Source organism: Helicoverpa zea, chromosome 1 (genome assembly GCF_022581195.2).
Source record: "Helicoverpa zea isolate HzStark_Cry1AcR chromosome 1, ilHelZeax1.1, whole genome shotgun sequence".
NCBI lineage: Eukaryota > Metazoa > Arthropoda > Insecta > Lepidoptera > Noctuidae > Helicoverpa > Helicoverpa zea.
This window is the reverse complement of record NC_061452.1, coordinates 5,067,557-5,355,914: the sequence shown is the minus strand read 5'-3', so window position 1 is coordinate 5,355,914 and position 288,358 is coordinate 5,067,557. Positions and strand designations below refer to the sequence as shown.

The 288,358-nt window shown below is 36.6% G+C and overlaps 20 protein-coding genes, 1 non-coding gene and 1 pseudogene across 32 annotated transcripts; 13 read left to right on the top strand and 9 right to left on the bottom strand.

Moving 5' to 3' along the window:
* Positions 1 to 68,557: 68,557 nt before the first annotated feature.
* LOC124631019 lies at positions 68,558 to 70,042 on the top strand. Its single transcript, XM_047165120.1, has 2 exons — positions 68,558 to 69,454; positions 69,540 to 70,042. The coding sequence occupies exons 1-2, from the start codon at positions 69,043 to 69,045 to the stop codon at positions 69,866 to 69,868; spliced, it is 741 nt and encodes a 246-aa protein (XP_047021076.1). The 5' UTR covers positions 68,558 to 69,042; the 3' UTR covers positions 69,869 to 70,042.
* A 38,235-nt stretch (positions 70,043 to 108,277) lies between these two features.
* On the bottom strand, positions 108,278 to 175,015 carry LOC124632464 (leucine-rich repeat-containing G-protein coupled receptor 4-like). Its single transcript, XM_047167317.1, has 3 exons — positions 174,751 to 175,015; positions 131,021 to 131,098; positions 108,278 to 111,383 (listed from the first exon to the last, which is right to left on the bottom strand). Exon 3 carries the CDS (start codon positions 111,353 to 111,355, stop codon positions 109,628 to 109,630), a length of 1,728 nt encoding a protein of 575 aa, XP_047023273.1. The 5' UTR covers positions 111,356 to 111,383; positions 131,021 to 131,098; positions 174,751 to 175,015; the 3' UTR covers positions 108,278 to 109,627.
* A 6,239-nt stretch (positions 175,016 to 181,254) lies between these two features.
* On the top strand, positions 181,255 to 187,575 carry LOC124645810. 3 transcript variants are annotated; one of them, XM_047185737.1, is made up of 2 exons: positions 181,255 to 183,610; positions 187,025 to 187,575. In XM_047185737.1, exons 1-2 carry the CDS (start codon positions 182,102 to 182,104, stop codon positions 187,349 to 187,351), a joined length of 1,836 nt encoding a protein of 611 aa, XP_047041693.1. In that variant the 5' UTR covers positions 181,255 to 182,101; the 3' UTR covers positions 187,352 to 187,575. The 3 variants fall into 3 exon arrangements, with proteins under 3 accessions (XP_047041693.1, XP_047041677.1, XP_047041684.1); XM_047185721.1 differs by having other exon boundaries at positions 181,255 to 185,188; XM_047185728.1 differs by having other exon boundaries at positions 181,256 to 185,188; positions 187,130 to 187,575.
* Positions 187,576 to 187,912: 337 nt separating this feature from the next.
* LOC124645791 (adenylyl cyclase X E-like) lies at positions 187,913 to 200,105 on the top strand. 3 transcript variants are annotated; one of them, XM_047185691.1, is made up of 20 exons: positions 187,913 to 188,063; positions 190,587 to 190,772; positions 191,032 to 191,178; positions 191,416 to 191,635; positions 191,999 to 192,201; positions 192,725 to 192,874; positions 194,175 to 194,293; positions 194,726 to 194,870; positions 195,157 to 195,293; positions 195,702 to 195,851; positions 196,133 to 196,277; positions 196,355 to 196,432; positions 196,518 to 196,654; positions 196,908 to 197,078; positions 197,483 to 197,795; positions 197,870 to 198,233; positions 198,319 to 198,497; positions 198,578 to 198,836; positions 199,060 to 199,184; positions 199,268 to 200,105. In XM_047185691.1, the coding sequence occupies exons 1-20, from the start codon at positions 188,061 to 188,063 to the stop codon at positions 199,667 to 199,669; spliced, it is 3,633 nt and encodes a 1,210-aa protein (XP_047041647.1). In that variant the 5' UTR covers positions 187,913 to 188,060; the 3' UTR covers positions 199,670 to 200,105. The 3 variants fall into 3 exon arrangements, with proteins under 3 accessions (XP_047041647.1, XP_047041664.1, XP_047041655.1); XM_047185708.1 differs by having other exon boundaries at positions 187,915 to 188,063; positions 191,470 to 191,635; XM_047185699.1 differs by having other exon boundaries at positions 187,992 to 188,063; positions 190,590 to 190,772.
* On the top strand, positions 197,116 to 197,277 carry LOC124635583. The gene has a single exon (XR_006985031.1). It is a non-coding gene; the product is annotated as a U1 spliceosomal RNA (small nuclear RNA).
* A 951-nt stretch (positions 200,106 to 201,056) lies between the features above and the next one.
* Positions 201,057 to 204,344, top strand: LOC124630781. Of its 2 annotated transcripts, XM_047164793.1 has the most exons (4): positions 201,057 to 201,596; positions 202,010 to 202,237; positions 202,963 to 203,098; positions 203,971 to 204,344. In XM_047164793.1, the coding sequence occupies exons 2-4, from the start codon at positions 202,019 to 202,021 to the stop codon at positions 204,063 to 204,065; spliced, it is 450 nt and encodes a 149-aa protein (XP_047020749.1). In that variant the 5' UTR covers positions 201,057 to 201,596; positions 202,010 to 202,018; the 3' UTR covers positions 204,066 to 204,344. The 2 variants fall into 2 exon arrangements, with proteins under 2 accessions (XP_047020749.1, XP_047020740.1); XM_047164784.1 differs by lacking the exons at positions 201,057 to 201,596; positions 202,010 to 202,237 and having other exon boundaries at positions 202,261 to 203,098.
* LOC124630752 (N-alpha-acetyltransferase 35, NatC auxiliary subunit) lies at positions 204,342 to 214,031 on the bottom strand. 5 transcript variants are annotated; one of them, XR_006984446.1, is made up of 15 exons: positions 213,817 to 214,005; positions 212,749 to 212,831; positions 212,498 to 212,649; positions 212,058 to 212,281; positions 211,639 to 211,819; positions 211,048 to 211,234; positions 210,370 to 210,551; positions 209,727 to 209,966; positions 209,257 to 209,397; positions 208,597 to 208,760; positions 206,442 to 206,634; positions 205,840 to 205,997; positions 205,383 to 205,476; positions 204,786 to 205,006; positions 204,342 to 204,663 (listed from the first exon to the last, which is right to left on the bottom strand). XR_006984446.1 is itself a non-coding variant. In XM_047164747.1 (14 exons), the coding sequence occupies exons 2-14, from the start codon at positions 212,825 to 212,827 to the stop codon at positions 204,866 to 204,868; spliced, it is 2,136 nt and encodes a 711-aa protein (XP_047020703.1). In that variant the 5' UTR covers positions 212,828 to 212,831; positions 213,895 to 214,031; the 3' UTR covers positions 204,342 to 204,865. The 5 variants fall into 5 exon arrangements, 4 of the variants coding, with proteins under 4 accessions (XP_047020703.1, XP_047020712.1, XP_047020694.1 ...); XM_047164747.1 differs by having other exon boundaries at positions 204,342 to 205,006; positions 213,895 to 214,031; XM_047164756.1 differs by having other exon boundaries at positions 204,342 to 205,006; positions 213,960 to 214,024.
* A 1,355-nt stretch (positions 214,032 to 215,386) lies between these two features.
* Positions 215,387 to 217,901, bottom strand: LOC124630775. The gene is made up of 6 exons (XM_047164776.1): positions 217,611 to 217,901; positions 217,297 to 217,394; positions 216,924 to 217,071; positions 216,484 to 216,576; positions 216,066 to 216,223; positions 215,387 to 215,591 (listed from the first exon to the last, which is right to left on the bottom strand). Exons 1-6 carry the CDS (start codon positions 217,663 to 217,665, stop codon positions 215,400 to 215,402), a joined length of 744 nt encoding a protein of 247 aa, XP_047020732.1. The 5' UTR covers positions 217,666 to 217,901; the 3' UTR covers positions 215,387 to 215,399.
* A 2,133-nt stretch (positions 217,902 to 220,034) lies between these two features.
* On the bottom strand, positions 220,035 to 221,534 carry LOC124633010. Its single transcript, XM_047168091.1, has 3 exons — positions 221,230 to 221,534; positions 220,809 to 220,977; positions 220,035 to 220,272 (listed from the first exon to the last, which is right to left on the bottom strand). The coding sequence occupies exons 1-3, from the start codon at positions 221,507 to 221,509 to the stop codon at positions 220,107 to 220,109; spliced, it is 615 nt and encodes a 204-aa protein (XP_047024047.1). The 5' UTR covers positions 221,510 to 221,534; the 3' UTR covers positions 220,035 to 220,106.
* A 425-nt stretch (positions 221,535 to 221,959) lies between these two features.
* Positions 221,960 to 223,309, bottom strand: LOC124646089. Its single transcript, XM_047186135.1, has 4 exons — positions 223,249 to 223,309; positions 222,660 to 223,172; positions 222,351 to 222,519; positions 221,960 to 222,232 (listed from the first exon to the last, which is right to left on the bottom strand). Exons 1-4 carry the CDS (start codon positions 223,307 to 223,309, stop codon positions 221,992 to 221,994), a joined length of 984 nt encoding a protein of 327 aa, XP_047042091.1. The 3' UTR covers positions 221,960 to 221,991.
* Positions 223,310 to 224,357: 1,048 nt separating this feature from the next.
* Positions 224,358 to 228,151, bottom strand: LOC124631446. Its single transcript, XM_047165848.1, has 5 exons — positions 228,066 to 228,151; positions 227,098 to 227,253; positions 226,177 to 226,266; positions 225,703 to 226,041; positions 224,358 to 225,613 (listed from the first exon to the last, which is right to left on the bottom strand). Exons 1-5 carry the CDS (start codon positions 228,136 to 228,138, stop codon positions 224,439 to 224,441), a joined length of 1,833 nt encoding a protein of 610 aa, XP_047021804.1. The 5' UTR covers positions 228,139 to 228,151; the 3' UTR covers positions 224,358 to 224,438.
* Positions 228,152 to 232,474: 4,323 nt separating this feature from the next.
* LOC124646081 lies at positions 232,475 to 237,015 on the top strand. The gene is made up of 5 exons (XM_047186123.1): positions 232,475 to 232,692; positions 234,886 to 235,032; positions 235,360 to 235,449; positions 236,065 to 236,272; positions 236,748 to 237,015. Exons 1-5 carry the CDS (start codon positions 232,623 to 232,625, stop codon positions 237,013 to 237,015), a joined length of 783 nt encoding a protein of 260 aa, XP_047042079.1. The 5' UTR covers positions 232,475 to 232,622.
* Positions 236,721 to 239,461, bottom strand: LOC124631973 (pancreatic triacylglycerol lipase-like). The gene is made up of 6 exons (XM_047166630.1): positions 239,302 to 239,461; positions 238,916 to 239,066; positions 238,540 to 238,688; positions 238,009 to 238,257; positions 237,450 to 237,783; positions 236,721 to 237,243 (listed from the first exon to the last, which is right to left on the bottom strand). Exons 1-6 carry the CDS (start codon positions 239,351 to 239,353, stop codon positions 237,186 to 237,188), a joined length of 993 nt encoding a protein of 330 aa, XP_047022586.1. The 5' UTR covers positions 239,354 to 239,461; the 3' UTR covers positions 236,721 to 237,185.
* Positions 239,462 to 241,103: 1,642 nt separating this feature from the next.
* On the top strand, positions 241,104 to 244,250 carry LOC124631995 (pancreatic triacylglycerol lipase-like). The gene is made up of 6 exons (XM_047166651.1): positions 241,104 to 241,211; positions 242,847 to 242,898; positions 243,074 to 243,219; positions 243,330 to 243,572; positions 243,681 to 244,023; positions 244,140 to 244,250. Exons 1-6 carry the CDS (start codon positions 241,163 to 241,165, stop codon positions 244,195 to 244,197), a joined length of 891 nt encoding a protein of 296 aa, XP_047022607.1. The 5' UTR covers positions 241,104 to 241,162; the 3' UTR covers positions 244,198 to 244,250.
* A 1,207-nt stretch (positions 244,251 to 245,457) lies between these two features.
* On the top strand, positions 245,458 to 248,009 carry LOC124632014 (lipoprotein lipase-like). Its single transcript, XM_047166669.1, has 4 exons — positions 245,458 to 245,582; positions 246,928 to 247,322; positions 247,402 to 247,734; positions 247,893 to 248,009. The coding sequence occupies exons 1-4, from the start codon at positions 245,473 to 245,475 to the stop codon at positions 247,937 to 247,939; spliced, it is 885 nt and encodes a 294-aa protein (XP_047022625.1). The 5' UTR covers positions 245,458 to 245,472; the 3' UTR covers positions 247,940 to 248,009.
* Positions 248,010 to 249,303: 1,294 nt separating this feature from the next.
* LOC124631965 (pancreatic triacylglycerol lipase-like) lies at positions 249,304 to 251,450 on the top strand. The gene is made up of 5 exons (XM_047166618.1): positions 249,304 to 249,367; positions 249,705 to 249,891; positions 250,245 to 250,639; positions 250,722 to 251,055; positions 251,315 to 251,450. Exons 1-5 carry the CDS (start codon positions 249,331 to 249,333, stop codon positions 251,358 to 251,360), a joined length of 999 nt encoding a protein of 332 aa, XP_047022574.1. The 5' UTR covers positions 249,304 to 249,330; the 3' UTR covers positions 251,361 to 251,450.
* Positions 251,451 to 252,316: 866 nt separating this feature from the next.
* LOC124632005 (pancreatic triacylglycerol lipase-like) lies at positions 252,317 to 254,057 on the top strand. The gene is made up of 4 exons (XM_047166662.1): positions 252,317 to 252,498; positions 252,852 to 253,246; positions 253,329 to 253,662; positions 253,922 to 254,057. Exons 1-4 carry the CDS (start codon positions 252,389 to 252,391, stop codon positions 253,965 to 253,967), a joined length of 885 nt encoding a protein of 294 aa, XP_047022618.1. The 5' UTR covers positions 252,317 to 252,388; the 3' UTR covers positions 253,968 to 254,057.
* A 2,165-nt stretch (positions 254,058 to 256,222) lies between these two features.
* Positions 256,223 to 257,919, top strand: LOC124646074 (annotated as a pseudogene).
* Positions 257,920 to 258,630: 711 nt separating this feature from the next.
* LOC124631984 (pancreatic lipase-related protein 2-like) lies at positions 258,631 to 260,580 on the top strand. Its single transcript, XM_047166641.1, has 5 exons — positions 258,631 to 258,772; positions 259,071 to 259,242; positions 259,520 to 259,914; positions 259,994 to 260,333; positions 260,469 to 260,580. The coding sequence occupies exons 1-5, from the start codon at positions 258,736 to 258,738 to the stop codon at positions 260,512 to 260,514; spliced, it is 990 nt and encodes a 329-aa protein (XP_047022597.1). The 5' UTR covers positions 258,631 to 258,735; the 3' UTR covers positions 260,515 to 260,580.
* A 2,771-nt stretch (positions 260,581 to 263,351) lies between these two features.
* LOC124631945 (pancreatic triacylglycerol lipase-like) lies at positions 263,352 to 271,890 on the top strand. Of its 3 annotated transcripts, none has more exons than XM_047166592.1 (5): positions 263,352 to 263,511; positions 263,816 to 264,002; positions 264,766 to 265,160; positions 265,297 to 265,630; positions 267,132 to 267,237. In XM_047166592.1, the coding sequence occupies exons 1-5, from the start codon at positions 263,475 to 263,477 to the stop codon at positions 267,175 to 267,177; spliced, it is 999 nt and encodes a 332-aa protein (XP_047022548.1). In that variant the 5' UTR covers positions 263,352 to 263,474; the 3' UTR covers positions 267,178 to 267,237. The 3 variants fall into 3 exon arrangements, with proteins under 3 accessions (XP_047022548.1, XP_047022562.1, XP_047022554.1); XM_047166606.1 differs by lacking the exons at positions 263,816 to 264,002; positions 264,766 to 265,160; positions 265,297 to 265,630; positions 267,132 to 267,237 and adding exons at positions 270,288 to 270,474; positions 270,753 to 271,147; positions 271,275 to 271,608; positions 271,799 to 271,890 and having other exon boundaries at positions 263,460 to 263,511; XM_047166598.1 differs by lacking the exons at positions 263,352 to 263,511; positions 263,816 to 264,002; positions 264,766 to 265,160; positions 265,297 to 265,630; positions 267,132 to 267,237 and adding exons at positions 269,919 to 270,054; positions 270,288 to 270,474; positions 270,753 to 271,147; positions 271,275 to 271,608; positions 271,799 to 271,890.
* A 7,822-nt stretch (positions 271,891 to 279,712) lies between these two features.
* Positions 279,713 to 281,840, bottom strand: LOC124631936 (pancreatic lipase-related protein 2-like). The gene is made up of 5 exons (XM_047166583.1): positions 281,775 to 281,840; positions 281,142 to 281,328; positions 280,622 to 281,019; positions 280,177 to 280,513; positions 279,713 to 279,832 (listed from the first exon to the last, which is right to left on the bottom strand). The coding sequence occupies exons 1-5, from the start codon at positions 281,809 to 281,811 to the stop codon at positions 279,781 to 279,783; spliced, it is 1,011 nt and encodes a 336-aa protein (XP_047022539.1). The 5' UTR covers positions 281,812 to 281,840; the 3' UTR covers positions 279,713 to 279,780.
* Positions 281,841 to 283,130: 1,290 nt separating this feature from the next.
* LOC124631929 (pancreatic triacylglycerol lipase-like) lies at positions 283,131 to 285,272 on the bottom strand. Its single transcript, XM_047166569.1, has 5 exons — positions 285,195 to 285,272; positions 284,521 to 284,707; positions 283,985 to 284,382; positions 283,460 to 283,799; positions 283,131 to 283,281 (listed from the first exon to the last, which is right to left on the bottom strand). The coding sequence occupies exons 1-5, from the start codon at positions 285,229 to 285,231 to the stop codon at positions 283,230 to 283,232; spliced, it is 1,014 nt and encodes a 337-aa protein (XP_047022525.1). The 5' UTR covers positions 285,232 to 285,272; the 3' UTR covers positions 283,131 to 283,229.
* Between the last annotated feature and the right edge of the window lie 3,086 nt (positions 285,273 to 288,358).

Below are 288,358 nucleotides of genomic sequence, written 5' to 3'. Positions count from 1 at the left end.
TAGACATTGGCGCTAGGGAGAATGGAATCGAGTTTGCGGGATGTCGCTAAAATAGTTTTTTTTTTTTTATTAAAGGGCTGTTGTACACGGAGACATTTTGTAGCATGTAGTAACGGTTTTATGTAGATAGGCATGTTACTGTAATTTAACTGTGGTAAGAGTAGGTTACACGTGATAGAAGCTGTAATGCGTTATGCAAGGAAGTGAATCTTTTTAAGCACACCAATCGCATAGCCTGATGATGTTATTATTATTTTATTACCCACAATATAACTTTTTGTTTCAAATTTTGTTGTAAAACTTATTATCAATTTTCATTTACATTTTCATACATATAAGCTCAAACTGAATAGCACAATTTCACGAAAGTAACTTTCCTGTAACCGCAATATAAACTTACTACATCAGATCACCCTGTACACATGTACAGACCATGTACAGAGTTACATGTACCAGGGTTCAAGTTTAAAGGTGCGTCTTGTTCATAACGCGACCGTCCCTCAGGAAATAAGAGACACTGCTATAGGTCGGGGTTAGGACCCGCCAGGCATTACACTACTCGTGTTATTATTTTCAGACATAAAAGCGCAGACCATATAGCACACAATTCATCTAATTTCACAAAAGTAAATCTCCTGTAACCATCCGTAATCATCGTATATAAACTTACCACAACAGAACACCTTGTACACATGTACCAGGGTTCAGGTTTAAAGGTGCGTCTAGTTCATAACGCGGCCGTCCCTCAGGAAATAAAGAGACACTACTACAGGTCGGGGTTAGGTCCCGCCTGGGGTAACCGGGGTTACAATACTCGTTTTATTATTTTCCTATTATTTTCTATATTGTTTGGATGATTTGATTTTCCGTTCCGTTGTGGTTTTATGTGTGAAGGTTCGTTTTTTGAAGAGATTTGAAACTCGTAAAATTGGAGATGAGTTTTTGAGATGTGTGTTTCAATTTGGTTTTTTGTTGAGTTTTATTTACATAGATAGTTTTTATCATGTACACATTGAATGTGCGTTTGAAGATTTCAATTTACTTTGTAAATAGGATTTGTTTTGAGTGAAATAATGGGTTGCGATGCTATTTTATAGTTCTATTGACACAAGCTATTAAATAAATATAATGACGAAATTGGAATTCTGCAGTTTATATGTGTAGCATTTACATTTATATAAATATGATGTTACTATGGTTCCTATAAATTCGCCGTTTAACCAAAAACTGTTAAAATACTGACCACTAGATAATAAGATTTTCCTAATTCTATATCCAGCTGTAACTACTAATCTGTACCAGGAAAGTTTTATTTGTTTCTATCACCAAAACTGCTAAACCAAGTGACATGATTTACTTAGTAAGGATTAGTGTAGTGCTGTCCTGATTGACGAGGGATATAGAACAAGTTGTTGTGTAATCCTTTTATTAAGCGAAAGTGTTGGGTCAAGCAACTTGGTTGGGATACGAAATCGTTTTGTACTTTTGTGTTTGATTTTCATGTCTTAACAGTGGGTAATTTCACTCCAGAGATGTGCATTCTGTGTAAAAATTAATAATAGTTTAAATGCACTATGGTAACAACAAACTAATCATGTTAAAATTGTCCTATCGAAACTGTATCATTATGAAATACTTTTTGTAAAACTGTAGGTACTCAATCTAATTAAAACATATAGGCTACTATGTCAGTCTCTTTCTAAAAATCTGAAAACAGCACAACGTAATTACATTCACAAAAAGCCAGTTTTATAATTTTAAAATTAGAACACCCTTTTGAAATTATTAAAAATATTCCCCGCATACAACTCATTCATACCGCGAAAGCCGCAACTCACAAAGAATTTGAGGTTATTTTTCTCATTTCAAATTCTACGTACGACGAGTGGAATCGTAAAAAGCGGATTATAGTCGGTGTGCTGGCGTGGCGGATAGAATTCGTGAGAATAAGCCGAGTCGGCAATATGGGATGCTTTATTTACCCGCAGCTACTAAGCTGCATATAATGAAAACGCACTGTCGCGGGGCGTCAAACGACGACGAACAACTAAAAATGTCTAGTCATAGCTGTGTGAACCATCTTGATACTTTAGGTACTTTTTTTTTTCATTATATTTTAGAGTAATGCAATCAAATCCAATTTTCTTGCTCAACTTTTTCTAACATATCAAATCAATTGTTGTACAATGTTAACAAGCTATTTTCTATCATTACTAAACAAATGTTCGCCCTAATTCAATGTTCAAACAATTATCTACATTACAACAATGCGTGCATGTGAAAGTTAATTTTAACCGCATATAATGTAATATAATGTAAACAGTACACAACATTAAACGGAAAAGCTTGTAACAGAAGTGGGACATTAATGTTATATACAGATTACAAACGCATAAACATAATCAAATTTATTTTATGAAGCCTCATTAATGGGTTTGTAACACGTATTACTGTTTTACGTAATGCATAATTCCCCATAGACATGCAATTGCAAGGGCTCCGACTATTTAAATTCATGATTTGTAATTTCATGATTCCCTCGAATATGGAGTAACAAGTTATGTTTATTGTTTGCGATAGTGAAAGCTGCAATTAGCATTCTAAGTCTACTAATTAGTTTCTTGTTTTGAGTGTTTCGTTGCTTGTTTGTTTTGCTGTTTTATATGTAGACTGATAAGATATCTCTTGTGTTATTAAAGTGCGGTCTACAAATCGATAATCTACCTACCTACACCTATTACTTACTAAATACTTTATGATTTATTTCCGTATAAAAAGAAAGATATACATTGAAAGTCTTAATTGAGAAAAATGCTTTGATTATCAAAAAAAAAAAACAAGGAAAGTAACACCCAGCTTCTTATAACAGATAGGTTCCTAGCCATGAAATCTCGAATCAATATCCCCACTTCTCAGTATGACCAAGTATCAAAACCGCAAGGGCGCAGTAAGTTCATCCTCGCGGTTGCTTATCCATGCACGTCGAGACTTGTCACTTGTCGCACGCCATGCCTCCCCACTACCACGATACTGAAACCCTATAGGGGTTTTCCTGTCCTCTATTCAAAATGTCTCTATGTCTAATTGGGAGAAATTGTCGCACTGACGTTTGTGTTAGGGAGATTGTTATTAGGTACTTTTTTTTCTTGTTATTGTTGTGGTTGTTTCATATTAGTTGTTGGAATATTTTCCTTATTTGGTTTTGATTTGTTATTTGTATGTACTAAAATAAGATATGAATAAATATAAAACATAGAATGATACAATATAAGGTCTTATTGTACCCATTCTTTCTACATCAGTCAAACAAAATTATTTATCCTTCATCACAATTCATCAAGCAACATTTTCCCAGAACTATTTACTGAACAATAAATCTTGTGATATATATCACAAATAAGCAAAAACACGAAGCCTTGTGAAGCAATACAATTTTATATTCGTCTATAAATCGTTTGTTCTTATTCCGACAAAGAGCTTCCAACTATTGTGAGACTCATATCACTTCCCATAAAAATGTTTTATGTTAGTGGCTAATAAATGACGTCGGCAAATTCAGTAAGACAATATGAGGAGGCTTGCATCCGTTTCTTTTATTCCCTCCCCTAGTAATCATTGTTTCGGCTGAGGGGCGCCAACCCGACAGACGGCTTCAGCTAATATTCCCCTTGTTTTCTCTTTGGCAAACAGAACACCATGTATGTATGTATAATTGGAATCGCTTGTAGCAGAATGGGTGATAAAATTTTACGAACTCGCGTAAAATTAAAACATACTGTATCGGTTACGCACACACGCACGATGGCGTGGAAGAATTTTCTAGTTGTGGTTTACCTATCATTAGGCACGGCAGTTGGGATTGTTGAATTTATGTACATTTGCCAAGTGTATACCAGTATTACCTAAACAATAAATATCTCAGTCCCTACATAGTGTTAACATTAGCTACAGGATTTGGACATACCTAGCCAGACTTTACCTCTGCTGGGAAAATAGTAGTGAAGTTTCCGAAATATTTGCATTCATTATCACATTAAACCCATAGTTCACAAAATATTGTAACCATTGCAACTTCGGCTGGCATAATATTTGCAGGGGAAGTTTGTTGTGTTCAAATGCAAGTATACGCATAACTAATAATGGGGAACCTTCAATTGTAAAAAGTTCAACAAAGGTTAGAGCAAGCGGGGCCCAGCAGGGCCAAGGCCTGCCGGGGCTGCGGGTTGTTCGAAAGAGATACCGCGGCCCTGGTACATAAAAGGTCTATGACGGAACACGACGATTTTAGTCAGTAAGAGTCTGACACTCCCTCACCGCTGCTAACCCACAGCGGGAGGGGTCATTTGATGATTTTACGTCGCTAAAAAAAAAAAAGGTTAGAGCAAACGTGCTTTCACTTCACACATGGATCAATTCACCTGGGTTTTCGTATTAAAGCAAATTAACTGTCTGAACTGAAACCTGAACATCAAATAGACTATACCTGATTACCTTCAAGTATGCTGAAATAAATTTAAAGACAAAAGAAAGCCTAACGTATTCAACATTAACATAATGGTTCAATACGATAAGTGAATTCACTTGATTGCTGTGCAGGATCAAATAAGTACCTTCTATTTATAACTTGGAATAAAACTTTTATATTTTCTTCAAGTGAATTGTGACTGTAATGAATTGTTTGCAAGAATACATGTTAGTTTTCAAATAGACATATATACCACCTGCCCTTAATTAAACCCTATTATTAGTTACCTTTCGGTTCATGCTTTTATTTTTGTTCTTACAGTAATTTTTTTCTGGACTCTCTAAAGTAACGAGCATTACATAAATCACTGATCTATAACCTCAATAATCTTAGATTCATCATTACCTAACAAGATTTTCTTCACCCATAAAATTCCCCAGAACCCACAAAAGATAATAGAATAGCTTCTTCCGAGACCAGCCAACGAATTCAAAAATTATTACACTATTAAACTTTTATTTTCCGAAGAAACTTATCCGCTAACTCCGTCCCTTTAGAATCTGACGCGTGGAACAAAGTTGCGTTCGCATGATTCAGGCACTTTGTCACTCCCTACTCCATTGTTAGACCCCCTCTAGCTTTAGTGAGATTGGTTTTACTCTTTTGCACCTAAAGTTATTGTTCTACGGCCACACGTCATTATTCAACGTCATATATCTCAAATGCTAGCACTTCGAGGGGACCGAAGTGTTTTCCATTCAACATCGATCCTTGTTTGTAATGTTTAAGAGATTGCTACACAAAGAGTTAACAGTTTGCACTGTTTGTGCTGTCACGCAATATTCAATTTATGAAGATGATTCAAACTTTCACAAAGAAATATAATATTCACTGCACTAGAGCTAATATTACATCTTTTCATAAAGATTTAATATAAATCTATGTTACCTAAAACGTCATTTGGGTTTTATTAAACTTGATGGTATTAGAAAAGTTGGCCGCTTATTATGTATATCCAGCATCAAAATCTAAAATGATAGCCAAAAACCCACGCAACTATTCATGAATAAAAAGCTGCTATGTGTGCATAATAACATCGTATATGAAACTTAATATCGTTCTCTACATAGCTATACAGGTGCTATATACAAGGTATGTGATAAAAATTCAGTGCACATCGCGAAAAAATCTCTGAGTGAGAAAATATCCAAGATTCCATCCCCAATGTTTGCTGTTGGTGGTTAAGCTGCATCTAATGAAATCCCCTGTCAAGATATCCTTGCACCATATCTTCATTCGATCGTGTAGTCTTGATACTTCTTTAAGATATGTTTATTTTGGCATGTTTGACATTTATGTTAGGCAATGGTGATATTTTATGTATTGATATCAAGTAGAACATCATGAAAATAAAAAAAAAAAAACATAATGTGCTACAATAATATGTTTTATTATCACTACGTCATTAAAAATATTAAAAAACGCGGATAGTAAAAGTATTATTTGTAAATGTTGAGAAGATTCACCGTTTTATTTAGGACTGTAGCAGAGTTTAGAAAAAATAATAGAATTAATAAATAAATATTACAACATTTAAAGTATCAAAACCGATCGGTCTCTCCCTCAACATAGCCACGTGGACACTAAGCATTTTCAGTGCTGTTACGTTCGGCGTCTATTTTTGGGGTGCTATTCCGGACACGGAGACACTAATCTTCCTTATTTCATAAATATCCATTAACAATATCATTTGTTAAGGGAATATTAGGGGTATGCTGATTAAAGGATCAAGGAAAAATATTATGATACCTAATCAACGCTTTAATACTACGTGTAGTCGTATCTTGTACACAGAGATGTGAACAAAAACAACAGCAGAAATACGGTTTGTGTTGTTTTTTCTACAGAATCGATAAATTAAGATAGGGCAATATAAACCAAACAAAAGATAAGGGGCTAATTCAATCAGGGCGGGTAATTCAAACTTTTGTGCGGCTAAGGGTGCTTCCTAAGAAATCTTCGGGCGTAGCCGACTGTACATATCTTTGAATAAAACCCCCTCTTCAATTGAACAATGGGACGTTTCAGCCTAGTGGACATATAACGCTTGACCAATTTTCTTTTGTGCGAATGCCTACGATTGGAGAATATCAAACGGGGTGCCCAGACAGTGTGCTGATTGAGCCTTTTTTTTTTGAAAAACCATTGATTTTGACAAATTCACTGAACATTACAGGGTTAAAGCTACTTTGTAAGTCAGAATGTGTGATACATGTGTGACTTTTGAATTTTACGTCGGGATGCCCTTTATATAGGCGCTTTGGGATATTTTAGTTCCACTTAGCTCTGATATTTGAGTGAAATGAGGAGTTAAATCTTTTTTATTTCGCTAGACTTCAAATGGAATTATTACTTTTATGCTAATTAAATTATTTTACTGTAGTCTAGTGTTGCTAATACCAAGTGAAACTTAAAAAATTCAATCTGCGATTATAATTTAAAAATAATTTAGTGTCCTGACAAAAAAAAAATAATTTAAGAAATGTCCAATTATCTCAAGATAATTACAATATGGACATCGATCAAATCTTTCAAAAGCAGTCTTGTATTAAATGAGGCTCTAAGATCCAAATTAAAAGCACCACCAAACTATATCAAGCTATATGGACAAAAATAATCAAACAAAAACTAATCAACAACAGAAAAATGTTTTTTGATCCCTTAATAATAAAGGGTGTTTACACATGACATGTTCAATGTTTATTCCCTCTATCTTGAGAGCAAGTTAAGCCTTGTCTTGGCAGATATCAGCAAGCGTCTTAATTGGCTTTTATGGTGTACTGAACACCTTAACACAATGGCGAGGGAATGAGAAATTAAGTCCAGTAATTATGGCCGCGTCGTCTGTGGCTAAAGTTTTGTATTTTGTATGAGTATTATTGAATCTGTTTTCGATTAATGTTTGTGAGAAATGAGTTTTGGGGGAAAGTATGAAATGAATTGATAGGTACGTGAGCTATGTGTGTAAAATTTTTCAGTAAGGCGGTCGAGACCCAGATTCTCTGACAAAACCATGTTAAAAACGTTCAATAGACAAATAGCCTTCGGAAACTACAATCAATTTTCAAAGGAAACAATCTTTCGCCAACAAAATAGACTTGTCAACCTACTTTCCAAGAATTCGATAATTTATAGCCACAAATAGAAAATAACTGTTTCGGCGGTGAACCGTCTAATTTCCAACATTGTAGCTCCGTGTATTTATTTCCGTGGGCTTTGTTCTTCTATCCGCGAATTAAGCTGGATCCGCGAGTCGCCGAATGATTTATACAAGCCACGCTCATCCCGCTTTATTTACGACTACCGTTCTACAGAATAATTACAGGGCGGTATAAACGTTTGCAGATGTAAAAAGGGATTACCCTTTAATGATTACGGCGTAATTGCGCAAAGAAAGTTGAGAGAAAAAAGGTTTTATTCACCTCCTGACGCGACTTAAATGTTGAAGCACCGCTAACTTAGAACGAATAAAACTTCGTTATTTCAAGCGAGGTATTTAAATAGAATATTTTTTCCTCATATAGACATTATGTAAAAAGAATAAACCAATTTAATATTTCCGCACCAAAGCTCGCAACGCCGAAAAACGTAAACATTTTCTACATGCGTTAACAAAAACAATGGAAGAGCGATATCCAAACATTTCTGTTTATGTTTCCCACAAAAAGATAAAAAAAACTTTAGGTACCCGGTTGGCCGCATTCAGCCGGGTTACCGGGTAGCCGGGCATTGTTAGCGCGATCAGAGTCTATTCATGCCTCTCCGGGTAAACGGAAAGCTTGAAAACATTCAAATTAGTCTATTGTGATTTATTTTTCTTGCCATCACCGAATAATACGGCTGAAGTTGATAAAGGTCAATGTCATGAATTAGGTTTCAGGTCGGCCATTATTTTTGTACGATATCTGGGTCTGCGTTCTGTTTATTTGATATATCGTGCCTAACTATGATAAATGGTGTCGACCTAAACCTATTTCCATTTTTTAACGTCGTTCTTTTTGCATAATAAATGTGCGATTTTGTTTCTACGCAATATGTAGTAAAGTAACTTTAGTGCTCTACCAGACTTTTTGCCAAAATTGTAATGCAATACAGCTCTTAAGATATTAGAACCTCACATTTTTGGTATTTTTGAGTCGAAAACAGAGATAATCAAAGACACCAGTTAACACCAGATTACGGAATGGTTAAAGTAGGAGCAGATATTTTCGGAAAAAATCCCAAAGCCTCAAAGAAAAATATCCACAAATCCGCCAACAGAGCTGCAACATTGAAAAAATAAAACAAACCGGTTTCCCAGCGATTTCACTTCCAAATCCCGGCAGAGTCCTACGAAATAAACCAAACATTTAGGCAAGCAAAATTCATTGCATATTTCTATCTATTGAAAGAAATTCCATCGGAGTTTGCAATTCATAGCGAGCGCGTCGAGTGCATTAGCTGCCGCAACCCGACGCGGGCATGTAATCGTATTTGCATTATAAATTTGTTCGTACACCTAATGGCCTCCTGCAACTGAGAGTAAACAAGCCGCGAGGAATGGAAACACTTGCGGTATTGGCACTGATAGAACTTTACCGTAGCGACAGCCGCTGTGTCGTTTGACTAGCACCTGAAACGACATTCGGACTGTTCTCCATTCAAGTTTGAATATGACTGGTAGAGTAATTATGGAACGTATTTTTGGGTAATTAGTATAATAAACAAAATAAAAATTTCTAGTTTTTTAATGTTACTTTGAAAATTGATTTGGTTAGATATGTAGATGTGTGTATGATTAATGCCACTTTGATTGACATTATAAGTGATTTCAGAGCAATTTATCTTCAGAAAGAGGGGAAGATTTTCGTAATTTTAGTTTGAAAAAAAATACTTCTATCATCTTCAATAGAGCGTTAAGAATACTATTTTCTATTAAGAACATTTTAGCGTTTCAAGAACCTTGCCAGTCAACGTCAGTATTAATTTTTTTTTAAGTACTAAAGGAACTGAAAATAGTATTCCTGAAGTGTTCTTTGTACAAGCAACGTAGATTGATGACAGTAATGACTAGCAACTATCTGAATAGATGTAGCTAGCTCATAAATCATTGAAGCCATCTTGACTACTTAACATTCAATTAAATATTTGCTGGATAGCAGTAAAAAAGATTTGCTTGTTGATTTATAACTTTTAATTTTTTTGCAAATATCAGCTCTTTATTTTTGGTTCCCAAACAATAAGACCACAAATGAAAAATGAAATGATTTATTTCGAAACTTGTGAGTGAGAGGAAGACCAAGGAAACGCAGGGACTTGGACAGGTTCCAAGAAGACTGACCACAAACAGTGACCGATAGAGAAAGATAGAGGAGGCCTTTGCCCAGCTGTGGGACAGCATAGGCTTAATATGAAAAAAAAGTAAAAAATAAAATAATTCGGAACTTAAATTCACCCAAACCAGCCAGAGACATAGTATAGGTACGTACGTTCTGGTAGATACATATACATACATATGTCTATGTATATTAATTTGGAAGTACATACATATAGGTCCTGCCTATAGGTATCTCAATCTGATATCAAGATGTTCAATCCTAATTCAATTTAATAATGAGGAACACACAAACATTAGTTTACTTATTCATTACACAATTAATGTGGCCCGTGAGTAATGGACCATTATCTGGCCTATGACAACAATAATACAGGATTATGGATGTAATCCGCACATAAAGTGTGATTGAACGATGTGATTAGGATTTTAATTATATTTTTTATGTAATTATAAAAAAAAATATAGCTCACTTTGTCTGGATAACCAAGTACCGTAATTTTTTGTTCATTTTGCACAGTGGTTGTTTTGCGCAGCGCATTATTTTCGTGAAGCTAAACTATACGTATAAGTTAATTACTTTAATTGTCAATTCGACCTGGAATATAAAGAAAATAAAAAGCTTTTTATTTCTTAATTTCCAAATTAAAAATTCAATAATAATTAAATAAATTAAAAAGAGATTTAAAATTAATGTGATATGATTAGGTAATTAATGCGATGTGATACGATTAGATTTTGTAGTAGTAGTATATTGACATACCTTACATTTTTTAAATTTAATTTTAAAATAAAATGTAAATAAGAATAATCGACCTAGAATATAACAATATATTATAAAACTTACTTAGACTTAAAAATATTTTTTAATCGTTAAAGAAATCTGTATTCGATTTTTTGCTTATTTCTTAGCTGTTAGCAAAAAAACACAAGAATAGAGCAACAATAGTACCATCTTTAAAGCTGAACTTAAACTGAAGTACACAAGAAATCAATACGATCATAAAAGGAGCATTAGATTCCTCACGAATATAATATCGAGCTATTTATGTGTCGGCAGTTAAGCCATGCCATTCGCATCGTCCGGATTGTTGGCACAGGGCGGGTTGCGGTCAGCCCCAAGCCCGCAGCCATTTTACAAGTGGCTGTTACGGTGTTATCCTCAGAATGCTGGATTGTAGACATCCTATAATTAATCATACTTGAGATACGCGTTATTATAGACTACAGACGTGCAGTGTACACGAGAGAAATTCAACTGTGCATGATTAATTCATCTTTTTGCTAATGAGAGTATCTTCAACAAAAAATAACTATTAAGGTTGCGTGCAACAAAAGAATAAATACTTCAAGAAAAACTATTATGAGATTCTCCAACTAGAATAAGAAGCTTAGCTATTTATTTTCGAAAAAGTTTCTTGCACCTAGACAACATTACTGAAATCCATACATTACACGCGAAATATATCATTTGTGAAGAAAATATCTTTCATAGCAAACAAACACATTAGGTGCAAACCTTGTTACGGTTAGAAAAAGGTCAAGAGTAAATTGAATTTACTTAAAGGGTTCCAGAGATTTAGGGTTCCAAATCGTACTAAATAACTCACTATGCATAGTGATGTACCTACATTATGTTGTCAATTAAAATGAATGTGTCTAGAGTAATTTAAATAAACTACTTTAAAAACACTGCTACAAAATAAAATCTTTTCAAATTTAAACCACCTTTCACATCCACTTTTGTTGACAAAAAGAAAAAAGCTAAACTAACCAAAAGATGAACTGGCATAACGATACCCGAGGGTTTCAGGTTTATTATTGTACAACCCTAAAAATACCGTCTAAGTACGTCGAAGTGTTTTCAGCGGGTGAAAGAAGCAAGGTCATTAATGCACCCTCCGAGGTACCCTCACATTCAGATAAGTTAGTAAAACAACTTTATTTGATGTTCGCGTCAGTGGACGACATCGTGACACTAGGGGAAGACTAGACGTGATAAACATTGGGTACTTGCTACTAAATTATGCTACCTCACATTTGCGTGTCACAAGGAATTTGGAATCATATGCTTTTTCTTAGGGGGTGCTTTATGCATTTTGACTTCTATTGCTTATTGTGAATGAGATCAAAATGTTGCAGGTTTGTTATTCCTGACTGTTAACATTGTCTATTTTGCAATGTAACATGGGACAGTTCGTAATATTTCGGGCGAGAAGTGTACATTCAATAGTGATGTACGACTAGTGTTACAGGAAATCCCAGTTTTCCCGGAATATCTTTATTGTACCAACTGAAAACGTACGTAACTGGTATTTCGAAAAAGTTTCTCGAAAATTCGAATCAGGCTGAAAGCGGTAGTTTGCAACATTTGAAAACGTGCACGTTGAAAAAAAAAAACAAAGTGCAATCGACAACTTTGTTTTGAAACGTGCAGTGATATTTTGCATACATAACTGTTTTGTACCAAGAAGTACTAGCACTGGGGTATAATTTTCAAACCTTCACGACTTCCTCGCATGAACGAAAGTACTGACATATAACGACCTCGTGCTCCTGGTAAATGGATCGCTCGCTCGATAGCCTATTGCCATCCAAACTGAACCGGCTCTGCATAGAGACAATAGTTCTTAAAGCGGCACTCACTTAAAACGTCCCATTTAGCCCCACAAAGGAACTTTTACGATTGCACTTTCTACAATATGAGTTTGTGAGTTGTCATTAAGTAAATTCTTTGTTGGATATTCTCATGAAAAAGGAATGAATAGAATTTCTTGCTAAGTAGAACTTAAATGAGTGGTTTTTAAAGTAAGGTTTTAGTGCTTTACCTACCACAATGATATGCTGAGAAATTGCCATTCATAATTTCAGTACAGAATTTTGCTAGCACTTTGTTGAAACTTTACAAAACAACAAATTCAACTAACAATTTAGCTTGAATGTTTCTATCTTGTAAATTTATTCGATCTATTAATGAATTTATTCAAATATCGGCATCCATTTTGCCGTACAAAAACGCGGATACAGCCAACTGGGCTAAAACAATCTACACTGATACAGAACGCTTCACCCAATTTAAAAATTGTATCAACACCACTGGGGATATACTCGTAAATGGAAGGCCTGCCCAATCCAAAGCTCATCCCAAAAATGTCAAAATAAAAAAGAAAACGTTTTGAATACACAATTGGTATAGGCACATGAATTACATAATTTACACTGGGGATGTCAGTGTTGCGTCCCAATCACTTTTCAACGGGGGCTATGGCTGCGGCCGCCAGATGGCGTCCCGAAATCCGCGGTAATCCCGAATTTATTATCTGTTTGCAACCATTTGCCGTTGCGATGCAATCCGACGAATGCGACGAACGAAATGAATGTGAGCGAATTCGCACCGATACCGTATTGAAAAGCGGTTAAAATCTGCCCATAGAATGTAGTGCAAGTTTCGAAAATATTTGGAATAGCACTAAATTGCGACCCATTCGTAAATACGTGGAAAATAGACCATGAGTGTAGCGGAAAATTTCAATGACACAGTTTTTGTCGTCTAAATCGCCAATATCAATTTTGAAAAAAAAAAGCTCTGTATCTCTCTCCTCTACGTAGTGAAAATAAATATTGTACCAACTGTTTTTTTTTAATAATGTAGGATTCTATTTTGATGTTAGTCGGTATAGAAAAATCTGGATCACGCTAAAAAAAGCTTTTGATACATTTATGGTTATACAAACTTTTTTGCTATGTTAACTTGGAAAAAGTTTTCAATATCCATTTTTCGACGTGTTTATTGGATTCTATGACTTTACTACTGCACAGTAAACAATAAAAAAATAGCAAAAGAAATGCAAAAGCCATTAACCATCCATTTTAAATTATACCTACTAATACCCGGTTCCTAACAGAAACGATTCCTCATGCTTGCGGATGGTAACTCTTGACGTTAATTCTATGACGCTTATGTCAGAAACCAACCATTGTTTTCTTACAGGAACTTGTCATAAGCAACAATAAACTGCAAAACAAGCCCACAACATCATACAACCGGTTCCACAATAAGTGTGGCAAGTGGGATTTTAATCACCTGCATTGGGCTTGACACAGATGTGCCTGCAAATCCGCGGTAAGCTGGGACTTAGTTCACGCTGTTCATGTAATCACGCCCGTTGAATTATCGTCCGTTTTAAATACAATTGTTTTGTGTTGTGATTCTGGGTCTTAATTGCGATACAATGCCGAGTCGATATGGTGCATTTTTATAGCAGAATAAACAGTTTTGATCTACCTATTATGGCTTGGCAATTAATGGTTTACGTTTACACATAAACAGCAATTCCTACTGCTGTAAAATTTGTGTTCTTTTTGAAAATAATAAAGATTTATTTATTTTATTATTACACGTATAATAACTCTTAACTTTCAGAAATTATTTTGTGAAACATTATTTTTTTCAACGATTTGTGAGTAACAGGAAAAAGAGCAGCTTTCAACTCCACATGTTTCGCCTTATCAGGCGTATAACTTCATTCAAACCATAACCAAAGAAGGCACACACCACAAAGGTATTTCATAAACAAAGCATTAATTTCAGCCGACTACAAAGCTATAACTTTCAAGTTCAAAGTTCCACTTGTCCCACAATATTATGTAACGATGTATTCTCGGATCTATGCGGTTATAATGACGTCAATATCGAAGCAGGTTCTCGAATATTCCGACATAAATCACGACCCACACTAAAGCAAGCATGATTTATACACTTACTTTTGAAATGTCCTGTAACGAGAAAGCCAAGTCTAGAAGATAGATGCCGTGCTCCTAAAATTTGAATCCGAAATTGGTATTTTGCTGGTAGGAAATTATTGCTAGAGATATAGTAGAAACCATGTAAAAATAGTGCATTATCTACGCGACTGTGCAAATGTTATTTTAGTATTCAGATGCAAAAGAAGCTAAAAGTTGAAGATAAAATAGTAAACAAGAATCTTATAGAGTCAAAGTACTCGTACCTTTTTACTTTTATTTGCTCCTCGCAAATAAGTACTACTAATGAAAAAAATATTAAAATTCATAAAAGTAGAGACATGCAAAATGAGAAAATAAAAAGTAAAATGTGAACGACAAATATAATAAAGCTGTATGAACTACAAGTCATTTCAATTTTAATCTACCAATATTTATGTGTTGCAGTGTTTACGTTTATTAAAAAGCTAGCTTGGTGTATGTACAGTAAATAGTGCATTTACCATGGAGTCCCTTATTCTCAATATTGGCTGGAGATGCGGTAATCTAACACCTGAGACTGTTCTGGGATTAAAACGAAGCAGCATGGCGGCGGCGTGAACCTGCCACAAATATCTGGCTATAAGACGACGATAGCATACTAAATTCTGTGGTGGATTATTCCTTGCTCCATAGTATGCTGACTTAGGACGTCTACCTATACTTTTATTAGCAATGTCCTTGTAGTGTATGCAGGTACATGTGCATCATTGTATAGGTTATGTCATTATTATGACGCCTCGTGCGCATACGTCACTCGGTTATAAATACCGGATCGAGCGGTGGGGAGTCAGTCGTTGTCAGACTGTCGACCTGTGTGGTGGTGCGTTGGCGAGTCGATTAACATAATAAAATGAGCGTACAATACATTGGCGACGAGGATAAAACCGTGAGTGTTTGGACCAACAGTTACCTATTATCTAATTTTTATAATTTTGAACTACCTATTAGTTCTGTGATCCAGAAAAATATTTGATATACAAGGTTATACTAAATAATTTGTCCTATTCATGCCTATACCAAATTAATGTATGCTAAATAAGCTTTGATAACAAGTAACCTCTGACCGATGTTAATATTCAATCATATTAAAAAGTGCAAAAGGAAAGAAGGAAGGGAAGAGAGTAGAATGACAAAGTATACATAACTTTTATGTTCATGTATGTATCATCCGAATTGCAAACAAATTTTAACCTTTTTACGTAATTCTTTGTTTAAGTTTACCTTGCTACAATTCTAATGGAAGTAGCAATATTTATTGCAGGTGTTAATATTTATCAAATGAGTAATTTATAATACAAAATCATTACTTGGTGATCAGTTTACTCATTCTTAAACCTGCATCAAAGTTTATTCAATAATAGGCATTTATTGGAAGCAATATAAAGTTGCTGGTTGTTGAATTGTCGTCAAGACGATTTTAGCAGTGGTGGGATTTCCTAGAGGATATAATACAATAACCTATTTGCCTTATAATCAATTGTGTTTAATAATTGTTGTGCTTGCATGCCAACAAGGCGGAATGTACACGGATCTTATTATGTTGTTTACAATCCTATTTTGTAAGTGCCTGCATTCTAAGCAAATAAAGACCTATTCTATTCCAAAAATCTGCTGGTCATTAAATTGACAGCTTGACGGTTACAGCGTGACAGTAGTGTGTATCTACTGGTCATTAAATTGACAGCCTGATTGTTGGCAGTAGTCTATATCTACTGGTCATTGAATTAACAGCTTGATGGTTGGCAGTAGTGTGTATCTACTGGTCATTAAATTGACAGCCTGATTGTTGGCAGTAGTCTATATCTACTGGTCATTGAATTGACAGCTTGATGGTTGGCAGTAGTGTATATCTACTGGTCATTAAATTGACAGCTTGGCAGTTGGCAGTAGTCTATATCTACTGGTCATTAGATTGACAGATTGACAGTTGGCAGTAGTGTGTATCTACTGGTCATTAAATTGGCAGCCTGATTGTTGGCAGTAGTCTATATCTACTGGTCATTGAATTGACAGCTTGATGGTTGGCAGTAGTGTGTATCTACTGGTCATTAAATTGACAGCCTGATTGTTGGCAGTAGTCTATATCTACTGGTCATTGAATTGACAGCTTGATGGTTGGCAGTAGTGTATATCTACTGGTCATTAAATTGACAGCTTGGCAGTTGGCAGTAGTCTATATCTACTGGTCATTAAATTGACAGCTTGACAGTTGGCAGTAGTCTATATCTACTGGTCATTAAATTGACAGCTTGACAGTTAACGGTAGTGAACGTCTACTGGTCATTCAATTGACTGTACACGCATAAATTATCTGGCGATAGTTGTCAACTACTGCAACAACTAAATAGTAAATCTTGATAATTTTTATATTTTCTGTGCCCGGTGATTTGGATCATAAAAAGCTTCCAAACTTAACTTCTCAGAGTCTAGTCAACAACTTATACCTGCTATATTGTTCTGGTACTTAACTAACTTAATTCAAGTGCTTGCAATATAGAGGATATTACAAGAACAAACTGGTGGGTTATATACTCAACGGTTCTACAAATGACAAACATGTGCTAGGTATCTAGTTTAACAAACAGCACATTGAGGGACCGTAGTAGGTTGGCCATGTATGTTGAAGAACTCGCCCAGCTATACTGGTATGTATTCACCTATGCACAACATCCAAGTCCACCAACACCTCTAGTGGGTTGCCTACCCATAATAGTGTTAATTATAACAGTTGCTCAGTCACCCTAGGTATAATTTCAATACTTTTACTTTATTTTGCTGTATTAAAGAGGTTGTTATACAACAGAGATATTCCAGAAGATACAGAACAGTAGAACAGCATACAAGCAGCAATACTAGCTGGAAAATGTGGATCAAAATTTTGGTATCCAATAGATAGAATCTTTGGTAAACATGCTAGCTCACAATTGTAATTTCAGTACTTTAGGTTGATATAAAACTCTTAGATCAAAAGAATATGGAACTAAGCATTGGAGCAATCTGTGATTTATTTGACAATGCTACTTTATCTACCCAACTGCCTCGTTGGTCTAGCTGTCGCAAGCGCGGCTGCTGAGCACGAGGTCTCGGGTTCGATTCCCGGGTCGGGCCTGGAAGTTGGTGATTGATACACCCGTGCATCGGAAAGCACGTAAATGTCGGTCCTGCGCCTGATCTCTTTCCGGTCGTGTCGGATTGCCGTCCCATCGGGTTATGAGAGTGAAGGAACAGTGAGTGCACTTGTGTCTGCGCAAATGCTTGTGCACTATAATATGTCCTGCGCAGTTGGCTAATCCCCTTACGTGAGTACAGCCGCCGTAGCCGATAATCGGCTAGGAGGACATCATCATCATTTACCCAACTGGGCCTTCTCATCTGTGACAAAAAATCTTTTAAGGATGATACCTGGAAGGAGTTCCAATGTAGATATTTACTCTGGGAACTGTCTAATGATGATTAGCTCATGGATGATTGTTGCAATCAAGTTCTCAAAAGTTGATGATTGCGTGTGCTTTTAAAACCTTCAAGATTCAGGCTTGAATGAATTTTAATTGGTATCTTAGCCTCTTTTTTATTGATTTACATTGGTGTTTACAAATAGTTTAACAAAGTGGCCCTCATTATAATATTGTTATTTGCAAATTATGTTTTACAGTATTGCAGTACCAATAAGCAGTATAAGTACATTGAGAGTTGTGGAAGAATATGCTTCCATAGGGGCGAATAACATAACCATATATGAACATATATGAAATAGAATCCATTTATTGATCTCAAGTTAATAAATCATCACATTAATATATTCTTGAAGTGCACACCTACTTGTAATATAAAGTTGTGTAATTTCCTCAACCCATCCCATAAGATAAGATCCATATGGGTGGTGGGATGGATATCTATTAACAAAATAATGTCTTGTGTCCATAGCGTTAGGGTTAATAATAATTGATCTTAGAACACCAATCTTAGGTTACCGTAAGACAATTGGACTCGCACGAGAGGTAAAGAACTTTATCACTATTTACATTTATCGACATTTATTACTCTTTTGTGCTAATTAAACTACACAGTTGCGTCGACATTTGGTTAATAATAACTAAAATATTAGAAGGCAGTACTCCTTGATACGGCACGTATTGTGAGGAGGTTTCTGTCTCTGGGACCCTAACCACCGGTACCTTGGACCCTGTGCCCGATATCGGTGGTAACCTATTTTTTTATATTTTTAAATGTTTTTATTTTTATATTTAATATTTAAAAATGTAAATTATATGTTCTAAATAAATAAATGACCACTAAAATATTATTAAGTTCCTAAGTCCTACTGCAAAATATAATCTGAGTAAGTGTTCCTTAAAGTATAGGAAGTAAAATTGCCCTTAGTCACCAAATCGTTTAAAAATTTACTGGGGTGCTGTCCCTATAAAAGATAATAATATTTTTATATTCTGGTTGTCTAACTGAAACAACGTAGATAAAGTCAGCTGCAATAAAGGGTAAGCGCTTTTGAACGAAACTATAAACATACTTATGCAGCCAACTATACTTACATAAAAAAAAAAAAAAATATTACGTTACCTATACGCGGTCATGAAATTGGAAAAGCGTAAAATATTAAAAATGGAAGCAGCACAAAGCTGATCATCAAATTGATGAGGTCAAGTATGACATGAGAGCAGCATAGCTGCTCATGAAATTGAGATATAGAATTAGAATCCCACATTTATCTATGTGTAGACAGATGTTTTAGAAAGGTTAGCGGTTGTTTTGCAAAAGGAAAATTGCATCGACTAGAAAACTGTTTGTGAGCTGCTGTCACCTTGTTGAAAGGAAGAAGAGCATGAGTTGAGTGTCAGGGACTCTTCTATTTTATGGTGATGCAGAATGTCACAGCTTCAAAATATATAGTGCAAAGTTAGTGACACCTGTTAAAGTGCGTTCGTTGCATAATATGGTTCTAATTAGTTAAAATCTGATTCGTAATGTTACTTTACACCTTCGTTATAATCAATATGTAACCATGATACTAAAAAGCTTACCATCAAAGCATAATAATTCTTTGACTACTTAAATTTTTGAAAACCACATTAGGAAAAGCAAACAAACATTACAGAACGCAATGTCCGGTGATAATAGTGTTCTTGGATGCCTAACCGAAATATAAGTATTCCTATCGCACTATTATATGCAGTAAGGTATTCATATGTTGGGTGTTGAATGCTAAGAAGCTTACAGTTTCTTGACTAGATATTGGACATACATTGATGTAGGGTATTTAAAGCCTATATCAGAATTTCAGCGAGTGTACTAGCAGAAACGTGCAAAGTACCAGCGCTGATCAATAGGGTTGAAGACCAGATTGTTTGTTACATTGCTGAGATAATGATAGGCTTTGATATTCCACTCTCAAATTAAAAACTACATATTACCAAAATTAGTTGAGTTAGCATTCTCTTGCTTACAAGGCACACAAAGTACTTAACTCGTACATAGAACTACAATTTAAACCATTAAATTGGTGACAAAATATGTGATCGCCATTAAATTGGAGACAAAGTATGTGGTCACCATTAAATGGGTGACAAAGTATGGAGTCACCATTAAATTGGAGACAAAGTATGTGGTCACCATTAAATGGGTGACAAAGTATGGAGTCACCATTAAATTGGAGACAAAGTATGTGGTCACCATTAAATGGGTGACAAAGTATATGGTCATCATCAAATAGGAAACAGTCCATCTAGGTCACCATTCAATTGGGACGATCTTATGTGATTACTTTCCTCGTACGGCTCGTACGGTTTTGAATGAGTGAAAAGCATTGATGAGGTACCCTAATGCCGATCTTTTACCTTGGAACAATGCATTCTGTATCAGTTTTAAGTGAAGTCGAACCAAGCAAGATGAGTGCTCATTATCTGAAGGTACAGCAATATTTGAGACTTGCTTGATTTCACATGGACTGATTGGCGGGATGTCTGCCAAATGGACGGATCATCTCTAGTGTAGATATAATACAGGGCCGGAACAGCGGCTACAAAACCTGAAGTTAAACTTGCCGGCCTGATATCACTGCTACGAATTTGTCTTGTTGAGCCTGAAGCAGATGCTGGTATGTTACCGTCTGCAAAGGGACGGATTTTTATTTTTGTTTATTTCACAAGGGAAGGGATGTAGTGTCCTGCAGTATCACCGATATCTGTCGTCTCCTTAAATGGAAAGGGAAATGAAATGGAAACGGAACAAAGTAAATCAGTTTGATGGCAGTGTGATCGGGATCTGATAGCGTGGTTTTGTTGTGCTGCAGGTGTTTGATAGATCTTTAAGAAATTACCAAAATATTTATGAGTTTGATTGTTGGACTTTTTGAAACAAGGTTAAAATCAAAACAACAAGGGAGAGATGTAGTGTATGCAGGTACATGTGCATCATTGTATAGGTTATGTCATTATTATGACGCCTCGTGCGCATACGTCACTCGGTTATAAATACCGGATCGAGCGGTGGGGAGTCAGTCGTTGTCAGACTGTCGACCTGTGTGGTGGTGCGTTGGCGAGTCGATTAACATAATAAAATGAGCGTACAATACAGTCCTCTTAGTGCGAAAATTGCAGTGGTTTTTATAAAGACTTGAACGAATGCCGGCCGTTGGTAGTGAGAAGTCTGAAAGTCTGAAACAATCCTAAACATTTGAGACTTTAAATATTCTAAGTTTTCCTCTTTGTAAACTCATGGAAAAATTATTTCAAGGCTATATGTTTGATAAGAAAAGACCCAGATGTTAATTCCCCAGCCTCTGTCATTATAAGAAAATCAATGTTACAAAGATAATAACAATAGGCATTCAATCCTGAATCTTTTCATTCGGCGGCCATATTTCTGAAGTATCTTTTATTCTCGTAATATTTTCTTAAAAAATATTCGCTTGACTTGAATAGTTTGAACGAAAAAAGATGTTTAAAGAATCCCCCCTAAAAAAACATGGAATTTCTTTGACCTGCCCAAAAATTCCAAATTCTCTCAAAAAAAAAAGAAAGATGAAAAGAGAAAAATTAAATTACTATACGAATTTGAAATCTCTGTGATGTTTGTTTGTGGCAATGGAAAAAAGTGAATGCATTAGATGTCCCTCCCTAAAAAGGTGTCTCACACACAAAGGTGAAATTCCTGGACCCTCGCTTGCACTACTCATGAATATTTTAGTGACGTTCTTACGATACGTAAAGTGGTGAATATGCTCACAGATAATATCGCCGAGTTTTTCCAAATAACGAAATGTACATTTCCCTGTATGAGGACACGGCACAGTTATAGAATGAAATCAAATAAAACTCTTTGAGTCCGAAAGGAAAACTGAGAATAATTTAAAGGAAATATTGTGAACTGCCATTCTTTCTATCGCAGATTGCAGTATCTGTTCGACCGATATCGAGTCTTATTTTTATTCGCTTTGGATGGGACTGGATATGTAATTGTTCTATACGAGAGGAAATCTTGATACGGAGACATATCTGCATAAACACGTCTTTGTTTCACAAGGTTTCTTGAGCATGTACCTAATAAGTGGGTTAACTATATTGGATTTTCATTCGCATGCAAATACTGTTAGCAGTACGAGTATATATACATGTACAGCAGATTTGTACAAGGAAACTGTTCAAATATAGATAGGTCAGATCGTATATACTTGTCTGAACAGACAAACATATTGGAGTTGCCTGGGGTATTGCCGAAATTCTATTTTCTGTTATTCTTGGTGGGAATAACGGAGAATTTGATATCTGAATATAAAATAGGTGGTTTAAAGGAAACGGACTTCAGGGAATTTAGAATAAGACTATTGGATTTCAAAATCAATTTGAAAAATTGTGTACGGTAAATATTGTGAACCAATTGTAACCCATTGGAATGTATTTATAGAAATCAATTTATTTTAGAAGTCTCGATTCAATAAAAATAAAAGGTAACAGAGTTCTATTTACTTTGCGAAGTAAAAAAAAAAACTTTCCATTATTATTTTGTTTTGATATATTTCTACGATGGAAATTTTTATGAAGCATCCTATAAATTATGTAATACAAAAAATATGCACCTATATTTAAATAAATTCAGAAAACCGCATCAATTGAAGAAACCTTTTTTGAGACTGCTTAAAAACACAACCTCAGAACAATTCAAACATTTTACAAACAAATGAGTAAAAACGGGTATTACATGCGTCTGTGGCAATAACCACCTTGGTAATTAACCACTGAAGCTACGGAAAATGGCTGGTTAACATTTTATGTTCCAAACTCCTGTGATTTTTCTTCCTAAGCCCTCGTTATGCTGACCGCAGTTGTGTTTGAATTTCATTGAATTATATTTTTATTAGGGCTGTTGGGAGCTAACATCGGAATATTTGGTTAATTACTCACGTGGTTTAAAAATCTTATACTGAGTTGCACTATTAAACTTTAACCGAACCATTGTCAGTTGTCAAATCACCGCTTTGACCAATAGGAGGCAAGTATATGGCTGGTTATGATTTATTGAAATACTAATCCCACCAAAAACATTAAATGTAAAAAAAAGCCAATCCTCTACGCAATTCCTCCACCGTAAAAAGTTTTGAGATCGCATAGAAGCCAAGTCCTGTTCTACTTTATTTGTAATAATAAATCAATATTTTGTGACTATATCAATAGTTTCGTTCACTTTACAATAATATTGACTTGGCCATGAGCACAATAAACTGCAAATATACAGCATATCTTGGAGAGGTGAAAGTCAAACATGAAGTTTAATATCACAGAATTAAATACTTTTAGTTTATTCAATTGTTACTAAATGACCGACAGTCAGTTTCATCCAACATCAATGAACTGCACATGTACTATGGCGCATGTTTAGTCCATGGTGATCTCAAATTCCAATCAGTCCATAATCAGTCCAATCGTAAAATCATGTCCATATAGAATTTATCAACGCACATTATTTCAAGGAGCGACTTTTAACTTGTGCTCATGGCCAAGACAGTATTATTGTAATGTGAACAAAACTATTGATATAGTCACAAAATATTGATTTATTATTACAAATAAAGTAGAACAGGACTTGGCTTCTATGCGATCTCAAAACTTTTTACGGTGGAGGAATTGCGTAGAGGATTGGCTTTTTTTTACATTTAATGTTTTTGGTGGGATCTAATTTATTTTTTGTAGGTCTCTTTCTTCTCTAAGTATATAACAAATTAAATTAACTTACATGCAACTAACTATATATAACAAACTAAATATGTACACCTAAAGTAGCACGTAAACAATATTTTTTTTAACCTAAAAAAATTCGAAATTGTCGAATTTTTTAATCGAATAGCTTTTAGAATAAAAGAGATTTATTTCAGAGGTAGATGACGCTAACACATGTAATTATTTTTTTTTTTTTTTTTTAAGTACTACTTATACTAAGCTATGTAACGAAACCATAGCGCGATTTAGACCAGGACAACGCCATCTATCGAGCGAGCATGCAGTGTTTATCGCACTGCATTAATATGAAAGATTTTATCATTATTCATTTCATTTAAACCTAGCTTTTTTATTAATATGTTGTATATTTAATACATAATAACAATATACCACTACGTAACAATAAAACAAATAGTAACATTTTGTACATAAATAAATAACAAAGTTATCAATGCAGTCAAAATTCATACACAATGTTCTTGAAAAACCGCAAATATAAATTTGTTTCCTATTTTTTTATTAAGTTTTAAGGTTTTTATAATTTTCCCTTTATATGTAGCTAATAACCTACCTTGGTGCCAAATTTGAAGGTTCTAAGTTTGCTAGAAGTACCTTAGACTTTTGATGATCGGTCAGTGAGTCAGTGACAAAATGGTATAACTTTGATCGCTCATAACTGGTAAACTATTTATTCAAATGTCTTGTAATTTTGAGACTGAGCTTGTTCTAATACTTACTCTTGGTCATCGAAAACCTAAACTCCTAGCTTTGTTCACATGGAAGATACAGGGGACTGAAATAGCCGCGAAACGCTTCGAGAAAAGATGGTACGGCCGTGCCCGCTTTGCTCGAGTCTTGGCTGGGGCACTGCCGTGCCCTCAGAAATATTCTGCTTAAATTCATAAGATAAGGTGCATTTAAGCAAGTGAACCTCAAGGAAGACATACCTATAGATATCTTTCTCTAAACCTTACGGAAGCTCAACTTGCATACATATACAAATCTATATTGTTGCTACGGGTAACTATTCGGTAGGGGGAAGTAAGTAATCCATCACGCCATCCTCGTGCGATTTTGGAGTCTGTTCTTACAAGTCATAGATTTTGTTGTTCCAAGAAAAGCTAGTATCTGAGATATTTTCCTTCACCTATTGTTTCCAGCTATATTACGTACTAGCTTCCGCCAGCGGCTTCGCCCGCGTGGTGTGTTGATAAAAAGTAGCCTATGTGTTAATCCAGGGTATCACCTATCTACATACCAAATTTAAATCAAATCGGTCCAGCCGTTTTTGCGTGATTGAATAACAAACATACATCCATACATTCTCACAAACTTTCACATTTATAATATACTAGCTTCCGCCAGCGGCTTCGCCCGCTTGGTGTGTTGATAAAAAGTAGCCTATGTGTTAATCCAGGGATACCCTGGATTAACACATAGGCTACTTTTTACATACCAAAGGACAATGGGCACTTTGTATGGGATTTGGTACCCGCTCCAACAGTAACGTATGATATATCATTAGAAAGGTATTTACGTGAACAATAATAAAAACTATGGGGCTTGCCTCAATTAGCTGTCCGATCCGAGTAACGATAAAAATTAAATCGACATAGAAACAAGTATGTCATCCATATATGCAAATTCATTAAGAGGCATATGTCGTCAGTATAATAATTTTAAACTCAGTTAATAGACATCTTAAATTGTTTGAGATACACTCACACTACACTATTATAATCTAAAGGTTGTAATAGTCTATGGAGTCATACTACGGAAACACAATCGTCATCTGATTTGACAAAAGTTCAAAACATTTCTGAAAACACAACTAATCATTTTAGTTACATACTATCTTTAAACATACTGGCTTCCATGTACCTACACATTATATGAAATAAAAAAAAACCTGTTATTAAAACACGATAATCAAACACGATAATCATTAAACATTAATTGATTGTAAATACTGAAAGACTTTCATCAAATACATAAGCTATATTCTGCGTGAACAGCAAAGGTTTGCACACAGACTTTTTTTAAAGCAGTGGGCAGGCAAACATTCTAAGAAGGCCAAATTCTTGTTTTTTTTGTTACTTTACCAGTTTTTATTCAATACAGTTGGATTTAAGAACTACATCTACGTTGATGATTTATGAACATTATACATTCTATTAGTCGATGTCACGCGAAATGGACAAGGAATCGGGACTAGTCGTCATAGTAAACATTTTTTGGCTTGCCAAGACCTACGCAATGGTACTAGAATCAACACTGTTGGACAGGGTACCAAAACGCCCATCGTCCTTTCATACCAAATTTCAATTAAATCGGTCCAGCCGTTTTTGCGTGATTGAATAACAAACATACATCCATACATTCTCACAAACTTTCACATTTATAATATAAGTAGGAAGTAGGATTATGTATTGGTTTAAAAAAAAAATTTGAAACTACATACAACTTTTACATTAACAAGAGTTTTCTTTGCTATACATGCACCATGTGGCCTTTATCAAACTGGTCATATACATAGCTGAGAAAGAAACCTAATCCACACTTGTTAATTAATACTCTATATTTCTTTAATCAATTCGATCCAAAGGCTAGAACAAAGAGAATGTCCCAGTAAAAGAATATAACATTGATCACATACGTTAATTTAGCTCCTATACTGGCCTGTTTAATTATTCATCTCATTAGAGAAGTTCTAGGCGTTCCTTTGTAGATAGTTGGATCGGGTGCACTGCCGATAGCCTAGTTCCCGACAAACTTGCGAGGTAAAGTTGTGAGAATATGTGTCGTACCAAACTTAATGTCTTCCAATTGAGAGTCAAAGATAATATATTCCGAGTATTGGAACTGCCAAGCGCATTGTTCGCTTGCTTATTGTTTTGAATGCGCTTTGCGAAAATTAATCATAATTTTGGATCGGTGTCATTGAAATTCTAAAGCTGTATATTCTGTTCAAAGCAATTTTGGGAATGTAGAATAAAGCGTACATACTAAAAGCGAAGGCAATAATTTACTTGCAAGTCTTTGAATATAAAACTAATGCCATTTTTGATCCCATTGACCCTTAAACCCATTTTCGTTAACATGACTTTATATTTACTTTCAATATATGAAATATTGAAAAATCAATCCAATTTATTGGGGTTCTGATAGCATAACAGAATTTCGTCCAGACGTCAATATCAAAAACAAAACACGTGACCGTTCTATGCAACCTTCAATCAATTTAAGCGGAGAGCACTGTCAGAGTTCAGGCGGGCATAACATATCGTCCGTCGGGGACAGACAGACGGACGGCGGATAGTGGCGTGACGAGGGGTACGTCACTAGCATTCCAGTCAATTCTGTTTATAGCAATTCATTTGTTATATCGCTACAATCACAATGACTTGGTAACGTGATCGCGTCGACTTGTTTTTGTTCGGAATTATTATGTTCGAAAATCAAACCTGTCACGTTTGATAGATTTCATTTGAGTTTTTCGCTCACGTTTCGTTTTTCGTTTTGAAGATTTTGGACAGTGTAGCTTTTTTGAATTACAAAGTTTTATTGTGGAGTACGTTAATTAGCAGCTTTAAAAACTGAGAAGATTTTAATAACCGCATATTATTTTAGAACAATTTTAAAAATATTTCTCAAATTAGAAGAGTTTTTGATATAATTTCTTATTTTAGTCAAATTAGGTATATGTATAGACTCAACATGAAGATATACTTACTAATATCTTGTGAAATTAAATATCAAAATAAAATATCATTAAGTAACATTACTATTGAATGGGCATAAAAGAAATAAATCCCTAGACGATCCGCGAAGAAGCTATTAACCCCTTCAACAATCTCTCTTTTGTTACACTGAATTGGAATCATCGGCTGTACTATAATTACAGTCGAAGCAGCTTTCAACGTCACACAATAGATTACTCAGAACATTAATCTTGAAGCATTGAAAAGTGCACCGTTCGAGCCCTTTGCATACCCCCTTCACGAAATCGCAAACCAATTTAGCGTGAAACAGCGAAGGAGTCGACAGGTTAGACGGGACAAAAGCAAACAAGTTCAATATCGTAGTGAAAGAACAATAGGGAGTGTGACGTGACAAATGACGTGCAGGTGTCACGGCCGTGTTATCGGCACGCCGCAGCCGCGAGACGCCGTGATTGTGAATACACTATGATTAAACACCGTAGACTAGAATACTCCTAAATCTGCGGGGAAAAGAGAGAGTTAAATTGGATAACTTTGGTTTTTGTGATCAATTAGGAGAGAAGGAATAACAAGGAGTGTGACGTGACAAATGATGGCAGGTGACACGCGCGTATTATCTGTGCGTCGCAGCTGCGGCAGGCTGCGGAGCGAGCGTTAGTGAATGTGCTATGATTAAAGAAAAATTGCCGTAAAATTTTTACCTACCATTAGTTCTCAATTTTTGTGAACGTTTCCTTATAAAAAAATTACGTATAACGAGTCAAACGGTTAGTATTAAATATCCATCCAATTTTAGGTGAAAACTTACGATCGATTTATTTAACTTACAGCTTATACATCACTTACGAAACTTACAATTAGATAAACCACCGAAATTCAAACGAAGCCCATAAATCATTAATATATCAGATTCCCAATTCTTAGCTACTCCGCGAGTAAATCAGATACGTCAATCCTAAGATAGCGTAGTTTCAAACGCCGCGAGGGAGCGTGACAAATGTCATGCGGTCTTTACAAAACGTCAAGTACGTTATCAGTGCGCTGAAATAAAGCAGTAAGTATGGCTTTAAGCCTCCTTGTTTGCAAACCTGACTGAATGAGAATTAACATTGTGTAAATGCGATTTGCCGTGACAGTGTGACGTGACAGAACCGGTTTAGATAAGTTGCTGGTAATGTTGTTATTATGTGGCTTATCCGCTGTGGATGGAATTATGTTGGAATTAGGATTCCGTCACAGAGTCAGCTAAAATTATATTCACTTTATTATAGTAATCTGCCACCATAACTCACAAATAACTCACAAATATACATATATTTCATTAATAATTGAAACCTATAAGTCGTTTTCTTTTTACAAAACATTGCGTAATTATTAATAACTAGCTTCTGCCAGCGACTTCGTCCGCGTTAGAGTCGGACTTCGTGCAAAGAGAGAAAGAAATAATAAACACCAGCCCCTCCAATTATCTAAATCTATGCGTACCTACTACTACTTTAAGAAATAAAATGTAAACTATTAATAATTTGTAATTTGAACGAATATTTAAACACTACCAAAATAACTAATAGGTACCAACCTATTTTATAAAATAACAACAAAAGAAAGTTAAAAATAAATTATTTAAAACCTAAAAGTCGCGCAATAAGGTTGAACACTCTGAACGCCTATTCGCATCAATCGCACCAAGAGCCAAATATTGTATGAAACTCGCGCAACCACCGCGCCGCGAGCCGCGTCGAGCGCGGCGACAGATGCCCAAAAATGATCCTTATAGCGTGATTCAGTATTCACGCGCGATGGCTTATCCGTTTTTCGTGTATAACTTTGGTGTTTCTTCACCGATTTATATGAATCTTTTTTTAATGAATAGGTAATACTATTAACTATTTTTAATTCGTGTGAGTGAGAGTGTTATAAACGTAATAGTAGACAAATATAATCAGAAAACTCCGAACTGCTAAGCTACCGAGAGAGTTTTACGTGTTATTGTGAGTCAACCATAAAAGATAGATATATACTGTCATGGGATATTTTTTACATAATTTTATGAAGAACATTTCCGTCATACATGGTTTCTGTGTAGCTGTAACCATAAGGGTTGCACACGCGACGGAATCTTAAAAAATGGAGTAACTTCTCCCGTTTTCCCAACATTTACCTTCACTGCTCTGCTCCTATTGATCGTAGCGTGATGCAAAGTATCCTATAACCTGCCCAGGAGTATGAAGAATCATTGTACCAAGTTTCATTGAAATCCGTCAAGTAGTTTTTGTTTCCATAACGAATATACAGACTGACAGACAGACAGACAGACAGACAGACAGACAGACAGACAAAAATTTTTCTGATTGCATTTTTGGCATCAGTATCGATCACTAATCACCCCCTAATAGTTATTTTGGAAATATATTCAATGTACAGAATTGACCTCTCTACAGATTTATTATAAGTATAGATTCGCAATTAAAAAAAATGACAATTAAATTGAGATGCCTTTAGCGACTTACGAAAAAAGATGTACCATGACACTCTTTGATTGTCTGACCAAGGTAGCAAAGCAGACAAGACCCAACTTCATAAATAAACATCGAAACCTATCAGTAATTATGTCCAACATAATGAGTTCTCAACACTTCAAATGCACAAGTACAGTGAAAACGCACTGCACAAAAGCTCACTTGTTTGCAAACTTGTTTGTTGAAACCTCACAACGTGTAAGCGTGATTTGTTGCGACACTGATGGTGTTATGTAATTGTTATTGCGACAGTTATCTGAGCATAATTCAGGTTGGGGTTACACTTATTTCTGGAGCTTGTTTCTATTGAAATTAGACTGGAATTTACCGTTAGTTCTGTGATGTGCTTGAAGTGTTTGGGTGTGTTTGTAAGTTGGTGTTTTATTACCAGTGTTTGCATCTTCTTTGTATTTATGAAGCCTTGAATTTTTGTCATATTGTTAGAATTACAGACTGGAAATTATCAGGAGTATTTCTATACCTTCATAAATGCTTGTGAACAACAATAAGTTCTGTTTAATCTCCATCTAAACCTAGATGTCATTAGCTGTAGTCAAATGCTTATAAACTAATGAGAGAATAACCAAAGAAAAATCCCGAAATGAGAACGTCCTCCTTTTACGGAAGTTACAAACAAAATCACCTTCTCTTCTGACTGATAAAGCCAAATCCGAAATAATTCAATAAGCTTACATGTTGGCTGTCTGTGAAAATGAAAACATGCTTTGCTCAGTGTCGGATCTGTCGTGATGATGCCACAATTACCATCAGCGAGCGAACCACGTTATTTGGTGTTCAACATGTCCATATTTAATGTCATATTTCATTCAGTTGGCAGGGTCCACCACTATGATAGTATTCACACATAGTAGATACATGGTATTGGCATCCGGGTTTTTAGAACAAAATTTAGCACACCTTATGATTTTGATCTTGTATTAAAGCTCATTTTAATAAAATACTCGTAATATTTTAGAAATTTTTAAATTTTTATTATTAAAGATACATTGCAGTAAGTATATGGTTGCGAAATACTACGTTAAAGCCGACTTTTACAGCGATATATGTATGTACATCCAAGTAAGTATTTAAGTTGTAGGACTAAAACGGTAAGATTGAGATAAACGCCCAGGATTCAGATAAGTAAAACTAAAAACCTAAAATTCCGAAACTTTAGACTTTCAAAAAGAACATTCTGAAACTGAAACAGTACAGCCATTTTTAACACACATAAATTTTGTTCTAGAACGAATCACATTGCCTCTGTTATCAGTTTGTCGTGTCGTTGTGTGAGATAAAACTTTACAGACGTTTTCACGGAACGTTTCGGATAAATTAAATTCCTTCACGTTGAAGGAATAGTCAAATCGACGGTGCACCGCAAGAAGCTTCGGCGAATTTCGGAATTTTCTGAAAGTATTTCCTATAACATATCTTTATATCTACGTATGTAGGGGTTAGGTATTTTCTAGAGCGTATGGATGACGTGGTCACTAAGGAATTTGTATAGTGAGAGCTCCGACATGGATCAAATTTATAAAAATTCTAAGAGCTTTTTCAAATCGAGTGATAATTACTACGCGTAGAAAAAAATATAGATGTGCTGTTTTAATGATGTTTTAAAATTTTAACTTGTCCTATTTATTAGTGATGAGGGCCACAAAAAATGATAGGAAATACATAAAAACTTAACTTCACCGTCGATTATAAAGTATCAAGCCCATAAAAAAACATTATTTAACAATTATTTTCCACATGCAAATTATCTGCTATCCACAATAAAACCTTCATTAAATCACGATATTTAACAGCAACCTGAAATAATATCAGTTTATAATAAATTTCATCATCCACAACAAGTCTATAAATTAATACCGAATGATCCCTTAACAGCCGTAAAGTTCGCGGCGGAACGAAAACACGGCTCGTGTGTCATTGCGGTATAATGCATATTATTTCAAGAGGTACCTGAAACAACAGTTTAGCGGTATCTAGCGGTACCACGCGTTTTGTTACCTTTGTCCTGTTACACGAGTGGGAAATGCTGAATGTGTAGTACCGTGCAGGTGCAAGATAATGTGGGTTTTAGTGCAATTATGTTCGGCTATGTTTTATGGTCAGACGTCTGAAATTGTCGAGTGGGTCGTTTCAATTTTTATTTTTTGTGTGAAGTGTGGCTTGTTTTGTAGTGTTATTATCAGTTTTGTCGAAACACAAAGACTCGTAAAAACAACTTGTATGTAAAATGGTTAAATAGCTCTAACTTGAGCTAAGAATACCTAGGTACCCAACAAGCAATAATCCCAAATAAGTAGGTTTTACGAATACACAAATGTTAAGCCACAAAAAGTTTCACGCTCACTTTAATTTCGAAGTAAATACAATTTGTAACTTCGATAAACCTCAAAGTGTTTGCCTTACATTTCACCAAAACCCCAACAGGTTGACAAATGGTGCCAGCTCCGCACGCTTAACCCATTTACACCTGTACCGAATCGCGCGTTGATTCGATATAGTGCTAATGTAATGAAAGTGCAAACAACAGCCCACTAAAAGAATACACGCCGGGTTAATACAGGCGCACGTGTTGTATTCCTCTCACGTAGTACGTAAGTAACGGCGTCTTCGCACCGAGCATGTGACACCTAGCGTTAGGTGCCGTGAAAAATGGTCCATTTCCCGACGCGAGGATAAATTTATCTTCCCGTAGACTATTGCGATGCGCCGCGTTATTCCTCTGTTAATATTCATTGTGGAACAACAACGTGACTTTTTCAGCCACAACCTCCTCGACTCACTGCTTCAAACAAACACGTCACTTCATTCTTCTCGTTTGCAATTCATATTTGCCGAGCACCCCTGTTAACTCGTTACCAATTTTATTTATTCGTTATTTAATTCGCAAAAATGGTCCCACTGAAATTTTAAACCGATGACAAAGGCAATGCACCGAAAATGTCACGCGACCGCAACGCCAAACCAATTAAGCGTATATCTGGCTATAATTCGTCTCCACAATGGGGCGGGTGAAACGGAATGAGGCGAAAATATGACAAAAATCGCGTTGAGACCAGACGACATTAATTCAATTGTCGCCGGTCAGAGCGGATCAGCGTTAGACAGATCAACGTGAAATCTGATATTTGGCGGGGACGGACAATTTCCTTACGCGGCTAATGGATTGTGAGGGGCCGGCTTACGCGATTATTCATATTATTGCCATGTGTCCCCACATCCACTGTTTATAGCTCCATATATTTTGTCCACGTTCTGCTTATTGTCAGGTCTGTGGCACCCAGTGTATATCAATAAAGATCTAGACACACGGCAGTGTGTCCGCCAAGTTCGAGCAAAAAAAAGCGACACACCGGTCGTGGGTTATATTACACGAACCATTTCTGGCCAAATTCTACCCCCCTATAACTCAAAATCTATTTTATTTACGCATATCAAATTTCTAGTATCTGTTGAGACCCCCTCACTTATCTAAAAAACAAAATTTCATTAATATATCTTTTGTAGGTCTTGAGATATTGACGTCAGAAAATCGCTATTTTTACTATACACTCACTGACTGACTGACTGACTCACTCATCAAAAACCTAGACCACTTCCAATGGTCGTATTGACTTGAAATTTGGCATGGAGGTAGGTCTTTATGTCAAGGTAAAGGGAAAAATCTGAAAATGGCCAAGTGTGAGTCAGTTTCAAAATAATGAAGGTGTTTTATACCCGGTGTAAATTTATACCCCTAAGGAACTAAAACGAACTAAATTTATCTATATTTATATAATATATCTTCGAATGGTCGTACCGATCTGAAATTCGTTACAAAGGTTTGTATTTAGTCAAAGTAAAGTAAAAATCTGAAAACGGCCAAGTGTGAGTCGCTTTCGAAAATAACGAATGTGTAACTTTGATCCACGAACATAATATAGGATAACATGTCATGTCAGTTAGTTGGTAAATCTAGTCCATTTAGTTAATCTAGTTCATTTCTTTGTAAGAAGCATAGTGCATATTCAAAAATCTGAAAGATAGTATAAATGAGACATTTCCTTAACTAACTTAATCATAAGAAAAAAATAAAATAAACAACCTTACAAAAATAAATGAAATCCCACCCAAAACAAAAATGTGAAAGGTTGCCAAGTTCGATAATATGGGAATGCTTCGCCTATAAAAGAAGTGAGATCTGAATAAGTACCAAGTTCCATACAAATACCTCAGTTAAAAATAGTTACTTTTTAATGATGTTACTTGGCAAGTTTTAATAGAAAATTGTATACTTGATTCATTCCGTTTAGTAGGTTTATAACAAGGTGTGTGAAAACTTGCCAAGAACCATCATCAAAAAGTAACTATTTTTAACTGAGGTATTTGTATGGAACTTGGTACTTATTCAGATCTCACTTCTTTTATAGGCGAAGCATTCCCATATTATCGAACTTGGCAACCTTTCACATTTTTGTTTTGGGTGGGTTGTTATTACTGATTGTACTGATATCCCTGTATAAAATACGCAAACTAGACCAGACAGACTGCGGTCAAAGTGTTCCCATAATTACAATTCGATCGTTTCTCGATTGCATTCTCATTAACGCAAAATTTTGTTGTGGGTTTTAATTTAACTTATCAACAACCATTTTTAATTGAAGTTTAATAATTTGTATAGTTATTCTCGGTGAATTATTTTAAGCTAAGTAGTATAAGTATAAAACGGATTAAATATTTTTAGAAGTTAAGTAGGCGTAGGTTGGACACAACATGAAAACTAACTTAAGTTGAACCCAATAAATAGCAAGCGAGCCTAAATCAGAAATAACATTCAAAACAACGGAGATTTTGTAGGTTTAAACATTGTCCACAATAATAATATTATTGTTCTCGTTACATTTTAGCTTTGCATACTTGTAGTCTGTTATCTAAACAGGATATTACTAATACAGCTTGATGGACAACAATGTTTGAAACTGACCTAAAATATGAAATGAATAAGGCCTTATCTACACTATATCGAGGCAATATCTTGGTGTCAACTGTCAAAAGATCATAACTGCTTCGATGCGTGCGGTACGAGTCGTGTTTGTGACATTTAGCGATACAGTGCCGAGGTTCCCGACGCGTGCAAATTGAGTTTTCTGCTTCCCAGCTTCGCACTGATGACGATTGACAAGTGAACAAGCCCCTTTATTAATTAATGTGGGTGTTCCGAACGTGTTTTATCTGTCGAAGGATTTTTTTGGGCTTTTAGTTGTGTAGGTAGTTGTGGATGTACGGTGAGTGTTTAAAATATTTTAGGTCCATATTATTTTTTGGATCGCTAAAAAGTCGTGGTGGCCTAGTGGGTAAAGGACCAATCTCTCAAGTATGTGGGCGCGGGTTCGATCCCAGGTCAGGCAAGTACCAATGCAACTTTTCTAAGTCTGTATGTACTTTCTAAGTATATCTTAGACACCATTGGCTGTGTTTCGGATGGCATGTTAAACTGTAGGTCCCGGCTGTCATTGAACATCCTTTACAGTCGTTACGGGTAGTCAGAAGCCAGTAAGTCTGACACCAGTCTAACCAAGGGGTATCGGGTTGCCCGGGTAACTGGGTTGAGGAGGTCAGATAGGCAGTCGCTTCTTGTAAAGCACTGGTACTCAGCTGAATCCGGTTAGACTGGAAGCCGACCCCAACATGATTGGGAAAAAGGCTCGGAGGATGATGATTATTTTTTGGACTTACATTAGCAGGATATTATTATAGCTTGAAAAGTGTATTGTACATAGTTTTTACTCAAATGTATGTTGTTTTTGTACAAATGAGTCAATTAATTTTTCACAACAACACGCAGATCAGAAAGTCTTTAAATTAAGTATCAACACAATAAAATAAGGACTAAGTATAAGATCACAACTTTTACGGGTGCTTTGAATTTTCCATAGTTAACAACTTTGACCAAAAAATCTCTTAATTAGTAAGCACTGATTCTTCTAGTCCGACCGACACAGACTAGAAAAGAAACATTTGTTCCGATCGGCAATCTAAGACGACTCAGCTTCTACTCCAACTGTGTCAAATTAGATCGTCGGTCACGCTGAGTCACAATGTTTTAACAAACTAATATGTATTACTCTGCCTAAGTTTGTTGATTTCCTTATCTTAACAACGTGGTGGTTTGCTGAAGCTGGCTTTTCAAACACTATTACCAATGCTGGTAACAAATGTGCCAAAACCACGCTCCCATAACGATGAGAGTAGCTCATGATATTTTTGGTTGTTACTCGCAAATATTAAATTGGAAATTAAGTAAGTATATACTTAGGTAAGTGCTGTTCTATACTCCTGCGCTAAGTTATAAGAAAAAACACGCATGTCTAGACTTTGTAAGCCTTTATATAGGCTGAGGTTTTGTTATACCCACAAGATATTTACCAACGATTCAACCTCATCGATCTACTTACTCCCACAACTTTACATCGACACTTAAACTGTTTGCCTCATTAAACGCTAAACCCTGATGAAGTGTAGCAACTTATGACCTAAACGTTGATAGTATAATATAATATAAACCTAATACTTAACACAACACATGCCGTAAATCCTAGAACAACAAAATAAGGCAGATATGAAATTTACTTAGGCTTTGTTTGTGTAGGCTCGACTTTAAGCGCCTATTATTAAAGCAAGAAGGTTTGGCGCCTTAAAGCTGCACGCAAACACTTTATTTTTGGAAACATGATTGAGTATATCATCCCTATTTACATTAGTTGTAAGATGTTGCTGAGTAAACCTTGAAAATTTTATCTAGGAAAATTGAATGTGGTGCGATTATGCATGCACCAATTGACGGACAAAAGGCTTGAATTTCACTTAAGAAATTTACTGATTCTTTGCAATAAGATGCTAAATAATTGATTTTGTAATAATTAATAATTGTAATTTTATTACTATGAAATTTTCTCTCTTTAGCAGGAAGCCTGAAGCAAATATGGTTTTCCAAGAAAATAACGATTTTCTTTGAAGATACATTTTAAGAGAAAACGTAATTGTTTTAATTTAAATGTTACATGTGCTGTACAAAGTTCAGTGAACCAACAAATAGAATTCTGTGCTTCATCCTTCATCATATAATTAGGTTCTCATTGTGTTCCCATTTTAGAATCTCTACAAAATTACTCTAGAACAGACAAACTTGGTAACATAATGTCTACCTATATTTTAAGCAGCGTGCTTAGTAATAGTTACATCTAGTCATTCAAATTCTTCACTATCAACACTCTTTTGTTTTAAAAGTCATAATCCTGAAACCGTCATTTGTTTTTTTTTCGCCAACGTCACTCAACTTGGGACCACACAAATGAACATTTTATAAACGTAAACTGAGAATATTGTCCCCTTTGTTTTATCGAAATCAAAGCTTGAGTTCCATTAAAATGTTTTTAGTTATCGAACTTAACAGCAGCTTGTTAGCGCGAATGTTTGACAGCATCACTTCTTGATAACTCGGCCGTATCGGCTGGGTACGGCGGTGCGTTGTACAGGGAGGAAACAGCAGTCTCAGTTTATTAAAATTAATGAATTTCTCTTCCTGATATTTTCTCAAGAAAATATAATATAAAAAATGTGAGTCATAAGTCTGGTAATTCTAATTTGATTTACCTCCCCACTCAGAGACATTTAATGATTACTTAAGTCAGTCCTTAGTGACGCAATTTCATACAAATCCTTCACTAAGGAATGGCTTAAGTAACCATTAAATGTCTCGGAGTGGGGACGTTAGACTGGAACTGGCATGATGACGAGCAATTATGTACCTTTATGTTAGCTGGATATATGTATTTGTATATTCCTTTACGTTTTGACACCATGACTGATGTAATCTATATATAAAAAAATGTATTGCTGTTCGTTAGTCTCGCTAAAACTCGAGAACGGCTGGGCCGATTGAGCTGATTTTAGTTTTAAAATGTTTGTCGTAGTCCAGGGTAGGTCTAAATGGTGAGCAAATAAGGAAAAAAAATTGCGAGTAAGATTCCCGGGACGGGAGTGATTAGACAAAAACCAACTTACGGAATGCCGCAGAACCACAAAAGTAAAGTACTAGGACAGCATAATTCACCTTAGTAAAGTATACCAATAACGAAATTTCGATGCAACTGCTCACCATGTACCAGGGTAGCATAACTTATATGAGTATACCAATACCAAGTGTAGGTAGACGCTACTGCTCACCATGTACCAGAGCGGCAAAAAATACACCGGGCGCGGGTAATACCGCGGGGAACGGCTAGTATAATATAAACAAGGCAGAGTTGTTTCTAGAACGTAACATAAGCCTTAGTCTAAAATAGTACTTAAGTATAAAATGTAGACATCAGCAGCTAAAATTTTAGAGCCCCACAAAAACCCAGATGCAACAATACAAATAAAAGTCATGAATCAAACCAAAACACAGATCTATATCATAGGATAGTCAAACACAATGTACTCATATTGCAGGTACTAAATAACGGGTTTCCATATCTATCAATAAATCTAACTGGGGCCGCCGAATATTCCATTTTCCAAATATATCACAGCCAAATTGAGTCAATGTCGTCCATGTTAGCTATTTTTGTGATTTTGATATTTTTCGGGGTTTGGGTAGTTTTTCGGCTGACGTGTAGGAGTAGTGTGGACTTTGTGTGTTCATGCTGAAGTTTTAGCTCACGATGATCATTATCTGTACCCATTATTTAGATATGTTGATTGTAATCAGCTAATTGTTGTACCTAAGTTTCGTCCTTTCAATTGTTACAACCGTGCCTGTGTTGCAGTGTATACGGTCAAAATTGTAAGAAGTTATATCTCGCAAAAGGTGATGAATGTGTAATGAGACAAGTCAACTGCGGGTGAACTTTTGTTGTTGTTGATATTCATTTTGGTGACTGATATTCATTTGTTTTGTATTCTTTCTACTTTCATAATAAATCCTCGGACTAGTTAATTTTCTGCCTATAATTTTGTATCGCGATCCATTTCTATTCAGTGCGAAGTTTGATGGCATTGCTCTGATCAAATTAATACTGTGTATACAGATGTTTCGCTTACTTCATCAGAATTTTGATCATTAGTACGCAGTTCCTTGTTTACAGTTATAGTCTTGTTTGATGTTACGATATCGGCGGAGTTAGAATTAACTCTTCGTTAGAGGAAGATTAGATGACGTTATAACCGCCAACACTAACTAAAAACATAGCACCTCTCTTAGCTAAAATAAGACTTGTGATATTCTAAATCATTTTTAACATTTAGGTAACATTTAAGCAGCTATTTACTTTTTGAAAATGGAATTCTATAAAAGATCAAATAAATTTTCCTCCTTTTATTTATTATAGTTTTGGGAGTTAAATATGTAATGATAATTAGTGTCGGGTTTTCTTAGAAACAATTTATTCCCGATTAAGCTATTTTGCCATACTTAATGAAGTGAATGTTGAATTAGTTTAAAGGGTTCATGAGATAGTAAGGGAAGTAAATAGTAAATATTTGCCAGCGGAATATTAATACACAGTTTGTTCAACAAGTTGTAATGCTATGCAAACGTATAAAGCTCTTTAACTTTAGTTTAAGCAGGTTAAGGAACGCGAAAGTGCTTTATACGTACAAAATTTTCATTAGAATCGAGTTGCATTAAGTATTTTATTTGTTGCAGTAACACTTGCAGGACTTGGCGCCTTTTATAAGCCTGGGAGTCCAATGATTAAATCGTTATTTCATCTGGTGGTTCTATTATACAAAAAAAAAAACCAGCAGTACCTATTCGTGTTATATTATCAATATTTTTCTTAAAATTTATTGGAGTTTTTCAGAGAGCATTTCTACTTCTACCACGATTCTTTTGGAAACTTTTTAAGCAATACAATAATTTCCAAAACAAATGACAGCCCACAGTCAGACCAAAAACAGCCGTACCAAAAATAGGAAACATCTGAACATTGAACGAAAACCTTTTTAAATGGGTCAAGACGACAATAGAGTGGCAAGCCGCGTTCCTATACCTACCAGTTAATAGTTTAAACAAGACTAGCAGAGATGTAATCTAGTTAGCTAACAACGTGCTCGGTAAGGGCTCTCGTGGCGAAGTTAAGGCAATCCCCTTTACTTACAAAGCAAGTTTCTACGTCAAATGTGTACCTGGATCTCGGCAATGTGAATCAAAGATTTGTTACTGAGTTGTGGGTTACAATAGCTGTGTTATTTGATAAAGTTACGGAGATGTATTAGGCATTTGTAGATCAGTACCTAAGTACATAAGTATATGGTGTACCAACTCTATTCGTGGTAGGTTTTTTTTAATTATATCAGAATGATCACCAATTTTTTTCTGGCTTTCTTAATGTCTATTTCTGAATAGCAATCCGAAAGGAAACACGTCGTACTTTAGTGACAATGTGATCTTAGATATGATCATGATGAGATACAGTCATAATACAGCGTGTCTCTCTAAGAAAATTAGGCGTAAATAAACGAGTTCATTACACTATATTTCAGTCTTTACTTTAATACTTTAATGGATTGCTAATGCATGCAATTTAAAATAAATACACTCGTATAACAGAAATATACGCTTGCACGGAACACGGCTAAGATCGGAGATAACTCGGTTGGCTCTCAATGTGCAGGTGTCAAAAGAAAACTGGCATAAACCCAAAAGTTCAAACTAGGAGATCGAGTTTTTATACATTAGGCGTGTAGTAAATGCATACGGAATTTTAAGCTGTTTTATACATCTAAAATGTTTTCAAATACCAATTTTGAAATGTTAAATTGTGTGTATTTTTTTGGTTTTATTTAACGCAGGTAATATGTCAGAAAGTCTAGGTAGTTTATGGTATTGTTATCATTATAAGCTATTTTTTTAAACAGATCTTTTACGATGAAATAAACTTTTCCAGAACAACTCTTCCAATTAAAAGGTTGTAAAAATAAATACGCCACAAAAATTAAAACTTGCTTTAAAAATAAAAATGACATCAATATAATAATAACATTTCTGGCAGACAAGAAAGTTGTTTTAAGAATAAAATTGTAGTTGTCATCGAAACATTTTGAATATGGAACAGGCAGCACACTTTTAAATACTGGAGCAAATATTGTTGCATTGCATAACACAATGTTCTAAATTCAAAAATAATGTGCCAAAACCGTTGTACTAAAAAGCCGTACCCGTACAATGGTACTTTTGTTATAATGTAGGCAGACGAAACGCCTGCGGGGCGACAACGAGACGGTACTCCTCATTCAGCCGGGGGCAGTCTACTACCCACTTCATTTGAATACAACGAATGTTTTCATATAGTCACGGTAAGTAGCTACAGTACGAGAACTTTATTAAAACCTTTTTATGACGCACGAAGTAAAATATCGTCAGTGCTTGGAACAATGTGGGACTAAGCGTACCTGCTTGGTGGAACTGTTTATATTGTAGCGAAATAAACATGGAGGACATTATTTAGCATGTTTAATAAAAGAATAGAACAAAATATGAAGTAATTTTTCATACCGTACGTGGGAAGATTTTATTTTGGAAGCGTTTTATTTTGCACTTACCAGCTCTATTTTTATAATACGTTAAGTTAATAGGAGCGCTTTTGCTAGATGTCAAGTTACTACTTTTAATTTAACAAGTCTATTGAGCAGCTACAAAAAATAGAAATGTAAACGATTACACTTCTATGAACTGCTATTCTACACTGTTTTTAAAACAGCGAGAAACAAATGAAAAAGCAAATGGCGTCTGTTTTTCTTCGAAGTTCGAGCTCACTATCCCGTAGCTATACAATTTAGAATATTATTGTAACAAAGTATCAAACATCTGGACTTCCGCTAACCTAGCCAGCTTTAAAGTAATAGTTTAGTTAAAAATTCAGCTCACAGTTTATAGACCTGAGATCGTTGCCAACTGCTGGCCTTTGAACTGGCCAGGCTGTTGGCATTTGACATACTTATTATTGTGTTTTATTTAAGTAAAAAAAGTTAGGAGTAGAATTTTTATTTAGTTGGATTATAGTCTAGTAAATATAGAAGCTCATTTTCTGGTGAGGCAATAATTAACCCGTTTAGGCATTTAACCATACCTACTAAATAAAACGGTTCAATAATCATATCTTAAGGCTATCAGGTTACACCAAATTCAACCAATACTGAAATTCAAAAGCACGTATTGTGACTTATGTCAATCAAATAATATGCAGTTAGAGGTTTCTCAATTTTGTGTGATTACCTCATATCGCACTGAAAGAGGCACAAACTAATTCGTAGAATTGCCAACCTCCGATGAAAGGCTTCTAGGAATCTCACCTGAATCATTTTGCCTTTTTGCGATATTCAGTTTGCACAAAAAGCAATTTTCCCGATTACCTATTTAATTTACCGAGAATTTAAATAAAATTGGATCATATGCTGTTTGCAAAATACGTGAACTAAGCGAACACCAAAACAAATTTAATCAACTAATGCACAAAACTTATTTGCAAAAAGCATTTACAAAAGTAAACATCAATTAAAACGCTTCTGAAAAGTACAGCGAGCATGTCACTCAACCCGTTGAAGCAACATATTTCAGTGCAGCGAAACTTTTCAATTGGCATAAAGTTGCGCATGCCCGGCCTGATCAAATTATTACCATGTTGTGGCGCTGCGTCAGACTCCCACATCACTACCAAAAACTCCTATAGATACCCAAATAACTAGACGCAACCTTCCCGCTACACCTCCGAACAAGAACGTGACTACAAACTAGGTTCACTCAAAGTCGTCCTTTTGAGTTGCTATAATACAACCCCGTCTTCGCTTAGTTGACAGGAATGATTACAGACTGTGTGTGGCAAATTTTTAATAAGTCCTCACAACATTTGCATCGGCAACTGTGGCTCCCACCACTGAAATGTACACCAACTTTATTCTTGAATCTTCAAGTTTGTGTCGCGAACCAAACTTTTACCGAGTAAGTGTCGAAGCGATAAAGAATGTAGGTAAGTACTGGCTTTTATTGTTGTTTACTTTATTTACGCATTTTTGGCATGAATGAAGTCCCGAACAAGTAATAAAAACGTGTTTTTCTATTGTGTTGTTATGGAAGTTTTCAACTGAAAAAGGGACAGTTTGGGAGTTCAATGTACGCCTTCGACTGTATGAAGAGTAAATAAAATTGTACTTTTGATTTATTGTTTCAATGTTGTTTTGTTTATTATGTTATTCTGTTAGAGTAAATAATATATTCGTGGTGAATAAACATGCATTGTACGAGTGACGAGCGACGCACGGCTTGTAGGTGTTACTGTGTAGGCGCCAGATGATTGAATGTCTGTTTTGTTTTTGAACATAAAATACAAAAACAAATGCCACTATGTACTTATTGTGAAATTCCTTCACTCTCTGGAGAAGTGTAAAAGTCCTAAAATGTATTAGCGTAGTATTTATATATTTTGCAAGTTTTGTCTTGAATTAAGTAGATAAAATAAATCCCAAAATAAATATGTAACTACATAATAGTTATGCTGCAAGCACCATTTTTAATCATCATCTGCCTAGCCTCTTCCCTACTATGTTAAGGATGGTTTCTGATCTGAACGGATGCAGCCGACTACCAGTATTTTGCATGTAGCGAATGTTCTGCCTATGTAACCTCCTCAACCTAGTTACCTGGGTAACAAGATACCTCTTGGAAAGGCTGGCTGTCGGACTTTCTGGCTTCTGATTACCCGTAACTACTGACAAAGATGTTCAAATGACCCTTTTTAGCATATAAAATTCATATTTTTAGTATTAAAATGTGAGCAGGTACTTATAGAATATTCTATTTTCCTAAGACTTAACTTTTAATAATGCTGGCGCCCTTTTCATAAGTTCTAGTAATAATAATAATTATTAGGTACAACATTACTTTTAATGTCCAGGGAATATCCAACAGTAATATTGTCGCGTAGTCATTGAATTTTATGAATACTATTGCTTTCCATTGCTGTATTTTATTGTATTTGTTTGTTTAACTATTGTATTACGAAATATTTCCTGTTTTAAATATTTACATTATTGTTGTGTATTATTTTATTTTGTATGAAAAGCTATTCACAAGGAAATTAGGAGAACCCCACGATTTGTTACAAAAAAATCGGTACCTCATATGAAATTATGAGAATGAGTCATTTGAAATTCATAACTGAATTTCGTAACAATATTTTTTCTAATGACGTATTTTACTCAAAAAAGCATATGTGAGGAATAACTCATTATGAAGAAAAAATCAAGATGTAAACATTTCCATTTCCGCGTTTTTCCCCTCACTCATTTAAAGAACAAGTTAATTTCCCAGATTTCCCCAGATACGCGTTAAACGAAGCTCTTATTCTAGTCCACAATTCCTTAGACTCAACTTCAAATTGCAATCAACGAAAACTAATCTCAACGTAACACTTTTATTGTCCAATGAAAATGAAACATTCCAAATTCAAACAGAACCATCTCGTTTTAAAAATCTTGTAAAAAGTTCCGACTCCCTCGAATAGCGACGTTAGTGAACTTTTTATTTTGTCGCGCGAGAACAATCGCGTTCCTCGGCGTTCCACCGGTCATCAGTCACACGAAGTGGCCACTAGACTGCACAGACAAGAGGATTGTGGTTCTCTATGCACTTTTACTTTATGAATTTATAGTCCGACACTATTCGCTAACACCGTCGTTTGTCATACTGTGATGGCAAAACGAATTTGGAATAACATATCCCACCAAAAACATTAAATGTAAAAAAAAGCCAATCCTCTACGCAATTCCTCCACCATAAAAAGTTTTGAGATCGCATAGAAGCCAAGTCCTGTTCAACTTTATTTGTAATAATAAATCAATATTTTGTCACTATATCAATAGTTTCGTTCACTTTACAATAATATTGACTTGGCCATGAGCACAATAAACTACAAATATAATACAGCATATCTTGGAGAGGTGAAAGTCAAACATGAAGTTTAATATCACAGAATTAAATACTTTTAGTTTATTCAATTGTTACTCAATGACCGACAGTCAGTATCATCCAACATCAATGAACTGCACATGTACTATGGCGCATGTTTAGTCCATGGTGATCTCAAATTCCAATCAGTGCATAATCAGTCCAATCGTAAAATCATGTCCATATAGAATTTATCAATTCAATGGTATTTACACATTATTTCAAGGAGCGACTTTTAACTTGTGCTCATGGCCAAGACAATATTATTGTAATGTGAACAAAACTATTGATATAGTCACAAAATATTGATTTATTATTATAAATAATGTTGAACAGGACTTGGCTTCTATGCGATCTCAAAACTTTTTATGGTGGAGGAATTGCGTAGAGGATTGGCTTTTTTTACATTTAATGTTTTTGGTGGGATCTGATTTATTTTTTGTAGGTTTCTTTCTTCTCTAAGTATACAGGGTGTGTCGTTCACAATCACATTAAATCCTATCGCATATACTTTATGGTATTCTATGGCGAATTGTAAAAAAAATAGCCCAATCCATTCAGTGGTTTAGCCACAGGAGTCATTTTTCGTTTTTATAATTTACAACATCATGTGTAAAGCAGAGATAAAGTTATAAACGAGTATCGAATGTTTTGAGCTGTCAGTTTTCAAGGGAGAATGTCAGTTGTTTGTAATGACTGACTTTTATATGGTGTTCTAATTTTTGCACATTTTTATTCTATTTGCGTATTTTTATTTTTTCTTTGTTTTAATCGACATATATTAACCAGTACATTAAGGCATTTCATTTAATGTGATTGTGAACGACACACCCGATAAAACAAATTAAATTAACTTACATGCAACTAACTAAATATATGTTTAACAAACTAAATACGTACACCTAAAGTAGCATGTAAACAACATTTTTTAAAAATAAACTATAAAATTTCGAAATCGTTGAATTTTTGAATCGATTTATTTCAGAGGTAGATGGCGCTATCACATGAAATTATTTGATTTTTTTTTAAAGTACTACTTATACTAAGCTATGTAACGAAACCATAGCGCGATTTAGACCACCACAACGCCATCTATCGAGCGAGCATGCAGTATTTATCGCACTGCATTAATATGAAATAATTTATCATTATTCATTTCATTTTAACCTAGCTTTTTTATTCATATGTATGTATATTTAATACATGATAACAATATACCACACTACGTAACAATAAAACAAATACATTTTTTACATAAATAAATAACAAAGTTATCAATGCAGTCAAAATTCAGACACAATGTGCTTGAAAAACCGCAAATATAAATTTGTTTCCTATTTTTTATTAAGTTTTAAGGTTTTTATAATTTTCCCTTTATATGTAGCTAATAACCTATCTTGGTGCCAAATTTGAAGGTTCTAAGTTTGCTAGAAGTACCTTAGACTTTTGATGATCGGTCAGTGAGTCAGTGACAAAATGGTGTAACTTTGATCGCTCATAACTCGTAAACTATTTATTCAAATGTCTTGTAATTTTGAGACTGAGCTTGTTCTAATACTTTCTCTTGGTCATCGAAAACCTAAACTTCTAGCTTTGTTCACATGGAAGATACAGGGGGCTGAAATAGCCGCGAAACGCTTCGAGAAAAGATGGTACGGCCGTGCCCGCTTTGCTCGAGTCTTGGCTGGGGCACTGCCGTGCCCTCAGATTCTACCAACTTAATGTAGGATTGTAATTTATGGCAAATAAAGGATGCAATGAATATTTTTTACAGTTTTATCATCATTAATGACTGTACTCTTTATAGCGAATGATTTGGCTACAGATCGATATGTATTTATTCTACCTTTAAAGCACTTCGTTCAAAAACCCTTTCAGAGAACCACGTAAAGCAGACATCGAGTTTATTTTCAGATTTAAAGCTGACACTGTTTCTATAATATTAATTCGACAGCTGAAAGGATTACTTTTAAGCCAATATAGCCGCTGTATTTATTTCTATAGAGTATTGTGTCTACCAGGTTTTATTACTTTTACGAAGCTTTAGTAAGGTCAGGTTCTTCAAGGTTCATCAATGGGCTTAAAGGCTTATTCGCTAAGTCCATTGATGAGCCGTCAATACGAGTGACCTTTAATTTGATGGATCTTAGTTGGCGTTTTATGAAGCCTAAAGCTGGCCAATTTTTATCCAATATTCCAGAGAAATTATGACAAAGACTTTTTTTATTAAAATTCCTTGAATGCATTGTAATTTTATGAACGAACTTCATTGACAAAAATAACCGTTCTATATGCTAACAATAGCCAAAATTGATTTGAAAACGAACTTACTACAACACCATTTAAATACAACAAACTCATGAACACCTCGAAAAGCTTCACCCATCCAACCATTTCTAAATCAAATAAACAACGTACCCTAAGACAGTAGAATCCTGACCGCGTCTCTCGCAGTGCAAAGAAGCAATGGTCATCAGTCACCGCGAGTGGCCACGCTCCATCGCGTTGACAAAGAGATGGTGAAATTCATTTCAGTGCAGTCCCACGAGTTCTTGTGAGATATGATTTTCTTTATTGCACTACACTGTTTCATTTGAAGTTGTTCTACAGTTTATTATGGTTTAATAGCGCGGAATGATACTTTAAGACTGGGGTAAAACGTTTTGTTGGAATAAAATAAAATGGTTAAAGTTGGTCCTTTATTTTTGATGGTAAAAATATTTTCGGAATATTTTTGTGTGTATTTAATTCAAAATATAAAGGAGATTGGATACTTAAAATTGTGTCAATTGTAATAATTAGGTTTATAATTAATGACCAAAAAATGCAGTAAGTATTCTTGTAATTAATTTTGAGTTCGTTTAACAGATTTCCATACACAGTAACCAACTCATCTTAATCCACAAATTAATCCACCAAGAAAATTAAACAAAACAAAGCAGAAAATCACACATCCTTCGCGTAAAATACATTCAGAACCACGTACTGGCGTAAACCGCTCTGTATTCGCATTATTACTGTGTCCTGACGTCATTCTATTCGCAAACCAAATGTTCCAATTATCATAGCTAATGTGCCGAAGAGAGGCGCACGGTCCGTAAGGAAACAGCCCGTCTTTAACATATTACTGGCAGTTTTTGTTGATACGTTCTCTTGTGTTTTGTGACGAAATTACGCATGGAATGAGGTTAGAATGGTATCAATTAGAGAATTCAAATTTAAATATGGAACTTTGGAATGGGAGTTGGGATTTATTGTATAATCATGACAATGCATTAGACTGAGATGTATTGATGGAGTGGAATGCTCATAAATTGCAGTGTTTTATTAGTTCCAATACAAAGGATAACTTTGAAGGTACCTAACCTTATTTGCTGCATGACACATTTCAATTCAGACCAGATTCAAATAAGAATCTAAATGAGATACAATGACAATGTAAGCTCATTACTTCTAATAAATTAAAAATATACTTTTTTATTTTATTTATATACAGTTTTGTCTTGAACCACCACCTTTTCACCACAGCCAATAAATATCCTTAATGTTGTTAAACAAATATAGGTGGCACTTTCTCTCCGGTTGCATGAAGTAAGTAGGTATTTCTCCGGAGAAATGTGTGAAATATTGGGAACAGCAAGTGCTTAAATAAAGGCCTAAAGTGCTTATTCATAGATAACTACATACCTACATAGTTCCAAGCGTGAAGATCCAATCTCGTAAAACCTCGAATTTTTAGCTATCCTCGAGGCCTGAGCCTAGGCAAAACGTTTATCCCTCCACCAAGACGTTGAATTAAGTTTAACTGCTTGCGAATAAAGATGTCCTTCTTAGATAAAAATATCCGATGGGGGAAAGAATTTTCTAGCTTTCTTCGAAACGTTCTCAGTGGCAGAGGGTTCGACGGTCGTCGACGAGTGACAATAAAATTAGATAAGTACAGGATAGCCCCGATCCCGTCCGGTCCGTCTTGCGGACGGAATCAATCGCAGTAAAACATGGTATAGAGGAACCAATTACGTTACAGTTTAAACAAGAACAACGCATTGCATTCTCAACCTTAACACGTCACAATAAGAAATAGTCTCTCAAAATTCGGCAGCAAAAAGCAGTTTGCCGATGTGTATATCAGTCCGCTTTTCTGTAATGACACGAAACGAGTGGACTTTGAACGAAACGGGGATATCAGAATGGATTACAGAAATCTCCCTGTGAATCGTGGAGACGAAAAATGCACTAGACGCTTGAAAGTGCTGCGTTTTCGTTGGAATTTTAAACGATGCTTTTTCGGGCAAACGATACAATTTTCCAGGAGACTGTTTTTAGTTCTACGAAGTACTTTTTCATTTCGTACATTTTGAGAATTATAGGATAATTTATATTACTAAACATGAAAGATTATAATCACTAATTGCTATTAACGTAATGCGAAACAATTTACCCGATTAAACAGTGTGATTGCAATACGGGGAATGCGGTTTGAGATTTACATCTTTGGTTGTAAATTACTGCCTTGTTAGAAATTACATGCGATTGCATCAAATATTTGAGTTTCTCAGTACCTCGAATTAATTGCGAAACATAAACGTAGAGTCCGTTGCAAGCAAAATTACTTTCCGAAAAGTAAATAGTAACGCGTAGTATTTCTAGACCGATGTATTGATGTTACTTATCAGAAATTACCTTGCTTATCGATGCAGACTGCATATATGAAAGTGAAAGAAATAAAATGCGCTATATGGAAACCAAGGTCTTACCAAATACCAAATACACATGTGAATCAATCTTTGGCGACACGATTAGAAACGCATATTTTTTAAATAGGTACGGGAATTCCCGCGATCGTGTTTTATTTTGTATAAAAATAAAATTTTAATACACATTCGAGCAACAATAAAAGCCACCCCACTAACTAACAGCTCACCAAAAAATCATTATCAAAACATTATCACACCTATACACATAAACAAACACCATTAAATAGGTACTATCCCGAAGAAAGTGCGGTTTCAATCGCCATAAACGTAATGCTTGTGTCGAAAAATGAAATTGATTTTCCTTGGGCTTCCGTCTTCGTGCCGTATCACCACGGCTCGAGTGGCTGGGGTGTGCTAATAACTAGGAACGAAGGAACGAACCTGCCAGAGATGTTTATTTAATGGCGTGCCCATAGATGGCTCTAATGGGGATCCACGGCTGCGCGTATCTGAAGCCGCAGCGGTACGAAAATTATTTTTCAATGTCTTGTGATTCTTGTGTGCAACAAAAATGAGATAAGGGGAGAACAATTTGCTTGTTTGTTTGCTTTGAAAATATGGTGGGAATATGTATGCTGTGGATTTGGAAGTGTTTGAGTTTTAGATAGCTATGTTTGTTAACGATAAATCGAGCGCTCTTCTTGACTCCTGACTGAATTTTGCAGAAGTTATCGTTTTCTAAAGAATTACCTAATAATAGCAATGTTACCTTTAATAGGTATACTTATTCTAAAATAACATTTGAACTGAAAATAGTGTTTTATGTATTTTAAATGAATGATTAGGTATACTAACATACAAATAAAATTATTACTTAATAGGAATGTTTTTTTGTGTCATTTTTTGTTTATTTACACCTGCAACAATGGAATATCGCTATTGTCAGAAACGAATTCGAAAAAGTTCTACGAAATACTTTATGAAAACTGTCGATAGCACCAATTAATTCCAGGTAAATACGTAATTTTTCAGAATTGTTAAAAGGTACCTATATGTAAAGAGTACAATACACGTGCTGAAAGATTACTACTATTGTAAAATTTCTAACAAAAGGTGTCCGGAATCAGCGAACATCATATTAAAAAAATATAAAAATTCGTCATTAAATTGAAGTCAAGCCTAAACACGAAATTCAGTTAACCCGTCACTTTAATACCGTTGATGCGAGAATAAGGAAGTGTTCAGACAGAGCGATTAAATGTGCACATATCCTATAAACGCGACGGCAGGTAACACGTGTAAATCAGCCTAATGTGACATTTCTGGCATCGGCCGTGCCCGCCACGTATAACGAATGAAACTGGTAACATACTTGTGTTACGTTATATGACGTTTTGATACTTCATTTGGGAATAATATAGATTTTATTATATTTTCATCGTTTGTGTAACTTTACCACTCTCTTTGACATTTTAACAAATAAAATAAGTATGTGTGTCTAGTCTCTTACGGAAAAAAAAACTTTTCAACCGAAAAATATCCCATACTGGCTTTTTTAGATCAAGCGAAAACTTTATAAGCCCTTTAAACGACGAGGATACATTAACCATTCCAAAACAATGCAACAAAACCACATGAGTGAGCATGCTATAACAAAATAAAAATATTGAACATATGACCGTGTAATGACAGACTTTGTCAGAGAGTGTTCTTGAAATAATTAAACGCTTTAATTATGATAGTCACATTACCACTATATAGCTTCGTAATAAATAAAAAGACATGAATGTAATCCCAGAAAGGCGTATTAAGTTGCAGTACTAAATGTGTGCCACACATTCTGAGTCTTAAGCGTAACAGTATCATAAAAGTTTTCCAACATCTGTTAAACACATACCAACTGCATTAAACTGAACTTACATCACGTTTATCTTAGACTACATCTCAGCGCTGTCATATAAATGCATTAAAACTAAAGCAACTGACATCAGTGACGTCATTACTTACGTAGCGTACACTAAATGTGTTTGCAGCTTAATTCGCAAAGCGTATGGCGAGATTATCATTTGAATGTGCCCTCAGACGATTGTCGGATTTCGTGACACTTGCACAATGGGGAGGCTTGCCCGAAGCAAAATATTTTTACCGAATAAAACCGGTCCTTTCTGTACCTATACGAGGAAATTACATTTTTATCACGAGTCACATTTTACATTTTCCTGTTATCTCACACTTCGTTTGTATCAAGCGATTTTTTTTTTTGTGTTTTGTTTTCGTATCAATGTGTTCTTTGAAAGGGTGTGCTGATTGCTTATTTGTTGCGCTACAGTGTTTTGATTTCTGACCTTTTGTTTATTTTCAATTTCTTTTAGGTCAATCTCTTTTATTTCGAGCATTGCATTGTTACTAACGAAATCAACAACCAATCAGCTAATGCATTCCTTAATTAGACTTTCACGGTCAATTTTATTTACCCGCACTACCGTATTGCGTTCCTGTCTCCCTAGAGCTTAAGGGCCCTATTGTGCAAGTTCAGGAACGATAGTTGGTGACTTAGAGCCCATTCTCACGCGATTCACCTATGCATTGGAGCATAATGAGCTGTTAAATCGACTGTACCGCCTATCGTAACATCTTTGTTCATTTCCGTGACAATGAGTGTAAATAACATGTTGGTTACGTACCTATGTGTCTTGCAACGTTAATGCTTTATTTATAGGAACATTACTTCTGTTCAGGATATGCGTGCGGTTATAATGTATTCCATGAAAGGGTGAACTGTATTATGAAAATGCTTTCGAGTCTGTAAAATATTTGCAATGTTTCTATTTTGTTTAGTAATAAGTTAGCGGCTCCTACACGCCTTAGTATAATAAGTACCTATCTATTTTATTTTCTTTAACAAAAATAAAAGTAACTAAAACTTATTTACTCTGTCAGATAATACTAAAGTTCTCTCGACCTTAAATGAGATTACCTACATATTTTCCCAGATTATGCCATTAATAACATAAAATATTTATTAGGCTAAATCTCGGTATAATATGTACAAGTCACCTACAATCTTCGTAATGGCTGAAGTGCCGCCATTTTGTTCGTCGAAAAACAAATTGTGGAGTGATAAAGCACGAAATATGGAAGCAGAAAATTAGATTTAAAAGCAATTAAGTGACGGTGTACTTTTAAAAATGAAAATATCGCTCGGGTCAGTTGGTCTGGGAGAGAGGAATGAATACTTAGACGCTAAATGAGGGTACAGGGTTCTGCGGAAATAATTGATGATTGTTTATAAAAATTAGGCTGAGCCTAAGTTCTAATATATTTAACATAGTCAGGTTTATGTTAATGATGATTAAAAATATGTGATTTTTACTTGCAAAACAGCTTCTAAAAATCAATTCCATTATACGATCGCTTTTTATGTAAAGATTAATCATAAGGTAGAGGATAATGTAATTATGTCTGTCTCAAAAAATACTTAAGTACCTCAAAATATATTCGTAGTGATTATCTAACTTAGGCACTTTAATTACAGAGGTAATGTAAATAATTATTCCTAGAAGTCAGTAGAATACAAACTGTCTAGGCTTTCTTGAACAAACTAGACATTTCAGACCGAGACATGATTTATTCAAGGTACCCTTAGACGTAATTCAGATAATTATTTAGGCTGAAGTATTCATACATAAATATATCTTATTAATTGTAGTAGAATATATTACATTTGAAACACTAATGTGATTACAAGACAAACCTTAGTACTACAATAATAGTGAATAGTTATAGTAATTGAAATGAGAAAACGTGTTTGTTTGATAAGCTTTCAGGCTTAAAGTGCTGGCTAATTGCAAGAAAATATTTGAATTTAGAAATGTTTTCAGAAATTACTAACATTGAAGTAAATTTTGCGGAGTATGATGTTTATAAAAAAAATACTACATAGTAGCAGATTCTACTTGAAGACACAAAAAAGACTAAAATCTACCGAAACTTGACCACCACTGAAAACAAAAGAACATCAACAAATTCAATTTGGAAATATTCCTCAAATATTCGTCACATTTCCACTGGCAACGTAATAAAATTTCCCCGAAATGTTATATTAGGAGTAGTTGACACTATCAGATTCTTCGACATCCATCCGAATCTCACGTGTCATGCAAACGAAGTTATGGTAAACAGGCCCCTATCGATGGAATAAGTAAACTAAAGTGCTAGCAAAACCGTTGTGTTGTCTAAACGTTACCTTTTTACTGTATGCGGAACGCGTACTAACTAGGTTTTGTCTGCTAGCTTGACAACAAATTATGCTAAACGATTTTGAACTCTAACTCGTCGGAATAGTGACGTGATTAGTATTGGGAAATCAGGCCCGTCCCTTGCCTGTCACATTGGTTCGCATTCAGATTCGCAATTCGAAATTACCGGCGAAGTTTTCGTTTGTAATCAGTTAAGCTGCGGTTTGAACTAGGCTTTATTGTTCTGCATGTTTGGTTACAGATATGTATAACTGACATAGGGACATACATACTTTTAAATTCATACTTATTATGATCAACTCTACATTTTTTTCATAATATTATTCATGTTCTATTGACCTACTTAGAAACAAATAACCAAAATGTCTATGTATACGTAAGTGTCAATAAAATACATTTAATAAAATCTTAAGAGTCTAAAAATAGAATTTTATTTTTGTTCAAGTTTATTTTTACTTATTGGATTTTCCCATTTTAATTCGATTACGTAACAGTTCACTTGTCAAAGGTTTTATGAAATAAATAATACTGTTGAAATCTAAAAGTGTTTCAAGATTTTCCAAAAAGTAGGTCACGTCTGATTTATTTATAAGTATTTATAATTAAAAATAGAATTTGAAATTTGTAACGATTTTAGTACAAACTTATTATAAAGTTCTTATACTAAATTAAGGCGATTATCACACTGCCCCGCATGATGCAGCGTAGTGCGTGGATGCGTTTTTTTCCGTTGTATGGAAATATCTCCGTTTGTATGGAAAACACGCATAGTCCAACACACTGAAAATGCATCCACGCGCGTTCATGCGGATCACGCACATACATGCGGAGAAACACGCACCCCCGCGCGTAGGTGCGGGGCGAGACGCAAGGTATGGCACACTGAATCCCGCAATGCCGCGCGTGATTTTGAATGGGCGTGACGTGTATATTTGAAAATGGAACTCGCTGTACGTGAATTTACAAAACGCACCTACGCGCGTGAGTGCGTGAAAAACCCGCACGATGATGCAGATCTGCACTCCCGCAGGAACGCGCGTAGGTGCGTCGACACGCAAGATGCAGCGTGATGCGGGGCAGTGTGAAGATCACCTAAAGCGTCATCATGAGATCAATGGTAATTCCACAGCAACCAAATCACAATGGACGAATAATCCTCAGTCATCATTCAGCCCAGCATAAAGTCCTCAAACGCAAATACCTACCAGTAACAACAAAAAAAAAAAAAAATAAAGTACCGGGAACACCATACAAAATCCTATAAAACTGTACACGAAACCAAATGAAAAACAACCATCCCGCCGCACCAGTCTGTGGTCAACGAATTCATTTTGCAAAATTTATTACATTTCGATAATCTGTTATTTTCAACCGGCGAACTGAATTTCAATGACGGCTATTGGCTAGAAGGTACGTAGTTATTCATAGCTAAAAACCAATCATTTTTATTGTTGATCGTCGGAAGCTGTAAATTCTGGGCCTTTTGTATAGGTTTTTCAGTTCGGACGATGTGAAATTGGACTTCCAAACGATACATTATGCTTTAAACGAATGTTAATGATGTGTGAGTAATCGTTATGGGCAGTTATAACAACTGACGTGAAATAAAATAAACGTTTTACTGTCATTAATTTTGAAGTTCGTTTATTAATTCCTGTTTTCTTTAGTTTTGTTGTTATATCATTAATTAAGAGTAAGTACAGTATTATTTAAATCAAATTAATTATGTCAAAATACTTTATGCGATTATTTATGAAAAACTTGATAGTTACAATTTTCAGAATATTTTTCAGCCTTGCTGAAATTTATTTCAAAAACTGTTATTCACGATTGAACGCTTGGCTTTATATTCATGATAATAACGGGGTATTGTCAAGGATTTCATTCAAAATTCTGGAGCACAATGTGTACTTCAAATAGTTGGCACTATGAATTTACATTGTAATCAACATGTCAAAGGAACTGGCTGGGACGAGAAACAAATGAGCTAAATGCAAATGCCATTGTCAAGTATCTATCCAAGTGTTTAAGTGGGCTTAAACCAACAATCGTTCGGGATCTAAGCCGGTGACCGACATTCAAATGTTTTCCTATGCTAATCCTTGACAAAATAATGGAGGGACAGGAAAAAGGGTCATTTTACGTTTTATTGATGAGCTGGGGGAAAGAAAGACATTTATGTGCCACAGATACTTTTCACAGAATATAAAATAAGAAACGTGATACGTGACGTGATATAAGAGCGAGTAATCAATGAAACTTGGATTAAAGGGACAATTAATTTAAAAAAATCTTGTTACGACACATGCTGATCAAAATCGTCAGTAAATTTTTCATTTGATCTTCCAAACTGTTTCCGTAGGAAATTGAATACTAGTATTGTTTATTCTTAACACAAGCTAAAGCCCTTAGAATAAGCAAGCCAGTTTACAAAGCGTTTAAACTCAGAATACCCTATTCCCTTGAGCGAGACAATACATCAAATAGGCGACAATTCCAACCTGAAATAACTATTGGACTTGCAAATAAAGCTACAAAACTCAACACGAGGAGCCGAGACAACGTTCCAGTTTACTGAGCGAGTAACTTTACATAGAATCAGCGAAATACATCGAACGTCGTCCACCGAGTCTGCATGTAAACAATTTCTCATGCCGATAAGATAATATTGTTCGCAGAAAATCATGAATTATTCCGTTGAAGTGTAGAAATATTTTCTACGTTCTTAATCTATGGTGGTAAGCGGATCACGTCGGCTTATTTGTGTTTGTTATGAGATCAGTGCCCCTGGGCGCCTTCTGCAGTCTTGTCTTGCACCCGCCCTTTCTATTGTGCAAATTGAACTAGTTTGTTAGGGTGAATGCTCATTGATTGTGATGCAAGACAACTGACTGGCGATTAAATGTCCCCGACCAGTCTGAATTGGTTAATCGCTTATACATGTATTCTAAACAGAGCTTTTGAATTGCTAAAGAGAGTTGCTTAGAAAACATGCAGCCGTACATAGATTATCTCGACATTCTTGATTAGATGCATATTTAAGATAGGTTTCGACTAATAATTTCGTTTGAATAGCAAAAGTTTTAGTAAATATAGTTTATTTTCGTAACTCACGGACTGTGGTATAATTTTAACCGGTCACGTTTAGTTACGTCCAATAGTATCATTTATGAAGACCTACTTAATATCTCGTTATCTTAAGACCCAGCTTATTTTTATTAGCAAAGCTACTTTTGATATTATTTTGAACACAAATTTTCCTTTTTCAATTAAATAAATACAAATAAAAAAAATTAAAGCGATTGGGTTTATTATTTTTCAACATCTTTCGAAAGATGTTTATACCAGCATTGTACAGTTTCGTAATACTCTTAGCCGTCTATGTAGCACCAGCCTTATATCTACCTGATATCTGGTTCGCGGAACAATACAGTAATTTATGTTGCAGTCCCTAGAGTAATGATAAAGCTAACAAGCCGTTGAATAGTAATGCACAGAACGTCAAGCAGAAAGTGGGTAAGCGATGGTTCTGTATCACAAAGTAGAGTTTACAATAAGTGAAAAAAAAAAATTGTTTATTGTCATATGAAAAACTTGTTAACATCGAGTAATAGTTTGAAGCAGTAACGTGACCATGTCGCTAACAGTTTTGTATAAATAAATAAATAATGTCGGGACACCTTTTCACACACGGTCAGTTAGCCCCATGGTAAGTTATTAATTAACTTGTGTTATGGGTGCTTACACAACTGATAAACTACACATAGCTACATATATACATATTTATAAATACATATCATAACACCCAGACCACGGCCAACAAGCATGCTCATCACACAAATGTTGACCGAACCGAGAATCGAACCCGGGACCTCAGGTTCGGCAGTCCGGCATGGTGACCATTGCGCCATCGAGGTCGTCAACTACATAAACTATTTGATAATTCATTTATTCAGTGTGCATTCAATATTCGTAAAGTCCTTACTAATATTATAAATGGGAAGGTGACTCGTTTTGACTGTTGGGCTTCATGTCAAAAATAAAACGATGTTTTGGTAAATAGATAGTCAAGAGCCTGAGAAGGAACATTGGATAAGTTTTATCCTGTTGCGAGAAGCAGTTTTCTTGCGACCCAGGTGGAATCACGCAGAACAACGTGTTTTCTTTGCAGACGATTCTTTTAATATCATAGTGATTATTGCACAATATTTTAAATTGACAAACATTATGATAATATTGAATTTTCAATAATTAACTTGTAATACTTTAATGAACCGTATGTTACACGATTAGTTATTATTTCAGCTTTTGTACATAAATGTCATCGTTTAACGCGAAATTGTTTTATATGTGAACATTTTGTACAATTTCTGTGTTTATTTAAAAGCGGTTGATTACAGAGAATTTCACAGAAAAGGCCCGATTGTTTAAAGCTAATAAACGCATATATTTACATAGGTCTAAATAATATGCGGTAAACAAAGCATTGTGTTATAATTACCAGTAGGTATACTAAGCGAATAGAAAATAATTGGCTAGATAATTTAGAAAAAAAATATTTAGTTCAATTTCTCTCTTCAAAATATTTTCACACACTAAGCTAAGGCTTAATTACCTTGTGTTTACATCGTCCATATATTCTTTCAATCTACCATCACTTCGTCTGAAAGTCAGGAACAAAATGAACTTGCAATAACTTTGCGATTTGCGATGCTAACCAAAACAGTGCAGTGCAACAAAATAGGCTTCCAGACTATGACAACTGTGCAGTTTATAGCGAAACCTCAAAGCTATAAACAAGAAAACTGTTGGCGAACAATAAGTTCAGTATCAGTATCATGTGGGCAGTATAAAGCAGTTGCTGTGATCACGGATCAGGTAGTGGATGGAATACTCATGATACAACGAGGATGATAAGTGACGACTCCCGGTTTTTGTCATAAAGGATCTTAAGAAGGAGTTCATTACAGATTTACTCTCTGTCTCCCATTTTTTCAATTAATAGCAATAGTTGTCATTATCACCAATAGTATCCCCATTATAGTTGGGATACATACCAGGAAAGAGAGAGTTGCCACTATCACACTGGTCTAAACAAAGTGTATAGATAGTATAATAAACTATTTATAATTAATATAATTTAATGTATAATTGTAGCTTTGTTCGTGAAATTGATAATTATCTCGCGCCTGATGGTTTACGTATTAATTGCTGAGAGTTACACAGGGTAACGGTCAAGGATATCTCTCCATTAATTAACTACTCCATGTCTCGGCCACTACAAAACAGTCCGTATAAACGCATTCGAGTCACACATGCTGTGTTAAATTTATTCAACGTAAGTGTAGACCGTTCGCTTTGTGTCAAAGTTAGTCCGCAGCCTAACTTAGTACCAACTACTACAGATACAACTGACTGGCATTTTCAACTGCTTGGATCAATGGACACGGTTCGTGTATTTACAAGTTCCTTCATTTAGTTAGGTGCGTATATTACAAGGATGCCGCATTTACTTATTTGTTTGATAGTTTTACCTGTGGTTTTACTAAGGGTTTTATTTAACTATAACAATGACAATTTGATAACTAAAAAAGGTTCGGTTATCGTTATAGTTAAATACTGCAACTTACCGTAAGTATCAATTAAACTAGTAATAAAACTTCAGATCTTGGTTTCCTAGTCTGGGATTCAGCCACAGTACAATTTGACATTTGGTAGACAGCCTCCATCACAATAGACTACAAAAGATACCTGACGAAATGAAGGCGTGCTTTAAGTATAAAGTAAACCAACCTTCAGAGAAAATAGACTTAACCATAATTCATACAACAATAATAGAAATTCAACCTAAAATATTTCTACTGTCTTAAGACCCATGACTTAGAGAGCACTCTAAAACTTTTAGTCGGACGATAGTCTGTTTGGGTTCATAAATCAGCATGAAGATGAAAGGTACTACGCACGTTACAAAGATCAGGTATTTAGACAGTATCAGACCGACTGGAAACTTTGATCGACATCAAGATTTCTTTACAAAAAATAAAAAATCTCAACTGTCGGTCGATAGTTTAGTTCGTGCAGTGGGCAGCTACTCTAAACGTAGTTCACATACATTCAACCTAAAATGTTACTGTCTTAAGTCCCCTAACTTACGCCTTCAAATGCGATGGCGAGGGATTATTATTATTATAAGGAAAGCGAGTCTAAATTCAGAATCCTGTTCTATATTTTCAAATTGATGCCGCTGTCCATTCACCTGACATAATCCTTTTATCTCCGGTTACGACATTCTAGTAATGATATAGAGACGGCTATTCTTAGCTGTTACATTGGAAACGTCATAAAATTACAAAGTCTGCATAGGATTAGAAATAAATCGTAGCATTTGACATAATAATTTTATGAGAAAATGATGAAAATACATTTGTAGTTACTCGTAGGTACTTATGTATTAAAATAATATCATGCCAAGTTTGATACAATATAGCTCGAACTTTTAACCACTGTAAAAACTGGTACATCTAATGTTTTTTTTCTCTCTCTTTCTCATAGCTTAGTAACAGCTGCTTGATAAGGTTAAGAAAAGGCTATAGCCTTTATTTACCCTTATCATGATCATCAGCCCACCTCCTCCGCTTATGTGACCTTTAACAGCACGATCTATTAAAACTTAAGATGAGTCAAATTTAACTAATTACACGGGTGCTGCCGACATCTACTGTAATAACGCTGATTATACGCTAATAGAGAATTAATTACAATGGCAAGTGATTGCTAGACACTGCCAATTAACACAGAGCTTAATTTGATTGCCAATGCCGCTTCGATATTCTTTCATTTAGGGGACAAATAAACGCCTAATATAATTTTAAATAGACAAGATATTGCATAACTAGATTCCGCCCGCGACTTCGCTCGCGTAGACTTCGGTAATATCGCGTTTCCAAGAGGATTCTTCAAAAGTCCGGGATAAAAACTATCCTTTCTCAAGGTCAAATCTATCTCTGTATAAAAATTTATCAAAGTCAGTTCAGTGGTTTGGACGTGAAAGCGTAACAGACAGACAGAGTTACTTTCGCATTTATAATATTAGTAGGGATTTAAACAGTAAAAGTATGAATTTATTCACGGTACAATATGCTGGTATAATCCTGCAGTAATTAGGCTTAACTAATTAGTTCATATATTATTAAAACTGCTTTAAATGCATACAATGTTAATTAAAGTAATTACTTACTAAATAAGAGTAGGTGCTTTTTAAAACCTTAAATAGAATGCCTTAGAGTATTTTGAAGTTTTACTGAGAGCAAAAAAATATTTTACATTAAAATGTACCTATACTTTTTGTGAAGATAGACATTCAGTCATTTGTTCATTTCTTTTTATACCAATCCAATCTATCTATATCTTTCTTTTCATTTTGCAAATGTTACTTCAATTTGAAAAAAATATGAGTATAAAAATATTCGAAAGCTGCATAATATTATGAGCTTGAAGAACAAGCAAGGTTTAATAAGGTATTTGCAATATTTGGAGCATGCAACTGACATTTTTCTAGATTGAAAATCTTTTAGTTTTCGTAACCTAGACTTCATTATAACTGGCCACCATCTTTGCGACCCGATTTAAATTGAGCGAAAAAAAGGGTTCAACATAAGAAAAAGAAATCGCCTATAAGAAAAAGAAATGGAAATTAATTTAGAACGGTACTTTACGGTTTTAAGAATTCAACAATTTGAATTCAATTTTTTTATTTTTTCTTCATCTCTTCATAGTGACCTGTATGTAATACCCAATAGGTATAATCATCATCTGCCTAGTCTTTTCCTAACTAACAACTGTTGGGGTCGGCTTCCGGCTTCTAACCTGATGCGGCTGACTACCAGTGCTTTACAAGGAGCGCCTTGTCAGACTTGCTGGCTTCTGGTTACCCGTGACGAGTGCCAAAGATGTTCAAGGACAGACGGGACCTACAGTTACCCAATAATTATACTAGGTACATATTTTGTTTTTCTTACAGTTAATATTTTTTGCTGCAGAAGTTTTTATGTACGATTAGAAATAAATAAAGTGTACCTAACATTTCATATTTTCTGGTTTAACTCACAAATCGTGACTGTTTTCTAAATAAATTACATTGTATTGTGTTCTTTATTTCCTTCGCTTTGCCAGAATACAACAATTGAGTATGTTCAGCGTTGCCAACTACATGCTGAGTCCGAGAACATTTTGTACGTACCTTTATTTATTTGTTTGACTGCAAAAATAATATTTATACGTACCTATACGGTTTGTAGGAAATAATAAATATAAAATAATTAGTTTATACATGACCAGCAGTTCTCCCGCGGTTTCACTCGCATCCCGTGAAAACTATTGTCCGTACCGGGATGAAATATAGCGTACGTTACTCGGGAAGAGTGTAGCTTTCTAACAGTAAAAATATTGTCAAATCAATTCAGTTGTTTCGAAGCCTGTAGGGTACAAACCAACAAACAATTTTTTTCTCATTATTATAATTATTGATATAGAGGACATCGTAAAGTTAAGTTTTTATGCAAATTAGCAATCGTCGCGTATAAAGTACGGACAACAAAACCGTCGGGCATACGAACCACAAATGGGCAATCGTGGGGCATACGGCACAGGTAATGGATTGGTCCACAAATATGCAAATTGTACAATTTCGCCATTATTAAAACGTTCCGCAAAAGAAAGATCATTATTCCATAGTGTTTTGAGTGTAGGGTTGAAAAATTGAGGCCCGTATTTCATTTTAATCTTAGTTACTTTCCTACTCATTCAAATTTTTTTCACATTTTCACATTTTTCACATTGATTATTTTTTAATTATTATGCATTTTTTATTAGCTAACTACTACAAATATGTATTTTCCTTTATAAAGAGTTCCAACTTAAACTGTTGTCGAACTTTTCGTTCCCAACCTAGCAACATTTTTTGTAGTTGCCAAAAAAAACACATTTTTATTTCCACCACCAAACAAAATGGCAGCCACACGGGAAGCATTTAATCAAATCGCATACATTTCTAGGAGCTTATCAAATCAAACTAAATGCAAACTTGGAACAATTAGCGGTGGACAACCCTAGTTGTTGTTCGCGCGTAAACACAGCTCTCTAACGAACCGAACGGGCCCCCTGCACAAATTTGCAATTTCGATTGCTGCTGTTTGCATGTACCTGGCAACCCTATGTGCGGAAAAATTCGAAGGAAACAGCCGATTCTCAGGACAATGGTAACAGGAGTGTTTGAAGCAAAGAATATTTTTTACGTAAGTGAGATCTTCTTTTGTTTATGCAATGTTCTAAATTTCTAAAATAGCAAAAGACTCTCAATTTCGATAGGTGCTTTTTGCATGTATCTGGCAACCCTGCGTGTATGCGAAAAAAATGGAAGGAAACAACCGATTCAGAAGAGCCATAGATGTGGGGACCTTTGAACATTGGTTACTGGAGTCTTCGAATAAAAAAGTAGTGTATTGCGTAAGTGAAACCTTTATTTTTTTAAGCAATGTTCTGATATAACAAAAGACGGTATTTTTTCTGTATACGTGGTGAACCAGACAATTTACATTGGTGCATTTTAAATTAATCATAGTAAAATGGGTGGCGTTTTAAAATTAAACTAGTCATTAAATGCGTTTTGCCTAGTAATTTTTTATATCACTCCTTTCCTTATCAACAATACAGTGCACAAATGATTTCTGTTCCAGTTGTCGCGTGTCCTACTAATGTTCTGAACGTGTGGCTCTAGAAAGGCAAATAAACCCGCAGTAATTTTTCAAAGCCTGTTGAATTATGTAATTGGATAAAAGCGTAGATTTGCATGTGTCGCGAACTTTTATTGTACTGGAAAATAAGGCTAAGTAAAAGCTTAGAGCCTGGCTAATTGGAACAAACAGTATTTTCTTGGTATAAAACTTACACTATGCGGGATTTTTTTTTAGATTTCTAGAATTGAACGACTTCTAATTGAGTTTCCATGTACTTAATTATATTATTAGAAGACTACCATCTCGATTATAAAAACACACCTAGGTTATGGGTATAAAAAGTACTACCAAAAAATCTACAAAAAATGGCCAAAATTTCTTCTTCGATAAGCAATTTTATCTGACACCAAACAAATGATCAGCTATCAAAAATGTGAATGTTCGTTTTCAAATGCAATATCACAAAACAAAAAATGACAATGCAAAATTCACTACCGACAGCTACACATAATCGGAACTACATTCTATCTATATTGTATAAATCAGCGAAGTGCACTAGGAACCACTTTACAAACAGTTTTTATGTACATTTTATTCATAAACCGGAGAGCAGAGTGGGACGCTCTGATAGAATCGTAAAATCATTTTTATGTGATCTGAACATGAAGAATAAAATGACCAGCGAAGGTGCCATAACGGAAAATCTCCAAAGAAACTAGCGCACTTAAATGCAGGTGTACGAAGAACATTACTGTCTCCGCCCTTATTCGCCTACTTTGGAATAAAAATCTGTGAGAGATATCTCAAAGAACCCGAATGCCTTGTTAGTTCACTCATGTCTGATCGTTTTGGTCATGCCAACCGCACAATTTGACCTAGAAGAAGGCGTCTGACCTCTCTGCATTATGGCATCTCCGCTCATCTTTCCTTACTCAGTGGACGTGAAACATGTCTGCTCCCATAGGATTTTTGTCACAATGTTGTCTTTACGATTTGAATGTAAAATCGCGGCGAGGTGTGCCAAGCTATTCTAAGAATTGGGTTAAAAAGATGTAGACAGCCATAAAACGATTTTATGAATGTCTATCGAACTCGGTACGTAGAAAATAAGTAAATGTTTTTATGGGAAGTTAATAACGATCGAATATTCAGTAGGAATCGACTTAAAGATCCCAAACGGTTTCAACATTAATTGTATGCAAGAAAAGGTTTGCTACCTCGATACATTGAGGCGTAAATCTTCATAAACATGCTTATATTCCAAATGCATGAAATAAAATTCCATTTTAATTTTTAAGCGACTTCCCAAAAAGGAGGAGGTTCTCAATTCGGCCGGTATGTTTTTTTTTTTTTCTATGTATGTACATCGATTACTCCGAGGTTTATAGACCGATTTACGTGATTCTTTTTTTGTTCGACGCGGAATAGCTGCCAGTTGGTCCCATAGTCATCAGATCAGGATCTGATGATGGAAACCCTGAGAAATCGAGGGCAACTTTCGAAAGTTGTAAGCATACATAGGGTTCAACCTTGACACTCATATATGTATGCCTGATAGCACTATTCAACAGTGAAGGTTTGGAGCTGACCTGATGATGGAGACCAGAGAAGGTCGAGGGAGCTCGATAACTGAAAATGAAAACTACCTCGTGTTTGGGCTTATATTCTTCGTATCAATGAGAACTTTCCAGTTATGTGGATAGTGACCTATTCGTTTCACTGAAAAGCTCAAAATAAAAAACTTTTTTACAAAAAATGTAACCGACTTCCCAAAACACTAAAAAGCAAAAAAAAAAATTTAGGTGCATCGGCCTAAAAGTCGGTGGCAAAATTAACTGAGGGACATCCATTAGACACCGAGTTCTAGGCCGATGCACCTAAAATTGTTTTTTACATATTCCTAAGTAATTAATGCACCTGCCATGTTATCTCTGCATCACCCTAAGGTTGACTAGTGTGAATTTTAGGATTGCATAAAGTTAAATAAATAAATTCCTACAATACCTTTAAAATCTAGACATCGTGATTATATTATATTTTATTTTTATTTTATTAATTTTAAGGAAACTTATAGATACATCGTTTAGTTTAGGGTAACAATGTGGAAGAGGGCCAATAACAAGTTTCCACTCATAACAATCAAAATGGGCATTTACAAAACGACGAAAAGTTTCAGTGTACATATCAAATTACAAAATTCTGCATACAGCTAAACTACAAATACAAACAGAACAAAAAACCATAATGACAATGTGTGAAATGCACAAAGATATAATTGTAAAAAGTTCCTATTCAAAGAAACAGCAACACAAACGATATAGATTTATTAATCATACTGAACCAACCCTACCCTAAGATCTGGCCATGAATACAGTCGCCACGCCTCAACAGTCTGAGACTAATTCCGTCACAGGGGACAGACGGACTTACACGTAATAGCAAACTTAGTATGAGTAGTGGAACCACATTTACGATACTTATGCCACTGGGGACAGTATCAATACTGTGAATATTGTTGAAGTGAGAAATCTATTTAACACTGAAAGTGAAAGAATCTTACAAATCTAAACTACATTAGGTTAAATATATCAATAACTTCAGAAACTTTGTATTCTAAAACCTGAATAGCGACATCAACTACACTGGACATCGACAAAAGACCGCTAAAAAATAATAAAACAAAAAAAAATGCACACATAACATTGATTTTATTAGCATTCCCATTATGAATAAATAAATAAATAAAAAACTAGCTTAAAAGACAATGCATTTACTTTAAGATGGGTATCTACATAATAATGGATGATACCTTTTACCACCAGAAACAGATGTTCATAATGGTACAACAATTTGTCCCCGGGACCAGGGAGCACATTGAACCTGCCCAAATCTGCCTTCAGACTGCTCGCAGCTGCGGCTCAGTAACTATGCCTATATCTCTTCACTGCAGTTCTGTTCTAACTCTTTAAATGTTAGAAACAATTTGGAAAAATATTTATCTAAAATTCGTAAAAAAATGTGATTGATTGATGCAGCAAAGGAATACAAAAATATCTATCTTCATTGTTTTTTGGATACTTGTCGCACAATTTCGGGATTCAAGTTTAATGTTATTACTACTTTACGCGCAGCTGTTTATTTTTAACATTTGTAATACAGTGACAAAGCAATAGAGGTAGATTTCATAGTAAGAGTTCGCCTGACAACACAGTTTTTTAAGTAAGCTAGAAAGTAATCTGAATGGATCTCGTGATTTAAACAAAAAAAAAAATTCATAAAATCGATATTTGACTACATGACAACAGGCTACGCTAACCACTCGTTTTGCAAGTTTAACAATATTTCAGTTGGCCGTCATACGAACAAGCCAGTTTTATTTTCTGTCGGAGCACGATCGACTGTCAGTTTTTTGTTGCCCATAACGGGTTTTCGTTATGCGTACCAATATTTTTCGTGGAAATCCGTCTAATAACTCGTAAAATCCTACAGAATTGTGTTTCATAACTATACGGATATCTTTTATATTTTTCTTAGTTTAAGAATACCGGCAAAAAGTAAACTCTACCCGAAAACTGCAGACGGCCCGATTACGTTGGTTGCAAAATATTTATTATAAGGAAATCCTGATTTCATAATGATTTATAAGCCCGAACATACGGTTGGCCGACTAAAAGTTTGAAGGAACAATGCTCCCCAACCAAGTGCCTTATTTCGCATTGTAGGCAAGCACAGATCATATAAGAGAATTAGACAAAACAACAGACTAAAATATTTTACTGCACACCTTTACACGAACTTAGATCTCAAAAAATACCGCAGTATTAGCATAACACTTACATGCTTAGTGCTTAAGTGCATGTTGATGTATAAGGCCGCCAGAGACCGCGGCCTTGCACATATTCATGCAGGTTCACATCTATGGAATAAATAAAATCCCCTGGCTCACCCACTCAGACTTACAGTAAATCTGCTTAAATTATTTAATGGTAAATCGTCTTGTTTTTTGTCTCACAGTGTAATTTGCAGATTTGAAAAATGAAAATACATTTTCAACATACATTTTTTTGAAAAACTATTTGCAAAAGAACTCGTTCAGAGCTTTGAATTTCAAACACAATAGAACAAAAATCAACGTTTGCTGAAAACCGAACCATTCATTTAAAAAAGATAGCATGAATATTAGGGTGTCCCTTAAAATTCAACTTCAATATATTTTTACGCATACCTTCTAAAAAGTTTCGTATGGACTTAATAAAGTCTAGAAATAAATATAAGCCCGATTTATAAGCGATAACCCGTGCCGACTTGAGTTTTTAACTTGTCCATACAAGTTGCGCGGGAGCAGCGCGGCGACCTGTTATTGCGAGTTTCAATTGTCATTTCATAAGTGATTTCTAACATTTTTAGTGCCTTGTTGTTTATTTTGTGAAAATGTCTGTGAAATTACGAAGTAATAAACAAAATATTTTCCTTATCGGACTGCCAAGCCACCAGATAAATGGTGCAAAATTACCATCTAATCGACAAGTTCTCACCGTTTTATTTTACAATATTCGTGAAGTCAAGCTGACTGTTAGTGAAAGTGCGAATCTTGTTATAAGAGAGTGCATTATATTTTGGGAAAAAGCCAGAATTCCTACGAAGACAATCCCTAACTGCGTGAAGAAACTTGTTGATTTATATCATGTTTGGAGGGAGCTGCAAAAAAATTGTAAGAAACCTCAGTTGACTTTCAAGAATCGTGAAACTAACTTTGTAAAAGACCTTGATAACTTATTTGATATTGCATATGCAGATGCTTTTGACAGAATGAAGATAGAGGAAGACAAAGATTTCTTAAGGAAACAGAGAGAGCCAGGTCGACCGGGATGCTTAGGTGGAATCGACAAAAAATTGGCGGAGAAAGAAGAACGAGATAGGTAAAGACGATTGGAAGAACAGGAAAGAAAGGTAAAACAAAGAGAGTTATTGGCTGTTGCATCTACTTCTTCGATAGATAACTTGGAATGTCTTGAGAATTCGGATGAGGAACAGATTTCGAACTCTGAACTTAGTACTCAGATTCCTTGCCCTGAAAACAGTTTTAAAAGAGGCACGAAATTTCGTTAAAGCACATATTGCTAAGACAAACATTACATCTTTGTTAACTTTTTATAAGACTGAACTGTTTGTTAGAGACGATTACCGCGAATTGGTTGAACTATGCGTTGTGTTCTTAGGAGGAGACACAGTGTATAAACTAAAACTCAGGCCCCCCGAGCTTTGCATCAAGCGCGATGGATGGCGAGAGCAATCTATTCTATAAAAATATGTTTGCTTCAATTGCAACTTAAAATTACTGCAAAGGACAAAAATGCTCTACAAGATGTTTGTTTATTTATCGTCACCTTGTATACCAAACCTTGGCTCGAATGTACAATGGCAGTTAAAGCACCTAACCAAGACTTGTCCTTTTTGAAAGCTCTAAAAGAATATGAAAAAGTAGACGCGACAATTTCCAAGGCATCCATAAGCAAGTTTATTCGTCATTTATGGTATTTGTGTGAAGAAACAGTCATATTATCACTCTTTGATGAAGAAGTTGATACCAAAACCAAGACAAAAATTATTAATAATTTAAACAGAGACGAAAGTTCAGATTCCTCTAAACGCTATGTCCCATCGAAGGAAGAAATTACGCAAAATTTGTTTGGTAAGTACTTAATATTTTCTTGTTTCTTTTTCAAAGTTTTGCGGTTTAGTTTTTGCTTATTTTAATGGTTTTTTCTTTATTTCAGATATGACGCTGGATGATTTTGTAACTCAAAGAAGCAAACGATTTCTATCTCGACTACAGATCGACGACAGTTTTCTTCGGGAAGACGTATCTTCGTGGGGTGACAATCCTGCTTTTTTGGAAGCTAGAAGACGATTAAGTCGTTTGAAGGTCGTAAATGACACTGCTGAAAGAGCTGTTAAATTAATGCAAGATTATAATGGTCTTATCACGGCTGAAGAAGAGCAAAATCAGTTTTTGTTGCGTTATGTTCAGGAACATAGAAATCTGTATCCAGACTGTAAAAAAACTACACTAAAGAGAAGTTACCCTAATTCATTATTATTATAATTTGTATTTAAATAAAAGTTTGTATTGATATTTTTTTAGTATTACTCATATTTACTTTATTTGTTGCATTTTAATTAGTTTTGGATCAACCCAAAACGTCAGACCAAAACACCATTTTTTATTAAACTTTAGAGCCCGGTCGGCACAGGTTGCAAACATGCTACAGATATGAAATTTCATATTTAAGTACATTTTAGCATTTATAAAAAAATTGGAGGGTATGCGTTTCGAAATTCTAAAAAAATTTTTTTTTTGCCATATAAGGGACACCCTAATGAATATTAAAATACTTTAAAATATTTCATCGAGTCTTAAATGAAATTACAGCTTCGTTGAAAGAACCCGCACATTATATAGTCATAGCAGCAAAATAATGTCCCATAAAGACAAACTGCTAAACAGGGGCCTCTAATAAACTGTCATTACGAAAATTGGCAGGCCCGAAAGAATTCCCGAACGCTGCCTAATTTAATAACAAAGTATCATCGGCAGAGACGATAATAATAAATCTAATGGCGGTTACCACAATAACCATTGACAACGACGGCATAGTTCATCGATTAGCCGAAGCGAGTGCGACCTGCGATACTGTTAATTAAAATCCAATATTGTCTAACCAAAATTGATTGCCAGAAACCACGCTCGATAGTACACCAGCTTAATCTACCGTTTATTGTGAAGTAACAAGGTGGAGGAACGAAATTATGAACTGCAAATATTTGGAATAATGTCCCAATTTTGTCGAGATTTTATGGCCTGTGCCGAGGTTTTGTTGTTTTTATTTTGCAATAATTTTTACTGATTTAGTATACGTTGTTATTCACTTGTTTACTTAACTTAGATAAATAGACGCAGCATCTACAATCTTAACTAAAAAGTTAACCTGTCGTTTTAATATTTCAAAAATCTACTGAAGTGTCCACCACCTAAGTGACATCTAGCACTCACCCTGTCTTAAGAAGGTCTGACCTCTATCTGGTTCCACCCACTGCCCCTCAAAAACAAAAGAATCAACAATAACCCCAAGAGCATCTACACAATAAAAGTTGACCACCTCCCATCCATCGATAGTCGGCAATTTGCAAGCGCTCGAGCTCGATACAGGCAGGATACAGGCACCTTGCGAGATTTACGGCGTAACATGGTTTACTGAGAAGCCCTCAAGGCTTACTTACAATGTGAACCCGGCTCACAGCATGCGAGATACTTAAACATGTATTGAACGGGATTTATATGAAGTACCATACTCTATTCAATGAGGCACTGTTTCATTGGTCGCTCTGTATCAGGGAGATGTAGCTTTGTAATTGTGGGACAGGTAACTATTGGATTTAGGTTCAACAAGAGCCTTCTTGTTAATTTTACGTCTGATATCCAGTTTGATATGTAGGTGGGGCATGTTACATTGCTCAAATTTTAGTAGATAAGATAAAATATATTCCGTCTCATAAAGTTTGCAGCAGACGCAGAATTGGCGTAACAAATACAAATTTTCAATTGTTATGTCGATGCCTTTACATGCAAACTCCTATGTTTGGAAAACACCATCGAATGAAAAACAGTGAGGAAAAAATCCCATGAATCTTATACGCACTGCAAGTCAGTTTAATTGAATACCAATAACATTTAATTTAACAGAGCATAAACAAGAGAATAAAGTAACAGCGTGCATTCGGATAATAAAATCCAATTTTCGATTTCTATTAATCGGCTACAATCGGAGTGGGCCCAATTGTTCTTTGATATCGTTGGCATTGAATCGGCAGCTCGATTGTGTCGACACTGGACAGCAAATTAATCCAGTAGACAATGGCAGTCGTGGCGCGGCACGCGCCATGTTTGCGCAGACAATAACAAATTATTCATACTCGGTGATGGAATGTAAACAGAATATGATTGGCTATTAGCATGCGGGGTGTCGAGGCCTCCAGTCCTGGCACTCTGGGGACCGGGGGACCGCATACGGCTCGGACCGAGGGATCATCTCCCTTAGCTATTAACAAGTCGCCGGTAGCCACATCCAACTTTGTTCCTAACGTATACCGAACTTAATTTAATTAATTACGTACCCTCACATCGTAGTCCATTTCGCTAAATATTATTTTCAAGTTAAGGGGACTATAACTAAGATCAAACGAACGCGCGGACATAAGTCACGTTTGTGATGTTTTAACGAAGAAAGCAAAATGTAATTATATCGTATGTTTTGTAGGCGCGGTATAAAAGCTCTTTGGGATTATACGCGGTCGCGTTTGGTAGGATTTTATTGATCATTATTCATTATAAACGCCGACGTAACTGGCCGCTGCGTGTTGTATTAAGTTGTTAAAAGGGTTATGGCTTGAAAAATTATACTTTTTCGTTTTACATCGAGTGCGCTTAATGGGAAAAGCAGATCATGTCAAGAGCATGAAATAATCATTAAATCAGACTTCAATGGTACTGAAACACACATGAACAAAATTATAAGAATTTTAAATTAATATCTATATAGAGGGAGAAAAATTATTTATCATTCATAGTTTAAAATTGAAAATAATATGAATATCGTAAGTGCAAAATTCAGTTTGTTTGTTTCCCTTTGTCTTTAGAATTGCTCAATCAAAACTATTAAGCTACTTTTCATAAGTGGGTCCATAAATTAGATAAAAATATAATATATATCAACCAGTGTAATTAAATATCAACGACTCTTTTGCATTTAATCATACCTTTAGCTATGTTTATTTTATAAACTTTAGTGCAATCGTAGTAAATAATTTTACTGGTAGTTATTACGGGCCATAAACCATAAAATCTAGGTTTACTCAAGAGTTTCTAAACGAAAATCTTATGTTCAGGTAATTCATAGGTTCCATCTTTGCGTTTCCTTTAGTTTATAGACATTAGGTTAATATAAAACTTAATTTCTTATTTAATCGTAAAAGTGGTTGGACGAAATAGGCTGGAAAATAAGTCATATTTTTTTTAGTTCTTCTATTCTTGGCCACTAAATTAAAAAATCCTGCATTCAAAAGTTTCGCGGTATGCCAGCAATGTGTTGTAGGAAAATGGTTCCGAATGTGTTTATACGGAGCTATTAGGCAACATAATTTAGGCTGCTGAAAATACGCTTCATTTAAACTAACTTTATTTAACGATTGTCTTGAAAGGGGTTCCACCGAGACTGCATAAAGATGCGAAATACAGAATAATACTCGAATAAAAACAGCACAAGATGTCGGACGGTGATATTTCTCATTTTATCTCGGGAGCTTCGCTATTGTCCACACAACGGGCATTTAACGCCTCACTGAACTTCCACGGAATATCGAAACACCAGTTTACATTTTTACGAATGCAATGTAAGGACAATCTTGTTAATGCCAGTTCGCATAGTTAACGAAGCAGCGCTCAAATTTGCAATTTTGATTGGCGCTACAACGCTATCCGTATTTTACCCAACTGTTAGACCTGATTGGCAAATTATAATTTAATCGACGTGTATTTCAATGAAAACACTGCATTTCATTGACACGGTTTGCCCGATAAAGTAATTAGTGCCCGCGATAGAATAGCTATGTTCGTGCTGGAACAAACTTACTTTTTGCCCGCGACATTGCCTTTGGGATCGAGTAAAAAATGTTTTCGTTCATTTTAAATTATTATGTTTGTGTGTTCGCGATAGGAATTTGTAATGTACAGCACGCTACCGATTCTCGTGGGAGTAAATAGGGCTAAGCTAATGTGTTGAATAATTTATAATTAAAATTGGGTTAATTTATAATTGAAATTTCGCGTAACGTACGCTTTTATCTTTATGATGTTTTGAAAGGGAGCTTCTCATGTGTAACAAGAATAATTTCGATATCATTATTCCTAGGATAAAAATACATTGTACCACATATGATTTAATTTAAAACATCACAAGATGATTTCCAAGAATTATCCGTTTACCTATATCATTAAAATAAATGGGTGAAATTGCAATAACTCATGTCTAAAATGTGTAAAGGACTCCGCAAAAATGCGCTACTTTTACCAAAAGCCAAGCTCTTATTTTCAATAACTTTATCATTACCCGACTGCCAAAGAAGGAGGGTAATGTTTTTCGAGTGTATGTAAGTATGTATGTATGTCTGTTCCTTTGTGACCTCCTGTAGCCTAAACGGCTTGATGGATTTTGATGTATGAGGTATCGTTAGATTTGTCTTGATTACGGGAGTGTCATAGGATACATTTTATCCTAAAAGTCCCACGGGATATTTTTTCTAAATTTCCCTTTAAAAAAATATGTATGCGGTATCATTAGATTCATTTCAATCACGGGAGTAATAATTAATATAGGATACGTTTTTTCTCAAAATTCCCACGGGAACATGTTAATTCTGCGTCAACGCAAAGCAACTCATGCGTTAGCAAGCAAAAAGATAGGGCGTGGCCTGGCATGCGGCGCGCGGCGCGGTGCGGAGGGGGATATGCTCGAGTATACAGCCCGAATGCGGGCACACGCATAAGGGCACACGTCGTTGACGGTCTTCAGCAGTAATGACTCACCTAATTATTTTTCTTCTTCACTACCAACAGTCCAGATTGGCGGTAAATTTATGTTGCGGAGTAACATCACTCGTAATCTAAAGCCAAATGTCGTCGAAATAATTTAAAATGGTACTTACATATACATAGTCTTCTACATCTACAACATTTTCGTTAAATAAAAACAGCTAAAAAGTTATAAATAAAAGAATTATTATTAAAAAAACAAAATACCCGACTGCACACTAAAAAAAGAGTGAAACAAGCCCCACAATAATATTTAATTTATAAATATTGATGGAAAGCATCGCAGGCGGGGACCACCTTGACCGCCACCAACGAAAATTCTGCTAAATGGTGCACAACCGAAATGACTATAAATAAGCCTCTGTTGGTCCCCGCCTGCGATGCTTTCCATCAATATTTATAAATTAAATATTATTGTGGGGCTTGTTTTACTCTTTTTTTAGTGTGCAGTCGGGTATTTTGTTTTTTTAATAATAATTCTTTTTCAGTAGTTACATCTATATAGCATGAACAGTTCGGAGCGGTTATGTACATAAGCAGAAGCACGTACGAGTATTTAAGTACAGGGCCAGGCTGCGCCACCGAAGTCACAGTCTCATTCGATTTATTTTATAGCTCGTAAACAAAGCTGCCAACTTCTGCCACTCTCGTTTGACACTTTATGGTAAATAAGATTTTACGGTAACGCGAATTTCCAATACCTCCTTTTCTATAGCATTTTCTCTCTACATGCAAATGACAGTAAGCATAAAGAGCATTGTACTTGAACTACAATTGCCTCACAGACAATATAAATGTTGATTTCTGCGAATGCTGCTATTCCACAGCGTGCAAATCGGCCCGATGTAATCTTTTCCGATGTGTTTGTGCAGGCAATAACATAACCGCCGTAATCGCAGCAAGCTGTGTCTTGCTTTCGCAAATAATTAGATTTGGTGAAGTTTGGTAACACAAAAAACAAACGACTGCAGCAGAACTTTTACTGCGGTTTCATGAAATCGAAGTCCTCGACGCGGTACCACGACACCGTTTTTAATAACCGCGCCCGCTCAATGTTCGAATTCTAATCGAGTTTTAAATTGCAGCTATTCTTGTCTGGCGCTGCCGTTCCTCTCCCTCGCAGCTCCGGCTGAACTTTCATCTCTCATCTACGGTCCTATTCCTCGTTAGCTTCTCCTTAAAACTTCGCCGGCGACTTCGATAAGTTTTTTAACTTCAGTGGAACTCGCTTCTCATGATTAATTAATTCGATTGTGCGTGAGCTATTTGCGACGTGATCGCTTGCTGTGGTGTCCATTATTTCACGATTTGGGTCGAGGGGAGCCTCGATAGTAGGGGTTGATTCTGCTCGGTCACCGCACTAAACGGTCTTGTTACATTCCGACTTTACGGTTTCGTCTTTTTATACGAAAAGTTGAAAGGGGAGGCATGTTCCTTACGGCAAGGACAGCTCAATTTAGACCATAATTTGAAAGAAAAATTGCAATTTTACTGTCGTTGGAAATATTTCGTTTTTTTACCATGTCAACTGCAATAAACTTTCGTTTCAACATTCGATAGCAAATTGTAAACAAATCTCGACTGCTTCCACTGAAAAGCTCACACTATATGCTTTTAAAACATTTTTGCAGCAAAAACGAGTTGCAAATGCAATTCAAAACTTATACGCAAAGCTCAAATTCCATTTTTAATATTTCAAGCGTTGTTTCCAAAAATACAGACGTAAAAGGAAAAAAAAAAAAACGCCGTCAAAATAAATCATTTTAATTTCCACACGGCATTAAGGACATAATCCGCTATATTTTAATAAATTTTACTACTCATAAAAACATGAACAGCGCACGTTACACGTACGGCGGGCGTTTGCGGCTTTCGAAGCACGCAATGTAATTTAATTAAAAGCGACGTATAAAACATCGGTGTGCGTTTGTACTTAAGACGGCGTTAATTCACGGGGGCCTGATGAACCCGCGTGGAGTACCCGCTAATGTTCGCATTACTCAGGCGGCGACGGGTTGATTGTTTATATGTGGAATCGCGGTTCTGTTGTTATTGGCCGTCGTACGTTTACTTTACAACCGCGGGACGTAAGATAAATACGTAAAGGTCCAGTCAATATTTTACGTAGATATTTGCCGATAATATTGGCGACCGCGATTGCTAGTTAAACTGGGACACGGTTGATTGTTGGATAGATACAGTGAAAAATAGAGGCAGTATTTTTATGTCGGGTAGAATACTATGCTACATGATTTATTGTATAATTTTTTCAATTCTATTATTTAATGTGTTTAAATAAATATTAAAACATATACCTACATATGTCACTAAAATAAGAAATACAGATCAAGGTATCTTCTTAAGTAAGAGACTATGAAATCAATATAAATTTTTCTTCTCTGTTCTTGGTAATTAAAAAAATCGCTACTTCTCATTACCCTACATTAAAAGTAATGGTGAAAATTTTTCCAAGTTTCATACAATATAGTCATCGTATTCTGTCATGTCATGTAGGCTTTCTAATTAAAATGTTTTTCTGTGCAAAAAAAAGTCGTGGTGGCCTAGTGGTTAAAGAACCAACCTCTCGAGTATGAGGGTGTGGGTTCGATTCCAGGTCAGGCAAGTACCAATTCATCTTTTCTAAGTTTGTATGTACTTTCTAAGTATATCTTAGACACCAATGGCTGATAAAAAGGTGAAGGAAAACATCTTGAGGAAACCTGGACTATAGTCTGAAATCACCAACCCGCATTGAGCAAGCGTGGTGATTAATGCTCAATCCTTCTCCGTGTGAGAGGAGGCCTGTGCCCAGCAGTGTGACGATAAAAAGGCTGTAACAGTTCTGTGCATGACCCTAATAACTCCTCATCATACAACGCCTAGACGACCTATATTCATACTTAATGCTAAAGAAAGACCAATTAAAATGCCTGTCATTACATATTACACAACATAAAAAAACCTTAAATACAGGCTTCCACTTGGCCAATTATAAAGCACCTATTATTTATCCGTGAAAGGTTTTCTCAATATAAACCGATTACGTAGCGGTGGGTAGGCGAAAAATAAATTATGAATATGCAGGTAGGTTGATATTTTTCTTTCATAAAGCGTTTGGCCCGATTTTCTTGGCATTTTATTAAATAAAGGCCTTTCAATAACATCCCTCGAGTCTTATTAGAATTATAAAATTGAAGGGTTTTTTATTGATGTCGTTGCTTAGAAATAAATTTCTTTCATTTTCAAATCACCGCGTGTTTTTAAGAAACCACTTGGTAAAGAAATAATAACATTTGCACCTGTTAAATCTCAGCGCAAAAATATTTGACAATTGTTTTGCGAGTTTGGTGGAAGGGAACCGGTAAATTGAGCTAATCAAACGGCAATTTTGAAAAAGGAACCTTTCTTTTTATCACAGCCTTTTCTGTTACATAGGTAGGTACTTCCCCCCTCCTAATTTTTTCACTACAAGTCAAGATAAGTAACGGTTAAAAAACTAAAGCTTACTATAATGACTCTTAATTGATCCACCCTTTGCAGTCCCTAGCAATTAACGTACTTATGAATATCACTGTTTTACATAATTGTACTCGCTTTTTTAATCAACATGCGAACGATACATTCTATTTTTAAACCGATAAGAACTATAGATACAAATACAACTGGCCGTTAAAAAAAAAACCCATAGAACAATGGACTAAAACCTATTTCAAAGATTTCAAATCCAAACGCATACAGTGCAACCAGACTGTATAATTTAACAGGCGGAGCGGCACACAGCTCGCGGGTACATAAATAAAAGATGGCTGTCGATAGATACAGGAAGAGGGGGACAATTAATTAAATTAAGACTGAATAAAGTTTGCTATCTTTTCTTTTATCCCAACGCCAATGCTGTAGAGATAAGACGCAACCTCGCTATGAACAATTAGAATCTTACTTTGATTGTTTAAAAGTTGGGTAGACTTAAAATCAGATGTAAGAGAATATTTTAATTGTGATTGATATTAATTTTGTCCTGTTACTTTTAAATACACCTAAATAATAATATAACTGATGCCACAGAAAATAAAATAACTTTATTTTTTCCCCGCAAACCATTATTATGATCAAATTGCTTTTCTCATATTATTTTCAGTTGTTCCAAACTTTTAATTTATTTATTTCAAATTATCCGCCCACAATCTGCAATTAGAAACGAGAACTTTTTGCTAAAATTGAAACATTTCTCATAAATTGTCCATTTTGAATTCATGTGGATGTCACGACCCTTTCTCTTGGCTTGTCACGTAGCTACCCTTACGCACACAAGCGTAACGATATGCTCTTTATTCGACAAAAATAACCTATTTTGGAATACCTGCCTTCCTATATGAATACTGTGAGGTGAATATTATGTTGAAAGTATGCAAGAGATGTACTTTCATTTTGGCGTACAGCTAACACGTCGCTTCTTCTTTGAGATAATGGAAAACTGTATTGAACCAAAAGGTTGTTTTTTTATATATATATATATAAAACACCTCTCTTTCCTAAAATTGTATGCTTAAAACTCTGTTCAATTTTTTGACTGACTTCACAAAAAGGAGGATGTTCTCAATTCGTCCTTATGTTTTTTTTTTATTTCTCTATATTTCCTCATATATTTCATAAAAAGAAAACCTCTTTCAGAAGACAGACAGACAAACGCACCTGAATAAGTCAACAAGTTTTCCAACAAACAATATGACAGACACAAAACGAAAATATACATCCCATTGCTGGAAACGATAGGCATGATACAACTCCGCGTTTTGTGGCGTGGGGTCCATTCCCCGGGGTAACGCGCCCCTTATAGCCGTATCTATCAAAACGTGTATAGATTTACATGTTATAACACATTACAGTCAATTTACATTCGGTACTGCACTTTGCGATGTTCACTTTGAACAACATAATGATGGGTGACCAGTAGATGGAAGTACGTATCTAAATATGATATGGAAGAGGACTTTAAAATTTTCTTTTTAGAGGTTATGGAGGTTAGCTTTTTATTTTGAAAATATAGGATACTGTAAGTATAAATTTAAATCCCAAGATCTTTGTAATAAACTGTAAAATATTAAATTGGAACCTACTGAATTAGAATTAAAAAAGATTGCTTAGTTATAGAGCTGTTATAATAGTTTCACTGATCAATCAAAATATTTTGAAATTAGGTTTAAGTAAATGGTTATTTTTTAGAGTAAATAAACGAGCATCCGAGCTGGATACTTTAGCTTATGGTCAAACATAATTTGACGGTATATTATGTAAGTAGTAATACCTAGCAATTACTCGATAGCCAATTTAGCTTATACCTCAGAACTGAGGTCGTATATCTAAAATTGTATGCGTGGTGTGCTGATAACAAATGACCAAAGTTCTCCCGAAAGACCATGTTACTAACAATATTATCGTAAATAAGATAAGCTCTTGTATTTATGGAGACCTACCGAAACTGTTGTCAAAAACCCGAGTAGGGTAAAAGGCCCGAGGCAGGGTCCGAGTCGTGATATACCCCATATATTATGTTATTTCATACGTTCCATATGTATGACGGATTTATGATCGTAATTCATCTCTATTTATTATATTTTTAAGATAATATTAAATTAACCGTTTATTTTTTTTGTTGTGAAAATATTTTGTTAACAAAACTTTTTTACAAAAAAAATATAACCGACTTCCCAAAACACTAAAAAGCAAAAAAAAAAATTTTAGGTCATCGGCCTAGAAGTCGGTGTCTAATGGATGTCCCACAGTTAATTTTGCCACCGACTTCTAGGCCGATGCATCAAAAATTTTTTTTTTTTGTTTTTTAGTGTTTTGGGAAGTAGGTTATATTTTTTTTTGTAAAAAAGTTTTTTATTTTGAGCTTTTCAGTGAAACGAATAGGTCACTATCCACATAACTGGAAAGTTCTCATTGATACGAAGAATATAAGCCCAAAGACGAGGTAGTTTTCATTTTCAGTTATCGAGCTCCCTCGACCTTCTCTGGTCTCCATCATCAGGTCAGCTCCAAACCTTCACTGTTGCAAAGGTCTCGTCAATACGAATAATATAAGCCCAAACACGCGGTAGTTTACAGACTCAGATGTCGAGTTCCCTCGACCTTCTCTGGTCTCCATCATCAGGTCAGCTCCAAACCTTCACTGTTGAATAGTGCTATCAGGCATACATATGAGTGTCAAGGTTGAACCCTATGTATGCCTACAACTTTCGAAAGTTGCCCTCGATTTCTCAGAGTTTCCATCATCAGATCCTGACCTGATGACTATGGGACCAACTGGCAGCTATTCCGCGTCGAACAAAAAAAAATCACGTAAATCGGTCTATAAACCTCGGAGTAATCGATGTACATACATAGAGACCTCCTTTTTGGGAAATCGGTAAAAAATCTTTACCCATATAGACATTTTTATTTTCAGGTAGGAACAAGACGTGAAAGCCTTTTGTAGGTAAATATAACCCAGTTTTACGGATGTCATAATTTTTAACTGCAACAATAAGTCTTTTTTTTTAATCCAAAAATCCCACTGGGCGCAAAAAATATCAGCGGAATTAATGGTAATTTTAAAAATTATTAAACTACGAAAATCAGTATTCAAACTGGTCTCTTCAGTTAGATTCTTGTTTGACATGACATTACAGATATTAAAAAGGTTTACTGTTACTGTTACAGCCTTTTTTTATCGTCCCACTGCTGGGCACAGGCCTCCTCTCACAAGAAGAAGGTTTAAATTATAATATTTTTTTCCACAAAAAAAAATCTTGTTCACATATTCCGTGTGACAGACGTTTCCACAAAATTTTAACACATTATTCATTTGTAAGACGTGTGGATTTTCTCACGCTGTTTTCCTTCTGGTAGCAGTGATTAATTGATGGTGAAATGGCTATTCTGAGCTAAATTAAATCTTCTTCAACCGTGCCTTATACAAAGAAACAAAATGTTTATAAAATGCTTTCAAAGGTGTTTGACTTTACAAAGTTGAACGTACCAAAGTATTGCGGTAGATTTCAGTTGACCCATCTCCCATCTAATAAGTTTAACTCGAGCGTGAAGTGTCGCCTGGCACCCAGCCAGTATTACTGCCAAATAGATATCTTTTATTCAGTAAAGCTCAAACTTTTCTCAGCATAAATTCCACAACTAGAGGGAGCCTTCATGAAAATGTAATGAGGAAGAACTATTTATGGCTAATCCTTTCGAAACAAACTGCACGAACCGTTGTCCGTTTTAGTTTTACGCATGGCCGTTGCAAGAAAGTGTCTAGTGCCATCGCTGGCTAAAAAGCACTGCTGCAAGAACGGGGTCGATATACATTTTAATGTGAGTGTGAAAGAGAGGGGTTTGTTAAAGACAGACGAATGAGCTGGAAGGCAGAGTGAATTTTTGAATTGCAAATGGGGGAAATGAAACCGCCGCCGCCTTGGTCGACTGCCGCCACCCTCAGACCTCTTCCGGCGTTATAATCATCGTTAATAACAGTCGAGCACTTTAATGAATTTATGTAGTGATCAAAGCTAGGAGCTAATTCGAAGGAGGTAGAACTCACATGTAGGTATAAGGTTTAAGGGTGATTGCTTAATCATCTTTTCGAATTTCAGAACTTTTGTGCCATAATAAAGCCAGAACAACATAATTAGCTAAAATTCTGTTCGGAGCTTTTACAAATATAATGAATTATTCAAATAAAGTCTACGGGACTTATCTAATTAAGTAGATATTTAGGTACTCTGCGTTTGTTTTGGCAATTTATTTCTAGTTTGTTTTTAGTCAAATCACGAAGCTTTTAGCGACAATACACGGGACAAAGGTTGGTTCATAAGAACGTTAACATTTTCTAAGTAAACGCAAGGGGCAGAGATTACGAATGTCTGAACGTAATTATAAATATGACTTGCATTTATTTAATCTTAATAGAAAATGACCAAGTAGAAATATAACGAAGTTTTCTGTTACACACTGAGAATAATAACAATCGTTGTCTCTTGTAATCAGTTTTGATAATAATTGGTTTATTATCAGTTCATTAGCAGAATAACAGTGGAAAATATGCACTTTAGTTCATAATTTTATTACCCAATCTATATAAAAAAAAAAAATTAAAGTTATTGAAGGTCCTTTTAATTATGTATATAAACACCACTCAAACACCTGCTACTTCAAATTAAGCTAATATTTCTCTTATTAAAGTTTCAATTATAATAAAAGTCATATTTCCAAACCTTGGGACCATAAAAGAACTTGACTGATGCACTGCCGAGCGTGGATAGCTAAAATTTAATTCTAGTGGGGAGAATTCCGCCGCAGATTGCATTCCTTTGCCGGCTGTGGCACCGCTCGCACTTGACGATCCCTGATGGAACTTTAAGTGTTCATACACGTAGACGATAGTAATTTCATTTTTGTTTAACGACTTCTTAGTCTAGTCATTATTTTGTTTGTACAAAGTAATATTTTGAATTAAATAAGGAATAAAAATATTCTATTTTTTGTTAATAAAAATATTCTATTTTTATTCACAAAATATTTACATTAATTGAAAAAATAAATAAAATAAACTTATACATATATACAACTTAAAACTAATACAGTGCATCAAAAAATTGCTCCTCATCTCTGTCACTGGGTAATGTACCCAAAAGACTGGCAGCATTGCCACGTTGGATGGCAATGCTCAACCTCTGTGCGAAATAAAAGCCAGCCTTTGGGTCCCGGGAAGTGTCAACCAGGCGCTGGGAAATATCCCTGGCAAGAAGGTGGGCGCTCGGACCCCACGGCCCTAGAGTTTCAACCCCAAACGGCTCAAACATGTAATTGCCTATAAGGTTACTATATTTGCGCCGCCAGCGGCGCAGCCAGCACAACATGCAGTTCCGGGAAGGTGAGATGGCGCAAGAGATAAAAATATTTAGATATAAAAATATTTAAATAAAACTGTTTATATATGCTGAATAAGTCCTTTTTACACTCTGTTTATCTCCAAGAACTACTTAAAGATGTATTTGACATATTATTCTAATGTAAGTTGCCATGTTGTATATAAACGCACCTTAATCTTTAATGCCCGGAAATATGAAAGGTTAACTTTCGAATTTCTAGGTACTTTAATCAACCTTTTTAAAACATAATTCATTAACATTGACCTACATCCAATTAAACAATCGATTCAAATATTTTATATTTCAATCATTAACTTCAATAAAATCTAACAGCCCGTCTGTTTCGATCTCATTCCCACAGAGTAATGAAAGCAATCAAGGGGCGATGAGTAAAATTCTGATCATAACATTAGCGCACTAATGTCACGAAATTAGCCGTACTAATGCCATGTCCACGTGTCACATTCTTTGATATCGTTGACTCTCTGCGTTGTGTGAATACGAACAATACGTATAGGTATAGCGTTTGTTATGGCTCTAGTAATCGCTGGATTGTGTTAATTTAGTTATTGGTAGTTTATTGATATAGTTACATTTTTATGAAGTTAGAAATTCGTAGCAAAGAAATAGAATGATCAACTTAGGTATATTAGAAGTTAGGTTAGATGAGGTTAGGTTTATTAGGTTTATACCCAATAGCAATAGATCATGTAACCCAGTCCTCACTTGGAAGATTTTTATACATGCAATTTGGTATTTATAATAGATCATTCATAATAGACTGATGAGGTCTTAGGTATTACATCAGTCGTATGTATATTAATTTATCACTAAAGTTTATCCCACTAGCTTAAGATAATAAAAAAAAATTAAATGCTGCCTTAATACCCGTATATTCAAGTTAAATAGAAGGCTTTCACGATGCACTTCCCGTCATAAAATATTATCGAAGTGAGGCTATCACGAGGAAACTAGCACCTGACTGACTTTTATTGCGCCTTTTAACTTCAGATCTTACAGGTATAATAAAGTTTAATGGTTTAGCTCATAATATAATTAAAATTATATGGGTTCCATATCACAGGATATTATAAAGGCAGATATTGAAGATGAAGACCGGGATTTTTCTCAGTTTATTGCATTTTTCATTCTTATGTTCTATAAAATGTAATTAGATAAGGAACCTATTCCTGTGAAATTAGTTTTATTTCATCCACCAGAGATATACCTACCAGGTTTCTTAAAAAAATATTATCTACTTAAAAGTATCTTTGAATCTGTCATAGCGATGCTCAAATGATTTGCGATCAAAACTTCTTTTCCGATTTTGAACCTACTTTTATTTACCAATATTCTCTTACACCGATACCTGTCATTTACTCAGGTGTGAAACATAGGCCGGTGTTATAACAACAAGCCACATAACCCCAGATGGGACAAAGAATAAACTCGTATCAAAGTTCTTACCAACTTAGAATCCAAAATATATCTCGTGATCCCAATAACATGGTTGAAAAATACTTATGAACGTCGGCTGGAAACTATGTTTTATTGAAGACATTTCAGTGTTAATACTGATGTACAGCTTTCGTTTTTATACCGTTTTATACAATCTTTTATTTCTGAAATGTGTCCCCAAACACAAACTTTTAAAGACAATTAAACTTTCTCATGCCCAGAATTCTGCCCGACCTTAACGCATGAATGAACAAACAATAAAGTAAGAGAATTTCTCTATTACTAATACTGTACATACTTAACTCAGGTATTTGGGTTTACACGTGGCTTGATTAAAATAATAATTGCCTAGTGCCCGCTACACGCCCGCGTTAAGGCACCACCCTAAATATTTTGACGCGGACTGTAATTCGTAATCCGTTCCCAGCTCTGGCTCTGTACTTGTGAATGAATATTTTGCAACATTCCTTGGAGGGATACAGCACAACCCTATGCAATTATAAAATATTTTGATTTCATTACGGATTCGCGTGTTTCGCTAATGAGATTAGTAATAGATATGCGTGCTTATGTCTGTGACTTAGGTTTCTAAATATTGAAATTAGGTATGAGAAAAGTCGTAATTCAGAAAGGTAGATTAAAAACTTTATGACTAAGTGTTTGATCACAGTTTTGGTAAAAAAAATGTTTTTCCTGCAATATAAAACAAAGAATATGTCATCCCGACTAACAGCATCACAAAACTGATAGCTCTAAAAATATATTTTTCATTTGAAACTGTCGCGAGTCAGACAGGCACTCCATTAAACCTTACCCAAATACACAAAATGAAGGCAATAGGCAAAAACGATTGTTTCAAAGGGACAACCCTCGGAAAGTCCTTTAGTGGAGTGCATGCAAATTGATATCTCTCTGACATCGCGACAGTCGAGAGAGACCTCTGTATAAACTTACCCACTACACATAATTTGTTAAGGAAATTATAAAGCGCAGCCGTTTCCACTTGGATTTTGTTACATTGTTTTTTGTGAATGTTTTATGGAATACCGTATAAAGACTTATAAGTTTATCAAATTCGTATTCGAATACCATAATGTGCGGGGGTAGCAGGGGACGTAGGCAGTCTAGGTGACTACAGGTGAGCGCAGGATGGTGACTGCTGACGGGAATGTTACTGTTTGTTTGGTTACTCACAAGCGCTACCAATTTTATTATTTCAGTTCAGGTTCAATATAGTGATATGAATCTCTATCTCTCTGAAACTATTAACGCTAGCTTCACTGGCGTGAGGCGTCTTAATGGTAGCTTCAAGTTAAAACTGTAGGTATCCTATGTTATAACTAGGTACTTTTGCCGCTACTAAATATTTTACTGACGTTTTGCACACATTTTGACGACTTCCTTAGCAAACTTTTACCGTTCGTCACCAGTAGGTACATAAATTATATTCAATGATGAAAGTTCTACTATCGCTGAAAACTCGGCTAGAAACAGCAACTTAGGTATTTTCGGCGTCAAAATCTCTGTTTTAAACACCTATTCTCTTTGACGCCTTTGTGAAAGGCTGACATTTAGGAATATAATTTTGTTCGCGCTAACTTTGTAGAACATACAAAATACAAAGAGTTTCCCTGAAGTCGATAGTATTAAGTAGATATAATTGTGAAATCTTGATGATAGGCTCATGTTTATTATTTAGTACAAGTTCTTTGTTTTGCTTAAAAGCTGCTGTTGATTTTCCAGCGTTAATATCAGAAATATTTTATTGCATTGTCTTCATTCTGTTAAAGGTCACTCTCATAACACGGTGGCATCTTCAGGATTCCGTGCGGCAAGGTCAAAAAGGGAACCTTATTGAAAATTCTGTATTTTCCCGCTATCTTGTCTAAGTCAGAAGTAAAGGATTTCATTATACAAAAAATATACGCTCAATCACCTGTTTAAAGTTGCTTTATATTAATTTAATTTCCATTATTTCAGCCATTAAATAAAATACCTACCACTGCAAGCGCGAGTTTGAGTGTTCATAATATTTTAGTCATGTGTACGGAACAGAAATAGTTAAAGCCAGTAAGCGGTCTTGGAATTATTTCTATTAAACTGCCGACACAACAATCTTGGCACCACCTAGCTCAATCTTGCATTAACTTAACTACAGTACACTCGTGTGAAAGGCCTAAGCAATTTTTTTATCCATTTGTCGTTTTGACTGAGATTTGTGAGTTCATCCATTTTATGTGTAGCGGAAAATGAATTATATAAGATGATAGATTAATTAAAACGTTTGATCTGAAAAATTAAGTTCTACTTTCAATATGTCGTTTTTTTAAATAAATAGGTATGTTACTTTACAACGTCTAAAATAAACGTTGTGACCGTAGGTACTTCGTTGCGACTCCGAAATCCTTGTGCGTGCTCCGACACACACTTGACCCCATTTTTACTTTTAAGGGCAACATACAAACGAAAGTATAGCTACCTATTCAACGTGATTCTGTGTGACAAATTGAGTGGTACTTGACACATTTTCAGGCCTTATTTTTAGCTTAAAAATCTGAACTACTAATATACTAACCGAAACACAGCGTCAATTTCACTATAAAGTTTTATAGCGACCTGCAAACTGGCGGTTATTAGGCGCCTGTAAAGGTTATTCTCACATAATGAAATAGCCGGCAGTACGGCAAATTTCAGCGTTGGCTTATTAAAGCGTAATGCTGATGGAATTTCGCTGTCACGGACCTCTGGCCGGTTTTTGGTGGTACCTGCCGAAGTTAGGAGTTTCAGTTTTGAGTAATAAATTAATGGTGAGCTAATATGACTGTGTTGGCATAGTTGGACGATAATGAGGGAAGTTTTGCGAGTTTCAGATTTTCGTTGCTTTTTTTTTTGGGTGGATGCAGTGGTTGGATTGTCGTTTGTTTTAGTGAAAGTGTAGGTTTTAGTAGAAGCTTATTAGTGATGCATGAAGAAATATTTGAATACCGTTATGCATAACTTACCTAACTGTGGAGATGAATTACTAATAGTAGACTAATAGTACCAATAGTACGGATACATTTTTCCAAATTTTATTTTTCTTTCCTAGGTAAGAAATAGCTTATTTATTGGAGAAAAGTATGAAGGAGATCATTACATATTTTATTTACAGTCCATAATTCTTTTACAAAGCCATAATTAAATAAAACAAAATGAATAGTTCTTTAACAAAGCCTTTTATTAAGGTCATTGGCTATCACGTTTCGGAGAAAACCTGCGGCATGTGCCTTTATTGTAGGTACTTATAAACTTCTATCTTTAACATGCGAATTGAACAAGACATGATTGCTAGCTAAGTACCGAGAAAAGCGATAAAATAATGGGAATTAATAGAGCCATAAATGTCGTATAAAATGTTATGTCAAGACATTGATAATATCACAGCGGTTTATATTACAGTGTTAACATAAAAGTTTACCGACTTGACTATAAACATAGTGCCCTATTTATCGATAGTTATTCGAACTTCAGAAAAAACTAGATTTTATTTACGAAAATTTTACGTATAGAAATAAATGCAAACATTCTATCCTACCTGAAAAATATCTGTCGATGTTAAATATCAGCGTGCAATATCGCACTTTTTGTTTTGCAATACATTTGACAGCTTATCTGACAGTTGTTTTTTTTTAATGGCACCATTTTGAACAAAGATAAAAGAATACCCGCCTGCACAGGAAAATATAACGCATTTTGTTACTCATTGTCAAACCCGCTGCGGCTCAATTATGATACTTTGACATGTGCGCATCGTTTTTTGGCTGTATATTGCTGAATAAATTTTTCACATTACTGAAATTGAGAAAAAAAAACAAGCTAGGTAGCTAGGTATTCTTGTTTTTAACTGTCAAAATGAATATGGCGACCTAAATTGCACTCCTATAGTAATACAAGCACTAGACATACAACAATTACGCAAAGGATTAAAAAAATATCCTGTCTGAAAAATTGACAAAATCTCAAGAGACACGACAGACCTCGTTGAAGTCAATATAATTAACATTGTAATCCCGATGAAAAAATCCAGACAGTACCTACATTTTACCGTCTAGAATTCCGTTCGGATATTGCTCTTAAAATTGGGCCAACGTGGTCTATTTATAAATTAAAAACACGAGCTGCAACTACAAGCAATAAAGTTATTAAGTAGAGCTGTAGTCGACAGAAAAAACGAGTTTATAGCTGCGCACAAGTTTGTAAACGCTGGCCAAAAAACATTAGCGAAATATATTGTCGGGAGTGTACTGTTGCTTTGTAAAAATCGCTTGGTTGCGGAGAAGTTAAATTGTATCTCATTGTTGGGGGACATTAAGTACAGATTGTAAATCTCCCGGTGTCCTGGGCTTGGACGCACGGGCCGCGGCCAGCATGTGGCGATGTGGCCGATATCGTCTGTGAATTCGTTTGCGGATTTTCACACTGCTCTGTTTTTATTTTCATGTTGGGAATAAATCAAAAAGATTTGGAGCAACATTTTAACGTAACGTAGAATTAACGCATTGTAGCTAGCTATGTTGTGAGAATTTTAGTATACTCATGAATAGGAAAATAAGAGCTCGGGCTTTTGAAAACTATCGCCACTGGAAGCCATTTTTAAAGAATTCAAACTATAACCTTAGTAAAGGTTTAAAATTCAAAGTCAAAGGTTTTCATTTCATGTAGACCTATTAGGTGCTTAAGAAACGATAATGTATATGTATAATAAAATAATGTGCCTAAATTGTAGGCAACGAATATTTTGGTTTCAATTCAATGCGGCCATAGACAAACGTTAGGCTGTACTTAGCATAAAAAATAATTTTTACAGCTTAACATTAAACCATATTAGGCCATACAATTAAATTATATAACGTATAATTTAACCCGTCAAGTCTGAAATATACATTAAAAATATTCAATAAAACTTACGTCACGCGCCGTTGAATGGAGTTGATAAATTCCCTCTATAATGGAAAATGTAATAAGAAATCGCAATTTATTTCTTATTGAAATGAGGATAATAGACGCTCAGCCGCCCTAAGAAGTACTCAAATTGTTCCCCGTAGAGAGAGCACCCCAAATCATGATATTAACATTATAATCCAATTTGCGGCACGGAGCGAGGTGAAACTCATTAACGAAGTTCTTGCATTATTGCATCTAACGTTAGATCCACGGAACGTCTAATTTCTGTCTCTGCAATGCATTTTATATCACCCAGACGTCAATTAAACGGCTACGAATCGCTGGGGATGGTAATAAGATTTCCTGCTTCCTATTACTGTCACACCTAAATTGAATAAGTTTTTCAATTGAGATTTTAAGTAAAGAAATAAACGTTGAATATGTATGAAGAAGTAGGTACAATAACAAAATTGCGAGCTTTGCCTAATTTTTTCTCACAGTTTTCGTAATGCTTTATAAAATTCTCAGGTCTTTGGGTTATAATAGCCCGCACTCGCGAACGGAGCGAATTACGATAAAATGTTCTGAGCCAGCCTTTTTACGGCAACTTAAGTCTCTCGCTAGGTCGGCTAGAAGATAAAATTAACTTGTGCAAATTGTACGTTATCACGCTTTTTTGCTATCGAGTAAGCTTTGTTAGGAACAAAGTTGTTATAAGCCTGAAATGTACAGAAAATTCATTGCTTAAAAATGCCTAATAATAAGTTAATATAATCTGAGAATATTATATCTACTCCACATCAATCAACACTAAAATGAGAAAATAATTCAATTTTTTAGGGTTCCGTACCTCGAAAGGAAAAAACGGAACCCTTATAGGATCACTTTGTTGTCCGTCTGTCTGTCTGTCTGTCTGTCAAGACCTTTTATCTTAAGAACGCGTGGACGTATCAAGCTGAAATACTCGGGTCTATTGTCCCTTTAAGCTGTGAAAATATCAAACTTCTAAGCCAAGCCAATCAAAAGATACAACCGATTATGTCGATATTTTCAACAAATTTTCGACACTCGCAAAGGAATCAAAACCTACAGGGTACTTCCCGTAAACTCAGAATCTTGAAATTTGGCATGAAGCATTGTCATATAATGCAAATATAGGAAAAATTGCGAAAATCACATTTTTTTCGTTATATAATATAATAAATATATTTTAATAAAATGAAACTTACTACCTTATTTCTCAGGAACGAATAAAGGTACCAAATTGAAATTTATACCAAATACCTAGGTCTATTGTCCCTTTAAGCAATGAAAAAAATCAAACTTCTAAGTTAACGCGATCAAAAGATACAGCAGTTATACCGACACCTTAGACGAATTTCCGTCACACGCTAGGGAATCAAAACCTACAAGGTACTTCCCGTGAACTCAGAATCTTGAAATTCGGCACGAAGCAACGTTATATAGAACAGATAAAGGAAAAATTGCGAAAATGATAAATTTGAAATTACATAAAATATTAAAATATTATTTTTGCTTACATGAAATAAAATATTTTTTTAATAATTATAAACTACTACCTACCCTTTTTCACATGAACGCGTAGAGATATTAAAGTTTTGAATAAAAAGTTAAATTCATATCAAACACTTCTTAAATATAATTGCCTCTAAACTGTGAAAAATTTTAAATCATTCAAAGGTCATTGGGCACCTTAGTATGGAAACCATACCCACGGCGGATACGAACGAAATATAGCACAGTATAATGATAAAGGCTCTGATTTACTATGGCATTAGTCGCATCAATGTGAACCATGGGAATCTAGAGAAAATCAGGTGTAAACATCAAATATTTTCCTCATTTCAATGGGGAATTTAAACGACCAAGTTTGACGGATTTGAGAAATCATTTCTTTGTAGTGAAAGAGTATACTCGCCGTTTATTTCCATTGTCATCAGGTCAGGATCTGATGATGGAAATCCTGAGAAATCGAGGGCAACAATCAGAAATTGTAGGCATGCATAGGATTAAAACTTGATTCTCAGATGTATGTCTGGTGATACTATCAAACAGTGAAGGTTTAGAGCTTACCTGAGGATGGAGACGTGAGAAAGAACTCCTTAACGGTATGTTTTAGTTACGTCGTGTTTGGGCTTATATTATTCGTATTGACGAGAACTTTTCACAAAAGTTAAAAATAAAAACTTTTTACAAAAAAAAAAAACAACTTCTAAAACAACAAGAAAACTGCTTATATGCATCGGTCTAGATCTCGGTGGTTAAATAAATATAGGTGCATCCTCTAGACACCGACTTCTAGACCGATGCACCTAACATCTTTTTCATTTCTTTCTTGCTTTTGTTTTCTTGTTGCTTTTTTATATGTTTGAAGTTGGATTTGTTTGTAAAATGCTACAAAATAAAATAAAGCCGACTTTATAAAACAAAGAAAGGGACAGAATTACACTTTTGTCAAGGCTCTAGAGACGTAAAGCCAGCAGCCCCGAATCCTACTCTCTAGAAGTCGTTGTTACAATTCGACAGCTACAAGTCGTCAGGCGGTTTCGAAAAAAACCTGAAACTGGGGCTCGTTAGGTGATTAATCCCTCAAAAATAAAAGATCCCATTCCTGCAATGGCTGCTTTAACCCAAGTTAGTAGTGAATTCTCATCACCTAAAATAAAATAAGCTCCCACACAAGGTTACGTTATAAATTGTAAAGGAGTTCCCATCTGATCTTTGCTTTCGATCTATGTGGAAAGTCTTCGCCAATACGAATAAAATAAGCCCAAACACGTGGTAGTTGCAACATACCGTTCAGGAGTTCCCTCGACTCTCTGTAGTCTCCATAACCAAATCAGCTCCAAACCTTCACTGTTTACCAGTACCCTCAAAAATACACTCACATGTCTGGTTATGACTCGACGCGTGCCTACAATATTCAAGAGTTGCCCTCGATTTCTCAGGGTTTCCAGATCCTCATCAGATCCTGGTCATCCGAATTGGCATCTTCCTTCTTTATGAAAAGTCTTTAACAATAAAAACTAGCATTGCAACCTGTACAATCCTCTGAAACTGCTTGTCTTTTATATTTTTCAAACGATCCTGGACATTCGTCTCCATGGAATTTTAATAAAATATTTATATTCAAAGAAACGTCATACCATTCTCCACGATTTAAAACTACTTTGATTCATGTCCGCCACTTTTTACAAAGCGGGTCAGATATGCCCAATGACCTTTAAGACATAATTAGTTATTTTCAATCAGATTTCTGAATGATGACTATAAAATGTTGTATATAAATAACTTTAATAAAATAACTTTTACAAGCCTACTATTTTAGTTACATTATAAAATAAAAAATATTAACTATTTTGACTCTCACGAAATTACCATAACTATGATTGTTCTAAACTGAACGGTTGGCGCGAGACTCACTTTTTATCTATACAGGATTTGTACGGAACCCTCGGTGCGCGAGTCCGACTCGCACTTGGCCGGTTTTATTTAAATATATAAAACACATGTTACCTGCTCAATTGTTTCTTAAAATCTGACAAAACCTTAGTTTTTTTACTGCAAAAAATTTTGCTTGTCTACGTCTTATTGATTTAATTGCAAGAAATAAACAGGTAGTTCAGGTTTATTCTTAAAAAAACATTATAATTTGTACAAAAATTATATTTGAATCCCATGACCCTAAACGGCTTGACATACCTAAATGCTTATAATTTACATAAGTAAATTCACACATTTCATATTTAACACCTGAGTTGTTAAAAGTAGGTTATATTAGTTATGTAAATTATTAGTAAAGCTTATGTATTGATTACACACGTATGATTATTGTGATATTTTAATTTTATTTTGATTTACGTATGATAATATTATTTCTCACATGTTTGAGTTTCGACATGATGTTTGACTTTATACATACTTGTTACTTTAGCATACTCATTTTGTAATCTGATTAAAAATAAGAGGAGTATGTTTAAGAGTAGGTAAAATCCCTTTTCTATTTAATTCTTAAACTGTTTAGGAAAATTGAGCGTTAAATAGTATGATAAACTTAAAGTAGAATTCCAGGAACCCACTTTATTAACATCAAAAGACGATTACGTTCTAAAACCATTTCTACATAACCCGCAACGTTAACTCTTCAAACATTTAATAAATTCGACTATTAACCTATATTCCTAGTGCACAGCCACTGAACTACAATTTTACAATGTACCATTTCTCGTCAAATTTTAATCTCTATACATAATTAATGTGTTTTCAAAACATGTGTGAAATAGATTTCATAATTTACTAAATATAATAAATATTCGTCACCTTCCGAGCCTTTTCCCAACTATGTTGGCGTCGGCTTCAGTCTAAGCGAATGCAGCTGAATACTAGTGTTTTACAAGAAGCAACTGCCTATCTGACCTCCTCAACTCAGTTACCCAGGCAACCCTATACCTCTTGGTAAGACTGGTGTCGGCCGTACTGGCTTCTGAATACCCGTAACCCGTAAGGATGTTCAATGACAGATAGGAAATACCGTTTAATTTTGCCCTCCGAAACACAGTCATTGGTGTAAGTACTTTGAAAGTACATACGAACTTAGTTGTATTGGTACTTGCCTTACCTGGAGTCAAATCCACACACTCATACTCGAGAGGTTGGTTCTTTACCCACTAGGCCACCATTTAAATGAACTACATCATTACAATGTACCATGTCTCGTCAAATTTTAATCTCGATACATAATTAATATGTTTTCAAAGCACCGGGCAAAGCATGTGTGTAATAGCTTTCACAATTTACTAAATATAATAAACAGCGCTAATGTTTAATTAATTAATAATATTGTTGTGTCGTTCGTAGGTATGTTGGTATGGGTTTCCGGTGAAATAGATCACAAACAACATGTGTTGCTAGTGGTAACTGTTTAGCAGGCTTCAGTATAGTATTTTGATGGTAGTAAGCCTTATTTTCAATGTCTTTTGGCAAAGAATTGAAATATGATTTCAACGTTGTCACATATCTATGTGTGGCCTTATATTTTTATGTTTTACGATCTGTAAGTAGTCATTCAGAATCGTGTGTAAGCTTGAATACCGCGAATTTGAGATTTGAACATCATGGTATGAGTCAAATTCCTCGTCATGTATCAGATCTTGATATGCTTAATCTCCCCTAACATCTGCATGGGGTTTCATAGATGAATCCACGAATAGTAACCGTTGATTAAAGTTTTGAAAACATGTAAGTAGATAGATATACAACAGAATTAATATTTTAAAAGTCCTAAATGTCTTAAATATGCGGTATGTGATATGCATTATGTTTGAAATTCATTCTGAACTACATCTTCTAACTAGCAAAACATACTAAAATCTCTAATCTGACTGTAATATTTTATACAGTCACTATGCGACGTTCCAATAAGTTTCCACCCTAACTACTTAGGTGTCATAAAACTGTACTTACAGATTTCAGCAGGTGAGCAGCTGTCTTTTTATGACTTCAATCTGAACTGGCTGGAGACACTCTTCAAAACTTCATGGTAGTGGTCGTAATCTATCTAAAGAAAAACAAACGAAGGAAAATAGTTTTACGTCATTGGATAAGAGAGGGCGTTGGAGTGCACTTAATAAGTTTTGAAGCATTCCAATTTTGAATTAAGCATGAGTACTTTCCTATACCTATCTACTTAAGTGTGAACAAACTACATTAATACGATAATAACTAACCTACATCAACAACAATAAAAAAACACGACAACAACTAGATTTGTCCCACCCCTAAAGTATTAGCTATAATCACTATGTACCCACAAAATCTGCCAAAAATGAAGCGTTCCATTTACTTGTAATTTTTTTCGTAACTTTAAGTGGATTACAATGTTAATTTTATTGATGCGAGCGCCAAGGATAGACCGAGGACCCCAATATTAGTATGCCGATGGTGGAAAAAGATAAATTTGTTGGCGGAACATTTAATTTATGCGATTTTGCGGGGAGAAACGGTGTTCTGTAAATATATTTTTCTAGGGTAGTTACCCTTGTCTGAAGTAGTGGGAGATGGGGAGGCACTTAGTATTATGCATGACTTGAGATGTATTTTGTATACTTAATAAGGTATATTATGTATATTAGTAGTGTTAACTGCATAATTTTATCAGCGGATAAACAAGCAAAGATTTCATACTTACAATTGTAGGTCCTGAAGCAATAGGTATATTTATAAATGATTGGCACTTTAAAGCAGCAGATGACACTTGACAGCTCACACAATTTCGTCGGTCGTCACAATTTTCGGACAAGTGAGTCGTCAATTCCCGATTATTTATAAACTAGCTTTTGCCCGCAACTTCGTTCGCGTGGAATAGTGACTACCAGCAGATTTTTGATTTGACCAATAGATGGCGCTATATGTCCGGAATAATTTTTTTTTTTTGTAATAAAAACTATCCTATGTCCTTTCTCAAGTTTCAAACTATGTCTGTACCAAATTTCACACAAATCGGTTCAGTAGTTTAGGCGTGAAGAAAAGACAGACAGACAGACAGACAGACAGAGTTACTTTCGCATTTATAATATTAGTTTGGATATGTAATGTATGTATAAGTTTGCCAATGTTTAAAAAGCTGAAGCATTAACTCCTACTTAAATTTCAAAAAGGAGCAAGATCTACAAGTATACTTCAGTATATATGTTATATTTTGAAAAACGACCATAGGGGTATACTATCAAAACATGGTCCTATAGTACGAATACAAGTTTACATTAAAAACAACCCATTACATAAAACTACATAAACATAGAATGGTTTTATCCCTTCAATAGTTATTTCAAATCCTAAACAAACAACAGAGATAAGTTGCGCTAATTATCACAATTTTAATTGGGTACTTAATTTATCTATAATATCATAGCTTCTGTTTTTAATAAAGTGCTGAAATTTGCATACAGGCCTTTATTATTAATGTGATGTATTTCGGTCTGTTTATGCCTTTATAATTTTAATAAATTAATTTTATTGTTTTACCAATTTGCTGAACTTCGGGGCAAAGACCTTTTCTCGCGATGAAAAGGATCAACTTACTGATCAGATTGTGTTGGAATATATTCATTATTTCAACTGAATCTTTAACATATTTTCTAAGCAGAAAGTACGACGTTGCACAATTTTATAATCCTATATAAAACAGGTTTAACAACAGTAAGCAATAAAGCGAATGCTACTTTTCAACGAGGTTCTTTTAGTGGCCGCGGCGGACTGAAGCCGGCCAAAGCAAATAGGTTTTATCTATAAAGTGTAGCGCTTATGGTGAAATCCTATAGCTCTTGCAAGCTCTATCATTCAAAGCCAAGACTGTCTGAAACCCTTAGATCCGACGCTGAAAGTTTAAAACACGCCCGCATTTTTCTTTATGCTTTTAAAACAACGGTAGCTTGAAAATATCCTTTGTTCCCTTCCCTTAACTTTAAAATCAAGTTTATATTGAAGCGATGTTTTTTAATGTAATCTTATATTGGTTTGCTTTACTGTTGCTGCGAACTTTTTAAGCATATTTGATTAATATTTTACAAAGCTGATAATGTAAGTTTATCTTTTTATGTAAGCCTCAGGTTGAAGTTCGTGTATACTTAATATGTATTCATAAGCTGATGAGTTTGTTTATTTGCTTGAACGGAAAGGAAAGGAACTATTGAACCGATTTACAAAATGATGGCCATGTTTATGGCGATTTGTTGAATAAAGGTTATGGCACATTATAGCGGCACCGCAACAGCACGGCTCCACACCAGCATTTAAGTTGTCATTCAATTTAGAGCATTAAATCGTGTATATTATAATATATTTCGTAATGTCAATATGAAAAAGCCAACGGCGAGCAGTCAGCGTGCTTGCCGCTTCCATACAACTCGACTCGCCGCCCGCGTGCTGCAAGCGAGCGGTCCTCATGCGTACAGCGCGCCGACGGCGTGCTAATTGCGCGCCGACTCCGAGCCGGCAGCGAAACAACGTCATTACGTCGTGTTCAATCATAACATCAATCATAATCGTCTTAAAATAATATTGAGTTTGCGGTGACAGCAAGCTTACACCTCGCGGCCGGCGCGCGGCCGGCGCGCCGGCGGCGAGCGGACGGCGCGCCGACGGCGAGCGGACAGCGCGTGGTTGGCGCGCTGGCAGCTAGCCGTAGTCTTAATTCGAGGCGACGCCGTGCTGCAGCCGTGCTGTTGCCGTGCTGTTGCGGTGCTGCTATAATGTGCCACAAGCTTTAGCCTTATTATATCACAGTGCAAAGATAGTTGCTACGCAACGCGGGTGAAACCCCTGGCAGCTGTAAATGTTCTAATAATACGGCTGTGGTTGAAGTTCATAAATTATTGTTGTACATACCTCGTAGTCATTAAAGTATAAAAACTTAAAAGTTGTTTTGTCGTGATAAAAATATTTAAAAATACATCCTATCAAAAAATATATCATCTAAGAACTATTACATCAAATGTAGAATCGCTACTACTCACAATTACCATTTGCACTATAACCCCACAAACGAGTTTCACTACCTCATAGATGCTCAAAAATAATCCCTCACAACGCCATATTGGTCCACATATCCGTACAAACAGACGGACTGACCGTTTAACTCGCTGTCCGAGTCTCAATTACCACGCGCCCTAGGGAGCAAATTTATTCATAAACCATAAAATTACATAGACTTACCCGTTTGTTTACCGTTGCTAACCAAACGTAAATGGGCCCTCCACTTATATAGGCCTATATATGGAAGGAATCCTATGAATATATTTCTTTGTGCTCTCAATTTGACGGAGGTAGATAGTACGGAAAATTTTGCAACCATTGTGGGAATACGAGGAATAAACAGATACAATTTTGCAATAATATTTGTACTGAAAGGATAATGTGAAGGTTCTTGAAGAAACACAGAACATTAAAATAAGTTTACTGTGGGCAATTTTAAAAATAAATTGTAAGTATGAACCCATTAGGGTTAGTTTTCCTTGCCCTTATTTATTTTTTGCCGGTATGTAGCTACAAAACTTACTTATATTAAAAAAATCGGTCAATGTCAACGTCCTTTTAACGTCAAAGACAGACACACGCATTACGCGAGATTTAACACGTGAATCCATTTCTTTAAAATTAATTAAAAGCATTATAATGCTCCCCAATAATCCTTTCTATTATTATTTCACGGTAACAGCATGAACCATCTTCTACTGTAATTGCAGTAAGCGTAATAACACACGTAACACATTACTAAGGTACAATTATTTTAAATACCGTAACCCCAGTTCTGTTTGCCTTACTATCTGCTATTTGTATACAGAGTGTATGCATTGTGAACCAAGAAGAAAGTAGAAGAGGGAAAACTATCATATCTAAATACGTGTGTAATTTTATTATTTACTTTTGTATATGCAAACTGAGAAATTCAATTATCTATTTCAAAGTTGTTTAAAGTTTCAAAGATTTTAAGAAGACGTAGTTATTATGTACATGGCTTGCAAGGGTCTGTAGCCACAGGCATTATTAGGTAGTCCAAATCGTTAAATACACCTAAGAAGGTTTATTAAACTATAGGGTCAGTTTAACAAACATTATAAATAATACGACAGACCTTAAATGGAGGGTGATGTCCTTTAAATTCTCAACCATAACATCTTGGCTCTTAGAACATCCTGTAGGGTAGTCATAAACGTCCCTTGCATAACGTTGCATCATTAGGGGAGTGCCACTCGTAAAGCACTCGCGATGGGTTTTATCTTGAACTATAAAAGTTATTTACACATCGAAGGCTGTATCGGGACGGTGATGTACTGAAAAATCTTATTTATCATGGTGGAGGCTACGGGGAAAATATTGTAGAAACCAGCATCCAAGTTGATATTTTTTTGATAGCCATTTTTAAATCATTTAAAATATCATTATTCATATCTATAGAAATAACAAGCCATGAAATAAAAAAAACTTCGATGTTAAAAAATATATGATTAAATATAGAAATTATATTAATATTTTTCGATTTAAAAAAAAAAAACCTTCTTCATGGGAAAGCTCCAATTTCACATTTTATGTTAACCGATAAATAAAGAAGTAATCACACTCCCTCCCTAAGTTATTTTTCCTATCACACACAAGATTCCCAGAAAGCCAAAAACAAGACCGAATACGCATTATGTACAAAACAAAACATCACACAATACAGCTCCTACTAATTGGTAGCAATTCATATCGACGACACAATCAATCTATCATATTTGTTAATCGATAACGAGAACAATGGTTTTCGCAATCAAACAACAGTTGCTTCACAACTTTACAGCTCGAAATTTAATTAACAAGAAGAGAACGAAACGTGAACGTCCCAATTCCCACACACAATCCACAGAATACGCCTCTGATCTCCCGATATGTGGTCATATAATACGGAAATGGTACTGTCCCCTTTTCAGGGGCGAACTGGTGTGGTTTCGGAAAAATCCCAATTTCGAATGGAGTTCTGCGAAAGCTTTGCTTCAGCAGTCATGTAGAAACATACCTGAAAACAATGAGAATTCCCAAAGTTGTGCTACAAGCAAAAGTATCGCGGAATTCACATCGACATGTAAGTTACACCGGTAATTTCATTGAAACAAACAAAATGCCGAGCCGAGCAGAAAAATACACGTTATACGCGATCGCGAATTATTATAAACAGAGGTTGATAAAATATATAGAAATTATAGCAAGGGCCAGAGAAGACCGTAAAATCTAGAAGTTGGTAATTGCACATTATATGGCAATTTGTAAATAGCAATAAACACACCCTGAACATAAAACCTAGCACAGACAACAGACAGCGGTAAGTAAAACAGATCCCCCGGCCCACGGGCGCGGATGACGACAAAAGTGTCGTTTCGAAACTCGTAATAACACAATCAAGACATTGTCAAGAAAATTAAAAGAGATTCGGCCCTGTGGCCTATGTTGCAGGCTGCATTCTCCGACTATCGTCCCTTTGGTGCCATAACGAGTACTGTCGTGAAATAAATCTTGCCACCCCAGCTGTAACGGTGTCGTTTCAGCTGCCTTTCAGGACGGGGATAAAAGGTCTTTATTTTTTCTCATTGATGCCCCTTTATGTGACATGTTTTGATTGGTTCTATTTTTATGTGGAAATGGTGTACCAATTTTCCTCTTTACCAAGATTCCTATCAAACCATCTAATTTACTTGTTACTTCCGATTTATTGTCCGATTCGGGAACTGTGATTTACGAGTATGGGAAATTATATTGGCTAAGTTTCCAGGATTTTAATTGTTGATCCCGAACAAAGATATGATTGGATTGATACTGAATGGGAGTCACGTAACTGGGAAATGGAATTTGTTACAAGGTCTTTTAACAACGTCGTTAATATTAAAATAATATTTGGATTCTTCTGTATAAAAAGAAAATAATTGTGTTTGATCCTGAAATGTTCACATCAAAGAGTAAATAAATTGCTGAAAAGCTATTTATCCCATAATATAAACAAAACAGAATAATGCGGTTCTTTATTTAACGAATAAATGGACGCAAAAATTGTGGTAGAAAATAAATTATAGGAAAACCCAGCTTGTTTCGAATGACCAAGCCATCCTATTATCGAATTCATATTAATTAAACAACAAGCAGAGCGTATTCACAATACAGCTACAGACAAATAAATTAAAAGCCAATAGACTGCGCTGGCCGGGAAACATTTCGAAAAATTGGAATGTCCTAACGCAACGCAGACGGTACCTGGGCCCAAAAATTTATGCCCTACCTACACTCCCTTACAGAGCCCATTAAAACTGTCAGTCCATCCGTTCGCAGATTTAAACCAAACGTTCGGGTGTCACGAATCTAAAAAACATTTATCACTCTCGATTTTCCGGCTGGCCGTGGGCAAGGAGCGTGTAGTCTGTGTATTTTTCATTGAATGTTGTCGAGCAGCCCTGAACGAGCCAACTTTATGGCTCACAGTACTGTAATGCGGATAAGAATTTATGCTTTAATAGATACTACGCTTCGTTGGATAAGTATTTATGCTGCCAGTGATATTTATGCCGTATTTTTATGAGTCACAATTCAGTGGCACAATACGTGTTAATCAGGGTTGATTCATTTTTGCGTGTGATTCCATGGTGACTAATAGGTATGAAATGATATGTTTCATGGCCCAAAATAATTACTTTGAGTGGAATAGATAGATTACATGGAAATTACATAAATGGATGCCGTAATTATTCAAGGTGATACTTTTATTGTTTAGTCATTGCAGAACTTTGCGAAACGACCTTACAATTTGCTACGTGTCATCCAGCGACAACTAGGCATGTGACTGACGAAAAAAGGAAAAATGTCTATTACAATTCTTAACAGATCTGTTTTCAAATGTCACAAATATTTGTAATGCTACCTAAAGGTAAGATCTACCAGGCAAGCAAGCATTGTCTCTCATTTCTAAAACTCAGGGATGCTAAACAATTTTCTTTACCTCCATTCCTGAATCTGCAACTAATCTAATCCTAATCAACAGTTGCATCTCTGGAACGCAGTCAAATTTGGTACGTGACGCGCGGCACGACAGCGACACGACACAGTAGCGACGTGGACACAATCTCTTAATTACTAGCACGCCGCAGTGTACCGCAAACACGCTAGATTTTAATAAGTGTGGACTGTAGTATAGTGTTGTCTACTCACGTGGTTCTGTTGTGCCAACCTGGATAAAATCGTAGGTAGGTATATATAGCTGGTGCTGGTACTGTGTAGAGTTTTTTGCAAATTCTTTAGGAAAAAGCTCTCGAAGAAGTAAAATTGATAGAGTAATAAATAAAGTGCGGTCAATGAATATGTCGTCAATGTTAGGTCTCCTAATGTTATCTTGTTCTCCTTACTCTAGTGCTGTGTAACATTGTTTCAAGTTACGGCATTTTTCTATCTAAGTATCTATCATATCAGTAACACACAGAAATGGAAACATCAAGTTTAAGATGTTAACCATTAGGGACCTGCGTATATGTATTAGATAGGTACGTAGACAGGTCAATGGCATTTTACCACTTACTTAGAAGCATTCAAGTGTAGTTAATATTAAACTAAACTTGAGAAACTAATATTGCTGTAGCAATCGTTTAACGCAGACGCAAAAATCACTTCATCAAGATCGATGGGAAATTGTCGAACACTTGATGAAGATCGAGCGCAAAGCCTTTTAAGAAAAATCTGGCAATATTCCATGAAAATGTTGCGATGAATAACATTTTGCTTCACTGTAATCCATTTTGTAAGTTGGCATGTATTTTGTATAAGCTACATAATATATTATTATGAAAAAATAAATTTAAACGCGGTGACTGTAGCTACAGAACGTTGTGATTTTTAAATTCTAAAAACAAAGTTCACTATTATTTTCTAAAATGAACGAAATAAAATAACACGATCTGGGTCAAAAATCGTATCAGTAACGTTATCATAACGTCAAACGAAACCTTCTTTATTAAAAAGCAGCAACCATAAAAAAATAAAACTAAAATAAGTTTCTCTCTAGAACTCATTCATTGTAACCACAGTTTAAAAACAGAAACAAAAGATGTTCCAAATTGAATATTAAATCGTTTACCACTCTATAAGTGACAATGGATGTAGTTCTGAAATAAAATTAGGTTAGGCCCGTTTTAGTATTCTATTCCCACGAGAGCAGGTGTCAACTTGTCAGGCCCAAGTTAAACGGCCACTAATTAGTTGACGTTAGCATTGTTCTAAAAATTCAGCATATATTATTGAACTCTCGTTTAGTGAAGTTTCATGTACACCGGAGAGAATTTTGAAGAGTTACTTTGTTGTATGTTAAATATCTTAATCAACTGGACAGAATTAAAAATTAGGACCTAATTTTTCTTAATCATTTAATTTAATCGAACATAATATTATTTCCATTTTAATTTTAATGGAAGCTTGAAAGATTAATTTGCAGTAATTTTAAAGTTTGTAAATGTAGCCTGAATGAAAAATGAAAATGAAAGCCATTTTCACATACAGCATACATTAAATAATATCCAATTCTAGCATTTGATAAACAGTTAAACTTCCTGCATTTTCCATGGAAATGCATAATCAGTATGAAAATTTCCGTTTTCGTGTTCCATTTTGACGGCAATTGCCCCGCGTGGCCAGCGAGCCCGTCTGACCGAACCTTTAAAGGCAATCCTCTAAACAATACACATCCGACGTCCAATTAATGCCTTCATATCTGAGCCCAAACTAATTAGCCGACACAAAAATACACACTTTTCCGTGCCGAGCCATTTAATAAGCCCAAATGGGGGTAAATTTAAACGTGGTCTAATTGAGAAACAAATGTCCTACACGCTTCCTCCATTACGAGAGTAACCGGTGCTATTTTACTTTTGAGGGCGGCTGGGCGGCAATTTGAGTGCTTTGACATTCATTTATCTCCATTATAGATCTGTGGAGGTAACAGCAGGGAAATGAGTCCCCGGTGGGTAATACCCTCACTACCCTGGATGAGGCAGCGGACAGCGGCCTTGCTGTAATGGCCGTGAAGGTAGTTCGTTTTACCTGAACCTAATGTCGTCACGTTACCCTTTTCTTCTAAGTACTTATGTAACAAATTTTCATCAACATTACATTGACTGCGGTATTTGCTTTACGGGTGTGACACCTAATTTAGAACTTATCACGACAGACTTGGTACCAATTTATGTTTGCAGAATATAAATAATAATTTTATATGCGCCTAAAGGCAATATTTTATTTAGGAGTCAGGTCTTAAAACATTAACTGGTTAGACTGGAAGCCGACCTCAACATAGTTGGGAAAAGGCTAGGCAGATGATGATTGTCGTTAGTTTTCTTCACTGCGTCGAATATTTAACTCAAACTAAGCGAGCATTAAATCTCAAACTCTTCAATCAAATCAAACTCTTGGTTAATATAACTTCAAAAACAGTAGAACTATATAATATATTCTGTTTTGGAATAATTTTATTTATCCTAACTGTAAGTACACAAGCTGTTTCATTTCCATTTAACACACTGCCATGTAAGTTATACAAATACTTTCGTCACAAAATTAAATAAGTATTTTATTTGATGTCAATGTAAAACAATGAACTCGACAGCCAATATCCGTTGTTTACCCTTTTATATCACACGAATCGTGGGCACTTTCCGATAATTTACGTGAAAATTCCACACATCCAATCGTTTAATGTCCAACTGATATGTAATTGTGCATGGTAAAAAGGCACCCGCTGGTATTTTTCGCGCACCCTTGTTAACCGTCAAATGACTGTCATCCATCGATACTGGCCAGTGAAATTACTTTATCATAATCAACTTGTTGCGAACGAACCGAAATTCATTAGCAACCACATATTTACGGCTTAATTTGCACTTTAAATTGATATTGTGTCTGGGGTTTTTATGATACGCCGGTCGAAACTGTACCTTCTGCACAAGCTGTAAAATCTTTCTCGACGGTTATCTTTCAGCATCTTATTTAACTACCCCATTCTAAAATATCTTAGTTTAAACGTAGAACTATACTAATGAGCTATTGTACCTACATTAATTTTCTAGATTTTTAAGTGTACATAAAAAATAAATATTATCATTTCACATCCTAATGGTCTTACCCAGTCAGCTTTCCGTAAATCTTCGAATAACCCTAACCTGTATATTTAGCCATCCCATTGTTTATTTTAAAGATATACCCTCATCTCACCCCTCAATTTGGATAGATGTTGGATGTTAGGCGCATGGCTTTTATTGCTTCACCGGACAATGAGATTTCACCCCTTCGGGCCTACTATCCTTTGCATCGTAAAAGAATATCATCACCATTTTTCTAAGAAATATTTCTTATCCCCCCAAACTTTGCGAAGAAATTACGATTGTGAAATATAGGCTAGCGAAAACAGCTGTTGTATAAATGTTACGGTTGAATTGAAATGATTTAGAAAATACTACCTTTTATTCCTACAAATAAATCTAGACTGAAGAGGTAAAATTTTAATGTTTGTTTTAAATGGGTAATCTGTAACAGTCTTTGAATTTTCTCACTGTATAGAGTAGATAGGATTAACCTTGGTATTTAACATGTAGATAAAGATTTTACAAGTAAAAAACTATAACTTGTTATACTTATTCCGAATTCAGGTAGGTACATCTAACAATGGTCTTGAAAAAAACAAAACCAAATATTCAAAACTACTTATCGAGTTAATTAAAGAAACAAAACATTTCCAACTTGTTTTTCAAAACTTTTACTCGAGAACTCCGATTAATTTTATGATTCTCGTATTTGCTTTTAGTGAGAGTTTTATTTCCAATGTTTTACGGTATCAATGTACATAAATTAGCTTTTATCCGTGTATTTAAATGCCTAATTAATACAGTAATAAAATCCAGCTATTTACATAGATATGTTAGTTTTCTAAACTGAATTAGTACCAGATGGACCACGGACTGTTTTGTAATTAATGTAGCGATTTCTGTTTTGTAAATAATATTGAAAGTATCTAATATCATAGTGGTGAAGTAATTTTCTTCTTTTTCTTTATAAATTTTATGATAACTATACAAAGATATGAATGAATCTTCTATATGAAGTCCCTATTGTGTGTCAAGTCCTACTAATATTGAAAAGGGTACAATTATCATACAACCTTTAGAATAGATACTTACTTAGCATTTTACAAATCGGTAAAATATGTTTCTCGAGTTACTTTCCGCGTAACTTGCGATGCAGCGTTCCTTTAGAGATGAAGGAAAATAGGAAAATGATTCATAAGGAAGATGGTTTGTTGGAGAAGGAAAATTGCGTATAATTCTATGAGAGCTTCTTGTCTTTGACTTGCAAATAAACAGATGGTTTACTTTGCCACCACTATTAAAGTATGCCATTTAAATTAATGTAATATTAAATTTATTTTGATTTCCTTTGATTTAAAAAATATATTTTTTAATTATTTTTGTTGAGGTAAAACCCAATGTATCGTGTACGAACCTGATTATAAAAACCATAACGACCATGAACTAATTGGATGTAATACGAGTGGCCAAGCAGACTTGTAGCTATCGAAATTTTATTTTTCAGTCCAATTATGAATTGCCTCACAATAATTAATTGGAATAAGCGTCCCGAGTACTTCAATTAAAATGCAATTAATATTTTTAATTGTTTATTTGTCGTTTGTTTTAATGCATTATATATTTAAATAAGTTCCATAACAAAAGGTTTTTCTTTAAGTAGTATGTATAAATAGCCTTACTCTATCTTTAAGACTGTAGGTACCGACTGAATAGGTTTGGTTATGAAGCAGATATATCTTTATGTAATTCGTATTAGATATTCTTTATATGTATGTATAAAAATTATTATAATTGCAGTGATTACTTCAGCTAGAACAATTTAAAGCGTGGGCACTAAAAGTTTTCGGTTCTTGTTTAGAATCACGACAATACTAAGGGCCTCTTTCACCATCTCAAAGTAAAGCGTTGATTAGTTACTTGCCAATTAACGTTAACTGGCAAGTAAAACTTACGAGTATCTTCTACCAATTTCACAAGCGAAAATCAAGCTTCGAGTAACTACTTGCCGGTTAAGTGAATGACGTTACAAATCATACGTTACATTCGTTCAAAATTACGTCAACGTTACTCGTCAAACGTCATTGACAGTTCGTAATGTATATAATTCGAAATCGTCGTGTTCCGTCATAGGCCTTTTATGTACCAGGGCCGCGGTATCTCTTTCGAACAACCCGCAGTGTCATTTCATTTCGTGTGGTGTTTTTGTTGTTTTTTTTTGGTTTGTCACTTCTTAAGTAGGATCCAGTTGCGAGATTAATGTTAACAGCATGCTTGTTTTTGTTGAAACTGCTTGATTCTTGAAAACAAGACTTGTTTGTTAGATAAGTACTTAGGTACCTACTAATGTAGGTTATTGAGAGAACATCGTATTAAATTTTTATATGTAAGGTGTAAAATTAATAATTATGATTTGATAGGTTATCTGTTAGTAAAATCATTTAACTTATTTTATTTTTATAAAAATATGATACTCACCTTTGCGTTTTAGAAACTATTTTATGTTTTATTAAGTTATGCACTTGGTTCACTGCAAGCTTCGATAGACGAAATCTAGCCAAAAAATCAGTTTCATCTAAGTCCGTAAAATAATCAACACGGATTTTAAATACAAGAATCCTCGGTATCCGTTGCAAGGTTAAATAATCAAATTCATCCGATTGATGATCAATTAAATAAAATAAATCCATTTTCAATCAACAGTTATGCAAATTTTCAATAATCTAAACGCTGCAATATTTAACTGTCAAGTAAACACGCTAATCAGTAGAAGACGCGGCAAGTAAGTTACGAGTCAGTTTAATCATATGATTAGTGCTACTCGAACATCGTGAAATTGACACGTGCAGTTACGGGTGACTTTAACTGGCGATTAGTCTACTCAATACTTTACTCGAGGGTGGTGAAAGAGGCCCTAACAGTCACATCTCTCCTTTGTGAAGTAATCTGAACTCTAAACTGTATAACATACGAGTCATTTCAGCTTGTGTGTTTATTTCTTTCAGTATGACAACGACGATTATTAAAATCGAAAATCAGTTTTTTAAATAAATACACAGACTGAAACTTCAAGTATAGCCTTCTACAATTTGAGGCAGAAAATGCAGTAACCAACCAACAACAAACATCTACAATTTTTTCTAGATCCATCTTCAACACAAAACAACTTTTTGTCTGCATTTCCGCTTGCTAACGTATTTTCTGCCTCATAAATGTTTGCATACAAATATTATAAAATAATCATTTTTAATATGTTACAGAGCATTCTCCCTACAAACAAAGATTTTAATTATATTACAAAATAATTTAAAAGTAATAAAACTAATATTTTTACAATTTAAACATACACACATGATAAAATTAACATAGTCAAGAAAAGGCAAATATTTGTTTATAAACAATATTTTTATATGATATCTCAGCGTTTTCTAATTTGTATGTGAAAAAGCTGCATTCAATCCGAATACATTTGCCGAAAACTTTTAGACCCAACATTCACGTATTCACTAAGTATAAAAATATTAATTTCAGAACATCTATTAACAGAATATTATTAAAATAATTTTCCATTGAAATCATTTTGTAAAGCCAATAAAACTGTATTTTGTACCCCTTACCATCAGAGCAACTGGTTTATTGTATAATCTATTTATTTATGTAGATAAGTAATTAATGTTCTTAGCATTTACTGTCAAAAAGTTTCATCTCTAAATACAACTAATGAGTATGCTATAACAATGTACCGAATTAAATTAACGACATAACATTTCAAATTATTCTATATTGCTCGTATTTGTACAAAGTTTTCATCAAGTATTGGTGTTTTCAATTCTGAAAAATATATAATGTTTACTATATTATTACACATGAATATAATATTCATTTAGTATTGAACATCTTAGAGAATTTTACAAAGCACTTATAACAATAATCGAGTACCCATATAATCGAGGAACTAGTAAATAAACCAACTGAACGTCCACACTACATACAGGCGAATGTGACAATCAATACAAGGTATAAACATGACTAAATGAGTAAGTACAAAATAGAAAATGTCTATAAAGTAATGTCTTTATCTGCACTGAATAATATATTTACACGTCTATATACAAAGCTATCACATATTACATTTTATTCATATCACTATATACATTATTGCAAATTCAATGTTCCTCGTCATTCTGACGACAGTACACAACTTCGTTCGTATAACTTAGCAAAGAAAATATACCCGCGATATTGTCCTTTGCGCACAACTTATGTTAAACGTACACTATGTGTGGTTTCTCTGGCGTCCTGTGGTGAGGGATCGTCTCATAGGCGAACTGCTGGTAGATGTGTTCTTCACTATCCTCCTGGTAGTATGGATTCTTGTCCACACTATGCCAGGGAGGATTCAACGAATGAAAGTTATTACTCACTGAAGAACCAATCATAAGATATCTGTCTACGTCTCTCTTGGTGTCCTGCTCCCTACCACGAGTAGAATACCCTAATCCATTCCCTAACTTTGACACGTCACCGTTCATCATGACACTCGTCATAACTTGTTTTGACTTATCTCCCTTACACTTCTTCAAGGGTCCCATGAAGTATAAAACACCACCAACCACGCTTATTACAATACTCACAGTCAGCACCACAACCGCAACTATCACCCATCCGCTTGAGCACCCAAATTCCGACTCCGGAATCTGCACAAAGAGGACACCTTTCAAGTGTGCCGGAGCAGCACACTTCACATCCTCATAGTCTATTTTAAGAATGGTACTGGCGTTCCCAGATTTTCTGCTGCTAATCTCGCTTTCCCTTCCAAGTTTCCACAGCCATAACAGAGAACAATTGCAAGCGAATGGGTTTCCAGCAATTTGTAGCTCCTGCAGTCTATCAATAGGGAAGTGTGATGCTTCAAGCGCCACTAATGCGTTGTTTCTCATATAAATGTGTGTCAATTTTGGATTTCCATGGAACAGTCTTGGAGGAACATCGCCAACTTTGACATTCTCATTCATCCATATTTTTTGCAGGTTTATATTGTCCACAAAGGCTCTTGAGTCAATTCTTTCCAGTTCATAAAGTCTGCTCAAGTGTAAATGTTTTAAATGGAAGAGACTTTGAAATGAAAGCGCCGTAATATTTTGAAAAAAGTTTCCACTTAGGTATAAATGGGACAAGTTTGATAGTTTCGACAGAGCCGACGTTGGGATTGATGTCATATTGTTATCGCTTAAATCCAGGTGCCGCAATGACGGCAGATTGTGGAATCCTAATTGATCCACGCTTTCAATTAAGTTATTATTCAGGTCTAAATGCTGCAATTCCTGTAGGTATGGTATACCGTGCTTTGGTACCTGCTCGATTAAGTTGTCTGACAGATCTAAAACTTCTAGATGCATTATGAAAGCAATGTTATCAGACGGTATGTCCAATATAGAATTATTTTTCAAAGTTATTATCTTCAGCGAAGTCAATGGCTTGAAGGTTTCTGGCTCAAACTTGACTAACTTATTGCTAGACAAATCTAGCCTCTCAAGCGCTGATAAGTCTTTAAATGTCTGCACGTGAATGTTTGTTATTGCATTATTGGCTAGATTTAAGTCTACAAGACTTTTCAGTCCAATAAATGTTTCCTTATCTAATCGTCTTAGGCGATTATGGCTTAAATTGAGATGAGTCATCTCAATGTTGTTTTCAAAGTTTCTACTACCTAAGTCTCGAATTCTGTTGTAGGAGATGTCGAGGACAGTGAGTTGCGTGTAGAAGCCGAAGGTGTAGAGAAGGTTGTCGATAGCATTGTGAGTGAGGTTGATGTGCGTGGCTTCTGGGTTGAGCTGAATAGGCACGATCTCTAGGCTGGCGTTGGCGCAGGAGGCGGCGCGCAGTGCGTCGTCGCAGGCGCAGCGCGCGGGGCAGAGCGTGCGAGCGGCCGCGCCCCACGCCCATGCCGCCACCACCACCCACCAGCGCCACTTCGCTACGCAGGAGCCCATAACATCTCATGTATACGCCACGGGAGATCTGCAACAAACAAATTAACCTTTGTAAGAAAACAACTCAACTAGCGCTTAACAAGTATTACTCCGATTTTAGTAATACATATAATATATTTTTTATTATTTCCCTAGGGTTTGAGTTTAATCATCAAAAGAATGATAATTTTGCTGTAGTTACTTAAACTAAGTGCTTACTCAAGGGACTTGTTTGTCTTATCAGCAAAAGTAATATTTTAATTATTTATCCACATAAAAAGAAAATCTCATTGTCTTAGACTGTATCTAATTTATTTTTCGTATAATTTATTGTTACCATAAAATCCGGCTCCCTCAGGATATATCGCCCTAGACCACGAAGAGAATAAAAGTATACAACATTATCGTAATACAAAATCTTAATATAATTTCTCCCAAAACTGCAGATAACAAATGTGCCTCTCCGCAATTTGTATGGGGGAGTGGAATTGTTTGATCCAAATTAGGCCGATAAGAGACGTACCGCGCCGGCGGAATAGTAGGCTCGCCGCAAAAACTTTTTTATTATCCTGCTGCGGCATCGCGTAGACAGGAGGATGTTTCATCGAGGCATATTGCACAAACGCTGTTTACGTCGTTGATTTGTTATTCAATATAGCATTATGAGAACGACTTGTCATTTGGGCGCGGGCGGCGAGCGGCGCCACGCGGCGGCACGTGCCACAGGGTTAATGCGTTGCACGGCGCGCGCCCACTAGCGCACACCCGGCGAGCCAGCAACCCATATTGCGCACCTTTATTTATCGTCCCGCATTTCCCCGCAAGACGAATGTTCTCCGTAAACGGGAAACTAGCGGGCAGCACTCTGCCGCTAATCCTCCGCCGCTCGAGCGCGTCCTCAACAATACCGCCCAAAATGCTCGGCGATTTAACAAAGGAGCCTTCGGAAGGTACTTTAAATTAAATGTTCGGCTTTACAATTCGACGGAATGTATAATGAATAGCACCGTAACATCTGTTAACGAAGGCGAACGATCTAGAAAGTTTTCACGCGCGGGAATAACTAATTGCGAAGGTTGGAATTCAATTTATGGTTTCTAGTGCGCCTCCAGGGAGATCACGCCACGCTGAAGTATTAATAATGCAAAACAGTGTCACGGAAAGTTTTCGATTCCAAATGCAAATTGAATTAGGAAACAAAGTTGTGAGTGTTGAACTTTCGCTTTGTCATCATCGGCTGTATCGCGATTAACACCAATTTTGTTAGCTATTAACATAGAAACCACCAACACAAACCAATTCCTAATCTTTATTTCAATGCTGTCCGAACTACAAACTTCTCCATTGACAAAGGAACTACAGTCACAACACGCAATCTATTTGCAGTTTGAATGCATTGGATCCTATCATTATGGACGACACTTTGCAAACCAAACATATTCAGATCCACACAAAGGGGAGGATAAACAGGCAGCATCTCCACGGAATCCCGCGTCTCGAACCACATTGTTCCATCGGATAGGTAGCAGGAGCGAGTCCATATAAAGATGGGAGAAAACGGCATCTAGCCTCCCCCAGAAACTCGATATCGCTCGACGCGAATGGATTACACCGGCCCGCCTGAATTACAGAAACCATACGTAGTCTTGATACATTGAGGCCCCCGTATTAGGAAGGATTAATTCGGTTACATTCCAAATGTATTCGGCATTACGTCAACGTGAAAGATTGCATGTTTAATCATTTTGATATTCGCGTTGAGGAGGATGATTACTTTTAGTACGGGTTCGAGAAAGTAGAACAGATTTTCTTAACCCTTCTTTCTTGTTTATGTATTTTATATAAGAACTAATTATGTACATAAAGAACATAAATTAAGACTTACATATATTAAAGATACCATCAACATTGTTCACAACTGAATGAAATGATCGTACCAGAGACTGTAGAGAAACGCCATAGTTGTCGTTGCTGTCGAAGTGAAGCAGTATAACCGAATAATGGGAAAATAGCGGACGTCGGAGAGCGCTTTTTTAATATTCATACGGAGGTGGTCGCGGTTTGGCGCCGATGGAAAAACGCAGGGGGTAGGGCACGCCCTCCATTTTCGAACCTAAACTGCCCTGGCCGCTACTCTTTTGTCTTTTAATTTCCTGTCCACCAGAGTGCGCTCCCATCGTGAATTTTGCTTTCGTGAGCTTCGTTAACTTATATCGGCCTTTGTTGTTGCCTATTGAACTTTTCCATTACCGACGTCATCAATTGAAACCGCTAAATTCGTTGGAAAATTCTCGTCGCAGAAATCGACGCCCCCCTCTAAAAACAATATGAACAACGACTCGATTCCCGTTTTCCTTTTATAAATCGAGTATGTTTTCAAGTTTTTGTTTTGTTTTCGTTCCGATGAAGCTCTTGAAATGGAAATTAAATATTTCCTTATTGAAAAGTTTCAAAGTTATAACATTTAGATGCGGATTTTAATAATTGTAAGAGACTTTCTTTCGTTTCTAACTGAATGCAAACAAGGATTTTAGGTGAAGTTTATTCAGTTATTTTCTTTTTAAAACTGTATTACAAAGTTCGTAAGATTGACGTTTTCCTCAACAACTGAGGCGAGGATTGTTCATTTACGTCACGGATCAGCGCTCATTACCGTTTTCCTATTCGTGTGTCGCCACGTTCTAATGAACTCGTTTTTTTAGTTAAAATTCATTGTACTCCGTCGTTTCCTGTTCCATTTCCATAACGCGTGCTTAGTATTAGTTTCACATTTATGGAATATTAACCCGACGACCGCTTTGTATAGCGGTTACACTCGACCCGGCACAACTGGCGACCTTCCTAATTACACCATAACATCTAAACACCGTTTAGGCCGCGACGCTAAGGGACGCCAGTAATTTATTATACAGTTTCGCTTACGAAATTCAATATCAAGGGTTTCGTATCTCCCCGGGGTATTAAATGGACTGAACGTCATCGGCACCATTTAAATTATTATCAAAACTATCGGCTTACCTCTGCCTCTCGTCCTTTCGGCCTAATTGCGTCTACGAGCCAATTGGACTCGCCGAACCAAACGGTCTTTACTAAAGTTATCACGGTGTTAATACAACTTGAGACGTTTCTAACACAAAGGAAGCTTTACGAGGGGCTGAGACAATAAAACCAGTGTAAAAGTCGGCTAACCGCTCCTCTCGCCCTCCCACAGAAAATATCTTAGCCCTCTCCACTTTTATGAGTTGCTTAAGTCGTGCTCTGCCGTTTTTAAAATAGTCTTCTGGAGTTAAGCCGAAAACTTTTGTGCTCAACATATTGAAATAGAAGATGTTTCATTGTGAGCATACGGGTAGTTAGGGGAATTCTGCGATAAATGTGTTTTGTTGCATTCGGGGTGCGTACGTGTCGTATTTGACGCTCGTAAGTAGTAGTGTGAGTGGCGGGCGGCACTAACGGCTATAATGAGAAAACTTGGCCGGCTGAGGAGAATGCGGCCCGGTAGTTACTCGCCGGCCGGAGCGGAGAGCGGCGTACGTTCGTCTTTCACTACTCGCACAATGAGTTCTATTAGAATGAATGCCTGCGTCTACATACGTTATGAACCTAAGAGCGAAGACGCTTTAATATTTTAGTAGGTACTCTTGAATTTTCACAGTTGAGCCAAATTAGCAGTTTTCGTACAAAGAACTACTAAAACTGAGTTGAGACAAATCAAGTTAATAAAATCACATCAATGCTAAAATGCAGTCTCATTAGAGCCACTAATTAAACCAAGCAAGAAAGTAAACAAAAAAGTTTTGCAAATATATTCTCATTAATGGCTATTTAAATGAAAATCTCGCTAGTGCCTGGTAAAGTGTTAAACTGTGAAAGAAACTTTTAATTTGATCCCGGGAATCCAAACGTCCTTGACTTGAAAGTGCCTAAGTTAGCACGCTACGGCGCACTCCTGTCTAGAGTCCTCGCCTTAACAATCTGCTACCTGTAAGCTAAAATACTATATACCAGCACGAAAACTAAATTGCTAAACAAGAACTTAAGAAATTTACTTCATCAGCAACAATTACATTTCTTAGAACCGGTAATCCATGTTATTGATGGTAAGACTACTGAGTTTGTAAAAACTCACTGCAAAATATGCTTTTTAATAAACAAATATAAACAGGACATCTTTTTTTAATTCGAAGAAAAGATCTATAAATTTATCTCTAGGTATGTATATGTAATTATTTCCTATGATATCAACGGCTCATAATTACGATTATAACGTAACATCACTCATCAAAATGGGGTGCCGCTAATCGATACTGCAAATCGATGCTCAATTTAATCAAAGGGCTATTGACTTGGAGCAGGTTTAGCGTTGCCGATGAGCAGCGTGCTCGCGCCCTAATCGCCGCTGCTAACAAATTTTAATATCACCGGGTTCCACACCTGCCGATAGTTGCACGCCCCGGCACTATTGATTTTGCAATCAAAGCCCCGTTAGAGAGCCACACCACTTCCCCGCGATTATAACCAAATTTATTAATTTATTACCGGAACACTCTTCCCAACACAGGAAATACATTTTTTGAGTACACTTTGCCCACATTGCCCACATTGCTGCATCCACTACCACATTTTTATGTAGTTCAAGTTTCTAACAGACTCCTAACTAGGATTTCCTGTCCTATAAAAACTAGAGCCACCGCAACTCGGTCCAGTGCAAATAAAAAGTAAGCTAGTTCATTAAAGCACAAAATAAAGTCACCTATGTGGAAAACGACGAGTCTATTTTATGTCCCCCTATTACTTTAATGTCTAACGTTAACTAAAGAACAGGAGAAACGTCACGTCGTTACGTTTACAATGCAGAATGTTGCCACAAAATATCTTTCGTTCAGATACGCCCCCACGACGACAGCTTACAGGATAGAATAAAAAAGGAACTTTAGCGAACAAAACGTCTACACAATTCCATTTTCTCTTTCAGCAACAGAGCGAGTCTTAGTGAATCAGGCTCCTGTATGGGCGCCTTTATAAACGCAATAATGAGGAGTGCTAAGGCGGTATTCAGGCGTGCGCCCCTAACGAGAGGTGCCGATGAATCGCCCATGAGCCGAGCACAAAACTTGCCACTTGGGGCGGTAATGGTGAGCGGGCGATGGCCGCCACACGCGCCTCCGCGCCGCCGCCTCGCCGCCGCCTCGATACCGACTCGACGCCTCGCCAAAGGGCTTTTAGCGAGCACCAACTTGCTTTCGCTTTGACTTTCATCGCTGAGCGAGGATTAGGCGTGCCCTGGCGCGATTGGATGCGGCCCACGGATGAATAGTCAATGAATTTAGGCCAAGCAACGGCGGGCGGCGCAAATTAAAAGCGTACTTGTTTACATTTAACTCTATTTCAAAAAAGTGTCTGCGCTGATTCGTGCTGGGAAAAGTGAATGCGTCGTGGCGTGACTTGCATCGTAAACTGGACTGTCTAAATTAAACCGTTGTTCTATAAAACATTTAATTCTAGTGAACTCAACGTGTTTTCACTGCTTTCATTCAGTGTGTAGCAATAAAGCTTGCTTTTATTCCCGAGAGCTTTCAAGAATAGGAGTTTGCATCTGAAGGTACAGGATTTCCGCAGTACTCGCCGCAAGTCTACGGATCGCGGTACACGTTTGAAACTCCAACTTCGACTTGTGTAGACAAGAATAAAAAAACAGCTATGAATTGTTTGACTGTTATTAAAACTTTTCCTTTGAAAAAATATAAGTACGTATTCTACATAAACATTAAAAGTTACTGTTTGCATTATAAGTTTTGAGAAAGAAGGTTAGGCGCTCCAGGTTTGAGTGGAAGTTGCAAATGACGTGCTTACGTGACAGATATCGAGCGATCGTTCAGTAAGCCCGCAAAACGGTCTCAGCCTAAATGAAGACGCGACGCGACGCTCATCTAAAGCATACTGCGAAATTAGTCAATCCTATCGCAGGCATCTTTAACGGAGTCGGTGAGGCTGAATAATGAAATAGCTCGTTGAGACGGCGGATAGACGGTATCGACACTGTGGCCCATTGGAACGCGATCGGGCGGCCGAGCACAAGCGAAAATCCCACGGATTCCGTGTGAGATATCTGGCTCCTCTTTTAGGGTTATTAAGTGAAGTGGGTTTTAGGGAAATGATCCGACGAATAAATCTACTCTCCCTGGAAATGGAAAAATCTGTGTTCTCCCTAAATAAGGAATGCCCATGAAATAAATTAGACAGGCTCATATATATTGTCTTCATTGCTTCAGTGGAAGAATCCTGACGGATAAAAATCCATGCTCGTATGGCCCGATTGCCAATAAGGAGAATGGAAGCAAAACAGTTATCGTTGATAAAACCGTTGTTCTTCGTTTATACGAAATGAAGTTGGATGATAATATTGTGATTGTAAATAAAAATCGGATTTCTGATACAATGGGGCAACGTGCTGAGATAGAGCGGAGCACGACTGCGGACATCGCTACGGGGAATTGTTTTTCCCGACAGATAATATTTTTAATTAATATTTTAGCGAATATCTACAATATAATAGATACGAAGTAGGTATGTGGTATTGATTCTTAACAAATACCTATTACATGTTTGTTTGTTGTCACATTGTTTATAACGTAAAGCTGTAGATATTTTTATTATAGTTTTTGACACAAGATCTATGATTGAGAACTCACAGGCCGTTTAATAATTTGCCTTTCACTACTGCTACTCCAAAAACTAACTAGGTACCAGAGGATAATTAAAAAGCTACGAAAAAAGTAGTTCAAACAAAAAATTCAGCGTACACCGAATATCATCTCCCAATCTTCGCAAACTGACATATTCATTCCTTTCCTCTGGTTTTATTAAAGGCGAATACAAAACGCGGCAGGCCTCGCCCGAGCGGGCACAAAGCCCGATGCACACCCAGGAGCTAAGCTTACCCGGGACTCCGCAAGCGTAACTTGCAACAAAATCCCGCGTTCACGTTTCCATCCCGTATTGCAGTGTACTGAGGATCTCCTTTAACGTATTCCGCGTTGCAACCGAGACGGCGGGGTTAGGGCGCGCGGTGACGGTAATGCGTTTTATGAATGAATGAACGAATGAATGGGAGGATTTCACTTCCAACTAACCGTTGGTTTGAGCAAAAGCGCAGCCGACGCACCGGTAAGATTTTTACGGCTTTGACTGGAGCTTCCGCGTTTGGTTTGCAACGATAAATTTTGAATAGTTTTGCTGTAATGTCGTCGCACGGAAAATTGCTGTAACACAAATATTGGCTCAATTTCATAGTCGACGTGTCGTAGTGAGTACCGTTGCAGTTTATTACGGTGCATAAAGTTCGAGTGAGGGAACACGACACTTCAGTTGAGACAGCATAAAGAGGACGAGGTGATTTAGTGAGCATGTCTCGAGGATGGCATTCTTGGATTAAATGACTAGCACATATAAATTTTGTTAACCCTCTACACGTCACTCAAAATTGACATTTGTAATAAAACCCTTCGGCACAATGGACGCTTTAATGTTTTTGTACTTGCGCTGTAGACAATTAATAAAGGCTCAATAATCATGATTCATATATTTAAGAGCTAAATAGAGCTTCCAACTTGCGCTACATTTTTTTTTCACTTTAGCTTTATGACAATAATTCATTTGTATTTTGTATACTGTTTATTAAATGCCGCATTATGAGCCTTAAGCACATTACGAGCAGAAGTGTTGAGGTGCATCGCTATCATTGCTTCAAAGAAGTGTGAAATCGACCTACCCAGTGAGGCGAGCCTTAACTAGGCTAGATATTTATTAATGAATGCGCCTGCAAACGGTCGGCGACACTCAAAGGACAGATGATTCGATTAATTCCATTTTCCGTGTGGACGCTTTGATTGCGAGTGCAACAAGACCGAAACTGTTTTCTATCAACCTACTTTGTGTGTCGTTGGCCTTACAAAAAGAAATAAGTGTCAGAGATACGAGGAACGGAGATGTGATTTCTGATTTTACGTGATTTGTTTCTGTCTGTCTTTTGCAAACAGTTTTATCAAAAACTGTTATATGCGGTACTTACTTATATTAACAGCTGTATCATTGAAGGACATATTAATTATGTGCATAACTAGTCTACTGATAATTTGTCTAAGGTACCAGATTAATCATTTTAACCTTTAGTCTATTTTTTTTATTTAAAATTTTTATACCTACTACACATGCTGATAAATAATACAATAACCTAATGTACCAATCTCGAAATGGTACCTAAAATGAGGCGTGATAATATTAAGCCATTTATAACGTCGCAAGTGCGATTAGGACCATTACAAAGCCCAGCAAACTACATTAAATTTTATACCGTATTCAAGAATTACCCTACACGAGGACACGGTTTCTGCATAAGTATGTAGTAAAGAATAATATCTTATTGTTATAGCCCGGTCAAAATAGACATTTGAAATAACAAAAATTCCCACAGAGCTGATTTTTGGTGGAGAGCTAGATTTGATCATTATAAATAAAATACTAAAAGTCCCCATCGATCCCATGTGTGCGTCAAAAGTTATTCGAGGTCAAATGTCAAAATTTTAGGTTTTTTTATTTTTTTTCGAAAACGGTAAGTTTTATCAAAAAAAGACATCAGACCAAAATTGTAGATCTTTAAATTTTCTACAAAAATTACATCAACAGTTTTCTCCTAAATCTTACCATTCCTGAGATATCGCGCTTCAAAGTATATTCCATACATGACATGCACACATTTCCACGCCACCTGTGAGGTAGTGTACTCGGCGCGTTTTTTTTACCGTAGTTTCTCTTGTAGGCCTACTCCACTAACTGTCATGACAATTTTAGGATAGTTTAAGGGAATAATTGCCGTCATGTTCTAATATGATGTCATTATTGATATTAACTATTGGGTTAACTATTATTGTGATTGTTTTAGATTTATCAGATTCATACAAAAACTCGTGGTGGCCTAGTGGGTAAAGAACCAACCTCTCGAGTATGAGTGGGTTCGATTCCATGTCAGACAAGTACCAATGCAACTTTTCTAAGTTTGTATGTACTTTCTAAGCATATTTTGGACACCAACGACTGTTTCTGATGGCACGTTAAACTGTAGGTTCTGGATGTCATTGAACATCCTTGGCAGTCGTAATGGGTAGTTAGAAGCCAGTAGGTCTGACACCAGTCTAACCAAGCGGTATTGGGTTGCCCAGGTAACTGGGTTGAGGGGGTCAGATAGGGCAGTCGCTCCTTGTAAAGGACTGGTACTTAGCTACATCCGGTTAAACTAGAAGCCGACTCCAACATAGTGGGGAAAAGGGCTCGGAGGATGATTTGATACTACAATCTTTTTTGCAATTGCAAAAAATTATGTCAGGAGTATTCCTGGACCAGGTGGGAGTAAAGTTTTAATAGGTTCCAGATATTATGTATCAATTTCCAACCCCAGTCTTCTGGATAAAACGCTAAACCCTATAAAAATCAAAAAATAACTTTTAACACTACGTAAGTACCAACTAAAGCATGTCAGACTAAACTAAATTTTGTCGTGTCGGGGGACCGCTCTAATTTATTAGCCTAACGTTAGAAGTAATTATATACTACTACATTACATATACTTCTTATAACTTTTTATACAATTTTGTTTAGATACGTGTTTTTTTTTATACGAATGTTGTAATTAGGTAGGTATCATTTGATTTATGTAAGTATTTTTAAAGGTAAAAAGCGGTCCCCCGACACGTCAAAATTTAGTTTAGTCTGACATGCTTTAGTTGGTACTTACGTAGTGTTAAAAGTTATTTTTTGATTTTTATAGGGTTTAGCGTTTTTAACCTTTTGTCATAATAATTGCGTGCTTTTTTTTGGGTCGGGGGTTTTTTAAATTTATAATTTAATTTTATTTCATGCTTTTTGAAGGAGCTCCTTAATTTTTCCTTCTTTCATTTAATTTCTTTTATTTTAAGATGGGGTCGCTATATGCGATCTCGGCCAAAAGAAGCTGTTTAACAATCCTCATGACAAACCAGCTCTGGGAGAATTGCACAGACAACAAAGATTAACCTTTGGTCATTCTAGATTTTCAGCAAAAATATAAATCGGTTTATCCGTTTCATTCCGGCATTCCAGGGTTTCATCCGCCACATCCCATTTCCAGCATCAGGTTCTCGTCAATCAGAAACATGAAGAGAACTCGTCAAGACAAATTCAACGAGCCCAAACTCGATGGGTTTACTAAACGGCAGTTCAGGGTTACGTCTCCTATCTTCATGTCCTAACAGCAGACCAGCTCAGTGGTTCCAGAAGATATTAGTATTTCAAATTTCAGATCCCACATATGCTTGCAAGTAAACTGAGCGTGTAACATTCCTATCACACCTAACAAACGAGCTGATGACCTTGAAGACCTGAACCGATTTCCACCAAACATAGCTAAGAACACACCCGAATGACATTCCTTTCAAACAAAAAAAACCGCATTACAATCGGATCATCCGTTTGGGAGCTACGATGCCACATACACACACACACACACACACACACACACACACACACACACACAGACACGTCAAACTTATAACACCCCGTCGTTTTTGCGTCGGGGGTTAAAAAATGGAAATGTCGAAGGAAAATAAGCGTGCGATAATTTTCTACAACTTTAAAAGCGGATTGTCGCGACTTCAGCGCTTTAAAAAAATTGTTCTGTGTTTAGTGATGCAGAACCATGCCTTAGGACTGCAGTACGCTGATATTTAGGATTTAAAAGTGGGCAATCTAGCCTTAGAGACAAGCCACGTGAAGGTAGTTCAAAACCCGATATGACCCAAGATAATAAATTGTCGCAGACCAACATGTAACATACCGTGACAAAGATCCGTGGGCATAACGATTGTTTTACATTCCACAAAATTAAGTAAAGTCTTCATGGTAAACGTTTCAGCACGCCTGAAAAAGCTGTTGACTCATAGAAATCGGCCAATTTGACTACCCCCACTTTAGAATGGAATAAATGTTTCAAGCACTGGGTTTAATGCGTGCAAAAGTGCATTAAATATCGCGGAGAATTCTTTGAAAAACAATAAATGGTATTAACCTATTCGATTGTCTGTACTTATTTCAAACGATACAACTTAAAGGCAGCCCTCGTATGTACGTGGCTTATATGTGCATATCATGTACAGTGTGACTCTTTGAATCGCGATATCTCAGGAATGGTAAGATTTAGGAGAAAACTGTTAATGCCATTTTTGTAGAAAATTGAAAGATCTACAATTTTGGTCTGATGTATTTTTTTGATAAAACTTACCGTTTTCGAAAAAAAATCAAAAAACCTAAAATTTTGACATTTGACCTCGAATAACTTTTGACGCACACATGGGATCGATGGGGACTTTTAGTATTTTATTTATAATGATCAAATCTAGCTCTCCAAAAAAAATCAGCTCTGTGGGAATTTTTGTTATTTGACCACTTCTTTTATGTCTATTTTGACCGGGCTATATACCCTAAGTGTCGAATTATTCAAACTAAAAACGCATTATAATTTTCATTGTCTGCTCAACCATAGCATCAACGTTTAAAACCTTTTAAGTAATAACTTTTAAAGAATAAAAAGCTGGTAATTTCATTGACGAGTTTTTCATGCAAATCGGCAAAGATTTTCACGGGACTGAGCGCTGAATTTTTTACCTTCAATAACATCTTAGCCCTTTAAGTTTAATAAGTTTAGCCTTTCTGAATTCTCTATGCGTAATTCATTGATTTTATTACATTGAATATTAATGCCGCTTTCAAAGAAAATATCAGTTATTTAATTAATCTTATCTTAAAATCTTGAAACTAATAATATTTAAGCTAAAATTTCTTGTTAGTAATAAAAAATGTGCATAAGAATTTTAGTTTAGCATTTTATGGTAAAAAACACTGAACTTGTTTCTATTTTCTATGAAAAATTCTAACAACACATCTAAATTCCTGAGCCGCGCATGCGTCCTGCAAGTGGCGATTATAAAAACATTGACTGCGCAAGCACATACACCGTTACCAGGGGTATCACGTTATTATGTGACATTCTTCAAATTCATTCGTTTTAAAAAGTGTAACTAATAATGAGATAATGTTTGCGATGTCACAATTTTGATTAAGAAAGTCCAATTACCAAAGCTATAAAAGTCACATTTGAACAACAATTTAACTGCATAGCTACTGTGTGGTTGCCACAGAAGATTTAAAGTAGAATTTAACACAAACACGGCTAAAAAAACACAAGGATACGTCCATCAATCCAATGCAAATATCTCCACTGAAGAAGGAAACATAAAACAGCGCGCTAACAATGTTCAAAAACTTCGTACAGCGGACATAATATTTTACTATGAGTGGCGATAACTCACGATTGGTTAGACGGCAGCCTTGCGGTAGCCAGCCCTATGGTAACTATGGTAACGGCTAGGCCGTTTTACAACCTGTGTGACAGCTGCTTCCTTTCCATTTACTTCTGACTGACGAGCGAAATGTAACGTAAGCGCGAACAAAAATAACGTCACTGTTATTGGGATCATTATTTTTGATAGTCTTGTTAAATTTTACTTGAAAATGAAGAAAAGTTCTAAAATCAGGTAGTAGATACCTGATTTTAAAACTTTTCTTCGAATTTGCAATAAGGACGAGTAAAAATTTTGTTTTTGAGTTTAGAGTCTGTAGGTACTGTTAGAAAAATAAACAGGTATTCTGGAGGTACACCAGATGGTATGCAAGTATGAGCAGAAACTACACAAAATATTATTCTAAATTAAATATTTAGCTCAAGAGTCAGCGACATTAACATGAGATCATGGTAGCAATTAAGATTACAACCCATATAAGAACCATAACAACCTACTAAAATTCCGTAGTTAACAGCGTTGAATCATCTTATGAATTCAAAGAAATCGGAAGGCAGATTAAATTGCTCAGATTATATTTCGAAAGTCACAACATAATAAAATAATATAATATACAACGCATCCGACGATTCAAAAACTAATTCCGGGAACGATAGTCGTGGACCATACAAAATATCTTATATAATGGGGCACAACATTATCCGATACAGTGCACAGCCATGAGATAGATATCGCTTGAGCATTCATAAAGTACAGGTAAAGGACGCTAATGATCAGATTAAGATATCAGAATTTAAAGCACTATAAAATGAGATTCACCTCGCGACCTCCACTAACAAACAACATTAATAAACAAACTTGATAATGTTTATATTTAGATAATTCGAACTTTACTGTTGTCGCACTAACAAGGTTACGTGACTATATGCAGTAAAAGTTTTAAACCAGAGTCGGTTCACGTGTGAAATCGGAACTTGGTTCCCATGATACGATATTAAACGTCAAAACTACATACATGCATAGAGGTATAGGCGATTCTGAACGGTCTCCCACGAAACGTTATGGCCTACCTCAGTGGCGGAGTCGGCCGTTAGCTGAGGATATCTATGCTCTGTTACACAATATAGTGTATCGAATATCGCTGTGACCGACTCGCGTACTCAAAAATGTAGATTGACGTGGGCTTATGGACCGTGAAACCGCGGTTTTTCGGACCGTGTGAAGATACCCGAAAATAGAGAACGTAAAAAAACAAAAACATGTATAAACACGACGTTTAACACGAAGTACTTTTAGTTTAAAATGTCAGCTTTTCCTAGTAACTTTATGCAACTTTTAATTGAACGGAAAATATGAAAGACTCGGTAAACTAATTAATTTTTAAAGTACTCTGTGCTATAAAACTTATTGACCTCATTTTTTCAAATCAAAGTATTCAGAGTGAAGAATGTTTAAATACCGTTAATTAAAAACTTTAGTGCAGGGAATGAATTGGTAGTTTCCTTTAAGTATTCATGCTTAACTAGAGCAGAATTCTTTCTTGATTAAAAGTATATGGCAAGTAAAAAGATCCAATCTCTTGTTTATATATGCACTTTACTTTCAGTAATGTACAAGAGCTGTGTCTGTAGTCAAACACAAATCAAAACCAAAAGCGTGGAAGATCCACGTAGTACAACATCCTAAAATATTCGAAGACAGTAAACCAACCCAAAGTTGTGGTGAAAAAAAAACAAGCGTATTCCGTTCCATCCAGTATCAAATGTAGATTAACAAAGTTCTCACCGACGCGCTCCACTGCCCATCAATATAAAATCTTCAAAACTTCCATAATTATTTTCCAAGTGAACCAATACAACAATTACACAATTCGATACGTTCTCTGTGATTTGATCCTATATATTACGAGCTGTAAAAACTATTACGAGTTCTTTATAATTGTTAAAGCAGTTTTTATGACTCGAATCGGCGTGAAGTGAAAACAAAATGTTTTGGAAACTGATGCGTGGCCGACAATTTGCGTTTAATTATGGCCCGCTATTAATTATTATGTGCACTTGTGAAGTGCAGGCTATTTGAAGTATAAACTTTTATAGCACTATTAACTGATTGGGTACCTTTGCAGAGTGATAGATGATTGATTTGAAATGTTGTGACTGCTTTGGCCTGATTTAGAAGTAAAACTAAACTTGTCAAGCAGATCTTAAATAGTACTTAGATTGTCACAACTCTATAGGCTACAGTCATTTTGTATTCTTTTATTATAATATCCCATATTGAATATACCGCAAGTAATAAAACGGGTTTTTAGTATTTATTTTAGCACAAAAAATACCGTTACGCGCATAAAATAGTACCAACACAGGCGGAACCAGAGGCAAAAACTATTAGATCAACAACACCGCAAGAAGTAATCACTTCGCTAGAAACGGTGAAAAGTTAACTACGTACAATTTTCTTCCTGAACCAACACAGAAAATAAACTTCAGAACTACAATAGCAAAAAAGATTAAAGATTTCCTTATCAGTTAGAACACTTGTTTCGGTGTAAACACGATAGGCAAGCAATTACGTGCCTCGAAAATTCAACGGTACGTTTACTTTATAAGGCATCAGCGAAACTGTTATAGGTATATAACATAAAACATATCGTTGGCTCAGTCGTGTCCCTATTCGAATTCACGTCAAGTCGACATACTTGTAATTCAAGGCGGGACCCCGGCAGTACGTATTGTTTCACCGACTGCTTCTTAAGGCAATGTTCAGTTGTTCAGCTCCAAACGTTTATTGATAATCAGAATGGGCATTCAGACTGAACGGGCGGTAGTTACGAATTAATTTGTGGTCATTATGTTGTGTTTATTGAATCGTATTCATGTTAGTTATCCTGTGGGTGTTAGTGTCTAGTTGTAGGTCGAAGTTAGCGTAATTTCTTTGAATTTTTTTGACCTGGTTAATTAATTCAACAGATCCCAATCTACACACACAATGTTTTATTGAGGTTGCTAAACGAGACCGTTTAAACAAAAAAACACGACAATGTAAAGCGCCCTATAAAATTCGACGCAACACAAAAAACTTCAACTGCCATATTTTGAGCACAACACACAAACACGGACAGTAAAACAATAATATAAAAGAATCATAACCGATTCACATCGTTCGTTATCGGATCCAATCAGAGTAATTAAAATAAACGTAATCGTTAGGATAATGGCCGGTAATAGGGCGAGCCGCAGTAAGTCAGTGAAACTGATTACAGGGTACAGACACCGTCGGTTTCCAATAACAGTATAGAACTGTTAATTTGGTATAACATAAATTGGATGGCTTCGGACAGCCCTAGACTTAACTAGACAGCAATAAAATAGAACATAAGCACCGTTCCGACGAACAGTGAATAGAGAAAAGTTATGCGTTTGAACTTTTCATACTTGGGTAACAGTTTTTGTTATATCCTGTTTTTGTTGATAAGGCCTGAGAATGTAAAACAAAATTGTGAATCTTAGAAATATTCTATAGGTAACCTCAGTTCCCTTCTACTGGCCCAAAGGATTTTTGGTCTCAGGCAGTACAAATTACTCATTTTCCCTTTACTACCTACTGCAGACGAAAATACAATACTCATAAACTTTATGTTATTATTGTTATAAAAATCCGCCGCTTTCACCTGATGAACTTAATCAAAGTTTATTCATTTGAGGTTAATTTCTTTCTCTTCAAATCGGTCGAGTTTTCGCAGCCCCTCTTTATTTACTAAGCAAGTTCAATAGCAAAATGAGTATTAAAGAAGTAACATCGATTTGAAAGGGTTTAATCAGACATCGGTGTACACCTAAACGAATTATCGTCATCAAAGAGAAAACAGACCCAAAAACGTATTAGTCTCGAATCTCGCTCCTAATTGCAACATGTATGCAAACCAATTTCGGGCGAATCTAATTTCGTCATGTATCTACAGGCCACGTAAACCGCTGTGGAGATGACGGACGTGGGCTTCCGTCCGAGATGCTCCTCTTCATTAAGAGAGAGGGGCGGGGCGGCGGGGCTGCGATGGCTTTATGGGACAATTTGCATTTACACGAGCTCCGGCACAGATTACGGCCGCACTTATCCGCCTGTCGAAATGAGGCGCTTGCCACCCCACGCCGAACAACCTACGACCAAACAAGCCTTTGTTTATATTCCCTTGTATTTTTCACCCGCCATTTGTTTTGACGGCCCATTTCTAAAACATGAAGGTTTTGAAACCCCGAAAATACTTTACGACGGCCACAGCGAGCACTTTTGATTTTTCACGAGCGCTTTTTATTGTTACCTACCCTTACCAATCGGATATACGTAAAACAATCGTTTCCAACGCGCCCAAACATTGAAGTCGCATTGTGTTTGAGTATAACAATGATAAAAAAACCGTTCATGTGAACGTATTGTTGCAAAAAGTGGTCGTATTTGCACAAAAATATAAAAAAGTTTGTTATAAAACGGAGAGCGTGTATTCGTATGGGTTTTTAGTTTCGTATATGCGAACACGTACACTAAATAGCTGTCGCAAAGCTAAAAGGTCTAACAAAGAGCAGGCCACAATAGCTGCAAGGCACATATAACTGAATATATCGAACGCAAATCCCAACTGACCCACTTACGGACAACCACCTTTGAATCGGCCTGACAAAAGCATGTCGCTGCAAGAACATTATGTCGGACCGGCCGTCGAGCCTCAATTTAGAGCCCGCATGGACCTATCTAGAGATCACGTAGAACGGTGAAGCAAGCCCTGAAATCTACATACTAAAGGTAACAGCTATCGAATCAAGTATCACCGACGAGGTAAATGTTGGAGCTATTACTGCAAACGATAGTGGAAACGAACCATTAAATTTTATCACGAAGCTCTGATTCGAAATAGGTAACTGCTATTAACCTTTGTTACTACAAGTGAGTAAATTGCGAGAAATTGGAGATAGATAATTTGCCGCTTTGAGATACAATAACCTTTAGAAGTTCAATGTAACTTGAGATTAAGATTTGTTTTCAAGTTACAAATAATTACTTTATAAAGTTATGCTATATTTTATTTTAGCAGTTTCATAATTAAATTACGTGGCATTGCCTCGGTTCATTATATCTGGTATGATATTGGAAGATTTTAATTGAAAACAAAAGCTTAACAAAGTTGAATTGTTGCCTATAACTTTGAACATAACAGCTTCCAAACATTGACTTAGCCGGTTTACCTAATTTAGAACAAAATATACTGGCGCTCCCGTGCACCTAAATGACTGTGAAAATGGATAACCTTCGCGTAAAAGCGCTGCAAACAACACCTTGACCCACATAGCTTTAATTAAAATTCTGCTTCATCACCTCAGGAAAATAAACAGGCCTGAGAAAATGTGACGACGAAAAATTATCTTGTCCGTCATTATAATAATGGCCTAAGAACATGACTAACTAGTTTATGAAACTATGTCCCTTTGCAAATAACACAAATGAAATTATACTACAGTCAAGATTAATTTCCAGATTTAATTAAGTAATTACGTTGTCCGACAACTTTTTACGACAGCAAAGCTAGCGGTCAAGTTAAATAAATCGTGAGCTAATTTTGTAAAAGTAGTTTTAATTTCAGCCGTTCTTTCCTTAATGAGAGAGGGAAAGTAATTAACTTATTACAAGCTGACACGTTCTGTTTCGCAAGTCATTTTTGGATTGATACACACCCATCATGATTAGAATTAGGGTGGGTTTAGAGGTAAACCATTTCTTTAAAGTTTACAAACTGATCGTATGAATAGCTGGACCAACATCATGAAATCTCCTTCCAAAGATAGTCATGAAACGATGTCCAATTAAAATGAACCTACCTCATCTTAAACAACATTGCGATGCACATAAATATTCATTGTGCAGCACCCGATAGTCCTATTTGTCGTACTGCCGCCTGTCACTACTGAGTATGTATCCTACCAGGCCAAGAATATTGTTTGGTATTCACCTATTTATAGGACGATGAAGAGAAATCATGTTCAACTCGAAATGCAAAGAAACATGGCAAAATTAGATTGCCTTGTTGGCCTTCCACAAACATTTACCTAATTAAGTGTCCAAATGCCAAACTAAACTCTCTTTAATCAGCACTAGCTAGCAGCCGACAATTTCAGACGAATCCCAGGCGTGCCTCGCCACTGTACATTTGGGGGCGGCCATACGTGTGATTGACACATTCGAAATACGCGTCATTCAAACCACGCTTTAAATCTGTCTGAAAGCGAGTGTCGTTGAAAAATGATTGGTCATATATTTTGAACGGCAGTGTACGGAACACGGCGCGTTAAATGCCCATAAAGAAATAAAAGGAAAAATGTACGCTGTATCTTTATTATAATAGTAATAGTAATTTATTATGGCCAATTGACTGGGTTTGTCATTGCTCAGTGATGCGTTCTATTGTTAAACGAAGTATTATAAAGACGGCATTAATTTTTGACAGCGACAAGAAGTTGTGATGGTTTTGTTGTATTGTGATACGTGTACAGTGAGAGTGGAATGCTCATCATTATTTAAGGCATAATGAGGATCGATCACTTTTAACCTTTTCAAATGATTTGTAAAGACTATAATAGCAAATGTTGCTAAATGAAAAACGAAATCAAAAAACATCTTAATGTTTTAAAAGAAGAGGGACGATCAACAAAATTAAATGTAGGATAGCTATAAGAAAACATCTAATTACCAACTCGAACACTAGTATTAGTCCAGCAATTACAAAGTCTAAGGCTTATTATAAAACAACAACAAGACGGCGAGTACACAACTAAAAACAAAAGAATACCGTGACAAATAAGGCCAACTCCACACCACACGACAAACTGTTGCGACTGAGAAACGAAACAGTTTTTCAATTCCGCTACAAATGGTGTAACATTTACAAAGCTTTAAGCTTAGAGAGAACACAAATGGCTGGGCACAGGTGTTGCTTTATTGAAAAAAAGATACAAATTACCCCTTTCTACGCAATTTGATGGAGGATTGATGCCTTCACAACGAGAACTTGGGTAAACGGCCCGCAGATTGTTTCTTGTTTTGTCTTTTCCACGTTTTTCTTGAAAGTCTTTGGGTTGCTTGCATAAATAATCATTTTGTTCTGTTTACTGAAAACGTTTGTTAGCAATGAGATTTTCTTTTGTACTGACAATTTATTTTCTTGCAGTTGTGTCTAAGATGTCGTCATTTATATTTTATTTACAAAAGAGATTGTTCCAATTATCTACTTTATTTAGAGTATTCTGCTTACCTAATGGTGGGCAGGGCAGCTTGATGTTATAACGTGGTGATACTTGAGATCATGAGCTCAAAGTAAAGAAGATAAATCCTGAAACAAAAGAAACAATATTATGAATAAAAACATTCATTTACATCTGTAATGTTTCTACTTAACCCGCAAACTTTATTATCTTTCCGGATATCGTTACATTATAAAGCATCGATAAAGAAGTTCCTGCCTTAGAGCTCTATAAAACAGACCTTCATAAACAAGCAATAACTTTTATACGCCGCCATAATTCGTTTTCTTTCCCATTTCTCTGAATATGATAGAAAAGGTCAAGTAAATTATTTTCATAAATAACATTATTTCTTCTTTACAAATCATGTTTTACAGAAGGGCGGCTAGACGAAAATACATGACGAAAATTAGTTCACGTACTCCGAATTTTCAGAGGAAATCGCTGATGAAATAAAACGAAATAGGTATATCGCAGTGAAATTTCGTTTCTGTCGGGCAAAAGTCAAACGGTACCCGCATCGCGTCGGTCCTCAGCGATAAAACTTCGTCGGGGTTACATTCAGAATTCCAAAACAAAGCGCAGTGAAAAGTCGGCACACAGATGGCGCAGGTGTCCTCGGCGACTCGCACGTCCTCTAATCAAGCGGAAATGTGTGCTTGGACGGCCGGCAGCCGGACGACCGGACCGGGCCGCGCGCCCGCCGGACCGGTCGCGCCCGGCGCCACGCTACACCTGAGCGCTACAATCCCGCACCCGCCGGAATTTGAATCGGGTTCACATTCGGTCAATTCTAACAGGAAATTTAGATTCCGTTCTGAGCTATCTTTCTGTTTATTCGCTTGACGTGCTTTCAGTCGCTTTTATATCAATATCATTGTTACCTATATAGTTATGTAGCACTCGTTGCACGGCAATAAAAAAACACTACGATAACCCAGTAAGCACAATCAATTTAACAATTCAAAACGGGTTTATATCATAGGTTTAAATTAATGTGGTCAGACAAAGAGCGGACTTGCCGCTTATCCGAGAGAAAGCCGGTTGTCGGTTATCGGTGCGTCCGACTGCATCGTGCATCAATCTTCACGGATGTAGGCACTTACTTAAAGTATCGAGTTTCCGACATTAAATATTTTCCTAAAAAAAACATTGAGTTTAAGATCAAATTGACCAGAAACTTTGTAATCTGGGAGAATACCTACCTATTTTGTTTTAAGTTTCAGCAAAGATATAAATTCTATTTTGTAACTAGGTAAGTACTCTGTAAAATTGACCTGTGATTTCATATCGGGCGCTTGCCGCAGCTATTTCATTTCCCCCGCCTCGCTGGCCGCGCAGACAGAAGAACATTCTTTTGTTTCTGCTAACCGTGCCTCGTTACTAAGATCTTTGTAAACCTTTTGACATTTCGCTAAAAGGTTCATTTTCGCTGATTAATACTGTAATTCCATTGGCTGAGAACAAAAAGACAACAACGTTTGCACGGTTACGGAAGCGAGATGAGAGAAATTGTGGGAATTTATCAGGCACGTGCAGACCGGTCAGAATATATATGTACATGTTTAACACGAGTCTCTTAAAAAATAGTAACCCAGTTTTTGTGACTGTAAATCTATCAAACGCGATTGAACAAATAAATAGGACCGCTAAATTGATGGGTGAGTGGTTACAAATAGTTTTGGTGCTGTTTGCGGTGTCGAGTAGTTTTATCATCCCGTACATCTATACCGTTTATTTACTAAACGGATTTTAAATTCCGGGAACTCGTATTAAATGCTTAAGTAGGGTAATTACCTATAATCAGGTTCTGCTTCGTTGTATATGTGGTTTCCTCACCGAGATAAGAATAATTTGAATAATAGACTATCACCGTTTATTTGACGTTAATTATAACACTACAGCTTATTATACAACACAGGAATTCACCTCATTAACTCTGAAGATAAAAAATAATGGACACACACCATCTCATTATGGCGACCAGTTTTAAAAAGATATGATTTTAATAAAATGGCGCCAGCATTTACCATTATAACCTCTCTGAAGAAAGAATTCATAAGAAAGTTCGAAATCCAAAAAGTGAACGTTTCAATTTCATCCCTCGAACGCGTTCGGATACATTTCCCAACTGACTTTGTTCTGCGACGCCATTGTCATTCAGAACGCTGTAGCAAAGTTGTAGATGCATAAATTATGTTATTTTGTCGTTTATTATTACAAGCGTGAAGTTAAGCAGATAGAGATACTTCGGATTGTTTATGCAGACGTTTGAATGGATGAATAATAAAGTGGGTTTGGAAAAAAGTTTCGATTGAATAGAAAGGTCGTAATTTTCCGAGACCACCCGTATTCGAACAGTTAATAAATAGATCAGGCCACTATGTCCCACCCGTTACAGCTGCTCCAATCGATAGTGAGATAAGCACACCTTGTTTAGGGGACCAGCTACGAGCCTTTATGTCTTTATTACCCAATAACAGCGGTATAAATCGCACTGCGGGGCTACTCTCACTGATAGACGCGGACTGAAATTGAAATATCATTGCCATAAATTACACGACTTTTAAATGTAGAATGAGAGTACATGATTTTGAGTAATCGATGTGAATGTAGAGGTCGACTGGAGTAGTTGTATTTTTTTGACTTTATTTAAGAGAATATGAGTAGACACAACATAAATAACGTAAAAACGCCAAACAATAATGCACATTAATGAAGTTTGCAGAAAGCTAAACAGAGTCAGTTGCCACAAAGGCGAGCGTCGAGGGCGGGCTAACAATCTAGCTCATTAGCAGAGGAATATCCTTTTAGGAAAAAAAAACACACCCTAGATTAATTTGAGTTTTACTTCTGTAATATTTCGTCGCGCCAGTTAACGAGGTAACTCACCGTGCCTAACAAAGTTACATGATGCAACTCTTCGGAGCTTCAAAACCCTCCTTCGTCGCGATCCTTAATTTTCCTCCGAAACTTTTTAAATTTTACACTGCTTTTAAGATTCGCGACTCGAGGCTCCGAGAAACTATGTCGATGGTTCTGACATCTCGCCAGATGAAGTTATTAATGATGTTTTTAATTAAGCTTTTATATACCGGCAAAGGTTCAATTTGTACGGATCTTACTTTTCAGGCGTTGAATTTATATTAATATTTTCTTTTACCTTCAGTACATACTAACAAATCAGATTTTATTATTCATGCTCGATCTTTAATTAGTGTATCCTAGATAACATTAAATATACATAGTGTTGCGAAATATTCATAGTCTAATTTGGTACACAAATTATAATAACCTGCCAATAAACTATCAAGATTATTATAAGCACCAGACCCCAACAATAACCAAATATTAGCAAGTTGTGGAACGTCCGTACCCCACATAAGATGGATATTCAGAATAATCTGATTATGGGCAACGTAAGAGTATTATTTGAAGCTTATCGGACCCTTAACATTCTCACACGCAAAGTTCCTTCAAAAATAAGTTCTTATACGTTTATATCGTCGTTAAATTTTAGTGCATGTTTATAGTCAGTTATCTCATTGTCCATTGATTGTAGGCAAACATTTTTATTGGGTTATATTTTTATAGATTTAAACCGAGTGTATTAAGTGTTTTGTTATGCGTGGGATGCTGTTAAGTTGGCGTGGGTAGTTTATTTATTCACATGCTTTTGTGTCCAGGGCCTTTGTGATACCCTAGCATACAATTTCCTATGTAGAACAGGTAGTTTTTCAATGATTATATCGTTGATACTGGCCATTTGTAACGTCTGGCTTACATTCCTTGGCGTAATGTTAATATAAATATCCATTCGTTCGTTATTGCTGTTGTGTCTATTATGAATATTATCCGGTAGGAGGAAACCGTATTTTTTTTGTAATATCACTCGTACTTGCTACATTGTATTGCTTCGGTCTTCGACTATTGTAGATGTGTGTGAAGATTTTATGTGAAATGAAAATATTTTATTGTTAATAGGTAAAATGAGGGGACCGAAATATTTCATAAACTTGTTAGAATGTTTTCATCTGTATAAGTTACTCTTATTAGTACTTTTAGTTGAACTTCGATAAATATCCACGCGCATACATTTTGTGATTGGTATATTACATAAACGGTACAAATCCGACCTCAGCTATAACTTGGCCAAACTTGACTACTTGTTAAATGTTTTTGCAATGAGTCATTCACATAAAAAAGAACTCAAAAAAGCAGCCACATGTCTTCTACGAAGTCATAACACAATCCAAGTTCTAAGAATAACTCTATCTTATTAACACCATTGAATCTTGCAATTATGTAGGCACCTGTATCACCATAAATGCTGGGCAACTTTTTAAAACCTGTATCAAAGATGTAATGGCAGGTGCGTCTCATGTAATGTGATTGCGTCCACCATAACTCGTTTCAACTATTTGACAGGTGTACTCAACTACATGTCTATGATAAATATGCCATTATACGTCTAACCGGCCAGTGTTATGTTTTTAATTCGAAACAGCAACTTGACAGTTCGAAATTTAAAATGCTCGTTGACATAAGGACTAATTTTGTATACTTTTTAAGAATTATCTTTGAATATACTTCGTATGATTCTTAGTTTGACTTAAGAAAAGGTCTGGATACGCTGGTTCTTTTATTATAAACCTGCGGGCGATTGGACCTAGTTTTTATGTAACTGGTTTATGTGATAATATTGTTAATTGTGTAATGTTTATAGAGTGCCCAGGCTTTCAACTGATTTTTGATATGAACACCTGTCTGTATATATTTATAGTGCATTAAATATGTTTTGATAAAAAAGTCATGGATTTAATTTCCAGTTTACTCGAAATATTACAAAATATTACGAAGTTTATTAGCCAAATTATGTGGTACATTAAATACATTATTTTAATAGTTACAGATTTCATAGAATGAAATTAAAAGATACTTCGGAAATTATTGCCATTAAATTAAATACGCATACACAAATTAATGTTACATCATCCTCCGAGCCTTTTTCCCAATCATGTTGGGGTCGGCTTCCAGTCTAACCGGATTCAGCTGAGTACCAGTGCTTTACAAGAAGCGACTGCCTATCTGACCTCCTCAACCCGGTTACCCGGGCAACCCGATACCCCTTGGTTAGACTGGTGTCAGACTTACTGGCTTCTGACTACCCGTAACGACTGCCAAGGATGTTCAATGACAGCCGACACAAATTAATGTTACATTTAATTCAATTACCTATCAAAGCATCGGTACTATAATTAAATGCAAATGATAAATCAATGATTCTGTTTCAATTTGCGAGCACAAACGTAATTGTACATTTGTACAAAATTATTTATTATTGTTACATTTTAATAGTCCGTAACATTTACAAAGAAAACGGACAAGTCTAGATGTTGTCAGGAGTTTCAATTTCAAGGAATTCAAATGAAACAACCTGTCAGAATAATATGCTTTTGAGTTTGTAATAATAGTCACTGAGATAAATTGTAGCAGTTATTATATTTGTATTACAATAAATTAATGTCTGCAAACTATTTTAATCAACAGTACATCTTTCCCGTCGACATAATATACGTCAGTTGAGTGTCTAATACAACAAACATGGGAGCTCTGGCTACAAACGAGCATTAAAACAATCACGTAATGATCGAGACAGACATACTCGCCGCCATTTAATTTTATTACCGCACAGTCTGGCGGGAAAGTGCAAACAATTTATAATTTTGTACTGCTTACCATTTTGTACACATTTATTAATTAGCTGTACCTAGTACCCACCTACAGGCTGGGTGCTGAAATTGATTTTATGTCATTTTTCAATCTCTCGACACTTTTTTATTTTGTTTATTTGCACAATTAAGTTTTTGTTCCGTTAAATTATTTATTTTTCCTGTACATCACTTGGTTTAAGAACTAAGCTTTCTATAGTATCCATGACATTTGTATAGGTAAGCTAACCTAAGAAAGAAATGCATGCGAACACGTATGTAGACGTCGCGACGCTTATCAGCGTTAGTCACCCTGAACCGGTGAGCTGACATGCTGCTGCGGTGACTTGTAATAACGCAGTAATATTATGTAGACAAGCGTTATACTCCCCCACCTCGGTCTACACGCGACGCGGGGTGACACCGGGGTACTGACGAGTGCACAAGTTATTTTTACACATTCCATTTATGTATTCCACGCCTGGATACAATTTATTTTATAAATGGAAGTGCTCAGAGGAAGTGCGGCTTCTGATTGTTTAATAACCAGATTGACAGCCGTCGACACATGTAAGAAGCAAACTGTTTAACTTAACGCCCATTTCCGATGGTAGTAGCTATAGTAACACAAAAAACTCAACGATACGGCCTCTGAAAAATGTTTTTAATTCACCTGCAAAAAGGCTCTCGCGGAAATATTTTTCAGTTTTACCATAAGTAATCCGACCCAACCCCTGTTTTGCATAAAAAATATTAAAACGTTGCACAAATAAATATGTGCCCACCATTACTCTACTGGTAAATTTTATTATTAATTACACGGAGACTGACGGCATGCGGCGTTATAGCGGGTGAAAAAATGCAAAATATACATTTAATTTCGACCCTCGTGGCTAGGGGGCCACCTACTAATTAATTAGATGCCCACCTGCCGTAAAGCACCCTGTATTGTGGTGAGTTCGTGTTTAAATAAATATCTATGATTGCCGACCGTTATTGGATTAATTGCCGTTTGTGTACAATAAACTTTAAACACGTGTTATTTGAAATTCGTTTAGGTGTTGAGTATTTTGAAAGTTCATTCATTGATATATGATAATCGAATTTACTATAATGCGTTTTAAAACCCACAAATATTATTAATAACTAGTAGGTGGTTCCAAACTTTATACTTGTACCTAACTTAAAAGCTTAAGCTAGAAGCGAAGCAACAAGGGTAATAAAAAGTATTGAGTTCCAATTCACTCAAGTAGGAGCTCCGGTACACAAATAAAACAATGCATCATTGCATGTTGTCGCCTATTCCCAAGCGGTTGTCGGGTCTCGGGCGATATTTCGTTGAAAAATTGCCGCCGGCGTTGCTCGCTACTCGCTGGATGGGCGAATTTGTAAGTAATATTTATGAGGGCACGAGGTGAAATAATGATATGTATATTATTTGGGCCTGAGCGCGGGCGCCGAGGGAGCGCGGTCTAACAGCAGCATTTGTCAATGCCGCCCAGGTGGGCCAGCCCTGATCCTGTTATTACTTTATTTTTTGGTTCATTTCAATAACCTACGCAGCTTCTTATAAATGCCCACGTTTCTAAAGGCATTCCCTTTTATTGACTCGCGTGTGGTCCCTCGGACATCGAAGTGGCCTACGTATAATTATATTTATTTCCAGGACGTTCTCAACAAAATTTGAATGCTCTCATATTGTATTGTACTACAGACGTATCGACTACTCTGACCAATTAAAAAGCCATATTTCATTAAATTAAGAATTCAAAAGGGTCGTCAGACGAGAGATGAGACAAGTGGACATGTCAATTATAAATGTTGATATTTTCATCCACTTGCCTTCGTGCCCTTATTCCGACAATTTAATAAATGTCGGATAAGTGAGCATTAATATCCGACAGTCAATGACCGGATCATAACCGAAAATCTTCAGTAAGTCAGTGAGCGAGTCGCGGTGCGCGACGTGAAAAACGACGTCCATTAAGGAAGTGAATACATTTAAAATAATCGGCTTAGCCGTCCGACGTTGACGTATATTCGTACTTATCTCACGGAGATACCGGCACAGATATCCCAGCTAATCCCTTACACAAACATCTGAAAAAGACTCGGCACTCCTTGTACGGTTGATCCGTAATTGAATGGACTGCGAGTAGCTCTTTGACATGAACAAAAGTGCCTAATAATTTATGCCTATAATCTGACGCGCGGTGCACTCTGTTCGAGTCTCATTCGTTTTACGTATCGGGACTTTATTTCTTTTGTGGGATTCAGATATTAACTGCGCTGTGCCGGCGACAGTCACAATATTACCCGCATGCAGGTTCTTTATCCAATTCTTTAGTGGCTGTCACGCCCTCTAGCGCGGAAATTTATGTGCTGTTGGATTAAGAGAATATCAACAAGAAATCGACTTAACCACTGAAAGGAAATGCAAAGTTATAAGGGAGATTAAATCGTAAAGATGTTCGTGTTTACAGAAATAGACTCTTTCTAAATACATACCTTGGATCTTTGGAGTAATCAGGATGTCTCCATTAATTTTTAAGGACTTCCTTTGAGTGGCGCCGTGTTTACTTCGAAAACAAGGAAACTTTTAATGGAGTTACAATTCGTTGACCCTCAAACTCGGTTTCTGGAAGTAAGTTCCGACTTGTGACACCGCTTTGATGAGGCACGTTTAAACAAGACTATCACCTTTTCATTTATTCATAAGATTACATAACTCAAAGTTTTCCCATCAGAAACGACCTAAGAATAATGTACGGATCACATTTTATTTGTGGATAATCCTTTATTCATAGTTTCACCTCTATGAAATAAATTCAAGGACTTTGCATTAAATTAATCATTGAGCATCTCATATCTAATTACTACCGAGGAGGCAGTTAGTACACCTATCAGAACATAATTATCTTGGTAGACGCCAGCGCGTCGAGGACGTCCAAACTATGTAGAATTACACACAATGCAAATTCCATTAATTAATGCAATGTTACCTAAGTATATTGCGGTGTATGGTGGTACAAAATAGTAGACTCGATGAATATTCCCTCGGCGTGCAATCAAACACGACTTATCGATCTCAAAGCTAAAACTGTAACTGTGTCGCCAATTATACATGCTAAAGGAATATGTAAGATCTTAGTATAGCATATATTTTATATTTTTCTCGGTATACAAGTGGGATTTTCTGAAGTAAATATTGCGATGATATTTCTCTGATAGTATCAAAATAAGATATCGTTAATGATCAATTTTACAGCCAAGAAATAAGCCTGTCGTGCTTACTGAAATCTACATAACACATTCTACCATGTTCGAATTTTACGCACCAAAAATGTCGTTAATATTATAGTTACCCCTTTTTGATGTAGATATATAAAAACGATATTCAATAACTATTCTGATAGGTTTTAAGAACTGTCGCAGCAGAAGCACAGAAGTACAATTTAACACAAATCGGTTTCAGAAAGTAACTTGTGGGTGACAATTGAATTATAGAGTGTCTTATAAAAATAAGGTATAAGTCTCCGTGGCTCTTGACTAGTAGTGAAGTGGCTTCCACCGACGACACGACAGTACATGAATTATTATGAGGAGGCGACTATCTAAACTTCAAGTAAGTAGTTCCGAAGCACATCTCGTCGCCCTACCGACGAGTGTGTACAAATAATTATGACAGTTCTCATAGGAATGGCGCTTCAAGCACCTGTCGAGAGCCTCAGGAATTTATAGACTTCATAATGAGACGCGACCATAAGAATTTATAATATAAGTTTATTAATGTGTTCTTGATGACCGCGCCTCATCAGCTATGAGCGGGAAATTTTCATTAAAGTGTGAAAACTTTTATTGAACTAGAAAGTTTATAAGCTGCACTAAACTTACAATAACTTAAATACTCCTCAAGCTTAATAACAACTACAAATAAAAGTATATTTTTACAACTACTGCGATATAGTACCGTTTTAAAAGTTGACGGCCATCTTGATAATCATTTGGACGACTTAATTAATGTTTATCGCGGTTAGCAGTCAATTAGACTCGCACTCAACTGAAGAAGTTGTCGATATACACAAATCGTTCAACAGGCGCACTTCCAAAGCGCGCCGTGACAGCTTCAACCCTGCTCCCGCGCATAACGCTTCCTCGGCGCCTGCACATGCAGTCATCTTTTAAAGCCCTCTTCCCGTCGCGTAGACTCTGACGAATTAAGTTATTAACGCTGCCAGCTGCTTCACACAAATCAAAGTGCCTACACCCGAACACTCGAAAAGCACGATCGTCACTCTTCATAGAGTTTACGACCGTTTTATGAGCCCTTTCATATTCAACTTTCAGTCGCAACGTTCTTAAGTGAGGATGAAGTGCGATTGTTTCTACGACAAAATAAATTAATGCGGGCGACTCGTAAACGTGTTTATTTTCCGCGTCGGCTCGCGATATCCTTGGTTATTGTTCTTTGAAGTCAGGCGAGAGCTCCATCGTTCGACACCTTTGATGTTCCGATAGTGTTGACTATCTAATAAAGCTTCAAGTCAGATATTTCATAAATCATATCCACATTGTCGACTCACGCGTAAGTTTGTTTAGGCGGCATTATTACTTGCGTAATGCGAAAATAGCTTTGATGTGCTCCTGTGAAAACGATAGCGGAATTATAGAGCCCGGGAATCGGGAACGTTTCAGCAAGTCGTCAGCAATAATTCCCCTTAACGGCAATGTATTTTGGGTAATATCTTTGGCCTGGCCTCGTCCTGTCATCGTTGTGCTGAAAACATCCCGTAAAACAGGGCGGTTATAAATTATGAACAGTTTCCACGCGAACGCCGTGTATTTGTCACCCCGGGCGAAGGTGGGTATTAAGATATTGCTTGGTATTCCTGCGGGTCTCATTACAGGCCGGGGCGGGGCCGACACCTCTAATATTTCATCCTTAGCAAGGGCCGCGACGACGCTACTCCACGAAACAGCTTTTACTAAAACGATACGCGAATGTACCTGAGACTTTTCTCATTTTCATAAAACGCTCATAGTGATGTTGTTTGGTGTGTAGCTTTTCGTACATTTGCTCTTAATTTCATTAGGAGCAAACGTTCCGTGGGAAAAAAACGAGGAACGATTCGCTAAAAAAGGTTGTTTTGATGGTAGTTACATTAAGGTAATTGGTGTACGGCTGCGAAACATTTTTATAGCCCATCGCATCGGTCGTTTGGGGCTGCGCTAGCCCAATCATTGTCAATCTTTGCCTCCGGCTGAATTTAATACGGGATACGATGCTAATGGAACGAATTTAAGTATCAGCTAGATAAATTGCTTCTCAAGATTTATAGAACAACAAACGGTCGAACGTATAAATTTAAATTTAAACCGACAATTTACAACCCATTGTCACGTTTATTTTATGGTATTTGCGTTATTTTAATTGGCCTTAAGCTAAACCAATATTTAAAACTATTAATCATTTCAGCCATTAGACTATCGTATCAGCGGAAAAAATGTACCGTGCGTGGTTCAGTTAGATTTGTATAATTGCGACCGCGCCCGCTCCGAGCGGAGGCTCACAGATCAATTTACTCTCACAATGACCTTAATATAAAGTCATCGCGGCGCAATGAATGGAGAATAATAATTTTCATGCGAGTATTAAAGAAATTCTATGTCGATGTTATCTCGAGCGTGAGTCGCGTGTGCGAGAGGAAACCGAGATGCGACGTTATTAAAAAAGCACATGTGGCCCGAGATGCGTATCGCAGCGTCTGTTAATTACTTTTGACACGCAGCATATGATTCAATTATCATATGATTTATACGGAGCGAAGGGTCGCGACTCGCGATGCTCGCAGGTTCGCTGTCTCGTCTGTTTATTTAAGCGTTAACTATCGCATTAATTTCGAAGGATCGCGTTCCTGTAACAGATGGTGAGCAAAATCAAGACGGTAGCAGATTTTTTCTTGTATATAAATTCGTTGACACGATAACTATTTGTGTGGGCTGGGACCAACGCGAAGGTATTTTAAAGATGAAAAATATTTTGACTAATAACGAGTACCTAAAATGATGAAAGATATTTAGGATAATAACGATTTCGAGGTTACCTGGACATTTTGATACTATTCTTCAACACCTATGAGGTTATAAATTTCATGATTATCACCTGCCAGATCTTGATCTACGGAGTACACATAAAAAGGTTTAATTGCTTAACTCAGCCGTCCCGTAAACACATAATTCACATTAAACCGCTTTCACACTAAAAGATCGCTCCGACAAGACGCACGAAGCAACTCGGTAATAAATACTAATTACTAGTAAAATAACAAACGATAACATCGCGACCGAAATTTTTAACATTATAATGCGGCATCAGTAAAAAAAGCAGTCGTTACCATACATAGTAAATCTTGCGTGACGCGTAATGGTCTTATGGAGTTTATTTATCGTCGTCGGTCGTTTCGAGTGAACCGTTTAATAAATATTATCACACTTTAAGTCGTCAACAAACGTGAGAAGATAGCCGTTGACCCGGTTCGTGATATTTGTCTCATTTCGGGGATTAAAAGTGATCGTTGTTGAACGGCAACGCTTCTGTTTGTTCAATCTGTCTTTACAATAAACATCGGGGGTTGGTTTACGCGCGTCTTTCGTGCGAACATCTCCTATAATTAGAGATGGTTCTAAATGGCTTTGCTCTTCGAGTGTTCTCCAATGACAAAAGAGGACTTATAACAGCCTGTATAGAAGGGATCTCTGCCTAATTCTGAAGACGGTTCAATGACATCTCAAACGGCACTACGTTTTTGGAAGGTAATGCCTTTTAAATTCGTTTCCGGTCCTACTTAAAGCTTTTTAAAAGATTTAACGCAAAAAAAATGTTTAGAAGAAACTGCACGTGTGTTTTATTATAAAACATACTGTAAGTGCACTTGATCGTAGTGTTTATCCCAAATTAAATCTTTCTGACAGGAAACATGTGTCTCACTAGAATTCCGAAATGTCAAACAGAATTACTGAATTACTAAGCACAGTTTGTGAAAAACAATGGAGTCGGTAGCTAATAAAAAATAAAGAAGCGTATAAAAAGTTTAGTTCTGAAACAAACACATTTATAACAACACAACAATGAAGTAACAAACTCGTTAGTAGGACAACGTCTTGGCGGGGTTCCCACATTTGCCACCACATGGCTCGCATTGAAACATATCTCCTACACTGCAGCCTACTTTCAATAAATCCGGATTATCATTTATTTAAGCATACCCAGGCACGAACACCGCCTAATGGACTTTAAAAATGTTTTATATTACAATGTGACAAGGTTCACAATAGTTTAAAGGCTGGCAACAAATGTGCAACCGTCCTCCGGTACCGTGCTTTCAGCTCGTAGGAAGTGCGTGTTATTGCAGCTTATGTTTCGTAGTCGCCCGCTGAGATATTCGAAGCACCCGTCCGTTTTTTGTGACAGACCAACCGAGTGCCATAAATAATAGGTAGGGGTTCCCGCACCAAAGAGCTTTGTAATAAATTCGATGCTCTTTTTGGTAGCAAAGGAACGGGCCACGATTGAATTATGGTGATGCGTTAAGCCAGCAAACTCGGCTGGAATTCCACGTTTTTATTTCCTTTACATTTGGCGCTAAGCCCTGCTCGCTGCATTCGTGTCATTACATTCATATTCCTCGAAGTCTTTTCTTTGTTCAGTCAATACAATAAGTTTATTTTGCTACACACTCACTCATCCTGTATGGAGTCTCGGATCAAGTTACTACTCCCGACCATTTGAAAAAGACAACATACAGATGGTACCTACATCCGTATTAGCTTTCTCTTAAAACAGAAGACATTTAAATCACACGAGACCGTCGATATTTCCTTCCCTTAGTAAAACAAAGGCATTTATCTGAGGCAGTCCGCTCTAAACTAAGATAGATTAGTGTTAGTCGCTGTGGACGACGCGACACAACACGACCGACTCGGACCATGTCGGAGATTTATTCTGTTTACTTGCTTTCAACTATTAAAGTCAACTTAAGTCAATTCAAGCTTGTGAAATATCATATTTTCTAAAAACACATTGAATAAATTAAACGTGATGATCTTTAAATTACTGCCACAGAGATGCGCTTTGGGAATCATATCTGTTTAAGTAATTTTACGCCTGGTACGCACATCTAACTGGATTATGAAATCTGTGATATATGTATCAGAGACGTTTAAACGACCTTTCACTTTAAGATACCTGTCAGTGTTTGAGTTGTGTTTGTCGTCGGCGAGCTGGTATAGAGTTACAGCGGCAGAGCCGGTGGCGCGCAGGCCGGCCGGCGGCGAGCGCGTCGCGAGAGCCTCTCAAGTTACCCCCGGATAAGTCAATCATTGGAACGTCCACATTTACCCAAAATAAAACACCGTCAAATGTTACGTGTGGCGCTCGCCGGCATAATGTGAAGCGACAGCCGACATGTTTTGTGCGAGAAAATAAAAATGATGGCGCGCAGACCTAAATAGATCACCATTCGTGCTTCAGCTAAACGCTTTTGTCTATTTTATGACCGGCATCGCATCTCTCAATTTTCCTTTTATTTTCGTGTAACGTATTAGTTTTTCCGACGACTATTCGTGTCTCACGGAAATTGTTATGTCACACATGTTTGCGATGGGACGGGCGCTGTCCTTTATTAAAACGAGTGCTAGTATTTAACTGTTAAACTGTTGAAAAGGAAGTAATTGGACAAGTGTTAGCGTAGTCGAAACCGGGCGGCGAGGTCCAATTTCCTGCTCCAGCCGCAGTCTTCGACGAGCAAATAGCTCTTTGCAAATCAAACAAGGGACCGTCTGGCGAATCCACATATCAACTTCGCATTGTTTCTCTCCCATCATTCGGGGCTAACCAGAGGCGTTTTCGATTATCCGCCCCCGGAGAACAAAGCCTGCGACCGCAGAACCAAGTCAATTACATAGTTCAACAACTCAGCCCTTATAACTTTCATGGACCACCACCGGAATACAGAAAAGGGTATCTGTTTTCAATACACTGGCCGAGCGATGCGATTGACCCTTTCGAGTGTCGGCATTGACTTTTAAATTACTAATCCCGCGAGGGCAAACAGAAAAAGCGCCTCTGGGTTCGCTTGTTTACACGGTCGAGTGTACTTGCATATCTTCATTAGCTGCTGTAACTCCGCGCGCCTGCTTGCTCAACACTCGTCCGCTCGACCGACTTCCAACCGACTTCTACCTGGGAACTCTCATTATGATTCTTTCATTCCTAAGCGCCAACCACTCGAATTTTGATGACGCCGTACAATTGATGACTCTCTATGTGAATAAATTACCTTATCACCATTAAATTACATAAACAGCGGATCGTGCATACATATGCGCACTAATTTGATGTGTATCTTAACAAAACATACGCATAATGAATTTAACATTCTTTCACATCGTTTGAGTTCGAGTGTATGGCGCATAACTCGTTTTCCGGAAATAATTTAACTTGCTAACTGCCATTTTAGATACATATAGAATAGGGAACGTCTTTGGGACTTATTAATGTTTATCTAAACATCAGAATACGAATGCGTTGGACGGGAGAGTGAGCGATGCCCGCCCGTGGGGACCAGCCAAGCGCACCCATTCCAACTGCTGCCTATATAATAGGTACCGCTTTTTTCTACGTCAGATACAAACATTCTACCCTTTCAACCCGAATGAATTACTTAATTTTTCTATATTGGGTCTGTGCCCAACGATACTCGATGTCGAAATAAATTAGCGTTATCCATTGTTGTTCGCTATAAAGGAAGCTATGCTGTGAATTGGATTTGAGTGGTTATGCGGTTCGTGAACACAGGGTGGTATTATTATTTCGGCAAACATTTGTTAATAACCAAAACGCTTCAAGTATAAATCAGATAAATTGGGCACTCTTCCGTGAAAATGACTATTCACTTTAATGATAGCAATAAGAAGAATTGGGAAAGAGGCATCAGACAAAGGCGGGCGAGGTTGATCACCTTTATAATGAAGAACATCATATCAATTAGAAGTGTAATATTGTACTGATGCAATAGCGGCATATGATCTGAATAAAACATTAAACATTATTATTAATGTGAGCGTTACCATCGAGTGTAATACGAGTCCGCCGCTCTCAAATGTATTCTCTTTCGCTCCAGTGCTTATTAATGAGATCAAATTGTTAATAACGACTGTGGGCATAAAGTAAAAAATAACGATTAACTGTGTTAAACTAGCGTAACCGATCGGAATTCGGCGCGCCAGTTTTGGTTCGCCATTGTGTCCCGAATAATAGAAGTGTTTACGTTTGGGTAGACTTTTTTGGGCCGAAAAAAAACTCATAATAATCATAACGTCTACCTGGCTGATCATCCATCACGCGATATAACGAGAAATATTGTCCGTTTTATTATCCTTCTAGGAAGATGCGCCTCGCTGCGAAACGGAGGCTGGAGTCTTTATTTGCAAACATTGTAAAGATAAATTAATGGAATTGACTTGTCAGCTTTTTCTGTAAGCTGACAAGGTAATATATTTATTTATTTAAAGTTTATATAGAGATATCGTAACATCCTTTTCAGATTCACGTGACCATGAATAAAACACATTTTTCATTGCCATAAAGTCTACTGCCTCATCGCTGCTTCAAAATCAACATGCAACGCCGAAAATTTCACAGTGTATTTTGGAAATTGAAGTTAGTGAATTTTATCTCGTTGGAGTAAGGTTGAAAATTGAATGGTATAATTTGGACGTGTGCATATTATGTTTGGAAGTCCAATATGCAGATTAGTTGAGGGATAGTTGTCCGCACCGCCCAGCGCGCCGCGTTTCGATCCACGGAACACACGTGGGCCCTTTGAAATTATCATTGTTTAGCTTGTACACTCGCCGAGATCAATGTACAAGGGATAAACCGAAGTCAACATTTACTTTATTAACATAAAGATTTACATCGCATAAATTTAAGTTACACGCAGTTTTATCAATTTAAATATCGTTTATAGTGTTCAAAATGATGTTGGAATTAATCCCGCACATTTAATTTATCGTAAATCGCCATTATACAGGAACGTGACTTTCGTTCACTTTTTATTTTGTTATACAATGCGTTCATAACAGTTTTGAACTTTTGTTATTTTTTTCGTTTTCTGAACTTTGCCAGTCTCCGGCGCTAGTTGTAATGAGTTGTTATATTTCTCTTGGGCATGAAACAAATAACTGCTGCTGCTAAACTTCACTGCAATCTTAAAATTGGATTGAAACTTGGAGATAAAATAACACAGTATAATAGTCATCATTATCTAGACAGTTATAAGCATGGAACACAAACTTGACTATTTGGCTCTCATTTTCCACTAACACATAATGGAACTTCTTACAAGCATCAAAAACGATTGGCTACAGAAATGAACATAAAGAACTTTTTTCTTCACTTGTATACCTTTTGTAATTAAGTAGGTTGCAGAAAAAAGATCATTAAATCCACAATAAAGCTTAAGAAAGTTCGATGATACTACGAAAATAAGAAAAAAACAGACAATATGAACCCAGCTTTTGCTGAAAGAAATTGCATAGCCATAAGGCCATAAGTCGACAAGAATATACACAATAATGCTAAGTAAGTACACTTATGTTAAGTAGGCATAATAAACTTGACTATATAAACAAGTGAACACGATTCTTATCGCGGGCAAAGTGCCAGATTCAAATGAAATTTTTAACTCTGAACAGTGAGTGCCAAATAAATGTGTGAGTACATACAAACAAGTGGTTTATGCTAATACGAAAGGCTTTTTATAGAGCTTTAAGAGTGTGTTTTATTTACTAGCGTAGTGTTTGCTTTTCAAATGGCAATTGACAGTAACTAAACAGCTAGAGATTTGGCTGGCGGCAAAATAAGTGTACGTAGTACGTACCTACACTTAGCGTTGAAAAAACAAACACAGTTTTCTGAAATATAACATCTAGAATTTTATCTTTAGTCATTTCCACTGAGAAATTAACATAATATATTAATACGGTATCTAGCTTATTTACAGACGCAGGAAATGCTTAAGCACTCATTTGAAAACTAGTTTAACCTGATATTATTAATAGTCAAATAAAATATAAGCCAGCCCATAAGTACCTAATAAAATTCAATGCAGTTCCTATTTTCTCACCAGTTGATAAGACCCTTTTCCCATAACTAGCAAACGCTAACAATAGACAGGAAAACTCTGAGAACTTTCATCAACCATGTTCGTATTTAATAAATAACAAAGCTTGTGTTTCCTATCAATTAAATGAACAACGGACAGAATCAACACCTATACCTACATAAAATGTATTACATTAACTTTAAAATAAATGTGCATATCATTAGAGAGCAAGATGTTCGCCGGTGTGTGGTCCCGCTAAACTATTCCATACACTCCTCCCTTTTTCATTCGAAAACATTTTATTCCTATTAAATCAATGGCTACAAGATCCAACGCGTGTGCAGCATTATGGTCGTTAGCGGAAGGCTTCAAATTCGGTACGGTACCTTTAATTAATTAATAGCTATTAACCAAATGATAGTTATTATCCAGATTGTTGAGGACGCAGGCCTAACCCAATGGTGCTATAATACGACCATTTCGATTAAAACCTACAAAGTAATTAGTTTCGTCATTCACTTAGTGTAATAACATTTATCTTAGTTTAACTGTTCGTGTATTTAGATCAAAGCCATTACTTTGTATGAACTATAAACTTGTCATTTTAGCACGAGATACACTTCCCGCTTACTACTTGAATATATAATTAGATAGAGTTGGTACATTTACCGAAAGTATCTTGAAGTGCGGAAGAGATTATGCAAAAGAAAAATAAAGAGTAATAAAACCGGTATTCATCTTGCAAACTGTTTCAACGTTGGGAAATTAGCAAAAATTACTAGCTACATCAAGCTTTCATGAATTTTCTTGTTTTCTTACTTTTATCTCTTTCTCTTCTAGGCTAATGGTTATGTGTAAAGGAGATAGCGATACAAAATACACTCAATGTCTGGAAGTTTTGTTGGTAAGTACGCCTCCGCGTTTCCGCTCGTCTCGATGTTGCCTAGTGATTTAAATTCATTTGTTTTTCTTTGAAGCATGTTAACAATAAAGCTTAGTACATCGTGAGGCGATGACTCGACATAATCAAATGGATCCCTTACACGATTACAATGTGTATTGTTTATTTTTCTCTTTTGAACACCTTGAGTGGATACAAGAATGTCTTTCTCCTTACCACTAGAAGGTAAAAATAGGTAATGACAAACTTTCTGGCGAGACGAGACTAATGAGACCTTCAAATATATTTTCTTACGTAATAAGTCCTTTTTCAAAGGAATTATGAAGCTACAGGAAAACTTTTCTTCAAGGTTCCTTTTGGATGCTCCAAAGGATTTGCACACAAAGAAAACTTCACAAGCGTTTCCATTTCCCGGTGTATCCAAAAACCTTTTTCTAATTGAAAATTAATTAGCACACGCTACAACACGAGTTGGAAAGCTATCGTGGGTCGCCATATTATTATTTATAATGTTCTATAACCAGTATAGAGTTAAGTAACGAACTATGCTAATGCGTGTATAATGGGCTAGAAAACAATGAACGGGCATACACTTAATAGAATTCCTAAGTAATATCAAGCGGAGTTCCATCAATCATTCGAGATATCGGATATGATCTTATCTGAAATGAAACTCATCATTTATAGATCTGTCCGTCGGCACTGTCCGAATGTTATTAATAGATTTCTATCTGGTCATCAACTGAATCTGGTAACGGTAATCCCGGTCATTTTGTCGGCTGCCACTATCGGTAACAAATTATTGCTCTTAGTCATTGCTTCGCTTTGATACTCATATGTGAAGCGAGTTGCGTGCGTAGTCGGCAAATAACAATATTGACTTTCTACAGAGTGCCTAGCTTTTTCGAAACAAGCGGCAATTCGATATGGAAAACCGACGTTTCTAAAATTGAATTTATAATAAAAAAGCTATATATTTTTATGTGACGACTCCAATCTTTGAGCATATGTATTACTATAATTTTATTATACGTTCGTCAATTTACTCTTAATAAAGATAATCTTAACGACAAAGCTCTATTGACCTGGCGCTCAAAAATAAAAAAAAAAACATCTTCAGTTTTAATTTACCGCGTAACTCATTCGGGAGACAATGTAATCTATTCGAAAGTTATCAATAAAACAGTAATAAAGCGTATTAACCATTAAATATATCTAAAAATGATAAAGTAGCCATCTATGCTTTTAGATAACAACAAAATAGCGGTATAATAGGATAACGCTGAGGTAATTTGAGCTTTGGTACTAAGTGGCGCGGCTGTAAACCAGTAAAACGTTACGACAGTGCATTAACGGCTAATAATTCGTCTAGTGACGATTTCGAAACGTCACTATCCGGACATTCCGTGAGATGGCAGATTAGTGTTAGTGACAGCGACGATAAGTTAGAAACTTTTTTCTTGTATTACTATTATCGCGAGTAGCGTCTTGATGGGAGCGTAAGATAAAAAATCTTGTCAATATCATTATACGTGCACCAAGCGGGGATTACTTAACAAGATTGTAGGTTCGTATACGATAATGGTTTTGTTTTATTAGTTCTATATGTCTTACATGAGTATCTTGTGTCTCTTATTGATTAGATGCTGAGATTGTTGTTCTGCTTAATAGCGTCATCAGAATCTATTGAATTTATTATGTACACAATAATGTTATACGTGGACTTTGAAGCTTTCTTATTTTTCTCATCTTTGTGTAAGTATACACAAAATATAAATTCTTATTTAAACTTTTCTAGGAAAGTAGAAATTATTTGGCAAGTCATTGACCAATAAAGTAAGATGTCATCGCAATATTTATGGTGTAAACGTAAAAAAAGGGCAGTCCTTTATCCGCCCCTACATCTACATAAATACTTACAACTCCCTATTGATGTCATTTAAAAATACCATTAAATACAAACTGTCGTATAGGGACCAATAATGATATCCAACTGTACTGTGAGATTGGGGCTATCCGGATAACTATATAACTTTAGGGCCGATCTCCTAATGGTGCGCAAAAAAGGACCATTGTTTGTATAATATGTACAGTCATTACCCTCTATTGTAAACTAAACTACAAAACTAAACTTTTAGGGATTTCAAATACAATAATATAACTTTAAAATTTTACCAAACTAGAGGCAGTATTTCGCAGCTTTTTGTTAACTAGAAGTAATATTGGAATAGTTTCTTATTATGTGGGGTTGCGGTTGTTTTAACGAATAATTAAAATTGATGGTGATGGACGTGTTATGTGTGGCCGCCATTTTCTATTTAAAACTAGGGTGGTGAATAACAAAGTAAGTTTATTTTTAATAAGGTAACACAAAAAGGTTAAGTTTATTAAAATGCAGGTGTGAGTGCTACCAAATAAAACTTCTTCGAATCGCCCATTATGAACAATGCATTCTACATTACGTCTTGAATTACGAATAAAGCTTATAGTCACCAAATCGGGCAATTTAATACAAAAACATAATTTAACATTCAAATCCTTCAAAATCACTGCCCACACGACTACCACAATACAAATCGGGGGGCTGACGTTAGAAATAAACAAGGTATCATTATAATAAGTCCCGAGCTGTTCTCATGAGTTGTCACACGTTTATCCCTAGGCAATTTACATAACACCTCACCGCATCATACTGGACTGTCCATATTAATAGGTTTACACAGTCAAATGCACCCTATTGAGCATTCTCAAACACGCCTTGCGGACTAACGCTTATACAAATATATTCAGCAGGTGTTCACGTATTTACATACAATTTACGAAGGCATACACACGATAAGTTGGTATTTAGCATTAGATCCGGTGCGATCGGTTGCAGGCCTTTGTGTTATTATAATGATTGTAAACCTGTAATGTGAGTGCAGGAGTCTGGCGCACCACGAATATATTTGCATGATTCTGTTGCCATGTTTGATGAACAAAAAATACAATGTGCTTTACTAATGGAGTGTATTCATATAGCTTTTGCCATACATTTGCTATATACCTAATATTTTCAGAAAAGCAAAACTATTTTATGAAATTCGTAACATAAGAAGATAAGTAATGTATAGGCATGAAAATATTTGGCAAAAAGCCCATAAGTAGATAAATAAAGCGTACAAAAAGACAAACAAGACGCATTTCCATAAAACCTTGTTTAAATGGCAGTCGAATCTAGTAGTTAAATAAATTGCCTAAATGGAGACGGCATTCGTATTCGAATACATTAACGTACATATTTTAAGACTACTTTTGCGAAAAATCTAAAACGTTCATTTTATATTCCGTGCCTCTTATTCAAATACACGCATACTACGACTCGGAAGATGTTTTATTTCTTTCACAAAACTGTATTTCAAAGATAAGTAGGCTTAAAATATGACTTACTTATTTACTTGAAGAAGATTTTCGTAAGTAGGCTTATTCTTCGCGGGTAAACGCTACTTACGAAGACGTGTGTACTTACAAAATGTCTAAAAGGTGAACTGACACTTAAGCGCCAGTTGACACACGAAATTAAAATAATAATTTTCAAAAGTAAATACGATTATTTCACACGCACTTCTAACTGTAAAATACATTAAAACTGAATTAACATAACATAACACAAACACAATATTTACCTTGGCTATATTTCAAAACAAATTGACTCTTCACTTGGGCACTGCGAGATCGTCAATTTGCATGAACATCACTAATCGTCGAAGTGAACGTACAGGAAACGATAGACAAACAAAGGAGAATGAATTGTGGGCCACCCTCAGACGTAGCCGGTGCCGCCCGCGAGCGATCGTGACGGTAACTGCCTACTGCATCGAGGTAAGGTAAGGTTTTACAGAAAGCGCGTAGCGGGGAGGGTTGCAATGGTAGGAGGCGTTTTACCCAAAAAAATTGGGATACGGTTGTGACTTGTGACAAAGAAACTACTGCTACGCCTACTAATAAACACGATGCATTGTTAGTTTTTACTGGGAATATATGAGAAAAATACATTGTTTACTTTTGATTCTGTTGAAAAATGGCCAACCTTTCACAATAACATGTCAATTTATTTAGAGCTCTCAATTTGCTTTTCATATCTTTTTTTCAATAAATCTTTATACCCGATCTTAAATTCAATGTTTAAGGTAAATTACGTTAACTTTAAGAATAAATAAATAACTACATGCTCCATACAAAACAATTACTAAAGGAATGCTACGCTATAAGCGTGACCCCACTCGGCCCGCTGTACTTACAAGAATGATTATGAAATTACGGAATACGACAGATGCATAGACGGAGCATTAAGTGAAATTATATGAGACTAGTTATTTCCCGCTATTTCATTTGTGTTTGGAGGGTTAAAAGCTTAAAACCTACTTTGTGAACACATATCTAGTTAAGAGTAAAGTGATATCTTACCTTATTTACATAATTATAAAAACTACTATAAAAATATTGAGTCAACCAAACATAAAGTCCAATATTTCAATATCGTTTACATGAAAAGCCGTGACTTCAAAAACTAATCATTGATTAGTAATAAAATCCCAATCATTAATTTAACGCTCTGTATCTTACATTAGATCATGTTCTTATCAAAGTTCAATCGTTAGCTTAGTGGTTTCAAATAAAAAATTAAGTATGTAATAAAAGTGGTGCTTATTTCCTAATATCTAATGGCACTTATCATTGCCCATTTGGAACATCAAACGCTGGACCAAGGAGAGAAATCTTTTAATTCCAATATGTTATATCATGACCATTGATTACCATTTCTATTCAAGGCTTTAAGCTTATGCGCATCTTTTTTAATTTACGATTGATTTCTATTTAATATCAAAGTTAAACTTGAATTTGGTCTACCACGATACCAATGACATTTGAGAACATACAATATGTAATAAGGGCACACTAAATTAATATTAAGATTAGCAAACATTTGCCGACTCCGCGGTTCACTTGTTAGCAATCAATCCTCTGTAGTGACGTAGCTTCGCCCTCGGCGATCGCGGTTCGCGAGTCGCGAATCGCTATCTCTAGCGACTCGACAACCACTCACGTAAAGTTTTATACCCACCCGCTGATATCTCGTCCGATGTGCAAGGAATATCAATAAGAGGCGCAAACTATAAATGAAATGCCGCACAAAGCGAATTGTTTGGTTTCCATGTTGTTTTAAGAAATTGCCTCTATCAATATCTAATACTGCATCGTAAACTCTGTTTACGTTTGAATTTCTGGGAAACTCAATATTAAGTTGCGGTCTGCTGAAATGCTGACGGAAAAACTGTTCCTTAGTTTCTGATAATACTTAATTAAGTTACAGTATTAACATAGATAACTTCACTTTCCAAAAAATATTGTGGCCTTTGCGTTGGCGTTCATAAATTTCATTATCGTGGTTATTAGCTTTATTATTGCGGAGAGGACGCCTTTATTGTGCTGTAAATATTTTATTCTACGATAAGAGCTATCCACAGATAAAGCAAATTGATCGGGGAATAGAGTATAGTTTTGGTGAGTTTACGAGATGTGTGGGCGGGTTTAATTGATACCATGAGATTGTGCGAACGACGCCACACATAAATTAATATTTAACGTCCCTGTTTAGCGGCCTAATGCATAATTATACAGATAAGCTCTCGAGCGCGTCGGTCACAATGAAAAGTTATACATAATAACGCCTAATTTGAATCGACTATGTGCTCGCGTGTACACATACGTTCATGTGTGGTGTTACGACACCCGTCGGCAAACAATATCATAATATATCCAATATTGTCTCGAATATGTTAGAGAAATGTAAAGCACCAAAATCAATATTCAAAGTTATGTTTAACTAACTGAAAGTGGAGGTAATTCCCCCGTTCTTACCTCTACATTAGTGCTATCACGAGGTAGCCGCGAGCGGTTCCTCCCGCGGCTTTGCTTCTCTCATAAAACATAATATGAAGACGCGAACCCACATTTCCCTTTATCTAAACATTAAGTATTCCCCCTTCAGTCGAGAGTACATATGGAACACGTCTTTTTATTAAGATTTAATTAAACATTCCTTAACGGCTGTGTTCGTCGCTCGTGCGTACGATTTGATACAATCCCGCGCTATTTACACAAACCCGCTCCGTTCTGCACGATAATAGAAAGCCGTATTAAATGTGCCTTAACTCTAATAGTAGGTTATCGAGCATCTTATGTTTTATTCAGTAGAGATTAGCGGCGGGTGCGCCGGGCCGCGCGTGCCTCCTAGGATTTTTCTTAATGTTAATATCCAACACAGTATTTCAATATGAAAATCGGCTCGAATTGAGCGCAGCGGGGTTGCCGCCCGCGCCCGCCACCGTTGAAACAAAATTATTAAAGTGTCTGATGTTGATTAATTAATCGTAGAATTGATTTCGGGTGCCGTCGCTCGGCTCACCTCTAGTAACTTCAATTTATTTGTGAATTTCTGCTTAATAGGACAATCACAGTACCTATAAAATACTTAGTTTCTGATATTATTTTGGGTAATTTGATGAAGTTTTCAAATTACTCCGCGGAGTTTAATAAAATGATTTAGACAACAAATAAATTGATGGAACATGATAGTCTGAAATGGAAACTGAAAAGGTCAAATAAATCCTCTATTCTATAATTATTCAGAATCATTGAAGACTTCTACATTTTCCAACTAAACCAAATCCAAGTTTCGACACACTCAGACAGTGAGTGCTTCTAAATCACGGTTAATTTCAATCGCCGAATTGACTATAAATCCAAAATCCGGAACAGTTTGACGAACGTAAAATTGTTGCGGTTTGTTTGTAACACCAACCCAGATATCAGTTTAACGAAGCCATGCTAAAACCATTTAATTACTAATAATATGTAAAGCTCTTCAAAATATCTAATGTTCAAATGAAAAATAATGATTGCCTGTAATATTTTAGTGGAATTCGACGTTACAAAAGGCTGGAGCCGCGGGCCGGTTCGAATCGATGCTCGCTTGACGGGCAGCTGCAGAATGAAATTATGAGCATTTTTATTTCCCGGCGCGCCTCGGACTACACCTGCCTACCTCGGCCGCGATTGACACCTACCCCATTATACACCACGATCCACACGCACACAAAAAATAACGCAACAATAGAGTCGATCGCAGCCGCATGAGAACTTATTATTAGCCCTTTATAAGATAGACCATTCATTTTTACATCTTCATACAATCCTGACCATTAGCCGAGGCGTGTGGGCAGTGGGCTCGAAGCTAAATAAAACTATTGTTGCGCCAAACAAAACCAAGTGAACATCTTCATAAGACGACATCTCAGTCTATTGTTACGAAAGGTTGAGTTCCAGTCAGCGGGACGATATTTTAGAGGGGAATTTATTGCCAATTTCAGAAAATGTTTACCGAAAAGTGACTGAATGGTAGGCGAGTGAATTACTTATTGTAATGAAATAAAGGAGGGCCAGATTGAAAGCGTCCGATGAAAGCCGACGTCGTCGCCGTCCCGGAATACTGTTTGATGATAATGATTTATGGCGACAGTAGCACGACACGATTTTAGCGCGTTAATGCTGAGAAAGATAAATGTTTCCTCATTGTGGAGCTGTGAAAAATAAATGTTTTCATTAAAAAATCACAATAGGTAGATGACGATCCATTTGGATAGCTTCAACACAAATATGCCTGCCTGCCCAAAAGTGCTCCCTACAACAAACATAATTATTTCGAGTACGAGGCGTGGACCTTTCGCAGAAAAGCCGAGCAGACCGCAGGCTCGTTTGCAGTAAGTACCGACGCTCATCTCGACACGCATTCTATATTTAGAAGATCGCTTAAGACTGGATCAAACACGGTGCAAGGTGTCTGTCCCCAGTCTCACGCGACACTATTATAATATTATTACGCTTATTGGAAACAACAAAATTACAATGTACTTCAAACGTCTTCGAAGAAAAGTCGTAGAATCCGAACACGCAACTTAATTAGTACATAATCTGAAATGTACAATGACGGTCATTACGGCAAGAAGGGAATTAAATATAGGCACCGAATGTTCTATGCTCGACGGTACCGCGTTAATGATTGCGAGTCGTCGCCGTATTCGGGGGCGAAACTGAACCTTCCGGTTATGAGGCGGTGGCGGGCGCGGGACGAGCGACTTCGTTAGCCGCCGCTCCTGTAATGACTCGCTTAATTCGAGATAATTACGCTTCCAGCAAACGCAAACGTGGGCCACGGAAATTTATCGAGACTAGTCGACAGAACTTCCATGTTCCACTTACTCAAACCGACTAGGTGTAGGCAGTTTACATTCATGTAACAAGATTCCATAAATCAGTGGCCGGCTATAAAATCTCGTCTAAGCACTCACTTTATTCGATTTTAAGTGCGTACACCCTAATTTGTATGCACAAAATAAGCGGGCCCTTCCTATCACGAAGTTAAAATTTCCGTCCATATTTTAATAAACAACATTATTCCTCGAAATCACGTGTGCATCAGTCATCCTGTCCAAAATCGCTTCTCTTTAATCAGAAGCGAGTCGAGCGGTTAATATTCGCGATCCGGCAGGGACTTGGCACGACTCGGAGACATCCTGCCATTTTAATATTCTTCGCCAAACAAAGAGTTCTCTTTATTCGAAACTTTTCTCCTTTAGGTAGCCAACTTATTGTTTTTTCTTTTTTGTAAATGTCGCTTAGGCATTCTGTCAGTCAGTTTGGAATAATTCAGATTAAATACACCTACCGCGCGCGGTCGCCCTGTGAATGTTAAGGAGCGGCGCCGTACTCGCTGGAATTAGAAATGAGTGCGCTTCATGTTTTGTTTTAATAAGCTCACATATTTCCCTTTAAAGTTAGAGCTTTAATTTGATTTGTTCTCAAGCACCGAACGAGTTCCAGTTATGACTATTAGGGATCGCATTAACTTTGTTACACAAAAAAGACGGCCGTACAATGTCAACTCGACTCTGTTAGTATTCATTAAAACAAAAAACTAATGAATTCAGTTCATGATACAAACATTCAAGACTTTACTGCAGATTGAAAACATAATATGTAGAGGTACATAGGTATGAGACTTAATACATTTCCTTCAGAATTGTAAATAGACCTTAAAATTGCAAGAAGGACCAGTCGATAATGGTTCGTTTAAAATTATACGATACGTCTGCATATTGCTTAGAAATATTACGTCTAGACTGTTGGAACGTAAGGAGAGCAAAACGAATACGAGATACGAACTATGCAAGCTGAGTCCGGCCTATTGTTAGCGTGATGTGGCGCTGTAAATCCTCAATCACCGCCTCTGGCAAATCTCACTGCACTATAATTACTTAATATAATTATGCCATAAATATTTCAGGATTTCGCTAACAAATTAAAGATGTACATCCATCCTAATTTGTGGCTTTGGGAACGGCATACAAATTGGCTGTTGTATAACAAATGGCAATTTTACTTTGACACATAGGCACTTAATCATGTTCTAGCTTAGAAAATAACTGTGTTAATGTTCTCAGGTCCTAGTTGTGAGAAATAAAAGCTTGAGAAAGACGTTCATCGAACCATTTTAAAGCGTGGGATTTAAAGATTGCAGATGTGCATAGGTGACTGTTTGACACCCTCGCCTGCCAGCTCAGATCGTAAAGATGAAGATAGAGCTTAAAGCACCGCACGCGATCTTTCTTTGTTTACATTCACGTAACCAACGTTTTTCAATAACACTAATATGGTTAAAAGATAAAAAAGCTCGCTGAAATAAATTAATTGTTAATAACTTTAACGCCAATTATACGACTTTATCAACATCAAAATTGCGAGGATCACGTTCGCGGGCGTGTTCGTGACACAAGAGAATTATTTTTAGGGTTCCGTACCTCAAAAGGAAAAAACGGAACCCTTATAGGATCACTTTGTTGTCCGTCTGTCTGTCTGTCTGTCTGTCTGTCTGTCTGTCTGTCTGTCTGTCTGTCAAGACCCTTTATCTCAAGAACGCGTGGACGTATCAAGCTGAAATTCACATGAAGTACTCAGGTCTATTGTCCCTTTAAGCTGTGAAAATATCAAACTTCTAAGCCAAGCCAATCAAAAGATACAGCCGATTATGTCGATATTTTCAACAAATTTTCGACACTCGCAAAGGAATCAAAACCTACAGGATACTTCCCGTAAACTCAGAGTCTTGAAATTTGGCATGAAGTATTGTCATATAATGCAAATATAGGAAAAATTACGAAAATCTCATTTTTTCAGTTATATAATGTTAAAAAAAATATTTTAATAAAATGAAACTTACTACCTTATTTCTCACGAACGAATAAAGGTATCAAATTGAAATTTATACCAAATACCTAGGTCTATTGTCCCTTTAGGCAGTGAAAAAATCAAACATCTAAGTTAACGCGATCAAAAGATACAGCAGTTATACCGACACCTTGGACGAATTTCCGTCACACGCTAGGGAATCAAAACCTACAAGGTACTTCCCGTGAACTCAGAATCTTGAAATTCGGCAAGAAGCAACGTTATATAGTACAGATAAAGGAAAAATTGCGAAAATGATAAATTTGAAGTTACATAAAATATTAAAATATTATCAAATCAAATCAAATATTTTCCTCATTTTAATGGGGAATTTAAACGACCAAGTTTGACGGATTTGAGAAATCATTTCTTTTTAGTAAAAGAGTATACTCGTCGTTTATTTCCATTGTCATTCGGTCAGGATCTGATGATGGAAATCCTGAGAAATCGAGGGCAACTATCAGAAATTGTAGGCATGCATAGGATTAAAACTTGATTCTCAGATGTATGTCTGGTGATACTATCAAACAGTGAAGGTTTAGAGCTTTCTTGATGATGGAGACGTGAGAAAGTCGAGAGAACTCCTCAACGGTATGATTTAGTAACGTCGTGTTTGGGCTTATATTATTCGTATTGACGAGAACTTTTCACAAAAGTTAAAAATAAAAACTTTTTACAAAAAAAAAAAACAACTTCTAAAATCAACAAGAAAACTGTTTATATGCATCGGTCTAGATCTCGGTGCTAAAATAAATATAATGCATCCTCTAGACACCGACTTCTAGACCGATGCACCTAACATCTTTTTAATTTCTTTCTTGCTTTTGTTTTCTTGTTGCTTTTTTATATGTTTGAAGTTGGATTTGTTTGTAAAATGCTACAAAATAAAATAAAGCCGACTTTATAAAACAAAGAAAGGGACAGAATTACACTTTTGTCAAGGCTCTAGAAACGTAAAGCCAGCAGCCCCGAATCCTACTCTCTAGCAGTCGTTGTTACAATTCGACAGTTACAAGTCGTCAGGCAGTTTCGAAAAAAACCTGAAACTGGGGCTCGTTAGGTGATTAATCCCTCAAAAATAAAAGATCCCATTAGTAGTGAATTCTCATCACCTAAAATAAAATAAGCTCCAACACAAGGTTACGTTATAAATTGTAAAGGAGTTCCCATAACTATATCTGATCTTTGCTATCGATCCCACAATGGCAGTCAAACCTATCTATGTGGAAAGTTGCGGCTGGCGCGAGACTCGCTTTTTATCTATACAGGATTTGTACGGAACCCTCGGTGCGCGAGTCCGACTCGCACTTGGCCGGTTTATTTTCTATTCTGCTCACCTTGCTGGCACGAAATGAGCCAAAAAGTACGTAGGTCGCTTTAGCAACATATATTTTAATCAGTTCAACATCGCACGTAAGCTCAAATTCATAAGTTATTAACAACTGTGCACGCGCTCAAGTTTGATTTCAACTATTTCCTTCACAAAGCAAACGTACTCGGCTTTAAATTATTGATTGTCTTGCGGGAACGTTTATAATTAAATAATTATATGGTACGTACGGCCGTAAGTTCTGACGCCGTAGTTACGATTTAATTAAGATGTATTGTTCATCGAGCCGAGGCGTGACTTTGCTTTTAAAAACTCCACGCCGAGTTTCACATCACTCCATTAAACATGCGTAGGTAAAGGTACGGCCTTCCGTTACTTAGATACATTATCTACTTTTGTATTAAGTTTTGTAAGCCTCGGCGAGAATAAAGCGCTTCATTATTGTTTATGTTTAGGATACATTTTTAGAAGCAATTCATCTAACTTAATTTTTTGCTCGACGTCGTTATCGAATGTCTAATTAGGCTGGGAACACAAAAAAACTTGTTCTTGTTTAACAAACACACATGTCATGATCGATGTGTTTCTAAATCGCTTTATTAAAATACACTTCAAAGCTCTTGAAACAATTCTGCGACCATATAGTTATCGGCACGGATATTGAGCCATGACCTTCACCTGCGCAGAAGCGATTTATTGGTTTATTGCCTTATGTGTACAGTGCGCAAAGCGATCCCCACTCTTCCACCGAGAGCTCAATATCCGTGCCGGTAACTATAGCAACTACGCACTCTTTACTTGTACCTAACTTACTCTTAACTCACAAATCATAAATGATAAAACAAAAGCTTACCTTATAAAACATTTATTAGTTTCTATAGCCCGCTGTTTATTTTCCGAAGCTTCTGACTGAACCTGAGATAATTAACCTATAAGAGCTGGATTTTATGCAAAACTAGGTAACGTCTGACTTAATAGGATTTCTTTATAGTTGCTTTATTCAAGAAGCATCATAACATTTTAACTTTCCTATTAACTTGAACTAAGTTATCGCGAGTTAAGCGCTTGAGAGCGCAATAATAAATCTCTTAGATTAAAAATAATAAGTGTACCGCTATTCTCCGAATGAGAAGCACACAGTACAGACACGCTTCCTTATTGATTCGATGTTGTGATATTGCGACCCGTTGGGTTGCCTATTAATTCTACACAACAATGACTAAGCCCCAAGCAGCGCCATGTTTTCCATCTCGCACTCTATATTGTTGTTTATAATTGATTTTTTATTTGTCGAACTGATTGTACGATTAGCTACGAGCACAACACGAAAGAATGTTAAAAAGAGACGGCGAAATCCAATCTAAACTCCGAAGTAAACACCGCGAAAGACGGCCGAGACGAACCGTAGACAGAAGAAAAACAAAACTCTGAGAACGCGATCAATGCTACCGAGGGCGAAGGCAAGTGAAAAATCAAAACTCCTACAAAAAAAGGATGAGAATATCCCATAAATTACACCTGCCTCGATGAAATATAAAGCGGAGATATTGTTTTAAAAGTAAGTCCCGGGCGGGTGATTACGGCCGGCAGCTAACCCAGACTTGAAATTCCGATAGTTTTTGCGCCAGTAAAAACTGATATTCCGTTCGGCCGCGTTCCGTCCATCGTATATTGAGTTAATATCGGTCGTGATTGTGCGGCCGTCCCTTTTATCTGTGCGAGTGTGAGTGAGATGAAGCTTTGTTTCAACGGGGTTGGTTCGAATCGCATTTTATGGTAAGTTGGCGGGCCGGGCAGGTGTACGCGGTGCACCTGCGGCGCGGTCGAGCGAGATGCGATCGCAAGGACGTCGACCCGCCGGAGCTACTCGGACGAGTATCTCAACATAGATAACGCTGGCCACATAATTCTGAACAGAAAGCAACATAAATTAACTAATGATACGTGGTGAAGAAACCAGAGCGGAATAAGTACGTTTCCAGCGCTAGATCTGCGGTCGAGATAATGGTACTCGCGGCGGCGTTGCGTACTGATGCAAAATCGTATCTGTCAGCTAATATCTACTGATACCATGTTGATTCCCGGCGAGGCCGAGGAAGGCAATTGCGAGATTAATTCACGTGCCAATACAGAAAATACAACCGAGGTGGATTGAAACTGGACGCTGCATTTGCGGTCAGTTTTGTGTAATTATTGAGCAGAAAGTTTGAAAATGTTCGGAGCAGGAATGAGAAAGCACCTGCTCAGAAGGTTCGGATAAAAAACAAAATGACGTCGTTTCACAAGGTGGACTCGTGAGAAACTGACAATAAAAGATAAAATGAGCTGAAGTTAAGATGGACAGGTTTTTTATGGGTTTCTCGAAATCGACGTTAATTTTATTTCTCAGTAAAACTTTGCTAATAATTAAAAGCGCAAAGGAAATATTTGTAACAAAATAAACGCTAACAAAATATAGCCACTGTTAAAATAATAGCTTAATAAACCTACAAAATAACTGTTAAGCGTTTTCACAACTAAGTTAATAATAACATTAGCAGTAGGTTATAATTAACGAGAACCGAAATATTTTCGTTGAAAATGAACATAGAATTATAATATGAATATTTAAAAGCTTTACTCGCGCCTCTAGCTTTTTGAACAATAGGTATTCCTAATTATAATGTTTCCTTTTGATATTTAATATTTTTACCATGTATTTTATTTACACGGATCATTAAACAACAATTTATTATCTCCTCTTATTGTCAACGGTATTTCAGCAATTGTATTTATTTTAACAGTCAAAATTAAAATAATTATAAAAACTTTTTTCAGTTGTAAATTTTGTAATTGATATCAGAACTTACCAACAGGTGCTTCATCGAAAAGAAAAGTATGCTTACCTGAAATAAACAAACAAATATTTAATATTTTGATATGAAAATATACAAAGGAAGGCTACCATGTTTTGTTACATAAGAGGAAGTAATTACTAGCAGATACAAGGATGGGATACAAGAAAATATAATAATAACTAGTCTTGTAGAAATGTCTTTTGATCAAGACATAAAGTTATTTTTTTAAATCGTTTATTTCTGTTTACGTATAATCAAACTTCATACAAAGCATTGTTCTTATAATCTATAGCAAACCAGTTTGAGCGCATCTGTCGATCCACATATCTATAGGTACTGGAAATAACCCCGATGGATTTCGCTACATTGTATAACAACTAAGAACATTTCCTAGGAATTCCGTTAGTGTTTCATAATGGAGAGTTCAGGTATTATACGCTACGAAATATTTGTGTGATAATAATGACGTTGTTTCTTCTTTAGTTTTTTAAATGAATGAATTCTATTGGATTTATATTTAGTCTAATTGGACTCTCTTTATGCTGTCTCCATTTTTAACGCTGTACGATGATTTTTATTGTCTTATTTTTTTATAGGGCGTAATCCTTCAAAGTTATCGTTTGATACATCCAAATAAGAGTTTGACACTTGGTACTAAAATAATATTACCACGTACTAGAATACAAAGTAGTAAGTAACCCTTTGAGTTTTACGAGTAGGAGCTACTTCTATTTGCTTTTGATTAACATTGATCTTTATGGTAACAAATAAAGTAGACAAAAACTGCCTCAAACGAGTTGATAAGTCGATTATTTTATAACGATTTAAACAACACAAACCAAGAACTAGAATTCTATAAAATAAAAATATGCCGCATAGAAGCAGCTTATCATCCGCAAGATATAAAAGTCAGCTGAAGGGAAACGGGTTATAGTTTTGTCCTCAGACTATGGGCAAGCGAAATGCAAGCGAAGTGCAATGTATACCTATAAACCCTACTGGTTATGACCGGACGTGGCTCTTGACTACAACCATGTAAAAATAGTAGAAGAATATTACATTTTAGAGGTTGTACCTTCAGTAAAGGGCCGTAACATAAGGTCCAAAATATTGTTCCGAGACCCATTTTTTTTTTCTGTTCTTAATCTGGCATTTTTTTACTATTTTTATGAGCCTTTAATCCTGCGTCAATGATTGGTTTTGTGGACCTAAAAATCTAAGTTAAAACTTTGCACCTTAATCATCAAAAACACATACGATCCGCAAAAAATCTAATCACGAAACGTAAAAATCGAACCGTGTATTTTAAAATTGATACGCAGATACAGAGGTACCTATAGCAAACGGATACGTCAGTCAGGAGACAGGGAGGTCAGTTTGAGCAAGCAGAGGGGATTTTTTGTAACAGATTCCTGCATCGGGCAAAAATGGGTCAGATAGCTAATCCCTCTCCGTTACAGTTCGCAACTGGGCTTCTGTTGCTCTCGGCGAAGCGTTGATTAATTTTCAAATGATTATAATCGATGCGATAACGGTATTAATCATGTTATCAGGCTTTTATGAAATGAGTACTTTTAAAGTAGGAGACAAAGGCAATGTTATTGTGATTCTAAGACTTCTAAGGTTAGCAGTAGATATGGTTATGTTGACGGGGGTAATTAAATACGTATGTGTATACCTAGGTGTCAACTTATAATTCCCTGCTTTTAGTTTATTGTTATTTGTTTTCTTTCTATTATTTAATAAGGTTGAGAAATCATTAAAGTTTTAAAAGAATTGCTGAATGCGCATGACATTCATATTTCAAATTAGATAAGTTTCACGCATTGCACATAAATAAGCATATTTGTCATATTAGATATCGTATCAAGATCCAAATATCTTTGTGTTGCTATTTGCTGAACGTGTAGGTGGTGATATCTGTATAGATTCGCCTGTTTTGCATATCACAAAATACTCTATAATATTTCCATGTTGTGTTCTTATTCTAATATGGAGTATCTTGCATATCTAATGCGTGTCTCTAAAGTTACTGTATAGTGTCGGCAATTTGGGTTACGAAGCGCGCGGTTAATGTACTGGCAACCTGTGACTAATACAAATATTAAGCTTTGTACTGTGTTTATTTATGTAGATAAGAATATAAGAATACTTTTGTAATTTACGTTCTAGTTAGGCATATACTTAAGGAATAGAATCTAAACTACTTTGTTTCCTTTTTTTTGTTTACACAAATGTCCTGTGAACGGCCCAAGGAATCTCATTTTACAGAAACTTATAAAGGAGATATTAGGAAGTATAATTTTTCAGCCTGATAAATATCAGGTCATTACTGCAAGTAATTCAATGAAGAACATCTAATACCAATATTACTAATACTCCGACCTAAGGTAACCGACTTCTATACTAACCTACAAGACTAAACCTAAAGCAATAAAACCCTTAACGCATACCCACCCTAGTTTCCTTCTAAAAATAGCACTATTACGTATTCAAACCTTCGTGGAAACTTTGCATAATCTTTTCCTTCCAGTTATTTGTCACCGAGTTAATCTGGGAAAGAATTTAAAAGAAAGTGTCGACTGCTTATCGTGGGTAGGCGAAGGGAATTGATTACTTAATGGCGTTGTTGGTCAACTACCTCTATTATCACTGCTGGCAGTTGCAGCTGCATAGAGGTTCATTTGTTATTCCTGGGCTGCGTATGTATTTGAGTGTTTAGCCTTGTGGTTCTTTTAAGTGTTTCGTACAGTTTTGTAGTCTCCAAATTGTATGTCCAATTGTTAGTGCGAAGTTTCTGAGTGTCTGTTTCATTGATGATTTCTGGCAGTTCCATTTTTTTATAGGCCGTTGATTACGGGAGTATAGGATGAAAAAAACACCAAATGACAGTCCGGTTTAAGAAGTTACTTGTCGAATAAAAATTATAGATTTCTTGGAATTTCACACAAGAAAACATATTGATATTTTCACTTAATCCTAACGAGCCAAGTCATCGATAAATCCGGCCATGTAACTAGTTAGTATATCCGGTATATCCGGCTATCGGAAGAGGCGAATTCTAGCCGGATATTGAATATTGATCGTACACCCTTAACCCTGATGTATCGCGGTACCGGCCCTCGCGGACGATAAAAGGATATTCAGCGATTATTCAATTGTGCCCGATAAAAAAATACAATAATAGGAAAACGAGTGCCTCATAATAAAGCCATTGGTTGCTTGTTATGACTTCTTTGATCATTTTTTTTTTGTATATGGCAGCTTTGTAGTGACGTATTTTGTTAATCTCTTTTGGTTGGAGTTATTAGACCATGTCTTTGTTTTATGGGGTTTTGCCTATACAATTGGAACAACTCATCAAACACTTACTTCAGTATAGTGAAAAATGTAGTAGTGTTTTTCTACCTAGCAACATAAAATATTATCAATATTACACGGACATTATTTGGCATCTAAAAAAGGGTTCATAGCCAAATGCAGGTAGCCATATATTTATAGCCTTGCCCCTACGGATTCTGGCCAACCTAACGGAGGCTATAATTACACGTATGTATGAGAATATATTAACGTATGTAGCTCCCTCCAATCTATAATTACGAAGACTCATAAAACAGAAGCAATGATTAACGTTCCTTTTTCGAAAGTAGTAAACTCTTTTGTAAATGAAAAAAATAAACAAATGAAAAAAGTTTTTTTTTTATGTCAATTATAAACAAAGCTCAAACGAATTGCAAATTTTGAATTTCGAAATAAAACTGGCACGTTTTCTCCATCAATGCAAAGGTACACCCACATTTCTACAAGCTATTGACTACCCCATCACTTCTGATTCCCTCCCACGTCAATCAGATGACAGGAGCCGATAGTCGACACTTCGGGTCAATTTTACGAGCAAACTCAACAAAATGATATCCAATGACCATCAACTATGCAAAATGAACGTTCACGTAGTACGATGTTATCGTTAATATTTTTACGACGAAACTTGAGTGTAATAGCTCATCCTGTGTTTAATTTATGACTATTTTAACGAGTGGAAAAATTTATTTGACCCATATAATATTATGATGTAAAACTCGAAATTATAAGTTACGCCTTTATGGGTATATGCATACTTTTACACGCCAATATTTGTTATTCAGTCTTCAGTAAAGATATTGCTTCCCACAGAGAACTAATATTCAAAGCGAACTGCAAAAATCCTCCCACTAAAATATAGGTAAAGGGGATTTGCTCTTCTCCGAAATCAGTAAAGCACCAAATCCTGTATATAAATCTCTAAACGCGCCACAAACGTGTTGCACATAGTTTTGGCCTGAAAAGTGGAATAAACTATTAAAATCCAGCAAGCCGTAAGTACAGGCCACAGTGCGCCTAGGCCTGTGTGCAAATAACTTATTCATATCGTTCATGTATGCCCCGTATGAACGTGAGTTGTGTGCAAATTATATAATATACGACAACTTTCCGTACTTTCGTGTTACCCTACCCCTGAATTTCGTTGTTTTTTCATGCAATAAATACTTTATTTGAGGGTTAGGGGCGTAAAAGTAAGATGTCGTGCTTTATGTTACGTCTTTGTAGGGTTAACTTGATAGCAATTTCAGTTTAATTGACAGATGTGAGGCAACGAACACTGGTTTCTTGAATGAACAACCTTTTTTCAAGACTTTTTTCCGAAACATTGCCCAATACCATATCCCGTTTGATTTAAGGGTGGTTATTTTGAGGAACGCTTGCGCTCCTTCCCTTCAATAACACAGAATTTATGAACATACCCCAAAATGTAAGAGCTCATAAAAGATCCGTTTGACAGATTGGGTATAACTTGAAACATCTTAAACACTTCCGAAAACTCTAACACCCAGCCAAAAAGTTTCCACAACCATAAATTATTAATATTCAAACACTCAAAACGGCGACAATTCAGTAAGAACATTATTACAGCAAAACACGTGCTTTAAATGTAAAATATCAAGTGTTACAGACCTCGACACAGAACTCGAAAAGTAAAATGTTTATGAATGTACGAAGAAACTTTGTTCGTTGGACGAACTTTTAACGCTTTCCGTAGAGCTGGGATTACACGAGAACTGCGTTACCATCCACTCGCTCACCGTCCGATAATGGAATAAAATTGTGAACTTTCATGCCGCATTAATTCTCTACGATACAAGGATAATCGCGTGAGTCAATACCCTTTGACCTCAACTAGTAATAGAGAGATTTGAGGCTTTGTAAACTCGCTCATATTATTATTTACGTAATTTCTCGAGTGGTCTAGAGTAGCACGATTTATCGGCTTGTCGATTATTGGAATAACTTTTAAAGTGTGCTTCGATTCGCGAAAATTGTTTTGCTGAAAAAACTGAGATTGGTCATCCGCAAAAACGAAATCGAAGTAAAAAGTGTGCGGTTCATCGAAGGCCACAATTAGGCAGTCACAAAATTTTATTACCTAACTCTCGAGTTCAAAAATTCTTCCACAGATTTGATTTAAAGCCTCTAATAATATACAAATACTTGATAGATGATAATTTCTACATCAGATTCCGATACTCCCGTGCCACCGTTAAGCACACTTCTGTTTAAAACCACGCTATTAGTCGGTACACCGTGTAATTTTCTCCACGAAAATTACGTAGGTATATAGAAATAATCCGTAGGCGGAAGATTGCCCCGGGCGACGTCTCATATATTAGAGTATTTCCTACAGTTATAACGATCAGAAACAAAAATAAAGGCTCTAGTACTAGCTCTAGTACTAGTTTCCAATTAATCGTAATAATTGGTAGTGAGCGTTGCTATGTATTGGGATATGTGGGGCTATTTATTTTAACCACACCTGGTGTTCATTGCCGGCGGGCCGTGCTCAGGCGCTGTTGTTCAGAACAGCTATTCTTCTGGTAAATAATGAACGGATATTGTTCGTCGTTCGGTTTAAACTTTAATACGGAGCGTGTGCTCGCGCTATATTTTTTTAAGATCCTTTTGGAAATTGTTTGCCGCGATATCAAAGTAATTCTGCTGTGATCGATTTTTGTTTCAATTTGCACTTTACGTTTACCTTGTGAAAACATAAAATCTGGCAGGATTTTATACGGAACGGGTTCGTAACTATTTGAAATGAATTTAACTGTGAAGTTTGCCTTTAAATTCTAAACTGTCAGATAAACAAGCAGATTGAAGCAAACCAAATCGAACACGATTGATGGCCATTGATCCACTCTCAAAATACTTTGTGCATTCAAATAAAACTACACGTCGGCTCCAGGGCGGTCCGGATCAATTTTCTGTTTACAACCCAATGCCATCAAAGAAAACCGACTGGTATACTAATTGACCGTAATAGTACACTTATAAACTAACTTAGTTCGATTTACAACCAACATGCTGGACGTTCAACTTTTTATATGTAGTATTAGAGTTAATTAGGGCGACGAAGGCTCCCTTTGTAAGTATTTAAATTAGAAACGTTATTTTATTTTTATATTGGTGGTCAGCAGTGGAATTTATAGCGTCCGTTGTTAAAGTTCTTTTCTAGTGTTGTAAATAGTGACTATAAAAAAGTGCCACTAGTTACCGATAATGACGGATGCATACTTTATACTTAAAACCTCGGCGGTACGTAGATAATGTAGGCACATTATTATGACCTACTTTAAATTGCAGTTATTAGACTCCCATCTAGGTTACGTGAACATTCACATGGTACTTTGGAAGAAGAATGTAAGGTTTTTAAATATTCTTGTTATTTTATTGTTGTAATGACTTGGGAACGAACAATGACAGGGTACAGAAGGAAGTCCTTTACGTGTCGTTTGCAATTTGATGGGGTTTTAAATAGTAAAGGGAAATGAAATGTTCTTAAATGTCCGTGGATGATGTCTTTTGCAAATAAGCATTTTTCTTTGAAAGAAAACATTACTGTAATAGTCTTGATTTAGGAAATATAGGCTCTTGTTTGTTAATAGGTCCTATAAGGTGTTTGAGAAATGTTTCACTGAATTTAAAATTACATAAAGATGAACTTAACCTAATCAGGTGATTAAACACTAGAAGTGAACGCTTTAACGTTAAATAATATTGATTGTTCATCTATTTCTAAGCAAACGTGTCTTATTTGAAGTTGGTACAACACGAACCGCAAAATCAACAAAGAGCGCTGTAAAATTCAATGAGAATCAATCGCAGCTGCATTCTTACATACAAACCTGTTAATCAAACATTAGTTTACCGCTTCACATAATAGGCGATTTAACCCTTCATTTTTTATTACTAACTAGCTGATCCCGCGAACTTCGTATCATTCAAACCATCCCTGGACCTCTATAAACATTTTAAAACCAAAATCAGCGCTTTCGGCCCAGCCTTTCTCGAGTTTTAATCAGACTAACGAACAACAATTCATTTTCATTTATATAGATGCGATATTTTGTAATTTATACGTATGTTTGTTACTCTTTCTTGCTAAAATCACTGGATGGTTTTTGATGAAACTTAGATAGCTTTTATATCATAACATACATTATATGGGTATGAGGGAAGTAGTTCTCCGAGCTGTGAGTGAAACCGCGGGAGGAAGCTAAGTACTAACATCATCCTCCGAGCCTTTTTCCCAATCAGGAAGCTAAGTACTAAATAATCATTAAATATTTTCACTAAGTTCATATTTGATTGCGTCGTTTGAGTCAACTTTAACGAGTTTCCCAATTACCGATTAGTAATGAATGCTTGTTTGTTGATAGTGTTTATTGAAATATTATCCTCAAACGCATTACTAGGGTACATTGGCACTCACGTTAATATAATAGGTATCTTAATGTATAATGCGTGCATACCTACTCTGACTGTTTGAAAAAGGTCGTTAGGTTGTGTGCTATGTAACATTATATTGAGTTTAAGCTGAAAGCAGACCATTTTTCAGGATACTTCCAATTATGATAATATTTCAGTAATTTTAATACCTTCTGCTGATATACATATAGGTAGCTTCAATTCGAGGAATCAGTTTTTTTATTATCTTTATCGCTCATGTAAAATAATTACTTACTTCGCTCAGTAATGATAAATTCACTTAATTATTTATGATCGAGGCTTAAATAAGTTCTTCATTAATATTAAAGTTTCTCTGTAAATTCACACTTGGATGCCAATATTACTTCGATCTACATAAATTATTCAGATAAAATTACACCTACATCCTACTTATATTATAAATGTGAAAGTTTGTGAGAATGTATGGATGTATGTTTGTTATTCAATCACGCAAAAACGGCTGGACCGATTTGATTGAAATTTGATATGTAGATAGGTCATACCCTAGATTAACACATAAGCTACTTTTTATCTACACACTACGCGGGCGAAGCCGCTGGCGGAAGCTAGTAAGAATATATTTTTATTTCATTCGATTGGTGTGAATAAAAATATATTGACATAACTGTGTGAAAAAAAATCTTATTTACGTATATTCCATCATAACGGAAGTGAATAAATATTTATGAATACATAAATAAAAAATTCGTGATTCACATACATATATTGAGTTACCAAAAATATTTTCTAAAATGGGGACGTTTGGTATAATCCAAAATTAATTTAGGGGTTTTCCCGGTTCAACAGTTCATCCAAAAGTAGTCTTGCTTATTTATTGCATATAAGCTTTTATCGTACCTATATTTTTTGGGTTGCGGCAAATATGAAAGCTACTTGAAGAAATAACAAAATCGTCAAGTAAAATGCTACGCGCTTCCAAGGATTTTTTGCCCAAGAAATGCTGTTGAAATCGTACACTCAATAATATACTCATTACCACTTCGTAGAGTAAATTAGTTTATGAAATCTTACATAAAATAATTTTATAGCACACTATAGTGATGAGAATAATCCCTTTTGAAGGAATAGATAAAACTTCTTGAAGCGTAAAAAAAATATCACGTAAAAAAACATCACTTCAATAAATACATGGTCAAAAATCAACATCGAATAAATAAAAAAAAAGAACATTACAAAATGTAGACGTAAAAAATACGTCTACTTTTCCCAACCCACGTTACATAAAACCTTATTACGTAAAAACTTCAGCGTGATCGAACATCAGTGAAATACCTTCTAAAAACGTAAACACCAGTACAACCCCTAATCTTGCAGTTATCTAAGCTGCTAGTCAAAGCTGTGTATGTCGAATATTCACGGTAGCGTCTGCAAAGTGGAAATTCCTCAGCCACCTGAACCTCGCTCACTGACCAAAGAGCTGTTTTACCATGTTAAAGATTCACTATTAAACAAATACAACCCTTTGAGCACATATTACACTGGTTGAGGTAAACTCAACGAACTGGCAACACCAAAATAAAACGTTCCAAGTATGAAACCTTCAATTATTTGAGTGCAATAACATAACTGTAACTTTAGATTAAGCTAATAAAAAATGTGTTATTACTAATAAAAACTTTTCTATAGCATCTGATTTAAAAATGATGAAACCTAATTCTGAAGTTGGACTTAGTTGAAACTCGATGAAACTTTTTCTTCAAAGATAACTGAATAAAACTTTTTAGTCGAACTTAATTTTATAGAATAAAGCAATAACAGAAACTAGATAGCATGTAATAAATCAAAGCTACCGGAATAACACGGTGTCATGATAAAACAAAATATATAGCGTACAAAGATACCTCTTATCATTGACAATAAGTCATTAATAATATGATGGCTGGACTACTTATTGAGACGTAAAATGTACATCTGCATCCAGTGTTATCGTTCTAGATACCAAACAAACCGTTATTAAAACGATAAAATATCCAATTTATACGAAAACCTATAAATGTAAATTGTTATTTTTATTAAAATAAGTTATTTTGTCACATGAATGTCATCGTGAAAACTATCATAGCGGCGATTATTAACCCATTCAGTGCCGCTTTCATATTTCAGTCTTATATTTCCGTGTTTACAAACATGTCATATTTATGTGACACGCATATAGTTTTCATCAGAAGTAAATTATTTTTTATTGTTTATTTTATTCATTTAGTGGGAACGGTGTTAAGGCTATTTAAAATAAATGAATAAGGTTTTATTCAGTAAAAGTTTCAACTTGGAGCGTTATTATTCTAATTGGATTGCAATGTCTGGTGCGCGTTTTTCCTACAGTCAAAATATAATAACAACATTTCATATGGTTATTGTAAAGTTACCCGACACTTGAACAATAAAAGAAAGACATCCAAAAACACATTTCATTCATTCATCAGACACATTTCACGCCCTATTATAAAATAATAATAAAATGATAAAAAAGCCGTTAATAACAAAACAGAACAATCTCCCCATTCAAAACATAGAGGTGAGTGTCGATGACCCAGTAATAACGTCCTATCACTTAATTATACCCTACACTTAACCAGAAAGGGTTTGTCTCTACAATTAAAAAAATGAATAGCAATTATTTCCCATACCTTATATCGAAGAAATGAAGTTAATTTTCAATAAAAGTCCATTCACGTTAAAGAGGCGAGCGGTTATTAAATAATCATACAGTCACTGAAAACCGGCAAAATATTCTAATAGTCCACAGGGTAGCACAGGGCACGATCAAATCCAGTTCGGGCACACAACACACCAGTAATGCTCTATTAATTAATTTCAATTTATGTTAATTACGGAATCGGGTACGATGCGATAGCGAGAGGGAAGACGGGGACGCGCGCGCTCGGATCGCGCGCCAAGCGTGGACTGCCGGCTGGCGGCTACAAGCATTTCTAAATATACACCCCCCTTGCGTTTCCCGCGCACCCTATGGGCGCAACGCGTGTACCATGCAATTTTCTATAAATTTTCGCATAAGCTCCGAAGCCGCGCTGTCAAAAGCTGTTTTTACTGAAGCGCGCCCCCAAATGTTGTCCCGTTTTAATTGAATTAAGTGTAATGCTGGCTTTTGAAAAGTAAATTGCAAATAACACACGTTCAACTAAACCTGTGGGATGCTGCAGCATTAACGAAATCGGTTATGATTTTTTGACGTTTCAGTCTGGAAATTCAGTGTAGGTGCCTGATATGTTTTTATATATTCGACACTTTTTATTACTTAAAAAAAATCACGGGATAAAAGTTGTAGTACCAAGAATAACTTCAGTATTCAAACAACATAACGAAAATTGATGTTATACCTTCTGCCAAAATCAAGCTCTTTGATAATAATAGTGTAACTAACATTGCTAATTGATTGCATGCAAATTGCTACGTTATTCTACGTAATGTCATGTCTCGTAGCGCTACGTTTTCTCGTAGTCGCCGCGTAGCATTTTTTCGCGAGTAAACAAAAGTCTTTAGACATAAGTTGTTAACTGTAAGCCCTTGAAATGTAATGTAAATCATCAAAGATCAGCTGCTTTTTGTTTTAGATTGAAGGAGTTCTCAGTAAATAAAACAACATTTCAAAGTTTTAATTGAACAACATACCTACTCCGCTGAAGCTCAGAGATAAAGTTTCACGTTGTTTTAACATAATATCTAAATGGTAATAGGTTAATAATAATTACTTTTGTACTAAATGTATTACACTACTCAAGGTTTGTTACCGAGAATGTCTACACGCGTGTCTTTTAAGAGATTTGGTTTTAACAGAGAGCATACTTAGCACGAAAATATTTAAACCTTAGCTACTGCCTAAACTTTTTGCTATGGCTCATATATAGAAGCAAATGCAGTTAATTTACCGATCATACAAATAATACACTATGTATTTTACAAAATTATATACCTTCTGTAAATTAAATTGCAGTAATGCGAAATCTGATACCATTTTAACTACTGGATGTTCATGATTATACTTATGTAATATTCAATGTAGGACGTAATCTGGCCGTTCTGTAATTTAACTTCTATCTCAATCTCTACAGAACGTATATGATTTTGAACCATAATTAATTTTATGTTTTGTACTGCATACTCATATTGTAACATTATATATGTATGATAAATATAGACTAAAATAAAAATTTCCAACAAACCATTTCCCCGGTTCGGTTCAACAAAAGAACAACACACTGTATTCATATTAAACAGCAGTTATTTCTCACTATGCCGCCGCGCCGATCGCCCTGTATATGTTATTGCAATTAAACGAACACTGTATAAAACCTTGTTTGTCGTGGGACTCGACCGTTCATAGCTTTTACGAGCTTCCAATAGTCACGGCGAGAATAACAATAAACTATAAAAAGTTACCGATAAACTTATTAGGTACCAGGTGTTACTAATTGAGTCAAAGAATCTGATTAAGAAGAGACATATTTTATTCCGTGATTCTCAAATGTCTAAAGAACTTTTAGTAAACAAATATTTTATGAAATGCAATTTTGTTTCTTATTTAAAGTGGAGGTCATAACTACAATTTAACAGGATGTCAAATATATCCATCCTTTACTTTTTAAAATTAATAACTATTTTATTCACTATTGATATTTAAAAGGAAAATGAGTCTTTTTCGAATATTACCTAAACTATATACACAGGTAAATTACAATTAATTATGCAATATTTTCATAAATAAACTTAACTTTATACGATCAACTTTTAATATTAGCCTTTAAAAGAGCACAACATTCTATTATCTTCAAAACAATTTAACTGTTCCTTTAACACGAGCGTTTCATAACTCGAAGCCGACAGCAAAAAAGTTAAAGAGCCTATCTTGATCTTATTTTAACTCACTAGAGTTTTTCTGCAAATCATGCACACCAATTTGCTACCACAAATAAAACTCGTTCGAATTCACTAGCCAGTATGTTAACCTTTTTAAAATCAATTAAAGGAATGCCATTAAAATTCCTGAAGATTTTGCTTAGGTACTCTTCCGTATATAGTTTTTTGTAACATCATTCACTTGCATCTAGTCGAAAAAAAGGCAGTTGAATACTACTCCCATAAGATAACGATGCGGGATTGTTTGAAAGAGTTAACATGGCCTTGGTTCACAAAGGGTTCACATTCCAGAAAGAACAAGATTTTTAGTCAGTAAAAGTCTGACACTCATTTCCGCACCCAGTGGTAGAGGGATGATGTTCTACAAAAAATTTAAATACTTATTACTATATAACATGACTAGATTGATTGTCGGGCTTATTACTGGCAGTCTGCTCACACTAAATATCCACAAGCTTAAAACAAGTTGAGCAATTCACAGTTGTTACATAGCCCTTTTCGATTTACCATCTACAGACTTATCCCAGGAAACTCTTAGATACTTTTACTGAGCCACTAGCCAAAAGTACCCTATAGCTGAACGCTATTAGGTAACTACTTATTTAATTTTCTTATTTTATTTTATTTTTTTAGTTTGAAACTTGAGAAAGGACATAGGATAGTTTTTATTACAAAAAAATATAAAAATAAAATTTATTCCGGACATATAGCGCCACCTATTGGTCAAACCAAAAATCTACCAGAATTTACTATTCCACGCGAAAGAAGTTGCGGGCAAAAGCTAGTTTTCTATATCGGCGACGTAACTTTACGACTAAACATCGACCAACACAGTAAATAGTAGTCAAAGTAAGAGCTCTTGACTAGAAAATAGAATGTGCTAAACAAAGGATGAAAATTCTATCAATTCTTGTAAGAACGCTTACGTAACAAGTAACCCAGTTCGAAATCTGAAACTATTTAAAAATAGTTAAAAGCAAATATAAAATCCCTATGTGGTCAGATGATAAAAATTGGTAACTGACCACCTAGCACGTAAGTAGGTTCTTTACCGCATATAGTAAAAAAAACTCCCACACAGTTGATTAAGCAACAATATTTAACCCTCACACTACAAATACAATATACAATACAAGTACCATATACAGCACATTATACACTTTTATCACACTGGAATAGAACACGCGACAAACAGTGCAGTAGCTAACTTCACACACCAAGCGTGCCTTCAAAATAAACATTACATAGACATCTCCATTATAAGTCTCTTCAAAACTACAGACCTCTTTCTAGCCGGTAATATTGATTAGGTAAAAACTGACCGCATTGAGATTACATCTGTGGACAGGTGAGTTTGCTTATAGGCTTACTGATATGCACCTGCTTAGATTTAATCATTGATCATCGTAAAAAACTGTCGACTCACGTTAACGAGTCTATTTAAAGTTTTTTTTTTAATATTATAGGTAGTTTTTTGAGTTTGTATTCAACTGATTAATGAAAGGTGACTTGTGGTAAAAAATGCTGTAATTGACGGATAGTTTACAAAATATTTCAAGGATTTGTTATTTTTTGTAAGCAAAAACGGTCGGTGCCAGTTACGATTGTTTAAAAAAAATATTCACGCGGTCATCTCACAGTACTCCTGACATACCGACAAGTATCCGGTGTCTTACAATCGTTCGCAAACAAATCGCATAAAGATGTCACTCACTTAACACTGGTTGCATAAAATATACGTACGTAGGGGTTGATTTAAAACCAAAAGGTTTAAAGAATTATTGTTAGACTGCTGCTTTAAACTTCCTGTAAGTACCTGAGTATAATTTCCATTATTTACATCCAAATGAAGCGAAACAACTTTGGCAATTATTCCGTCCGTAGCTGTAGGTACGTAATTTACAAAATCGTCGCATTCTTAAACAAAAATAATGGATTGCACGATAAACGAAAAGTTAGATTGGAAACGAACTTGTTACAACTTCGCTAAAGAATATTATTTAGTTAGTGACAATGCTAGGGAGCAATTCTTTTTTTCTTTGGTACCGACTTACCTATCTTGTACTTGCTGCAGAAAGCGGTAAGTAACTATCTATACTTAATATTATAACGCAGAAGAGGGTCTTTGCTTGAACACGCTAATCTCAGGGAAACACTGGATAGTCCAATTACTGGAACCGAGCGACAGGGTTCTTACCGCACAGAAATGTCGCGCATAAAAACCGAGCCCAAAATATACTAATGTAAAAGCACCGTAAGGCTACGCATTATTTTATGTTTTTTTATCTCCCAATTTTTAACTTTAATTTTAATCGTATATTGACACCTAGTTTTTCATTTACAGCAATTTTCAGTTATGCATACCTTCAGAATACTTACACGTATACAATATTACTTAAAGTTTCAATTCATACACAGCTTCAGTTCATTTTCCTTCTCGTTGCAACTAGCTGCGCCATCTGGGACTCGTTTTACGTAGCACTCACCTTCAGCAACTAACGCAATAGGCGACGCTTTCTTGCTTCTGCGTTAGAGGGCACTAAGACGATCCCCAAACAAAGATAACTTTATGAAAATTCTCAAAATAAATCAAAGTTCTTCTAAAGTGCATCGAGTTAATTGCAAAGGGAGTACTACATTTCAATATTAGCGTAAGTTTTTACAAGCAATCTTAATGTCCTATGTAGGTATCTAAACATCCTAATATAAGAATTTTCTGAAATCTTGGAATCTTAAATGAAATTACTAGAGCCAACTTAACCGTTGAAGGGTTTTTAAGAATTTTTTCGCCAAAACTTTTCCACAAGCCAAACTCGTAGGCGACTTGTAGACAATAGTTATAAAAAAAAACTGGCCAAGTGCGAGTCGGACTCGCGCACGAAGGGTTCCGTACCATTATTTATAAAAGGGACAAAAAAATCACGTTTTTTGTATGGGAGCCCCCTAAAATATTTAATAGCGGAAACAAAAATACATCATCAGTGAAAATTTCAGCTCTCTAACTATCACGGTTCATGAGATACAGCCTTGTGACATACGGACGGACGGACAGAGGAGCGAAAACAATAGGGTCCCGTTTTACGCTTTAAGTACGGAACCCTAAAAAATAGGAAATTACAAACAAAAAAACCTGACATTAAAAAGAAAGAGGTTAAGTAAAGTATTCACATGAAACAATGACCCATTGCCTGTCCAAAAATTTATCAATAAAACATAAAACAATGACCGTTTCACCATCACATATTTATTTAAATAACCAATTATCACTCACAGAGTACACACCTTCTCTCAAGTACGGCTCATAACAGTCGGTAACAAAGTAAACGAACTTCACACTCAATTAGAGGGATGTGTTCATCTAGTTTGCTGTAAACCATTCTCACGGGTGTACCTGCACCGTGATAGATTTCTATATTTACCTATCACTTATTATTTTAAGTCCATCAACATGTATCTGATGTAAACTATATGAGATTTCGGAGGTATGGTGTGGTACCTCGAAGAAAGGGAAAAGTAAAAAGTAGGTACTTTGTGATCAGAAATAATAATTAATATAACTGTGTTTGTCATCGTGATTAAGACATAATCAGTACTGACTCATTTCTAAAAATCATCTTATCACAGCAAGTTAGAAACCTCCCTAGAAACTGATTTGTACTGAGTTCCATCATAAAAAAGAGGTATGTGAAATATGAATGTGTATGGACGGAGAGGGATAGGCAGGCCGAAGATGGCTAGATTGCTTGAAAGGTGACATGAAAAATATGGAGTGAATGTTAGTATTTTGGCTGATAGCAAAATTGAAGTGCGCTGACCCCAAATAAATTAGGAACAGTTCAGTAAGAAGAGAAACGAGCTAAGGACTAGTACAGCAACTAAAAAGACTTACTAATAAACAATTGGCAATATAAACGCAACCCACTTAGTACGGACAATGGTTATATTGTGTAAACGCAAAGGTGTCAGTTATATGCTCGTGTATCAGTCAGTTGTTCCTAAGTGCTGAACAAACTGTGAGTGTGCGGAAAACATTACAATACAGTTAAATAAATAAGAAAGTTAAATGGTGCAAATAGTGTTCAGATTGCAGGTAATATTGTTGTTATTTGTTAAAGATTTTTTTTTTATTTCGTATCTTTTAAAAAAGAAAAATGTTCATTGCCTGGCTTTCGTTCGAAAAAGCAACAACGATAGAACGGTGAAGGTATGGATGGAACCTTCGTTTAAAAAGTTAATAAGTTTATTTACGCTACATACACCCACGGAAGGATTCATTTCTCATGTGTCGGCGCACCTCAGCGAGCAACCGCGATGGCGACCGAAGGGAGTGCTGCGGAGGCCGGGGCGGGGGCTGCCCCGGCTGGCGAGCCCGCGGCCGCGCTCCCTTCACTTCTCTCCGCGACGCGCTTGACCACGGGCACTTACCTGTATTCTTGTTGATATTGTAATTTTAACGGCATTAAAAGCCTATGTAATACAGTCCGCACAACGTTTTATTTATGAAGTCCCGTTAGGGCTCCTACAGTTTGGTCCTTCGCTATAAATTAACGCCAGTCGTGTCGTTAAAATTCGTCGATTCCGCATCGTCATTTTCAACGGTCAACGGTCAACGGTCATCGCCGATGCCGCGTGGAACTTCAACGTGGCCACCGAACACGAAGACAAAGAAGTCGTACTCGTGCAGCGTGCTTCGCCTTATAAGGAGCTGAAGTCATTTACTGGGAGTATAAACTACTTATTTGAGTGAGTCGTTCCAATTTAGTTATTTTTTTCCAATTTTTTCTTGGTGAATAATCGTTTTTTCCCATTTATTTCGTTGAGCAAGTACATTTCCCCCTTCACAAGTGATTTATTGTCAATAGTGCTTTAACGCAGTGTTTATTTCGACGCTTCTTCATAATTGCATAATTTATAGTAACACTTGTGCGCGCACGCCACTCACGCCACACAGGTGTTAACGTAACCTTGACCGATCTCAGTAATTAGAACCGGTCCCTTTTGTTTGCGCGCAGCTGTTTTTTCTATAAGAAGCTCATTAGTGGTATCTATCGCCTTACTGCAGTTAAACACGTGCGGTTTTTGCTTTGTTAATTGCACTTCAAAATGGCAGACGCTTTAAAGACTTTACTTAGAAAACGTAGTTCATTAAAATCAAAGCTTACGATTTACAGCAACTATCTAAATTTAGTTAAAAGTAGTGCACATATATCTGAGATGCAACGATTAGACCTGCAGGAACGTTTTAATAAGTTCGATTCCTTACATAGCCAATTTGATGAATTGCAGACAGAAATCGAAATGCTTGCCGATGATGCTGAGACTGCGTTCGTGGAGCGTGAGGAGTTTGACCGCCAGTTCTTCAATCTGGTGGCACTCACGCGCAGCCTGCTCGGTTCTTCGGTCAACGGTGCTGGTTCTGAGGCGGGCTTCAAAGATGCTGACTCAGGTGCACATGTTTCTAATAGCTTTGTTCGTTTGCCAAAAATTGATTTGCCTCACTTTGACGGGAACTACCAATGCTGGCTCGAGTTTCGGGACACGTTTACGTCATTGATTCACAATAACGATAGCATAAGCAACATAAATAAGTTCCATTACTTGCGTGCTTCTTTACAAGGTACTGCAGCCTCTTTAATTAAAAATATAGAATTTAGTAGTGATCATTATAAGATTGCTTGGGACTTGTTGTGTGAGCGGTATAACAATGAGTACCTGCTTGTGGCCAATCATTTGCAAGCTTTATTCTTTGATGTTAAGTCAATAAATAAGGAGTCTAGTGTTTCCATTAGAAATCTTGTTGACGTCATTAATAAAAATATTCGGGCACTAGCAAATTTAAAAAGGCCTACTCAGCATTGGGATGACATCATCATTTTTGTCATGGTCAAAAAGCTAGATTTAATCACAAGTCGTGAATGGGAGGAATACAGGAATAACAACATAGTAGGTTATCCAACAACTACTCAATTTTGTTCTTTTCTAAACAGGAAAGCAGACTGGTTGGAATCTGTGGAATGTAACTTTCAGGATAGTAATATTGTGGCCTTGAATAGTAACACTAATTTAAATAAACATAATAATAATTCATCTAAACAAAAACACTCAAATAAATCAAATAATAATTCTCATAAAAACAATAATAAATGTCCACTTTGCTCCCAAGTACATACTTTATATAAATGTGAATCTTTTAGAAGCTTATCTATAGAAAATCGCATACAAAAGGCAAAAGACTTAACTGTTTGTCTCAATTGCTTACGTATTGGGCATTCTGCTAATAACTGTAAGTTTTCAAATTGCAGATACTGCAAACTTAAGCACAATACGCTTTTGCATTTAGAAGCTAGTGAACCCAAACCACTTTCTAATCCTCTGCCTTCTGCACTTCTTTCTGTATCGCCAACTACTTCAGATGTTGCGCTTTCAGCTAATTCTATGCAGCTTGCTACTTCTTCGCATGTTTTCCTGTCCACAGCTTTGGCGAAAGTGACCAGTGCGACGGGTAAGAAGTTTACTGCGCGCCTACTGCTGGACAACGGCAGTACGGCCAACTTTATCACGCAGAGTTTAGCGGAGCAACTGGGTTTGTCACAACGCGGTATGAGCACCAAGGTAACGGGTATTAACAATCATGTTTCCACCAGTACACAGTCTTGTCACCTTTCTATAGAGTCTTTATGCTGTGCCTTTACTGTAGACATCGATTGCCACGTTCTACCTGAGATCACAAAGGTCCTACCATCTTCGTTTGTAAATGTTAAACATTTATCCATACCTTCAGGCCTTACATTGGCAGACCCGAAATTTAACGTTCCGTCGGCTGTCGACATTCTAGTAGGGGCTGAAGTATTTTGGAATGTCATAGGGTCAAACACGATAGACTTAGGAAAAAATCTACCTAAATTGTGCGAAACTAAATTTGGATGGCTTGTATCTGGTAGTATTTCGCATCAATCTAGTTTTCTTTCCTCTGCGTCTACTCACTTTTGCCATCATTCCAGCGTCACTCCCGACTTAACTCAATTTTGGGAGCTTGACCAAGTCTCATCTAAGCATTCGCTCTCTCTTGAAGAGAGAATGTGTGAACAACATTTTGCAGAAACCACCGTCCGTAATAGTGATGGCGCGTTTGTTGTTAAAATGCCTTTTAAGGAAGATCCAAGCTCGCTAGGACATTCTTATGTTAATGCTAGGAATCGTTTCCTTTCCCTTGAGCGGCGATTTAAGCATGATCCTTCCTTTCACAGTAAATATAATGATTTCTTGCGTGAGTACGAGCGCTTAGGTCATATGACATTAGACACGGGCTGTACTCCTTCACCTGAAAATTCCAAGACAAAATATTTCATTCCACATCATGGAGTCATTAGGGATTCTAGCACCACTACTAAACTACGCGTAGTCTTCGACGCATCAGCCCCTACAAGTACGGGAGTGTCGCTTAACGACATTCAGATGGTCGGTCCGGTAGTGCAAGACGATCTGTTTTCCATTTTAACACGTTTTCGTCAGCACAAGTACGTGGTCTCAGGTGACGTAGAGAAGATGTATAGAGGTATCCAGCTCAGTCCAGACCAGCGCTCTCTTCAAAAAATTGTTTTTCGTTTTGATCCATCAGAACCTCTCAGATCTTACACATTAAATACAGTGACCTACGGTACTGCGTCTGCTCCTTATTTAGCCACCAAATGTTTGGTAAGTTTGGCCGATAACATTGAGGATAATCGGGTAAAGAGAGCCATACAGCGCGACTTCTACGTCGACGATTATTTAAGTGGCGGGAGCACCATATCTGACACTGTAGATATAACAAAAGCAGTAAGATCAGTTCTTTCATCGGCTAAATTTAACTTACGCAAATGGCGTTCAAATAACGTAGAAATTTTAAAACAAATTAATTCAGAAGTAGTAAATAACAATGATAATAACACTCTTCAATTTTCTGAGCATGGTCTCAACCCAGCTCAATCTAAAACCCTAGGGCTTAATTGGGTTTGTGACTCTGATTCACTCACTTACACAATAAATATAACGTCTGCTAATAAAGTCACTAAACGTCACATCCTCTCTGTTATCAGTCAGATTTTCGACCCACTGGGCCTCGTAGGTCCGTGCGTTGTCGAGGCGAAAATACTAATGCAGCGTCTTTGGCTGAATAAATACGACTGGGATGATGCAGTATCGCTCGAGGTAAGGGACGCTTGGTCTTTGTTTGAGAGCACAATAACGGCGTTAAATTATTTAAAGATTCCTCGTTGCGTTTTGCATGAAGACTCCATTGCACACGAAGTACATGTTTTTACCGACGCATCCGAAAAGGCATACGGCGCTTGTGTGTACATTCGGTCATGTAATAGTGTTGGAGCCACAGGTGTACAACTTCTAGTTTCCAGAAACCGTGTTGCGCCCATTAAACCTACTACCATCCCGAGGCTTGAACTTTGTGGAGCGTTGTTGGGTGCAAGGCTGTGTACTAGGGTTCAGGAATCTCTCACCATCCCCATTTCCAAGTGTAGATTCTGGTGTGACTCCACTATAGTTTTGGGTTGGCTCTCTACTCCTTCTAACCAGTTAAAACCTTTTGTTAGAAATAGAGTAAATGAGATACAAGAGAGCACATGTGGTCATACCTGGAGCTACGTACCGTCGAAGGACAACCCGGCTGATCTTGTTTCTCGTGGTCTCCGGGCCGATATTATTAAGGAAACACCTCTGTGGTGGTCCGGACCTTCTTTTTTATTACATAATGAAAGTGAATGGCCCACAATGCCAAACACTGAGAAGCATGATTTGCCGGAAGTAGTGACTCATTTTAATATTAATAGTAACGATCATTCACATAATGTTCATCACACAGACGTAACCTCTCATTCATCTTTCATTCATAACTTGCTATTAAAGTATTCTAGCCTAACTAAAATTCAAAGAATATTTACATATATACAAAGGTTTATTTACAATTTAAAACACAAAAACAATAAGTTGTGTGGCAATCTTTCATTGTTAGAACTAGAAAATTCATTAAATGCAATTATTAAATTCTCACAGCAACAAATGTTCCCTGAAGAATATAAACTTTTAAAAATCAAACAAAAATTGCCACGCAAAAGTAGATTACTTCCTTTGACGCCTTTCATTGATAATCACGGACTTATTCGCGTAGGCGGGAGGCTTGATAACTCCCCCTATGACTTCAACGTGAGGCACCCCATTCTTTTATGCAGTAAGCACATTCTTACCAAACTTATTTTTCAAATGCAACATTTAAAGCTTGCTCATGCTGGTCCACAGCTGTTACTGTCGCACATTCGACAATCTTATTGGCCGCTAGGTGGTAGAAGCTTGTCTAGATTTATTGTGAGTAAATGTCTTAAATGTTACAGGCATAAAGCTCAAAATGTGCAGCCTGTGATGGGTCAACTACCATCATCTAGAACTAATTTTGAGTTTCCTTTTTTAAATTCTTATGTTGACTATGCCGGGCCTGTATTGATAGCCGACCGCAAAGGAAGTGGTTGCAAACTAACAAAGGCCTACATGTGCATCTTTGTTTGTTCGGCAGTAAAAGCAGTACATTTGGAGCTCGTCACAGACCTCACCACGGAGGCTTACATGGCCGCTCTAAATCGTTTCGTGGCGCGTCGAGGCAAGCCCCGAAGCATCACGTCCGATAACGGGACTAACTTCGTAGGCGCGTCTAATGAAATGACCAAATTTCTTAACGCATCAAATGTTGCATCGGAAATGGCGCAGGAGGGAATCGAATTTATTTTCACGCCTGCATACAGCCCTCATTTTAATTCACTTGCTGAAGCTGCTGTTAAATCTTGTAAGCACCACCTGAAAAGATTGCTTAGTCTTACACACTTCACTTTTGAGGAACTGTCGACTTGTCTCACTCACATAGAGGCAGTGTTGAATTCACGCCCTCTTACACCTCTTTCTTCGGACCCTAACGATTATTCAGCACTCACACCATCTCATTTCCTAATTGGACGACCGCTCTTATCTGTACCATGCTCTCAGGTGACTGATGCCAACATCACGAGCCTGGATCGCTGGAAGAGGATCCAGTACATCAGACAGTACTTCTGGGGACGCTTCCATAATGAGTACACTTCTCTGCTGCAGGCCAAGTCAAAGTGGTTAAATTCCAGAGGCGAAGTGACACCAGGGTCCTTAGTCCTGATCAAGGACAAGACGACGCCACCGCTGCTCTGGTCCCTGGGTCGGGTCACTAAGACCTATCCCGGCGTCGACGGAGTCACGCGGGTGGCTGAGCTGAAGACGAGGAGGGGCACCATTCGTCGTGCCTTCAACTGCATCTGCCCGCTCCCTATCGAAGACTTTTGAAGAGCATCCTTCAACCCGGGGAGTATGTCGGCGCACCTCAGCGAGCAACCGCGATGGCGACCGAAGGGAGTGCTGCGGAGGCCGGGGCGGGGGCTGCCCCGGCTGGCGAGCCCGCGGCCGCGCTCCCTTCACTTCTCTCCGCGACGCGCTTGACCACGGGCACTTACCTGTATTCTTGTTGATATTGTAATTTTAACGGCATTAAAAGCCTATGTAATACAGTCCGCACAACGTTTTATTTATGAAGTCCCGTTAGGGCTCCTACACATGCATAATAGATTTGAAAAAAAAAACTTTTTTCATCAAACAGATTTGTATGCAGTACCTATCGACAGTGCAGTGCAATGCCTTATATTTTAAGGATTAATAAAATTAAATGAGGTTTTCAGTTTGTTAAAAACCGATACTACAGGTTTGATATCAGTTCACTGTAGGGCATGGTTTTCGCATACCCAATTTTCTAATAACAATAATACCAAATAATTGAATTCCTAATACACCTGATTGAATCACAATTTAATACGATAATCGCGGCCACTATCTGCTTAATATCTGTGGCCGTAAAGTGGCGCTTATCGAAATTAATCGTCCTTAGTCAGCGACTTTATCAGTCAGAGTCAGTCAGTAGTCATCGGTAGTCGGTGTGTCACTCAGTGCAGTGTTATGTTTTGTTTTGAATTTTTATGACTGAAACATCTTGTTGACAAATATGGTAAGATCTTCTTTTGTTTTCTTTCCTTTTTTCAAATGTATTTCGCGCGTCTTTTGTTTTAATCTTGGCGCTTACTGATTGGTTCAGAGTGATAAATGCAGTAATTTCCCGCTAATCTTATGCGGATATAATTGGTTTATCAATGTTTTATTTGCTTAGGTTATGTTTTTATGTGAGTGTAATTTTTGCACATTCCGTTTCTATTACCGTGTCTACAAATACTACCAATTCATATATGTTTATAAACATATAAGCCGTTGTAAAATCATGGGATGAGGTAGATGTTAAAATTGTGGCATGTAGTCGTTAGGTCGGGTAACATAAATTTTAAACTTTACAGAATTTTATTAAGATGTTTAAAATGAATACGCGATTGATAAATAAGTAATACTATCGCATTCACACACGAGTATGAACACTTTGCAATGAAAATCAGTATGATACTTTAGTTTCTGAAGCAACCACATATCGGTTGCTACACCTAATAGGTATCATTATTTTAATCGGAAACCTCTAGTTAGTACATTGCATGTATGATGTTATCAGAATCCTTCAAAGTTGGTCATCAAATTTTTAAACAATGAAAGGTAATCGACCACCTAAGCCGCCTCGTAAAATATATCAATAAAACAAAACAAGAACGGTTTTTTGTGATAACTAAGTAAAGCATAGTCCACCAACTTTATCCAAAATTAGCTTCGGTCAGCGGTTTTACCCGCGTCGTCTAAGAATTAGGTACTTCACTCACGCATGGGAATGAAAGTAGGCTATACGCTTTTTTGATAATTGCGCTATTTACTGATTTATTAACACTGAAAGAATTTTTCAAATTTATTTTTTCTAAGATTAGCGTTCTAGCAAACAAACAAACTTTTCTTCTTTTAAATACTAATGAGTACCTAATACATAGATTCAATGTATTTTCACCCAATTTAAATCGTACTCAGTTGAATTCTCTGGTGAAGTAAAGCTTCAATGTAAAGCTCACAGAGATACAAGTAATAGAAGAATATCTGTTCCTATAGTACTTAGTTTATTCAATTTGAATGCGACTTCCCTGACATTGCAAATATATGTTAACGCCAATGTCTTGTTTTCCAGTAATCCTGTTATCAACAAAATATTTCAATATGGATACGGATAAAGCCAGTAGTTAGCCGTGATACCGTCTAAACTGATATACATCTCTATTTCTATTGTTATAAATTGAATCTAACTAATGTTCTGTTTGATAGTTGCGACACATGTTTCGAAAAGCCCAGTAGTAAAATTCCATGTTTTATCGATACCTATATTACCTACTTGCTTCTGAATTCGAGTTATTCGATGGTAATCGATTATGCCTTCAATAAAATTAATTTGAAAAAAAAAAGTCTATTTTTTTCAGTTTCAATTCCAACAACTGTTTTAGAAAATAAATATTTACACGTATGGTATAAAAAGTGCCAGTTTGATCATTGCTAAATTAGAGCGTCACTTACATTTGATGTTGGCATACTTGGTTAATGGTTATTGCTGTTTTGTACCATTATTGTTGCAAAGGTATCACACATCATCAAGTGCACAAGAAACTATAAAAGATTGTTGCTTTTAATTAGAACGATCAGCTTATTGACGTAAACTAATATTGATATCTATTCCCGTTCTAATCGTGGCGAATAACACAAAACTGCATAGTCAGACTCCACAGTGATGTTCGATACTGTAGGTAAGTGTACCATGAATTGTGTTATAAATAATATGTTATCTTCGTGACAATATTCATAAATGAAAGAATGTAATTATTTATTGTTTTATGTTCCGTTGCCATTTAGGTATTGCAATATATCAGATTATAGGGAATTTCCCAATTATAATAGTGCTGGGCGATGAATTCTATGAATTAGTAAAAATTGATGTGTTGTAGAATTTGCACTGCACAATATATTATCGACAATTCCAACAAACTACATGAAAATTATTATTTAATGATACTTAGTTTTGTCATTAAAAAAAAAATCTAGTTTGCTTATTCTTCTTAGTTGCTCAATCAATTTTTAGACTAAAAGAATTCGTCTAGTAATTTCGATTCCTCGTAATCTTCTCCTAATACAATCTATGTATAAAGATTACATACTATTTGATTGATGATTGTATCAATAAATCAAATGCGATAAATAAACATTAGTATGTTAGAGAGCAGATAAGTAGCCAAGAATTCGGTAACATTCCATGGCGCCATTCACGGAATTACTGATTATTACTTATATCTTGGATTTCATGAATAATTGTACTGTAAGTGTAATTCATTGATAAATAACGCTCATTTGAGATTTAAAATCAATCCAATAGCCTAATTCGCTGTGAATGAAAAATCTAAAATGTGCGCGAACACATGCTAAAAGTGGACTCGCGCTAACTCGAACACCATCAACGTATCTTTGTGGAACCTTTACATTTCATGACCGTCGTCACTCTTGGACCATCCCGCCAACCTAAAAAACCTGTCAAACCTCCAACCTCATTTATTTTTTATTTTATCAGCAGGATGACCAATCACTATCCCGGACCATGGGGTCAGTGGTGCTCCAAGTGGGAGCCCTAGAGCTCTTGGCGAGGTATTCCATGAATTCCGGCAGGGCTACGAGCCTTCTGTCATCGCTACATGACTTCAGAATGCAGGAGGTGGAGTTAGCTGGTGGGAAACAGTGGAATTGGAAGTATTTGAGGGTAAGTCTTTTTATAATTCGACTTTTTTTATTTTCTTGTCAAATCGGATCTCGATAACTTCATTTGTAGCTCTACCAATCTTTTATCACTAGCTGTGTTAAGACCAACTAAAGCCAAGTAAAGATTGAGCTTGTAATGATAATTTTAGTGGGAATAAATTAAAATCACAGAAATATATTCACTTATTGATCAACCTAACCTTGCCATTTTCAATCTTGCGGAAACTATAAATTCTTGACACATTTTGTTTTTCTTTCAGGATCAATTCGACCAAAAAGATCTAGAAGGACTGTACAGAAAGTATGATGACAAACTGAGAGAAACGCTTATTTATATTTACTTAACGTTATTAGTATTCTTCTCTACCGTACACGTAGTCTTAGTTGTAGCTAGCACATTTTCCGAGGTAAGTTTTCAACAAGAAACTGAGACGTTTACTTTCACAAAAGATAACCTACTTTGAAGCCCCACTTAAGAACAAGGCTTTTCATTGACCATCCCAAATGTAATCAACGCAAAAACTCATTTCCTAAATACCATTATTTAAAAATAATCACAAGTACCTACAAAATTGTATGCAACTTATTTTTTAGTTTGCAACGTACCTACTTGTGGAAGGACTAGTTTCAGAATTATTTCGCAGGTATCAACGGACCCCGAAATGGAGATATTTGCATTAATCACGGTTTTCTTCCAGTCAATTCAGTCGACATCAACGTATTTAACCATGGGAATGTACATATTGAGGATAGCCATACCCATATTAACTCTATGGAAACCCTTGTATTATCCCATGAAACAGAAATGCTATTGTATGCCAATTCTTGTCACTTTCCTCGTAACTTTGGATCTCGCTCTTACAGGTAAGAAAGACAATTTTAATTGGTGAAAACTTAACTTTCTTTCTTTTCTGCTTGAGTTTCTTCCAAGTATATAAGTCATTCATAAAACAGCCTACGTCCATTTTGATAAGTGTAACAGTTTTCCCAATACCAATATGTGATATGGGCTTTTATAATATGAAAAGTACTTTAGAATCTCCTTCGTAGCGTTAATCCCGTCTTGTGACGGGGTCCGCTTTCCGTATCTTCTTTTTCCACTTCGCTCTATCCAGGAAACTGGATAAAAAGTACTTTAAGAATAATTTGCATAAATTTTCCTAAGTGTAGGCCATACATAATAGGGTGGTATAAGCCGTAATGCATCACCCATCGCATTTGTTTCAGACATTGCCATTAGCGTCTACAGTTACTTCGAAGGCATTGCTTTAAGGCCAGCTTATGCCACAATGGCTTTACTATCAAGCTACATCTTCCTCCCAATGAGGAACAACTTCTTGGTTATATTCCTCGGCATCTTTGTCAGTACCATCTATGTTCTTATCTTTGCATTCTTCACGTATGACCAGGACCCACAAATCGGTATAGTGGTAAGTAAAAACTTTGTTTAAAGTCAAAACAGATCCGATTGTGTTGAAAATATTATGTGTACCCTATAATAACATGCAATTGGAAAGATAATTATTACAAACTTTTCAATCAAATATTTTGGATTTGATAATATTCTCGGAAATCATGTAAGTAATTATCGTAATTAATTAACTGACTTTATTTTTATCTCTTGGCGTAATTGACTTTCTTTTGGGAAGACAGTAAGAGCTATTTATTTATTATTATTGCTATTTAGTAATATTCTAATCAACTGATATATCAGTCACGCCACCCATCGGCCAAATATGATGACTCATGTAGATGTTATGATAATAATAATGCATCAAAAATACTATAGCTATTCCGACATCTGTTAATGTACCAAAAAAGGTTAGCTGATCAATGCACAGTTAATACCTGAGTCTAACACCAATTAGGTTCCCACTATTAAGATATTTAAGAATTATTAGATTACATTAATTACACATTATTCAAATATTTTAAGTAATCTGTATATTTCAGGTATCATCAGATATAATTTATCTAATAGGCGTGAATCTGATGGGAGTGTACTTCAGACTGATGAATGAAATTGTAACGAGGCGATCCTTCTTAGACCGGAGAGCGTGTGTTGAAAGTACGCTGCGACTCAAATTTGTTAAGGACCAAGAGGTGAGCATACTGGATAATAAAATTTCCACGTAATTTCCACGTAAAGGTCATCCAAAATCTCATAGCGTGCCTCTTGTTAAGATTTTGTGCGTAAGAGCGATAGTAAGGAGTAGGTGCGTCATTTCACCTTAGGCAAGCTATACAGATTTAGAAAATAAGATTTTGTGACTATTATTTCTAACATATATTTTTTTGTTTTTACTGATTACGTACTTGAGTCCCAATCTACTCAAAATTTGCCTACCGTTTGAGTGGTGAGATATGTTAAGCATAGTGTAAACTAACTAAACATATGTAATACCGTGTCTCTGTAAATAAGAAATCTTATTTTTGGTTGTGCCGCGGACTCTAATGACTCGTCTTGCGATTTGTGACCTTCCTTGTAAGAGTACTTACCTAAATGATTTACACTTAGTGCAAAGGTTTTTTCCCTTACCCAGATTAATATAAACCAAAGCTGAATTATCTAATCTCTTGATAAAACTCGTAGGTACTTATATTTAAAGCGATTATCCAATAATGATTGATTACTAATATTACTAATAATTCTGACATTGTATGTATAAGAAGGAAGTAAACGAGAGTACATTTTCCTTTCTCTAGTAAAATTTTAATTCGTAAGCATTTGAAAAACAATGAGCTGTTTAGCAAAATTCCTTAATTCTAATTAAATATTAGATAATAGCGATAATAATGCTAGATCATCGACATAATCCTTATTTATTTTTTTCCTTCTATGTGTACAAATGACTGATAAAGTAGATGATCTAATACCTAACTAATGTCATTTCTTTATTTAATGTAATACTGAGAACTTAGTTTAACCTCACACAGTCTTTAAAATCAATCTTACATAGATAGCGCGAAATGCCGAAACTATCTCAGTACTCAGAAATTTTAATTACAGGTAACACTTATTAAGTACTTACAACAACACACATTTCAGCGGAATTCGGTCGTATGTAACTTCCACTAACTCTTACTTAATTAAGCATATATTTTTATACATAGCTTTCGATGAAGCGGTAATTGGTCCGGTAGTAACGGATTTACTAGGTAAAACATACAAGCACCTTTCGTGGTTACTGAATAGATTTATTGAGAAACTGAAATCCTCGCAATATACCTATGTATGTATATTTCTAATACCAATTATACTTACCTCACTAGGCTAATTAAAAATATTATTTAATTTAAAACCATATAAAATAAAAATATTATCAGCCTAGGCTGGAAATCATACCAGGCCCCGCTCTTCACGCTTTTTAAACAATGAACTATAATTAAATATTTTTTTCAGGAACGTCTGATGATGAGCATCTTGCCTGAACACATCGTTTCTAAAGTACGTCAAGACATCAGAAACATGTTTCTTGGCCTCGAAACACGTTCTTTGAGCCACAATATGAAATCATTCAAGTAAGTTAATTCAAGTAAGTTCCCCCCAATTTCTCCTCTAAACGATTACAGACTAATATAACTCTACACTAAGGGCTGATTTTTCAATCATCGGTTAACTTCTATCTGAGGAATAAATATGGCGGTTTGACATATTTTCCATACAAATTCTGTCAAAACGTTAAAAATATTCCTCAGATAGAAGTTATCTGGCGATTGAAAAATCAGCCCTAAGTCAAATTAACTTGTTATTTTTGTATTGAATTTGGAAGACTGTAGATAGAAAAAGTTCCATCTAAACAGAATTTCATGGCGGTTCTTTTGCGTAGGTCAAAGTTTTTGGTTCTGTACCTACTTAGATGGATATCATAAAAGTTACCCTGATCCCTAATGACGCCTTTTAAAAACCTGTTGTTGGGATTTTAAATTTAAGTACCCACCATACTTTTATAGCCAGTTGTACGTAGCGGAACATGACAATGTGAGCATCTTGTACGCCGACGTGGTCAATTACACGATGATATCCACTACCTTGTCGCCTATGAGGATGGTGGAGCTGCTCAACGAGCTCTTCGGAAGATTCGATGAAGCTTCTGAGGTACAGCATCTTGACAGTTTTGAAGAACATGATACAGAATGTGGCAAGACTTTTCATATATTTGTTAAAAAGCAAATTAAAATGGCATACCTACCTAATTACGCGATAAGCATTTCCTTTCACTGCATCGTTGCAAATCTATGACAACTAGCTGTCCAACTACTTTGAATGTTCATAACAACTTTTACATAGAGATTTAGTTATAAAATTGTTAACTTATGAGGCTGAGCTATTATGTTGTGTTCAAACTATAAAACATAGTTCAGTGGCAGAAATTATTTTTCAGGAACACGATGTACTCCGGATAAAGTTTTTGGGAGACTGCTACTATTGCGTCAGTGGTATACCAAAGCCGAGTGCTCAACACGCTAAGAACTGTGTCGATCTTGGACTCGAGATGATCAACATCATTAAAGATGTTAGGTATGACTGCATTGATATACATAATATATTGAACATGAATCTAGAAAATGCTGGAAAAATATATTTATTTAACTAAAGATTGGATAATTCCCCCAGTAGCAAACCCCAAAATCATTTTAGAACCACTTCGAAAACGGTAAATAGGCCTTCTTTTTGTTATCACTGGGTGCTTTTGTCTTGTGCCTGACAAGTGACAGATTACCACAAACAGTTGACAATTAGCTTGATAAGCAATTGTTTTTGTTTTTGTTTGAGTGCTTTTTCGTTGCGACATCGTATTTCAACGAAACACTTTCGGGTGTTTCTCTAGTGATATTGGCTTCCGATAATAATCAGGTTACAGGCATATTCTTATTTCAAACACAAAGCTTTAAATACCAACTTCATTCCAATTTTTACCGATTGCAGAGAGAAGCGGTCGCTAAATATAGATATGAGGATAGGCGTTCATTCCGGGAAGATCCTCAGCGGTCTCATCGGTATCAGAAAATGGCAATACGACGTTTGGTCCAAGGATGTTACAATTGCCAACAAAATGGAGTCCACGGGTAAAGCTGGGTATGAAACAATAATTTTATTTTATTCCCAAAATTGCACTTTCCCCTTATTAATTAAATATACTGAAGAGAGAAATCCGGAAGATTAAAGTTTCAAAAATGGTGTGAAAATTATTATGACGTTAATGCTTATTAATGCAGACTAAAACAGATAACAATTACATTGATTAACAAATCATGGATTATCTTTAGGTATTATGTAGGTACAAGTGTATTCAATTAATAACACAAAGATTACATATCTCTGTGTATCAGTCTGTAATGCAGTTTTTCTAATTTCAGAAAAGTGCACGTGACCAAACAAACTCTCGAATTACTCTTGGATTACGCCAGGGAATATATTATTGAACCTAACTTTGAATCTCAAAATGATCCCTTTATTATGAAAAACAAATTGGAAACGTATCTGCTGTCGAGACCATCTCGGGTAAATCTTTACACCGTTACACATTACTTCTGAAAGGTGATTTAAATATGAGATAGTAATCTACACATACCTTTCAGGCTCTAGAATACAAACCATTTAGAAGAGCGTCTGTAGGTTTCAACAAAATAATAACGAAGACCAACACGTCTGCTAGAGTAAGTACAAAACATAATACCAACAAAGCATTTCAAAAACCTTTTCATACAATAATGTGCTATATTATTTATGTATTTCTAGTAGCGATCGGAAAATAGAAGCGCTAATAACTTCCGAAGAACCACTACGTTTATGGATGAAAATTTGGTAGAATATCAGCAAATGTTGAAAGCCGCTGATGCTCAAATGGCAAAGGAAATAGAAGATATGACGAACGGAAAGTAAGTTTAGACATACTTATCAAATCTGAGAGTTATAATTTGCTATTAACCAAATCCAACGATAAATATTTCCGGCAGACGGAAATATATAAGGCTTATCATTTTTAGGCTCGCGCGCGCCTAGTTTGGCGGAAATACTTATCTCAGATAAAACAATATTAAATCATTTTTTTATTTGAAAATTATATATATTACCTAAGACTACGAGTAAACTACAGAAAAGCTTAAATTGCATAAAGTCTCATTTTTTCAGAGAACACTTTAGAAACGAATCAAAATTGAACAGATTTACTTTAATGTTCAAAGACTTTCAAATGGAAAAGAAATTCCTCTTGCTGCCCGACCCACTCTTCAAATATTACATTACCTGCTGTCTCATTATCTTCTCACTTATGTTGCTGATTAACGGACTCACTACCAGATGGTAAGTTTAGCATCAAATGTACTTCATTTTATCTGTTTTCTTTACCTGGCGTAGGGGATACCGTGATCAAGAAGGCGGTTCCCCCAGAGCGAGGTCCATCCATTGCACTGCGGATGGGTTGACCCCTGCGATTATCCCTAATGTGGATAACTCGGACGCGTTATTTTTGGTAGTGGGGACTGCGTACGCGCCGTCCCCTTTTATTTTCCGGGGCTGCGGGTTGTTCGAAAGAGATACCGCGGCCCTGGTACATAAAAGGCCTATGACGGAATACGACGGTTTTTAGTCAGTAAGAGTCTGACACTCCCTCACCGCTGCTAACCCACAGCGGGAGGGGTCATTTGATGATTTTTGACGTCGGAAAAAAAAATCCACTTGTTTACTGACACTTTTTCTCTTCTCAGGTTCGAAGGTTTTCAATGGTATGCTTGGGTTTTACTTAGTGCTCTTCTACTAGCTTTAATTTTAATGCAACCCTTCACTTGGTTCCAATTTCTATGGACCAAATACAAAGGCTTTGAAGAACCCAGAAACAAATACCTGCGATGGATCTACGATATCTCAGCCAAAATCATAAGATCGGCCAAGATAAGAACTGTTATTTACTTAATGATAAGTATAAGTCTTGCTGCTACTTCTGTGGTCAACGTTATCGCGTGTACTGAAGTTGAGGTGCCGGCTGCTGAAACCGTTCTATCTAACTGTATATCTTCGTGGGTAATCACATTTCTTTACCTTCGTTCTATGTATAAGCAGTCATTCAGATCGTCTTACACTACCTTTCTTTCCAGCATGTGACTCAGTGTTGGGGCCTGGCCTTGCTCTTGAACTTTCTGTTCAGTAGAGTTTTCTTCATATTCAAATGGATCGTCGCCGGTGGGATGACCTTCTTCTACTTATGGATCGTTTGGGAGATCAAAACTTCGCTTTTTATCGACGATGTGGCTTGGAATGTTGGACTGGATCCTCGTATTTCTCACACTTTAGCTGTCATAGTGATAACCGTGACTCTGTACTGGATTGATAGGACCACTGAATACAGAAACAGATTAGATCACTTGTGGCAGTTACAACTAAGTGACGAACAAAGTGAAGCAGAAACTATGTTGAAAGTAAATAACATGCTTCTTGAGAATATTCTCCCGGCGCATGTAGGTTCGTATCCTGATTTTGAATTCTTATACCCAATTATAGATTAAGACTAAGGTATTGGAATTTTAAAATTCTGGTCCATTTTCAGTTCAAGTATACCTGAACCTAAACAGATCTCTGGATGAATTGTATTATGAAAAGTATGACAACGTAGCAGTGATGTTTGCATCGCTAACTGATTACAAACTTGGGATGGAAGGAGATGCGGACATGAGTGACAAATTCCTCTTGAGCATCCTGGATGAAATCATATCAGATTTTGATAGAGTACGTAAAGACTGATCAATTGTTTTAAGTGATTATTTCAGTAATTATCAAAATGAAACTTATTTGGCTTTTGTTTTTAGTTGCTTCTGACAGGAACTTCAGATTACAAAGTGGAGAAGATCAAGATGGCTGGTTGGACATACATGGCCGCTTGTGGACTAGACCCGAGTAGGCGAGAATCTATAGACTCCGTATCGAATCATGAAAGTCTCCAGAACAGCCCATACAGTCGAGCTGTGGTGCTAACCATGGTGGAATTCGCTGCAGCAATGATGATGCAGCTGCAGAACTTCAATAGAGGCTCGTTTCAGAGCTTTGAGGGCTTAAACTTACGTATTGGTAAGCTACTATTATTATTTAGATATCCAAGTTCTGACTTCATTATCCTTGGTGTTCTATTTTCATTATATGAATAATTTGTTTCAATCAGCCAATATCCTAAATAGATAAACGACGTTTTTCAAGAAGCTATAAATGATCAATTAACTGATAACGAATTGACAAAATTGCGTCATTAGACTGAGCAATCATATTAGATTGTGCATTGTTTTGTTTTATTCAGGTATGTCAAATGGAGAAGTAGCAGCTGGCGTTGTAGGATCACAGAAACCTTTATACGACATTTGGGGACATGCAGTCAACATGGCATCAAGAATGGACTCCACAGGTGAATCTGGCAAAATACAGGTAATGAAAGCAAAATCCGTTGCACTATTTTCATCATATTTTAATTCCACAGTAGCTAAAACTATGATTAACTATTCACGCAGGTGACAGAAAACACAGCCATCATATTGGACGAATGTGGCATCCTAACGACCTGCCGAGGCGAAACCTTTGTCAAAGGGGCTGGCTACATAAAAACCTACTTCGTGCCCCTCGACGAAAACTTCAACCTTATCAAGAAGAAAGACAGCATGGACTTCTACAGAATCGAAGATAGGAGTCGCTACTTCTTAATGAGGGCCAACACGTTTAGTACTGGTTCCAACGATAGGATCAGTCCTGATATCTACAGATACTCCACGTATGATATTAGGAAGATGTCGTTTGATAGTCAGGGGACTGTCGACAGTTTGGATACTGAGCCTGGTAGAACGGCCACGCCAATGGAAGACCCTGATGCTGTTAGTATATCATCAGAAAGCGAAATCAAGGATACACGTTGCTGACAAAGGATTTCTTATTTATTTTTTAAGTTTCTAGTATAGTTTTAGTTCTTAATAGAATAGCTAAGCTCACTAAAACATTGTCACATTTCATAATTTATTTATTTAAGTTAATCGGTATGTTTCATACGCTTATATTCTATGATGGTAAAGATAGTTAAGTTTTATATTTTTAGTATGGTAGCAACGATTAAGGATATAATTTAGTCTCTCTGTTCGACTGGGTAAGCATTATTTTTCTTGAACCTCAATAACTATCTGATTCTATTTCGTAAATTGTTGAAATTAGTAAAACTTACAGATATAGGCAGTATTAATATATGTTTTTGTTAGTACATTTAAAATATAGTGATCGTCACATGAGTTTAAAGTACGTTTCAGATTCCGACAACCGCCATAAATTACCTCATTTAATAAAATAAACAGATTCAATACGTAACGGACAAAGTTTTATTTTGAATAACCTCTACAAGTAAAGAAAGCACGGATTCCTATGTTTTCTCCTTGCTCTAGCATTAATACTTTCCTATAATTAAATAAATTATTTTATTATTAGGGCGCGGGTTCGATCCCAAGTCAGGCAAGTACCAATGCAACTTTTCTAAGTTTGTATGTACTTTCTAAGTATATCTTAGACACCATTGACTGTGTTTCGGATGGCACGTTAGACTGTAGGTCCCGGTTGTCATTGAACATCCTTGGCAGCCGTTACGGGTAGTCAGAAGCCAGTAAGTCTGACACCAGTCTAACCAAGAGGTACCGGATTGCCCGGGTAACTGGGTTGAGGAGGTCAGATAGGCAGTCGCTTCTTGTAAAGCACTGGTACTCAGCTGAATTCGGTGACTAAACTGACTAGACTGGAAGCCGACCCCAACATGATTGGGAAAAGGCTCGGAGGATGATGAATTAAATAAATTATTTATGAAGTAATCAAAACTTCATACACCCTACCTAGACCAATAACTTATTGATTGGACAAAACTATTCCTGTTTTTTATCTTCCATTTTTGTCATAATATTTAAGAAATTAGGTTTATACGACTTGCGTGTTTCAATACCTTTCAAGTAGTATGCGTACCTAACTACAAAAATATCATGAAGCGTAGAATCCCCACAAGTGACAGGGAAAGTCAACACTCGGTCAACAAGACCATATTAATTTGTACCTATACCAAGTACCTACTACATTTACAGATAACATGGATTTACTTTCAGTGCCCATGACACATTTTAAATGAGGTCACCTTTCATGAAAATAAAAGTAAATTCTTTGAAAGATAAGAGTTTCCGTACGGGTTAAAACATAGCAATTCAGTCGTAAAAATGGATTAACATTTCTAGTAGAAATTACCTGCACGTAAATCTTTTAATAGTATTTAATCCTTAATGGTTTGATAAGTGCTGCAAGGTTTGATTTTTATATAAGCTTGTGAATCATTAATATTTAACAGAAAACTTATCAAGTAAACAGGAAAAGTTGAAAAAAACTTAAAATCAATATGCCTGCAAAATACGCCCGGCTTGCCCATAAACATAAGACAAAGATGCATCTTTCCTGAAGCAAGAAACGAAAGAATTAATATCTAATAATGACTGAGCCTATCTAAAGTATCTTTAGGTAATCTATGTAGGTACCCTTCCCGTTAGACACATAAAATCCAAGTTCTTCTGCTGCCAATCTAACATTTCCCTTTCAAAACTAACTACCTTCTAAAGTGCCCCACAGTTATGTACACCTGAAACCAAACCGTGCAGATTAGCAACGTGGGGCTTCGTTCTAGAACCCGCAAGCTATCTACTTAGCCGTCACCCGCCCCAGTGTCCACCCACCATTTTCATGGATACCTCGTCATTTCCCAATAATAAGACGTGCTTTTTTAATTAGAAGACAACACCTGGAGGTGGAATTTTCAAGGATTCTTCACACCTCGTAAGTAGATTTTGAACGTATTATAAACTAGCTTCAATGTTATACAGAAGAGGCTGCTAATGCAATTAGTAGTATGTAACTTTAAAGACGTTTTGTCACTTCAATAAAATCTTTGAAACATTATTTACATTCGAAATGGATATGTATGTACAGGTAAGAAATCGTTTGCTGCTTCCTTATGCTGCTGAAAACTAGACTCCTCTCCGATACTGTCTGCACCTTATAATTTCGAAGATGCGGCTGAAGAAAAGCCTTTGATTTTGTTTTGTTGCCTTGAACATTCCATGGACGAACGTATAGCATCCACAAACTTGGTAGATCTCCATCTGTTGTGTTGCTATTCATTCTTGGATTGTAGTGTTTTATATTTAGTTTTAGTAAAATTTAATATCACTCTTAAAACTTTTTTTCAGTACACCAAAATGGCAGACGAACCAGAATGCCAACTGCGCCGGCGAAAGGTATCAGGCAACCCTAACCTGCCTTTGAACCTGGACGTGGAATACCTGGTCAGCGACGGAGACCCCGACCAGGGCACGCCCTCACCTAGCAATGTTAGGCGCTTGTCTCATCAGAAACAGAAGTCGTCGTCTTCAGCACTCCTCGACTATAAGAATAAGCAGCAATCTTTTGATATTCAGGTCAGTTTTGCGATGGCCACGTTACCATCAAACACGTATAAACATGTAACTTTAAATAACATTATTCTTCTTGTGTAAAAGTTTTTGTTGACATGCAGTCATGTCAAAGTAACATCGAGGCATGTTAAGTTGCTGTCCATATTCAGGCAAGAGGGTGTAACACCGCGAACTAAGTATTTACAAAAATACGCAATGATTATGGCCTGATGTATAAATCTTAATCAGTGAGGACTGTCATAACGAAGAGAGGGCATTATATGCTAAAGTAAAGACGCAAAAGTTATTTACGTCAAAGCGCTATCCACACATTTCCGGGTCAGGGCTATCCATGTTCCGAGTAGATCGTTTCAGTGTTCCCGTCAGGGACGTGCCATCCGCCACCCGTGTTCACACATACCAGGGAAATCGGTATCAGTGTAATCTGTTTCGTTAGCTGATACGCACACAACACGATGTCTTTGTTTAACCAAGAAGAGTTGGCAATGATTGCAATAGCGCTAGATGAAGAAGAAGCAGATGACCAAGAAGACCATAAGCAGGCAAAAAAACGTATTTGGGTATGTGAGCTGGGGGAAGATAGAGAAACTTTAGGAGAATTTCACACATTATGCCAGAAACTCACGCCGATTTTTTTCTCCGTCCCTGACGGAACACGGCAGGGACGATTTCCCGGAAATGTGTGGATAGCGCTTTACTCGTCTCATATAAGTTCTTATCATTTTCAGGTTGAGGAGTGCGAAGAAGAAGAGATAATAATAGAGAGTGAAGACGACGACGAGGACAATGCTGAGGGCGGCGATGATCGCTCCATCACACCAACGCCTATACAGGACTTCGGGGCCAATGTCGTGTATACAGAAGGTAAGGCCAATAAAATTTTGTTATTTCATTTCACGCTGAGTTTCCTTAAAATTTATGTGGACCAAGCCACGAGACGTTTAACCCTCATAAGTTTCATATGTTTTAAGACAGGCTCTTTGCCATGATGGAACATGGGATGACAAATATTTTTATACCGTTAGACCTTTCTGGTGTTCTCCCTCGGGACTACTTAATATATTTGGGTGGAAAAGTGAATCAGAAATGCTCAGAACGGCTTTTATGACTCGATAAAAATTTAAGTTTACTGAGTACATTTCAGTAGTAGTAGTCTGAGTACTTTAGAATGCTGTAAAATCTCAGTAGTATCGCGCCAAACTAGGGCAATGGTTCAGGTTAGGGACGTGTCACTCGAAGGTCAAATAAACCTAATTCAATTTGAATGTTACACAAGGCTAGGTTTAACTTAATCCTATTACGCGGTCTGTCTCTGCTATGAGTCATTAGGATACCCCGCAGTTTATTGACAACTCGACAAAAGTAAACAACAATAATAGAAACTTGGTAGAAGATATTTAATATCTAAGCTAAAGCCATTTTGAAACTTTGAATTTTCCGTGAAAGACATTCAAACCCTATTTTGGCATGTTTGTGTATGTCGAAAACTTCTTTATCAGCACTATTGAGTACGTCTCAACTTTTTAAAATTACTTCATCGTGAGATCTGAGATGAAAGATGCTGAGAGTTCTTCGCTGTTCTCTCAAATGGAAATCGACAGAATAGGGATAGAATGAGCACTCGCTTGTTAGATGTAAATGCGTCCTGAGATAATCAACTATTAATGGCAGTCATACACGGATACATCTTTATAAATTTGGTAAATGTCTGAAAAGTTTACATCTATTGATTTCAGGTCCGCAGGCTACAGACTTCTTGAGGGTAAAAGCAATGGAAGCCGAATGTTATACGGACGTCTCTGACGCGGACACTGATGAAGAAGGCAACTAACTTAAACAAAATAATAATATTACAAAATATTCTGAAAGATATAATAACAAGTGTATCAAGTACAACAAGTACTGTCCAAATCTCACATTTATTGTAACGCGTTGAACCTGTATAAGTAAATGCTTTGATATTTTAAATACGAGTTATTTTTTGTGGTGTAGATCTTTACTTAAGCAAACAAACGAAAATGGCGGTAAAAGTTGCTTTACTTGCATCATGCGCAACCAAGAAAAATCTTACCAGTAAATAATGAGGGAAAATAAAATATATTACAGATTATATTTTAATGATTTTTATTGCACATTTAAAAAATCATTTATATTTAAAATTTCCGTCTATACACACGATAATATAATAAATCAATACAATTTAATTTACATAATGTTGCATTTAGGAGTCCTTGTATAATCTGTACTTTGATAAATTATAATCTGTTACATAAACTAGAGAGTGAACAATCTTGATACTTGAGTCTTAGGAGTTAAGAATTCCCTGGAGTAGAATGGAACATTCGAGATATTTAAAGTACCTTTTATTTCTAAAGAAGATGTGACACCTATATTTTATCATCTTGCCTTTTTCTCAAAAGACATTTATACTATTATTTAGAGAAAAAAAAAATCTCTTCTTTCCAATGCAGTTTCAAACTGCAATAGTAGAGAAGAAAGATTCCTTCTCATTGGTAGAAAATTCTAGAACCAGTCAATCAAAGACTGACTGAAAAGACTAGCTACACAGCTCCACAACAAATAGCTGCTTTGTTCATTAAAAGGAGTTTGTCAACTTTTGATATTAATATACTACACTAGTTTTATAATAGGAAAATGTCTATGTACTGAAAAGTCGAATTCTGGTGGCACCGTTGAGTCCCGTTTGTGTCCTCCGGCTAACAGCTTTAATACTACGAAATTTGTTTTGGCTACCTTCAGCAGATCTTGAACCTGAAAAAAGGCAAATTATCTTTAGAAAAAGATCTTTATGATTTATTGTATTTATTAAGCAATTAAAGAAAGCAGACTCACAGGGCAAAAACAAAAATAAAATACAGGTAAAAATAATAGAACTGGTAATTCGCAAGAGGTTGGTTATCCCACTTTTTAAACAAATAATTTCACTAGCAATCAAATTCATAATACAACAGAATAATATATTTACTTTCATTGCATTACATCACTTAAAGATTATAATCTTTCTATAATCAAAAGATATTTATCATTTCAAAATCAAGGTTCTGGAACATTCCTTATCATTGGCGAATCAAGACATCAGATAAAATAGAAGTTATCTTTGACTCAGATAGTGTATTTAATTACTTACTTCCTGATCTGGTGTTGTGATGGTTTCAAGCAAAGAGCGAGCCTGCTGGAAGTGTTTGCATCCACCGAGATATAGTATCACAGGGTTCTCGTATCTGAAAATATAGTCTTACATTAGTTAGAACATTATGTTGATATCTGAAAGAATAGCACAGAAGGAGGCATCACTAAAGATCTGGGTTACATTCAATTCACAAAGATTCCAATCATCTACGAAAGTGGGCCTTATGTGATATGATATCGTATATCGCCATGGTTTGTTTTTCAAATGGAGCGTAAGGAGAAATAAATCGACTCAGTTGTTTCATGAAGTTCAAATTAGTGTGGTAGACCACATTTTTGGAAGACAGTTTATAATGATTATGGAGTCAGAAATATTTTTCACCCAGGATTAAATTTGTCAAAATTTGCAATAATCCATACTATAAAAATTCCTAATTTAGTATGGACAAACGTACTGCAGCGGCTGCGTCATCTCGCAGAACTCGTGGTAGTGCACCTGCGGCGGCGTCAGCACGGACAGAGGCGCAAACCGGTGCTTGTACCGCACCGCCTCGTTGTCGAACTCCGACTGCGGCTGACGGATCTTGCCTTGTAGCTTGAACGCTACGAGCGCCTGGAGAAAGAAATTGTAGGTTATGGTATGTATAATATGTACGGTAAAAAGAAAAAAATACTTGCAAACTTCGTTAAGTCTGTGGCAAATAATGGGTGCGAAAATAGTAATGATTAATTTTAAATATTTAGGCTCATTTAGGTTTCATGACAAAAGCGTCCATTTTGAAAATTTATAATAGTTAAAAAAAAATAAACACGGTGTCGGTGTAACAGGGAATTAATTATTGTACGCGTAGTATTCAATTCATTTAAGGATATGGGGGATAATTTACTACATGAAATCCCTGACGATTTCCATGCAACAGTCAAAAATCCTACCAGCTCCTTCACGGATCCTCGCTAAACAGTAGGAGAAAGTGATCTGAAGTACAGCTCCAGATTAATTGTCGTCGAAATATTTGGGGACGCTAATTTCCAAAAACTTCCAAAACATCTGTGTTACCTTATAATACCCTCCGCACATGTTCTGCATGACGTTGCACAGCAGTCCCTCCCTGGCGTATGGCCGCACTCGCTTCTTGCTCTTGCGCTGCTTGCGCGAGTCGCGGGCGTCGCGTCGAGCCGCGTCGCCTGCGAGGTTCTCAGCCCGGCCCAGCGCTGATACCAGCCAGCCGTATAGGAACTCGTATAAGTACCTGCAATTAAGTAATTAAAATAAGTTTCTTATTCTATAGAGAAGATATATATATTTTTGTACTAGTTATTAAAATAAACTTTTGTTAAAAATAGAGAAATATAAAGATCATAAATAACTAGTTCAATCTTGGTGGTAGGAAGGTGTGACAACTCAGCAATTTAACGGGGTTCTGGTTTGAAGTAGGAACTGTTCAGTGGATTTCACTCCCCGATTTTATTTCGCTTTTTTTTATTTATTTATTTCCTGGCCATACGCCACTGTTGGCCTTTCTGTAGGTAAATGAACGGTAGAATTGCAGGACCGTTCTCGAGAATGGTATCGATAAGTATCGTAATGCTTGAGCATTTAGCACAATGGGATGGCACGATTTTGACAAGAACCCTCTTCCTTACGTCTATCTCACCTAATAACACAAGTAGCTTAACAAATGCTCTACTCACCAGAAGATATAATGGTACTCGTGCACACTGTAGAGCTCTAGCTCGAGGCCGGACAGTAAGTACGCGATCATGACGCGCAGCACGTGGTACAGCAGCCACGTGCCGAAGCAGCCACTCACCACCACGTCTAACCTATGCTATAGCTAACTCACCAGAAGATATAATGGTACTCGTGCACACTGTAGAGCTCTAGCTCGAGGCCGGACAGTAAGTACGCGATCATGACGCGCAGCACGTGGTACAGCAGCCACGTGCCGAAGCAGCCACTCACCACCACGTCTAACCTATGCTATAGCTAACTCACCAGAAGATATAATGGTACTCGTGCACACTGTAGAGCTCTAGCTCGAGGCCGGACAGTAAGTACGCGATCATGACGCGCAGCACGTGGTACAGCAGCCACGTGCCGAAGCAGCCACTCACCACCACGTCTAACCTATGCTATAGCTAACTCACCAGAAGATATAATGGTACTCGTGCACACTGTAGAGCTCTAGCTCGAGGCCGGACAGTAAGTACGCGATCATGACGCGCAGCACGTGGTACAGCAGCCACGTGCCGAAGCAGCCACTCACCACCACGTCTAACCTATGCTATAGCTAACTCACCAGAAGATATAATGGTACTCGTGCACACTGTAGAGCTCTAGCTCGAGGCCGGACAGTAAGTACGCGATCATGACGCGCAGCACGTGGTACAGCAGCCACGTGCCGAAGCAGCCACTCACCACCACGTCTAACCTATGCTATAGCTAACTCACCAGAAGATATAATGGTACTCGTGCACACTGTAGAGCTCTAGCTCGAGGCCGGACAGTAAGTACGCGATCATGACGCGCAGCACGTGGTACAGCAGCCACGTGCCGAAGCAGCCACTCACCACCACGTCTAACCTATGCTATAGCTAACTCACCAGAAGATATAATGGTACTCGTGCACACTGTAGAGCTCTAGCTCGAGGCCGGACAGTAAGTACGCGATCATGACGCGCAGCACGTGGTACAGCAGCCACGTGCCGAAGCAGCCACTCACCACCACGTCTAACCTATGCTATAACTAACTCACCAGAAGATATAATGGTACTCGTGCACACTGTAGAGCTCTAGCTCGAGGCCGGACAGTAAGTACGCGATCATGACGCGCAGCACGTGGTACAGCAGCCACGTGCCGAAGCAGCCACTCACCACCACGTCTAACCTATGCTATAACTAACTCACCAGAAGATATAATGGTACTCGTGCACACTGTAGAGCTCTAGCTCGAGGCCGGACAGTAAGTACGCGATCATGACGCGCAGCACGTGGTACAGCAGCCACGTGCCGAAGCAGCCACTCACCACCACGTCTAACCTATGCTATAGCTAACTCACCAGAAGATATAATGGTACTCGTGCACACTGTAGAGCTCTAGCTCGAGGCCGGACAGTAAGTACGCGATCATGACGCGCAGCACGTGGTACAGCAGCCACGTGCCGAAGCAGCCACTCACCACCACGTCTAACCTATGCTATAACTAACTCACCAGAAGATATAATGGTACTCGTGCACACTGTAGAGCTCTAGCTCGAGGCCGGACAGTAAGTACGCGATCATGACGCGCAGCACGTGGTACAGCAGCCACGTGCCGAAGCAGGCGCGCGGGCCCGTGCCCGCCGCGCCGCTCACCACCGCGTCCACGCCCTCCGCCTGCAGATATTATGAGTTACTGTAAATTAGCAGTACAACTTCCTTATAAAGCTTCTAGAATGGTTTTGAATCATTTAAAACGATGCGGCGCCCACATCACTTGCAGCTCGACCGCACAGTTTCTGTGTCCTGCCAACCGAATCAATCGAAAGTGTAGTCTGTTTTTTTTTTTACCAATAGGTATATCATTCACATTTCCAGTATTGACAGAATGAGATGGGCGAATAGTCGGGGCGGCGTCAAAGCCTGTTCTTAATTTGAAATTCATAAGACCACATTCATATCCACATACTTCTGTAGAAAAAAATAAATCATTATTTTATGTTAGATGAAACGACAACGTGAGATGACAAGGTCGATTTCCCTTTATGCCCTGTTTGAAAAGTTTTTTATGAGACCTAACTTCAGCTTTTTTACTTCTCAGAGTAACTTTTGCCAAAACTGGTTGACCACTTTCTGAGCGTTTGCTCTATATAATAAGAAATTATTTGATTACCTCCTCCTGCAGTGCAGCGAACTCGTCCAACAACAACGCGAGCTTGTCCCGCTGCCTCGCGCGGTTGTGTCCGCACACCTGTAGCAGCACCGCGAACGGACGTACGCAACGAGCCAGGAAGTTCTCTACGAATTCCCGAGCCTGGGGAATGGAAAATAATATTGAGATGCATCTTGGGTATTGAAAAATGTTATACATATAATATGAATGGTATATAATGTATTGTGTTTATAACTTAAATTTAAACAACTTCTTCGTTGTAATTTACGTATTTATTTTTAGCGGTTTTATTCAGTAATTAATTAACTCACTCGGATTAATTTACTGTATGTCCATCGTCAGGTTCCAATTCATGTATACCAAACCACTACTTGATACAATTTAAAGTCTTCCCAATAGTTTTGTAATTTCAAAGCGAACTATAATTTTGAGTAATTAAAAACAAAGCATGTAATGATGTCCTAACTTACTTGCGGCGTAGAAACCATAGGCGACTTCGGGGTCAAAGCGGGCGGGTTGACGAAATTCTTTACAGATTCTCTGAGTATTTCCACAAAGGGATGATGCGGCCTTGGCTGGCCAGCGGGCCCGTTCATAGCGCTCTGAGCCATCGCCGCCGTGTTGGCGGGCGACGGGCTGAGGTACAGCAGCTGCAGAGCTGAGCGAGACAAGATGCACGCACGCTGACGGCTGAACTCCATGAAGAAGTCCTGGAAAGAAATATAACATAATTAGAATTCTTGATGATTTAAGTAAAAAGAGAATATAGCACATACATTAGAGCAAGGGAACTGCTGACAAAGTCATATATAATACAAAAATATATAACCTTAGGCTGAAAACTACCACTTTCTCGCAAGTACCATGGCCACATGTATGTTTGCAGATTCGTAATAGTGGTGGTCGCTTTATGAAACATCTGGTCGTAACAAGTTCCTACGCGTTTCGGAAGGCACGTTAAATTGGTAAATACTGGCTGTCATTTGAATGTCTTTAAATCAGAATTAAGAAAGTCTGGTAACCTGCCTCAGCAAATGGTATCAGGTTGCCCGTATTTTAATCAGACAGGCAGTCAATACATTTAAGACTGGAAGCCAAACATATGAATATTACCAGCGCGGTATGGAAGTTGGTGCAGGAAGTGATCTTCCACGCATGCCTCAGCCTGGCGACCAGCTCGTCGAAGTAGTGCAGCGCCTCGGCCCGGTGCTTGATGCGCGTGTAGCGAGGGAACGTGGGCGGTAACAGGCGCTGGTTGATCATCGGCTCGAACCCCATGGGATTTGGGGAGTCAGCTGTAAAGGTAAAAGAGTATTTTGAAAAATGGAAAAAAGGTTACAGGTTTCGGCAGTCTCTTAAATTCATAAAAGCTCTGAATATTTGCAAGTAGTCGAGCCATGAGGCTCGGTGATGAAAAACCTATGATGACTTGTATGAATAATCAATTGCAGACTACAAGATATACATAGGTACTTGTATCAAATTTAATGTACTGTATATTAAAACGATAGAGTTTATTTTTTCGTTAATTTGTTTGGACGCTGGTCTCACCTGAGATCACCTTAAGAACCACTAGGCTTTTAAACAGAGTATGTAAAGAACTTCCCACAGTGCCCACAGATGAAACTACTAGCAAAAGTTAGCAGTTACAGTTACAGCCTTTTTATTGTCCCACTGCTGGGCACAGGCCTCCTCTCACAGGGAGAAGTTAGCAGTATTCTTCATAATATCTAAAAAAAACTCCCTTTATATCTCCCTTGTAATAAAAAAAATCTCTGCCATACAACTCACAATTCTCCACAGGCTGTGTTCCTTTCCCCGAGGTCTTGATAATGACCTTCATCATCTCCGAGCAGCCATTGAGCAGGGCGACGCAATCGGCTCCGGACTGCGAGTCTCTCTTTGTGATCATCAGGAGAGCTTGGAAGAACATCCTGGTGAATCTGATGCGGGCTTGTAAGGCTGCCCATAGATTGTCCTGAAAGAGATAGCATATTTAAAATAAGGTTGCAAAATGTGTGCAAAAGTGCAAAATCATTATTTATACTACAGTATTAGTTATGTAGGTATAATATACAGTTATTATCTTTCATTTTAATTTCTATTTCAATTTCTTTATTTACACACCACACTGTCTACATCTATTTTATTGTTATTGTCCTTAAGCAGATATGCTGGAAGCAATTTCTTTTGAAATAACATTACCACAATTATTGTATGTGTACAAAAATTCTTAAATAAATGAAATGCAATTTTGCCCATGGTTACACTAGAAACACTTGAATAAACTGCAACATTAGGAGGGCCCTGTAGGCAATCATGCCCATTTATTATTATTTTTTAGAAACAATCATATTTTCAACTCAATTTTCTCAAACTTACCTCGTCATCAGAACTCCTAGCCTTCTTATTGAGTTCCTCCTCTTGCTCTCTAAGCATCAGCACGCACTTCTGCTCACTGACTTCAAGACGTGCGTCATATGTGTTACCTGACTGTGGGTTCGAGCCCAGACGATAACCGTAACCCATGGGTTGGAAGTCTTCCTCTTCAAACACTTGGGCCCTGGAAATGAATAAAATATGTTATAAGACCTGGTGACAAGAACTGAATTAATATTTTTCTATTCACTGTTCTACATGTCAGAAATGATTCATATTGAGGTAGCATCATAGGAAAATATTACAGAGGTAAACAATCACAGCTAAGAATTTTAATGTTCAGCTGTGGTTGTAAGTACAAAAGCAAGGAAACATCTACTTTATTCCCATAGATCTAAGAGCTAACAATTGGCTGAACTTACTTGTTAATACAATCCCTGATGCAATCCAGCAGTTTATACACAGCAATACAATATGCTTTCAAAGTCTTGTTATTGATAGAATGAGGTTGATGTAGATAGAGGTTGGTGAACACTGTCTGAGCGAGGGAATGTCCTTCCAACCACGAGACTATGCAAGCCATTGTGGCATCAATGATGCCTATTAGCTCGGACGGCTCTAGATCATCTATTTTCAACTTTCCAGCCTGTGAACGGAATGAATTGTAAATTATTTCCAGAAAGTATTGCAAGTAAAAGTAATATTATAAAGCAAGAAGTGCTCATTTACTAAAATGTGCTCTGAAGCTCAATATTAATTATCTATGTAGTTAAACGTAACAGAGTCAGAATTATATCAATATAGATGTATGGCAAGAAATTCTGTAGTTTGCAAGAAAATCTGGCTTTCATAAAATACTTACAGCAACTGCTTGCTGGAAGTTCAATGGTTTAGGATTGCCTCGGTTGCAGAGCATCCCGGCATCCATTTTGGGGTCCATCATCTCAATGGCCGACATGGCCTCGAAGAGGCCAAACAAGTGCCCATCATGAAGTAACTCTCCAAGTTGAAGGTCTAAAATAAACAATATTTAAGTTAATTGTTTATTTATTATTCTTCAAAGCATAAATTGTAGGTATGTAATTGTTTATAGTAAAAGTATAATGGTTTTACCTTGAATATGACTGAAGAAATCTGATGTTATGTCAACCCAATTATAGATGACTTCAGGTGTTGCTCCCAGGGAATCCATTCTCCTAATAAAACAAGACAGTATATAGTAGAACAACTAAGGCCCAGTCACACCATTTAACATAAACAAACCATAACCAACCATATGCTTGAAGCTCATTAGAAAAAAAAATGGTTTGGTCATGGTTATAGCTAGTTGGTGCAAGTCACTGTAATAATTTGTTATTTTTAGAGAAAATTGCCATTTACAACAAGAATAAGATAAATGTGAATGTGCACTTAGCCCACATAATGTGTATTTATCAAAAGAGAGTTATTAAGAGAGCAATAAGCAAGAAATTAAACTTTCTAATAGATCCTGACCTTATAAGAATCTATGTGGCTTGTAACAAATGGTTTATAAGGAAACCAGCATACCTCATTCCTTACTTTACCATTATTCTAAGGTTTATAGTATGGTTTAACCACAAAATATAACTAACTACACATTCTTCTTTCCTCAATAGGTATATTAGCAGGTCTACAAAGTATCACAAAACTTAATTATTTATGTACATATACATAGTAGACACACTGAATTTTAGTTTGTTAGTTCCACATTACTTACATTAAATTTTATTGCATGCCACAATTATACCACTATGACAACAAATACAAACCATTTTCAAACTAATAAACAGTGATTTTATGGTTTAAATAATTCTTGAAACAAAGTGTCTACTGCAATGTCATTTAAGCTCAATATGGTTTGATTATTGCACACAAAACTATAATAAGCTGGGCGATATTTATACCGATGTATAAATAGGAAGGAACGATTAAAAGTTTTAACTTCAAATACATTTCGAAGGTTCGATGCTCACACGGTAAGGGCAAGTGTAAAAGCCGGCACAATATCAAATTACAGCCACTAACATGAAGAAAATACTCAACCCAATATGCATATTGTGATCACTGATCAGTTGATCAAACGACCTGGATTAATCAATAACATCTACAGAAGTTACATATAAAAATACCATAACACTATCTAACATGCGAAGTACTAACCCGTCACCATCATAATAATCATCATTATCGCCCATTTAAAGTGCACTGCAAATCTAAGGTAAAGGAGGACTAAATTACCATTAAATTTGGGGACGACTTGCTATTTAAATAAATTACAGAAATACATAAAATTGAAATTAGACCCTCAACTCTTCTGAATCCACACCTCCCTCTGCTCCGCTTCTTTATTTTTTTTTCTCAATTTCAAATGTCAAAGTCATTCTTGCTGTCAACCATGACGGCATTTAGTCGATTTCTAATCATAAAAACTTACTAAGGATGGAGCTGTAGTCGACTGAACCTATTAATACTGTGAGTACTTCTTGTCATAAAATGTTTTTTTTTAATATAAGTTAGTACTTGGCTAATATCAAACGAACGAAATGCTGCTTCACTTTGTTAGTCAAGACTGTATGTGTTCTTCCAACGTAAATTTTAACAAGAGAGAAAAATGTTATTGACATTGACATATATTCTAGCGATAGACAAGAACATCCATACAAATAATTTACCCGCTATGTCGTCTGTTGACATTTCGTTGACGTATTGTGACATGTAGTCATCCTCATTGATGTTAATTGCAGAAGTGTCGCTCGTATTTTGCCTACATTTTTCATTACTCAAAAAGTTTATATCTAAGTGAATTCAAAATCATGTCATGTATCAAAAAGTTTATTTATATCTAATTGAATGCAAAATCATGTAATATATTAAAACCAGGAACTTATTTTTAGGGTTTTTAATATTAATTACGATGTTTTTTTTCTTAAGAGGGCTATCACAAATTTTCGCGAATTTAATTATTTTTTCTTGAAAGTAAGAACATACCATGACAAAGTGAAGTCTGTTTTCATTGATATTTTACCTACTGCTAGTTTTATGGCACATCTGTTTCTGCACGATTTTCTTAATCCATAATTCAAGATGGCGGGCGGGAACAAATTAATGCATATTTGTAAAATTGAATTGTAAATGAAAAGTATGATATACAAGCGTTGTAATAGCATGAACAGCGTGTAATTTTACTAACTTGACTCTCGAATAGTTTATATGTGTAAGTTTATACCTTGATATGTATTTTCTATTTTATAATTGTAGTTTCATAGACATCCATCTGACGCAGGTGTCAAAATCGCTCTGATTTGCCATTTTGGGCACTGCATAGTCTGCAGTGCAGTTCAGTGTGGTAAGCTTTTTGTTCGGAACGTTCTATCTAGTACGTAGTACATATATATCGATGGTTATTGACGACTTAATGACATTAATTCTCTCAATTTCAAAAGTCATTCTTGCTGTCAACCATGACGGCATTTAGTCGATTTCTAATCATAAAAACTTACTAAGGATGGAGCTGTAGTCGACTGAACCTATTAATACTGTGAGCACTTCTTGTCATAAAATGATTTTTTTAAATATAAGTTAGTACTTGGCTAATATCAAACGAACGAAATGCTGCTTCACTTTGTTAGTCAAGACTGTATGTGTTCTTCCAAAGTAAATTTTAACAAGAGAGAAAAATGTTATTGACGGCTTAATGTCAGGTAAGGAAAAATGTAATACAAAAACAAGATTAAATTAATAAATTAAATATATTTGACACTATTGTTGAATACAGGATGTTGGGTGGATGCAGGGACATTTTCAGTAACGGGATCATACACATCGCCGTTTAGTTGCGGAGGCTCATTTGCTCCTCCTCCAGTTATTTGATTTGTATTTGGCTTCGTAAGGCTAATTCCACCGAGACCCAAGTCCATACAATCGAAGTGAAGAATCTAAAAAGCACAAAAAGATTTATTTCATATAATGGAATCTATGGATATGGAACTGCTCAGCTCAATAGTGGAAAATGGGGACAGAAGTACAGAATCATTCTTGATTGAATTCTATTGATGAACTACCCATCTAAAATGCTTGAGGATTTTTTTTTGCACCAAATTAAAAAAAAAGATTAGTCGACTAAAATAAAAGTTAATGTATTTAGTTTATGAAAGCCCTATACTAGCAGGCAGAGCGCGAGCGCGCGCTTTTTGGTTTTCCTTTTTTAAGTAACTAATTCTAACTTCCACAATAAATAAATAAAAAGTTCAACAGTGTACAACCACATAATATACCAACAACTTTTTGAATTTAGTAATATTTTGTAACCCACTGCATAGACGGTAAAGAAACAACGAATTAAAAAGATTTATATCTTTAAGATATACCTAACACCCGCCAACCAGAAAATCTATATAAATGAAACTTACCAAAACTGGAGCTTTGTCAACTCGAGTGTCCCAGTCCATGCAGACATGCATCTTAGTGAAGTCGATAGTAATGTCGAACAGTCTGATGCACATGTCCAAGATGTTGATGGGCACGTAAGGAATCGGGATGGGGATGCAGAACGGCGGCGGGTTTGTTGCTGTAACACGTGAAAATAAAGTGAATGTGAGTATTCAGGTAGGTAAGTACTATTAGACATAGATTCTAAGTAGCAACCGTTAGTTAGATACCATAAGGCACAATAATTTTGATAGTCCATCAGGAAGTATGGGATAGGTAGTACCTACATAAGGGACGTATAAAAGGAGACCTACATAAGGGTTAAGAAAAATATCATCATCATCATCATGAATAATGATGTTGATGTACCTAAGCGATTTTTTGTAGATAAGAACTTACCTGAATAGGATTTGTGGAAAATGCTCTCGTTGTTCATCTTCACGTTTAGATCCAAGTATCCTTCTGATGGATCGAAAGTCAGCTCAGCACAGGCTGTAACAAATAAAAGTAAAATAAATCAATATCCATCATCTTCAAATTCGCTTATTCCGATAGGTCCACTGTGTTTTGCTTTATAGTACCTATGTGACGTTGTAGAAAAGGAGCGAGGCAGACGTATGCCGCTTCAAAGGACCCGTGAATGTTATTTCTTAATAGCAGCGTTAAGGTACGTTTTGAAACCTAGTATGTATTTACATGACACTCGTGACACCATGTGCAGTCGCTCTCGGATATCGACCGGTTTCATGCAGTCCCTGCAAGTGCGGCCGGCAGTTGCAGTCAGCAGCTATCATTCAAAACGCACCTTTATCTTTCTTTTAATATGTACCTATACGTACTTTGCCTGTCGAAATTGAAAGCTGGGATACGCATTCCGGAACAGCAGTTGCACTTGAGTTCTTCGCACGTGCACTTCCCACCTTTGAAGGGAAGTCGCAGACGCCATCCAGGCTGGTACCAGGGACGAGGCATCATTTTTCTAATTGTCTGAAAATTAAGTATTATATAAATATTGAATTGATGCAGTTGGAAAATGTGGAATATGTGGATTAGGAATACAAAACAAACAATATATTGCAGTACCTTTGTGCTATTCATTTGTTTTTTAAGCTGTAACATTGGTTCATCCAAGTTTAAAAGAAAAACAATTGCCAGTTGTTATGCTTTTTCATCTGATAGTGAATACCGCACTTAATTATAAATAGCTCTTACCGTATTCGAATCGATGTCATAGTAGATAGAAAAATCGGTAACATCCATTGAATTGTCTTCTCTATTGTTGAAATGCCGGTTGGTTCTGGATGCATAGCCTAAAAAATAAAAGGAAAAAATTAACGAACATTCCTGTCCAAACAACTCATTCTTCGGTTAACACAGTAACTTATAGAGGTAATAACCGTAACGCAATGTAAATTAAGTCTCAATCTGATGCTAATAGGAAATTGCACGACATCGAATTCTTCGGATTCTCAAACTAGATTAAATCGCGCCTGAAAACGAACAACTTAAGATAAAACTTCACTTACCTGAACCAAACGCAATAACGCACAGAACAACAAACACCGCAAGTATTTTCGTCATTTTGAATAAAGTTCGTTCAACTCCACAGCTCTAGGGACCAAATTCAAATGATCGGTTTCCGATACCCTATGTCGATACTTCCAAAGGTAAATCTGTATTTGTATGCAAGGTATGCGATGCGCGAGCACAACTGACTTGCGGTACTTTCTAGAGAGAAACTCCTGCGCGTCGGATCGATGCGATACCACCACTGTTCGGATAATGGCTAGGTATTTTCACGTATATATTTTCACGCATGTTCATTAATGTGAAAATGAGTAATGATGCGCATGACAAATATATTGTTAAGTGTGTCTAATACCATAAAAGTTATAGTGTAGTTCTGACCTTTGACAGACATCAATCTGTCTGGTCGGTGCGTTGGCTGCTGAAAGCTATTTGTTATAATTAAATTCTTAATGATACCTATTTTTAATATTTGATGTTCTACCTAAACATTTTAAAACTGAAAACTATTCAGCTTCATTGTTGACTGATTTCCCAGAACTTTTAACATTCTATTGTTATCTACTTAAGAGATAGCCATTGATTAACCATTTTTCAGGGCTAAGGTATAAACAGCCTGCTCGAAGGTCTAAAACTTGGAGTCTCCACTCTATTGGGAAAACTGCACTATTATACCATTACCTAGATGTCGCTAAGGAAGTAGGAAATAAATTTTGCCGGACCAGTAGGACCTAACTCATTCATGAAGAATGCATCTCTTATTGGCAGCACCTTTTTCTGATCTGTGGTTCCTACATATAAAATTGTGGCTTTGTCTTAATTCTTAAAATAATGTCTTGGCCCTGCCAAGAGCAGCTGCTCTTTTAACAGTAGGGAGATAGGTCCCTGTCTTTTTTCTTTCTTAATAAGTAGGCATCGTTCATAGCTGATTCTGACTCTTTCTACCTTTTATCTTTCTCCTTATATATTCAAACAGGATGCTTTTTGTCTAGTGCTTCCCATGGCTTAGGTCCAAAGTTAGAATTATTTTCTGATTGATGAAATATACCTACTCTCCTACAACCATCGAAGACTTGACCTTTCTTTCATTTTAAAATCCCATTGCCAGTCACTGCAGAATGCATTTTCTATTTTATTGCTTCAACATTTATAGTGTAATCAGTCTATATGTAATCTAAACACTAAAAGCTGTCGTTGAATTATTTATGCATTGGTACTAAATGGGCTTTACGTGTCTAATTGGAAATCAATAGGTACGTAGAGCTTTCTGTAGACAGTGTCAAGTATTGACTATTGATTAGTTCAAATCAATGCATTAAAATTCTTGCGTCAATACAGTAAAGGACGATGGGCGTTTTGGTACCCTGTCCAACAATGTTGATTCTAGTACCATTGCGTAGGTCTTGGCAAGCCAAAAAATGTTTACTATGACGACTAGTCCCAATTCCTTGTCCATTTCGCGTGACATCGTCTAATAGAATGTATAATGTTCATAAATCATCAACGTAGATGTAGTTCTTAAATCCAACTGTATTGAATAAAAACTGGTAAAGTAACAAAAAAACAAGAATTTGGCCTTCTTAGAATGTTTGCCTGCCCACTGCTTTAAAAAAAGTCTGTGTGCAAACCTTTGCAGTTCACGCAGAATATAGCTTATGTATTTGATGAAAGTCTTTCAGTATTTACAATCAATTAATGTTTAATGATTATCGTGTTTTAATAACAGGTTTTTTTTTATTTCATATAATGTGTAGGTACATGGAAGCCAGTATGTTTAAAGATAGTATGTAACTAAAATGATTAGTTGTGTTTTCAGAAATGTTTTGAACTTTTGTCAAATCAGATGACGATTGTGTTTCCGTAGTATGACTCCATAGACTATTACAACCTTTAGATTATAATAGAGTGTATCTCAAACAATTTAAGATGTCTATTAACTGAGTTTAAAATTATTATACTGACGACATATGCCTCTTAATGAATTTGCATATATGGATGACATACTTGTTTCCATGTCGATTTAATTTTTATCGTTACTCGGATCGGACAGCTAATTGAGGCAAGCCCCATAGTTTTTATTATTGTTCACGTAAATACCTTTCTAATGATATATCATACGTTACTGTTGGAGCGGGTACCAAATCCCATACAAAGTGCCCATTGTCCTTTTATCAGTCAGCTTTTTACTCCTTAATGTTTTTGATTTCACAAATGTTACTTGTATGGATCTTTTTAACTACATTGATTTACTAACAGTCGAGTTATTTTTATCATTTCTGCTTATAAGTTCAAACTCAGGTACTTAAACCCAATAGCTCAGCAACACGATCCCTTAACATACACTTAAGTTCGTAAGTAAACAAAACACCAGATAAATAACCAACATTTATTTTAATAAATAAATAATATAAATAATTAAAATCAAAAACATAACATAAAAACTTGTCATTGAATCAGGTAGAATTACCAATACCACCATCATCATCATCATCTCCTTATCGGTCAAACAGATTCAATATAGACCGCACAACGTTTTCGTCATAATCATCTATGTCTTCGTCTCCGGCATCGATGACTGCATCCACTCCTCCCTGAGGGTCTGGGATAGGTATCCCGACGTCTTCGTAAGGTTTAACCATCGCTATGCCGTTGGCACCCATCCTGAAGATAAAGTGGCTTGTTAAACAGGGGTATTAGAGAACAATGGAAAAGTTTTCTGGCGGTTTTCTGCGATATAGTGGCCTGGTTTCAATATACGCTTTTGTCTTAGAAATTACTACAAATGTCATCTAGAATTTTTTTCAAGGTTTGAGTATGGCATGGTATCAAGTATATAAGGACTATAGCCTTTCTCAGTTACCTATCAGTAGGTACCTATCCTACAAAAATATCAGCAATAAAGTATTCGTTTTTAAACGAGTATTATTTATCATTTATCATCCTTACTTACTGAGTTCATAAATGCAATGAATACTTAAACGTACAAGTTCAGTTACCCCAAAAAAGTACCTAAAGAAAATATTTGAGTGAAATTGAAGGTTCAGTACAGACCTAAAAATGCGTCTTATGATTTTTTGTATCAAGGTTTTTGTTTTAGATGCATCTTACAAATCTATACAGCCGAAGTCTAGAATTTTGGGATCATAGAAAGTGATTAAAGTTCTTTTGCTAAGTGACGTATAACATGTAACGCTTACCGTAAGCAGTCAAAAGCGAAATTGAAGAGTTCAAACGACCGCCAATGTCCTGTCATTGCCAAACAAAAGTGAAAGTTCCTTCCTGGGAAGAACACGTTGTAGAACTTCGCGCACACTTTCAAATTGTTTATCCTTGGTGGGCTTATGCATATTGGTCTGGGATTTTTGCCTGAAAAACATTATAAGGGTTCTATCAATAATATAACTCTAGATATAAATGTAAAAATAAATGGAAATAGTCATAAAATTACTTCTAAAAAATGGGTTCAATGTACCATATACTTTTATTTTTGTTTTATTCTCAGTTAAATTATTGTCATTATCATGATAGTGATCAATTTATCAAAACTAGAAAAAACAACGGTCAATGTTCTTATTACAACAAAATTTGCATAGTTCAAAATTATAAATATTGGCTCACCTGACAAAGAGTTTTCATAGAGTATCCTATTGTTGAGGGACATGGCCACATCGAAAGCAAAGTCTCCCGGGTGATATGTAACTCGCATACAAGCCTTTTGCTTCAACAAATCCATGAAGTAGCCAGTACAGCATTTGCAGATACCCTTGTCACAAACACAGCGTCTGTTACTCTCCGTAGTACCATTTTGGGCACTCTGCCGGGACGCTGCACGCGGGAGCATCGATGAATTGCTTCGCAACTGATCAATCATCAACAAAAAGTCGTCCGGAACTTCCATGCCATTCACATATCCAACTTTTGTTTTGTTTACATGATCTTCTAGCGTAGCTACAAAAAACAAAATTTCACCATCAGAATTTAAATTATAAATTCTTAAATTAACATAAAAGATTGAATAATCTTACCTCCTTGTATGTTTTGTAGGCAAAATATTACCAATAAATAAATCACTGCACACATTTTCCTTGATTTTGTGACGCGAATCTCCGCGAGCGGCTATCGTCTGAACAAGCCAGGCACTCCAATTCACATGCACAACAGTGAACCGGTTCAGCAGGGGCAGAGAAAGATCTGTTTATCTCATTATCTATACTTTCACGTGGACTTTTAGATTTATAAACTCACGACAGAAAAATCTGATAAAATTCTCAGTTAATTTATTTACATGTTTAATTGGTAACAATAAATAGTCTTAACTACGATATAAATAACTTGTACTCTAAAAAAATACTGGTTTGTAAAGTTATGAATTACAATTAACTAGGAGTCGCCGTCAAAAAAATCTCCGAAAGCATCACCGATGCCATCGAATGGACCATCGTCGTCACTTGAGCCTCCGCCTCCAAATAAACCGTCTCCACCAATAACATCGCCCACAGCGTTTTCCAAGAAGCCCCCACCGTCATCGTCGTTATCAGCATTGCCAAATAGGCTGACTGGCTCGGGTCCCGATGAAATAGGCCTGGGCTTCAATCCTGTCTGAACACCAGATGCCCCTAGTCTGTAAATAATAGATGTGCTATTAGTACTTATAAGGCCGATCAAAATGCAATCCAGGTTTTATTTTTACGTAATTCAATTTGTAAAAGATATGACGAACTCATATTTTTAGTACATACCTGAAACATCTGAAGGACGCGGAATAAACTGGGAATCCACCAATATCTGCATTGATGTCTAAGCAGGCGTGAGCATTCCGGTTTCTAATTTGAATATTGGATATTTCGGCACAAATACGAATGAAGGGAGCTCTTCGTGGATTGAAGCATATCGGCGGCGGGTCGCTGGCTGAAATCACTTTCTATTAATATCTTTGTCTTTTCCATTGTTTTAAAATCCATTACATAAAAACTTATTTGTATTCGACGCTACACTCCGAAACAAAAGAAAAGAAACTTTCTTAAAGCCATGTTCATTTTCATTCTCACCTGAAACTCGTCGGCGTACAACAGTGTTATTATTGACAGTCATCCTCACATCGAATACAAAATCTTCTGGAACAAAGGTGATGTTTCCACACGCTTTCATTCTGATGCGTTCCAGTATGGCTCCCGTACAACACCCGCACTGTCTACTTCGACAAGCACAAGGGAATCGAATTACTTGACCAGGAACGTCTTGTGTAGGCTGTTGGGTAACTACTTGATCTTGTAGTACTGGACTCTGTGTAACAATTGGTGCTGCAGTTGATACTACCGGTGCTGGATCTTGTAGCACTTGTGTCACACTGGTATTCTGAACAACGACAGCGTCGGTAACAGTTGGAACTTCATCTTCTATTTCATCCTCTATAAAATCATCATCTTCTTCAACGTTGTCATCTTGAACGTTTATAGGCACAGTGATCGTTACAGGAGATTTTAGTACTGGAGTCGGATGCAGGGCTTGTCTCCATATCGTTTGTGGTACTCTGATTTTAATTACTTTATATGCTTTATCACCTGTAAATTAAGAAAATATATAGGTTTATTAGAAGCGGACCTATTTACAAAAAAATCGTAGTCTAAAAATACTTACCCGATCCTAAACGGCAAGTGATTAGCATTAACAACAAGAACAGTTTTATTGCTGGGCCCATTTTATAAGGAGAAAGGTAATGTTGAACAGTTAAGCCTGGCTCCTCATTACGGATTGTAGGCGTAGCAAGTAACCGGGAGTATTTAACTGTCGACCACTAAACATTGAGTGTTTATTTTAAGCTGCACAGTCACTGATAGGAACAAGTTTTAAATTTTAATGTCAGTTCAAGAGAAAGTTGAATTTTAAAACTATATTATGTTGCTTACTTTCAATATGGATACGTGAAAAGAATTTATATTGATACAATATATTAACATTGATTGTTTAATGTTATTGCAAATAAAGCAATGAAAGTGATTGTGCAATAGTTATGGATGATTTACGAATATCCTTAGACACGGATAGGTAATGAAAAACCATAATAAGAATGAAATAATTGTAATAGTTTATGTGACACTTTATTAATATCTTGATTGAAATATTGATAGTGGGCAGCCGAAATGCAAAATTTATATTGCGTTGGCTATGCAGATATAAATTAAATTAAACGACAGAAGAACGTGAGCATGTCTTGTCTAGGTAGGTACCGATTGCATTTAAGCCCATTTAGGTATAAGCTTAATTCCCATATATCAATTATCAATTGAATCACAATATTATTTTGTTAAACCTCATTCTTAGCTCATAAATGGTATTTTACATTATACTTGTTATGTATTTTTGAAGCGCCTTTTGCGTACATACTAGCAATAATATGTTCGGCTTTGCTACTATTACTACAAAAGTAGGCTACTTAATTTACTAATTGTATAAAATGCAGTATTCGAGGTATTATGATATCGAACTTCCTTCCAATATGATTGAACTAACGGATAGCATTAGAATTAATTTATCACTTATATAGTATTTCTCACACGCACTTTCTAATGACAGATGTGAACGAATCATTACGCTGAATAACGTCCATCACAATACAGCAACCTTTTTCTGTTTGAAATACCGCTTAAGACTAATTTTGGGAGAATACAAATAAATATAAACGTTTAATTGAAAAAAATTTTACTCATTCATGCAAAATAAATAATCTCATACAAAATGTTTTGCTATTTACAACACACACAATAAATAAGTTAAGTACGAAAAATAAATAATTTCTAGAGCTACTTAGAACTAGCCTGACTGTGACGTCATACTTGTGACCATTCGCGCATCATTTTGTTCTGTCTTCTCCTGTCTCTTTTGTTCTTATTGTCGTCAGATTTCCTCACCATTAAGGCCACGTGACTTATAGTATCAACCAAGTCATCGTATTCATTACTCTGTTCTTTTTCACCGTTTACTTTCGTGTCTTTGTTGTCTCTATTCTGCCTTTTGTTTTTACCAAATATTCCTAGTTGATCACCCACAGATTCTCCAATCTGGCCGAGGTTAAGAACGTCCAGATCATGGAGGTTGAATTGCTTGTTCCTGTTTTTCTTTTTGGGTAGGGTGAGGCCTTCATAATAGTTATCTGTGACAGGGGAACTGAACTGGTAATGATGGCCTCTAGTTTCATCTCCAGTCATCGTTTCTCTCTCTGGCATAGTTTCAGCGGAGTCAAGAGTTTGAACAATTTGAATCATGTCGTCATTAACGGCTTCTTCGGACGTAGGAATGAAAGATATGGTCGACGGCGTTTTGGGAGTGATTGTCAACACTTTCTCGTATTTATCTGATTCCTCGTCTTTGTTCATCATACTTGAATCCTTTGCGTTATTTGAAATCATTGGAGTGACTTGCAATTCTGATAATTGACCAGTAATATGCGCTAATGACATTTCTAGTCCTGGGTCTTCAAAATCAGTAACACTCTTGGCTGTAGTTGCTGATAAAATTGGAGTTTGATTCTCAGATATAAAAGATACTGGTGCTATGGATTGCTCTTGAATGGTACTCATGACTGTACTACGCTCAGTTGATTGGGAAGCGGCAGTTACTGAACTTGGTGGACTAACAGTAGTGGTTATTGACGTGAGGATTGATGTTGTAGTACTTTCTGTGGTAGGTCTCCTGGTTGGCCTCCTGTTCGGTCTGCGAGTTGGTCTCCTGTTACCAGGGGAAGGTTTAACTCTGACTGTAGTAGTACGTCTTGGTCGTACTGTTGTAGTTCTGGTACTAGGCCGTCTTGATGGCCGACGTGAAGGCCGAGGACGTCTAGTAGTAGAAGTGGTCGTTATAGACGGAGCAGGTGCTTGTTTCTTCTTGTTTTTGTTCGATTTTTTCCCACCAGTCGATCCAAACAGGTCTCCCAATATGTCTTCTCCAATAAGACTGAAGCCTGTGTAATCAGCGCTGTCTACGTCGTTGACGGCGTCGAGTGTGCCTGAAATGTGCGAATAAAATTATTAGATAACTATGACATAAGCATTATTTTTAATTGTAAATTGATTTTGTAAAGCAATCAAGACCTACCATCATCGTCATCGTCATCGTCGTCGTCGTCATCATCGTCATCTTCCCCAGCACCAAGCCCGAATGCATCATCATCTTCATAATCATCATCATCGTCGTCTTCAGCTTTTTCGTCTTGAGGTACTAACGGCAATGGGTCAGCTGGTTCAGAAGTCACACCTCTTGGACCAAACTTGAAGCAGGATACTCTGACAGCTGCTTCAACTGTGCTCTTTGATTGCAGTTCTAAGCCGAGACAAGCTCTGAACTCTTCACCAGCTCTGGCGATGTTGTATACTCTTCCACAGAATTTGGATACACCGCCCGGCAAAGGCATGCAGACGGGGCTGGGTTTACGGCCTATAAAAAAACATAATGCCACATTTAAGTATTCTCAAATAAAGTCTTCTTTGTAGGTCCACAATTTAAGGTTAATGGGAACCATAAAAACCGGAGTTCCTAAAAATCAAAAGTGAAAATACATAAATAACTTACTCGAAAGAGTCCGGTTTGTGATGACCTTCTTTCCGAAACTCAACGACACGGACATCTTGTCTCCGTTGAGGTACATCAAGGAGGCGCATCCTGGAAATTTAAATTATCATATAATCATTATCTACAAAGATATAGTGAAAGCTATCATTATTTGGATTGTAATCATTTCCTGTAAAAGTTATGTAGGAGCTGACTGGAAAATTTCTATTCACAACAATTTCAATTTTTTTCTATTTCTAAAGACCTGTCTAGGCGGCTGGTTGACGCTTCTCGTGACCAAAAGGCTGGCTATTACCTCGGACAAAGGATCAGCATGGCCATCCAACGAGGTAATGCTGCCAGCCTCTTGGGTACGCTCCCAGTTGACAGCGATGGGGATGAATTTTTTGACGCCTTTTAGATATAGTGTATATATATATACATATATATTTTTTTTATTGTTCTACTAGGAAAGTTTTTTTTCACAACATAATTTTGTATGCTACAAAACTATCTCGTGGCTTGGTTTCATAATTTTTAACGTAATTTCCAAAGGTAAGATCCGGAATGTTGCAAATGAATGAGTCACACAGTGCGTTTATTATGTTACGGATTTTACAGAAGATGGCGTAACTGTGTGGTGAAAGAACGTATATTGTTCATTTTGTGGCCATGTTATGGGTATACCATATAGGTAAACAAGTAAGTTTTTGATAGTTTTGGCAGAGTGTAAGTACAATAGATATCTGTAAGAATTTCATCAATAAAAAGATAATCTTGAATGGAAACGGAAACAATCTTTTAAATTAGAACATTTCTTGAAAACATTAGGGGAGCATACATCTAAGCACATGTCTATAAAATATAACGTTACCAGTTCAGTCAGTCATCGAAGGTTCATCAATTCTATTACACTATAAATAATTATGGTCTACTCCATACCTGGTCCATGCAGTTCAACGACGGGCAGTCGGAACTCGCGGCAGCAGTTGCAGTAAGCCTCCACGCATTTGCAGTACTTGTTGATATTGTTCTCATCGATCTTAATGTCGTCATTTCTGTTCTGGATCCCTTTCTTCACAGTATTATTTTCCCTCCCTAAAAAAAACAATCGATTTATATAGGGTTGGGTACTCTTTTGTATTATAAGATGAATTTGCTTTAGGTATAACTTCGGGCGAAGATGTTGGCCAATCTTGAAGGTAATGGGACCACCCCAATAATTGCATTTAAATTTTTGTCTAAAACATATTACAATTTTGATAAATATTGTCTTCGAGGCGTGCTAAAAACGTTTTGTAATTATTGTCTACAACACAAGACATTTTCTTTTTGGTGTTGTCTGTTATGCGACTTTTACTAGTTATAAAGTTGATTGATACGATTTGTTTTTCAACTTGCTGAAGATTGATTGGATTGGTGTTACAAAAAGTTATGAGTTATTACAATCTCGAGTAATTGCTCTGAATTAATCGAGTGACATGAATATTGTATTAATTGAGTGACATAAACATTGTAGTAAATTCATATAATTTGACACTAAAATTATACTTAATTTCTTAATCGAGTGACGAAAAGAACTTGTCAGACGGACACATCAGTATCATTCAGTTAGTTTGTACATCTCGTTGACAAAAAAAAAGTATCAACAATGAACACGCTACTTGATGTTTTTATTGAAAGTCGTTCAGTACAAAAAATTTGATGTCCACCGATCGTCGACTTTCACAGTTTTTTTAAAGATACCTACAATGTATTTGGCTTACAAATGTTGATGCGTTTAATTGACTGTATAAGTATTTCTGTCAAGTTGCGGACATGTTAACAATCAATCAATTATTTAGATTTTTTGTACGTCAACGGTCGGACGTTTGCCTAATGTGAACATGAATAGTGAGTGATATACTTACGGACACTCTTTGACGCGGCGAAAGCTAAGAGTATGAATATCAGAAGCAACTCGAAAACCAGGGAGAGCTTCATCTTGAAGACTGGCTCCCTGCCTGCAAATGTTAAATACGATAAATTGGATGACATTCTTTAAAAACTTGCAACAGAACTCGTATCTAATAACCAAAAGAAATTATGTTCTATACAAATATGTGAATTTTTCTTGAATGGGTACTTTTTTTAAATGAATTGTGTGCACAAGTTTCCTAATAAGCCATATTTTAGAGTAATTTTCAAAGATAGAAACATATACTTTTTTGTTAGAAGCGAACGCGTTGAAATCTTTTCTACAACGAATCACGCCTGCTTGCCTCTATGCGCATTTGTGTATATGTTTACATAAATGAGCATTTTTATTGCAGCAATGCGTATTCGCAAACATGATTAAATTTCAAAAAAATATACATATTTACAAACATATTTAAAAAAATTCTTAAAAATGTATACTCGAAAAAACATTTTTTATTAAATTTCTACTCCTACTATTTAATTATAAATAAAAATAAACTTACCTTCTTGTATAAAACTTCAATGCAAAAAAAGAACTAAAATTCAACACTACAAATCTCAAATCAACACCTCGTACCACATCTAATAAATAAATACAACAATATTATCAAGAGTTCACACTGTTCGGATCTAAAAACGCAGACGACTCCGGAGTAGCAACCACACTGATTTGTTGAACCACCGACTGGCACCCGGAGAAATGTTCAGTGACGTATAACAGTGAGAAAGGAAAACCGCACCTCTCTTTCTGCCTCGAAGGATGGGTGAAAGCCGAGACGCACTTGGTCGCCTATGTAGAATTCAGTGTCAAGCAAAGTCGCCGGCCAAAGTGTTATTGTATACGTACTTGGGAAGGAAATGAGCCAGTTATGTTGAGCTTTTTTTTTTGGCTGCGAAAACGATTTGTTGGGTTAATTGGCGGATATAATTGTTTTTGTTTTGTTGTATGTTTTTGTAATTGTAATTGTTTTACGTAGTTAAAAACTACGATTTATTCATTCGTAAAGGCTTCTTTCGTAACAACGTTTGCATATGAATGAATATTTTTGTGAGTACAAAAGTGGTACTTAAAAAAAAATAGGTTAAAGCTAACATTAAAATGCCTCGTAATTAAAAACGATACTATCATCAATATTCAAATGCATTTCTATGGAAATTAAGAAGCTATGGTTGTTTCTAAGAAATGAATTTCTTTTCTCCATAACTTCCAGAAACGTCGTACACAGAACGTTGCTCTCGAATGTAGTAGTGACGGTACGCATTGGCGTAAATAAATATAAATAAATGTTTTGGGTCTCATGTTTTGAATTTTCAAAACTCTGTTGGATAGTCTTATTCTGAATAGAGGAAAAGAAGAGACGCATGGTTAACATTTTCTATAAGAATTACAAAAAAAATCATGACATTGGTAACACAACTTAGCCTAATCCGATCGTCTTCTCTGCCAAGAAAAGCTATGGCAGATTATTATAAAATATACTTTACTTTCGTATTTTTTTATTTCTAAATACTATCAATCATCCTCATATTTTTGCCATTATTTTCCTCAAAACACTAAATCTGTAAAAACCATATCACAACACCAGCTTTCTTTACACCAATCCACAACATCTATAGTAAACCCGTCTGGTCGGTCACCCGGCATTTGGTCCATGAGTGGTCACTTTCCCGAGGAGAAAGTGGCTGAGTTCGAATGTTACCACTCTTGTTATTATACGTAGCCACGTGTATGTTAACAGCCATATGCTACTTTGTAATATATGATAGGTATTGTGTAATGTGTATGCGGATGTAAGATTGTTGTGTGTTGTTCAGTTTGTGTTTAGATTTGAGTATTTTGGTAAACAAAGCAGTTCGTTGTTGGAGTTAACTTTTGATAGAGCCTGCTTAATTGTATTCCAAAGAGGTTTAATAGGAGTAACTACTTTCATTTCATTAAGCAATATGAAACTACTGCAATAAGCTAGGCAGAATTATTTTGTGCCATGTAATAAAGCTATATACCTAAATCATGTATTAAAATTATTTTCTTTCAATATTTCACCTCAAACAAAGACGACTGGTGTCATAAAAGCGAGTACCTAATAAAATAATTCTCAAAGAGAAATTCTGAAAACATAAAATATTAGCTCTCTTTGGAAGCAATAAAAATACTCGAGAGTCTCTTAAGGCAATTGAAAGCTGTTTCCATCATCGATAAGTATTCAAGTTTTCTGTGTTTCTTCTGTAATCGGGCCACAGTTTCCTATAAACATATTTTATATTTTATACACCATTTCAACTTCCCACGATACTTACCGTGTTATAGTAACACAACTTATATATTTTTGTGTGCGTTACAATAAATAACTGCATATAGTTTGTGTTACCATCATCATTATCATCATCATCAGCCTATAGCAGTCCACTGCTGGACATAGGCCTCTTCAAGTGCACGCCACTGAGATCGATTTTCGGCTGCTCGCATCCAGCTCCTGCCAGCCGTGTTACCAAAAAAATATTATTTGTATATACGAACGAGCAAATATATTGTTTCCGCCTAAACCTAGAAACTAAAAATTACTTACATAATTTTTGAATTATTCAAACGATTACTACAGGGCAGTTTTGAAATATATATTTTGGCAATGTTTAAAAACGTTAGAAAATAATTCTTGGTGTGGGTCAATCACATAAACACTTACCTAGGTCCATCCAGTTCAGTTGAATTTATTATATACAGAAAATATCTACAACAGCTGATTGTTGCTTACTTGTAAGAATATGTTTTCTGCAATGAACCCCTTACTTTAACTGTAAAACAAATACACCTATAAACCTTATTTGTGGGGATCTTTTTGTAGAGGTAATTGACTCGAAGCCAATAAGCGTTGGTATTCAATAGGTTAGACGCTCGTGAACTTGACAATTACTTGCGTAGTGCTTCAAACGTAACACAGAGGCAGTTTAAATTAACTTTATAAAGCATATGTAATGTAAATTATAAATTTTACGCCTAGGTACTTCGCTTGTGAATTGAAGTGAGACTTTTGTATTAGGTTTAAAACTATAGCTTTTTATTGGAAAAAATATTGTCAAAAAAGTAACGCAAAGGTTTAAAATTCTGATTTCTTAGTAAATACGTAAACAATTTGTCGCTGCAATTTATTTCAATAATAAATGTAATGATTTATGACCACTAAACCTATAAATCTTTAAAAAAACATTTACTATTATTTTAATTTTCTCGTCATGTAACGATTAAGATCCATCGGCACGTCTATCACGTAACGTAGTCTACAAGACAATGACCCGCAAGTGGGGCAGTGGCGCGCGCACCTGCGCCAGCGCCGACAGACAGACATGCAGACAAATAAGAATAACTGCAGCTTTCTATGCACAATGCACATTATTATCGATTATTTTTCATGTCATTTGTTGAAGACGTAGTAAAAGTTCTTTGGAGATGCGTCAGTTCAAACTGAAATTATTAAAAAAACACAGAATATAAAGCAATTAGACAAAATTTAAAAAAAGAGGTGCATTTATTTACATATATTATGATGTTATCATCGCATTAACACAAAACATGTATGATCCTGTTGTAAAAATGATAATGTTTTCCAATGTATATCACTGCGTGTAGTGATAACGGTATACAAAGTTATTAATTATAAATTAAGCCAGATTATAATAGAATTAAATTGAAGTGTAATTACTAAGATATATCAGGACAAGTCCAGAAATGAATTCTAGAAACTTTAACATAGAGAGTATAAATCTGTAAGATTTTTATCATATAACCAAGTTTTTTTCTGTGACTGTGAAAGCTTATCACATGTAACACTCATAAATACTGTTGCTTGATATGCAAATTGTATTTATAGCGATCGATTTCAGTCATGATTGAATGAATGTCATAATCAAAAAAAGTGTTAATGTAAATCTACTTCATTATAATCAGATGTAACGCAAATAAGTTGCAAAATTATGCACGAATATTTAACAGTAGCCAGGCTAACTACACCTACGCTATAATTTCTCCAAACATATCATCATGATTGTAAACAAGACACGAATTAGTCATCAGTCACTTATATTGTTTGCCATATAAACACATACGTATAGAAGTCTCCACAATGATAGGGAGAAAGCGTACAAACAAGTTTCGAACTCCTACATTATATCTAACTACGTAAATGACTATACAAAAACGACAGTTTCCCCAATTTTAAAATCAAATATTGGTTAGGCTGAATTAGGGAGAACGTTGGAAGGCTGTCGCTTTCTCGATGCATCTCACTGATGCATGTCGTTATAATACTGCGTTATGCTTTATTTAAATTTCACCTTCTATTGTGAGCGAGGTGAAACGGCCGGAGCGAGATCTCAGGAAAGGAGCAGTGTACGGCCGGCTGTTGCGACGTTCGCCTCCTCACACGAGCCTACCTCCTTAATAAAACGCGGTATAAAATAATTCGACTTTTTCGCTCGTGCTCCATCGAGATCCGTGACGTGATCTGATCGCCATGTCGGTCAAATTTACTCTTTCTTTTGTCCTCGCGATGGTCGCGGTGGCCCACTGTGCAAACATTTTAGGTGAGTACCTTAATCTTCATTGTGTGTACTTGATTAGAAAGCGACCGTACTAGGGCGACAATTGACTCGCAGTGATAATGTAAGCATGAGTGACAGCTGTGCCTGCCAGGAAGCTATTAAGGTTGACTATAATGAATAACGGATACAGTATGAATGAATATTACATTCATTAAATAAAATGTTTATGAACCGTGGAATATAAGGAACTTAGAATATGAAATATGCTTCAAATTAGTTTGACAGCAAAAACTGTGTTATTTTGTAACTTTTGTAAAAAATATAACTTTGTCAGTTTTTGTAATGAAGAACATAACAAGTGGAGTGTCTATGTCTTTTCCATTCAGTATGTTTTCTTACAGATATCATGAGATAGGAATTTATCAATTATGAAAGGATAGAATATCTTTTTTTTTTTCAATGAGAAAAGTCTTGACTGTTATCGAACATCGTTACCTATATATAGTGTTTTTGTTATGACGAGCTTCTCGTTGCTTTTTATTTATTAACGGGTTTTATAAAGATCTTGTAAACATGTGTTGACTTTAAATCACAAAAAAATTAACTATCTTTGTGTATTAATCAGAATAAATAATTTCATGATATTGATCAAATACCGATTTTATTCAGTATCAGAAAGAACTGCTATAGTATAGATTAGTAAACAACAAATGATAAACTACACATGACCGTGTAATGAATTAACATATTCAAGAAAAGTTTAACATGAAGTTAAGCTCTAACTTTATGACAACAAAATCATAAGTTATCATCACTAACCTTAGTTAGAGATTTGAAACATTTTCTAAAAGAACCGTTCTAAGTTTCAGCGAGAGATTCGTTGTAAACTTTACTGAAAAGGAAAACCGAAAACATATACTTTATTTCTCAACCAAGTATATACTTTTCACATACGTAACTTAAATACATATTTCTCAACAAGTAATGTTACTTAAACTTCTCCAAGCATAAAACAAAAGACAGCTGACAGCTTCTATTTTCCAAAGACGTAGGTCTGACATAACAAGACAAAATAGTCATTGTTCCATCATTCACAGTATTATGAACCGTGAACAAAACAAAGACGCAAGCGCAGAACTAGTGAAAGTTGCAACTACGCATGCGTGAAAGTGACTGAACAATATTTGGACGCGAATTTGTTTTTTTTTTTGAGTATCGTAACACCCATTGGGTTTAACGGATGTCTTTCTTATATGTACGATTGTAAATACACATGATTATGTATTAAACTGACTATGTATGGATTTAGGAAGTAACGTTTATTTGCTCAAGTAAATAGGTGAAATGGAACAATATCCTTTACAAAAAATACTGGAAAAAATTGATACTAATCACATACAATGCTTGCAATATTTTTTTCCTTTAAATTTTGGAAGTTTTCCAAATGTGTCTTTCAACATTACATAAACTGAACCTACATGTTATGTAGAGCAAAATAATAGCTTATTATATAATTAACTATTCCTCATTACTTAATTAATTAAAATATATTCTACCATGAATCTGTTGCTTTATGAATGTATCATAAAAACATTGAATTTTCTTTTCGCTCTGTTAAAACTACAATTCTAGACAGTCAAGAAATAATTGCAGATACCTAGTTGCCTATTGACTGAACAGCGATTCCAGTTAGAGATCTACTTTCAACGGAACTCGTACATACAGAATATGATTAGAAAGCGTAGCAATATAATAAAACCTAATTAGGATTATGTTCAATACAATATCTAATTTATTATTGAAGCTGACAAGCAAAAATTAACGGATCATTTTGCCAATCTATACCCAGAGTTTGTTTGTTGGTTTGAACGCTCTTATCTCAGGATTAACTTATCCCGTTTGAGAAATCAATACATTTTTACTTTATCCCACTTACTTGTTACGTGTACTATTCTGTGCTAAAAATGCACCTTAGCCTTACTTAAAAATCAGCAGGGCCAAGGCCTGCCGGGGCTGCGGGTTGTTCGAAAGAGGTACCGCGGCCCTAGCACATAAGAAGGCCTACGACGGAACACGACGGCTTTTAGTCAGTAAGAGTCTGACACTCCCTCACCGCTGCTAACCCACAGCGGGAGGGGTCATATGATGATTTTTTACGTCGTTAAAAAAAAAAAAAAACCTTACTTAAAAATGTCTGGAGTCTCAATAACTAATTCAAATTTTCTCGCCTTTCAGATTTCCTAAACATAGAAGATGCCAAGAAGCTGTTGGAACCGGGAGCTGAGCCCCGAAATGACCCCTCTTGCAAGTGGAAGTGCAAGGGACCAGCCTGCGCTTGCTGTATCGACCAGAACATAACTTCGTATGACCCTGAAGGAGCTAGTACGTTATTTCTGTAATTACCAGATCTACCAAAGAATGGCGGAGAATTTTAACAGCCAATAGAATTTCTCCGCTTAGGAATGCTTACCTAATAGGTGGAGACATGATCTCAGAATAACGAAATTCTTTTGTTTCTTAGAAGCCTCTCCGTTCCGATAAAAAGTACACCATAATTTTTTTTGGTAGACGCGAGATGTGGTTCTGTAAGAGCTTTCGATAAGGTGCTAGTTATAAACAAATTTTATATCAAACTATCTTGATAGTTCGAAGAAGATCTTATGAAGTATGTGTTCTTGTTGTACGTATATTTATTTTTGTTTATTTCAGAATGCGTCCATATGCGGTATCTATCAAAAGAAGAAGGACTCTTCGTGCAGATTTCTCACGGAAAGAAAGTTGACTATGAGAAAATTCAGTGTAAGCTCCAATCTAAAATATTATTTTTCATACAGTGATTGTATATTTCAATAAGGGCTTTCACGAGCATTTCTATAGAAAGTTGTTCCGCCAACTGTGCGGTTGTGGTAACTAAGTATATTTGCATCCAGAAGTTTCTCAGGTAATCTCGCGAGAAAGTCGAATGCAATTGCTTTTACTCTCGCGCCATACAATTCCTTTCAGCTTTCATTTAGTTCGGAAGCTGGGTTTATTATTTGCTACTTTCAAAGCGCTGCTCATAATGTGTTAGCAATTAGTTACACTTACGATGATTGCAATGTAATAAGGCGCTTCCATTACATTTGTATCGCTATGAATCGATATAAATATTGAGTACAAATAAATCGTAATCAGTACGTTTTATGTTGGCAGAACCGTTTTAGAAAAAGACACAGACAGAGTTTTTTAGTATTGAAAAAAAAATGATTTTTTTTCTATGCTCGTTTCCTTGTTAATTAACGTTCAATTTTAAACATCTTTAAACTTAAATTTGCTCTTTACCTACGCATTTAAAATCTTCTCAAGATCAATATCTATCTACAACTTTCCATTTGTCATGACCAAATAATACGTAGTCATTATTTCTTATTACAGCTTCAAACCCAGACCCCCTATGCCTAGTGATGGGCGTGCTCTTCCAAATGTGTGCCTCGTTCACTCAAATGGCGCCCACCGCCGATGGTCTAAAAGGTTGCGTCAACCTGGAACCAGGGACTATATTCCTGTCACAACGCAAGATTCCACTAGGCTGCTTTAAGGCTAACGAGAGTGGCATGGAGATGTCTGAACCTACGAAAGAAACGTAAGTTAATATCAGACTCAAGTCCTTTAGAAACCGTTGTGACGAAACTAATTTAATTTGTCACGCATTTCCACTAGTAATTTATTAAATAGTATCATGTAGAGAACATTTAATATTTATATCAGCCAGGTACCTAAAAAACAAACAAATATAATGAAAGATAGGAAACTAACTAAAAATAACGATAGTGCTAGTTATCAATATTTTATCATAAATATGCAGTCCGTATTTGGCTTTATTAGGAAAGCAAGAATTTAACCGGAAGGTGAAGACTAGTAGCCTTGAGCCATACCTTCATTAATCGGAGAAGATAATGCATATCTAAGACCTGGATTAAGAACGATAATTGATTCGTATTAAAAACAGCTAAAATACACCTAGACATAAACATAATGGGTTGGGTGGAAACTTCGATTGGCAAATTGTTAAGGAAGTAATAATTGTTTAATTAAATTGTATCTTTTTTATTTTCCAGAGCTGTGGAAGAAGAAAATATAGACGATAACAGTGAAGATGGAGAAGACGTTGAATTTGATCCAAACAAGTTCTTCGCAGGGGTGTACCAAACTGCACAGCAAAGCATTGCGTTACTCAGCAGTCTCTTAGAAACACCTAGTTCCAATAACACTTCAGCAAAACCAGTTAGTTCCACGGAAGCCAGCAGTTCTTCCCCCCAAGTAAACCCTACAGAGACTTCGCAACGAAGAGGACCCAAAAACTTGAAACATCCTAATCAATTGTGATAGATAACATGTTCGTGTGCATTCTTAGATACAAAAATGCATTTAACTTAGGTTGTATTTTCTATTTTCATGCTTGTAATGAAACAGTATCCTATTTATTGCTTTAAACTTTGTGATGCAAGTGACTAGTACTTAGTAATAAAGAAATGTGTGTTCATTTGTTATTTTCTTCAGCCTTGAGAGAATGGAGGGGAGGCATTGGTTTCCAGTAAGTAGACACCGCTGCGTCTGAAAAAGAAAACATTTTTTGACGTTAGGTACCTATATATTTTGAAATTAGGTAAGCTGTTGTTTTTTCCTTGTCAATAAAGTTATCTGCATCGCTTGATAAATTATCATAAAAGTTAATCCCAGTTGATGAAATTTTGCAAATAACTACGTTTTATGGCAGCAGATAACAATTACATTAGTGACGAATATTCCAAAGTACTCACCCATTTTTGGGCATGAGTCCTCCCATTTGTAGTCTGCCAGGGAGAAGGTCACACGTTCCCATTATCGCGGCGAAGTAGTTGATGCATTGTCTTCCAGTGAAACCTCCTGATGTGATGGACTCGGCAAAGTAGAAGTAGCTCCTCGCATGGTCACAAGCGTGAGAGTTGCATCCAGGCATAGAGATCCCACCGTTAGGGTAAAAGTCCACATCACCAAGGTCAGCCAGATAGCCGTTGATGCCGTAGTTTGTGTGAATGACTTCAGTATATTGTCCGTCTCTGGCGTCGAAGCGGTCGGGGTGGCTTACCCAGCCGATGAAAGCAGGATCGAGGGCTGTAATACCAAAGAATAAAATAATTACATCCAATTTATTTAAGGTAAAGTGGAAAAGTCATTATCGAATGGAATCACTCTCCATTAGAGAGGGTTAATTCCTTTACAGCCGTAAGGCCTAAATTAACAGACACTAAAATTACAAAATAACACAAACATTGAAATGGGTGTTTACGTTACATCTACAGATGCAATATCTTCCCTATTGCAGAAAAAAAATCTTACCTGTAATATAAGCAACATTGCCCTTCACGTTCCTTCCGATAATACCAGCCTGATGCCCACCGAAGCCGTGACCAACAATATGGTACATAACTGGAGTAGCACCACCTACTTCATTCACCCAGTTTATGAAGGCTGCTACTGCTTGACCAGAAGAAATAGTATTGACAATGACGGTCCTGTAGTCGATAGAACTGGCTCCAATACTCCAGTCTACAACGATGACGTTCACGTCTTCGGCGGCGAGGAATACTGAAAAGGAGAAATAAACAAATGTTCAATAGTTTCATCGCGAGATAAAGATGGAATTAAACAAAAAATGGTACATGCAGGAATGAATATGCGTCACAAACACGGAATCCGGCCCTGTCTCAGCATAATGTTGCGACCCTATGGGAGACAAGACTCCCAAAGTAGATTTTTATGTCTTCTTTTTTGCTAAGTATCTATCCCATGTAGTAAGTGAGGTTAGTTCTCCTGATTATTCTTATCCAATCGACGTTAGTAACACATTAGTCAGGAATGAAATCTTACCAGGAATAAGTACGCTGTTAAAGTCAGCGAGCGCAGATTCCAACCATCCGTGAACAAGAACAATTGTGCGTCTGTTACTCCTGTAGTTTGTCGACTGAAGAAGGCTTGGGTTGTTCAATATGAGAGGCTGGCTCACTACCGGGTTATCCCTGAAAATATACAATTACGCATTCATTAATGTTGATTTTGTGGGTACTCGAACATGGACCATTAGATTTGAGCATAGTGTTTTCTTTAACTGCAAGTTTAAGTTGTGCCCTATAAGGGTCCACATTGATTCTAGAATGTAAAATGTACCACCTGTATAACATACCTTTGGAATCAAGGATTGAGTATTGATATTCTTTTTAAAAGTTAAGATTTTTTGGTAAAATACCTTGTAAATAGGTGGTAGACATTTGTGCGAACAGGATCGAATCTTGCTGCTTTACTGACGTCATAATCTGCCACCGACGCTTCCAGATCATTGTGGCCATATTGTTCAAGATTATCTAAATCAAGGTTTTGAGGCAGAATACTGGGCAGGCCTGAAACACAAGAACAATGTTTATTTAGAATAATTAACAATTAGGTATGATAATTTTAGAAAAAAAAGCTTAGTAAGTACTTATATAAAAACAAACCTACACTATAGCTGATAAAATGCTACGTATTAACTTTTTACGTCATACTGAGTCATCAAAAGTCTCTTCAATAATAATTAACTTAACCAATAATTTAATTTATTACTCATACCTACTTAACGATTAAAGTAAAACTCACCATAGGCCAGACCAAGTACAGCAAAGCAAAGTAAAGCTGTTAATTTGTTCATGGTTACTTCACAAATGTATTAAATAATGTAATTAGTCCGATAATCTTATGTTAATGATTCGTAGCAAAGATAAACACCTGTATAATTATTGTATTATCTAGAGAATTTTCTAGTTGTTATTCTCTTTACTTATTTTTATTTTATAAACAAATCTTGTTCTATTGCCAACAAATTCGAGTTTAGCATTTTACAATATATGTAAACATAAAATGTTATCTGAAGTAATTTATCTTATTATCCTGTGCGTGGGTATATGCGTGTAGACATGTTCCTATACCTAACATGTTTACGAATGACAAATAAATGTTTATATTTCTATGAAGCGCCTTTTTAATAGATTAGATATGATTTCATATTGATGTGGGAATACAAATATGTAGGTCCCAGCTGTCATTGAACATCCATGGTAGTCGTTACGGGTAGTCAGAAGCCAGTAAGTCTGACACCAGTCTAACCAAAGGATATTGGGTTGCCCGGGTAACTCTGTGTTGAAGGGGTCAGATAGGGCAGTCGCTCCTTGTAAAGCACTGGTACTCAGCTACATCCAGTTAGACTGGGAGCCGACCCCAACATAGTTGGGAAAAAGGCTCGGAGGATGATGTGGGAATACAAATATGTGAAAGAAAAGTAGGTATATAAATATATTTGTATAAAAAATATACTTAAGGCTGCCTACTACTATCTATTAAATCCTATATTTGAATATATGAAATGATTTTGAAATGCCTAGAACTAACTTAAGGAGTCGTTGCGGCTCTTACAAATTGGAAATTTGAATGGACCATGAATGTGGATACATAAAATAAACATTTAAAAAATGTTTAAAAAATATTTTATTCAATCATAAAATGTTTTGCATCAAACCAGTCAAAAAAGTTCGTTTTATTTTCTTCATGTTTGTTTATATAGTCATACATCAGAGATTATTAAGCCCAGTTCTCACTAATTACATTCTTGGTCATTTAATTAGATCCTAAACGTCATCAAAACAATGTGATACGATTTTGATTGTAATCGATTAAAAGCTTATACCTAATTATTTACTTGTTATTACAAATACCTAACTTTAGATGAGCACTCGTAATGAAGGGTTTTTCGTGGGTTTTTCCAATTATAATCGAAAGGTTTTTGATATTGTTTTGTGTAACTGCTCAGTTAATCCTAATCTATTCAGGATTCTTGAAACACAACAAAATACTTGCCTTGCTGTGACATAACTTAGAAACCACTTCATAAATATGATGAATTCTTTCTGGAGTTCAGATTTGTATTTTGCAAAAGGTTAGACAAAAATAAACAGTCGAAAATCAGTTACGATGTTAGGATTGGAAGGAATGCAGCAAACAGTGTCATTAGAAAAGAGCCAATGTATGCGTAGCTCAGCTAACATGTAAATGGCTTTCTAGTAGTCTAGTCTGCTGTAACAGATATCTAAGTCTAAAAGTCTATGCATATCATTCATTCATACATTTTACTATTATCAATTCAATCACTAATGCCGTCAATACTATGATAATCATTTAATAAACACGTCAAAACAGGATTCAGGAAACATTGGATTAAAAAATATTAAAGATTATTCTTTCATTTCCAGAAACCCGCGATACAGAATGTCTCATATCAAGTATTTCTTTTAATTTCCTTAGCCTTGTCGAATAGGATATTTTAGGCAATCGTTATCAATTGATTTGGCCATTCCAATACACAAGTAGAATAACTATCTTTGCCGGGATTAACTGTCCGTATAATCTAAGATAAATTATATTAATATAAATCCGTGGTTACTTTGAAGGAATTAGTTTGTGAAAAATGGTCTCGATCGCGAAGTGTGTTGTCCTCCTGTGCGCTGCTGTTGCAGGTACCTACTAACCTATTTATTTAAGTGCAGTTTAGTATCGCAATAATCATCAACCGAAATTATTGCAAGTCTATCCTTTATCATACAATAGATTCAGTAGGGACAGGAAAGGACAAGAGCCGACCAACCTTGGACTTTGTGTAGTCCAAATTAGAGTAGATTTTACTTAATATTCAACTACTATATTCAGATGATCTTGGTCTGAAATTCTATTGTGAATTGCAAACGGCGTTAGCACGCATCAATCCTACATAACTCAGTAGGTAGCTAAAAGCAAAGAGTCATGTAATAATTTGTTAAAGCTAATCTCGGGAAAATCCTTAATGCTTTTTTTATTTAAGTAGGTAATTTTCGTTTTGGCATGATGTAGTTTAAACAGATAGGTATTTGCACTGATTTTATATATTTCTTACATTAATATAGGTACCTACAGGAAATGATACGCGTAATGCATCTATCGCATTAAGCCATCGTAGGTGTGTTGTATAATGCTATCAGATGTACCCAGAACATCCTGAATATTTTATTCACCATTGAAAACCTTGTCTCATTCTTTAGAAAATAGTTGCTAGAATAAGGCTTGACTATGGCCCCTAATTCTGATGGATTTTCAGATGCATGGCTGCATAGAATGTCATGTGATACTTGTGATAGATATGTCATAACGCAAAGTCTTTAACATATTGATCTTGATTTGACAAAGAACCCAAACGCCTTGTTAGTTCTAAAAACTTATCACAGCTAGAGTAAGTTACCTGACCTACATGAAGGCGCCTATCTTTCTTAAGGCATCTTTCCTTCCTTCGTGGATAATGAAAAAGAAACAACGAAACCTAGGTACGACATATCGTACATAACGATGAGAAAGTCAAAAATCTAAAAATGCTTGCCCTCCTTCAGGATGCAATTGGAACTGAAAAAAACCATTACCTGATTTATAAAATAGTACCTACAATTTTAAAACATAATCAAGGTTTAAAACGGATAACTTATGGATTTTTGGTTAATAAATTAAAACGTATCTAATCTGGCGTCATAAATCGCTACGATACGGTGGTTTATCTTAAGCTTTTAATAGCAATCCGCTACTGTATTTATTTCTTCTTATCATCCTTCATGTTTATGATTTCTTTGAATAGCTACCGCGAATCTAACCCCTGCTTTGAAGTCTGATATGCCTACCACATATAACATGTAACAACTTGATTGATTGAAAAACTATTTTGGTGAAACATAAGAAGATTAATTGATTGATAACAGTTTTATTTTATTCTAGCTAGGTATAGACCGTATAGACGAACAGTACATAGTACACAGCATCACATTTATACGACTATTTCTATCAGATCTTAGCTAGTGATGAATACCAAAACATAAATGAGTCATTAGCTACAGATTATGTAAAATGAGATCAACAGCAAATAAGTTAGAGTTATATTGGCAGCTCAAATAGTTGTAACAAGAGAAGGTACCTAAATATTTACATTGAAAGGAATATGAGTGAATAGGTATTTAGGTAAAGTAATACAAATGTTTAGGTAATAAAGATTATCTGGCATTGCAAATTGTGAAGTCAGGCTCAATTTTACAAACACCTAACAGAAATACTAAATCAATGATCTTTCTTCTTTACAGCGTCAGGGTTCGAGCTGGGAGAGTTGGATGTCATATTCCATCTTTTCACCAGGTTTGTACACACTAAAAGTTTAATTTACAATGACCACAAAGCAGTAAGCAGCTATTTACTTAGATGAGCCTACCTATGAACCTTAGAAGGCAGATATCAAATAAATGTATTTATTTAAAGAGATATGTTGCCTGTACTAAAATGCCATATTAAACTATGGATTTGTGTTTCGTAGGACGAACCCGACCGTGAGCCAGCCCCTGGTGCCCTCCGTGAACTCCATCATGGCCTCTCTGTTCTCGCCTGCCCGTCGCACCGTCATCACCATCCACAGTCACGCTGACGCTGTTACTGGAAACTTCAATGCCTTCGTTGTTAAAGGTAATCACACTAAACTGTTTTACTGTTTAAGTGCTCATTACTCTGAAGTATTGTGAGGCTGCAAAAAAATAGAAGGAATGCTTTCTTACCTAATATTGTGTCTATTCCAGCTCACCTCGATGCTGAAGACGTGAACGTCTTGGCTATCGACTGGAGCCCCGGCGCTGGCATGTACTCCCAGGGTTTGGGTAACGCAGTCCAGTGCGGCGAGCGTATCGCTCAGTTCATCAACCTGCTGTCCTCGAACTTCGGCTACGGTCCCAACAACTACCGCCTCGTTGGAGTCGGTCTTGGCGGACACATTGCTGGCATTGCTGGCGACCGCACCGTTGGAGAAGTCCCCCACATTATTGGTAAGTTAATGGTAAAAGCTAAAGCATACACCATAATTATTATTTTAAAAAGTAATTTACTCTTAAGTTTCTTTTACACAGTCTCTAATCAGATGTTTCCCTTTACAGCGATCGATCCTTCCTTAGTCGGCTGGACTCACCACCCCGACATCCTGAAACCTAGCAATGCTGGATTAGTCGAAGTCCTCCACGCCACCGCTGGTCTCCTTGGCTACGACCTTCCTTTGGGAGACCTTGACTTCTACCCTAACGGTGGTACCTTCCAGAACAGTTGCGCTGGTGACGTGACCTGCTCCCACATCTTGGGTTACGCGTTCTACGCTGAGTCGGTCACTGCTGAAGGAGGCAGCAGGTTCGTCGGAACAGCCTGTGAAAGCTACGAGCAAGCCATCTCTAACTCCTGCAGCGGAGAAAAAGATGCAGTCTTCGGTGGTCTTGCCGACAAGAGCGGGTAAGAAATATTTATTACCTAACGAAGTTGACAAAATAATTATCAAAACTTTACACGTACTATTTAAGTAATTGAATAATGTAGTGATATTTATCTATATATTTTTTTTTTTGCAGCCAATCCGGTATCTACCACTTCTCCACGAACTTTTCGCCGCCATTCGCTCAGGGCTAAAAACTTATTGTTAAGTGGTGTTTTCGATTTAAATAAATAAGATTTTGTTATAATTTTATGGTTTTTCTTTTTATCATGCAGATAAATATAATAAATAGAAGTAATATTGAGTTTCAAAAAATCTCTCCATTTACGCAGTTTTCATACATACCATGCAAACTCTAATGACTTATTATCGAGTAGTAATCGTCATACTTGTTAATAATGAGATTGGTTTGTTTCTTTATCTTACTCAACGTAACAAACTAAAGTCCATTTATTAACCCAAACGGTTTGTTGCCTCAAATTCATTTGACGGCGATTTAACTAAACCATTCGCTCTCCACTGTTCCAGCGGGCTTTCTGAACCATTTCGTCAAGAATTCTGTGTCATTTGCTACGTGTAATTACTAACGGTAGAGATAAAGAAGGCATACTTCTTACGCCTGATTGAACAGATAATATCTTTGACTATAATCCTTGAAGATAAACCCAAACAAACAAAGCCACATATTTGTTCGTTGATTTAAATATATATAGGTGAGAGTTAAACTGTATAAAAGTTTCAGTTGATCGACCAGAAAGTTTAATACATGCCTATCTATCCCAATATATAGGTATATGCATATTCTACTTAACACACTTAAACACGAAATGATCGTAGTTATGTTCGTTACTTCTTCACACAAAAGCGACTACAATGGAGTTTCACAAATATAGTTTGTCTTACAAAATATAATTTCAGATAGAATATAATTTAAGATAGGACTTTTTACCTACTCTTCAAGCAACAACAACTCGATAATAGTTACAATTACAGGAGATACAGGAGTTACAATTACTAATTACTGGAGAAAACCCAAAAAGCACGCAAACAAATTCGCAAGATGAATGCTTGTATTAGAAGGCTAATGACATTTATTTTTTTATCAGTGTGGCCTGTTCTAATCTACTCTAAGATAATATTTGTTTTCATTTAACTAGAAACTCTGCAGTTTCATGTAAACCTTTTCTTGAGTTACAAATTCTTTCACAGTAAAAATCGTGTCTCTCTCCTACGACAAAATCTGACGAACCCAAATTTTCTTCACATTAACAAACGTTTTGTGCATTCCAATGAACTTCATCCTATTTTTTGTGAATACCTTTAAGTACCTACATTTTTAAAACCATCAAAAATATGTAAAGTTCAATACATTAAAATTATTGTTAATTTAAAGTGTGCTACGGTCACGCCCTGCCCACTTTCCCGGGGGACAACAGTCACTATGTGGAGGGGAGAGCCGCTACATCTGGATGCCTGATGGTGAAGGCAAACCCATCCTAGTGGATCTCGAAGAGCCCGTCGATGAAGCTCTGCTAAACTCCAGGAACGGAGCAAACAACCAATACCGTCTGTTCACCAGGTAGTTTTTGCATTGTTTAATATTTCCAGTGTTCAATAAATGATCTTATGTACTCGTATAGTAAATCTGGGCTTACAACTATATCGGCTAAGTCATCATCATCATCAGCCTATAGCAGTCCACTGCTGGACATAGGCCTCTCCAAGTGCACGCCACTGAGATCTATTTTCGGCTTCTCGCATCCAGCTTCTGCCAGCCGTCTTGCGCAAGTCATCACTCCACCGTGCCTTAGGACGTCCTACACTACGTTTACCGAGGCGTGGTCTCCACTCTAGAACTCGTTTACCCCAACGGTTATCGGTTCTTCGGCTAATATGGCCAGCCCACTGCCACTTCAGCTTGCTGATTCGGTGGGCTATGTCGATGACTTTGGTTCTCTGACGGGTTACCTCATTTCTGATGCGAAGCATAGCTCTTTCCATAGCCCGCTGAGCGACTTTAAACTTGTGGACCAGCCGTACCGTCAGTGTCCACGTTTCGGCTCCGTAAGTCATGACAGGTAGGACGCACTGATTGAAGACTTTTGTCTTTAGGCACTGTGGGATCGACGATGTTAGGACTCGACGTAGCTTCCCAAATGCAGCCCAACCCAACTGAATTCTCCTATTCACCTCGTCCTCAAAGTTGTTTCTACCTAACTGCAATGTCTGCCCGAGGTATACATATTTCCGAACAACTTCGAGAACGGCGCCGTGTATCACAATCGGTTCCGGTAGAACATGTTCATTGAACATGACCTTGGTTTTGTCCAAGTTCATCCGTAGGCCGATGCGTAGAGCCAGGTCGAGCCAGGTCGTTCAGCATCTGTTGTAGGTCCTGCAGCGTTTCCGCCATGATGACGATATCGTCAGCAAATCGCAAGTGAGAGATGTGTTCGCCATTGATGTTGATGCCGCGTCCTTTCCAGTTCAGCGTCTTGAACATATCCTCCAATGCATTAGTGAAAAGTTTCGGGGAAATAACATCCCCTTGTCTCACTCCTCGATGCAACGGTATGGGCCTTGTTTGCTGATTCTGTACTTGGACCGACATTGTAGCGGCTTCGTAGAGACATCTCATCACTTGGATGTATCGCCAATCTACTTGACAACGCTGCAGGGACTCCAAAACAGACCAGATTTCAACCGAGTCAAAGGCCTTCTCATAGTCCACAAATGCTAGGCACAGGGGCTGATTATACTCTTCGGTCTTCTGTATAATCTGCCGCACTGTGTGGATGTGGTCTATGGTGCCGTATCCGCTCCGAAACCCAGCCTGCTCCGGTGGTTGGAATTCGTCGAGTCTCCGCGCAAGTCGGTTCGTGACGATAAGTATCGACTAAGTAATTTTCTATAATTCTTTGCAGACAAAACCCTACCAACGGTCAAGTTCTCGTCAACGGCAATGCTAACTCTGTTCGCAACTCCAACTACCGGGCAAACCGTGGTTTAAAGGTAATCGTTCACGGCTGGAACAACAATGCAGACGTCCCCATGAATCCTCTCATCACATCTGCCTTCCTCGCTGATCAAGATGTCAATGTCATCGTTGTGGACTGGCGTGCTCTCGCTAACTCCAACTACAACACAGCGGCTGCTGGTGTCCCCAATGTAGGCCAACATGTTGGAAACTTTGTCAATTGGCTATTCAATACCATCGGTGGTAATTGGAACCAAGTCCACTTCGTTGGCTTCAGTTTGGGTGCTCACGTTGTAGGAAGAGCTGGTCGTCAAGTAAATGCTCGTGTTTCCCGAGTCACTGGTGAGTATTATAAGAAGCTTGTGTCATGAATTAATTCTTAGCATTAGTCGTTAAGATTAACAATAATTCCTGCCTGCAGGTCTCGACCCCGCTGGACCTGGCTGGACTAACAACGGCAATGCGTTGGCCACAAATGCTGGTCAATACGTCGAAGCCATTCACACTGATGGTAATATCCTCGGTATTATGCGACCAAGTGGGCACGCGGATTTCTACCCTAATGGGGGTAAGAACCCTCAGCCTGGTTGCTGGATCAGTACCTGCTCTCACGGCCGCGCGACTGAGTTGTTCGCCTCCACCGTGCGTAACAACCATTTGAATGGAAGACGCTGTCCTAACGTATGGGAAGCTGAACTCGGAACCTGCAATGGTGCTACATTCCGCAGGGGCAATGGCATCGTTAACAAGCGCGGGTAAGTAGTAAACCAAAACGTTGTCTACTACACGTCCATGTTCAATGAAAAACAAAATGCCTTTGATGCTAGACAGTCGACGTGTTAAATATGTAGGTATAAAAACCAGAAAAACGGAAAATGTCTGCAAAATTTTAACATCTAATTTTGTTTCCCTGGTCTGGTATATATGCACTCAGGACTGGATCAAGCTGGCCTTTCTAAACAACGGCTATCAATATTTGAACGAACACGCTATTTTACAACAAAGTCTGAATATAATACACAGTATTAATAAAGCCTTTTTTATTTCAACCGGGGGGTAAAACCCTGAAAATTTAAGCTGCTGTCATTGTTCAGCCATTATATCAAATCCGAAATCTGAGGGCGAAAAGCCCAACGTCATTTCACGTTCTGTGTGACGAATATGTAATAGGAGTAAAGAGTGACTTAGAAAAAAGTTTCTCTTTGCCATTTCTCGCAATGGCTCAATACATACACGTGGTCTCCTTTATTAGATACAGGGTTTCTAAATCTTTATTTTACATTGATTCAACCTAATACCAATTTATATATTGTCAAAAATATCTCCAGTTTCATTCATATCATTTAGTACCTACATTTCGAGTTTCAGTTCCTTTGAAACACTGATTGCTAGCACTGACGTCACACTTATGATAACAGTTGTTTTTTCAGAATTCGATTAATATACCTAGATCCTTGTCACTCAGAGTGGTAATCACGACCACCTAAATATATTTAACAAAATGATAATATAATTACATATAATAATCAAACACTAAAAATGTAAGAAGGTATAATGCATGTTATATTGTTAACCAGTTCCGTTTAGCTTCCCCTATGGTGCATGAAGTAGTTCTCTCGGGATGCAGCTGGAACAATGTTTGGAAGCTAGTAAAACTTTAAGAATAAAGTACGTAACTTATGAAAACACTCGTCTTAATAAATTAAACGATTTGATAAGACTTAAAAATAAATGATTGGAATTATCACTGTCCCCTGGGTGGTAAAAGTCTAAAAACGATCTAAGATATTACTGATAATTAAGCTAATCCTGTGATGACAACCACAAATAAGCCAGTATCCATTGTATATCCGATAATATGATAATACGATATATTGTAATAACGCAACTATATTTTAATTAATATTCCATGATGCATAAAAGAAACTTTAGTCTTAAAACTACAAAATGGTATCAAATCATCCTCTGGAAGCGAAGTCACCATCGACCGCTCTGGCAGCTTTGAGCGCAGCTTTGTAGTAAATTGCTACTTTAGTTTGCAAAGCTTAGCTCGTTTTGTAGGTACCTAGTCTTAACTTTAACTATTCATTTACTAGCATTCAGAAGCCAACTGAATATGATTGATAGGTATTATATGGGCGTGGTTTGTATAACGGATATAATATTGGAAACGAACAGTTTTTGTACCTAAGATAAGTTTACATAATCTTATACCAAAATCTATTCAAGAAATCATATAGATTAAGTTATTAAGATTTAACATGATGTATTATTTGATAAAGCCGTTTATAAAATCCACACTGTTTGTCATGCCTACTATACTATACCAGTGTCCGTTAGTATCGAGAACATGAAAGCTTTCATTGTATTGGCGGCCCTTGTAGCTTGTTAGTATTCGAATCAGTTAATTTAGTGTAAAATTCATTAAAATTAGCCAAAAATTCTTCAGCTTAAATTGATTTATTGCTTATCCCATCAGCCTTTAAGGTTTATCCAGTTTAAATTCTTTGTGGTTCCTGATAATATCCTAAAAATACAAATGTACAAAAAATAGTGTAGAAGCAAAAGTGAAAAATCGTAACAAAATTCCAAATCCTGTGGCTATATTTAATTTTAAATCATTCAGTAGTTTCTTGGGAAATATTTACAAAATCAAAAGAATATAGTTCATTTGAAAAATTTATATTTTTGGTGATTAAAAATGTAATGTAAATTTTTTTCAAGTGTGCTACGGCCACGCCCTGCCCACATCCCCGGGAGACAACAATCACTATGTGGAGGGAGAGAGCCGCTACGTCTGGATGCCTGATGGTGAAGGCAAACCTGTCCTAGTGGACCTCGAAGAGCCCGTCGATCAAGCTCTGTTGAACTCTAGGAACGGAGCAAACAACCAATACTGGCTGTTCACCAGGTAACCAGTGATTTGAATCCAAAATTTCAAGATTTCGAGGTGGATAGTCGTATTTTAGGCAGCCTATATATCTCTTATTTTGTAAATGCTTCTGCCTTCAGATTATATATATTTGCACTATAGTCAGGCCCATCCATCCTCCGAGCCTTTTTCCCAAACTATGTTGGGGTCGGCTTCCAGTCTAACCGGATGTAGCTGAGTACTAGTGCTTTACAAGGAGCGACTGCCCTGCCTGACCTCCTCAACCCAGTTACCCGGGCAACTATAGTCAGGCATTTCTGCGAATTATCTTATAATATGAAACTTAGTCCGAAAATTTTCATTTAGGTACATTTTACATATGATATTTTCAGGCGCAACCCTAACAACGCTCAAGTTATTGTCAATGGCAATGCCAACACCATCTGGTCTTCAAATTACAATGGCGCCCGCCCCTTGAAAATTATCGTCCACGGATGGAATAACAATGGAAACACTGCCATGAACCCTCTCATCACATCTGCCTTCCTCGCTGTTCAAGACGCTAATGTCATCGTTGTTGACTGGCGCGCTCTCGCTAACTCCAACTACAACACTGCCGCTGCTGGTGTCCCCAATGTAGGCCAGCATCTTGGAAACTTCATCAACTGGTTGATCAACACCGCTGGTGGTAATTGGAACCAAGTCCACTTCGTTGGCTTCAGTTTGGGTGCTCACGTTGTTGGAAACGCTGGACGTCAAGTCAGCGGTCGTGCTGCTCGTGTTACTGGTAAATTATTATGCATATATTCATTAACAAAATTGTTTTGATAATGTCATTTTATAAAACTGACTGAGTTTTTTGATGACAGGTCTTGACCCTGCCGGGCCTTCATGGACTAACAATGTCAATGCTTTGAACCGTAACGCTGGCCAGTACGTCGAAGCAATTCATACTGATGGAAATATCCTTGGTATCATGAACGCCGTTGGAGATGCTGACTTCTACCCTAACGGTGGTAAAAACCCTCAGCCTGGTTGCTGGATCAGCACCTGCTCTCACGGCCGCGCTACTGAGTTGTTCGCCTCCACTGTGCGTCACAACCACTTGATTGGAAGACAGTGCCCTAACATCTGGGAGGCTGAACTCGGAACCTGCAATGGTGCATCGCTTCACATGGGTAATGCCATCGTGAACAAGCGTGGGTAAGTAGCATAAAGCACAAACTTTTTTTATTTTCCGCTACTTCTAAATCTAAATTTAAGAATTGAGGATGAATTTTTATCAGGTATTCAAAATTACAAAGATGAATAGTTGACATAGTTTAGATTTTTTTTTAAATTGCTTATATGACTCATACATTTTTACTCAATATACGAGAAAGTTCTACCGTAATCGCAACTTCCTAAAACTTAAAATTAAAATCTCTTACGGTTGTCTTAATTTAATTATTTTTTTTTACAGTGCCGGTTTATACGCACTCAGGACTGGATCAAGCTGGCCTTTCTAAACTACGACGACGAATAAATAGAATCTTCTGTAAAGTAAATTATGCTACTGATTAATTATTTTTAAATAATTAAAATAATTTTAAAACAGAGTTTGGTTTTTGTTAATCCTTGTAAAATTTTCCCTCATACAGACACTAATAGATATAATATAGATGTAACGATAATATATGACACCGCTAATAGCCGCTTGTGGCAGGAATGCCTACCACTTACTCTTTTACTTCCTTCGCGGTTTTGATACACTTTTTTTCAAAATCAAAAGTTATTTATTCCAAGTAGGCTGAAATCAGCACTTTTCGAAAGTTAGATTAACATGAGACAGACCCAAAAACACCACTTCCCTTGTGTTACTACTGGGAAGACCCTTCCTTTGTGTTATACTGTGGTGCAACATCTCTGTCTTTCTTATAAAAAAAATAATTTCAATACAAGAATTGTGTCAAAGATCATTTACCAGAAAAAGATGTCGTTAAACAATATTAATTACGCAAGGCACAATACAAAGTAAAATGCTTTCAATAATTTTACTAGAACCCTATTTTACACACATATACGGAGAGAACAAGAGCATTGACAATAAAATGAGAACCGCTTATGTGTACTGAACTTATCTATATATCTATAGTTATTTATACTAAGGAAACAAAGAGGAAACATTTTTTATTTATTTGTTTGATTGTACCCGAAAGGCTCTCAAACTACTGAACTTTAAGGTTTATCCAGTTTAAATTCTTTGTGGTTCCTGATAATATCCTAAAAATACAAATGTACAAAAAATAGTGTAGAAGCAAAAGTGAAAAATCGTAACAAAATTCCAAATCCTGTGGCTATATTTAATTTTAAATCATTCAGTAGTTTCTTGGGAAATATTTACAAAATCAAAAGAATATAGTTCATTTGAAAAATTTATATTTTTGGTGATTAAAAATGTAATGTAAATTTTTTTCAAGTGTGCTACGGCCACGCCCTGCCCACATCCCCGGGAGACAACAATCACTATGTGGAGGGAGAGAGCCGCTACGTCTGGATGCCTGATGGTGAAGGCAAACCTGTCCTAGTGGACCTCGAAGAGCCCGTCGATCAAGCTCTGTTGAACTCTAGGAACGGAGCAAACAACCAATACTGGCTGTTCACCAGGTAACCAGTGATTTGAATCCAAAATTTCAAGATTTCGAGGTGGATAGTCGTATTTTAGGCAGCCTATATATCTCTTATTTTGTAAATGCTTCTGCCTTCAGATTATATATATTTGCACTATAGTCAGGCCCATCCATCCTCCGAGCCTTTTTCCCAAACTATGTTGGGGTCGGCTTCCAGTCTAACCGGATGTAGCTGAGTACTAGTGCTTTACAAGGAGCGACTGCCCTGCCTGACCTCCTCAACCCAGTTACCCGGGCAACTATAGTCAGGCATTTCTGCGAATTATCTTATAATATGAAACTTAGTCCGAAAATTTTCATTTAGGTACATTTTACATATGATATTTTCAGGCGCAACCCTAACAACGCTCAAGTTATTGTCAATGGCAATGCCAACACCATCTGGTCTTCAAATTACAATGGCGCCCGCCCCTTGAAAATTATCGTCCACGGATGGAATAACAATGGAAACACTGCCATGAACCCTCTCATCACATCTGCCTTCCTCGCTGTTCAAGACGCTAATGTCATCGTTGTTGACTGGCGCGCTCTCGCTAACTCCAACTACAACACTGCCGCTGCTGGTGTCCCCAATGTAGGCCAGCATCTTGGAAACTTCATCAACTGGTTGATCAACACCGCTGGTGGTAATTGGAACCAAGTCCACTTCGTTGGCTTCAGTTTGGGTGCTCACGTTGTTGGAAACGCTGGACGTCAAGTCAGCGGTCGTGCTGCTCGTGTTACTGGTAAATTATTATGCATATATTCATTAACAAAATTGTTTTGATAATGTCATTTTATAAAACTGACTGAGTTTTTTGATGACAGGTCTTGACCCTGCCGGGCCTTCATGGACTAACAATGTCAATGCTTTGAACCGTAACGCTGGCCAGTACGTCGAAGCAATTCATACTGATGGAAATATCCTTGGTATCATGAACGCCGTTGGAGATGCTGACTTCTACCCTAACGGTGGTAAAAACCCTCAGCCTGGTTGCTGGATCAGCACCTGCTCTCACGGCCGCGCTACTGAGTTGTTCGCCTCCACTGTGCGTCACAACCACTTGATTGGAAGACAGTGCCCTAACATCTGGGAGGCTGAACTCGGAACCTGCAATGGTGCATCGCTTCACATGGGTAATGCCATCGTGAACAAGCGTGGGTAAGTAGCATAAAGCACAAACTTTTTTTATTTTCCGCTACTTCTAAATCTAAATTTAAGAATTGAGGATGAATTTTTATCAGGTATTCAAAATTACAAAGATGAATAGTTGACATAGTTTAGATTTTTTTTTAAATTGCTTATATGACTCATACATTTTTACTCAATATACGAGAAAGTTCTACCGTAATCGCAACTTCCTAAAACTTAAAATTAAAATCTCTTACGGTTGTCTTAATTTAATTATTTTTTTTTACAGTGCCGGTTTATACGCACTCAGGACTGGATCAAGCTGGCCTTTCTAAACTACGACGACGAATAAATAGAATCTTCTGTAAAGTAAATTATGCTACTGATTAATTATTTTTAAATAATTAAAATAATTTTAAAACAGAGTTTGGTTTTTGTTAATCCTTGTAAAATTTTCCCTCATACAGACACTAATAGATATAATATAGATGTAACGATAATATATGACACCGCTAATAGCCGCTTGTGGCAGGAATGCCTACCACTTACTCTTTTACTTCCTTCGCGGTTTTGATACACTTTTTTTCAAAATCAAAAGTTATTTATTCCAAGTAGGCTGAAATCAGCACTTTTCGAAAGTTAGATTAACATGAGACAGACCCAAAAACACCACTTCCCTTGTGTTACTACTGGGAAGACCCTTCCTTTGTGTTATACTGTGGTGCAACATCTCTGTCTTTCTTATAAAAAAAATAATTTCAATACAAGAATTGTGTCAAAGATCATTTACCAGAAAAAGATGTCGTTAAACAATATTAATTACGCAAGGCACAATACAAAGTAAAATGCTTTCAATAATTTTACTAGAACCCTATTTTACACACATATACGGAGAGAACAAGAGCATTGACAATAAAATGAGAACCGCTTATGTGTACTGAACTTATCTATATATCTATAGTTATTTATACTAAGGAAACAAAGAGGAAACATTTTTTATTTATTTGTTTGATTGTACCCGAAAGGCTCTCAAACTACTGAAGTTATTTGAAAAATCCTTCACTGTGGGAAATCGACTTTCTTCCCGGTATTTGAAGTAGTTCTCCCAGGTATTAAGTTGTCCAGAAAACTATAGTTTAAGGAAGTCAACAAACAATCAGTCGCACCTTCGGTTACACTGGAAGCCGACCCAACATAGTAGTTGGGAAAGGCTAGGCAGATGATGGTGGGAGGAAGTTTGGATGCGGGTGAAACGGCTGAAAAATAGCTAGTGTAGGTATAATTAAGTAAATAATGTACTTACATTGTTATGAAATGGAGACTATGGTAAAGACACATAATATCTACCTACATACATGCTGTTATAGGCCGCCTTCCGGATTCCGTCAAGACGTTGTGCCGACTTATGAAAAGGAACACAGAGGAGTCTTAGCACAGATTACATAATAGTCAGATACTACGTAAGTCCCTTACTGTCTACAAACATTAAGTAGACGCATGATAGAAATAATTTTATTGAAGAACTTTATCAGCTGCTTTTGGCTAATTAACAGTCGCCGACCAGGTCAAGAATTTAGAATTAGAATTTTTTAGAATTTATTTATTTGCTTGGAATATGGTTACAATTATAGGTCCGTGAATTCGGTCCGTGGGAGAGTGACCATTTTGTCATGTCGCTTCACATATTACATTGGGCGATTGGGATATAAATCATCATACTTTTGATATCAATCAATCGATGATATATAATAAGTATGCATCAATCATTGACACATTATTATATCATTTATATTAACAGAACAAATAATATCCAACACAATAACATTTACACATGACTGACTTTTTCGTGGCTACCTGCGTCAGTATGAACAATAGTGAACAAATTACTGAATCAGTATCATCCTTGTCAATTATTGATTCATTGATTAATCACCAACTGATTGACACTCACAGCAAAGAAAATAACAATACTAAGTATCTGCTATTCTATGTAGATATTAAATAAAACATTGATTGATTGCAATTAGTATCAAAAGTAATTAGTTTCATTTGACGCTTGGATATCCTTTTTTTAGGGCTCCGTACCCAAAAGAGAAAAACAGGGCCCTGATCAAAATACACCGCTGTCCATTTGTATGTAAAAATTGTTGGGAAGGTAGATTAGAATCAGTAGAGGAACACACATTTTATCTGTTTATCACATGTCTAATGTATTTCTTATGTACCTACTCTCTTAAGTAGGTACTGAACCTACGTACTAAACGTATATACTTCCTTGTGAACCCGAATTTAATATGTGTGAATGTATATCATTATTTTAATTTTAGCCATATCGGATGGATGGCTACAAATATCACAACCTATTGTAAGGGTTGGATCCTCTCATGTCAGAAAGTGGGCAAAACCGCCGATGGAAGCTAGTCTAATATAAAACCATCTGTCAAAAAACTACTTAGTGATTGGTGCAATCACCCTACACATTTTGATTGATGACTTAATTATGATGATATCTATTTATCAATTGCGCAATGATAACGTGATTTATAAAAAACCCTCTGCAAATTGGAATACTCATCAAACGAGCTGCAGCATGAAGATTATCCTTGTAATAGCAGCTCTGGTTGCGTGTGAGTACTATTTGTATATTTTTTCCACTAATTGCCGAACCCGGATGGGAGTAAAAAATGTATTTAACATTGTTTTTTATAAAAAAGATTGAAGAGAAGTCAAACTTCTTTCGGTTATAACATTATCATACATTATCCGTACCTAATCTAAATTAATTTCCTTTAAACAATATATGAAACAGCTGCATCACCTCACTAAAAGCTGAATAGTCATTTTAATACGGAATGTACTTACTGCTACATTTTGCCTTCCTCATTTTCCAATTGCTACCAATACAAGCTCCCAAACCCGTCCCATGCTAAATCCTCTTACAAATGTATAAATGTTACAGTTAGTCCAGCCTGTTCCAAAAATTTAAATCTATGTGAAAAGAAAATATATATTTTTTCTAATCCATTAACCTGTCTAATTCCAGTGTGCTACGGCCATGTCATACCTACCCTGAATGACAACGTGGAAGTGAGCGACGTGGAAACGAACGCTGATGATGTAGAGGAACAAGGACGCTACGTGTGGGTCGAGAACGCTCAGGGTGAACCAGTATTAGTGGACCTCGACGAACCTGCTGATGAAGAACTGCTGGAAACTCGGGATGGAAGGAACAACGTGTACAGACTGTTTACCAGGTTGGCAAAAAATAAATTTGATATTGTTGCATATGAATTTGCATACTTTTAGTGTTCTTTGAAGAATGCCTACCCTGTTAAGCAGAAATTAAATAGGAAATATAAACCTTGTCTTTTTTTCAGACGTAACCGTGATAACCACCATACACTAGTCATCAATAAAGACAACACTTTAACAAATTCCCAGTTTAACGGTGGCCGGTCTATTAACGTTACCTCACCTGGCTCATCAGGGTCGGACGTGGAAACTGGAACAACGTTCACCTAGTTGGTTTCAGTTTAGGTGCCCATGTGGTTGGAAACGCTGGACGACGCGTTAATGACCAACCTCGACGTATCACTGGTACGCTGATTCTATTAAGCATTACATTGCACATAATTATTCTTCATCTTCATTTATATTTCTCTTTTAATGCTTCAGGTTTAGACCCCGCTGGCTACAGATGGCATAATAACAATAGGAGGCTGAGTTCCGGTAATGGCAGATACGTAGAGGCCATTCACACTGACGGTGATATCCTCGGTATCATGAACCCGAGTGGACACGCCGACTTCTACCCGAACGGCTGCAAACACCCACAACCAGGTTGCTGGTTACGACCAAGTTCCTGCTCTCACGGCCGTGCTACGGAACTCTTCGCATCTACCGTAGCGAACAACCATTTGGTTGGGCGCCAATGTCCCAATGTTTGGGAAGCTGAACTCGGAACCTGCAATGGAATTTCCTTCCGTATGGGCAACGCAGACTTGGGCAAGAGCGGGTGAGTTTTCTGTTACTAACTAAAACAATGTGAAGCCCGGATACCCTTCACAAGTCATAATTTTTCAGTTCAGTACCATTTGTGTGAAAAGATCTTCGTAAATATGGTCGACTGGCAGACTTTATTGTAAAACATCATTTATGTGACGTTTCGTATTTCTTAGTTTAAATTAATATTTTTGACCTACTGGGTATATAAATAATCAAACCTTTTCTATGTTTTACAGACGCGGATTATATGCGCTCAGGACGAACGCAAACTGGCCTTTCTAAATGGATCTTTACTTTATATTAAAACATTTTTTTTTAAATATACTTAAATAAAACAATGTAATCGAACCCGAAAAATAGACTTTTATTTACAACAAACAACTGGATACTTAAATGATTTGTGTTTTGACACCATTGTTCTAAATTACAAAGTTATCAAGTCTGTCATGTATGTATTCTATGTAATAATTACGGCTTAAGCCTGAAGTGAGGTTACGTTGTAGCTTAAACTGGCTAGAAGCCTAGTTCTAAAAGTAGAAACTTATTTCCTCCACTTTAGTTAGAATTAGGTACAGATAGATCTTCCCAATCCCTTTGTTCTTTTTTATGTACTTCCTTGTGTAATTCCTTACGAACAACACTGTTCATGCTCTTGCTCATATACCTCCTTCTGTACTTCTTTATGTACCTAATGTACCTACTTTCTGGCTATTACCTAATTATGTGCGGGAAGTAGCACCTTCGGATTGCGGGTGAAACTGCCGTCGGAAGCTAACGTAAAACATGGTTTTATCCTATGAATGACAGCTCTAGGTATTTTTACTTAGGTACCTATTTATATATTTATCGTCGTTTAGCGGTTAGGTAAAACCTAAACAATGATAAGCTGATGATGAATGAGCAGATTATTAAAAATTTTGATAAAAATATTTATAAAAACCCCTGCGAAGCTGACATTTATCCCAAAAACATCAGCGTAGTAGCTTACTTATTAACCGACTTCCTCCGTTCCTTCCTTTCTCCGTTCCTTCCTTTCTCCGTTCCTTCCTCCGTTCCTTCCGTTTTGTGAATCACGGAAGCGGTCGGCTTATACTGAGAATGAAGACCATTCTCATAGCAGCGTCTCTGGTAGCCTGTGAGTATAATCATTTTAAATATTAAATTATCCAATTAAATACTACTAATTTATTGAAGTATGTTTTTTTTTTGTGATGTTATAATTATTACGCCTAAATTGACATCCATATTTCTATACAATTTAATTATTATTATACGTCCCAATGTGCATAGTGCAGAACTAAACAACTATTCATACAATTTTGTTAAACTTTCACCATTAACAATGAAAGCATTGCTTGTACAATAAATTCAAAGCTTTACTTACTCGAATACATGAGCATAAACCTAAATTAGTTAAAATTGTTTGTCAAAAGTATGCTACGGCCACGTTATCCCTGAAGTCCCAAAAACGGATGGGGAGAGCCGCTACGTGTGGATGCCTGATGACGAGGGGAAACAAGTCCTTGTAGACTTGGAAGAACCTGTTGACGAAGAAGTACTAAACACTAGGAACGGTGCTAACAACCAGTACTGGTTGTTTACTAGGTAAGTACTACCAACAAGTACAAACGATGTCCTCTTACAAGTTAAAAAAAAACCATCTACATATTTAACGTGCCTTGTTGTCACAATTTGGTCACCTATCCTCGAACCCACCCCGAAAAGCTTATGAGCGTTCGAAGCGTGCATCTTTTCTTAGCCATAAGCGTCTCGTTATAAAATAATATCGAAGATTTAGCACCTACGTTATGCGATAGGCATTTCGCCTTTACGTATGTACCTACATATATATTTTTACTCAATACATTTTACGTATTTTTAGGTGGAACCCCAGCGTCCATAACATCATTACTCACGGCAACGCCAACTCAATTTGGGCTTCCAATTACAATGGTGCCAGGCCTCTAGTTGTCATCGTCCATGGCTGGACAAATAACGGAAATTCTCCAATGAACCATCAAATCAGGGATGCCTTCCTCGCAGTCCAGGACTGTAATGTCATCGTTGTTGACTGGAGTGGTCTTGCTAGCTCCAATTACTTAACCGCGGCAGCTGGCGTCCCCAATGTAGGCCAACATCTCGGGAACTTCGTCACATGGCTGATTAACACCGCTGGTGGCAACTGGAATCAAGTCCACTTCGTTGGCTTCAGTTTGGGTGCTCACGCTGTAGGGAATGCTGGACGTCAGACTGGAGCCCGTCCCTCCCGTATCACTGGTATATATTTGCTTATTTATTTATTGCCCACTCTTATTATTAAAAATACCCTTAAATATTACCTTCTTCGTGATTGCAGGTTTGGACCCTGCTGGTTACAGGTGGCACACTAATGCGTTGAGGTTGAGCCCCAACGACGGTCAATACGTAGAGGCCATTCACACGGATGGCAATGTCCTCGGCATCATGAACCCGAGTGGCAACGCTGACTTCTACCCCAACGGTGGGAAGCATCCGCAGCCAGGGTGCTGGACTCAAGGAACGAGCTGCTCACATGGCAGAGCAACAGAGCTGTTTGCAGCCACCGTGCGTCATAACCACCTGATTGGAAGACAGTGCCCTAACATCTGGGAGGCTGAACTCGGAACCTGTAATGGAGCGTCGCTTCATATGGGCAATGGAATTGTGAACAAACGCGGGTATGTCTAGGATTTACAATGATTGCTTTTATATTTTTCCGTTATGATTTATATAAACAAATTTTATTAACCTTTAATCCCTTTTCAAACCTAGTATTTTTTGTTGTTATTCTCATAATATTTTCTTCTTCACAGAAATGGTCTCTACGCACTCAGAACTTTAGATACGACTCCTTTCTAAAGTGACATCACAGCAGACGAAAATCCTTCAAGCAATACTATCTAAATACATTACTCACAAAAAAGATGATATATTTTCATTGTCGATTTTCTTAAGTGATTTTCCATTTTCATGTACAATGTTTCTAAGAATAGATATAGCTAGCGCTACCAAAAAGTAACCCGATCTGCTGTAGAGCTATGATAAAGATATTTATTTTGTGTAAATTCATGTAAATTGCAAACATGAAACATGAGGCCACAATTGCTATTCAATAGTATCCAGGCACTTAATTACGAATATGTTGATACAAAGTGCTGAAAGTGCCTAATGAAAACATTATTGTGTTGAAATTATGGTTATTGCGTTCAACTTTTTTGCTAATACACATATTAGATTAAAATGTCATATATCAACAACAGTGGTATAGTTCCATTGTTTTTAATTGATTGATGACTGAAGGTATATTTCGCTCCATGTACGACGCTGGGTCTTAGCTATCTGATTAGTCTGGAAGCCGACCCCAACATAGTTGTCCAAAAGCAGGGCAGATGATGATAATGGTTGTGGATTTAAGTTATATTTGTTTGGTATATTTCTTTGGTATAAGATTTGGGTATCTTTTCCATTTCAATTAATATTTCTATCAAACATTTCATCATTCAATCCCCGTAATCCCGCTGCCGCTATCTTACTTGTTTGGTGTTGGCGCAGCTAATCCCCTTCCTTAATAAATTCACTAACTGAAACCTTTCTAACAATATATTTATTTTTCCTTTGAATAAATTGACGGCGTTACGTCAGGTTTCCACGGATTCGATAGTTAAAGGAACTACTTTTAGGTCCACTACATTAACTCCAGGTTAGGCGTTTTTTGTCTTATTTTCTTAAAACAAACACAAAAACACACGCTACTGGATGGATTTTGATAAAATTTTGCAGTAATGCCACAGAACCCCTATAATGAAATGTATAGGCACAGACAGTGATTCCCTCTTGAAGTAAGTAAGTGAAACCTCAGCAGGTCAGTCTCAGTGAGGTTTGCTCAACTGAAAAAGGTAAATAGTAGTAGAGGATTGGCAGATTAATCTATACGTACACATATGTACGGTAGGTATGTCATTACTAATTACTACCCACTTAATTGTTTCAGTATCAACGTAATTTTTCCAGTTTTATCTCGTCATACGTTTTAATGGATTGTAAACTTATCCCAGATTACAAATATTGTAATCAATTGTTCTGATAAAAAATAAAATCGGTGATACCAAAATATCAATAGCTTCTGCTATCAAATTATTAATTAAACGGACCTAATAAACAATGTTAATTATTTTATTATCCTAATTGCAAGCTGGTTTTAACTTGAAAAATGTCTTTAAAGTGTTCCGTAACATCCATCCAATACACAACAGAACCTCGTTTGAAAAATATATTGTTTTTATAAAAGATTGATGATCACATTTCTTTCATGTTTATCCAGATACAAAATCGGGTTCAATGATAATTTATTGCAACTTTTTTTTTCAGCACACTTTACTTTAAGAAATTGTTACTTTCAATTGATCTACGAATGAATAGGTAAAGGATTTAGCCCCAAAAGAAAAATCATTTACCTGACTTAAACTTCTTCACGTATGATGATGATTTGGTATTGGTGTTTAGATACCTACCCACAAATTCACGTTTTGAATTGGACATAGGCAGATATACAATACGGAATAATCTAAGCAACACGTAAACAGTGACAGTAATTTCATCATTAAAAACTTTTTTACAAAAAAATTAAACCGACTTCCCAAAACACTAAAAAGCAAAAAAAAAACTATTTTTAGGTGCATCGGCCTAGAAGTCGGTGTCTAAAGGTGTCTACACACCAAAGCCGCTGATGCCGGCGGCACAGCCCGGCGGCCCAACCCGCCGGCCGTATTTTGTACAATCGTGCCGCCGGCTTTCATAGAGTATTTGACAATTACTAGAACACCACATGCCGCGGCAGTCGTGCCGCCGGGCTGTGCCGCCGGGTCAGCGGCTTTGGTGTGTAGACCCCTTTATGGATGTTACTAAGTTAATTTTGCCACCGACTTCTAGGCCGATGCACCTAAAAATAGTTTTTTTTTTGCTTTTTAGTGTTTTGGGAAGTCGGTTTAATTTTTTTGTAAAAAAGTTTTTTATTTAAAGCTTTTCAGTGATACGAATAGTTGTCACTATCCATACAAGTGAGAAGTTCTCATCAATACAAAGAATATAAGTCCAAATACGAGGTATTTTACATATTCAGTTGTCGAGTTCCCTCGACTTACTTTCTCTGGTCTCCATCATCAGGTCAGCTCCAAACCTTCACTGTTGCAAAGGTCTTGTCAATACAAATAATTTAAGCCCAAACACGAGGTAGTTTACATATTCAGTTGTCGAGTTCCCTCGACCCTCTCTGGTTTCCATCATCAGATCAGCTCCAAATCTTCACAGTTGAATAGTGCTTTTAGGCGTACACCTGAGTGTCAAGTTTTTACCCTATGTATGCCTACAACTTTCGAAGGTTGCCCTCGATTTCTCAGGGTTTCCATCATCAGATCCTGACCTGATAACTATGGGACCAACTGGCAGCTATTCCGAGTCGAACAAAAAAAGAATCACGTAAATCGGTCTATAAACCTCGGAGTAATCGATGTACATACATAGAAAAAAAAAAAAAAAAAAAACATACCGGCCGAATTGATAACCTCCTCCTTTTTGGGAAGTCGGTTAAAAATAGCGGAATCCTAAAATTGTATACGCACTTACCTAGTAGTTACTACACTATCAATTAATCCAAACCATTAACAAAGATATTTAGGATCGATAGATCAATATCACAACAAACGTAGGACATTATCGAGCCCAATGAATGAAGATTTTCTTTATTGTTTGACGTCTATACAAGATTAAAACTGATTTAAATACGCTCCTCGGTCCCCCTTTGAGTTACTCTACTGAAAACCATGAAGGTTCTAGGAGTATTCTGTGCTTTTGTTGCATGTAAGTTTAATAATTTTGTTAAAATAATAATTAATTAACCTAACAATATATCACTTTCCCTTTTTATATTGTGGGACCGTGGTGAAGCCAACCGAAAGACTAAAGTGAAACGTAATAGCTAAAATATTTCAGTTTAACAAAACTTTTGAACAGTGTAGTGTATCAGTATATAAGTGTTTTGTATTTCCTTAGAAGCAAAATTTCATAGATTACTTCTAAAGCTGTACAAAATCAAATCAAAGTGTCAACCAACTTATTAACCATGAAGTGAAACATACATATAATAATTAATCTGGTTTTGCAGTGTGCGCTGGTAGCGCCATCCCCGTGGTCCCTGGAGACAATAGCCACTATGTGGAGGGGGAGAGTCGCTACATCTGGATGCCTGATGGTGAAGGAGTGCCACACTTAGTGGACCTGCACGAACCTGCCGACGAAGCTCTCCTCGCCTCACGAAATGGTGCCAACAACCAGTACTGGCTATTTACCAGGTGCGTTGTAGTTTATATCCATCATTACATTTTATAACGTATATATTAATAACATGAGTGGACTGCCTAACTGCCTTCCTCAACGTCGAGTTCACCTATACACCTGTCTAACTTTCTGGCTTCCCATCGAATGCCAAAGAAGTTCTAATTACAGCCGGAACCCACTAATTTCACGTGCCTTTTGAACTATAACAGACGTAGCATTAGGTATAAACGATTGCTCAATCACTGTACCTAATGTAGTTGTTTTATCAAACAAGTGTTTTATTGTTTTATCTTAATTGTGTTGTAAGCATTCAGTGATAAAATGGATTGTATAACAATTATTAGTCTGTAGCCACCAAATATCTATCAGGCGCGCACAGTCACTCGCTGTATTCAAGAGTATGGTGAAGAACTATTATCTGAATCTTTAACACTCTCTCTACTTTCTTTATATTTATATTTTTGTCTCCCATCCAACTATCCTTAAATATGTGTATGTATTGTTTATTTTATACTTGTATATATAACTATTTAATCATTATTCGTACGCCTACTACCCTAATCTATCTATTTAAAATCGACTCCATCCAAAGGTTGTCTGTAAGAGATTGCTCTTGAGCGATAAGACCGCCTGTTGTACTCACACGTATTTGTTTGTAATGTCCTTGTCTATGTTTCTTTGGTGTACAATAAAGAATATTCTATTCTATTCGATTCTATTCTATAACAAATATATATATTTTTTTGTTTCAATTAGTAATATTTGGCATTTTTACAGACAAAATCCCACCAACCCTCAAATTATCGTCAATGGAAACGCTAACTCCATCTGGAACTCCAACTACGTGGCCAGTCGTCCCTTGAAAGTCGTTGTTCACGGATGGAACAGCAATGGAAACTCTGGGATAAACCCGCTCATCACATCTGCCTTCCTCGCCGTTCAGGATGCCAATGTCATCGTTGTGGACTGGCGCGCTCTCGCTAACTCCAATTACCTCAGCGCTGCCAACGGCGTCCCTGGTGTTGGCCAGTTCCTCGGAAACTTCCTCATCTGGCTGATCGGCACTGCTGGTGGAAACTGGAACAACGTACACTTAGTAGGCTTCAGTTTGGGAGCTCACGTCGTTGGTAATGCTGGACGTACGACTAGTGCTCGTGTTGCTCGTATTACAGGTAAAAATAAAATTTGCTATTTTTTTTGTATTTTTACCTTACCTATTGAAAAATCCAAATAGGTCAATTAGACATAAAAAAACAAGAATTTGCCGTCCAATTACATTATTGAAAACAAAAATTATTATTTTTCAAGGTCTGGATCCTGCTGGCCCCATATTCGGTGGAAATTCCAATGCTCTGAACCCTAATGATGGCCAATACGTGGAAGCCATCCACACCGACGGAGGTCTCTTGGGAATTTTCGACCGAAGTGCCAACGCTGACTTCTACCCCAACGGAGGCAGGAACCCTCAGCCTGGTTGCTGGATAAGCACCTGTTCTCACAGCAGGGCATACGATCTCTTCGCATCCAGTGTGCGCACAAACCACTTCGTCGGCCGACTCTGCTCCAACACCAACCAAGCACAGAATAACCAATGTACCGGCAGCACTTTCAACATGGGCAATGCCATTATTTCCAAAAGAGGGTAAGCAGAATAATGAGTGGACACCCATTCTTACCTAACCTCACTGTTCATACAAACTTACTAATATACATAAAGAAATACGAAATATGCAAAATTACTTGAAATATGCTGAATTACGACTGAAATTACTTTCTTTGGGACCATTTTTGTAATTCAAAAGAAGATAACGAAGATTTTTTTGACCATTTACTGTAAACAAAACCTAATTAATTACGCTTAGGGCGAAATTATATTAATCACATGAGATAATCGCTGATATTGTACTTTGAACATAATTTACGTTAGGTACGTGACACAGTGAAAACAGCCAATTCATGCAAAAATAGTAGTGCGATCTACTTTAATAGGTTGAAAAATATTTTGGCATATTTAACAATTTGTATTCGAGCATCTAACTATGAAGCTTATAAAACTCTTTTTTGAGCTGTTTTATGATTTGAGTTTAATCAGAATGCTTGTATATTCTCTAAACAATGCTAGCTCTATTTGTTTTTTTAAGTATATATGTTATGGACCATGTGATTAATTCGGGCATTATTTATAATGCCCGAGCATTATGAATAATGTCTAGCATTATCGGGCCAAATGATTAATAACTATCTTAACTTCATTATTTATCACATTGCACGGGCATTATTATATTGCTACATGACAGTTGGGCAATTTGATAATAAAGCTAGATTTTATGCGGTGCGAGGGTGGCAGTTGTTCTAATAAATAAATTCTGTTACTCGCTACATATTTTATGATTATTGTTTCGAAAATTATATGTTCTTTTTTAATGGGAAATTATAAGTCTAACCACAAAATTATTTATTGGACAATTGTCATCTAATTTACTCACTCGGCATCGATTTTCTTGATCTCATTTTTCTTCGCTCGTTTTTTGATGGTAGAATTTAATTTGGATTCAAAACATTGTATTAAAAATTGAAGTCAGTGACGAAAACGAATCGCTGCAAACCCGACTCCACGTAGTCTTGTCTGCCCTACCCCTAGAGTGCAATTCAAAACCGCGTAGGCGCAGAGGGGCGAGGCGGCCTGCGAGCTGAGGCGCAGGTAGTTTTAACGCTCGCCGACGCGGCTGAGGCTGGCCGGCTGAGCCGGCCAGCAAGCCGAAGCTGCGGTGGTGAGCGTGAAAACCATCTGCGACGATAAGCTCGCATGGGACCGCCGGAGCCCCGCAGCGCCGGAGCCGTGACAGAAGCCATGCTTGCTGCATGTTGCATGCTTACTTCCATGCTGTGTGGTTTAATATTTAGTTTAAGTTAAATGTCAATAATAATAAAAAAATGAAATTAAATATGTTTATATTACTTTGCCCAAAAGGTCACGGGCAATATGTATAGTGCCCGGTCAATTTGATGATTTGAATAATTATTATCAAATTGCACTCTCATATTGCGCATTTTTCATAATGACCGGGCATTATGTATACTGCCCAATTTATCACTTGGTCCATAACATATATACTCATGTTTTTTTTATTTGTTCATTACAGAAGCGGTATCTACGGTCTGACTACTAGCAACAACTGGCCCTACTGAACAACTCATAGGTCTTGATTGAAGAATTTTAACAATTAAAGCTTTAATTATTTACAACTACTATTTTGTTTTTAAAAACATGATTACCTAAACACTGAATGCCTAAACATATCAATTGATTAAAAAATCGGCCTGAACACTTAAAAAAAGTCATGTTAGTTACAATTAGCTACTTACTCAAGAATGGCTTAACCATTTAAGCTGAAAATTAGGGGGGAGATAGCTTAGACCCGGGAAAAAGACAAACCGTCTTACCACAAAAACTTTTTAACGTCAGTTTAAGACTTGTCTAAAAAAATGACAAATTATGACGTTGACATATGGTTCATTTTGAAGCCACATTTTTTTTAGACAAGTGTAAAACAGGTGTTAAAGTTTTTGTAGTAAGGCCAATAGTTTTTGTCACCATCCGGCGGATGAAACCGGGGGTGAAAGCTAGTTTATTATATTTATTAAGTTAACTCATGAAAACTTAATTAAGTTGGAACTGCAGAACAATAATTTTCGAGACATAACAGTCGTATCTTCTCGTGGCTGACGAAAAACAGGATTGAGCTAAATAAATACGAGTCGTAAACAGAAAAGTACATGCCATCTCCTTTTCAGTCCGGAGTAGAAATGCTGCGAGTCACAGCATAACAGTTTGCTTGTTGTGTTTTCCAGGCGTTTGTCTTATTCCGTATCACTATACCTAGTAATAGAAATAGAAATCATTTATTTGCAAATAATGTATGTTACAAATATGGTGGAAAATTGTATTTAGTGGCTCAGTGCATTTTACCTTACGGCATGCAAAATAAAAAATACGAAGCTAAAAAATATCTAACAATACGCTTACTAACACGCATACCCAGCGAAGTGAGTATGGGCAAATCTACTCAGCTTGGGAGACCCTTGTCCAGAATTGGACGCTTTAGACAGTGACGACGACTAACATCTATTGGGCAGTTACCTTGATAGTTTAAAATTTGTAAATAAGACTAGGAACACCTACGACATTCCATTCTCCTGCTAACAAATTATAACTAGGAACTATAATATTTAAGAGCATACAAATTCTTATATTGAAGACTAGCTTCTGCCAGCGACTTCGTCCGCGTTAGAGTCGGACTTCGTGCAAAGAGAGAAAGAAATAATAAACACCAGCCCCTCCAATTATCTAAATCTATGCGTACCTACTACTACTTTAAGAAATAAAATGTAAACTATTAATAATTTGTAATTTGAACGAATATTTAAACACTACCAAAATAACTAATAGGTACCAACCTATTTTATAAAATAACAACAAAAGAAAGTTAAAAATAAATTATTTAAAACCTAAAAGTCGCGCAATAAGGTTGAACACTCTGAACGCCTATTCGCATCAATCGCACCAAGAGCCAAATATTGTATGAAACTCGCGCAACCACCGCGCCGCGAGCCGCGTCGAGCGCGGCGACAGATGCCCAAAAATGATCCTTATAGCGTGATTCAGTATTCACGCGCGATGGCTTATCCGTTTTTCGTGTATAACTTTGGTGTTTCTTCACCGATTTATATGAATCTTTTTTTAATGAATAGGTAATACTATTAACTATTTTTAATTCGTGTGAGTGAGAGTGTTATAAACGTAATAGTAGACAAATATAATCAGAAAACTCCGAACTGCTAAGCTACCGAGAGAGTTTTACGTGTTATTGTGAGTCAACCATAAAAGATAGATATATACTGTCATGGGATATTTTTTACATAATTTTATGAAGAACATTTCCGTCATACATGGTTTCTGTGTAGCTGTAACCATAAGGGTTGCACACGCGACGGAATCTTAAAAAATGGAGTAACTTCTCCCGTTTTCCCAACATTTACCTTCACTGCTCTGCTCCTATTGATCGTAGCGTGATGCAAAGTATCCTATAACCTGCCCAGGAGTATGAAGAATCATTGTACCAAGTTTCATTGAAATCCGTCAAGTAGTTTTTGTTTCCATAACGAATATACAGACTGACAGACAGACAGACAGACAGACAGACAGACAGACAGACAAAAATTTTTCTGATTGCATTTTTGGCATCAGTATCGATCACTAATCACCCCCTAATAGTTATTTTGGAAATATATTCAATGTACAGAATTGACCTCTCTACAGATTTATTATAAGTATAGATAAAGACCGTAAAGACGCACAAAGAATGTTTCATAACACTATTAATTTAATAGAAAAACAAAAGAAGTCTTGTGTGAATATTTAGGTGTATTTATGTTGGTGTGGATTTGTGTAAACAAACTCGCAGAACTGCTGTTTAAATACAAAAGAAAAAAAATAGAATAACTCAATTAATTTTTTTCGAACAGCATCGTCAGAAAGAGGTTGACCAGACAAGAGGTTTTTTTATTTGAGAAAAGTTCTGAGCTAAGCATAAGCTGTGAGATATCTTTCAGTTTTCGGCAATACATAAATCTGAGATTGGTATTAAGATTGTCATTATTAGGATTTTTATAAGACAGACAAACATGTTTATCTGGGGAGTTTCTTGTGCCACTCATTCTTCCCAGTTTTAACACATAGGAAGCGGTGAAGTGTCTTTGGGGCTGTCTCACGTAATTCTGATGTTCGAAGAGTACTGTTTTTCAGCCTACTTTTGAATAAACTATTATATATTATATATTTTATCATCAAATGGTAGGTTGCATTAAATTTCTTACGGAATTCTAGAAATTATGTTTTATATCACTGAATTACTATTATATCATTGAATTAGTCTTATCTTGTCCGCGGAAATCGCGAATTAAGATAAAAATTGATTTATAAATACTTTTATAGAACGATGTGATTTAATTCTGCCAAAGCCTCGGCCATGAAGTTTCTGGTAGTGTTAGCTGCTTGCACAGCGCGTGAGTAAAATCAGAATAATATGCAATGTCGTTTAAGTTGTAAACAGTTTTACGTATACACCTACTTACATACAATAAATATTAAATTCAATCGATGTCAGTCTGACAACATGCCAAAAAAATCGGCATATCTTATCCAATACCTATCAGTTGATAGAATTTTATTTTCACCAATGGTATGTTGCCTTTATGTATAACATTTAGTAATACAACAAAATATTGTTTATCGTCAGTATGCGCTGGTAGCGCCATCCCCGTGGTCCCTGGAGACAATAGCCACTACGTGGAGGGGGAGAGTCGCTACATCTGGATGCCTGATGGTGAAGGAGTGCCACACTTAGTGGACCTGCACGAACCTGCCGACGAAGCACTCCTCGCCTCACGAAATGGCGCCAACAACCAATACTGGCTATTTACCAGGTAAGTGCCATGGATTATATCTTCAACTATTTAGTATAGAAGGAACGATATTTTTAGGCCCTAAAGTTGTGTTCAGAAAAAATAATAACTATGTCCTCTCGGCAGCTACAAATAAAAATATTAAATATTAGAATACCATCATGAGTGTTGCTCATTAATAAATCTTTCTACTTATATAAACCTGATTAGGAACCTTAACAAACTTGGTACAAACACATTACAAAGCAATCTGGACTTTTCTTATAAAATGTTTACCTTTGTATCCATTAATTTTCCAGGCAAAATCCTACCAACGCTCAAATTATCGTCAATGGCAACGCTAACTCTATCTGGAACTCCAACTACCGGGCCAACCGCGGATTGAAAGTCATCGTTCACGGCTGGAACAGCAATGGAAACTCCGCCATGAACCCCCTCATCACATCTGCCTTCCTCGCTGTTCAGGATGTCAACGTCATCGTTGTTGACTGGCGTGCTCTCGCTAACTCCAACTACATTACGGCTGCAAACGGTGTCCCTGGTGTTGGCCAATTCCTCGGTAACTTCCTCGTGTGGCTGATCAACACTGCTGGTGGAAACTGGAACAACGTCCACTTGGTCGGCTTCAGTTTGGGAGCTCACGTCGTCGGTAACGCTGGACGTCAGGCTGGCCGTCGTGCCGCCCGTGTCACTGGTATGCCATTATTATCATTTTCTTTCTTTACCAAACCTATTCTTAACAATATAATAGAAAAAAGTCAATCAAGATTTGTTATACTACCAATGAATAATTCTTAACTCTGTTTTATTTTTTATTCAAGGTTTGGATCCTGCTGGACCTAACTGGGGTGGAAACTCAAATGCTCTGAATGGCAACGATGGCCAATATGTGGAAGCCATCCACACTGACGGCGGTCTCCTTGGTATCTTCGACCGCATCGCGAACGGTGACTTCTACCCCAACGGAGGCAGGAACCCTCAGCCTGGTTGCTGGGTCAGCACCTGCTCTCACAGCAGAGCTCCTGAACTATTTGCATCCAGTGTGCGCACCAACCACTTCGTAGGCAGACTCTGCTCGAACATCAACCAAGCTCAGAACAACCAGTGCTCAGGTGGCACCTTCAATATGGGCAACGGAATTATTGGAAAACGCGGGTAAGTTAGAAATGTTGTTCTCCATGATTTTAAATAATTCAGCATCATTTAAAAGAAACAATAACAATAATAAGAGGCCATTGCGATTTCTATGTGAAAAGAGGACCTGATAAGCGACTAAAGACCATAATCATTGTTTTGACATAATATGCGTGGTTTTACACTTTTATTCATTTTTTTCTTATTTCAGAAACGGAATCTACGGGCTTTCTACTGGCTCCAGCTGGCCTTTCTAAGGGAAGCAATTCAAGAACTTAATACTATAATAAATTATTGACCATATTTTTTTATTTTCCTTTATGACAAAATAAAATTTAATTGCACAATACAGAGCTCTCCTGCGTCATGAGATACAAAAATTAATTTTTGAATGATATTAGTTAAACTCAACCAAGAAGTGGCTAATTGGCTAATCTATGACTGACCAGCTAAATGGTAATTTACTATATAAATCGTATAATAATACTACTAAACACAGTACTTATTTCTATCAAAGTACTCATTATCACACTTTTCTAGAGTGGCTAGAGATTTTTTTGTCAATGTTATTCTCATGTAACTAACCTAATGCCAAGTTTCATCGAAATCCTTGGCTGCCCTTTAAGGCCAGATTGAAACATCCAAGTAGAAAAACTTGTTAATTTCGTCGTAAATAAAGCACTATTCATATTTAAAACAGGTACAAATTAAAACTAAAAAACTTCAAAGTACCCTCCCCCACCGCTGTCGACTGGAAGCGTGCCCGGAGGCCTTTTTTTTTAACGACGTCAAAAATCATCAAATGACCCCTCCCGCTGTGGGTTAGCAGCGGTGAGGGAGTGTCAGACTCTTACTGACTAAAAACCGTCGTGTTCCGTCATAGGCCTTTTATGTACCAGGGCCGCGGTATCTCTTTCGAACAACCCGCAGCCCCGGCAGGCATGCCCGGAGGCCTGGCGTCCTTGCTGCGTTGAATCGCAATGCTTTTCCTTTGTCCAAGGAAAATGTCAGCCTCCTGGTCACGAGAATTTTCAACCAGCCGCCTGTATATGTAAGTTTTAAATAGAGTGTAGGCATGCGGACCCGACGACCCGAGAGTTTCAACCCCAAACAGTAAAAAATCTTGATACAACAAGGCCACTATATTTTCGCCGCTTGAGATTCTCTGCAGCAGAAGCAGCACAGCACACAGAACTTGCAAGGTCGACACAGTAGGTTGCGTACAGATTACTACAGATACTTCACTCAGTAGAAAATTTCCAATACCTATTACGATAATTGCCTACTCCTTCACGTCAACAACCATGTATGCTAAAATGCGCCTAAATGCTCAAGCGTACAGCAGTGATTGCTTCGCACCGCGCGATTCCACAGTAATCGCAGGGCTGCCTCTTCGGTAAAATTAAATTAACATAACTTTTATATCTATGTTATTGAGAACTGTGTTTCATCGGGCGTAAGAAAAAGAACTCTCGCTACACAGACTTAAAGCGCATTTTGATTCGTTACGAGCGCGTCAAGGACTTGTAGGCATATTTTTTTAAGGTTACGTCCGTGCTTTGCAGTGTTTTATGAACATTATTGCAGTTGTTAGTTTAGCAGTTTACATTCGAATGTTTTCTTTCGAAGAGTGCATCTTCTGTACCTTGTAGGTACTATTAATTATTCTGTGGTATAACGTTTCTATGTAACAAAATTATGTAAATCTTGTAAGAACAAATTATTTTACTATTAAAAATTATAACATATGAAATTAGATATCTAAAATATATCCAAACCTTACAATCTGTGTCTGAAAGGCAAGCTAACGCTTAGTATATACCTATTAAACTGTCAAATTCTAAGTGGATACCGGTGTCCGCACACCTGCTGTCTTTTAATTAGGTCTCTAATGACGGTATGTGAATGGAAAAAAAATTAAACGACAAAAACTAGTAATAATTTATCACTTACCTTTCTTCGTTGACAGGTAAATGGAAAAATGTTAGGTGTTTATCGCTTCTTTTGCTCGATTTACACCCATCTACAGCACATAAGGCACCACACGGCATCGTAATACGCGTACGAACGAACAGCACTATTAGAGGTCGGTTAAAAATTGAACGGCGTGCGCGCGCTTCGCTTGCGAAAACCGCACTGAATTTGATCCGCCGGCGGACCGAGACCGCTCGGCTGGGCGGTAGGCACTTATAGCGCGCAAGTACATGGAGTGACGGAGGCCTGGTTGCGTCCCGTACTAAAGGCCTACTCATATTTCGACAATAGCCCGATCAATAAAATTGTTCGACATACAAGATAACATACATTTCATACAACAATAATTCACAATTACAATTCCCGTCAAATAACATTTGGCTTTTAACGGGTTAAAAATTATAGCTCTGGTTATATTTAGCAATTTTCAATTGTTTCGCAGTGCTCATCATTCATCATCATCATCATTCGAAATGTGACTTTTAGCCTTTTCACAACCCCACTTCTAGAATCGGCCTCAACTCATTCGACGAAGTCAATGACATTTATTTTTCTTTTCTTTTTTATTCACCAAGCCAAGGGTGCTTAACCGTCAAATCCGTAGCGGACCCCAATCGGGGTCTGAACATCAATGTCACCGTAAGCTCGGTTTAGACCCCAATTGGGGTCTGCGAATCAGTCATACACTTTCCTAATTATTTACGCTCATATTTATTTTCTTTCCAATCAAACCACATTTGTGAGTACTAAATAAAATAACTAAATAAATTTAAATTATTATTACGCATTCAAACCTTTCATATTTAGCATCCCGTTAGAAATATACCTTTTTAAAATCCAATCGTAATTACCGGGAATTCTGATCGAACTCGCCATGTTTGTTTACATTAGTTGTTTTTTTAAATTTGAAGACGCATAGACAAGATGGCGACGGTGATAGAAGTTTTGCATCGAATGATCCGATTCGTTAAAATAAAGAATCGATTTAATAATTTTATATTATTTGATATTATAATATTACTAAATTGCACTTTTGTATACTTACCATAATCTGAAAATAAATTAGGAAAAGTAAAATGACTTAATTTATTTTGAAAAAAATGCTAGAAAATCAGTGGTAGAAAATACGTTGTAGCCGGAATAAAAAAAATCTTCGGTTTTTAGGGTTTCTGAAGACGGCAAATGAAGACTTATTCTTCGGGTGTTTTATGTGCAGGATTCCTGTAGATCTGCCAAACTTAATGGCGATTCGTTACTTCCAACTTTTTAACTGAGCGGCAAAGCTATTTGACGAGAGCCGTAGTTAGGTGTAGTTATCGCAAAATTTTATGACGATTTTATTGTTTGAAGGGGCAAATAGTTCGCTGTTCATCGAAAGCTGGTCCAAGATGGAAAGATGGCCGCCGCCGACTTATTTTTAACCGACTTCCCAAAAAGCGGAGGTTCTCAATTCGACCGTTTTTTTTGTATGTTTGTTACGCGATTACTCAGCCATTTATTTATCGATTTTGATGATTCTTTTTTTGTTTGATAGCGTGTACTTCCGAGGTGGTCCCATTATCATTAGGTCAGGATCTGATGATGGAACCTTGAGAAATCGAGGGCGACTTTCGAAAGTTGCAGAAATACATAGGTTGAAATCTTATCACTCAGGTGTTTGCCTGGTAGCACTATTCAACAGTGAAGGCTTTGAGCTGACCTGATGATGGAGACCAGTGAAGGTCGAGGGAACTCGACAACTGAATATTTAAACTTTCTCGTGTTTGTGCTTATATTATTCGTATTTACGAGGCCTCTGCAACAGTGAAGGAGATGGAGACGAGAGAAGTACGGTTGTCGAGTTCCCTTGACCTTCTCTGGTCTCCATCATCAGGTCAGCTCCAAACCTTTACTGTCTCATAGTGTTATCAGATATACATCTGAGTGTCAAGTTATAACCTTATCTATGCTTACAATTTTCGAGAGCTGCCCTCGATTTCTCAAGGTTTCCATCATCAGATCCTGGACCTAATAACAAATATGGGGAATATACCCTTTCGACCAAAAACAAACATCCAAATTGAGAACCACCTCCTTTTTGGGATTCGGTTAAAAATATTTGGTGACTTTAAAATCAATCAATTATTATGTCTCTAACCGACCACGGGACTACAGAGTCCCGGATTTTTGGAAGGCGAACGTGGGGCCGAAGCCAACACGCTGAAGCCCTTTTGAGACAACTTTAATGAAATGGTGACACAAAACCGACGATTATCCCTGTATACACTATAGAAATGTACCCAAGGACAATGCCCGGTTCTGTGCTAAACTATTGCTAACTATGGATGAAAACTACTTGGGCTATTGTGATGGGATGCTAGTGGACTAGGAATGGGGAAACTACGGGAACTATGGCACCTGCCGATAACAATGTAATAAATACACGTAAAAATGGCAGGTGGAGACTCGCCAACTCACTTACTGGGCCCCCGGGAATCAGTCGCTAAATCGCAACAAGAGGGCAACAGGTACATGAGCGGCTGAAGGGTGAGGATACCTCGGCGGACTTTAAACGCAGATCACGCGCTCCCTGTGGGTCCAGCATCACCGGCCCACTCGCCACTTACCACGAGGCACCTACCCTCCGAGCGGGCTGCTAACCCTACTCTAGCGACTCCACTCTGACCGGCCGGTGAAGGCAAGCCAAGAGGCGGGAGACCTCTCCCCCGTCATGCTTCATTCCGGCAAGCCGGAGATGGGGGACAGTATACTCTCCCTGGAGCACTCGGATATATAGCCCCGCGGGGTCGCTACTCCCCGTCATCCGCCTCAGATGCCCTGCGGGGCAAATCAATCAATTATTATTATTGTTTCTCATCATCAAATAAGTACATACCTTTGGTAGTTACAAATTGCATTATATTTCAGAACACCCGCATACCCTCCGCCGAAACAAAAATGTTAGAATTGTTGAGAAATAATATAAGAATAAATTAAAATTCCGTAATAGGTAATAAAAATTCAATTAAAGTTAAAAATTATTACGAATGACGCAACACCAAAATACAACACATATAAAAATTTAATGCTAAAAACTTAAATATCTTTTTTCTTAACAACAAAAACAAATTGAACCTATAATTTAAAATTAATAAATAAAATTGAAATAAGTTGCTATTAAAAAATAGGTATATATAAAATTGGTATTCGATTATTTATAATAAATTTCCGATTTAGGTATCGAATGCACACCGCTGATTGAAAAAAAAAAATACTCCATTCCAAACTCTACTTGTCTGTGACTTGACTGATCTTGTAAATTGTTCATTTTGATTGTGTATTTTATGTGCTGATTTTTTTGTTATTGAACATAAATAAGTGCACGAAATGTATTGCAACGGATTGAAAATGTTATAAATATGACGTTTGTGTTGTGTTTGAGAAAGTGATGCGATTACTTATTGGTAAGTTTTCACCAAATTTGAAATGCCTAACTTTTCGATAGACTTAAAAACACCGTAATTATTATCTTTTTCTGAATTAACTGACCCCATTTGACCTTTGCACGTTGTTGTCAAATAAGTGAGCTCTAAAGTTATAGTTAAAATACTTCTGATCAGGCATTACGGACTTAGAATTCATGTGTTGAAAGTTAGTACAAATTTTTGACTTCCATGTCGCGATTCAAAATATCCCGCCGAATCAACGGTAAAGTCTTATGTCAAAATCTTGTCGAGCAGAGGGGTTAACCTCATGATCGATCCATTCGCGTGTTTTTGACTTAGCCACAAGCTCTTCTTACTTATTACATTTATTACAACAGTAGGTATACTATGTACTATGCAGACATAGCAAAAAAAATATGACGTTCGTACATAAACAAATGAAATAAAAAGAAAGCATTGCGGTGTCAACATTTTATTCAATTAATTCAGTCCGATATGAAATTACATGTGGAAAGGATAGTTGGCATTTGTACGCAGACCGTAGATTCCGTTTCTGGAAAAAAGACAAGGATTATTTATTAATTTTGAAAATTATTCATAGCTTTGAATTGAACTAATAATATGTTCAGTTTGTTTTAACGTCATGTATAAAGTTCCCTCTGTGAGTTCAATGAGTCCAAAATTTTGAAGATGATAACCTAATTCTGTGACAAGGTTGCATTTGTTCTTTCACGGTGTTCACATAATAATGTAGAAACCATGCATAAACTAAGTTACAATGTGACCTCTGGTTTGTTATCTTGATGAATTTTTAATTGATTGCGATAAAAAACAACCGAAAATCTCATTACAATTCAATTTTTCACAAGTGTGTGGCATCACTAATCCTCTTCATTATTTTTATCTATTTTATTATTGAAAAACAAGTGACATGTCATTTATTGTCATTGGTTTTTAATTTATATCATGATTAGTTCATAACTACTGGTAATATAGTGCGAGACCTTTGTCAGTGGCCTGAAACATGTATGAGGGATAGTTAAAACAGCAGATGTGTCAGGTTATTTGGTTCAGGCACTTGCCCTGATGGCAAATGAGGCCTATACGAGACCGACAGCGCTGGTCAGCGCCGGTGATGTTGAAAGTTGTGCCATGATGTGCAAAAATGTGAAAGTGAAAACCAAAACTTAATAGGGACCTGCAGAATGTCTGTATACGATTTTTCAGATATTTTTTAAAGTTTAATTTTTCCCGTTTTAATTTTAGCCCCCATCATAAAAAAGGGCATTCAAACCTTTGCACGCCGTGTGTGTCTCGTTTAAGCATAGTATTTATTAGGAAACACTTAGAAATTAGCAAGCGATTGGTGGAGTCTACTCGTAAAGGCTGGCCTATACTTCAGCCAAAGAATATCAAAGGCAGCCAGCCTTTTGAGCATGATCCCCGCTAGCGATCCCCGATAGTAATGCGGATGAATTTATTGATACATAGTTTAAATGTTTCCCCTTTTTTATTATTTTTGTATATTGTCGTGGTGGTCTGGTGAGGGAAGAACCGACATCTCAAGTATAAGGGTTTCGATTCCATAATATAATGCAAATTTTCTAAGTTTGTATGTACTTTCTAAGTTTATATTGGACACCAATGAATACGTTTCGGAGGGCACATTAAACTGTAGTCCCGGCTGTCATTAAACATCTTCAGCAGTCGTTATGGGTAGTCTGAGCCCATAAGTCTGACTCCAGTCTGACCAAGGGCTATGGGGTTGCCCGGGTAACTGGGTTGAACAGGTCAGATAGGCAGTCGCTCCTTATAAAACACTGGTACTCAGATGTATTCGATAAGACTGAAAGCTGACCCCAACATAGTTGGGAAAAGGCTCGGGCGATGATGACTCTAGGGTTGTGACAAATTAGACCACTTCAGGTCGGATTTACAGCAATTCGTGACTGTCATAACTTGTCTGACTTCCTGCTGTAGGTATTATCAATTACCTAATGTTCACGCAGCATTATAATAATGACCGGGCAATACTAATGAAGTTTAGAAAGTTGGATCTAGACAGACGTTATTAATAATATCCGGGAGTTATTACTTGCCACTTGAACCATAACATACACATAACATAACTATTACCTACTGCGATTTAGAACTGTTAAAATAAAAAATTGATTCAGTAGTTAATTACCAGTACGAAGTTAAGTAATTGTTTTTGCGATTGTATTGGAGATGAAAAAAAATCTACAATAAACACAAAGTGACAAGTCATATAATAAAGCTAATGTATTTTGAAGAGTAATTCCTAACAGTCTTGTGCCATGTTGGCTGCCGTTTCAGTAAGCACTTGAAATAACTTTATTTCTCATGCATAATTTATAGTCTATTCTCAATAAGAAATAGGTGATCACATTATAGATAAAATCACGTAGGTAAACTCTGGCACATGCCTGCGTACAGATTACGATATTCAGATTATCGGAAGTTGTTTTTTCATTACACAATAATAATCTAAACTACCGATGCTTTTAGGTATAAAAGAAGGTATAGTAATGAATAAATTATAATAGGGACACAACATGTCTCTAGAATTTTATTGTTACATACAGTTACGTACGAAGCTAGAGCTGGGAGGATGATCAGAATAATTTTTTGGGTATTTTTACCCTTTAAAAGATGAATGTGAAAGAAATGATACTGATATAAAAGTGGTTAATGAAACAAACATATCCATGGCTGTCAATTTTTAATTCAAACAGAAATTATATCCAATAATAATTTATTAAGTAAATAATAATTATAGATAGTAAGGCCAGTTTTCGCTAGTTACAAGACCGTAGAATCCGTTTCTGAAAAAAAAAAGATCAACATATTAGTAAAATACATGATTATGTCCTCCTAGCCGATTATAGGCTACGGCGGCTATTCTCATGTAACGAGATCAGCCAACTGCGCAGGACATATTGTGACACACAAGTACAAGTTTGCTCTCTATTTCTTCACTCTCATAGCCCAATGGGACGGCAATCCGACACGACCAGAGATATTATCAGGCGCAGGACCTACATTTACGTGCTCTTTGATGCACGGGTGTATCAATCACCAACTTCCAGGCTTCGGGCTGCTTTGTAAAATACATAAAACACAAAAACACATTTCAGTATTCTTTGTTATTAGAGAGAAATATACATACGCGCCGCTTTTTGAAAAAACACCGTTGCCCATGTTCAATGCACTTCCACTGCACCTGTTTGAAGCTACTTGATCCCAATTGCCGCACTGTCTTCCAATAAACCGGTTATTGCGTACGCTGGATGCAAACAGTTCAGGTGCTCTGCCGTGTGAACAGTCATGGTTGACTCCGCATCCAGGCTGAATCCTGCCGCCGTTGGGGTAGAAGTCAGCCCTAGCAACTCGGTCAAAGATACCGAGGCGTCCCCCATTTGTGTGAATCGCTTCAACGTAAACACCATCGTTGCTGTTCAAAGCATCTGAGTTTCCACCAAAGTCAGGTCCAGCAGGATCCAAACCTTGAATAACGATATTTTATTTATAAAGTTAATTAAATCTTTTTTATGCAACATATTAATTAACAATAATAAATACATCTGAAAATACATTAGTGCTGTTGAATATACCTGTGATGCGGCCGGGGCGACGACCAGCCGTGCGTCCAGCGTTACCGACGACGTGAGCTCCCAAACTGAAGCCAATCAAATGGACATTGTTCCAGTTGCCGCCTCCGTTGTTGATCAACCACACGAGGAAGTTACCGAGGAACTGGCCGACACTAGGGACACCTCTGACAACAGACAAGTAGTTCAAGTTGCCAGCGAGAGCATGCCAGTCCACAACGATGACATTGACATCCTGAGTATCGAGGAACGCAGACCGAATAAGCGGGTTCATCGCAGAGTTGCCACTGCCCCTCCATCCGTGTACGAGCACCACAAGCCCACGGTTGGCTTGGTAGTTGGAGCTCCGTATAGTATTAACGTTACCATTGACGATTACTTGAGGATTATTGGGGTTTTGTCTGTAAAAAAGTTACAAAATAAAATCTGATATCTAGTTAAGGTGTTTTTTTTTTTTAACTTTAGTAATACAAGATTCCCGAAAGTAAACTTGAATATAATTCTTGAATAATAATATACCTACCTGGTAAATAGCCAGTACTGATTGTTGGCACCATTCCGTGAGGCGAGGAATGCTTCGTCGGCAGGTTCGTGCAGGTCCACTAAGTGTGGTACTCCTTCACCGTCAGGCATCCAGATGTAGCGACTCTCCCCCTCCACATAGTGGCTATTGTCCATAGGGACTAAGGGGATGGCGCTACCAGCGCATACTAAAAATAGGAATTGGTTTTTGCTTGGCTTAATAATATCGTAACATATCGCTTTGGTGGATGGAAAAGAAATACAGCAAGACATAGATGTACATAAACTTATCGTAAAAATATGTGCTTTACATGATACATTCATATGTATGAATATCGAAGCTACAGGATTTTTTCTAAAGTTCAGATGACTGAAGCTGAAACATTCCTGTATCTTCAAACATGTACCTTCAGTAAATCCATCAAAGAAAATCTCCCCCAATACAGGGAGTGAAAGGTAGCTGTAGAGGATTCTCAATTACTACTATATTATTTCTTTTGATAAAAAGGACCGTAATATCTATAAGAAACAATTTCCTACCAACAGCAAAACATGTAATCAAACCATGAGCTACAAAACAAAGCTTTATTAAAAACTGAAATTAAATCAAAGTAACTAAAGAACATTTACTCACATGCTGTGCAAGCGGCTAACAGTACCAGAAACTTCATGACTACGGCTTCGGAATCATTAATTGATATGCTTCAAAATCAGTACTTATAGATCCTTCTTTATCTCAACACTACACTGCTCGTATGGGTAAGAATGCATGGGGAGAATGGTTGATAAATATGTTATACAGGTGTTTCATCATCATCCTCCGAGCCTTCTTCCCAACTATGTTGAGGTCGGCTTCCAGTCTTCGTAGTCATAAAACATTGCGTCATTACCTACTGTTTATTTCTAAAACATATAAATGATTGACAACTAATATCTAGCACCATACAAACCAAGTTTGGTGGCAGCTTATTTGCCGCACAACACCAGCTTAGATTTTTTTTTCATCTCTCTCCGTTAGATGTTGATGACGTTGTTTGCCAGTTCTGAAATAATATTGGTGCGTAGTCTACGTGGTAAGACAAGAAAGTGCTATCAAGCTGCACTGGAAGTGTGTAATAAAAATAAAGCTGGCTGATGCGGTTGTAAAAATGATAAAGGATATAGGATACAGTACAGGGCCTACATGGATTGAGACGCGAGCACTGTAGTGTTAACTACATAATATCTTCCTAGGTAAGATGATAATCATTGTTGCGATAAAAAAGACCGCGGATTATGATCGATTACATTTTAAATACCTTTAATATTTCTATAAGCCTTTCTACACACGTTTGAATCTTTCTCGATAACAACAATGAGTCTCATTTTCATCATTTCGTTCAGTTTTCTGAAACACGTTGGCTTTTAACATTCAATGAATGAATTTTGTTTTGGGTACCCAATTAAAAAACGAATAATTAGCGAAATGTCCCTATATACAATACGCGACATAAAATAATCTTGACGTTGTGTCTAGTATAATGGGAAGGGAAGTAGGTTATCTCTGGCCCAATCCGCGATATAATTGCCTACTGTCTTTGGGTCACCAAGCCGCCAGAGTATCCAGAAGCCACGTACAGAACTGTAGCTCGTGGCCACACTTCCAATTTGGTGACGTTGCCAAACCGTCGCCAAGTGAGTTAGGTACCATAGATTTCAATATTAACTGCTTGGTTACGTAGCCGGCGATGTCGCCATAAGCGTCCTAATGCCTAATGCCTAATTTATACTATGCATGTGCATAACTCATACTTGTATGCATGTGCATAACTCATTCTTCGTAAATTCGTAGTAAGCAAAGAACTCCGGGATGCTTTTTTTTCGTAAATTCAATGCTCTATTAGATTTTTGAACTTGTGTTTTTGTTTTCAATCATAGAGTGCCTATATTTAGGACTGAGGTTTTGCGTTTGCTATTGCTAGTCTAGTGGTAAATTAAATAAATAGAAACATTGATAATGTCAATATTTTATTAAAACGTTTCCGTAAAGCAGCCATGTACAAAATGATTATTAATTTAATATTCAATCAAATATTAAATAATAGTTGTATTATTGGTGGAAAGGCCAATTCGCGTTGGTGACAAGACCGTAGAATCCTTCTCTGCAATAAAAAGAGAATACCGACATTTAATAACATCAACAAATTAGGCACCTTTACTTTTCTCATTAAAACAATATTTAATACGAATAGTAACCGTGTTTCCTCTCGACCTATTTTAAACTCCTCATTCATAGATAATACAGCTTTTTTAAACTTTTGAAAAAATAAATACACTTACGCGCCGTTTTTCGCAAAAACACCGTTGCCCATGTTCAAACTATTTCCACTGCACCTATTTGCCGCAAGCAAATTCCAATCATTGTTGCAGTGTCTTCCAATAAAGCGGTTATTACGTACACTGGACGCAAACAGGTCAGGTGCTCTGCCGTGTGAACAGTCATGGTTTACTCCGCATCCAGGCTGAGTCCGGCCTCCGTTGGGGTAGAAGTCAGCCCTAGCAACTCGGTCAAAGATACCGAGACGTCCCCCATTTGTGTGAATCGCTTCAACGTAAACACCATCATTGCTTCTCAAAGCATTTGAATTTCCACCCCATTCAGGCCCAGCAGGATCCAAACCTTGAAAAAGAATTCTTTTATTGAAAATACGTAACCATAATCTTTGTAAAACTATAAATATTACGTTCAACGCACGCGCGTAGTAAAAAAATAGCTAGGTAATATATTATACCATATTTGCTTTACAGCAGGATGCCCAATAGTGTTCTTAAGCCAAATATGTTAGTGGTGATAACAGTGTATACCTGTGATACGGCGGGGACGGCGACCAGCCGTACGTCCAGCGTTACCGACGACGTGAGCTCCCAAACTGAAGCCAATCAAGTGGACATTGTTCCAGTTGCCGCCTCCGTTGTTGATCAGCCACACGAGGAAGTTACCGAGGAACTGGCCGACACTAGGGACACCTCTAGCAGCAGCACTGTAGTTTAAGTTACCAGCAACACCACGCCAGTCCACAACGATAACATTAACGTCCTGAGTGTCGAGGAATGCAGACCGAATAAGCGGGTTCATCGCAGAGTTTCCGTTGCCTCTCCATCCGTGTACGAGCACCACAAGCCCGCGGTTGGCCCGGTAATTGGAGTTCCGGATAGAGTTGACGTTACCATTGACGATTACTTGAGCATTATTAGGGTTTTGCCTGTAGAAAGAAAGTTATCAAATAAAATCTGACATCCGATCCATTGTTAAAAAAAAAACATAGAAAGTTGGCTTTTTTAAGCTTTTATTAGGACAAGATTCCGTGAACTTCAGTTTAGTAGCCGAAAAAAATAATTACCTGGTAAATAACCAGTACTGGTTGTTAGCACCATTTCGGGGGTCAACATCTGCTTCATCCACAGGTTCGTGCAGATCCACTAAGTGTGGCACTCCTTCACCATCAGGCATCCAGATGTAGCGACTCTCCCCCTCCACATAGTGGCTATTGTCTCCAGGGACCAGGGGGATGGCGCTACCAGCGCATACTAAAAATAAGAATCAGTTCCATAATTAGGTAAATGTATTGGCATCAAATTATAGCAATGTCGTCCAGTACATTTGTCAGCCACTTCTGTTGCTTTCTTTTAAGGAAATCAGCCAGCTGCGTAGGACAACGTATTGTGCACAAGCATTTGCAAGCAGTCTTTATTCCCTCTCTCTTTGCTAGAACGGCAATCCGAAACAACCAAAGAGAGATGAGGCGTATAACCGACATTAACGTATTCATCGGAGAACACGGGTGTTTCAATCACCAACTTATGTACTCATCAAAGAAGAATCGAACCCGAGACCCCAATCACAGCAATTGGGCTATGTTAGTACTATTAAAATAAAAACTTCTTAAAGGGCTTCTTCTGTAAAGGGCCTACTAAAACTCTTTCAGAGAATCTCCTACCTTGAGGACGCCTTGTGGGCAAACCAAGAAGGAAGGAAAGTTAATATCTTTTAAAAATTAACAACAGAGTTACTTACATGCTGTGCAAGCTGCTAACAATACCAGAGTCTTCATGACCACGGTTTGGAACCATTAATTATACTTCAAAATCAAGTACTTATAGATACTTCTTTATCTCAACACTAAACTGCTCGCGGGGGTAGCATACTGGTGTTTACTTTTATTTTATTAATAAAAGCCCTCCATTATTACTTCTTCACATAGCTCTACTTATCTACATAGCTCACAGCAATTTCTTGACATTTTCCTACCTCCTGGATCACAGTAGGAGCCAACGTACCGACTGTTACTGCGGCAACATGGTGGTTGTGTGGTGCCACTGATAAAGTTATTTGTGTAAGAAAAGTTTTGGTCGCATTTTTATTATTAAACGGTTTTATTTAGCTCACCCCGTTTGTTTTATTTATTATTTATTCATTCTTGGGTCAAATTTAGAAATTAAAATTTCAGTGCCTTCCTGATGTCAGATTGATCTGAAATTTGGTACACACCTTTAATTCCGATGACAATACAATTTAGTAATATCAATAACATTGTAAATCCAAGATGGCCGCCGGTACAAAATGGCGGATTACATATTTTTCCACAACCCCCTCAATATGGGTATCAAATGAAAGGGCTACTCAAGTAGAATACTGTCAGCAACCCCAACGGGGCCCAACAGGGCCAAGGCCTGCCTGGGCTGCGGGATTGTCCTAAAGAGTTACCGTGGTCGTGGTACATAAAAGGCCTACGACGAAAAACAACGGTTTTTAGTCAGTAAGAGTCTAGCACTCCCTCAGCGCTGCTGACCCATGTATAGAATGAAGAATATTCGGTAGGCATTTTCATTAAATACTAAAAACTAGATAATAAAAAATCGGTAAAAAAACTTTTAAGTTAAACGGTTTTATATCTTATGTGCACTGAAAAATAAAAAATAAAAAAACAGTTACCTATAAACCTACGTAGGTGGTCCCGGTCATATTAGACTAAAATAAAAACGTGGGGCCCTCTGAAATCCTACCTATGGCAAAGCATATCTTTATACTTTTGGTAGATCGTGAGCTCGGCGTTCGCTGGTGAAGCCGCTACGGCTGATTTATTGATTGTCAAAATCTCCAGTTATGATTATAGTAAGTCGATGCAATCCACACCTATTATACCTCTAGCTAGAAGAAAGTATTACAACAATAGTTACGGAATGGGCCCCACGTTTTTATTTTAGTCTAATATGACCGGGACCACCTACGTAGGTTTATAGGTAAGTAACAGTTTTTTTATTTTTTATTTTTCAGTGCACATAAGATATAAAACCGTTTAACTTAAAAGTTTTTTTACCGATTTTTTATTTACTTTTGATTTCTCTCTCAGCAGTACACTACATGCGAACGGTGCACTGGTGGTATAGTTTCGGCGCAAACGTTAACACAGTACTATCAGGCAGTACAAAAAGAGTAGAATGTCGAGCTTGCGGACACTTATGGACAGAAGATCAAAATTATTTAATTATTTATTTATTCCTTTATTTCAGGCGACTAGGGCCCATAAAAATACAAATACATATATATCATTAATAAAAATACTTAATTATCCCGCGCTACAGGAATTCAGGTGTTAGTAGTGTAGTGTTAAGTACCTACACAATATCTTCCTTAAAGATGATAATACTTAATTACGATAAACATACAAAAACATGTTGCAAAAAATGATTGGTTACTTATCAATTAAATTTTTATTTATCCTGTTTGACATATTTTAGAAAATCACTCTTCTGCTCGTCCAACTCCCGGACTTAGCGCTGATTAATACGTAACTTCTCTTTAAACGTACTAATTCAAGAAAAAGGTGGTAAGTGAGGTATCGGATAATGATCGTCCTATTTTGGTGGCAACTGCTAGGGCAAAAGTATCGGACCGTCTGCTTGATTCATACTTGAAAAATATTTTAAACCTGTAAAAAGGCAGGTTGATTTTCAAACTGTATTCTCAGCAGAAACGGTTACCTTGAATGTCCAGCATATTGTTCAATTATTTATCTATGCTCATCGTATCTTTGAACCTTGTTTCATGTAGTGTACTTTGGGTCTAGTTTAAGATTCAGCTATAATATTGTTAATTATGTGGATTATGTTGACTGTGTTTCGAATAGCACGTTAAATTGTAGGTCCCGGCTGTCATGGAACACCCTTGGCAGTCGTTACGGGTAGTCAGAAGCCAGTAAGTCTGTCCAAGGGGTATCGGGTTGCCCGGGTAACTGGATTGATGAGGTCAGATAGGCAGTCACTTCTTGTAAAGCACTGGTACTCAGCTGAATCCGGTTAGACTGGAAGCCGACCCCAACTTAGTTGGAAAAAAGGCTCGGAGGATGATGATGTGGACTACTTGGTTTGCTGGGAAATTTGAAATAAAAATGTATGTTTGTGAGGCTCATGCTGTCTCTCATGGATGTATTTAAAATGTCTCGAAGAGTGAGGATATATCTACTCCTAAAGACGCGATCTGCGTCGACACTCTTGCGCCAACCCATCTTTCTAGAACTGCGTGTTGTGTTGGCTCCGCCGCTTCACAAGCAGAGGACCTCAAACGGCGCAAATATAGTAGCCTTATCGGGAATTACATGTTTGAGCCGTTTGGGGTTGAAACTCTCGGGCCGTGGGGTCCGAGTGCTCACGCGCTTACGAAGGAAATTTCTAAGCGCCTTGTTGACACTTCTTGTGACCCAAGGGCTGGCTTTTATTTCGCACAGAGGTTGAGCATTGCCATTCAACGTGACAATGCTGCCAGCCTTTTGGGTACATTACCCGTTGACAGCGATGAGGAGCAATTTTTTGATGCACTGTATTAGTTTTAAGTTGTATTATATAGGCTCCTTAAGACTATATGTCTGTGTGTCCAGACACTGTACCAAAAAATTAACAGCCATGTCTTCCTGTTTCTTGTTAGCAAATTCTAAGTGTGACTATAGTCCTATGAAGTGGTCCTATAAAATAAATCTTCTATGTTTACGTTACAAAAGATACAGACGGTTTTTCAGCAAAACGCATATATTGCGAAACCCTCTGTACCCCTTTTATACCGCTAATTAGAAAACAATAGAAAATCTATTGTGTCTCGCGAGGATCTGCGCACTGGCTTACAAGGGGTTAAGCCCATTATTTGTACCTATCTCTAATCCAAATAAGTGAAGTTATTTATTTGGT

What these genes read in the sequence shown, in the direction of transcription:
- LOC124631019 (XM_047165120.1), top strand. Translation starts at nt 69,043, where the DNA reads ATGGCGAGAGCAATCTATTCTATAAAAATATGTTTGCTTCAATTGCAA. An exon ending in AATTACGCAAAATTTGTTTG is followed by an intron (nt 69,455 to 69,539) that starts GTAAGTACTTAA and finishes TCTTTATTTCAG; the next exon opens with ATATGACGCTGGATGATTTT.
- LOC124632464 (XM_047167317.1), bottom strand. Translation starts at nt 111,355, where the DNA reads ATGGGCTCCTGCGTAGCGAAGTGGCGCTGGTGGGTGGTGGTGGCGGCA.
- LOC124645810 (XM_047185721.1), top strand. Translation starts at nt 182,102, where the DNA reads ATGGCAGACGCTTTAAAGACTTTACTTAGAAAACGTAGTTCATTAAAA. An exon ending in ATGATGCAGTATCGCTCGAG is followed by an intron (nt 185,189 to 187,024) that starts GTAAGGGACGCT and finishes CCATGCTCTCAG; the next exon opens with GTGACTGATGCCAACATCAC.
- LOC124645791 (XM_047185691.1), top strand. An exon ending in CACAATATGAAATCATTCAA is followed by an intron (nt 194,294 to 194,725) that starts GTAAGTTAATTC and finishes ATACTTTTATAG; the next exon opens with CCAGTTGTACGTAGCGGAAC. An exon ending in TCATATCAGATTTTGATAGA is followed by an intron (nt 198,498 to 198,577) that starts GTACGTAAAGAC and finishes TTTTGTTTTTAG; the next exon opens with TTGCTTCTGACAGGAACTTC.
- LOC124630781 (XM_047164784.1), top strand. Translation starts at nt 202,690, where the DNA reads ATGTCTTTGTTTAACCAAGAAGAGTTGGCAATGATTGCAATAGCGCTA. An exon ending in CAATGTCGTGTATACAGAAG is followed by an intron (nt 203,099 to 203,970) that starts GTAAGGCCAATA and finishes TATTGATTTCAG; the next exon opens with GTCCGCAGGCTACAGACTTC.
- LOC124630752 (XM_047164738.1), bottom strand. Translation starts at nt 213,851, where the DNA reads ATGGGCGATAATGATGATTATTATGATGGTGACGG. An exon ending in ACTTCCAGCAAGCAGTTGCT is followed by an intron (nt 212,282 to 212,497) that starts GTAAGTATTTTA and finishes TTCCGTTCACAG; the next exon opens with GCTGGAAAGTTGAAAATAGA. An exon ending in TCACAACACCAGATCAGGAA is followed by an intron (nt 205,007 to 205,382) that starts GTAAGTAATTAA and finishes GCCTTTTTTCAG; the next exon opens with GTTCAAGATCTGCTGAAGGT.
- LOC124630775 (XM_047164776.1), bottom strand. Translation starts at nt 217,665, where the DNA reads ATGACGAAAATACTTGCGGTGTTTGTTGTTCTGTGCGTTATTGCGTTT. An exon ending in ATGACATCGATTCGAATACG is followed by an intron (nt 217,072 to 217,296) that starts GTAAGAGCTATT and finishes CTTAATTTTCAG; the next exon opens with ACAATTAGAAAAATGATGCC. An exon ending in TTGACAAAGCTCCAGTTTTG is followed by an intron (nt 215,592 to 216,065) that starts GTAAGTTTCATT and finishes TGTGCTTTTTAG; the next exon opens with ATTCTTCACTTCGATTGTAT.
- LOC124633010 (XM_047168091.1), bottom strand. Translation starts at nt 221,509, where the DNA reads ATGGAAGTTCCGGACGACTTTTTGTTGATGATTGATCAGTTGCGAAGC. An exon ending in CTATGAAAACTCTTTGTCAG is followed by an intron (nt 220,978 to 221,229) that starts GTGAGCCAATAT and finishes AATGTTTTTCAG; the next exon opens with GCAAAAATCCCAGACCAATA. An exon ending in TTCGCTTTTGACTGCTTACG is followed by an intron (nt 220,273 to 220,808) that starts GTAAGCGTTACA and finishes CTTTATCTTCAG; the next exon opens with GATGGGTGCCAACGGCATAG.
- LOC124646089 (XM_047186135.1), bottom strand. Translation starts at nt 223,309, where the DNA reads ATGGGCCCAGCAATAAAACTGTTCTTGTTGTTAATGCTAATCACTTGC. An exon ending in CACTTGCCGTTTAGGATCGG is followed by an intron (nt 223,173 to 223,248) that starts GTAAGTATTTTT and finishes CTTAATTTACAG; the next exon opens with GTGATAAAGCATATAAAGTA. An exon ending in GCGTCCTTCAGATGTTTCAG is followed by an intron (nt 222,233 to 222,350) that starts GTATGTACTAAA and finishes TATTATTTACAG; the next exon opens with ACTAGGGGCATCTGGTGTTC.
- LOC124631446 (XM_047165848.1), bottom strand. Translation starts at nt 228,138, where the DNA reads ATGAAGCTCTCCCTGGTTTTCGAGTTGCTTCTGATATTCATACTCTTA. An exon ending in CGCCGCGTCAAAGAGTGTCC is followed by an intron (nt 227,254 to 228,065) that starts GTAAGTATATCA and finishes TGTTTTTTTTAG; the next exon opens with GGAGGGAAAATAATACTGTG. An exon ending in CGTTGAACTGCATGGACCAG is followed by an intron (nt 226,267 to 227,097) that starts GTATGGAGTAGA and finishes TTAAATTTCCAG; the next exon opens with GATGCGCCTCCTTGATGTAC.
- LOC124646081 (XM_047186123.1), top strand. Translation starts at nt 232,623, where the DNA reads ATGTCGGTCAAATTTACTCTTTCTTTTGTCCTCGCGATGGTCGCGGTG. An exon ending in CCACTGTGCAAACATTTTAG is followed by an intron (nt 232,693 to 234,885) that starts GTGAGTACCTTA and finishes CTCGCCTTTCAG; the next exon opens with ATTTCCTAAACATAGAAGAT. An exon ending in TGACTATGAGAAAATTCAGT is followed by an intron (nt 235,450 to 236,064) that starts GTAAGCTCCAAT and finishes TTCTTATTACAG; the next exon opens with CTTCAAACCCAGACCCCCTA.
- LOC124631973 (XM_047166630.1), bottom strand. Translation starts at nt 239,353, where the DNA reads ATGAACAAATTAACAGCTTTACTTTGCTTTGCTGTACTTGGTCTGGCC. An exon ending in TGTACTTGGTCTGGCCTATG is followed by an intron (nt 239,067 to 239,301) that starts GTGAGTTTTACT and finishes CTTGTGTTTCAG; the next exon opens with GCCTGCCCAGTATTCTGCCT. An exon ending in TAACAGCGTACTTATTCCTG is followed by an intron (nt 238,258 to 238,539) that starts GTAAGATTTCAT and finishes TCTCCTTTTCAG; the next exon opens with TATTCCTCGCCGCCGAAGAC.
- LOC124631995 (XM_047166651.1), top strand. Translation starts at nt 241,163, where the DNA reads ATGGTCTCGATCGCGAAGTGTGTTGTCCTCCTGTGCGCTGCTGTTGCA. An exon ending in CAATGCCTTCGTTGTTAAAG is followed by an intron (nt 243,220 to 243,329) that starts GTAATCACACTA and finishes TGTCTATTCCAG; the next exon opens with CTCACCTCGATGCTGAAGAC. An exon ending in GGTCTTGCCGACAAGAGCGG is followed by an intron (nt 244,024 to 244,139) that starts GTAAGAAATATT and finishes TTTTTTTTGCAG; the next exon opens with CCAATCCGGTATCTACCACT.
- LOC124632014 (XM_047166669.1), top strand. Translation starts at nt 245,473, where the DNA reads ATGCCTGATGGTGAAGGCAAACCCATCCTAGTGGATCTCGAAGAGCCC. An exon ending in TCGTGTTTCCCGAGTCACTG is followed by an intron (nt 247,323 to 247,401) that starts GTGAGTATTATA and finishes TCCTGCCTGCAG; the next exon opens with GTCTCGACCCCGCTGGACCT. An exon ending in TGGCATCGTTAACAAGCGCG is followed by an intron (nt 247,735 to 247,892) that starts GGTAAGTAGTAA and finishes TTTTGTTTCCCT; the next exon opens with GGTCTGGTATATATGCACTC.
- LOC124631965 (XM_047166618.1), top strand. Translation starts at nt 249,331, where the DNA reads ATGAAAGCTTTCATTGTATTGGCGGCCCTTGTAGCTT. An exon ending in ATTGGCGGCCCTTGTAGCTT is followed by an intron (nt 249,368 to 249,704) that starts GTTAGTATTCGA and finishes ATTTTTTTCAAG; the next exon opens with TGTGCTACGGCCACGCCCTG. An exon ending in CAATACTGGCTGTTCACCAG is followed by an intron (nt 249,892 to 250,244) that starts GTAACCAGTGAT and finishes TGATATTTTCAG; the next exon opens with GCGCAACCCTAACAACGCTC.
- LOC124632005 (XM_047166662.1), top strand. Translation starts at nt 252,389, where the DNA reads ATGCCTGATGGTGAAGGCAAACCTGTCCTAGTGGACCTCGAAGAGCCC. An exon ending in CAATACTGGCTGTTCACCAG is followed by an intron (nt 252,499 to 252,851) that starts GTAACCAGTGAT and finishes TGATATTTTCAG; the next exon opens with GCGCAACCCTAACAACGCTC. An exon ending in GCCATCGTGAACAAGCGTGG is followed by an intron (nt 253,663 to 253,921) that starts GTAAGTAGCATA and finishes TTTTTTTTACAG; the next exon opens with TGCCGGTTTATACGCACTCA.
- LOC124631984 (XM_047166641.1), top strand. Translation starts at nt 258,736, where the DNA reads ATGAAGACCATTCTCATAGCAGCGTCTCTGGTAGCCT. An exon ending in CCGTCCCTCCCGTATCACTG is followed by an intron (nt 259,915 to 259,993) that starts GTATATATTTGC and finishes TCGTGATTGCAG; the next exon opens with GTTTGGACCCTGCTGGTTAC. An exon ending in GGAATTGTGAACAAACGCGG is followed by an intron (nt 260,334 to 260,468) that starts GTATGTCTAGGA and finishes TCTTCTTCACAG; the next exon opens with AAATGGTCTCTACGCACTCA.
- LOC124631945 (XM_047166606.1), top strand. Translation starts at nt 263,475, where the DNA reads ATGAAGGTTCTAGGAGTATTCTGTGCTTTTGTTGCAT. An exon ending in CAATACTGGCTATTTACCAG is followed by an intron (nt 270,475 to 270,752) that starts GTAAGTGCCATG and finishes TTAATTTTCCAG; the next exon opens with GCAAAATCCTACCAACGCTC. An exon ending in TCGTGCCGCCCGTGTCACTG is followed by an intron (nt 271,148 to 271,274) that starts GTATGCCATTAT and finishes TTTTTATTCAAG; the next exon opens with GTTTGGATCCTGCTGGACCT.
- LOC124631936 (XM_047166583.1), bottom strand. Translation starts at nt 281,811, where the DNA reads ATGAAGTTTCTGGTACTGTTAGCCGCTTGCACAGCAT. An exon ending in TCGCCCCGGCCGCATCACAG is followed by an intron (nt 280,514 to 280,621) that starts GTATATTCAACA and finishes TCGTTATTCAAG; the next exon opens with GTTTGGATCCTGCTGGACCT. An exon ending in GTTTTTTCAAAAAGCGGCGC is followed by an intron (nt 279,833 to 280,176) that starts GTATGTATATTT and finishes TTTTTTTTTCAG; the next exon opens with AAACGGATTCTACGGTCTTG.
- LOC124631929 (XM_047166569.1), bottom strand. Translation starts at nt 285,231, where the DNA reads ATGAAGACTCTGGTATTGTTAGCAGCTTGCACAGCAT. An exon ending in GTTAGCAGCTTGCACAGCAT is followed by an intron (nt 284,708 to 285,194) that starts GTAAGTAACTCT and finishes TCTTATTTTTAG; the next exon opens with TATGCGCTGGTAGCGCCATC. An exon ending in GTTTTTGCGAAAAACGGCGC is followed by an intron (nt 283,282 to 283,459) that starts GTAAGTGTATTT and finishes TTTTTATTGCAG; the next exon opens with AGAAGGATTCTACGGTCTTG.